General features: G+C 44.1%; 5 protein-coding genes and 2 pseudogenes across 14 annotated transcripts; 2 read left to right on the plus strand and 5 right to left on the minus strand.

The window, feature by feature from the left end:
• Positions 1-7,175: 7,175 nt before the first annotated feature.
• RHOB (ras homolog family member B) lies at positions 7,176-9,580 on the minus strand. Its single transcript, XM_086744746.1, has one exon. It carries the CDS (start codon positions 9,277-9,279, stop codon positions 8,689-8,691), a length of 591 nt encoding a protein of 196 aa, XP_086600872.1. The 5' UTR covers positions 9,280-9,580; the 3' UTR covers positions 7,176-8,688.
• Positions 9,581-30,999: 21,419 nt separating this feature from the next.
• LOC104487385 (b(0,+)-type amino acid transporter 1) lies at positions 31,000-41,632 on the minus strand. The gene is made up of 6 exons (XM_010130321.2): positions 40,889-41,632; positions 39,159-39,292; positions 36,182-36,311; positions 33,752-33,876; positions 33,218-33,305; positions 31,000-31,369 (listed from the first exon to the last, which is right to left on the minus strand). The coding sequence occupies exons 1-6, from the start codon at positions 41,630-41,632 to the stop codon at positions 31,136-31,138; spliced, it is 1,455 nt and encodes a 484-aa protein (XP_010128623.1). The 3' UTR covers positions 31,000-31,135.
• Positions 41,633-49,582: 7,950 nt separating this feature from the next.
• On the plus strand, positions 49,583-125,121 carry PUM2 (pumilio RNA binding family member 2). 10 transcript variants are annotated; one of them, XM_086745704.1, is made up of 22 exons: positions 55,897-55,952; positions 78,328-78,396; positions 80,497-80,560; positions 82,765-82,870; positions 83,177-83,364; positions 84,008-84,180; positions 87,046-87,316; positions 87,613-87,706; positions 89,299-89,424; positions 90,622-90,761; positions 92,508-92,646; positions 100,898-101,041; positions 102,074-102,355; positions 107,175-107,411; positions 113,893-114,160; positions 114,703-114,832; positions 116,743-116,877; positions 117,125-117,262; positions 118,926-119,051; positions 120,007-120,128; positions 121,360-121,552; positions 122,150-125,121. In XM_086745704.1, exons 5-22 carry the CDS (start codon positions 83,185-83,187, stop codon positions 122,279-122,281), a joined length of 3,030 nt encoding a protein of 1,009 aa, XP_086601830.1. In that variant the 5' UTR covers positions 55,897-55,952; positions 78,328-78,396; positions 80,497-80,560; positions 82,765-82,870; positions 83,177-83,184; the 3' UTR covers positions 122,282-125,121. The 10 variants fall into 10 exon arrangements, with proteins under 10 accessions (XP_086601825.1, XP_086601823.1, XP_086601827.1 ...); XM_086745699.1 differs by lacking the exons at positions 55,897-55,952; positions 80,497-80,560 and adding an exon at positions 49,583-49,667; XM_086745697.1 differs by lacking the exon at positions 80,497-80,560 and having other exon boundaries at positions 55,857-55,952.
• Positions 125,122-137,181: 12,060 nt separating this feature from the next.
• On the plus strand, positions 137,182-161,833 carry SDC1 (syndecan 1). The gene is made up of 5 exons (XM_086745809.1): positions 137,182-137,514; positions 157,051-157,132; positions 158,182-158,672; positions 158,895-159,024; positions 159,582-161,833. The coding sequence occupies exons 1-5, from the start codon at positions 137,458-137,460 to the stop codon at positions 159,746-159,748; spliced, it is 927 nt and encodes a 308-aa protein (XP_086601935.1). The 5' UTR covers positions 137,182-137,457; the 3' UTR covers positions 159,749-161,833.
• Positions 161,834-178,172: 16,339 nt separating this feature from the next.
• On the minus strand, positions 178,173-178,919 carry LOC147601183 (uncharacterized; annotated as a pseudogene).
• A 4,747-nt stretch (positions 178,920-183,666) lies between these two features.
• Positions 183,667-188,055, minus strand: LOC147601184 (uncharacterized; annotated as a pseudogene).
• A 1,583-nt stretch (positions 188,056-189,638) lies between these two features.
• Positions 189,639-191,456, minus strand: LOC147601185 (uncharacterized). Its single transcript, XM_086743504.1, has 4 exons — positions 191,294-191,456; positions 191,022-191,076; positions 190,682-190,771; positions 189,639-190,545 (listed from the first exon to the last, which is right to left on the minus strand). Exons 1-4 carry the CDS (start codon positions 191,454-191,456, stop codon positions 189,639-189,641), a joined length of 1,215 nt encoding a protein of 404 aa, XP_086599630.1.
• Between the last annotated feature and the right edge of the window lie 94,611 nt (positions 191,457-286,067).

Raw genomic sequence — 286,067 nt, forward strand, 5'->3', positions numbered from 1 at the left:
AATGCCTGCAGGCACCCGTTTCTCGTGATCCCATGGAAGAAATATGTCCAGCTTATTTGTTTGCCTAGTGTGTGACATGTAAAATTTCAGAAATTTATGTTTCAAGTATATGGTTATGCTGAGGGGAGTAAAAGGTGGCTGAAACCAGTGTCTCAGAATACGTAGTACCACTGCTATAGCCATGTCAGTCTAAGCACACAAGTGAAGCATGCTGTCATCCTCAGCTGCTTCCCTGGCACAGTGAAGAATTAGGAATATTCTTAGATGAAAAATCTGCAGAGGAGGAATTGTTTTTTATTAAACCCAGTGGTAGAGCTGGAAAAGGCAGAGAAGCCTTCAGGCACCGAAGCTCTTCCTCCAGTCTGAAAATCTTCCCAGCTAAATACAGGCTGAGAACAGTTGCTCTGAATTTCACAGGACAGTGTTAAATTGGTGAGCCCACCCAAGAGGAGAGGCCACCAATGTGTGGGAGCAGAGGTGGGCTGTTAGCAAGAAGCCCAGGCATTAGGCACACCTTTGCTAAATTCCTAGCTGTGAGGTAATTACTACAATTCGCTTCCCTTTTTACATTTTACTAGCGTATGTGCGTCTTTGTCATGCCACATCTCATTCTAGTTAATCCCTGGGAGTGTTTTGAGGGAAATGCAGGTATCGGCATCAATGCAAAGTGTCCTGTTACCATCAGGAGGGACCGGGCTCATTTCTGTCCCCAGCTGAAGGGCACTTGGTTTGGGAACATCTTGATAAAGAGCAAACATGGGAGCAACACGCATCTTCCTGCGCCTCGCATCTTCCTGCCCCTCACCTCACCGTGGGAAGACAGATTGGTACAAGGCTATTTTGACATACGTTCTCTCTTATTCAGTCTCCATGGTCCTTTAGATGCTGTCAGCTCTAGTGTCCCTCCCACCTGACTGTCAGAGAAAATGAACATAAATTATGAGTACTTCTAGAGTACCATGAAATTTTGAGTTTCTTTCAGACGCCTATGAGGGCATGTTTGGTATAAGCCCGAAACATACAGATTATTTTCTTCTCAGAGCTAAAAAAAAAAATTCTCCAACTGACATTAAATTACACTGGCACACCAGGCAGTGATGTTCCTCGATATATTCACGGCTGACGAGGCTGGAAATAGAAAGACCCCATTTACTCCTGTAAGGATCTTGAATGCAGAAGGCTGGATTTCCATCTTTTTTTTTTTAATCTTTAAACAGATAGTTTCTCTCCATCTAGCTACGCATATACATTATGAAAAGCATTAATCTAAAACTCACTCACTCAGGCAAGGAGAACATCGACTGCCACCAGGAAGGGTCAGGCTGCTGCCACCAAACCCCAGAGCCTGCAGAGCAGGGCTCAATTCTGCGGTCCTGCCTTGTTCTGCCGAGCTCAGAAGGAAGAGCCCCACCGAGCAAGGACTATAGGGTCAGACCTCATTGTATATAAAAAAAAAAACACTACACAAAAGCTTAGGAGCAGGAGAAAAGGCTCTTCCAGGGTTGTCCCCCCAGCACCTCCCTCCCCACCTCCGAGGCCCCCTTGGTGGCTCCCAGAGCTGCCACCACCCTGCCCTTCCTGGGAACCCGGAGGGAAGGGGACATTATCATGCAAATGAGCCCACCAGGAAATCCACTTTGTTTCCAAATTCCTCTCTTCAGCCCTGCCACATCAAGCTTTGAATGCAGAAGAGGCTGAATGGCCTAAAAGCAAGGGAATGAAGCATTTAAGTAAAATCCCACCCACCAGTCTTGGAAGCAAGATTTAGCACACACAAAAACCACACAGACAAGCAGGCTAGGGGAAAAATGTGTACATGCATTCAGTACGTGCTGTAGGCACCAATTAAATATTCTTCCTGCTATGCTGCTCCAGGTCAGTATCACATCAGTGCCTCTGGTTTAACCCCCACCCTTACAGCCCACCTTTCAGCGTGAGGTTGGTATTTCAATCAGGTAAGAAAAGCAGATATGCCTGTAGTTATTATTATACCAAATGGTGCTTGCTGCTGAATTATGGATGGAGAATACACTGCTGACACATGTAGGCACCTGTTACAGGTAACCGCCAAACCTCTTGCTTCATGGACCCTCTGAATAACTGGAGAGAGGTCTGTCCTTCTGCACAGGGCATGGCCACAAAACTTCATCTACGTGGCTGCTGCTTATAGAATCATAGAATCATAGACTCTTTAGGGTTGGAAAAGACCTCCAAGATCATCAAGTCCAACCATCAATCCAACACCACCATGTCCACTAAACCATGTCCCAAAGTGCCATGTCTACACATTTTTTTAACACCTCCAGGAATGGTGACTCCACCACCTCCTTTGGCAGCCCGTTCCAGTGCCTGAGCACTCTTTCAGTAAATATTTTTTTTCCCAATATTCAATCTAAACCTCCTCTGCCACAACTTGAGGCCATTTCCTCTCATCCTATCACTAATTACTTGGGAGATATCACGGGTTGTGGCTTACCACTGTCACTGGGAGCAAACTTCAAGAAAACTTCGTGCTCCCAGCATGAACTCAGAAAAATTCAAGGGAGCAGGGGAGAAGGGGGAAGAGCAACTCATTCCTTTCCTCTAGTGGCACTGAAAAAATGTTCATTCATTACATCAAGTGCAAATCAAACCCTTAAAGACAAAGAATCACAGAATGGTTTGGATGGGAAGGGACCTCCCTTTTAGTCACGTAAAACTGGAGAAGGTGAATGCTCCTGGTGGGAATAGCCCTGTGGTGGTGTGAGCTGACCTGGTAGAAGGTGAGCAGGTAGTGGTGTTGGCAAAGCCCATATCATCACACAGCTTCACTTGCAGTCCCTTTCAAAGGGTGAGGATGTCCCTTCTCGGGCAGTGGAGAGCAGTCCTCTGGAGCTGCCTATTTCTGCCTGCTGGCTGTAAAGGGACCTTGGACAATTAGCTTACATGAGATACATAACTTCAAGACTGCTGAAGTGAGATGAAATCCTTCACTCCCTTTGACTCCACATGTAAAGATGTCCACAAGGAGCTCCACAAGGTTTCAAAAAGACTCCTCCAGCAACGGATCTAAGCCCTTCTTCAAAAGCTTCCTTTAAGTAGATGCTTATCAGCTTCCTCCACCCCACCATCTCTGCTGGCTGCCTCTCTGTGAAGAAGGCTTTGAGTTGCTGACCTGGAACATCTGTGTCCTTTTTTTATCGTTTTCCTACGAGGATAGGCTGAGAGAGTTGAGGCTGCTGAGCCTGGAGAAAAGGAGGCTCCAGGGAGGCCTTATAGCGGCCTTCCAGTACGTAAAGGGGGCCTAGACAGGGATAAACTCTTCAGCAGGGCCTGTTGTGATAGGACAAGGGGTAACGGTTTTAAACTAGAAGGAGGTAGATTCAGAGTAGACACCAGGAAATTTTTTTTTATAATGAGGGTGGTGGAACACTGGCACAGGTTGCCCAGAGAGATGGTAGATGCCCCATCCCTGGAAACATTCAAGGCCAGGTTGGATGAGGCTCTGAGCAACCGGATCTGGTTGGAGATGTCCCTGCTTCTTGCAGGGGGGTTGGAATAGATGACCTTTTAAGGTCCCTTCCAAAGCAAACCATTTTATGCTTCTATCTTCACGCACAAACTGGGTTAGCCAGACCCACAAACATTTCTTTGGACCTGCAGGGGAAAATGGCTTGTCTTAGACAGAACTTTTAAGACAGCTCAGTGGATTACTAATGCAATTTCTATTTATGAATAGGTATTGTTACAGAACCAGCAAAACCAAAAGAACCGGATTCACTAGTGCTACAGTCCACTAAAATCTGAAGGATGAAACTGGGCATTTTTTCCTTTATGAAGTCGAGGAATAAAATCTATGAGTAAATTAGTGACACTGATTCTAGTAAAATACTTGTGGACTTCCTCAAAGTCCTGATTTTTTCCTAATTACAGTGAGCTTGTGTCCATTCTTTACTGAACTGCTAAAACAGACTTGCAGCCTGTCTGACACACTGTAAGGGAAACAGAGCTAAATTAAGTTACTGCTGTAAAACCAGCAAGCCATATATCATGCAGCTCCACTGTAGTATGTGGAGTTGCATGAGAGTTCAAAAAAAAAAAAAAGGCAAAACCAGGCAGTTTAATTTCCATGCATAATAAGTGCATTAAAAACCACTTTGCCAAAACAATCAAGATTGTTTTTTTTCCTCCCAACAAAGATGGTTTATCCTTTTTTTGGCACACCCTACTGAGAATTCTTTCTAAACAGAGGCCCCATTTGATCATGCAAGGACCACTAACAGCCGCTGTTGCTGTATCTCCAGAGTGGAGAAGGTGACACTGCCCTTCCCTGGGTGGTCTCATTTTCAGGCTGCCCAGACGAGACACCCTCATACTGTCAGAGGGTCCAACCTGGTCTCGGAGTGGGAGTCTTGAACAGAGAATGACGGAGATGAATGAGCCTTTCACTGAGGCTTTTCTACATTTCCAGGATTTGCTGTTAAGGTTGCACTGGATCATAGAATCATAGAGTGGTTTGGGTTGGAAGGGACCTTTAAAGGTCATCTAGTCTAACCCCTCTACGAGGAGCAGGGACATCTCCAAGCAGATCATCATGGGACAAACTCCTCCAGTAGAGCTCTGGCTCCCACTAGAAGAAACACCTTTTACAGAGGTTGAACTTGGCCCAAACAGAGTAAGGGAAGGTGCCACCCTTCCCCAGCTGAGGACATCTGAGCGGGCATGTGGACACAGCTGGGTGTCCCAGCAGCGTGCACAGGGACTGTGAGATGAGTTGGCTGCTGACCGTCCTTTGATGCTCTAAGTAACTTGTTCCTTGTCACCTCTTCTCCAGTAAAAAGGTTACAGAAGACAGACTGGGACCAGACGAACACAAGCTAGGGGACTCGATGAAGACAAGCAAGGGGAGGTCCGCAAGAAGCAAATCCTTTGTCTGAATGCATGGTGCGGGTTGTGGGGTGGCCTGCCCCGAGCTCGGGTGCCTGGCCGGCCCCGGCGGTGGGCAGACCCTCTGTGTTACACTTGGGAAGATGGAGCTATGGGGAGGAGTTGGTCAGTGTGACATCCTCACAGCGCAGCCGGAGTGGCCCTGGGGCATCAGCCTGGCCATCTCAAGGTAGCTGAGTCAAGGAGGGTGGGTTGAGCCACACCTCGTGTCCCCCTCCACCAAAGCAGTGACGCTAATGAGTAAGCGTAGCAATGTGGCACGGAGCAAAACGAGTTATGGCTCCGATCCCACCATCTGACCCCGACGGGTGGACTCTCACACAGTGATCTCACTCTGTCGGCTTACTCACAGCTCCACAAGTAGCAGAGAAAGGTCACACAGTTAAAACTGAAATGTGCTTTCTTGCAGCTTTTCCCCCTTGGGCCAGGTGCCTCACTTGGGCAAAGGTCCAACTGGAAATAATGAATGTAATTACCTTGTAAGCACCTTAGTGGAAAATATTGGTATAGTTAATTATACAGGGATGCAATGCTACCTCATTTCCCAGTGTTTAAAATACAAATATTAACACTCTCCTTTGGGATTTTGAGAAGATTAGTTATTGCTGCAGTCGAATAGAATTTATAAGTTTTGCCGCTATTGCATTCAGTTTAAGTTTCCAAGGTTGATTTTCACATCGCTGGCTGATTCTGTGCAGAACAGTACTACACCGCAGAGAACTGGGCTTTGAGTGCCTTTGCAAGAATGAGGTCTTTGCCTCTGGCCCTTTAAATTCTCAAACTTAAGATAAGAAATTCACCCTTAGAATTTAAATCCTTGGAGATGGATACCCAAAACCTGTGACTTAGGTACCTTTTAAGAAATCCTGGCTAAATTGTCTAAGTGAGAATGTCACTATCTTTCATTTAAGAATATCATAGGAAACAGAGTATTAAACTCACGGCATAGACTGAGTGTGTACCTTAGCATCTGAAGTCTTCAAAATGGAAACCCAGGTATTTCCACACTATTTCTGATTGACTTTCCAGTTGTCGAGCAAGGAGCCCACTATTCCTACCTTAGTCTGCCGAAAAAGCCCCATTGCTTTCAGCCGGCAGCTGGCAGAGCCCTCGGTGAATGAGCAAGAGCCACCAAATGTGTTTTCCTTGCCTTGGTATTTGTTAACATCTCTGAAGAATCCAGTGCACCATTCGTAGGCTAGAAAAACAAAAGGCTCAACTCCTTTCTCACACCCCTGCAAACAGAGTCGAGAGGATTTACAAAAATATAAAACTGACCTGAGATTTCCCTTATAGGTACCTAAGGGAGTTTTTCAGAGAGAAAAAAACAAAAAGAGTGAGGGGGGGAGAGAGACATCAGCAGCACTTTGGGCATAGACCTTATTGTTCAGCGAAAGCCATGCAACGTATTTTGCACCAGGCCACCTCCTCTGCCAGGAGCCGCTTGCAGCAGCACCCGCGGGGCCTTGTGCTCCTGCCCGCACCTGCCCACGCGCCCGGGCCACGGCAGGGATCGCGCCTCAGAAGAGAGAGGCGAGGGAGAAGGCAGGCCTGACACCCTGCTGGGGATCCCGAGACGGAGAGGCCTCAACTTTTTACACTGCTATGGGAATTAATGAGGCCAGCAACTAGGAAATCCTGCCAGGCAGCTTAAGAGACTTCCGCGGCGCGAGTGTAGCCTCCTGCTTCTGATTCAACAGCAAAGCGAGCCTGCTCACGTGTCCTGCTGCCACAAACAGGGGTATTCACTCCCAGCAAAGGGCAGAACACTAATAAAACTGTTTCTATCTAAATATTTAATTTGAAAAAAAAAAAAAAAAAGCCCCATTTCCTCTGCTGCGTCTCAGCTCTCTGCCTGGTTTGTTGCTACACAAGCCCAAACCTCGCCCCAGCCGCCCACGGGCAGCAAGGGCAGTGGGTGAAGGAGCACCAGGAGCCTGAGCCCGAGTTCACCACACACAAGGCCCAGAGGCTTCTTGGGCTCAACAGCAACAGATTAGTCACCACCCTGAATCTGGAGGACACTTCCACGCCATCTGTACAGAAAAATCAAGGAAGCAGCTCCCCCAAAGAAAAAATGTAACCATCATTCCTCTGAAAGCTGCCAGACAGGTATTGCAGCCAGGGGAGAAAATACAAATAGAAGCGTTTGCAGGCAGGGTGTAAACTCTGGTCCAGTTGAGCACTGTCCAGGTGTACCATCGCCAGCTGAGGACAGTCTCTATAAATCACAACACTGCTCTCATAAGTGTCAGCATAGAATCTTTTAATACTTTACATTAAAAACTGCAAACACAGTTCATAATTTTATGTAAACATCATATACATCTCAGTTTTTGCCATGTCAGTTTTATTAAAAACAAAAACAGAACAGTCTCAGTACCACTGTTGAGGGAAGAGGGAGAAAAGTAAACAAACACGAATCAATACATTTGTTCTCTGAACCAGAGAAACACAAGATTATTTTCACCTGGGTTGGCTACCCCGTGAAAATAAAGTTTTAAATAAACCTAGATTCTTTAAATTGCCCTTTAATATTAAAGTCCGATGTACTCTCTGCATAAGGAACAATGCTTTCGCCCATTTTTTCCAAGGCAAAAAGATACAGTGGTTTTATTTTGTCTTGTGTTGAAATCACAATTTAAAACAAGACCCAGATGAGGTTACTGAGTAACAACAGTTCCAATGCTACAGTGTTCTATGCGGATGACAAGTGCATTGAGTGTTCAATTTAAAAAACAAAAAGCCACCAAGTTGTGCAAAGTAACTTCTTTTGGAAGTAAAACTTTTAAATAAATCCAAATCAACATACTTGCAGAAGACAACATTAAAGGAAGGAGCAGGCACCAAGATCATAATATGGCAATATCATTCCCTTCCCCCTTGCTCATCCTGCCTCATCCGTCAGGAGGAGGATGTCCAGCAAGGAGGACAGAGAGTTCAGCTTTATTTTTTAGCCTGGTGGCTTCTGCAGCTGGAATCTGTTGAAGGCTCACATTACCAGCAGGCATCAGACACTCAGGGCAAGTTCCTTTGCACAATGTAAGTCCCAGCTGGGCACCCCCTCCCCACCTTACTTTAAATAAGCACCCCCTGCACTACCCCAGTTTGCACAAGACAGAAAAGGTAAGATATGTACAGGCTTCACTTGGGATGACCCTCCCCTCCCAGTCTCGGTCTTCAGGGCACTAACTTCCACAGCAGGTCAGGCTCAGGCCGAAACATCTGTGGGAGAGGTAAGGACGCTGCAGGCAGTCTGGGAGATGCAGCTCCCTTCCCCAGCCCACTGTGGGGGGAGGCACATGCAGGCAGGAGGCAGAAGTCCCTTCGAGCATCTCAGCTCCACTGCTCTCCTCTTGCAAAAGGGAGGAGGCTGTCAGGGAGCTGGGAGCAGCAGGTGGTGGGCAAAGGGGAAGAGCTGGGTGCAAGGTTTGCTCAGTCCAGTCTCAGCAGCTTTTTGTTGTCGAGAGTCTGCAATTAACTCAAAGGGGCTGGTGGTAGGAGAAGGCTTCTCCCCACTTTATTCCCAAGACTCAGGGCATGCAATCCCCCCCTCCCTCTGTCCCCACAGCTGAGCCAGCACAACCCTTTTCAGCCAAGGCTGAGGGAGCGTGCTCCTTCCCTTAGCCCCCACCCCAATTCATCGCCAGCCCCCAGCGGAGGGGGGACAGGCTGATGCCGTGTGCGTGCATAACCCAGCTCCTCTCCGCCTGCCAACAGGTGACCCAGGCGCTGTGCCCAGTGCTGTGCTCCAGCCGCACCCTATAGCACTTTGCAGCAGTTGATGCAGCCATTCTGGGTGCCATAGCGCTTCTGCAAGGCTGCCCGGGTGGCCGTCTCAAAAACCTCCCGGACACCCTCCTTGGTCTTGGCCGAGCACTCCAGGTAATCATAGGCCTGGATGCGAATGGCCATGGCGCGTCCATCCTCGGTGCGCACCGGCTCCTGCTTCATGCGGGCCAGCTCGTTGCGCACATGCTCATCGTTGCGCAGGTCTTTCTTGTTGGCCACCAGGATGATCGGCACATTGGGGCAGAAGTGCTTGACTTCAGGCACCCACTTCTCCGGGATGTTCTCCAGCGAGTCCGGGCTGTCCACAGAGAAGCACATGAGGATCACATCGGTGTCCGGGTAGGAGAGGGGGCGCAGGCGGTCATAGTCCTCCTGGCCAGCCGTGTCCCACAGGGCCAGCTCCACCTGCTTGCCATCCACCTCGATGTCAGCCACATAGTTCTCGAAGACAGTGGGCACGTAGACCTCAGGGAACTCGTCCTTGCTGAAGACGATGAGGAGGCAAGTCTTGCCGCAGGCACCGTCCCCCACCACCACCAGCTTCTTGCGGATGGCAGCCATGGCCAGGCTCGCCAAGCTGGCCTTGCCGTGCAGCAGGACGATGGCAGCGCCCTCCTCCCCGCGGCCACCGCCTCCCCCTTCCTCTCGCTTCTCACAGGGCACCGTGGCGAGCCAGGCCCGCGCAGGCAGGCGGGCGCGCCCTCCTCTCTGTCTCCACGCACCGGCTCCGCCGCCGCTCCGTCCCGCGCTTCAGGGGAAGTGCTACGGCCGCAGTGAACGCCGCCGGTCCCGCCTGGCTCGGCCCTTCGCAGTTGAAACGCTGCTGCTGACACCACTCTCCGGACCTGACCGCACCGCTCGGCCCCGCGCTGCCAGTGCCGCAAGCTCCCGGCCGGCGCCGCTATTTAAAGGCGCTCGCGACTTTCTTAATATAGCTGGCCAATGGGAAGGCAGAGAGTGAGGTCATCCCCGGCGGAGAGCTCTGCGATTGGTGGGGTGCTGCGGGCGGGAGGGAGGGCACGAGGAGCGGGCGGGGGGTGGGGAGCGGGATCGGCGCCTGGCCCGCGGCAGCGGCGGGGCTGGACCGGGCAGTGGCGGGGAGGGAGTGAGGGGGGCGGCTGGCGGTGACCGGGCCGGGCCGGGAGCATCGGGGCCGGTCGTCGTGGGGCGGCTGAAGCCGGGCCGTGGTGCGGCAGGGCAACTGGTTGTGAGGCGACCGGACGAGCAGGCCCGGCCGGGGGGCGGTGGGGCCGGGCCATGAGGCGAGCGAGGCCGAGCCGGGCCGTGAGGCGGGCTCCGCGGGAGGCTTACGGCGCTCGGGGGGCAGCGGTGCCGCAGTCCCGGAGGAGCCCGGGGCAGGTCTCCCGGGCCGCCGGCGAGGAGCTCCCCTCCACCTCCCGGGCCGGTCCCTGCCGTGGCCCCGTCTGCCCCGCCGCCATCCCCGCCGCTCGGGATGACCGGTCTTAAAGAGGCCGGACGAGCAACCGAGAGAAACGAGAGAGGGGAAATCGCGGCGTCCCAGCTGCAGTCTTTAAAGGCCAGGCAAAGTGGAACTGAGATCATTGCAGGCGGTTAAATAAAACAAAAGTCTTCGCTGGATATTACTGGAAAAACACAGGATTCAGCCACTTCCTTTCCTTAAAGGAAAAAAAATCCATCATGTTTGAGTCTCTCCCCTGCCAGCTTTTGGGAACAGAGGAACTACAAACCGGGAGAAGCAGCAGACTTGAACTGAAATGCCCTTTTGGTCTAAATTTACGGAGATACTGGAAGCCACAGTAATGAAAAAAATTAATGTGGAAAATAAGTGAGCGCAAAAGACTGAAGCTTCAGATGCCTTGGGGAATAGGGTGTAAGGGCCTTAACATAAACAGACGCGTTAGTAAAGCCGTGCCTTGTAGAGTTTGACACTGCAATCACTGGTAGCGATTCGCTGTGTCCCTCTTGCAGCTGTCGCTGTTTAACTGGGTGTTGGCTCAAGCGTTTTCACCGTGTCCTGTGGCTGCTGCCTCTCAGGGTTGGATCCAACGTGTCCTCTTGCTAGCCAGCACAGGCATTAGTGAACAGAACAAAAGTGAGGGATTTGAACAATGTGATTGTTATTAAATATTGTATTTATAAAATAACCACTTGGAGACCGAATGCACCACCGAGTGTATCAGATTGCCTGATGAGTTACGTGCAGCAGACTGTTACAGAAGTCTGTGTCAATAGGGCAAACGGTTCACTTACGGTTCGCTTAATCCTAGACATGGAAATATAATTCATCTTTGAGATTTTTGTAATTCCCTGTCAAAAGAGCATGTCCCTGGATGGTGACAGATGGATTTGTACCCTGATCTTGCATAGTCTGTAGACCATATTCTACATGGAGTGAACATGATAAATTCAAACTGATCGAAAAAATTCAGAAATAAAGTGTCGTCATAGGCATCGGTGTTCTCCAGTACCTGTGGTCTTTTAGCAGATTAAATTTCTGGTTTTCATTGTCCCTTTACATTTGTTGTCACTGCTCACAGTTTCAATTTCTTAATGGAACAAAAATAAGTTGCCTATGTGGAAGTCTTCCCCACTCCAGCATGTCCTTCTGTCGATGAAGAATTGGCAGCTTGTAGCTATTTTGTCTACAAATATAACCACAAGCGTGTAGAGCCGTTCTGATAGGCGGATAGAGTTAATTTGCTGTATAATGTAAGTCTTCCAAGTCGGCGTGCTGCTGTCAGAGCAGCAGAGTCAGACCGCTGGTGGATTTTTCACTGGAGTTCAGAGCCACCTTGCGGCAGCCCCGCCGGCGGGGATGCCGGGTTCCTTGCGGCCCCGAAGCTGGAAAGCTCCGCCTCTGGGATGGCAGCAGGAAAAGCTGCAGGTACTTTATAAATACTGAGAGGTGCTGCTCAAACAGGCTTCTGAATCCGTTTTTATTTGACTTTTGGGTGGCACGAGGAACCATGCCTGGATATTTGCTCTTTTCATGAGCAAACCACTTTGTTAAACAGAAAAAAAAGAATCATCCAAATGAGCAATTATGTTGATCATCTCATCTGTGCGGTGCCATGAAAGGTAGGGAAATATGCAGCTTATTCATTTCAAAGCGCACGGCTCTGTTGTTCACCCAGAGTGCTGCCAGCAATTATCCGTGTGCCTCCGTGTAGACAGCGCAAACTAAGTGGCCCACATCCGTACTCTTTCACTCTTTCAGACTCCAAAGCAGGGTGGTCTCATCCAAACTGTCTACTCGTCCCAACATCCAAACTATGCTAAGGAAATACTCTCCAAAGGTCCAGCTACCCCAAGTCAAACCCATAGCAGGGGCTCTTCTTGTAACAGCGCCAAGAGAGATCCAGCGCACAGTTACGGTCTGCGCAACAGCTGCTTAATTTTCTACTCTTGCATCTGTAGTCTTCCACACAACTATACTGAAGCCGAAGGGCCTGATGTTTCATCTCTCACCTTGCAAGAAAGACTGCAGCGAAGTCTATGTAATTCCTTGACCTAGGGTTTCAAATGCTTTACATTATTTTTCAGAGGCTTTATACCAGGAGACCCAGGCCTGTGACTCACTCAGGCTGAGATCACACTCATTTCACTGGCCTAGGGTACACTCCAGCAATGGACTCTAGAGGCAACATCTAAGTCACTGTGGTTATCACACATTTACACTTAAATGCCTGTCTCTAGATCATGGCCTGCGTTTCATCCTTAATGTAAATTTGGTACGTGCCACCTTTCTCCTGCAGTGGATTTAGCCTGTAAGTATCAGTGCACTGTGCGGTACCTGCCCGAAGCTGTCTAAGTGGAAGTGAAGAGACCTTTAATTTATGTTATCTTTTCAGTTATATATATTTACTTCTCTTCCCTGGAGCATTCTTTCTTCAGCCCCTACATGGAGCCAGTTTCACGACCAGTGGAAATCAGAGGTAGAGTTGTACACAGGAATCTTTTTCTTTTCCTGCTCGGATCGATGCATAAGGGAAAATGGGAACATGACCAGCACGGCAGCCCCGCGAGTGCAGCAGAAAGAGGCACGGCAGCAGTACTGTAAATGAGGACAGTGGATAATAATCCATGGAAGTGCTTAGGCTTCCTTCTTGGGGTGGTGACTGAGAGCAGAGGTGGAAAACCTGAAAAGACAATAATGAAAAGAGGCTCTGGCATGAGGTGGCTTTTTCCTCTCCTTAGGGAATTTTGTACAGGACCAATTCTGTACTCAAGCATGGTCATTGTCTGGAAGGCATCAGGGAGTGTAGCCAGCTCACTTATTTTAGGGCTGAATTTGAACTTTATGTTGCAATCTTTGTATTTTCTGATCAAATTTGCATGACACGCTAAACTATGGTTCTTTAAGCAAGCTGAAACTTCAATTCCAGTAATCCCTAAATGGGCACTCTCTCAGCAGGAGCATTAGTTCTGCTGCACCACATACATCTGTATGATTGATGAAGAAAGTATGAAGTCAGAGAAAGAAGACACCACTTCTTTGCTTTCATTGCTTGTGCTGGTGGTTTTGAGATTAAAACTCAACCTTTTGTTTTTTACTCAATTTAATCCAATTGGCATTTTTTGTTGCTGAGAAGACAATTCCAGTCAATTACTGGAGATTGTTTCCAGATTATATCCTCCCTCCCCGCCTCCCTGCCCCGCTCTTTTTGCTAAACAGATTTTCTAAAGGGCATGTCTGTAACTCAGATCATTTGTGTTCAAGCATAAATCTGTACCAAAAGCACGAAAGCTCAGTGGGGAAGATAATCTTTCTCCTTTTTGTCAATAAGTAGGCAAGTAAGTACATTGCCTGCTGCGGCATAACGTGCTGAGGGAGCCGTCTGTGCCGGTAATGGCATACTCAGTCCTGCCCGCTGACTTCTGTAACGCTAGCAACAAGCATCCTGCAGTCCTCAAGCAGGGAAAGCTTCCCAGTGAAGCAAGGAAAGAAAGAGCTAGCAAAGTAGGAGCAGTTTACAGGTTAGTGCAAAAAAAAAGCTCTGAGTAGGTGTGAGAGGACAGCAGAAATGGTCAGTATCTGTCCCTCTAAGATGCTAAGCGCTTCTAGCATGTAGAAGAACCAGAGCACTTGTTGCTTGTCACAGCAGGTCCGTTGCTTTCCAATGTCCCTGAAGAAAAACATTCTTTAACTCTCAGGTCCCTTTGTGATCAGTGCTCTGAGCAGAGAAGCCAGTGTGATCTACCTAGAAACTGGAATGCCAAGGGATTAAAAGAGAAGGTAGAAAAGACCTGTGTATTTTAAGACAGAGGGTCAGGCTAAATGCAGTGCACGTGAAAGCACAACATCCCAAACAAGAAACGCCGCCTTCATGATCCTAGAGAGCTGTATGGGACCCACTGGCATTGCTGTTGCACAGTGTAAGTGGGGCAAGTCAGACGCTGATGAGTTTAATTTCACCAAGTTCCTTTGGCAAGACTATCAGATTCATACTTGAATAGGACTTGGGAAATATGGTCTGGCATATTTCTAGACCACCATAGAAAACTAAAGTGGCCTCAGGTTTCCAACTGACTTCAGATTAAACAAAAGCAAGTTCCTTATCCTTAGGCTAAAATTTTTAGACCTAAACCCCCTCCTCTCGGTTGAAGAATTCTTCTGTAGCTGTATGAAACAAATGGGCTGACCACATAACTATATTAATCAGCAGTTACGTATCTGAACCACCAATAATGCCTTTGGAAACAGTTCTCTCTGCTGAGACACCAAATTAATCTACCTCCAGTTCCCTTTATTTTCAGTTTTTAATGGTTGCAGACACCTTGCAGTCTTTGTCCACCAGGAAATTGAGACAAGAGTGAGCAGCAATGACTTGTCCAACAAGATAGCAGGGAATTCAGTCATCATCTCTGGAGTCCAAGATAACATCCTTAACACCGGGTGGTTCTTTCTCTTTACATTCTCCAGTTAATAGACTTCATTTCACTACTTTGAGGGTGATCAAATGGTGGAAAAAGGCTGCCCAGAAAGGCTGTGAAGTCTCCATCCTTGGACATAATCAAAACCCAACTGGACACAGTCCTGAGCAGCCTCCTGTAGTTAATCCTGCTCTGAGCAGGGCAGGGTGGACTAAGTGATCCCTTCCCACCTCACCCATTCTTTGATTCTGCAATTCATTTTTCTATGATGCCTCAGCAGATCTGGAAAGAGATGTCTTGAGGGTCTGTCTGTCAGATCTACTGCTGTTTTACACTCTAGTACTGTCAGCCCCAAACACAAAGGTAGTTTGGCACACTCCATACTGAAATGCTCACCCAGGATGAGTCTTTTGCAATAGGAATGAGGAAATTTCTGAAGTAAACATGCTGTGATTTGTTAGTGAATTGTGTAACTTCCACTTTAGTGCCAGTAAAGTAGTCTTCTTTAAAAAACAGTGATGTCATCAGGTTCTCTTTGTAGATTGGTTGGCTATATTAAGAAACATCGACCTATTCCTTTAAATACTTTGGTCATCATGACAGTCCTCGAAGAGTGGTGTTGAGTTCTCTCTGCAGGGGAACCAGTGGCCTACGGAAGCTGATACAGCAACAATATTAGAAGAAACCAATCTAATACTGAACATCAAGAAAAAGAAGAAGGTTGATGCTGGAAATTACTATCCTGTAAGTCTAACAAACTTCTATCTCATATAAATTAACTGTGAATGTATGAAAACTGAGAACAGTTTCTTATCTCCCACATGACAACAGATCTATGAACAAAAGCAGCATGAACTTACAGAGGATAGCTATCGCCATTGGATAATCCAGTTCTTGATAGAATTCCTGCATTCAAAGGAGAGAAGTAAAAAGACTAGACTTCAATTTCTAAACTTCTTTGTCCTTATGGTCTGAATGTACCTTAAATCTTTCTGTCTTTCCTTAGCACTTGCAGGCAGAAGACATGAAGTACAGGGAATGCCAGCAACCACGCTCTCAGCTTTGCAGGTCATTAACAATCTGGAAAGAGACTGAGATATGCTGTCAACCTAAGCAGAGAGATGGACCAAAATGGAAAGGCTTTGGGTGCATCTCCATAGTCCTCCCTTCTCTGAAGCATTGATTGCTGGCAGCCCAAGGGACTGAGCTGTGGACTGACATTAAAGGCACAAGTCTGGAAGCAGGCAACTAATGTGACTGCAGGATTTGAAGGCACGTGCTGTAACACAGTAAATGGACGGAAAAATGTGTTGAGGTAAACTCCTTCTGATCCTGCAGTAAAGGCACAGGGCTAATTGAGCATAACTGTCACAAACAAGGAGGACATGGAAGTCCATCACTTTCTTTTGCTGACTTCCTTGGTGGTGGTTTCATCACTCTGGCAGCTCGGTTACAGTTTCTCAGCAGGAAACAAAACAAGAGTAAACACAAATTTCTAAACTGATTATGTCACCTGGAGCTGTACACTTAGCAAACTAGTTTTTCCAGGTGAGAGACCTAATAAAATACACACTTGAGATTTTTTTTCTTACCCATTCTTCCCACCAGTATTTGTCTATTGATGGTATCATGGGTAGAAATACCGGGGTTGGCCAAGTAGTCATTATTGGATGGGTTGCTGCTTTCCTTCTACATCACTTTTTGGTAGCAGTTTTGAAGTCCACAATCACACTGTGGCATGATAACAAGTGCTCCAGAGATGACACTTTACATTTCCAAAAGTACCTTTCTTCCAAGAAACCCTAAGCACTTTTCAATGGGAATTGCCTACTCACCACTTGGTGATAAGTAGGTGTTATTTCCATTTTCAAAACTGAGAAACTGCTGCTTAAAGTAACCGTGAACCATCTACTTCTTGGAGCTTTTTTTTTGTTGACTTGTTTTCCATACCCTTTCCCTTTTCCCTCCCAGACCATTCTTAACCTCAGTGTCTTCTCCTCTCTATCTATAATAATCCCCTCGATGCAACCTGATATTGTCCCCAAACTTTAAAAATGTTCTCCCTATGCAACTTGGAGGTTGAGTGTGTGCTGTGCTAAGTGCTCTCCTGATTCAGGTGAGTACACATCAGTGCGTTTCAAAGAGCTGTATTTATATAGATAGGTTTAAATTGTTATTTCCATTTTATATGTGTATGGTGGGTGGGAAGGATTAGACTGCGGATAAATTGAAGAGCACAGGTGTCTCAGGTGCCTCTGATGTGGGGTATTGAATTAGAGGCAGTTTTGCAAAGATGCTGAGCGCTGACTGCTTCCACCGCTTGGAAAGTTCAGATGACTGACAAATCGGAGCTTACACTGCCTCTTGCTTAGTAGAACAGTGGTCAGCATATTGACTGGTCTCTGTTTTCAATCTACATAAACAAGTATTTTCCTCCAGAAGGGTGCTTTGTTCAAGATAAGGGTAACTGGTTTCACTCCCAGTATTCACTATACGTATCTCTGAATTATGTATGTATTATACTGATGTTATACTGATCTTAGTTTCTATTTGTTAACATTAACCTTTTAGTTGTTTTTATGTGAAATAAAAAGTTGGCAATCTGTTTCCACTGTATACTCCTCTGCAACTGGAAAAGATAAATCTGTGGGAGGTTTTTCATCATCCTTTTGCTAAAGCTGTATAAATTCTCTTTTTGCCACTTTTGTCAAAAAATCCAAATGCTTTTCCTCTTTATCTATCTCAGAGCACTTTTGCAATTGCAGGTTACTATGTGGCTGTTCAAGAAATCTATTGGACAGTTTGTCCATATTTTAAGGCATCTGGCTTCCACGAGAAAACCACAGAGTGGATAGTTTTTGTAGTTTGTTTTTTTTTTTTATTTTAGAATTATAGAATCTTTAAGGGGGAAAAGACCTCCAAGATCATCAAGTCCAACCATCAACCTAACATCCGTATGTCCACTAAACCATATCCTGAAGTGCCATGTCTACACGTTCTTTGAACACTTCCAGGGATGGTGACTCCACCACTTCCCTGGGCAGCCTGTTCCAGTGCCTGACCACTCTTTCAGTAAAGAATTTTTTCCTAATATCCAATCTAAACCTCCCCTGGTGCAACTTGAGGCCATTTCCTCTCATCCTATCACAAGTTACTTGGGAGAAGAGACCAATATCAACCTCCTTGCAACCTCCTTTCAGGTAGTTGTAGAGAGCAACGAGGTCTCCCCTCAGCCTCCTCTTCTCCAGACTAAACAAAAAAAAACTTTTAGCATTGGTCTGTGGCTAATGCCTATGACATAAGTATCTGGGGTTGCTTCTCTATTCCACCTCAAGCTACGATCTGTATGACCGTAGAGAAGAGACTGTGCACATCTGCACGGCAAAGTACCTGGAAGGAATCAGACCCCACAAAGCAGCATGGAGCTCGATGGGGGCTAGTTCATCCTTCCCATTTAAGATTGTGTCTTCAGGAGCCTTTGCAGCCTGCAGCACGCATACACCCTCTGGCTGATGTTAGCCTTCCTACCCCCCAGCCTGCTGGGCTGGTGGTTGTGCTCATGAGGAGCTCAGATATTAGCTACAGGAGAGCTGAAGTCCCTGTGAGACTGACAGTGCGAAAGTGATACATGCCTGTATCTTAAACCTGGAACAAAGATCAATCGTGATGAATCCATGGAGAAGCAAACTCCAGCAGTCAATAGACTTGAGCTAGACTTGAGCCAGAAGTGCTATCCTCTAATGCAAGTCTTTCTTCCAGTGTTGGGCTGGAGGAGAGAGGAGAAGGAGAGGAAAAGGAGAGGGAGATGAAAGGAAAATCAAATATTAACCATTTTCTTTTTACTTTTGTGAATTTAAATATTAAATATGAGTTTTTATTACGGAAAATAAAAAGCGAAGGAAAGAAGTACTGTGGAAGAGAAGCTGGAAATTAACTGATCATTCAGCAGGGCCATTTCTAAGATGAAATACACTGTTTACTCACCACCACAACAGTTTAAGACAGATGTCCAATTGAAAGAGCAGAGGAATTTATACTATATTAGGTGAATATGATGATGTGTATTGCAATTAAATAAGAGCTTCTTTGCAATTTCAGTGAAGCAAACATGCAAATAAATGATATTGATATCTTTCAGTAGAAATAAAGAGAAATAAAAAAGAAAATCAGTACCTAACAATAATAAGGCAATATGTGAGAGCAATTTTCCATTTTTTTTATGTATTTCATGCAATAGTGTTGTAGTAGCCTGCATGCCTAAGAATGTTGTCAAGACAAGGTTTGTAGACAAGCTGGCTTTGTTGGGAAAAACACAGACAGCCTCCAGGACACTCATGTCTTCAAACACCTCCTCCAGATCTCATCTGACAAAGGACCTGGCTTCTCCCTATAAAGCTCTATGTGTTGTGATAAGCCATGAAAGCCACGACAATCTAGAATGTGCTTTGTACAGAGATTTAGGCACAATCTGTAAACTTCAGTGACATCTACAAAGTGACACACCAGTAGTGCTTTAGCAAAAAAGATACCCGCACAGCACACAGTACAGGGCTTTGGAGAGAAGTCTGAAACTGAAAAAAAAACCCCAGATGTTGTTTCCTTTTCATTGCCTGTTTCAGAACAGGCTTAGCAAGAACATTCTCCATTTTGTATTACTTTCCTGTGTAAATATGTCTTCTTCGTGGACAGTCTATCAGGCTACCTACTAATTCGTCTGTTTACTTGAAATTGTCATCAGGCAGGAAGACTGCTATATTTTATTAAAATAGATTCTCTTAGGCTTTTGTCACAGTTTTCTTCATAATATCTTGCCACTTAATCAAATTCATTGTCTGAAATGTACTGCATCTGTTTTAAATAATTCATCAGCTTAGAGTGTATCTCTGCAATCACTCAGAGAATGACAAACTGATACAAGAGCCTGTAATTTGTTATTACGGTTTGACGGAAATAAAGGGCTGGATCGTGGTATTCCTCCACAGCAGCTCAGAGTAGCGTATGAAAAGGCAGAAGGACTGCAACTTTACTTGCCAAAGCTAAATTTTAGGTGTCCCTAAGGCCTTGAAAGCCTCTTTGTTCAGCTTCATCTCTGCTAGCGGACTTGTCAGTCACTCAAAGTACCTCCACACCGTTGGCGTGTTCACATTTCAGTCTGCTCAGTTCCCGAACTGAGTAGCTTTATGCCAGCTACTGCCTGTCAGGGTGAGACAGCTTTTAGGGGGCATTTGTCTCAGCACACCTCTTGGGCTGTGCCTGTTTAGCAGACAGACTGGCAGAGGAACATCCGATTCATGAATCACACCAGTGACTGGTTTCTGAGCAGTTCCATGCCGTTGGGAGCCGCTTTGTCAGCTCAGGTGTGTCTGAACCCAGCAGTGTCGCGAGGTGGGTGTGCCTAGGTGCTGGGAGCAGGGGATTCAGCTGCCTGTCGTCATCCAACTTTGGTTGAGAGGGAGTTTGCAGGCTTGAAGGCATTAAAAAGAGCAATCTTCTCCCTTCCAATCGTTTTGCTCAGGTAGGAGGATCACCTTTGCAGAGGGTATCCTTGGCTCAAACTCAACTGCTAGCCCAAGCGAACAGGTCATTGTCACAGGCTGCCGGACCCAGTGGCCTGGTAGAGGTATGGCTGCGCATCTCCCTGCCCCAGGTCCAGCTGGCAGTGGGGCTGAGCACAGGAGCACAAACACACTTATTCAACATGTATGTGCATATATACATGGCAGCAACACAGAAACGCTCGACACACACAAACACAAACAGCACCAAGGGCCTCCTCCTGATCTGCTCTCTGGCTGATCAGGATGAAAGCCCATTAATAGAACATATATAGAACAGCCATAAAGACAGCATAGATCCCTCTAGCCACTGGCCTGAGACACTCAGTCTGCACAGTAGCTGGCCCATCTTCAGTTGTCTCTTGCACACACACATGCAAACAGGTCTCTAAGTTGACTTCCAGACCCCGTGATCTTCCCAGTAGCCAGCCAGGACCTCCTGGTCCCTCCAGTAGCCAATGCACAGACCTCTGGTGCCTCCAGCATCCAGCCCAGGCTTACAGTTACCTCGATACCTGGCTCCCAAAGCCTCTTATCCTCACCAGCTAGTCCAGCTTGACATTCACCAGTGATTCACCTAGACCCCCAAACACACACGTGCACACAGAGCAGACAGTCTCTCACCCAGGAAAAGCATCTGAAACAGAGTTCAATGAGAAGACAGGCCCTGCCGACCAGGAGCAGGGCATGGCCGGAGACAGCGACCAGCCAACTCTTTATATGGCACTGACCCCTTTAATCCCCTTATCACTCTGCTTTCCCACAGCTGATCCTTCCCAAACTACCTAGATCTCTCCCTTTCCCCACCCTTGGTTCTCCTCCTAAACACCCCATGGTAAGTCCTGTGCAATCCCAAGGTGCTCCTCCTCTGCATCCCATAATATGTTCCATACTCCCGAGGCAGTAACCTACCTGCCTCAGTCCATAAGAGCCTTTCCAGTTAACTTGGGGTGCTGGGTGTCCCCCCCAGACCCTGGGCTGAGGCTTCCCTGGGACAGCCCTGGGAGGGGCCGCGTCGGGGGCTCACATCCCCCCACAGGGTTATTTGGGTTCCTCCCCCAACCCTGCCTCCGAGCTCCTTCGTGTTTGTGGGGTGAGGCTTTAGTCATACCCCCCAGCCACCATGGGAAGACACTTTTGGGTTTGCCCGCTGCTGCCTGGCCCGCAGGCTCTGCCCATCATCATTGACTGCTGTTTGCAACCGCTTATCCCTGGAAGGAGATGAAATGTGGCTGCGTTTAAGGCCTTTGGCAGGGTAACTCTAAATAAATATTTATCAGCAGCCAAATGTAGAAGAGAGAACTAATAAAAATGCATCTTTTGGAAGGCTCCCTGTCCACCGGTTTTCTGCAGGAAGGTAAATTTAAATTAATGTTGCGCTAAAGTGCTGCTTTGCTATTAGAAACGATGAATGGGTCCAGGTACATTTCCAATGACCGACTGTAAACTCAGTATGTGCTGCATTAGTAGTAAATTGCCAACAGATGATGGTGCTTTGAAATCTGATGGAAGCAGCCCAGACTTTTGCTTTTCTTCATCCCAGTTTCATGGGAAAGGACACACTGGCTTCTTTCCCGACAACTGGAGCTCAGGGCCCACAGGACTCAGTCAGCTCCTGCTGCAGTTCTCAGAGCATCGCCATGGTCCCCTTCGCTGAGCTGATGCTTCAGCCTTGAGCAAGGGCCACGAAGGGAAAGGTGAGGGCTCAGGAATGAGCAGCATCCAATGTCTTGCAACCAAACTTGCTATTTTCCCCTGCTACTACCCAGACAGCTGGATTGCCATTGCAAAACCTGGCTTTATATTTAGAGGGATATGGAAAAGTTTTGCAGTGACATGTATTAATCTTTTCTGACACACTTCTGTGACAATAGCCATATGGATCAAGAGATGAGATAGATCGAAAACTCAGCACCATCTTTCTGTTACATGTTTGTACAGTGCCTGACACAAGGGGCTGAACCGCCCCAGAGGAGAGGGAGGAGCTCCCGGCCGTGGCAGGGTCGCACAGGGTCCCTTGCTGCTGCCTGGCCACAGCCCACATGCTTTAAGACAAGAGCAAACCATCATGTCTGCTCACCGGCTATCTTCCTAGATTCTCAATCTGTCGAGAAAAGAGGTTAATACAGCGCCAGCACCACAGTTGCTTCTCTACATGGTCATACCCCCAATCTCAAAGACCCCTGGGGAGGGGAAGAGCCCAGGGTTGATCCTTACTCATTAGGAACTCATCTACCCAGCGCAGGACCTAATCCTGGCACACTCAGTCTGCTGCCCTAACTCAGCTACAAATTAGTGTTAAACATAAATGTTATTTATCTCTAATTAATTATTAGGGCAGTATGTAACAGCACTCAAGAAAGATCATATTGGTATGTGTCTGGATGCAACAAAATCTGCTCTAAATCACGCTGAAAGCTGATTTCCCTCCTGCCGTACAGCAGACTACTTCAGGCTTGGTGCTGGTACAGAAGGAGAAAATTCGTTACCCTTCTGGAAAATCAATAGGCTCTTGGCAAACTGGGTTCGGTGCTGTTAATCATCTTGATGGCACCATCTGCCTATCTACCCAAGCACAGCAGGAGAACCACCCCGCCACCCGTCAGAAGGCCCTGCTGTGGGCAGCTGCGCAGGGACCCCGCTCAGCGGCTGCAAAGCCCTGGCACAGCCAGGCTTGCACCTCTTGCTGCAGCTGAAACGCTTCCAAGCCCAGCGGAAGATGCAGGACGATCAGGGGACTGGGAGCTCAGAGCTTGCCAAGGACTCTGGCCATGTCCCCACCAGGACTTCTGCTCCACGGACAGAGGCAGCACCTCCCAAAAAGTGGCTGAATGCTCAGAGGAAAAGCAGAGAAGTCAAAAATGCTGAATAAAATCCAGTTGCCTGAGGCACCACCGCTGGTGCATGCAGCTCCTCAAGGCCTCACTGGCGTGTGGAGGACATGAGAAGTCCTGCTGGCTGTGGACCATCACTTGCTGCCATGTGAGGCTCTGGTACGAGGCATCCCCAGCGAGGCAGGGTCTCCTCCCTCATAGCAGAGCTCAGCGCTTCTCCAGCAGACAAAAGCGAAAAGCTGCGGGAGGAACTTCCCTGCAGAGCCAGGATGGGCTGGAGAAGCTGGAGCCGAACTCCAGGGAGGGATGAAGCTGGTGACACGCTGTAGCATGAGCAAAGGAGCGCTGGCCTCGCTTACAGGGGTGATAGCTGCTGCAGCAGTCCTGGCTGCTGCCTCCGGAGATGTCCTGGCTGCTGCCAGCTGCTGGGATGGGGAAAGGACCCTCACGACAACACGCAGCCTCCCCGTCCCATCTGCCGGGTCTCTCTGCCTTCCACCAGCGCTGGCCGGCATCACGCAGGACCTGCAGAAAGGCAGGCTGACTCCAGCGAGCAGGAGGGAAACAGGCAGGAGCAAATGGCAGCGCCTGGCTTCGTCCTGCTCAGTATTAATCAGCGCTTTTCTGAATCACAGATGTGGCTTTGTCTGCGGGATATCAGCTATGAGATGCAGAAATTATTTCAGCTTGGGAGCCTTGGATGACTCAGGCTGCTATGAAAACACTCCAGGGCAGAAATGAGATGTAGGGCAAATTCACCCTAGGGGTATCTCTCCATGGACTTTAAATTTAATTTGAAGAACTGAGGCATATTTTATTTACTCTTTCTAAGCATCGTTTTAAATTGAAATATTCAAATAGACAATCAAGAGGGTCTTAATGGGTTGCATTTATTGAAAGAGAGTTTGATTTAAATTCCTCAGCCTCTGAGTCCCAGGCATATTTTTTCCCCCTTGAGTGAAATCTCTGCTGAATTTCTTTATTGCAATAATGTATGAAAAGCTGAATTCACCAAATAAACAGACAAGATGACACAGCGCTGATATTAGGTTGTGCGCAACCCACCCAGTGATCCTGCTGGGAGATGTCTGGAAGTCTCACTGGAAAAGCAGGATGCGGCAGTCACAAGTGCTTTTAGGAGTCTGTAAAGACAGAGCTCTTTCTCCTGCATCACTGGGCTCCCAAAGATGTGTCTAAGTTACAACAGCCCTAGGGTTCATTTAACTCTGCTGCCAAAAGTCTGCCTGGGAGGAAAAAAAAAGGACATTTTGGTAGCTGGAAAAATATTGAGGAAAAGGATTTGAAACGCTGAGCCACATGGACCGCTGCCTTAGCTCTCTCCGTGCAGCGATACTTCACTGCAATCAATAAATGTTTCATCATCATTTCTGGCACAGGGCAGGGAGGCTGTAAGGAGCCCAGGCTCAATTCTTGGCTCCACTCTCCACTCTCTGTGTGCTTTGAAGCATTATTTCAGGTCAATACAGCAGGAATTCAGTGCCCTGTGGCACAACAAGCAGGCTGTGTGCTGGGGACTCCCAAGGAAGAATCATAGCATCATAGAATGGTTTGGGTTGGAAGGGACCTTTAAAGGCCATCCAGTCCAACCCCTCTGCAAGGAGCAGGGACATCTCCAACCAGATCAGGTTGCTCAGAGCCTCATCCAGCCTGGCTTTGAATGTTTCCAGGGATGGGGCATCTACCACCTTTCTGGGCAACCTGTTCCAGTGTTCCACCACCCTCAGTGTAAAAACTTTCTTCCCTATAGGTAGTCTGAATCTACTCTCTTTTAGTTAACCCTTTGTCCTGTCACTACAGTCCCTGCTAAAGAGTTTCTCCCCACCTTTCCTGTAGGGTCCCTTTAGGTATTGGGAGACCGCTATAAGGTCTCCCTGGAGCCTCCTCTTTTCCAGGCTGAACAGCCCCAACTCTCTCAGCCTGTCCTCACAGGAGAGGTGCTCCAGCCCTCTGATCATCTTCATGGCCTTCTCTGGACCCTCTCCAACTGGTCCATGTCCTTCTTATGCTGGGGGCTCCAGAGCTGGATGGAGTACTCCAGGTGGGGTCTCACCAGAGCGGAGCAGAGGGGCAGAATCCCCTCCATCGACCTGCTGGCCATGCTGCTTCTGATGCAGCATGGATGTGTTTGGCTTTCTGAAGTGGGGTGAGAGGCTGGCGGGGGCAGCTCAGGGTGCCCAAGAGGATCAGCCCTCCACTCCCTGGGCATGGGGGACAAAAAGGCAGTGAGTTGCGGCGATGGAGGGGAGCAGGCAGTATTTTAGCCATACCTTCCTCTGGGAAGCTGATGCTGATGGCCGGGAGCTGGAGGGAAGCCAGGCAGCTGCACGTCAAAAAAGAAATCCCGACAGCAAAATCTGGGGAAAGATCAGGGAAAATTCCTTCCAAAAGAAAAGCCTTGTACTGGAGGACACATCTGGGTTTCATTTGGTCTCCGCCGTCACTGGCAATGCATCAGACTGTTCAAAAGCTGCCCCCACCCCACCCAGCCCATAAGAGACAGGGAGCTGGATCTGGCTGCATTTTCACAGACTGAAGTCTGGGATAGGACCAAGGCCTGAAACTCGCTTGGGGGAAGAAAGTCAGAGAGACCTGTGTGTCCCTCAGGGGGAGCTGCACTGGCCTCTGGGAGAAGCCGAGCAGTAAGGGAGGGGCATTTTGGCCACATCTGCTCCTAAAATGGCCCTGCTGCAATAGAGGGGTGGTTTTAAGGTTTTGTGATTAAAAAGCTGCAGGTTTTATATGAGGTTTGATTTCCTCACACTACTGATGTGTGTGATTGCCTGTTCCTCCCCTACACCCCCCAGCCAGGGATAATGCAGAGCATCACTGTGCCAGGGGAACCAGACTGGGCAGCAGAGAGGACACCAAAACCTTCAGGTCAGACTCCTGGAGGAAACACGGGAGGCGCAGCATTCCCGCTGCTCGGCGGAGAAGCACGAACTGAGCGTACGTAGGGTCAGTTGCAGCGCCAAGCGCAGGGCTCTGTGTGGCTCGGCAGGAGCACTCAAGGGACAGGGACATCCTCCCGCTGAGGAGTGGCAGAGCGGCTCAGGTCACCTAAGCACAGTCGCACTCTCAGCACCCATCCCTGGCAGCCCCCACCAAGCACCTGGGGAGCTCAGTAGCAAACAACAGGGCTACAGGACTTCACGCAGGGGCTCCAGCCTCAAGTACGTCCAGCTACTGCTCACCAAGCACATGAGAAGTCATGCTAAATACTGCAATGCTCAGTGGGAAAGAAAATCACCATGTTTTTTTCAACAAGCCTCAAGATAGAACCCAAGTTTAAGCTAAAGCGACCCACAAAAAATGCTGGGATAATGTCCTAGACATTATAATGTCCTAGGACATTATAATAATGTCCTAATGTCCTTTCCTGCCATGGAAAGGATGCTCAGTGTCCCAGGGGCAACATGGGTCCCAGGGCAGTGGTTTGAGAAAAGCAAGATAATGCATTGTAACCCTGGAGAATTCACTGCTCGGGGTAGTAACAAAGAAACAGCACCATTACCAGGTCAAAGTAACCTGCTAATATTGAAAGTGCTTTTAACAAATTAATTAGCTGTAGCTAATGCCTTTCATGGCTGGCTCACACATTTTCAGAGCAGACAGCCAAAGTTTTTGCCCTTTCTGCACTTTGTTTTCTATGTCTTCTAACAAAAGAAAGCAAGTATATTGTTTCTACATGTATTTGTTGCTTTGCAAGCTTTATGATACGGGTTACATATCTCCATTTCTGCCTGAAGCTGTACCGGTACAAGACATCTCTGTGGCTGCTGACATGTCATGAGCATGGATCCAGGAATTCCCTACAGGAGGGGCAGGGGAGGGAGATACATCCTTGCGGACAAGCCCAGCTGGTGGACTAATAACTCTGTTTTTCTGCTGCCCCAGGAGGAATGTGCTCCCCTGCTGCCCTACCTGAGGGAAGGCTGGAAAGGGAAAACTCAGTTTGTTTGCCAGTCTCACCTCTTCTGAGAAAATGCTCCTGGAGGAAATCGTCCCACAAAGCATTTCCATGGGTCAAGCTTTGCGTGCGTGATCCAAAGGCATTGAATTGCACAGTAATTGGGGCCCCAGGATGTAAACTGCCTCCACTGAAAGCGTGTTTCCTCTGCACGGTTCAGGCATTGTACGGTGCAGCTATGCTGAGATGGTCTCTGGCAAAAGTTTTGTTTCTGAGGGGGCTTCTACGTATGTACAGCACCTAGCAAAACACAGATCCTAATGCACAGCTACCACTGCTCTGTTATGGACCAGCCCATCGTAAATAAATGCTTTCTTCCACCGAAGCACCGAGCTATGGAAAATTTGCATCTAATGGACCCTTTGCCATTATCCCTTGTGTTTATCTGTTTGCACTCAGCTTGGACAGTGAAATGAAAAAGTCAGATTCACGTTGTGCTCTTACACAACCTGAGACCTGAGTTTTGCCCTGTGGGTTTCCAGCAAGCCCTGAGCTGGGCTGGGCAGGGTCCTGCACGCTCTGGGAGGCAGCTCCTGCTTCCCAAACAACTTTCATCTCAAGACAAGACAAAGAGATGGGTTTTTAAAGCGAGCTACAAAAGTACCTCTGGGAGTACCCAGCTCCAGCATGAAAGAATTTCATCTGGATTTCCAACATGGCAGGAGAACGGTTTTGTTTTGAATACAGTCATGAATAATTCATTTTTCACGAATTTGCCTGACTTCATAAGGACTCGTGCTGATTTAAGCCTGATAAGCTGTCTTCCTTTCTAACCACTACTGCTTTCAGCAAAAAAAGCACTGGCGCTTAGGAGAATCCCTTGTCCCAGGGCAGGAAGAGGTTGCTGCAGGGCAACAGCTGCAGCCCAAGAGAAGTCTCCCCGACACTGGTCCCTGCGTGGCTCTGGTGGGTGCTCGATCGTGGGCACCCGGGCCTTGGCTGTGGGGGCAGAGGGGTGCAGGGACCGGGAGTGCACTGCTGAGGAGGACACATTCAGCTTTGTGCACCAAGGTAAAACTCCTGACTGCTTGTTGCAGGTTGGCAGCTGGAGCATGGGATTCAGTTATACTCAGGGTTTTGAGGTGAAGTGTGGATTTTATGACTACCTTGAGGGCAATGCTGATAACCTCGTTTCCCTCAGAGCCCAGGAAGGAAGGGGCTAAGCACAGGTCACAGGGCTCTGGAGCTTTGGAGACAGACAGGACCACCATGATCTTACAGGACAGCCTGTACACACAACGGCAGCTGTAGAGCTCTGCCCGCCATCCCGTTTGTTACTGAGCTGTAGTAATGAAGGGTAAGGACACGCTGCCTCTTCCTGACACTTCTATCGCAAATATCTGATGAAGGAAAGGGAAAGATTCTGATTTGCATATGCTGGGCTCGAAATAAATAAGCAATCATTTTGAAAAATGAGTGCACGCACATATAAGCACCCAAGCATGTAGTTAAACCTTCCATCCAAGGAGAGATGAGCCTGATGCTGATTGTTTACGTTCATGCAGTAACATTTATAGGGAATTATTTTTCTACAATGAAAAACAGAAACAACCACATCAACTCACTTCATTTTTATGCCCATTTTATTGTAATTATCTTGCCATTCTCTGAGCTTTCAGCATCTTGTTTTGGCATTATAAAGACCTGTGCCTGCAAACCCTAGGCAACATCAATAAAAAGAACATCTTGTTACAATGATATCTATAGAAAATGAGATTGGTGCAAAATATGATACTTGCAGCTTTTCAGCTCCCCTGTATCCATACACAAACCAATAACATATAACAGCTACAGCATAACACCAAAGTGTTAACTCTGTGTTCACTGTTATTGTTCATATGCCACAGGTGCACAAAGAGAAAGGATGGGCTACGTTATAAGATACTTGACTGGACCTAGGGAGAAACAGTCACATTTTCCACACATTTCCCCTGTGACTTTGAGGAAGCCGCTTAATCCTTTCATCTTCCCATCAGCTACAGTACGCTACCCCCCTAATATCAAACAGTGGCAGTAACTCCTGTTCCACAAGAACTATGTGCAGACAATACCAACCCTGATGTACTTAAGTACGCAAGGATAGATGGCTAAGGCCACAGATATTGTGCATGTCTGACCTTTAAATAATCCTTTAAACTCACATTTTTTGGATATGGACTGGAGATCTTCAAAAGAGCATAGTCCTTCATGGTAGGCTCCACAAATTATGTGTAGGAAACAGAGATTGTTTCCAAAAAAAACTATGATCTGAGAAATAATATTATCCTCATTTTTAGATAAGTAGCTGAGATGCAGCTCCTTTAAGAGGTTTGCCTGACATCAGACGTATAGCCTTGGGCAGTGGTGGGAAGTTAACCTAGAGCTCCTGAGCTCATCAGTCCTTTAAGCACACACTCTCCATCAGGGTAGTGGAGGGAAGACAAGGTGGCATCCCAAAAATTTTGCATTGTCATAGGATTCAGGAGGGAAAACTGATCCTTCATTGACCTTTGTTGATAACGCCAGTAAAAAGCAGTGGGAGAAAATCCTTCTAAACACTGTTTAAACTGAGGATTTATAAAATGAGCAGCAACTGGCCGATCCCATTATCATACCTAACACTTGGAAGAAAAGACTGTTGTTGCATCTCTGCAGCTGCTGGAATCACCGCTCAGAGGGGCAGAGTGGGTGGCACTGCAGAATGTGTGACTGTAATCAGATACACAGCTCTGAGATGGGCTGGAAGGGGCCTGGAGGACCAAGCGGCCCCGTTCCAGGAATGCAGTGTTGGGTACAGATCTGCAGAAAAAATGCTGACAGAAATTGACCTGAGTAACATTCGGTACTTTGCAACACAACAAGACATTTTAGGGACTAATGCCTAGACCTGTTTAGCCTATGACAGGACAGGTCCCAACCAGGAACAATCTGGACAAATGAAAATAAAGCAGCACGTAATGTCTCTCCCCTGGAACAAGAGAAAAAGGGTTCAGCCTCAGGGTGGTAGGAAACAACAGCGACTGCAGTTTTTATGCTGTGCCTTTAAAATAATGGAAATTGGTGGAAATGGCTGGGGTGGAAAATGTAGAAGAACTGAGATCTCACCATCTTCCTGCACAGGGCTCCAAGGTTGCACTGCCCTCATGGTGAAGAAATTTTCCCAAAGTCCAGTCTGAACATCTCAAGCCACAACTTGTGGCTGTTGCCCTCAGTTGCCACTACCAAGAAGAGCCTGGCTCTGTTGTCTCACCACTCCCTCTTGAACAGCAGGGCCCAATACTGGACAGTATTTCAGATGTGTCCTCACAAGTGCTGAGTCCAAAGGGAGAGAGTATTTTATTGATCTCCTGGCCACACTTCCCCTGATGTAGCCCAGTATGTGGTTTCTTTAATTCACAATGAGAGTATCTTGCTGGCATATACGCTTTAGATTTGTTTTGTCACAGGGGAAATTGTTTGTCTTTGGGGGAATTACAGGAACAGTACTGGGTGACTTAAGTGATGTTGCCTGTGTCCTCACCACAAATGGATGGATCCCAGATGACAAGTACATTCTCAATTGAGTAAACTAACAAAGCTTTAAAGCACTTCTTGTCTCACGTCACAGGTTTTTCTATGGGAGATGTAAGATGATTTGGGTGGAAATGTGGTGGAACCATGCACTGAGACAGAGAAAGGACTGTTCTGATTGTGCGCCTGGGACTGGAAGGAGCAAGGGAAAATATCTGAATGGAAAAGGTTTTTTGTTGTGAATGTGGTGTGACATGGAGTGCCCATGCTTTATTTATTTGAGAAGCTCTCAGTGGGCAGAACTAGGTGGAAATAACTAAAGGCATTGCCAGGAATGGCTTAGGGTCACAGCCTGCTATAGGAATAACATTTCATTGTCAGTCTTTTGTTGCCTGTTGCCTTGAAATATAAGAGCTAAGATTTTGATGAACAGCTTTTCTTGGGATGGAAAATTCAAAAGCACATATTCCTTTGGAATCTCTTTGTAATCTGCCAAGACAGAGCTGAAAAAGATAAAAACATGTCCCCAAAATTTTAAGGAAATGTGAGGAGTCATATGTCTAGTCCCTCTCAGCTAGACATTTAATGACACTTCCATTCTACTCATTCTCCCTTACAGAAAAATATTTTCTGAGCCTTGAAAACCAAGGTGCCGGGATAAACCATGCGGGGCAGGCAGCCATGAGGATGTTCTCTCAGCTTTCATCCCTGGTGGTCGGAGCAACTTCCAGGAACAACTGGAGATGTAAAGTGACTCTCTGTAGAAAGCGAGGGTGGCACTTGAAGCGAACCAGTGGGAAATAAAGAATGACACCACTGAAAACAAACAAGATGATGTAGAGGATCTCCATTTGGGGTTGATCAATGATGGGAGCTAACACCAGGTACACAGACGCCAGCAGCACGATTATAGGGATGATAATTGGGACCTGCAAAAGCAAAACATCAGCTTAAAGATTCACGTAATCCTGGGCCACTGTAGGTCTGGACAACCCTGAAATTTGTGCAGAAGGCTTCTTAGATTAAACCCTACTACAGTCTGAGCTATTATCCAGAAAATTAATCCAGGCATCCTGTTTCCCAGCCCACCCTCACTCCAAGGCTGAACATCCCTGCAACAGCTACATTACTGCCACACGCCCTGACCCCTGGTCTTCCCTGCCCTCCTGGACCTGAGGATGCAAACTGCTGGTTTTAGTGCCAGGTCTGCTCTTGCTTTCCCTACTACCTTGTATCCAAAAACTGAGCTGTAGACAAAAACCACAGTAAAATGCACAAATCACACAACTGAACCTTAACACCCTTGGGCAAAAAGGTTTATTCATATGTAGACAAATGGGTGGACAGGCAACCTCAGAGGCTGTTTCTGGAAGTCTGGTCGTAAAGCATTTACATTTGAAGCCAACCTCCCTCAAAGGCTAGTGAATGCACAAGACAAAACAATTTCACAAGAAGATGAAAAACCGAATGTTCTAGCTGGGATTTTCCAATTTTTACTTTTGTGCCTTTTGTCTCACACAAGGGCACTGATATAGACCAAAGGAAATGTTCCTGGTTACCTGTGAGGGCATGGAGAAGACCTGCCATTGGCTTCATCTGCCTTAGTGGGATGCTCCAGTTCGCTCCCTCCCCACTGTGTGCTAACACTTTTGGCATAATGCTAATAAGAACTATTGTTTTCAAACCAAGGGATATCTCACCCTTAAATATAAACCTGCAACACGCATACAGATTCTGTAGGACATCAGCCATACATTGCCAGTTGACCTGGCACCTTAAGACATGAGCTGCTTCTTTTTAGGGAAAGAATTAGGCTGTTAAGTCAATGGCTGCAGCAGGCTGACATCCTCACGGGACTGGCCTGGAGGAGTCTGGAAGTTTTATACAGTGTACAAAACACTATTACAGAAACAGAAATTCTTTCCCTTAAAGACCATTCAGCCAACAAGTTGGGTGAACATCCTCATGCAGCATCCTAATTTCAGGACGGAGCCACAGAAGCCAGTGATTGGAGGACTTAATAGAGCACTGATCTTCTCTATGCTGTGCCCCATCGGACACCCCATATCACTTTGCACAGCCTGGCACTGCCAGCCTGTCATCTGTCTCCTGGAGGAACCCCACGGAAACCAGGATGTCCATTCAGCTTGTCTCAGGGAAAAGTCACTGTTCTACATTCGCGCTCTCATGACTCCCCTGTTCCTAGAATATTTTTCTGTAAAAATATTTTTCTCTGTCCCTGAGGACGCACTGCAGCTCAACTTGCTCATGGCTCTGGGGGAAGAACAGATAACTCCTGATTTCCTTCCACTTAGCTGTTTTGTGGGAAACAAACTCATCCCCTGGCCATCTCAAAGGACTTGGCTGAGTCTTCCGTCCTCTGCAAGGCTCTTACACCTCTTACACCCTCTGAGGAGTGCAACTGAGCTCTGAAAGCATGAATAAGCAAATGCGTTGTGGATCAGAATCATCCTTCATTTTCCTCTTAAGTGTCTAAGAAAAAAAAGAGGATATGGCAGATATATTTTCCACAGTGAGGGGGCAGTGCATTATTAACTTATCAAGACAGAGAATTCAACCTTGACTTATGCCTGTATATTCACACTATCTTGCTCCTCGTTGACTTTGCTGAGATAAATATGAAACTAAAAATGGACAGACAACCACACTAAATCTACAAGCAACCAACCCCAGCACTCTTTGTTTTCTCATAATGCTCTTTTAGTCATTTAGGCAATAAAGGAAAAGGATTTGAGGGTTTTATATTATTACTTCACCTTGTAAGATCTTGGCAATTCTGGTTTCTTGATTTTTAAATACAGGAGACCAGAAATAGTCATGCCATAGAAAAACCATGCTACAAAACTGGAAGAAAAAAAAAAAAAAAGAAAAAAAAAGACCGCATGAAAATTGGGGTGAGATCATCCAGGAATGTCAGTCCTGCCTTCCAGATCCCAGATGTTCATATCTCCAATTAAAAAGTAGAATATTGATATAAATTTAGTAGTTCTTTCATTCATTTCCTTTTCAGCACAAACAGTGAGAACTTTAGAATGATCTGAATATTACAGTTTCATTTCAATATGAGGATGAATGACATCCAGTTAAGTATATAGTCACAGAAGCATTCATGTGTTGCAAAGATGCTGGTTCCTAAGCTCGTTCTTTTCTTTCTTCCCCCTCTCCCTGTCACAATATTGATTAGAAAGCAATAGCCCTGGTTCAAAGAACTACCAAAAGAAAATACTTCTAAGATAATGTCATAAACCAGGACCACAGGGGATACAAACAGTAATGCTGCACATACGTACCTGAAAAAGTTCACAATACTGGTGAAGTTTCCCGATATTATCATTATTAAAGACATAGCAGATGTAAACATCAGAGCAGGGGAGGGCGTGAGGCGTCGCACATGAGCCATAGACAGAATGTCTGGCTGAAAGCCAAAGCAGAACAATATGTCATCATATCACGTACTGGAGATCCCTGCTCATCCCCCTCAGCTGCCTGCAGCCAGAGCCACTCTTAATCATCAAATAAGCATCATCATGTAAAAGCAGTTCAGCTCCGAGGAGTGTAAACATGGAAACCCCCCTCAAGCATATTTTCATTGTGTCTCACTGATTTCGTATCATATGTGCTCAGTTTAGGCAGACAAGATGAGGTTTTCAAAGTACCAGTGTGACAGACTAAGGCTGAGTCAAATCAGAGCTTTCCTAATCATCACTGGGACCTTCTGCATGGTCTGCTCTTCTGCCCTCTGTCACGTCTCTCTGGGACTTGTCTTCTCGTGGGCTGACTGGAAGATGAGAGAAGGACTACTCCTGAAACACTGATGCAACCAGCCACAAAGCAAACCAGGATTTGTTCCAGAACACGGAGAGGATTATTAGCCTCTTTATTGCTTGGTTCATTGGGAAAGCTTAATACGAAAGGCTTCTTTTTTTTTTCTTTTCTTTCCAACCAAAATAGCATGCAAGCCCTTCTGCTAGAGCTGAGTGTCTGAGAAGTAGCATAAGTGTTCAGCTCTTAGCCTGGTATGGTCAAATTTGGACCATCTGTGAACTGCTCAGCACAGAACTTGCCACAATACAGCAGACACTGTCATTAGTAAGAGAAGCCATGGAACCAGTAACCACTGAAACCAGTAACCACCAACCCAGTCATCTCCACCAACCTGGTGATTCATATACATAAAATATCCCTTCCGTGTGAAGGGAGTGGAGCTGGTGCAGAGTGGTGCCTTTCACAGCTGAGAGCAGAAATGACAGAGGGTGTGGGGAGGAAGGACCAAGGAAGCAGAAAGGTCCAGGAAGGTACACAACATGCCTGCCCGAGACAGAGGAGGACAAACGCAGCTCAGGTCAAGCACTGAGAGAGAGAAGAAGTGTGGGTGCTGTGGGGGGAGGGGGTGTGCCAGTGAGTGAGGGTGTCCGTGCCAGCAGCTGGAGTGGGGCAGTGGCCCTGGGGGTTTGTATGCCCAGGTACCAGCAACTGGTGAGACTGGGATAAAGGGGCAGCTACTGGGCGACTGAGTGTCTGCACCCAGCTGCTGGAGGGACCCACATTGCACATATGTTTGTTCATGTTTCCCACTAACAGACCCCTGATCGGCCAGAGAAGGGAACAAGATGAGGCCCTTGGTGCTGTTTGTGTGAGCACTCTGTGTCTGTATGAGTAGACCTGTGTGGCCTGCTGTCTGTGTATCACAGAATCATGGAACGATTTGGGTTGGAATAGACCTTAAAGATCACCCTGTTCCAACCCCCCTGACGTGGACAGGGACACTTTCTAGTACACCAGGTCACTCAGAGCCCCGTCCAACCTGGCCTTGAACACTTCCAGGGATGGGGCACCCAGAACTTCCCTGGGCAGCCTGTGCCAGTGCCTCACCACTCACACAGTAAAGAATTTATCCTTAGGTCTAATCTAAACCTACTCTTTTCCAGTTCAAAGCCATTACCCCTTGTCCTATCATCTCATGCCCTTGTCATATGTATGTATGTATGTGTGTGCATACATATATGTTGCACACCTGTGTTTGTGTGTGTGCCTACTGGGAATACACGCTGAACTTACCGGTTGGACCAGGGAGCATAGCGCTGCAGCAGCCTGACCACCGTTGGCCTACCAGGTTTGGCCCCACCTAACAAAACCAAGTAAAAACCCCAGCTAGGGTAGATGTAAGGCTTGGTGTCACCTTGTAATTGCTATGAAGCTTGACGAGCAGAGATATCCTACGCTGTATCTGAACTGGCCTAGCCCATGGGAAGGCTGGAATACCCCTGAGACCAGCTTGTGCAGTCAGTATTGTTTGGAAAGGTGGCTTGCCAGTGCTGGGCTACCTTCCCTGTGGGAGCAAGGGTGCCTTACGACACGCAAGCATGGCCAGGTTTCCTCTCCCTGGCAGGTACATTGGCTGGGTCACCCCAGAACCTGTGCCAGGTGGTCCAATACAGCAGGATTTCAGCTGTTCATTTCAAAGCTGTTCTTGAAATTCAGGCTGGATGTAATTATGGATCTTTTTGAAATTACATGGCTGAAGAAGGAAATCAGGAGACAACAATAGACATTATATTGATGTGGGAAGAGATGGGGATGAACGACTTTAAGAAGAAACAAACCACTGAAGAGCTATCATGCTGCCAGTTGAACACACACAGTGTTTTCCTCCTTGCTTTAGTGTAACAAGAAGGTAAAATTCCTCAAAGCAAGCCAGACCCCTTTTTTTCTGCCCTTACCATATGGCCTTCCCTTGCAGCAATGTAGCACATGCGGCCTCCGCTAAAGAATGTGCCGTTTGAGGAACCAAATGTAGACAGTGCCACTGACAGGGAGATGAGCCACGTCCAACTGCCCAGGACTTTGTCCCTGAGGTGGGAAAGAGTTCACAGCATCACATCCAGCTCACAGATGTATTGAATACTCATCGTAAAAGGAGACAGGTTTCTTCCCTCCATTACTCTCACTGATTTTTTTTCCAAAGCCTTTCTTATGATTTAAAGCCTTCTTCCAGTTCCCATAATATTTACTCATTAGTAACTTTGTCTTGTCCAGAAAAGGCAGCTTTTCTTCCTGCCTGGTGTATAAATGTCTACATCCATCTACATTGCAATGGTGTACAAAGCTGTCACAACAGGCAAAACCCATTTTTTGTGTACAGATGCTGTGGTGCAAATCCTGGAGATACTGCTATTGCAGCCAACGATATCATCTTGGAAATCACAGAAAAACTACTCCCACCAGACCTGAAGAAATATCCTGCATTATAACATCTTCTCCAATATGCATAAAAATGTAAGCTTTTAATCCCACACGTACATTATTTCTGCTACTCTGTGAATCAGGCTTAAGCCAAAGCAATCATTGGAATTTCAGAAGTTTGATTCTACAACATGTTCAGACATTTATGGTTTGCTTTCTCCATAACAGAAAAAGTAGCTGGGTTACAAAGAGAGTTTGAAGTAAATATTTGGAAGATGGGATAATCTTCTCACCTAAAAGTGAAGCTTCTCTTCTGGAATGAAGCCGCCTGAAGAATAGTAATTGAGTAATACATGCTGGTGTTTGGGGTAATTATCACATACATGTACACACACACACATACATGTACACACACATATATGTACACACACACATACATGAACAAACCCACTGTTCATCTAATTGGCAAAAATAAAAACTTCAAAAGTTTTTCAGAACACTTTATATTTCCATCTGAATTGTATGGCTTTAAGCCATATGTACTCTTTTTTAGTATTACCTATCCCAAACATTCAAAAATCAAGAGTTGGGCTTTCCAAAATCATGGCAGGAACTTATCTACTACAATAATTTCAAAAATGTAGTTTAGAAGCTTAATATCTGCATTATAGTCCTTCAGGCTTCAAATTATTAAGCAACACTCCCTTTTTGAAAATGATGGAATCTGGGCATCTCCTACGAACATGCGACTCCACAACCTCAAGATCTCAAGAGAAAACAACATATAGCACAGAATTAATAATAAAATCTTTAGCAACTATGTATTTTGCATTTATGAGATTGATATTTTGCTGTTTGGACCCAGAAAATTAACTACAGGGGCCAGTGCGAATAACTTCCTACAAGCAAATTGAGATCTGCAGCTGCTGTTACATCACCAGTATCAACAAAATAAGGAGAGCTTCATGAGCTCCTTTTGTGGCTTCACCTCTCACCACTGAACAATGCTTCTCTCTGGCAATTTTCTTCTTATATTGGGAACAAATGCCTTTAAATGTGTTATGTCCTCCTCTGGCTTCTTTCTAGTCCTCCCATTCTTTCTTAATGACCTGAATAGCTGCATCTCTTGCTCGTGAACCACAGCCATTACACCCTCCTCAACCTGTGGCTATCTACCTGTCCGGAAGGCTTCTGAGTGCCCGGCTTTCTGGTTGCTAGTTCAATGTTTCTTCCTGAATTGCACTCTTGGGGTGAAAAGGAGGAAGCTCACAAATAACTTGCTAATCAGGAATGATGGGAAAGGAAGGGCAGAGAAAGTTCATGACACTGCAGCTCAGTGAGGCTTTGTAACCTGTTAAAACAAAGCACTAGAACTTTAAAAGCTCCTGGTTTTTTTCAATGACATGAAAGGCTATTAAAGAACACATCTAGCAAGAGCTTAGTCAGATCTTCAAACTGGAGATCTTGTGATATGCACAGAGAAGCAAAGCCGCTGCTGACTTTTTAGGAAGATGATGAGCAGCAACATAATCTCTGGATATACTGTGTCATCATTTCTGCCAGACAACTCATTTGGGGCTATCATGGATTCTATGTCTTTGGAAATATTTAGACTAAGGCTGGATGTTCTGGTGGAAGATCATCTGGTAAGAAGTTGATGGTGCCTACATCTCTCATGATGGTCCCTTCTTTCTCTTCCTAAAGTCTTTGTCTTGCACAGAGGCTGTTTGATATCACCGAACACTTTAGGTTGATGGAAGGTACAAACAGTTTCTATGCAACTCTGGAAAAGCACAAGCCAACTTAAAAATACAATTACCAAAAGCTACCCAACCCATGTATAACACTTCTCCTTCTCAAAGGTGTTGTAGAGATCAGTGTCATTTTCCATCTCCCCACAGATGGAGAAACTGAACCAAAATATTCTTGTCTGGTCTAATTTCCAGGTGCTAAGCAAACAGGATTCACCTAGTTGGCTTCTGTCTCACTCCCAAACCACTGTCTTTGCACTAGTGGAGCAGGACACTGTCCTCTTCACTTTTCTGGAAATATCTAAAATCTGGGGCATCTCCCAGACCTGAGGCCTGGATATGCACCCTCACTGCATCCTCACTGTCTGTGGGGAGACGCTGCTGGTGTGCACTTCACGTCCTCTTCATGGCCACTCTCCAGGGGAAAAACATGAACTGGAGGGGAGCCACAGGTTCCCAGTGGGAATGAATAGGAAGGGGGAGTAAGAGATGTGCTGCAGAGCACCCCATCTTGGCAGCCTCGGTGCATATTGGAGACCATGGGCCAGATGGGGCTGGTCAGCCTTGGCCTTTGGTGGAGGAAGGCTATACACTGCCCTGAAGGTGACAGAGTGGGGACTGGCAGCATGCTTCCCTGTAACATGGCCTGACAGGTCTTCCTGGTCTGATCCCACTGGGAATAGCACCTAGACCTACTGGAACTCAGGAGACAACCCATATTTTACAGGACTGCATTGGCTCTGTTGCCAGAAGCAGAGCTCACCCCCAAGTGACGGCCACAGCTCCTGAAGATAGCAGCTCAGATGGAGTCATGGCTGCCAAGTAGCTCACGTTTACCAGCAAATACAGGCATGTAACCAAGGGAATGGCAATCATCACAGCTCTGGGAAGGGTCACCTGGAAAAGGAATGACAAGAGTGTTAGGTGCAACACATTTATGCCTGCACTGGGCTTTTTTTGTCTGTTTGGTCTTTGCCACCACCCACATCTCTCATTCAAACTCCTTCGCTCACTAAGCTTTTCCACAGAATAAGACCTAGATCCAGATTCACATGGCAGTTTTTACACCAGCCTCCCAAAGACATCAGGCAAGCAGTAAGGTTTTAAGTTTCAAAAGCTAGCTTTTAAAAAAAAAAAGAAAAAAAAAAAACCAAGCAAAAAACCCACACAATAACTCCTCCAGATCTTATTGAAAAATATTTTGGTTCATAGCTGCCCAAGATATCTGTTGCATACTTCTTGATTTCTTTAATATTGATTTATTTATTACTAGCGTGTTCTGTCTCCTGGTGTGCTGCATCTTCCTGTGAACATCCCACTGACATGGATGAAGCACCAGTGTGTGCTGCATCACATTTAGCTGCTCTGAGGGCTAAATCAAAGCTGGGCAGCACAAGGGAAATTTGCTCTAGGAAGGAGCAAATTTTCTTCCTAGTGGCTGGATGCTATCTTGGAACTTCATGGACCATTTTAAGGCTCAATAAAATCAGCAAACACTACCTTATGCAGCTGAAAGCACTGGAAAAAAAGCAAACAGTAGGGTGATCAAAGAGCAACTGTATATCTCTAAAAACCCGAAATACCATTTTTTTTGCATTCTCCGTTCCCACCACAGGACAAGATACAGTCATTCCTTATGTTGCTGCCTCCACCCCGCAAGGGTCTGAATATCAGTGCTCACGGTCCCATGGGAGAAGGTGCCACATGACCCTAGGATCTTTGCTGCCATTTAGATTAATATTTAACTCTGCATTTTCATTTAATCTGTAAAATTTTGTGTGCTGCACTGGTAGAAAGCACACTCTGTGCACTCTCCACTCACATAGCTCTTTCTGGAAAAGGGTTGCTCACTGCCACTGTGCTGATCTGTGAAAAGAGGTGATAAGGCACAGGGAGGGCTGATGTGAGAGGCAAGTGAACTACTTCAGGGTCTATAGCATGAACAGAATAATGCCTACAAAGTAGACATTTAAAGACATGGGTCATTCAAAGAGCTAGATTCTCTCTCCAGTGAGGCTTGGCTTGCTCTGAAGTTCCCCCTCCAAGCAATGAGGAGAGATAAGTGTTTTTTTTGAAGCACACATTATGGATCAAGTCTTTTAGGGAATATGTGGTGTCAAGAAACCTCTATGGGCTATAGCAAAGTGACTGCTTTTCTACAGTCTAGGTGTCTAGAGTGAGATCCTCTGAACAGTAAGACAAAACTTCATCCTCAAAGCATCCAAATGCTGCCTAATAGCTTTTTTTTCCCCAGTCAATAGGATATTTTAGTGCTTTCTAGTAGGCAGGCTGTTATTTTGCTTAGAGCCTCATTTTTATCCTTTCTGGACACATTCATAGGTGTCCAGCCCCAGAAGACAGAACAAACCAGGAGGAAAGTTCAGTAGTCTTTGCTCAATGCTCCAATCCCTTGATTACCCCTCTTAACACAATCATAGATAGAAACAAACATAGCAGCAGCAGGATTAAGTAAAACTCAGCTCGCTCACTCACCTCAGGCTTTTTCAGTTCCTCAGTTACATAGTTCAGGTTGTTCCATCCATCATAGGACCAGAGTCCCTGGTAAAACGCCACCCCGACCGCCCCGATACTTGCAGCGGTGTTTTGAAAAGCACTTTGAAAGCTCTGAGTTTGTCCCTTGGCAAGCAGCACCAACCCGCCCACCACGATCACTAGCAAAGCCAAGAGTTTGGCAGCTGTAAAAATGTTCATAATAGATGTCGCCAGCCTCACGTTGAGACAGTTGATGATAGTTACAAGCAGGATGCAGGCAGCAGCTGTACACTTGATGACAACCTGTGGAGATGAGCATCCTGGGTAGAACGGCGCAACAGCGTATTCAGCAAAGCTTAGACAGACAGCTGCCAGACCAGCTGGTCTCACCAGGATCACTGAAGTGTAAGCGAAAAGGAAAGCAGGAAAAGAACCAAAAATCCTCAAGATGTAAATATATTCTCCTCCAGACTCTTTAATTATGGTTCCAAGCTCAGCGTACGACAAGGCTCCAAACATGGCCAAGACACCACAGGCTGCCCAGATAAGCAGGCTGCTGGCAGGGCTCCCCATATGATGTAGCACCCACTCAGGGGACATAAAGATCCCCGAGCCTATCATGGTGCCTGCAATTAATGACACTCCGCTAATCAGGCCGACCTCTTGCTTCAGTCTTAATTTCTCCTTCCCTTCATTCAGATCTGCGCATGAATGAGACGAATCTGTTGTCTTCCTATTCCTCATTGTGGAAATGTTAGGAGATGTTGTTGTTAGGAGAAAATATGGAATAAGACTGAAGCATTTGAACAAGGACTCTCTCAGGCTTTTAGGGTTAAGTTAATAATTAAAAAAGTTATGCTGAACACTGTCAAGAAATACGAACTTACCTTGCACATTTTGCATTTTATCATTACCCATCTTATCTCGTTATCATCATCCATCTTATCTTGATAATTTATCACAGTTCAAGTCCTGCCAAGATTTATTATCTTTGATTCTCATCTCAAGCAATGGTAATGGATAACATTCTGCATCACCTCAGAATCACTCAGAACCTTACTGAACTGTGTCCCTGATTACTTCTCTTCTAAATTATGCTTCAAATGGCATGTGAAATAAGGATCAGGTAAGCAAAATCCCCAGGAAATCTGTACTTTATTCTGTGATTAAAAGTCAATGCTCAAGCACCTGCTTTAACGCTCAATCATGTTTTCATTCCCCACTATAAAATGATCAAACAAGCCTATCACCCAACAGCCTATGGCTTTGCTCAACAAGGAAAACTACCAATGTCTCAATCAAAGACAGAGAACGGTTCTGCTAAAAACAGTCCAGAGACTGTTTTTCTGCACAATAATAGGGGACGATTCTGGCTTTTTCAAATTTTAGAAAGCGCAGGAGAAAAGTAAAAAGGCTATAATTACACTTCTATGGGTCCTTTTTGCCAATATACAAGAGGTATGGACATTCTTACCAGACCATGATCTTCAGAGGACTTTGTCACCACTCATCATATACAAATTTCACTGCACACCCAAGAGAAATGTAGGGACGTATGCTTTCGGAAATGCTGGTGACCCCTACTTAGATACCTAACATGTAACATTTCAGACTTTGGGGAGGGTTCTGCTAGAAATCTGAATATTGTTACAGTGCATGAAGGTGTATTTTGTGATCTGTGATATGTATGAAGTATTGAGCAGAAGGGAATGACCATACGGATTCCTTTGAACTTAAACTAAACTTCACTGACTGCAACTGTAGAGTTACCGTGCTTGGTGGTCTCTTGCAGACGTCTGTTGTGATAAGAACCAGAAAACAGCCCTTCGAGGAAACAGCAGACCTTGAATTTTTAAAACCTCAACCATTTGAGCTAAAAAAAAGAGCATTAATATAAACAGAAAAGTATTTTTATTGTTTGTCTAAAAATTCCTTGTCTTCTAAATCATTTTGATTTCTCTTCGCTTGCCTATTTTTAAAAAAATCACCTTGCTTAACTTTGCAGTTTTCTGCAAGAAGAGTCCAAGATAACTCTTAGCAAAACTCATGGGCCCATAAGAAAAACAACATACACAAGTCACATAATTTCAGCAAATGAAAAAGTAAATGTCAAAAAAGAAAGCAAATGAAGTTGCACAAATTTCAGCATCAGGCTGAAGGCCTTTCATTTCATCAAAGACACAACAAAAGAACTCAAATCCCATTAAAGAGTAGGGTTTTTTACAGTATAAATCTTATTATTAGATGAAGGAAATAATGGGAAAAGTTTGGGGGGGGTTGTAGGGGATACTAGAAGCTGTTCCTAATACCAGCTCACTAGTATTCACCAGGATATGGATCCCAGCTGGATTTCTCCTAATTTCAAAGTCACTTATAAAAATTAACAGCTGATCAAGCCGTAGCTTTAACAAGAGTGAAAGGTTACTTTATCTGTATCAGGTGGGTTTTTTAAGTCTTGCTAGCAAAGATATTCTGAGAATAAACACACACACCTCGTACTGCAAGGATGCAAGTTAACGCATTTCAAGTTAATGGTTTGCAAAGTGCTTGAGAACTCGGAGGGAGGCATCTCAGTAATGCCGAGTATTTTGTTTTACTTCTACTAAGTGACAGCACTCTCCTTGTTAGCGGGTTTAGCTATTTGTAGTGTATTCTGTTTAAAATTGCTAATCACAGTGTTAGGCGATGCTGGAGTCCTTCAGAAGTCTAAAGGTCTGATTTTTTTCACTCCACTTCTGTGTGGATCCATACATGTATTATGTATACCAATCCTAATTGAAAATGTAGTCACAAAATATGGTTAAATCAATGCTACAGGAAAACTTAATGTGACTACAGGTAGTTAAGTATTCTAGTAAGGTTACTATATATTTCCATAACTGTTCTCCTGTTTTAATAGAGGAGCTTCTTTTCTAAAGTGGAAATGCAAGGTTCTTGGAGGGCCTGAGAGGATCTTTTCAAACCTTTACAGTTCTTGCTCCTAGAAATGAGGAAGTTTTAATCTAATGTTGTAGAAAGAATCAGAATTTCTTCAAATTTGATCATGTCAAAAAAATTTCTTCAAGACTACTCAGATAACCAGGATTAATGAAGTGGTACATCAATAGCCTCAGCCAGTTCCTAAAGGGAGGGCTATTTCCAGCCCCAGGATCATTGTTACTCAGTTCTAACTGCTTCCACCTAAAGTAATAATGAATCTAATTAATCATGATAAGAACTTGAGGCTATTCCTGTGGAAGCTAAGACAGTCTGATTGCTTTGGATTTTTTTTTTCCGCTGACTTGTTCTTTTTTTGACTGATATTAGCAATAAGGAGCAGCCATAAGGTATTTTAGTCAAATGTGTTCTTACAGTTATCATTTGTCAAAACTGGCTATGTAAGAGGGCATCTCCCTGTTCCCCTTCAAAAGATGGTATGAGCAAGAGTAAAAATGAAGTACCTTTCTCCTTATGTAGAGTAGCAAAACTTTGTTGCTCAAGCTGTCACGTAATAAATCCCCTACCTAAACAACTCTCACTTTTCATTTACCTTTGACACTGCAATGGGTGGTTGCCATCTACTGGTCTCAAAACACTAAGGCAGCTTTGTCCAGTGAAACATGCCTCACTCTACATTTGGCTTTGATATTTTGCACTTTTGACTAAAAAGAAACTTTATCATGAATATTAGTTCTTAAATATTAAGGTAACACAATAGAGAGTATACTGGAGTCGTGAATGAAAATTCTCCGCAATGTCTTTACGGCTATTTTTATCCCAGCAATAGCTACAAGGACTAGAGAAAGCCAATGTAAGGTAAAGGCCAATGTCAGTGGTAAAAACTAGACAAAACATGTGGGCAAATATTTTGCAATTTTTAATTTTAGGTCTCAGGAATGGTATTTGGAACACAGTTATGGTTTGGCTTCCTTGTCTCATGCTTGGGAAAGAGTTACAAATCTCAGAATGGGGATTAAAAATAACCCACAATCTGAGAATGGAGAGGCCAAAGCCATGGCCCGTAACTCTCTTCGGAGGTAGGCACCAATATTATACTTACTAAATTGTGCAGGGATCAAGATTTTTTTTTTAATTATAACAAACAAACAAACAAACAAACCCAACCAAAACCAGAAATCAAGTTGTATGAGATCAACTAAGGGTTAGAGAACTTGTCTAGGACATAAGATGTGGGTTCACTGGCCTTCTCTACTTGGGAACACACAAAACCACAAATCCAAGTTGAATGTCCTCACCTCCAAACTGCAAGCTTTGAGATGCAATTGCAGGCAGATCTGGGTACCTGCACTTGTGATCGAGGTAGAGACACCTGCTTGAAAAGAGGGAGGAAATAAAGGCTAGGAAAGTGGAGCTCTGAAATAGGTCTTGAGCCCAGAAGAAAAAATGGGGCAGGAGAACACACGTCCCAGGCACTCTGTGTGAAAACAAGAGAAGGAAGGAGGACTTATTTAGAGGTGCCTGCCTGGGGAAGGGGTGCCCTACAGTGTTTGGTTCTATGTCTCTACCTCCCTGGTGCATCCTGGCTCTCCTCACATCTGAGCCTCCATACAGCACAGCTTCAGGCCTCCATCCCGCTGGAGATGACCTGGACCCACCAGGTCCTTCCATGGTGCTTTCAGCCCCTATGCCCCCAAGGACGAGCAGTGCTCACTCATCCCAAGGGGGCCAGGGCCCCCGCCATGTCTTGCAGCAAAGAAGCTCTGGCTGGGACTGTAAAAATGGCAATGTGAGCTGCAGCTAGCAAAAAATCCAGCTTGGGCTACTGGGAGTAGGATGCAGGGGAAAAAAAAAAGGCATTTCTGAGGATGCATGACAGCCCTAGGCTTCACAACAAGAATAATTGCTAAAATGGAGCTTGTTTAAGTTTGGACAGTAGCTGCCTTTCCCTGTCATGTTACAAGAGCAGATCTGAGCCCAGGGGATTAAGAGGGAATCTGAAAAACACGAATTTACTGTAAGCTGAGTTAGTGCTTCCTGTCTGGGTCTGCAGACAGCCTGCAGCGGGGCCACGGAAAGGCGAGCCCAAGGCTCCCCGCTCCCGCTCAGCAACGGCTCCGCATATTCTGGTTCTGCAACTACTCAACTTCGAAAGATTTGCTTTTGTTTTACAGATACGCTGCATGAAAACATATTTGGTATCCCACACGTTGGCAAGCAGATACTGAATATTTTGTTTAGTTATCTTACTGTATTCAGGAGGAAGCTGCTAGTGTCGTGCTGTGTGATCTTTGGGCTGCTTGGCGGAGATGGGCACAGGGCAGTAACAGTCCCGCTCCTATATGTTGCATGGGTGTACTCTTAAAAAAAGAACCGTTACAGAAAATAGCAGTGGAATAACACAGAACAAGAACCACAGCTGAAAAGAAAGCCATTACAACTTTAACGAGTAGCGATCCCACTACTCCTTGCAAAGGTCAGGAGCTGTGACTTGACGTTTAGTTTCAAAACATTTTATTTTTATTAGAAAGATTTATAGCAATTTTTTAGTAGAAAGGTTTATGATAAAACTAGAAAAGATAATGCTGCTTCTGATACGGTTGGAGCAGCATTCTGAAGTTAAACAGGCAAATAAGGATTGCATTTTACCACTAGCCACTGCCAATGTTAGAAACCAATACAACAAGAGAAGAACCTCAGTGAAGAAGATCTCAGTCCTGAGAGCAACAGAAGACTATCTGTATGCTTATTGCTCAGACTGGTAGAGCAGTGACTTCATTAAAAAAAAAACAAAAAACCAGTACAAAACCCAAAATTACAAAAAATCGACAGTCTTAGACTGATGCTGGCTGCAGGATTCCACAGTTTGGCACTGCAGGCAGTTACTGTATCACGTGCCACTGCTACATTTTCTTTCACCCACTGGGGGAATATTATACAAATTTCTTGATTCCTGTTTACATCCATATTTCCTGATTTTATGGCTGTATATATACACAGTGTATATATATGTATACATATACAGCATTCCAAACCTGTCCTGTTTTCTTTTCCTTTCCTAGCAGCGCTTTAAATTAGCCTCAACAACTTCTTCACATTTGTTTGTATTTTTAAGAACTTCTTCTAAATTTTGGAATTATTTTTTTCATGTATTTATTAGGTTTAATTCAATATTAGATTATCTTGTCCTATATGAAGTCTATTTTGCAGAATCATCAAACGGATGCTGTCATTTTAAAAACCAGAATGCAAATAAATATTTTCATTAAAACTTTCTATAAAGCAAGTCAAAAAAAAGAATTAAAACATATTTTCAACTCTGAAATTCTGTTTAATCAGTGAAATGCATTCCTATATTTATGACCAGATATATACTAATACTTTCATTGACACTAAATTGTTCTATTATTTTTAAAATGAACTTTTACAACACATGCTTAGAGCTTAGCCTATAACTTCACATTCACTGTATTAGGTATAATTCTGTAATAAAATAACATCCTGTCTACAATTTTTGTCAAAAGCATCATAACAATACTGGCCCAAATACTCACAGTTTTTCCTAGGTGAAAAAGGGATACAGAAACCTTATTGTCTTAAAGATCTCACCAAAACTGATACCTACTCAGCAGGGCCTGTTGTGACAGGATGAGGGGTAATGGTTTTAAAATAGAGGGAGGTAGATTCAGGCTGGATATAAGAAAAAAATTTTTACAATGAGGGTGGTGGAACATCAGAACAGGTTGCCCAGAGAGGTGGTGGATGCCCCATCCCTGCAAACATTCAAGGCCAGGTTGGATGGGGCTCTGAGCAACCTGATCTGGTTGGAGATGTCTCTGCTTCTTGCAGAGGGGTTGGACTAGATGGGCTTCCAACCCTAACTATTCTATGATTCTGTGATTCTATTTTTTAATTAAACCTTGGACCAGAAGTGCCAGTTAAGGCCCACAGAAGGCAGCTCCCTTCCCCATCCCACCCCACGGCTGCCACAACAGCATCTTCCTCCCAACAACCCAAACAACTGGAGGGCTGTTTGCCCTTCTGCTTCTTTTCCTCTTCTTAATCGCTGGGGCAAAAGGGAGGGAGCACCCAGCTTTGGTAGCGTAGCAGAGCAGAGGACCTGTGTAGTGGACTAGGAAAGACACTCAGAGAACTGTAGCCAGGAAGAAAAATAGGGTAACGTAGCCTGTAGTGACTCCTGAAAGTTCTCTGGGCTGCCTCTGCCTGTTTGCTTTCTCTCTGTCACAGCGCAGGGTGGGGCTGGGTAGGCTTATCCCTGCACCCCACTGCCTGCTGTCAACACGTGTGGGACAGATCACCCTTCCACTGCTCTTCCTCCACGCTGGGGTGGGATGTGCTTCAGCATGCAGTCAGGGCCAGCGTGAGGTCAGGCTTTGCCCTTGCCTGCCCAAAACATTGTGTGGAGTATGTACGGGCTGTACGATGGGCTCTGGGCCACAGTTGGAGCACCGTGAAGTTGATCTCCTGGGAAAAGTTTGGTCAGGGACAAGAGGGCTCAGCCTGTCTCCATGCTAGTTACTGCCTAGCTTCTCAAAAAGCTAGGACAAGGGATTAATTTTAACACTGTGTTTAATTATAACCTCACTTTGACCCTGCTAAATATCAAGGAATAGAAGAAAACATTTGCCTGGAAAAGTCACATAGGTTATGACACTTTTTTGTTCTCTGGCTGGTGCTTTATGAAGTTGTAACAAACATGCACTTTGCAGCTAATGCTTCATCTTGTACAATTTTACTAACAGAAAAACTAATGATCTCAGGAAGATAGTGATGTGTTGAGAATGTAATTACTCCCATCTGTATGCTTTGGTTAGAGTTATAAATAGATATGAATAAAAGGAAGGATGAAATAGATTACACATCTTTTCTTGGCCTTCCAGGGGGAAGTATGTGTGGGAGATGTGGATCAGGTTTTAATTCAATTTGGTAAATTTGCATTTGAGATTGTAGGAAGAAAAGAACTGTGCTTAAAGGCTTGGAGGACTCCTGGTCCCACATCATAGCTTCCTAACTGCCCTTGTCAGTGATGCAGTCACTTGATAACTTCATGACATAATGATGTCCAAGAATCACTCTGAAGTAGTATTGTTTTCTCGAATATAAATTGGATGAATCTACAGATGTTGTCTTCTAATTCTTAGCCCTTAGCCAAAATGAGTGGAGAGGCCCTCACATTTACACACATAAACTTCCTGTTTTGCAGTCCACTAACAGGATGTTTTACGAGGGAAGAAGAAGTTTTCCAGCTGAACTGGATTTCCGTCTGAAGCCAGCTCAAGCCAGTAGGCAAAGCAAGCCGCAGGCTGCAGGGTGTGGTCTGGTGCCTACTTTTCCTGTGCCAGGGAAATGGGAATTGATTATTCCCGTTTGAACAGCTAATCTCTGCTTCCCATTTGCAAAGGTCTTTGCTCCCAGTGTTACAGGAACAGCAAAGGTACAGCTGAGTGGGTGGTGGGTTCCTCCCCAAGAAGCTCCTGCAGAAAAACAAAGTGCTGCTCGTCCTTCTCACCCTGCCTCTTCCATTTTCTGCTACAGACGCAGGCTCACCCTTGGGCCCCCACCCCAGCACCGGGGGTGCGGATGCAGGAACGGCTGTTGGGCCCTGATAGGAGATTAGCTGAAGGCAGGGGTCCTGTACTGCAAGGGAGGGAGAGCTGACTCGAAAACAGAACCTGCATGTTGGCAATATTCAACATACATTACTTCAGCTCGATGAATTTTTTGTTTTGTTCTGCGTTTGACTAACTGCCTAGGAAGAGGGATGCATTGGAATCAGAAGAGGCACGTTAGAAGTCTGCAAAACCTGCAGATATAATTAAAGGTAAGCCCACGTATGTATGAACACACTGTCACTATTTATGTAATACTTTATGCAATACACGCATAATATTGACACCTACTTTTCAGTATTACAGTGCTCAACCATTTTGTTTATTCTCAGGAAGCAAGCTAGGATTTCCCTTCCTGAATTTCTCTCTGGCATTGCATATTCACTGCGCTGTGCCTTGTTGCTCTGAAGGCATGTTTGGCACAGAGTAAAGTTTGGATTCTTCACATGGAAATGGAGGCCAGTGGGTATGTCTTCAAGCTACAACGGTGAGGCAGAACGGGGGTTTTAACCTGCTCTGAGCTGATATGGCTGTGCTGTGTTTTGGCATTCAAATGATGTGCCCAGTCATGTGGACATACCTTGTTGCTTGTGGTCGGCCCGGTCCCGTTGACACTGTGTAAGAACAGGAAATTCTGAGGGGCTTTAGGTATGGTTAAGACAGAAGAAAAAGATATGGTCTAGTGATTACACCACAAGAGCAGAGTTGATCACAGATGTCCAACGTTACCCTAAGCAAAGTCTACTTGGTGTTGGGCTGCATCTTCAGAGCCCTATCAGAAGAACCTGCAGTACGAGGACCAGTATTTGATATAGCAATAGGTAGAATGGTGTTGATTAACCTAAGATGAAAGAAATCATATAAACACAAAGTACTGTCGCAGATCTTTCTTCTACTTTATCCTCTACTATGGCTCCTCATTTTGGAAGATACAGAGAATTTCTAGTTCATGCAAGCTAAGTTGGTGAGACCTTATGAAAACAAAAAAAATTCTGGATATGCTTTTAGGATTCTTAGAATATTTTTCCTTGGGAGAGAAAAAAAAAGTCCCGCATTCTTCCCACTCTCCCTTGTTCTGAGATGGCTGACTATCTTCTAAGTGCCCCCCAAAAATTACTGCCTTTTACTCAGAGCTCTTGTGATAATTTCCATTGCCTGGTATCTTTCTTTGAACTTTTTTCCCTTTTTAGAAATTAGAGTGTTTACTCATTGCTGCTTAATATATGAAATGAGTGAGAATCAAGTCGATGCTCAACTTTGAAGTTTCATTCTTTGCACTGAGTATAATATGCAATCTTCAGTTCTAAGAGCCACAGTCTGCATTCAGCGGGAAGAGTTCCTGGAACTTAATTCTCCACTGGAAAGAAAAATTTACTTCTATTGAGACATGTAGGCTTTTTTTTTTTCTTAAGATAACCATTGATAGCCACCCTGTTGTGAACAAAGTGAATGTGAATCTACAAAACAGCTGGCGTTATCTTTGGCTTTGTCGCTCCAAAGCAATTCACACTCATGTACATGAAGTGATGCCATTAGTTCCTCTTGTTGGGTTACAAGGACTGTCTCTGGTGGCTGTGACTCTGAGGTGTGTTTATGAAGCTTATTTATACCTCAGCCAATTCCGAGGGGGTGAATGACTCAGGGACAAAAGTTGTCTTGCCGGTGACACGAGTCTTCAGCTGATACCTTCTCGGCCATTCTAGCACAGACTTATTTGGCAAAGCACTTCTATGAGATACGCTTCTTTCTTGGGCCAAGTTCATGAAGATACGGTGTTGCAGGGCTGCACACTCTGTTCACTGACATCTCTTCTCATGCATTTTCTTTAAAACTCTGCAGAACAACTTCTTTGGAAAAGCTGATCATGTCTACAGGAGCAATGACCATGTAACTGAATGGCAAGTCAGCATCCCTGCATTTTAAAACAGTAGTATAGTAATGAGTAAGTCCAAAAATGGGATTAGTGACAAAGTTTATAGTAATTCAGCTGTGAGTTTTCTGTTGGCCCTAAATGAAGTGTTCTCATTTGCACTAGCTCAGTATGTTATGTCAGTTGCTAGCTAGTCCAAAAAAACCCCAGAATAGATGGTCTTCCTTGAACAAACTTACACTTGCACAGACATGTAGTGGAAACAAATGGAAACGGTACCATCACTTTGAGCAACGGAGCAGACTGGGCTTTCAGCGCATGGACAGCCTAGCTGTTCTCAAATGGTTTTAGAATAATCATACTAAAGAACAGCCTTTTTGTACTAGTTATTGTGTTGTTAAAAGGAAATTCGAAGGATGCTAAGGTAACTCAGGAGAGTTCTTCCCACGTATGGAAAAAAAAGCTTAAAGATGTGTGATTTTAAACATTAAAAGTTGGGCAATGGATGCAGTTGCATACAGTGGGCCAAATGTTTCAGTATCTGAAGGGGGAAGGTTGAGTCAGGAGTAGGCTGTGAAGCTTGTAGGAATTAAGGTAACAGCACTGATAGAATGAGACGTATCAGGAGCTGAATTAAGGAACAGGTTACATGGGCAAAAAGCAATAGAACAAAAGAGCAAACCCTGAGTTATCGTGGTGAATGGTCAGGGCAGGGAGAGGCTGTGTTTGTGAAGCAATGGTGGGGCAAAAGGATGCGTGGATGGGAAAGTCTCTCTGTACAAAGAGACTGCAGCTTGTAAGAACATTTCTCTGAGGCCCCGGGGAGAGGCTAGCCAAAGGGGACACTTGGGCCACCGCGCCAGAGTTCTTATCTCAGTAAACGCTCCTATGTGTTATGGTCACTACTGGCCTAAAACATGAAATACCAACTCATTCCTCATGAAATACCAATGGATTTAGCAGAAAGTCTTGTGAATCTAGGATTTCAGACTCATTGATTTTTAACTAATTAACTGTATATCTGTTGACAAAGTGGAATCTAGAATTGTGCATTGGGTGACTAGATCTGCTACACAGAATGTGGGAAAATAGAGGGAGGTAGCTTCAGACTAGACATAAGGAAGACATTTTTTCCAGTGAGGGTTGTGGAACACTGAAACAAGTTGTCCAGAGAGGTGGTTGATGCCCCATCCCTGCAAACATTCAAGGCCAGGTTGGACGGGGCTCAGAGCAACCTGATCTGGTTGGAGATGCCCCTGCTTCTTGCAGGGGGGTTGGACTAGGTGACCTTTAAAGGTCCCTTCCAACCCAAACCATTCTATGATTCTGTGACTCTATGAAACTACTAACTTCAGAATGGGATCCGCTGATGTAAATGCACTAAACATATGCCCGCGTCAGCGTATCTTACAGAGATGTAGGTAACAAGGGACATGCTAAGGATATAAACCACCATTCCAGGGCCCTTCTCTGGAAGGTGGACTGATAGCTCTAAGTGCTTTCAAGCCATAGTGCTATGCTTCTGTGAAGGCAAGGTGTTAACTGCAACTGTTATTCCAGAGAATTGAGCAAGGCTCACCTATTTATGACCGCTCCTCATAAGCAGTAAGATGGTAGTTAGACTGGGGATTAGACTGGGGATAGTTAAACTTGGGAGTTGGACTAGAGGATCATTAAAGGTCCCTTTCAACCCAAACTGTTCTATGATTCTATGACTGCAAGGCCAGCGAGTCCATTAAGTAGAATATCTGAGACAAAGGTCTTGAATTCCTCTCTGCAGAACAACCCAGCTGCAGCAGAGGGCAGCCAAAGTAGTCTGCTGATTTTTGGGACTCAGTCTAAGGAAGCCAGACCTATAAATCTTGAGCAAAGGAATCAAATCTGAGTGCTCCTCAGTTCTAGGAGTAAAGAGGGTTGCATGCTTTGTTTTAAAAGAGTGCAACCTTCTGTAGTGACCTGCATCTTTTCTAGAGATGCTTTGAGAAGGTCTACCACATCTGGTTGATTCATTTTCATGGAGAAATAACTTGGTTTAAATTAACGCAGATTAATTTTTTGCTACCATTCTAGATCTAATAGCACTGTCTGTCAGAACTGCTGGGGGACGTGGATGTCATGGCACAGCAGGACAGTAGAGAGTTTTAGGTCCTAAAGTTTGTGGCTTTAGGAAATGTAGACATCTTCAGGATCAGACACGAGCTGAGAGGGGGTGGTTAGGACTGCAGCTTTCAGTTTCTGTGAGTGCTCTTCAGTTAAGTACCTTGTCCAAGGTCTCATAGCAAGACTGTAGAGGAAGGCAACAGCATCCAGGTTTTCTGTATCCTTGGCTACTTTTCTAAACTGTACACTGTGCATTTGTTTAGTATTTTTTGTTGAGGAAAAACAAAGCATAACTGTGTCAATGACATTTATCTGAAATGTTTGGCGTGTAAGCAGAGCCAAGTCAGCTGTTAACACTTCCTTAAAAATAGGAATAGCTAGGAAAAGCATTTTATAATGGAGTGATACCAAGTTAAACTATCTAAAGTATTAAGTACTTCCAAAGCTTCCACTCAGAACAAAGGTAAGGGAGAAAGACTTTTCTTGAATTATTTTAATGTGAACAAAAAACTTCAGTGTCATTATTAAATTGTGAGGTGTGTGGTAGTGGATATTTTTTTTTAATCTTTTTTAAGAAAAACACTTTAAAAAATAACCATGTAATTGTATTTCTTAGAGCAAATCTCAAACTGGCTGCACTTAAACATTTTTCTGTTTTGTGATCAGGTTGGGTTTTTCAGTACTGAGCAGCAGACCGATGTAGGAGTCGTTCAAGCTTATGCTTATCAAATGCATGTTGAGTTCTTCCTGAACACTTAATGCTTCATACAAATACTGATCAGAATTATACAGGACAAACAGGGTCCCCAAATGGGCCTGAGCTGGAGAGCTGGTGCACCATAGACCAGCTGCTCCAAGTGTTCGGGATGCCAAGAGCGTAACAGGATTTTCTTCAGTCCCAGACGGTCTGTAGGAAGGGAAGGGCGGACTTGGAGGCTGTGACTTAGAGGCCTTCTCTCAAGTAAGCAAAGGAATTGGCTCTTCAGCCCTGGAGCCTCCCTGGAGACAGCCCAAAGGTGGCAGTGGGACAGGACACTGGGGATCACAGGGATCAGCCACATGAGCAGCAGCAGATTGCAGGTGTCTGGGTAATTAGCTGACTAGTATAAAGCCAAAGAAATAATTTTCATTTCTTGGGAAAATGTTTCTATCAGGAGCTGGAAACTTTCACATTTTGAACCATGTCTATAAATACTGAAAATAGTGAGGTTTTTTTCCTTCGAGATATCTCTAAGAACACGGTTGGTTCACCAACATCTCATCCCCACAACTGCTTCCATCCGCAGCAGCATCAGTGCACACCGTATCCCTGCACCCCAACTCGCCAGCTCTCGCCCCGCCATACCCAGAACGGGTCAGGGGGTCTGGCAGATCCTGTCTCCTTTCTGCCTACACAAAAAACGGCCGTTTGCAGTGTTTTGACCAGCCACCGCAGGACTGATAACCTGCTTTTGGCTGAAGGTTTGATCCGTGGATGGCACCTGTGTGCCATTTCCTGAAATGCAGTACCCTAACCAGACTCCTTTAAGAAGCAGTAAAAAAGCAAAAGAGTGGATTTTCTTTTGAAATCCATATTTTAAAACGTCGGACAGGCAGAGCTCCTTCTTTTTCAGGGGCTGCTAAATAAGTAGACTTTATGCTTGTATTGAGTGAGGCTATTAAAAACCCGCCACTAGCAGCTTTTACTAGCATCCAGTACCCTATTTACCAACACCGACCGCCCAATGTATCACAGATCCTGCGTTTAACCCTCTCGAGGGAAGGAAATAATCGACTCTTTTCCCAAAATCATCACGCAGCAACTATCAGCACAGTAGTTAATTAGTAACTGCGGTGACGTGTTTCGGTGTATTGTCAAAACAAGGTAACCTCCCCGCGGGGGGAGCTGGGAGAGAGGCCCTCGGGAGCCACCGGTTACCCCTAAAAACGGGCCTCGCCTTCCCCTTTGTCTCCTACCGCCAGGCCTACGGGCGGGCACCGCCTCACGCCGCCACCCCTCCCGGAAGGCGAAAAATGAAAAAGAGGTGGAAAAAGCCCCCCACAAAAGCCGCGTTTTGTCCGGTTTGTGTGGCTGGCGGGAAGGCGACGGCCCCTTCCCTCCGTACCCGCCCGGCGCGGCCGCGCCGAGGGGCGGAGGGGAGGGAGGGCGCCCTCTGGCCTGCGGGCGGCGCATGCGCAGCGCGCGGCGGAAGGGGCCGGGGGCCACCGCCTCCTTCTCCTTCGCTGCCTCCCTCCCGGGCGGGGGCGCGCATGCGCTGTGGCGGCGGCAGGGACGAGCAGCGGCGGCGGCAGCGGGGGAGGTTTGCCGCGCTCTCGCCGTCCCTCTCCCTCCGTGCACGCCGGGCTCGCCCTCCCGCCATGTTGTTGTGAGCCCCTCGCGGCCGGAGGAGGGAGGGGAGGCAGGAAGGAGAGGCGCCGAGAGGAGGAGGCGGAGGCGGAGGCGGGGGGCGGCGGGGCGGCGGGCGGGCAGAGGTGTCCCAGGGCCCGCTCCGGCTCCATCGCAGCGAGCAGCGCCGCCAGCCAGCCCGTGAGTATCGCGGGGGGCCGGGGCCGCGCTGGCTAGGCCGCGGGCGGGCGGAGCGGGCGGGCGGGCCCCCCTTCCTCCAGCCCCCTTTTGTCTCCGGCCTCGGCTGCGCGCCGAGGGAGGGGAGGGGAGAGGAGAGGGAGGGGAGAAGGAGGGCGGGAGGGGGCCATGTTGTGGCAGGTCACCGGGCGGCGCGGGGCCTGCTCGGCGGCCGCCCGCGCCTCGCCGCCTTTGTGTCCTCCCGGCTCGCCGGGGAGCGGCGCCGAGGTGGGGAGGGGGGGAGCGCGGTGAGGGGAGGAGGCGGTGGCGATGCTGGGGGTGGGGGCGGGCGGGCATTGTGGTCTCGGCGAGCCGAGGGGAGCGGGGACTTGAGGAGCAGTTTCCATCCCAGCCAGGTTTGGGGGGCGAGGCTGAGACAGCGCCCTCGGAGAGGCAGTCGGGGCTTGGGGTTGGGATTGGTGCTGGGGCGCGTACACGCGTGAGGGTGACGGGAGTTTGGGGCAGGCCCGCGGGGCGGACGCGCAGCGCGGAGTGTTACAATGGCTTCGGTACGAGGTGCCGGGGGACACGGGGGCGTCGTTTCGGCAGCCCCACGGACAATTGCGTGCGTGCGGAATTCGGATAAAACGGTTTTGTTTAAATGTACCGAAAGCGTGAAAACTTGCATTATTCTTTTTTAGTGCTCTTGAGGATAATGCCTGCTTTCTGAGGGTGGAGCGAGAAGGCCAAAGGCTTTTGGTAGTTGATACCACACAATGAAGTGTTAGGTTTTAATTTTTCTTCAAGCGTGTCAGACAACAATAACAAAAAGTTGAGAAAAATGCCAGCTGCCCTGGGTGGATCGTGCTTACAACTAAGAGTTTGGTTTTTAATCTCCTTGGCAGTCATTGTGCAAAGATTTTTTTTTTTTTTCTGGCATTGTTCTCTTTCGTGTATTTCATAACCTCAGACTCTTAATTCCTTGAGAGAAAATTAATATACTCGGGACACTTTATATTGTTTTGGCTTACTGTTTGAAGCAAGATGGCTTAACCCCAAAACGTGTAGCGTGTTTTATGTGATGGATAAAGAGGTTATATCAGCTGATTGCGGGATACTTTTTTTCTGAGTAATGTAGCCATGGTATGAGGTATATAGGTCATTGGAGATAAGAATCGGTAAAACTTCTTATATCACATATTTATTTGTCACTAGTATACTACTTATTAACAAAATACTTTCAGTTTTTTCTTTTTAGTTTCTCTTTTACTGAAGTCTTTGTTGCATCTCAACTGAGAGATCAGGCCTTTTTAGTTACCACGAGTTGATGGTATAGCTCTTCAGGTATGTGGGATATGAGTACATTTGAAATAGAACTACTACCACGTTACCATTTTTACATATAAAACATAGTATTTTGTTATATTTAGTCACATCTAGGTTTCAAACCAAGTGTTAACAGCAGTTGTAGTTTTGCTGAGAAGCTGAGAGAAATATTGTCTGCCTTTCTCAGGTCTACAACTCGGTTTGTGTTAATGCAAATATAAATATGTTAGGTAGGTGGGAGAAGGAAACTAGAATAAAAAGGGAAATGATAATTTGGTGGTGGTGTAGTTTGGGTTATATGTGTAAGAAATTACACTAAATCACCTGACAGTTTTCTAAATTGTTCAGAGAGTTGAAAATTTGGAATTTGTCCCAGCAGAATGGTTAAAAGGCAAATGCATGTGAGAAACTGCTTGATAATGCAGATTCTGCAGTTTATTATGTGGATATTACGTGTAGGAAAGTCCATGTTATTTGAATAGCAATTTTTTCTGCATTAATAGGGAATGGTACTTTTTTTCCTGTAGTATCACTCTAGAGTACTTCATATTTTTCTTCTATGTTAGGGATATTGGCACAGTGCTAAAGCAGTTACAATCGTATCTGGTGTCATAATTGAGCTAATAGTGCAAGAAGCAGTTGGCTGAAAAAGTTAGGACTCCCGTGTCTTTTGATGAGAAAACACCTCTTCTGACAGTATGTATTAATCTTATGTAGGATTGTGGCGCACAATGAAAGCTTTATGTACATTGTTTTCCTCAAGATTTTTGCTCTTGAGTGTTCCTTTGCAGTTTCCTCACTGGGCCAGATATTGCAGGTGTTTGGGGCAAGTATGTTAACAGGACATCAGCTTGTTGAATAGCATGAACTAAGTCTGATTTGCAACAGCACTTTCTAGTTCACTTGTAGATGGTTTTTCCCCCTTGATGTAATGATATGTGAGTGTGCATTGAATAATCAACATCTGTAGAATTTTCTGAAAGCATTCTCCTTGGTAACGTCATCTTTTTTTCTTTGTATAGTGGTTTCTAAAACCCCCAAATGGTTAGACCAAGTTTTTATACACAGAGGGAACTAATCCAGTAGATGGTTTGAATTCCTGCTTGTATTTCTTCATGCTACTTTTTGTATGTGGAATTATATAAAAAAAATCACTCTCCATGGCAGTAAAAAGAAACCTAAATTCTCTTGAATGTTGAATTCTTTCTGTGGTGGGAATCTCCTGTGAAACAAGCATTAATACATAGTTTTCTTTTTTAAAAGCTTCTAATAGAAACCCTACAAAGGAAACAAAACTGTAGAGATGCTTTATAAATAATCTCATTGTGTGTATTATATGTATAGCTATATGAGAAAGCTACCGATCTTTTTCTTCTCTTCAGTAAATTTGGTTGAAAATGCTTACCTTGTCTAATGTGAATTCTCCCCACTCATAGTATAGCTGTTGTCTTGATTATTCCACACTGCAACCATTCCAGTGTTGTCACAAAGCCAGTGCCCAGGTTCTTGTCTCAGAAGTGGGACAAAAAGTCTTTCGTTTAAAAGCTTGTTTTCTCCTTCTGTAACAACAAATACCAGTTATGTAGCGCTTCAGGTAGTTAAGTTGGAGGCACTTCAGGGTCATATGGTGGAAAAGAGTTTTAAATGACATCAGAACACGTATTCAGTTCTACCTGCTTGGGTGTCATTTCAAACAAGTTGTATAAAATTTATTTTATAGTAATGACTCACATACTGAAACTTTATGGCAAGGTTTGGTTTGAATCCCACTCAGAATACCTGCTGTGGCTTTTAGAATAGTAGGCAAGAGCTTTTCAAGCTGGTATGTGAAATTTTTAGCTTACAAATAAAGACCAGATGTCACCTCTAGCAATATCTGTACGGATTATATTTCATTATTGGTTAACAGGTTTTTTTTCTGAACATGGCTGTTTAACACTATGTTTAGTTGTAGACACGTAGAAGAAATACATCTGAAGAGATTATGACAACCATCTTAGGAGTTGAGAAAGAAATGTAAAACTCTGAAATGTAGCAAAAATATCTCTGTAATAATCCACATTTGACTTTTGCTAGCTGTTCTATGTATGCATCTATTTCCACTAAACTTCAGAGCGGTGATGTGATCCTCTGTCCTCTGCTAGCTGTGCTAAATATCACATCTGCAGCCTTTCTAACAGGCAGATTTTTACAGCATATGTATGTGTGCATTGGACTAAGTAATCTGGTGTATGCTTTTTAATTCTGATTATTTTTTTTTTTTTAATATTTTGTACACTGAGATAGATTACCTGTTGCATCACCAGTGCTATTGAGATATTGACAAAACTCTCAGTTACAGGTTATAGGTCTGGCTGGTTTTCTTTATATTGTAAGGCACTCAGCCTGTAAATCCTAATAGAAATAAGTGTTGTGTCAGAGCTATGTTCATAACTTTGCTCTTACATTTTATCCGTGTTATTTTGAGGAAGAATATGGAGTGATGTATTGAACTAGTCGTATACGTTTTTTCTTTCTCTGCGTGGCTGGTCTGAAGTTTCATATAGAATTTGTTTGCAAATCTCTTCAAAGAGGAAGTTAATTTTTAAAAGTTGAGTAGGTGTGTTTAGCTCTATAAGCCTTTACATGTGCTTATTGATTAATTGCAAAGCTAGACTTGCTGGAGATGACTTTGTGTAGTTGAGCTAAAAATAACAAGTCTGTCTGTTTTGACTCATATTGTTCAAGTATCTTGCTGTTTGTCTCCGTTAGGAGGTATATTGCTTAAACTTTAGTTCTGTGTGTACGACGATGAGTTAGTCATGTGTCTGAAGAAGCTGCAGAACTGATGTTAGTAGGATATTTTGACAATAAACAAATATCTGCTGTATCAGTATTAATAAGACAAAGTAGCTTTAGATCTTTTGTTACTCACAAACCCAATATTGTTCAAGATTATTAAAAAAATCCTCCTACCATATATTTGTGTACCTGTATATTATGTATCTCCCTGAAGACTGGGCCTTCGGTAGTTGATAAGGCTACATTAAAAATGTAGAATTGTGTAGAGAGATTAGAGAACTGTGGTTTCTTTTGTCTCCATCTTCAGACCTAAGTGTCCTATTCTGATGTAATATCTTTCCATATATGTCATTTCTAATTCTTTGGACTTACTTTTCATGCTAAACAAGAGTGTTGAGATGTTTTTTGGCCTTGAAAATTAAATTATTTTTTAATTTGTTCCTAAAAAAGTACTTAGTTAATTTTGTAGGGGATATTTGGGGGTTTATATATGTAGTTCGCTTGCCTTAAAAGGTCCGTTTACATACTGAAAGATTGTTAATGCGTCAGTTATGGTAGATTAAGAATACGTGTGAAGAACAAGTGTATGTGTTCAGGGGCAGGTATTTTTTCATGCAGAGGATTTTATCAATATCAGAGAGATTTCTGCTGTTGTCATTTATATTTGTTTCAAACTGATACTTAGATACTTCAAAAATGAGTAGGCAAACTTAATTTTAATCTGAGCCTGAAATCTTTGTTTTGTTAAAACCCCAAAATGTACTGTCATGTGGCTTAGAGAAGTTTAATGTTAATTAATGCATTAGAATCTTACATAGCTTAACAGATTTGAAAGAAAAACAGGCTGGCGTGTACGAACTAGATGTAGTTCAGATAGAGACATTAGTTTTCTGTGCTACTTCATTACGTAGCCTACAAATGTATGAAATCAGATATAGCAGTATGACAGAATTAGTGGTTTTGCGCATCATGCTGAGTAATAATATAAAAGAAACTGCTGCCATTATGAAAATTGTACTTTGTTTTTAGCAGGCAAATATGAGGACATTTATAGTATATGGAACTGTTAACAAATTAGTGCATTGTCTTGTTAAAAAAAAAAACAACTGTGGCACTTTGTTTACCTTAGAGGCCTAGTTTGGTAATCTTACTTAAAATTTAAATCAATGAGCATCTTGATAATGAATATTGTTCTTACACAGCTTGGATTTTTTTTTTTTTTTTTAATCCTAAGAACTGTGTATTTAAAGATACATGAGGAAGCCTTTTTGTGTTAGCAAGACTTTTTTTCTTTTTAGATTTCTCTGTAGAATGAGCGTTCTGTGTGTTCTCCTAGGCATGAGTGAAGTGGCCTGGCAGGAGGCCAGAGAAATGATGCGTGTGAACATTGGTCAGGAAGCCAGTGGGGTTGGAGTAGAGGTTGCCCCAGCTGGAACAGTGGTTGGAGCAACATCAGGGCCTGACTCAAGTGGAAACACTCCTCACACCATCCCTGCAACTGCTGTGTTAAGTACTTCCAATGTCCAAGTGGACGTCCCCTCAGTGGATCTTCTCAGGACGATGCCACAGTTGAGCATTTCTTCCAGAGCAGGCTGGTGAGCAGTTGAGTGGCTGCTCCAGCAAACACTACTGACCCACATGAGATAGCATTCATATGGATTGTTTGGTTGGTAGTTTATTTGTTTTTCATTGAAACAGCTCCTGTGTTTTGTGTTGAATCCACATTTTTAAGAAAGATGCATATGATTTAAGCTATTCTTTTCAAAGCTTCTAATAACTCAAACTCTTAAATTTCCAGTTAATTTTGTTAAATGAAATTGCATAAAATAATTTTGAAGTGTTCAGTTTGAGACAGTCATCTAACTTATATAAGCATTTCATATTTCTGTGACTACCTATTTTTTATCAGAATACTGTCAATTCATTAGGTTTGAATTTATGGAAAATAATTGGTTTAATTTTAAAAGGAACTAGATTCTGGTAGGCTGTATGAGAAGTAGTGTGGATTTAGTGTGCAGTCTTACTTGTTACACTTGCATATAAGAAAATTCTGTTCAGGTAAAATGGAAGTAGTAGAACTAAATGCAGATCAAAACTTAACTTTCTCCTTTTGCAGATAGTAATGTAGAAGAAAAAAAAATCCAGTTATAGGCTTTTACTTATAAATGTTTAATTTATACAACTTCCTAATTCTTCTTTAAAAACTTTATTCTGAATTTCAGGTAGGAATGGCTCTTTTCCCTAGGAGTCTTGTAATGTGCCACACTTAAGTCCATGAGAAACTTTGGACCTTCCCAAGCCCAAGGACTTACGGAATGTGTTTGAAAAATGTAGTAAATATAGGAGCAAATGTGAATAAACAAAATTTGCTGACCTTAAAAGCAGGAGTAACTGTTGTGTTTGGTTTTTCTTCTTCATCTGTTTTTCCTCATTCTTTAATTTATTTTGGCATTTTTTTTCTGGTTTTACTCTTTTACTTTTTTCTACCTCTTACACTGATCTATATAGCAAAATAAAGAATTTTTCCTCTGACATCTTGCTTCATGCTGTATGACATTCTGTATTAACAGTTGTACAGAAACTGTAGAATACTTCTGTAAATACAAAATTCTACAATATTATGTTTGTCCACTTGGACACTCCTCCTGACTATGAAAATGTTGGGTTTTTCCTTGCCAGCATTCAATCTGTTATACAGGCAACAGTGCCGATTTTCACTGACATTTTCCAAGGCTGATATGTTGTGTAGATAAAATTATTCACTGATAAGTAAATGCTGAGTAACAGTTGTGTCTCTCTTCTGCCACCTGCTTTCTATGCCCAGTGGCAACCAGAGCCACGTCTTAATCAGTGGCTTTGTTTAATAATCAGATAGGTCAAGTGAAATATTTCTGCATTCCTCCAACAGGTAAATGTCATGAACCTCATATTTTCTGGTAACTTGAGTTGGAGGTGCAGGGGAACTACCCTTTTTTTTTTTTTTTTAAGTGCTTCAGTGATTTTGTGCATTATGAAGATGTAGTGAAGGGGAAGCTACTATTACTCTTACTTTGCTTTGCATTGTTACCCATGTGAAAATAAGTGTTTTCCAACTTACTGTAATCAGTACTGCCTGTACGTTCAGGCATCTTTCACTGCTCCCATTCTTCCTTAGCAATACGAACTAATCAAGTACAGATCAGGACACTTCGGCATTTCAGTTCTTGTGATTTGAGTGTTCTGTGTACCAGTGGTTTTGAGAATTTTGTTAAGATAGAAGTTACTATTAGTTTGGGTTTTTTTAAAGAAAATACAACTCTTGAGTTAGACATACTAAAGAAATGGGTTTTCTAAAATGTAAATTTATGTAAACTGTAGAAGGAGTTTAGTTGCAGTTGTGTTCTGTGACTATTGGGTAGGCAATCTCTGTGTAGATGGATATATAAAAGATGGAGTATTTTGATGCATTTAGAGAAAAGCTGGAAAGAAAATTAATAGAAATAAGTATAGCAGATAAATATCACAGAATGGTTGAGATTGGAAGGGTCCCCTGGAGGTCGTCTGGTCCAACCCCTCTGCTCAGGCAGGACCACCTAGAGCTGGTTGCCCAGATTATGATATAGGTGAGAAGTAGAAATGAAGATACTGAAATCCTTGATACATCATATGTTATCTAAGTATATCTTAAAACTGTGAGTTTGACATAAGTAGCACTGCCATAGTGCAGTCAAAGAATGTAAGAGAATGACAAAGTAATAAAAAAGCGTTCTAGATAAATATAGCAAGGCTTTAGCCCCATTGATCCAGCAGGAACTTAAAAGATTTAGAAGGTGAAATACAAAAGTGGAGAATTGTAAATTCATCAGGGATTTTTCAAGAAAAAAATAATCATAAAAAGAATTTTTCATATGTTGGGAATAAGAACAGTGTAAATTATCTTTTGAAATGCTACTGGTATTCTGGCAAGAAACAGGCATAAGCCTGAGGCCTTAATAGGTGGATTCAAGTAAATACAGAACGTGGAAAAACCTTGTACTTTCTTTTGTACCAGAAGATACCTGATACTTTTGTCTGACTCTGAGTGCTACACAGAAGTGAATTGAAAGAGGAGTAATTGTGAGCAATTTGGTTTTGAGAGGAACAGATCAACTTGACTGGAATCACTGCTGGATTTTGAAGAATCTTCAAATTAGTTGAGGTGCTAAAGAAGTAGAGTAACACATTTTAAGTCAGTCAGAATAAGAAGTTAATAAATATACTTGATAATTCCAAGAAACTAATTCCTAGGGAGATTAGGGAAATGTTATTTTGGTCTTCTGAAAGCTGTCTGGAATGTTTTCAAAAGAACTGAACATCCTACTAAGCATAAGCAAGACAACGTCTTCAGTAAAGATAATTATTTGTCTATTGGGGTATTTAATTTTTATTCCAGTTAAAAGACTGAAGAATTGCTTGTCAGTGTTCCTTATAAGGGATTACTGAGAAGTTAACTATGGGAATTATCAGTGAAGTGTCTATAGTTGGAAGGCAATTCATATTAATACACAGTAGCATTAGAGGCAATTGATGGCACAGGGAAAGATCAAGTGGATTATCCTGCAGTTCTGTGGTAGCACGGAGGCTTAATGTGTGCCGATTTGGCATTTATAAAGACTATGACAGAAGAATTTCAGGTGCCATACACATTTAAGAGAAAAGCAAGGTAGCTGAAACACACCACAATTGAATGGAATTCAACACTCATTTGAGATGGAAAATTTTTATGTATGCTTGACATGTTAGTGTCTAAATTGACTAGCCACCCTGACTTAAAACTCATTGGCTCACAGAATGTTTTGGAGTAAGAGGCCCACAAACGTGTGATATTGTTAACATTCACATTCTGTCTGTGTCCTAAGGTTGCTTCAGCTGTAGCAACAGAAGATTAAAGTGATGGAAGCACTTACATGGTAAAAACTTTGGTAAGTTGAACTACTTTGCTGGCAGAGGAGGAGGAGGCTCTATAGAATAATTGGCAAGATAAGGAAGGACAGAGGAGCACTCATTTATATGTGAGGTGATACCAAAAAAACCTTTTAAACACTCAACTGGAAGGTAGTACATGTGCAGCTCCTCAATACAAGATGTCAAAGCTTAAAGTACAGTTTGAGGTAGGAGACCACCATTGTAACACTTTGTGTTAAGACAGCAGTGAGCCTCTAGTCACTGACAGGATTAAGTATCAACATCTTAATCTAGAAGTAACCATTCATGGGTCTCATTCATCTTCCTTTAAAATATTTAATATTGAAAAGAATTATAAAGGATGATGAGCAAAGTATAAAAACTATCTCACTTGGGGTTTTGAATTTTTTTTCCTTCTCGACCTAAAAAGCACTTCAGACGCTTTCATAGTACAGCATTTGAGGAAGACCACTGTCCACTGTGGCATCATCCTTTTTGTTAACCATCCCCATGGGGCTGCAGATAGGGTAGTGATCTGTTTGTCATTAATTCACATCGTTTCTGTAATGAGGAATTGTCTAGGATACAAAGGCTTAGTGATCAGCAGTCAGGCTATTATATTTGGCTTTAGAAACATGGGGTTTTGAGAAAGCTCAGGATGTATTTTCTTGGATATCAAAGTATGTGTAAATGTTCATCCCATGTGCTGAAGCAAAGAGCTACAGCATTGTGATACTGCCCAAGCTATTTGTCCTGTCTTTTCCCTTGTCTGCCCTATCTGCTTCCCTCCCTCATGGCAAAGGTACCTAAGCACTTCAGCAGTTTGAGCTAAATTCATTGGGTTATGGATTTTAAGATGTCGTTTTCTGCTTCTGCTCTCTCTGTCTCCAGTGTAGGGAAAAGGGTAGGAACTATTGGTGAAAACCTAGATCTACCAGAGCCTTTGTCAGGTCCTGAAGAAGCAACAGTTGATAAATGAAAGAATGCTGGAGAAATGCTCTGATTGTAGCAGCCTTTTTGAAGTGTCTGTAGGATAGTGGTGCTATGTGCGAAAGAATATAAATTGTGTCTTTGCACAAAACTTCAGTGGAGCTGCAGTTGCTGTAACTCATTTGTGTTAGAATTTACAAACTTCTGGAGGAGTTTTGTGAATAGCTGCTGAAACAAAGAAAAACTTTTTTTAGGGGGACGGAGAGAACAAAGGAAAGAGTCTTACTGAGTTCAAGAGATTTTTAGTGCTTCTGTGGTATGGAGAAGAAGCTCCATATACCAGGTTTTGCAAGTATTCAGCATGACTTCCATGGGGATCTGTTAGAATTAATATAACCTTGAGAAAATGTGTGGATGTTAGTAAACTAATAAAATGTGCAAATGTTTAACATTGTTGCCTCCAGGATAAAGTGGACAATTTCTAGCAAAAATCTTGCTCTGATTTTAAGCAATAAGATTGCTTTGTTTGTTGTTCAAATAAGATATGCTAATATGTTTGTGCAATGGAAATTGGTAAATAGTTTTGCCATATGAGACCTCACAGTCATGTAGCCATCTCTTGGAACGATGAACATATCATTGTTCAGATTGGGACCAACATAATCTGTTTCCTGACCTTCCGGTGGGAATCGCGTTTCCTGAATCACTAGTTCTTCCTTTCATAGATTGTACTTTAAACTGCCTCTAGAAATCGTAAATGAGCTTGCAGTTCATATTTTTTGATTTCCTAACTTTGTTTGCAACTTCTACTTAAGTTTAAAAATAAAGTATAATTGTGAAATATAACTATTTAAAAGTGCTTTCAAAATAGCTTTCATAAACAGATACTTTAAGACTTTTCCAAGTGCTAAGCAACTATGCAGCACATAAATACTTCCCTTCTATTGCTGTCACAGTTAAAGCTCAGCTTGCATCTTAGCTGATTGACTACTTCTCCCTATAAAGTTAATGTCCATCTGAAGCTCTTCTGAAGATCATTTGTTTCTGTAATCAACAGGTTCTATAACAACTTTAAGTGTTATCTTTCTGTATTTAAGTTTGCAGTGGTTTTACTTTTTGCTGTTTTCTTCAATTAATTGCAGTGGCATTTAGCTCCACTTAACTAGAAACCAAGATTGAGTGTCAAACGTATGATTTAAGCAGCTTCTGAAACTTGTGAATTAGTAAAACTTTTCAAGCCTTACAAACTAGGAAAAGAAATCTTGGACTGGAAGGATTTTCCATTGTGGTTAAGGGAGAGCTAGGGGTGTGGGGGGGGGTGGTATTTGATTCCTGTTTTGGAAAATGTTGTATGCCCTGTTAAAATAACGCTGCTTAATAAGTTCTTGGTGAGATTTTTCCATCATACTAGTGCTGTATGATTTGGACCAAGCATCTTAAGTTTTTCTGGTGAATTTTAAAGTTCTGGCTTCTTGTGTGTTTAAAAAATCTAAATGTCTTGCAACCTGAATACTTGGGACATCACCTTATTACCTGCTTATGACTCCATCAGTTCTGGCAGTAGACATAGCTGGAAAGAGGTAACTTGTCTGTCTTTCCCATCTCTTTGATTTGACATAGCTAAAAAGGAATATTTTGGTGACATACTGCAAGGTGTTTTCATGTGAGTGAAAGAAAAGCACTGAGAACTTCTCTGTGATTTTTGAATCACTTCCCTAGCTAGAGAGAAGAAAATTACAGCCTTGAATTTTGCAGATACTTGATTTGTATTTTTAGTAGTTTCAAGTATGTAGTGCATGGAATAGACATCTTGATGTTAACTGTTGTCAGGAGAGCAATTGCAGTCACCTGGCTTGTGTAAACATTTATTCCATGTAACTTCTCTTCTTCAAAGACTCTCTCCCGTAGTTGCCCTTTGCAATCACATTTGCCATTTTGATGCATCTGCATAGTTTCTGACCTTTTCACCAACATTTCAAACTGCAGCTGATAGTTTCAGCTTGTGCTTTCTTCTGCTTTATTGTACTTTCTGACATATACTTGAGTTAGTCTCTTTACATTTTCACCTGCCTTGATGTCTCCAAATACCTGGCACTCATGCATTGTTGAGTGTCTTAATGTGAATGACCGCTTTAGTCTTACTTCACCAATTCAGTTTCTCGTTGTATCAATCTTTGTAATTTGTCTTATGTGTAGGCTGAGAGCTCTTTGAAGCAGAATCCGTCGTACTTTAGTGCTTATTCAGTAATTAGCATAGGGAGACTCTGGTCTGATACTGCAGCCAAGCAAATAGCATGTAGTCAATTGTGCATTATCTTTGATTTACATATAGATAAATTATCCTGTGTACTTCTGCAGCAGTAGCTCTGTGCAGATACGGTTTGGGGCTGTGAGTAGCATAACTCTGAGCAGTAGTACTGCTTCTGGAGGTAACATGGTCTGGAAGCAACTGATCCATATTCCTGCCCCTTCCAGCCTGACATAATGGGACCTAGAGACGGGAGCTGGCTGCTTACGGAGCCAGTTGAAGTTCTTTGTATTTTATTCCCATGTGCTCCAGGTTCTAGGTGGGATTATGAGTGAAACTTCATTCCAAATGTGATTATTATGTGATTGTGGTGTTTTGTCCCAAAGCTAAAACTTGTTTTCGACATTCTGGGAGAGTTTGGTGTAGGCATCAGGATAAGGTGGTGGGAACCAGTAAGCTTGGAGAAAAATGGCTGCATGCAGTCTTTCAGGCATTTTGCATTTGCAGTGTATTTCCTCATATTTTCTTATTCGCTTTCTTCTATTATTCAAAAATAAAAATATTTTAAATGTAGGTCAGTGTTATTTATTTTGTTTAATTTATCTGCGATTTTAGAATGCAGTTTGTTTTATTTTTCCATGTGAATAAAATTGAGGCTTTTGAAAATGTATGACATGCCTTTATTGCATGGAGGAGCTACATCTAGTTTTCTGAACTACCTTGGTTTGGTACAGTTTACATTAAAGTCAGGGTGATAGGGGCAGCACATAGTAGGGTAAATGGTTTGAGGGAATACTTTATTTTCTATGAGAACGAATAACCTGAAATTTAGACATCTAATCAGAACTTTTCCTTGTAAGATCACCTCCTTATATTTTGTTAGATGGTAATTCAAATGTAGGATTTTTTTTTTGTCGACTGCTTCTGCCTACCCTAAGTTCTGCTGTTTATGTACTGATAGCTGCTTTTACATATAAGTGCTCTTAAATTCTTGGCTTAAGTGAAAAGGTAAAAAAATTTGGCTTTAAATTAATTGTAACACATATGTATTAATGCCAATCTTTGAACTAATTTTTGTTACAAAGCTTTTGTTACTTCAGTTTGAATTGTAAATAGCTTACTCAATTGTCATCAGTATAAAGTCTTCAGTGTTATTTCAGGCTTTTTTTTACTTCCCTTGAAGGGCTGTACTGGCCAACATTTAATGAGATATTAATGTCCAAGGCTAAGCTGCCACTCTTACTGAATTAGAAATGAGGCTTATTGAATTAGAAGAGGTCTCTTTAGGTTTTTTACAATTGGCTGCTTTTTTTTCAGCTTTTAAGGCAATTGTAGAAATCTATGGTTAGTTTAAATACACATATTGTCCAAAGTGAACATCCTTAGAAAGCAGCTGAAAAAATTGGTAACAGCAGTTTCTTTAAGTGTCTATTCCCTTGCTCTAGACAGTTAAAGTAGACGACACACGTGCTTCCCTGTAGTAATTCTTTTAAAATACGTTAAAAGAAGCATACTTTAGTGTTCTCTGTCTTCCTTGAGGTTATGCAGGTTTAAAGGCTCAAAGAGTCAAGGTAGATCTTGAAGCAGATTAGCATATATTTGAAACTTTTGGTTTTTTCACTGCTGTTTTATGATGGGTTACAGAGAAGTTGTGTGCTTTATCAGCAACTTTCCTTCAAACAACTGGATATTTATAGTGGAGTCAGAAGTCTAAAAATTATGAATTTCTTCTTTGAACCCATGATTCAGTTCATTGCCTAAAGACTAGGTAGTTCCATTTCTTCATCTCTGGTTTTAGCACCCACTTTGAGAAGATCAGACTGTGTTGGTGTTCTGTGGTTTCCTCTTACCTGATGAAGGAGGAGGGAAGAAGAAAAAAAAAAAAAACACAAAACCAAACAAAACAACACAAAGCTTGTTCAAAGAGTACTGGACTATGAGGGAGAAGAAGTTGTGATGCTAGAAACTTCTGGGCAGGAGCGTTACTGGCAGAACTTCAGTTGCAGCTAGTGTTCTTGAAAACTATGTCCTTGAAAAATAAATGTTGTGGTAAAAGCATCTACCATATTCAGGAGTAAAGAAAATGAAAGTAAATACTCTGAAGGAGGAGATTGCTACATATCTGAGTTGCTAGGGGTGGGAGGAACTTTTCTGATATCAGTGCTACAATAACAAAATACTGTTTCCTGGAAATTGTATCCGAGTGACTTTTGTCATTTTCTCAGCCCCACTTTTAGTGGGAGCAGGCAGGGGGTGGATGTGTGTATATGTATATACAAAATCCTTTTTTTGATATAATTTACATTATTTATAAATCACTTATGGTCCGTAAGATTCCTTAAAATTACATTATTTTTAAGGTGGTATTAAAAAGACATAATTTTTGAGACAAATTTAAAGCTTATCTTTTACCTTTTTGGGTGGGAGACGATATGTTCTGTTTAGGATTCTCTGTTAGCAAATAGAAAAGTGAAAATAATTTAGATATCTAAAGAAAACATGTCAGAAGAAGTCTTGATTGTGATGTAGAAAGTTTAATTTATGGAAACTTGATTCTAGGCCTGTACATTCTAATTGTTCCAATTCTTTTCACATTTAAGAAAAGCTTGTTTTCTCTCTAATAGAGTGTTATATGTTTCATTAATCATTGCTATATATACTGAGATAAATTGTTGCTAGTTCCTGCTTCTGTGTAGATAAATTTTGAGTTTATACACAGCGTTCGTCTTCAGAAAATGCAAAGTTTTGAGCTTTTTTTAAAGCATGTTGCCTAGAGAGCACTCAAGTTTTTTGTTCAGGTTTTTTAACTTACTCAATAAAGTTTTCGAATAAGAGCTAATAATGAAGTAATAAAGGCTGATGTCTCAAAACAGCAATGCTGCAAATTAATGTCATGCTTCCTTATAAAAGTAGCTGTATATTGTTATTACTCACTGACGAAACCTTCCAGTGTAGAATGGAACAAAAATGATTAAAAATTGTCTCATGAATTCCCCTAAACTTCCATTACATCACCAGTAACACTTACTCCTCTGTTATAAGAAGGTGAAGTTTGCTAACTGACTAGCTTAACAAGAGTTTTTTAAAATTAGGAAAAAAAAAGATTTTTCATGTACATATATTAAGTAACCAGCACCAATTAAATGTTTCATTTCACAGCTTTGTTTTCAAACTTCTGAATATATTTAGTGTCTTCCCTTTTTGTTTGTGGTATATTTATGCAGTAACATGGGAGCGAGAGATGCAGAATAATATACGTATATCTAAGAGTGCAGGAGGGGGAAGGTTGAGTGTCGCCAAACTAGAAGTGATTACCCCTAAACTGTCTCACATTGAGGATTAAACCTGTATGTTTGCTTTTGTCAAAAGCAGTTCTTCAGTTTGATTTACAAGTAGTAAAGGAGCAGGTAGTCCCTTTTTTTTTTGGAAGAATTATCTTTTCTTGTAGCTCATTTAATAATAAGCTAAAAATGTATTGATAAATATTATTAAGATAAGTTGCTTAATTTAAACTTTCAAAAATTATTTCCTTTTTACTAAAACCCATTGAAAGTTTTTATAATATTTTTCTTCTATTTTGTAAAATTATATATAAACTTTTTAAGAACTGTCTCTTCTCTAGACTTTTATTTTACAAACTTCTGCAAGATTTGTCACACTGGCTTCCTGTTCTGTACATTTCTTAGAAACTCCTCTGAGTGGATCATTTCTTATATGAGTAAAAGACTTTGAGAAACCTGCTGAGTTATTTGGTATAAACGATACACCCTACTTCTGTTGGAATTTATCACTTTGGCTCTTCAAATGCAGCTAACAGTGTAACTGTTATAAATAGTTATAAAATCTGACTTTAGTATAGACATGTTATTACTGGTTTATGTGAGGCTGGTAGTTCTGCCAGTGTTTGACTGCAGGGATTAAAATCCTGAGCTTGAGGACACCTCAGTAATTTAGAAAAACCTGTGCTAACAGTTCTGCCACTGTTAGGGCAAAGCTTGAACTTGTGGAGTGGCAAGACAAGCATGAAAGCTTGTGTAAGGAAGAGAAGTTTCTTATGTGATGGAAGAGTTCATGTTTCGGAGGAACAAGTACCTGTTTAAGTCTTAGAGCACATTTAGAGCTGGGAGCAGAACCCAAGCCAATGAACCACCACTTAGTTCTGAAGCAAGTGGCAAGATGTGCTTCATTTCCTCTGCTTTTCTTCATGGGACATGATGTCCTCTTATGTTTGCTCTGTGTGGTCTATTGCAAGTAGATCTGTAACTTCCAAACTTGGCAGTGACTTGTGAGATGCTATCCAGCATAAATTTATATATATTTTTATGTATGCTGTGGGTAAAAACCTAGCACATTCCTTTATCCCATGTGTTTGCTTCCAGATTACTGATATTCCTATTGAAAAAAGAGCAAGCAAAAGATTTGGTCAGTATTGTCTATACGAGTATCAGCTCTTATGAGCCCCTTAGTGACAGTTTTTCAGCAGGCTGGACAGTACTTTTGCTGAGAGTGTATATGTGTGTGTATATACATGTATATATATATTTATTCCTCTTCTTTCCCCGCTGCCCCCCCCCACCCCCCCCATGCTACAGGAAACCCTACCTTGAAATCTCCTGGTTTCATTTTTTCTGTTGTTGGTGCCCTCAGCATTGGTAGGCTTGCTTCTCAAATTTACAATAAGAAGTTCACAAGGAAATAAAATGTAAGAACATTAAGATACAGAGTGATTGCTGAGCCAGAACAACTAAATTGACAAACTAAATTTGGATTTGTTAATACATTCAAATGCTTTAAGGATCATATACTGCAAGAGTATAGCTCAGATCTCAGAGTATGAGTTAAGTCTAAAATACAGGGATTGAACAATTACTCACTTGCCTGCAAACAGTTTGAGTTGGCTTTAGAACACTGTATTTTAATGCAATGAAAATTAAGTACTTATTGGAGGAAGATGTTACACTTTTGAGATTTCTAACGCACCCTTCCACAGTTACACTTATAATTGGTTGCTAAAAGTGTTTTGTCAGAAATGCCTAACATCTTGTTTGTTAGAACTGCTTAAGGAGCTTGGACTGCTCCTTTTTGGAGTATTTAGTTAAGTCTGCAGTTACAGTACATATACAGTACTCAAAAAATGTTATCTCTCTTCAAAACAAAACATACCTGTCAACTTTGTATTACTCAGGAGCAGCAACTTTCGTTAACCAGTTTGACAGTAAGTGAACCTTTGGTTCCTTGATGGCTCAGAGAGGTATGGGAGGATGCATCTAGCCAAAGGCAGCTTTAGTCAAACAAATACCTTGTTTTTGTAAAGTGTTACACACAAAAAAATATTTAGTATTTTGTAACTGACTTGTGTGCAAAACATAGTTCAGTTGTGACTCTAGTAGTTGCCTGTTCAGCTGCTGAGCAGCTTTTCTTATCTGGATGCGCAATCGCCTGACCTCTAAACCAAAATAAGGAAATTTTAGGTAATTTGATAAAATATTCTAGAGGAGAAATCTCTATGTGCAGCCCTGAACAGCAATATTTGATAATGGAGGTTTGGGGATTTGCAGTTTAGGCTTGTTGTATAGTTTTCCCATGTGGTCCTTTGTTATAAATCTCTGCTAGATCTGTGTGTAATGTTTAAATTTGTATTAAAATATTTTTATTGTTGGCTACCCATCTTCAGTATTAAATGACCTTTTTTATATGTAGTCAAGTGTCTGGCATGGCTTTACAAGACAGTGTTTCACATGTATTGTGTTTTTAAAATACAGCTATTTTAATGTTCTTAAATTAGTCTTAAACTTGTTAATAATTCTAAGTCTCTGCTGTAAGCATATATCATATATAAGAAGATAAATGCTACATAAGAGCCACTCCTGTAGAAAACTACTGAAAAGGGTATTTTACACTAAAGCTAAAGCATTCAGCAAAATAAAGAAAAAGGTTCAAGCGTTTGCAGTGCAAACAGAAACTTCCTTTTCTTTCCAGTCACCAGACTGTAATTGCCAGGTGTTTTCTGTTGAATTTATGGCTTGGTACTGTAACTTCAACTTCAAAATGTGGTGGTGTTCTTTTCTTTGTCAGAGTGGTTAGAGTATTCACCGGGAAGGGGATGGATAAGATTTGTAATTCCTTTGTGCAGAAAAAGTCTTTACTACTTTCTGGTTATCTGGCTTAACCACTTTTGACATACAAAATGAAGTCTTCATATCTCTTTTATATTTTTGTTGTTGTTTTATTATTATTTTTCTCCAGCTTGTTTTTCAAAGAAGGGGTTGATGTTTGCTTTTGCAAAATAGTGGTTAGAAGGTTGGTTTTGGTAGGATTCAGGGTTATCGGAGAGAGTACTTCTTCCTAGATCTGGACGCCGGGATTCCAGAAATGGAGATTATTTTAAGGAGTGTTTCTTGTGGTGATCCTAGATGACTCTCCAGTCAACAGTCTGCCTCCTGAATTCTGTCCTATGTCAGGACACAGTTTCATGTTACTGGTTTGTCATGTGGCTGCTGCTAAGCTTGTATTCCTACTCCACCTTGCTCCAGGCCAGTTTCTCCTTGTTGTGTTCCCTGTGTCAGATCTAGTGGTCTTGCCACGGTGGTGTTTTAGCTGGTTCAGCTGGCAGATCTGGTGAAATTCTTATGCATGGATAAAGAAGGAAAGAAAGCTTCTAAATCAGACCTTTTACTTGGTGGTTACCAAATTCGTTGCAAGGGGAGTGGTAAGCACTGTTGGGGGAAGGAGGGAAGGATTGTTGCTTTCATCAGTAGCTGGTTAGATGTGCTCAGCTCTATCATGAACTCAATTTATTGGTTGAACGTTGCAGCATTCAGTATTGAGGATTGTCTTGTGGGCATAGTGTGAGGTAGTAGTGAAATACAGAAAGAAATGAGAACTAATCATGCTAGGAGCTTTGACAGAGTAAGGGAAGATTTTTGCATAGGACTCTAGATTTAAAATAAATTATTTTGTGAATTGGGGGGGGGGGGGGAGTGTAAACTTCAGGAGGAAAGAGTCTACTAAAACCTGTAATTTTTTTTTTTACTCTGTTAAAATCTCATTCCTAATGCTGTGATGAAAAGTAGACTAATACATGCTGGTATATTGTATCCAAGTTTCTGTGGAAGGGGAAGAAGATAAGAATTTTCTATCAGTATGTAAAAGGGGAAAAGTTCATGGATATGCTTAAGTTGTTGTAACTGTTTAAAAGCAGTGTGTGAGGAATTGTTAGACTTCGGTGTGTAGTATCCATTTGTGCGTAATTTGAGGGCCCTTTGGAACAATCTGATGTGTATCAGACCTGTGGAACCATTGCCAGCCTCTGCTAGTTGGAAAGGCTTATTAGCATTCAACTTCTGAAAAACTAAGATTAGATCTAGTAACTAATTCCTAAAGCAGGTAGGTGGTAAATGGAGAGTCGTCCTCAGAGTGATTGTGGGGGAGAAGAACACAAGAAAAAAGATGTAATCAACCAAAACTAGGGAGAAAATTTTAAATGTTGAGCAATACGTTTTGTAGACCTATTTTTGATGTACGAATTATTCCAGGGAATGAATAAAAATAGATTAATTCTTTTTTTGAGTGTTCTGAATTTGAGGTTAGAAAAGAATGTATTAAAAATGTTTATTTCTGGAGCATATGAATTAGATGAATGTTGTCATTGAATTGGAGAAAATAAAACTTCCTGATAATACAGATGTATCATCTGTAACCAAAGTTTCTCCTTGAGGGAGAGGGCCTGCCTGTATCTGTAGTAGATCTAGCTTGATTGTCATTATTCTGGATGCTTTCTTCTGCTATTGTGGTGATAGGGCTAGCATTGAGGAAAGCAGATCTTCAGAAGATAATAGTGCTGGCTGTATTTTCTCCACTCTCTAAACTGATCTGTGAAATGTGTGTTCATGATACAAACCAGGATTTTGTGGGTTGCTGTTTTTGATAGAAACAGAAATGGAGACCCTCTCTGCTACAGTAAAAGGGCTGTATTATTTTTCTTGCTAATAGCAATAGATAACACTAGCTTAAATTTCATGTTTGTAAGAAAGAAGCCACTGAGCAAAATCAGTGTTCAGTGTACTAAAGTTCTCTTACAGTTTCAGAAAACTTCATTTTCTTAGATGACTCTGAACTACTCAGGGGAAGGAAAAAAAAAGTGTTAGCTGTGCTGTATTACCCTGATTCTTGAGTTACTTTTCTGAGAGACTTGGAAGGGTGTGTGGCCATGTTTTTGAACTTTGCTGAATTGTGAAAAATGAGCATTCAGTATTAGGTCTTGCAGCACAAAAAAAAAAAACAACCAACCAACCAAACAAAAGCACCACCGCCCAAAAATTAAAACAAAACAAAACAAAACCACCCAAACTCACAACTGAAAAACTTAAAGCATCTTTCAAGCTTGATTTTTTTTTTTTATCTAACAATGATTTGGGTAGTGTTTATGGTAAATATAGTTTGGCAAACATTAGCTACAAATTTTTTTTTTAGAGATATTGTTAGACCAAAACCACCTTTTGAGACAACGTATCTAATTAAGTATTTGATTGTAATTGAAACTGAAGTGCATGACTTCAGCATGGGGAATGGCTTATGGTAAGATAATCCACTCTTAACTGCCTATAGAAGAAATTCTGTTTTTAGAAATGGTAATACTCAAATTCCAGAAGTCTTCGGAATTTGAATTTCTGATTTTTATTTCTACATAATTCCACTTCTACAGTTTGTTTTTTTTTTTTTAATAGGCCTGCACAAAGATTTGATTATGCCTTGGAGCTAATAAAAAAAAATAGCATCTTTCACATGAATTATAAATCTATTTTTAATTCATCTGAAAAAATTGGGTTTTTTTAAGGTATGTGAAAATCTGCTTTACAATTTAAAATAAAATCAGCCAAATTGATTTAGATGTCAGCATCACTAGAAAAAAGGTCAAGATGCTGATTCTTCCCCTCCAGTTCACTGTGAAACTAAATTTGCTCTTCCGCACCTCACTGAAATTGTTGTGAATTGGTTTCAGAATCCATCTTAACTAAAATATTGTTCTTGCTAAGAGAATATTTTTTTGAGCTGTGAAATTTGTACAGAGACACTCAACCACAGAAGTTAATGGCTTATAGTGATTATGGGGCAATAACAATATTTTGAAAGTAGAGTTTTGAGAACAGAGCGTCTGTTGACGGGTGGTTAACGCTTTTCCAATGGTAAGAAAGAGAAGTTGTTTGCACCAGACTATTAAAAGCACAATATTGTTTCCTTGCTTAGTATTTGAGTATTTTTTGAAAAGTGATCTTAATGTGTTATCAGCTGTATGGAGTAACTTCATTTTGTTTTATTTGTTCATGGAAACAGATAGATTTACTAGGTGAAATTAACTCCTTGGGAGAAACTGGTATTAGGAGGGAAACTTTAATTTTACTTTCAACTTGAATGACTTTACCATTTTACCCTGCTGCATCTCCCTGTTGAGGAAGAAGGGAAGGGGAGAAACAACTCTGAATGTCCCTTTTTAAATTTGTTTTCCTAAGCTTGTCTTGGCTTCGAAAATTCCTTGTGGAAACCATTTTCTCGGGAAAGAATGCAGACACGGCATTGTGTCTGCATGCTGTGGAAAAGGAGGTGGCTTGTTGCAGCAGCAGCTCTTGCTTTAGTAATACACCTGTCATATTTGCGACAAACAAAATTCAGAGAAGGAAGAGTGCTATTTCCTGGAAGAAAGTGCGATAAATTGTCATAATGCAGACAGCTACTTGATTTTAAAAGCAACGCATTGCTAGTAGCTTTTGTGACCTGTCTTAGGAGCTTTTCTTTGTTTACTGCTAAGTGTACTCAGTAACATTGTGTGCAATAGCTTGTCTCCTTTCCAAAGGTTATTGTGTCCAAACGTTAATTCCACTTTTTTTTTTGCCTTTGTTGCAAATGCAATGTTGGTCATTGTTTCCATAGTGAGTGATATCCATCCGGATATATGAAAATTAAAGTTTTAAGTCACTTGGAATTTCTTCCATGTTGTTATATCAGCATGGTTCGTTAAATTTGTCACTAACTATATCTGCTCATGAAATCTAAACTCATATTCAGCCTAGGTTGTATAGCAAATTTTGTGTGTGCTTTAAATTATGAAAAATCTCGTGGAGTATTACAAACTCAACTTTTGAAAAATGTATTTGACTAATGCATTGCTTGCTTGTTTTTTTTTTTTCTCTACAGGTTCGATCTGTGGATGAGATGAATCATGAGTTTCAAGCTCTTGCCCTAGAATCTCGGGGAATGGGAGAGGTAATTATTGAGGGCTGAAAATCCGATCAGTGGTTTGGCAATGTTGATACAATTTAAGAAGTCTTAAATAATATGACGTGAAACAAAGAGCTTCTCTTAAGACCACATTGATTTTTTCAGGCAACTGAAGATTTCTAGTCTAAGGTGAAGATAAACTAAGTGCTTTGCAAGAGCACTGGAATGACTTTTGACTGTACCTACTGTGTTACTGTGTCAGTCTTGTTAGATGACTGATACTCTTGGGGAAGTGACAGGGTAATTTGTTTGAAAATTTATGCAGTTCTGTGAAAAGAGGTACGTTTTCAGGAGACTAGGATCTGAAAAAGATTTGGCTCCAGAAAAAGTGAAACTGGCATACCCTAGCAGAAATATGTGGTAATTTACTATTTCTTTACTCCTTAAAAGAAGATTTTTAACCACAGTGAAGAATATTATTGTATAATTTAGCTAGGGAAAAGAAGGACTTTTTTTGATTGGTTTGGTTGTTGTTAAGTCAGTGTTGCTTGGAGGCGGGGCAGATTTAAGATCACAGAGGATGTCTTGGCTCCTTCAAATCAGTTCCTTGAGCTGTTTGGGAAGTAATCAGTATGCATTAGTTAGCGTGTTACTTGCACTGACAGGACATGGTAATGAGAAATTCATGTTCAACTAAGATTTCAAATACTGATCCTTTTGTCTTGCTGGATATTTGCCTAATTCAGTTGATAATTGAACCAGTGACGATATTCAGCTTAACTTTCTTAAAACGATGATAGGACTGCAGATGTATAATACATTTGAGGTATCTTGAGGTAATACAGGTTCACGTAGCTAGGTAAACTTACTCAGACCTTCTTAATGTATTGCACAATAGTAAGGTTGTTCTGGAATAGATGCCATGGCTGTTTTAACCTTCTTTTGATTATAACTTTCCAAAATATTAAAGGAAATGTCCTCATGAATACCCTTGTAAGATGGAATTGGTAGTTGTATGTCCTTACGTGCTGCGCTCTGTCTGCTTTGAAAGGTGTGAAAAGGAGGTCATGCCAAGTGATCTGCTTCTAGCTATTGGGCAGTTGTTCTCTTCCTCATTTTCTGTCTGGATAGATTATTCTCTGACCTAAAATTAATTTATTGTTCATAATTCTAATCCTTCTTGGTCTTTTTATTCTGGACTGGGAATCAATACTTGACATTGGGATATTGTTAAGTCTTACTTTTCACAGCATTACTAAAATCAAGACTGTCTGTGAGTCCTCAAGCAAGTATATCTTCCATGTGTTAATGTAAAGGAATAAAGTATGAAATCTGTTTTCATTGTACCATATACATTTTGGAAATAATGTGTATTGGAAATCCCTCTGTTAAGCTGTCCATCTGAGCTGCATCCAGATGAAGCCTGGTATCAATCAGTATCGGGAACAGGACAGCATAACATGAGCCAGATGTACCATTTCCTTGATCTGTCTCTGTCTTGCAATTCTTTGTTGATTTATTCTGTAAAGAAACAGACTCAAGTTTTATTAGCAAGAGATCTGCTGTATTGTAGGCATCTTTCTCTAAATGCATCCTAAAATTTTAGCTGTTAGATTGGCTAAACACGGATGATACTTCTGGCTCCAGCTCCCAAAAGCTATTGTGACCCTTAAGGTCGTGATAATATTCTGAAGAAGTACTGACACATGGTGTTATTTCTCTTCTCTAGGCATCTGTTGTCTGCTGTTTCAGGGCCAGCGTAGTGGGCTTCCGGACCTTTAGTGTGACCTAATACAGGCATATGTAAAATTAATTACAAAACAGAATATAAAACTAAATCTTTTTTTCATAGTGTCTATTCTTGTAGAAACTTACAGGGTCAAAGAACACAAAAATTTCCTTTTAGGGGCAATGTATCCATTTCTCGTGTCAAAACTTAATTCAGAGAAATTGTAGAAGGCTCTGTAGGAATAATTTCTGATCTTAAAAATAAATTTAAAATAAATAAAGATAACTTAAAGATACTTAATTCAAGAGTCAGTAATTGAGACTGTACAGTTACTTATCAGAGAGCTGGTTAAGAGGCAGCTTTAGCGTAATTGGTTATTAATCTGTGCATAGAAATGGTCTTTGTTCATCTGACAGATCTAACAGGGATCAATGCTGATACTGAAAAAGTCATTTTTTAGCGTACTGTTGGAAGAGCTTCGTAAGAAATACGTCAATCTTTTCCATTATTTTGAATTAAGATTGGATGTGTCTTTGTAAAGTTCCTTTTTATTGGATTAAATGCAGGAAATACTGAGTAAAACGCATGTTATCAAAGGGTAAATCATGGTGATTTTACTTTTATTAATTTGTGATGACTTCTTGATTAAGTCTTTTTCAGTAGTACTAATCAAGTGAGTGTTTTGTCTGTCTGGTTTTTTGTTTTTGAGTTCCACAATGAAATGGTTGACAGCTGCTAGGGTTGCTCATTTATATGGCGATCCAATAGCTAAGACATCCCTTTAAAAAGCATTGTGTATGTTACATCCATCATGTGTCAGAAATAAGTAAATAATAAATCTAAATCTCTGGCCCTCAGGGAGATGCAAAATAGTAAACTGTAAAAAATTCAACTTATTTGAATATTTGAGGGATGACTTTGTTGTGTGGAAATTTTAACTAATTTTTTTTTCTTAGTCTGTTTGATCTTCGGTAGGATGCAGTTTAAATTTAATCTCTTGAGGTATAGACGATAAATTATGTTTTATGCTAAAGGTATTTTATATTTTGTATACCAGAGTACATGAAGGCTGCAAGCAGTTGAATATATCTGTTTGGAATTTGAGATTATATAGTTTAAAAAACCCCACAGAAATAACAAACCAAAGCAAACCTATCTGTGTCAGGGCAGGTCATAGCAGTATAACACGCTTGCAAGCATAATACTCTCCTGTAGTTTTGTTGAGCTTTGGCTGTTTATCATCCTCCGCCCTGAGTCCTACTATGTTAATTAATTTGTGTAAGGAACCCAGGGATTTCAGTAGGTTAGCTACTCAAAATACTTTGTTTCTGGTAAGAGCTCTGGGCAGAAAACAACAATCTCCAATCCTTAAGTTACACCAGAGGAGCTCGTCACCTCTGTTTCAGTGTTAATATTGTGACCCATTAATGGCAATCTTACCCTGTTCTTTAAACTATTTTCATGAGCTCTTTCAATGCTACATTAAGAAATACTTAGAAAAACACTCATGTTAGTAGTTTCATCAAGGCTCATACTAAACAACTGTGAGGTTCAGAAGGGTTTTTTAGTCACTTAAGTAACAGGAGAATAAAAACTCTAGAATGTGCTTGTTTATTGCAAACAAAACTTTATCAGATTACATTTTTTTTAAATTTACAAAATTTAAAAATTTAAATTATGTTCTATGAAATTTGATGGATTACAACCCTGTCTTCAGCATTGGGTTTTTTTGCAACTTGTTTTCGTTGTGGTTTCGGTTGATGGACCTTATAAAGCACATAATAGTCTGGGAATACAGATTTTTAATTACATATTCAAGATAAAATGTGATATGCAGAGTTTGGCAGTTGTACTGCTACTTATGGGGAAAAATAGAGGAATAAAGTACAAGTAGTAAAATAAAAGTAGTAAAATAAAATTAGAATGACATTTGAGATATTTTTGTTTGTGCAGTGCTTCTGTCAAGTTGCACTGTCTTCTATCCTCAAAGACAGTACAAGAAGTGATACTAATTTAACTTGAAACTTTCTGCTTTAGAAGTAGTAATGAAAAAAAAACCACACCGCTATCATGCTGCTAAATGAAATCATTGGTATGTGGAACTTCAAATTTTAATGTCACAGATTAGTAACCGGCAGATCCTTGTGGTCTAAAGGAGCAGACTTGCCACCATGTTTGTTAGTCACCTTCTAAAATTTGGAAAATGTTTCATTTCTAGGTGAACAGAACTTTAAAATAAACTACTGCTGTTTCTGGTTATCATTAAAGTATTAGTTAAAGGCCAAGTTTTTGAGCCAACATGGAAAGAAGGCAGTGTGAGTTAAGTTTGAGAGATCTGACTTGGTTAAATACAGATGAATTTGATTCGCCTTTTTCACAGCTGCTTCTGAGATGGTGTGTATCTGTCCCTCATAACTTCAGAATCTCAGTCTTGTTGGGGTCATTTGAGCTATTTCTTTATATAGCATCAGCTTCAGTAATAGGATATAATTTTTAAGTTTTTATAATTATTCCTTGGCAATACGTTCTTCTTTATGTAAAGCTGACTTTGGTATCTAAAATGAGTTAGAATCACAGAGTAGTTTAAGTTGGAACATTATTTGCATATCTTCATAGTAGTATTGCTGGTTTTTTTCCCATTTGCAAAAGTATTTTAAATCAAAGTGTTTTCTCTTTTGAAACAGCTTTTGCCTGCCAAAAAGTTTTGGGAACCTGATGATTCAGCAAAAGATGGACAAAAAGGGATATTCCTTGGTGATGAGTGGAGAGAGACTGCATGGGGAACTCCTCGTAAGTGATTGATGTATATGTATTGAAAAACCAGTCATGTTTACGAAATGTTATTTCAAAGTAAATTAATATTATAAATTTTAATTGTGTATTAAATTTGATTTTACTTTAATTGTAATTGTGAAAATGTATACTGCACTGGTGGTTGTGTGTCAGTAATACTTTTTGAAACTGAGATTTGGAATTTCTTATTTAATTTAATTTTGATCTTGTTTAATATCACCTCTGTAATGAAATGCAGAAACAGTACAAGTTGTATTAAAAAAAATACAATGGTTTTATTTGTTTATTTGTTTGTTTTATCAGACCATTCTATGTCCCAACCTATTATGGTACAGAGAAAGCCTGGACAGGGTTTTCATGGAAACAGTGAAGTAAATGCTGTATTGTCTCCACGATCAGAAAGTGGTGGCCTTGGAGTGAGCATGGTAGAATATGTGTTAAGTTCCTCTCCAGCTGATAAATTGGATTCCCGGTTTAGGAAAGGAGCTTTTGTAAGTAATGCAGTGTGTTAACCTTGCCTGGTTACCTATGACGGTCTTACTGTCTTATATGGTTATATTTTCTACTCTATTTTCCATTTTCCTTTTTTTAACTCTTCTCTTTAGAAGGAAGCCTGTAGTTGCTATCTGTCTGTCTTTGTTGGTTGGAGGGGGCAGAAAAGGGAAGTAGTTTTGGGAATCTTGACTAAATAGCTGTCTTTATTGAAGTACTTTCCTAACACCTTTAAGTAAAGATAGGAAAAAGATTGCAAATAGCTTAATTTAAAATGTGTGATGGGCTTCATTCCAGATCTTCCTGTTCTTTGTTTCCATATGGGTTTGGTTTGTACTAGATGTTTTAACTGTATAAAATAAACTTTATCTAATTCAAAGTGTTACTGCTTTAACAGCACCGCTATAGTTAAGGTTGAGTTAGCTCTTCCATTATAAATCTTGGCATTCTTTTTCACGTTTTGGCAGTTATCAATTGCATGTGGTTGAAACTTGATGACCAAGTTACCCACCAAATGCAATTTCATTGAAAACAAACTGTTTGTATTGTGTACGTGCACTGTAGTGTAGAATTAGGTCACCTTGTGGTGCTCCTATTGTGTTCTGTTCAATATTCAGAATCAAACAGATTCTTTTTCCTCAGGGCACTAGAGATGCTGAAACAGATGGACCTGAGAAAGGAGATCAGAAAGGCAAGGCTTCTCCATTTGAGGAGGACAAAAACAGAGATCTTAAACAAGGAGATGATGAGGATGTTACTAAAATAAATGGCAGAGGTTTGCCAAATGGAATGGATGCCGATTGCAAAGATTTTAAGTAAGCTTTTAACTGTTTCTCAAGAAGACAAGCATGTCTCCTAAGGGCATTATTACAGTTCTGGTTTGTGTGTCAGCTTTAAACATCACCCAGCTGCAGACTGATTCTTGCTACTTCATGTCCTCCCTTTCCCGCTGTGCCACATGTTTTCTTAGGATGTCATTAATGTGTGTGTCACTTCTCATGAGACAAATTAATCTTAATATAGTAATTATTCAAAGTAAATGGGTACCTTCAAAATGTAATGAATTAAAGAGGGATGAAAACTTTAACTCTCTTAATTTCAAACTAAATTCCTTTCTCTCCCTGCTTCTTTTTGATACTCTGACTTTTGTATCTGATTGTTGTTGTAGAGAGTAAGTCCTACAGAATTTTAATTTATCTTCTAATTTTGCTAGTGGATACCACAGTCTAACAATTATTTCCCCACTGAAGTCTTTATAGAAACTATTTATTTGACTTAGGAGAAATAATATATTTCCCTATTCACATAGTTAAATGTCACTTATTCACAGTATACAATGGTGATGTGGTTTGGTTGTTTTCTTAGGGGAAAAAAATTGGACCAAGCTCGAGCTTTTGAACTGTGAACTCCTATTTGACAGCATAGCCAGACTGTTTTTTGGTAGTACTAAACTGCATTTTAAATTGGGTATTTTTAAAGGACTGATTGTTTTTAAATGACTGTGATGCATTTGTAACCGTCATACCAAAGAATTAACAAGATCAGAAAACAAGAGTGCAGCTCGTGAATTTATATTAATGTGATGAACGTGACTAAATAGTTGTGGTTTTTTATTAGTTCATAATTGAACAAGTATATTAAAATGCATTTTTGAATCCCATATGTATTTTGTACTCTTTAAAAAAAAAATTATTTACCTGAGGCTAAGGAGGGATTCTTTAAGTCTATTTTTCAAGATATATTATTGAAAAGAATATAATATGAAGCATATTAGCTCAAATTAGCTCCTTTCGGATGCATTCTGCAATACACGTGATAAACAAAGTTACCCTCAGTATCATATGTAGAAAATACAGAATAAATTTCGTCCTGCTTTTCTTTACCAGTATCTATTTCAATTTTGAAATAGTTTGTATTATTTAAAGAGAGAAATTAGTAAAACAGTAGTAATTTAGAGAGCAAAATTACTAAAAAAGACATAACTGCAAAAAAGCATCCAAAGCCAGTAAACCTCTCAAAAAAAAAAAAAATCTAATTTAAATGAGCCATATAAAGTGGTGATATACAGCCCTCCAAACAGAGGTTTATAATTGAAGTAGTGACACAACTTTAACTATAGCAACAGAACAGCACCAATATAAGGAGCAACCTATATTAAGTAAACAAAGAAACTTGTCCTGTCCTCCTCCTTATATTTTTATTGTACTTACAGCTTTTTAAAACTAAAATATGTACTGAAATAAATGCCTTTTTTTCCTTTTGTTTTTCACTTTGTTGATACTGCATGTCACTTGGAAAGAATGAGGAATATTAAATGGCTTCAAACTCAAGCTTTGTACATTGAGCAAGACATGGTTGCTAGCTAGGATACTTAGATCGCAGCCAGTATGTTACAGACTGTTGTCATGAGGTTGGTTGTTATATTAAAAAGAAACCAACCATGTAACTGCTTTATCTTTCAAGTATTTTGTCCAAAGCAATAAATCATACAGTATTGTGGAATAAACTCACTAAAAGACTGCTTTCTGGCTATACAGCCTTTAGAGTTGGTATCAGCAAATACATAAGTACTAGCAGATTTTTTTGCATTAATGTTGTGCTTCAGTGAGGAACAGATACTTCTACTTTGGAGCCCTGAAGAGGGAGGAGAATAGGTAATGCTGAGGCTGTGTCTCTATCCTAGAATTAGCAGTATACCATACTGGTCTGGCAATGTACTGCTGGAATAAATATAGTTTAATCCTACAAGATGGTATTTTGTATTTGAGGCCAGTTTTCACAAATAAAGCAAACCTAACTGGGAATTTTATATTTCCTGAGAAACAATGTATAGTTATCGAGTTCTGCCAACACAGTAGTGCTGTTAAAGGATCATAGATTTCCTCACACAACTCCTTCCTAGTAGTTGACTTAGATTTTTTTTTTTGCCAGTAAAAATTGGTAGTCTAAACAATGTAGCCTGATGCAAAAGATGGAGTACCACTCCAAACTAAGGTACCCTGAATCTAACCAGATACAGGGTTGGGAATCTGTTTAGGATGTGAATCTGTTGGCATCTCACTTCAGGTATTTAGAGATATGTAAGTGTAGTCATCTGTATCTCAAATATTTGGAAACTGAACTTTCTGGTTAAATGCTAAATGAGGCAGTTATTAGTCCATTTTACTTAAGGTAAAAATATATTGTTTGCTTTTGAGATGTGAAAGATACTTGCTGTATTGTATGTTTGTCTTTTCCAGGTGAACTTTTATTGTCTTTGACATGAGGTGCACTTAGCCATTTCCTTTTTTTTTTTTTTATTTTAAATTCCTCTTCAATATGTTTTCTAATAATTCCTGTCACTCTCAAAAAGCAATAAAGAGCTGTCCCAAAAGGTCCCAGGTGACCACCATTCACTCCATTTCACTCAAAACAGGCTCAGAGATTAGTTTGGGTTTTTTTTCTCAGTGATTTGAAGAGCTGTATAGTCTTAAGTTCAGTTAAAAAAAAAAAAATTACACTTTATAATGAAATGTGTCCTTTATCTTGAACCATCAATGCATGCTGGTTAAAATTGGTTTATCGCTTCCTTTTGTAAAGTCTCTCAATTCAGAGATCCTTTTAAAATATAAATGCTGTACTCTGTCCATGGACAGCTTTATTTAAGACTAAAGAGTCTGTCTTTAATTTCTTCTTAACAGTCGTACCCCTGGAAGTCGACAAGCCTCCCCAACAGAAGTAGCTGAACGCTTGGGCCCCAATCCCAGCACCACAGAAGGACTGGGTCCACTTCCCAATCCTACAGCCCACAAGCCCCTGGTAGAAGAATTTTCAAATCCAGAAAATCAAAATCTAGATGCCATGGAACAAGTTGGTCTTGATTCTCTACAGTTTGACTATCCTGGCAATCAGGTACAAATGGACTCTTCAGGAGCTACTGTAGGACTGTTTGACTACAATTCTCAGCAGCAGGTTAGTACTGGACTTGAAAACGTGCCAGATTGGTCCTTTAAGTTGTGCATTATCCTCTTTGATAATCAGTCATTTAAGCATATAATGCCTTTATTTTTGTTTTGTCTGTGACTTAGTCAAAGAAATAAGTGTATATTTAATCTAGAAGAATATTGGTGCATAGTTTTCTAGTTTAGTAATTTACTAGGATAGAAGCTTGGTTTAAAATACTTTTTTTTTTTTGTAAGTAAATCCCAGTGTATTGTAGTCCTAACTTTAGAAAACTGAAATGCATTTTTTTTTCTCTCTCCCAATAGCTTTTCCAGAGGACTAACGCTCTGACTGTTCAACAGTTAACAGCAGCCCAGCAGCAGCAATACGCACTGGCTGCAGCTCAGCAGCCACATATAGGTGAGGTTTCGTAAAGTACAGCAGGCATCCCTGGCAAGAGTGGGTGTGTTGCTTTGGTATAATCCTTGCAAATATGCAGCTTAGTATTTTTGATAATACAGTTAAAAACCATTGTATAGTAGGACTTTGAATTCAAACTTTTGCATTAATTCGTTCTTCCTTGTTAATAGCACCTTTTAAACAGATAGCTCTTTATTCTTGCAGGTACCTTCCTATGTGATAGAATTATTGTTCAGGAAGCATTGTTTTCTGTCCCTTTAATTCAGTGAATTAATTACATGCATAAAGTTCTTAGTGTGCTGGTGATTCAACAAGGAGGCTCTATTTCAGTGGCAATAGTTTTATCTGCCACTATGGGGAAGCTATGTATTTGGGGTGAGGGAGACTGGAACGCACATGGAAGCATTTCCTTATTTAAGGAAGGGAGTTCCTCAAATTCTGACGCTGCCCTTCCCACTCTCCTACACTGTTGAAGTGTGTGCACCTGTCTCTTTCCTCTGCGAGGGCAAAAGCGTTCTCAGGATCAGAAGGGCAGACAGACATAGGAAGCAGCATCTCCAAAGGAACATGTCCATGTTCTCCTGTGATATGGTGGCAGTTAAGTTTTTCCCAGCAGGTTGTTTAGCTGGATTGAGATTTATTCAGACAGGGATCAGCAGCCTATAGCTGGGGTTTAAAAATGGCAGCTCTTTAGTGTTATGTGGCTGACTAATCCAGTCTTGGAGCTGGGAGCATGGCAGAGTGAGATGTTTGTGTGAGTCCACAAGTCCTGTCTTCTGCCTGGTTTTGACTTCTGAACTGCTGAGAAGCCCTGACTTTATTGTATGAAATGCTGACTGAGCAGTGAGCTCTATCTTGCGCCTTCGAAATACAGCCTCTTCTGATGTGCATATTAATAAAACTTAGCAAGAAGCCTCCTATTTTGAAAGGAGTAACATAGTTAGATGTACTGTGCTTACTAGAGAAAGTATGTGAACCTGACTGACAGGGGAAACTCTGGGTAGCGATGCTTTGTTAGATGACTGAGTTTCTTCAGTTGTCTCCTTCCATTACAATCCTTATATCAAATTTGGATTCTTGAAAATAAGATCAGCGTCTCATAACTGGCTGTTTAAAAGCCAGGTATCTGATTTAAACTATCTGGTTAGAGTTTTTTTTTTTCCTGTTGTCAGTGAAGAGAGAATGAATCACCTGCGAGAGAGAGATTTCTATCTGGCTGACTCACTTGAGACAGTAGATGATTTGTGTGATACAGATTTAGTTGTAAGACTAATGTAGTTTTTACACAGTTAAAGTTGGACAAGATAAATTCCACTTTGTTAATCCCTTCTATATAAGGGTAGGTAGATACATATGACATCATTTTCCCTTGGAGTCAGCACAACAAAGCTGTTAGGCCTTGGGATTAGTAAGAAAGGACTGGTGAGAAGAGATAGAAGTGTTGATTTCTGTAATGGTGTACCTGCTCTTAGAAACTTCCAAAGTACAAGCAGTTCTGATTTTAACAGATATACTTTGTGATTTGATTGGTTTTAATATGATGGTGCTTGCTAAGTATGTTAGCTATAATTAAACTCTGTTTATTACTGTAGCAGGCGTATTCTCAGCAGGCTTGGCTCCGGCTGCTTTTGTGCCAAACCCATACATTATCAGTGCTGCTCCTCCAGGTACTGACCCATACACTGCAGCTGGCTTAGCTGCAGCAGCTACCCTAGCAGGTAACTGAGCATTTTCGAGTGTTTGTCTTGGTAGTTTTACTGAATTAAATTAGAAAAAAAAAAAGCTGAAATCCATCCTGTTTATTCTCTGTAAATGTGTTTCTAGGAAGGAGAGACTTGTAGGAAATAAATATTGCAGTTGTGAAAATTTTCCCTAAAATTTAAAGGAATTCAGTTTCTGTTATTAATGGATTCCAAATATTTCTTTCCACTAGACTTTTATATAAAACAGTTAGATTTCTTCTATTCTAAAAATGTTTATCCTTAATAAGGTTTCATCTGACATTAGTTTATTATTTTTAAAAGATGAGACAGCTTGCCTTTCCTTGTATGTTTTTACTCAGTGTGTTAATTTTCTAATTCCAGCTTTTATCATTCATAGTGGGCATGAGAATAAAGATGGTCTCCATGTGATAAAAGGCCCAGACAACAGATAAACCTCAAGCCCAGGAAAATTTCTTAAAAAGTTAATAAATATTGCTGTGAAACAACACTACAGAGTACAAGTCCTAGCTAGTACTCAGACTTGAGTGTAATATTTTGAAAAAACCCTGTATCTCCAGTTAGTAGTTTCACAGGAAAGGCAATAGAAAGAACATACATGCATACATATATGTTAAAAAATACACACATAACACATTGTGTGTACAGTACAATGATACAGAGAGCTCATTCTTCTACGAGTTCTTTATCAATAGACTGGAAGAAGTGTGCCCACTCTGAATATGATGTAGTAGGCAGGGAGGCAGAGGCAATAGTTGTGTTTATAAGCAAAGAAAGCGTACAGAAAGGAGGAATAAGATGATCAGAGTCTTAGTGTATCACTATCAGGAGGATGAATTTGGTTCATTCTGTGATGTTCTGAAATGATCTTTTTTTCCAACCATTAAAACTGATTTTGGGTGTTCCTTGCTATACCAGCTTTGATTACTTTAAAAACTTTGTTTTCTTTGTGACCTGAGTCTTACAAGGGTATTTATTTTTTCATAGAGAAGGTGTGGTTTGATCCTTTTGGTTAATCATTTAACTCATTTGTGTTCAGGTATCATTTTGGCTAATATGTGCATTTATTTCTTTTTAATACTGATTTCCATTTTGACATTTAGAAGACAGATCAATGAGAGATGCTACAAACAATATAAACAATTATTTTTACCAGCTGCAATAGATAGAATAATCACGGTTTCTGATTTTCAGGTCCTGCTGTGGTTCCACCTCAGTATTATGGTGTTCCGTGGGGGGTGTATCCAGCCAATTTATTTCAGCAGCAAGCTGCAGCAGCAAATACCACAGCAAATCAGCAAGCAGCTTCACAGGCACAACAGGGACAGCAGCCGGTATGTTCCTCATAAAAAGGAGATGTGCTTTTAAAGCCTTACCTTAACATTTTCACTAAATAGGGATCAGCTTCTAGAAAATTTTATGTAATTCAGGATTTATTGTATCAAATATTAAAATAATAATAAAAATTCTCAGTTTATTTATATTACCAAGAATTGTTGTCTTTAAAAATTCATTTACTGCATACTAAATATTCAGCTTATTTTGCAGTCTCATTTTTTAAAATAAAATACATTTTAAATAGTCCCTTTAATCCACGTTATGGTGCTTTTATGTTTATGTCTCAATAATGCTGCATGTACAGTTATTCAAAAATCAATGTAAAGTTAAAAAGTAATCTAGAAAGCTAACAAGGGGTTGCAAAGAGATGTTTTAGTAATTTTAGGAGGATATTTTTTTTCTTTTAAGCTTAGGAAAAAAATTGTTCTGCATTTTTTATTAATTAGCTGGAAAATGGAATGTAACACATTTTTGTTTCTTTAAAAAATAGGGAAATAAAAGGTTTTATCGGTAATTTTGTTGCTTCCTGGGGAAGGAGGATTGCCCTGCATATTTTTCTGTGACAGAATAATTGTATTACAACATCACCGTGTGCCATATGTTATTTTTTGCCTTGTTAAATCAAGAGTAAGCAATTGTTAGAAAAACTTGTGGACGTTTCCATTTATTTAACTTTTAAAAAAAAAATGCTAATTTTCTATTGTTACTCTGGATGCGTCTTTAAAAGCATTATGTGATCTTTCAGTATAAATGAATGGCCTTTTTCGCAAAGGAAAAACACAGATATTATCATAATCTTACGCTTGAAATAATGTAGTTTTTTTTTACTAGTCATATTGTTAATTTCAATGCTGTTCTTATAAATTTAATATGAGAAGTAACTTTGAGTTACCATGAAGTTCCAGAGTGGCTTCATCACTGTTTTAATATTCAAGTGGCTCTTTGCTCCTGCTGATCGTTGTTATCCGTGAACTGCATTGATAACTGAATGTTTATCATCTCTACAGTGTTTTTTTAATTTCTCTGTAAAATTAATATCCAAGGTATGCAAATCACATGTAAGATATTTTGTGGGGATATATTGTAAATTGTATTTTGCTCTTACTTTGAACCTGAAAAAGATTATTTTAACCAAGAGGAATAGAGTAGTTGCAGGAATTTAGATTGCTTTTCAATCAGATTCCCAGAGATATACTGTCAGAACATAATAAAACAAGCTTGTGTTGCATGGTGATGAAGTGTTACATTAATTCTTAAAACTCAGTGGATGCATTTTTTACAGCACTGTTGGCAGTGTTATTTAGATGAGTTACTACAAGCTCTGAAGTATGCAGACTTATATCATTCAATTGCCTGAAAATAAAGTAAACAAATGCATTTATCAGGGAAGGACAGGTATTCATTTAATAAATAATGCGAAACAGAAGTGTATCACTCTTACAGATTTTCTTTCTTGCTTCATACTCATTGCCACTGATGGCGCATACATGAGTTCTGCTGTCCAGAGCAGGGCAGATATTTTATTGTCACATGTGTCAGCAAAATAGTTTATGCCTTTTGTTCTTTGTATGTATATATCCTTGAAACCAATGAGGTGGAGTATTCCCAAAACAGCTTTTAGAGCTAAGTAGGATGAAATATGCAAAAGCAATTGTTCTAAATGTTTTTTAGACCTTCTCTAGCATATAATGGGCTTGCTTTCTTACCTTTTAAGGAAAGGGTATCATGCTGGTCTTTTCCAGGTTCTGCGTGCTGGAGCAACTCAGCGCCCACTAACTCCCAATCAGGGTCAGCAAGGGCAGCAGGCAGAGTCACTTGCAGCAGCTGCAGCAGCAAATCCAGCTTTGGCTTTTGGTCAGGGTCTTGCTACAGGTATGCCAGGTATGTATGTTACCAGTGGATTAAGAGAGTCACTGAAAGTTAAAATAGTGGTGTTACTAGATACCAGATTAACTATCAAAATCCTACTCTGTTTATGATAAGTTGCTTAGAATTGAGTTTTGTGTAGTTTTATGTTGTTCAGCTGGATTAGAATACTGGCATGGGATTCTTAGAGCACAAGAAATTTGTCTAGCATTTTTTATTTGCAGCATTTTCTCTGTATTTGCTGTTACAAATTTGTGCACAAAGATGCACAAAACCAGAACAGTGTTGTAGATTTTTTGCAGGGTAATTTCAACTACGTTCCAGCTTTAAAAGAGCATGAGTTGTCTGAATGTTACTCTGATGCAACAGGAAGTATTAATTTGTGTTTCTGAAGTAGTTTTTTACTTGTGGCATATAATAATAAAATAAAATTCAGAATCCAAAACTAGGAAATTTAAAAGAAAATCACTACTTAATCTCTGAAGATCATGAGATGCTTGAAGTGGAAGCACTCCAAAGCTTGGAGCCTCAGATCCTTTCAGCGTGCATGGCTTCTGACTTACCCAGGGAATGGTTATTCTGAGTGTCAGTACACGTATCATAAATGCACCGTGTGTTAGCTTGAAATTCAGCACTTTTAAGTGTTTGATACAATTACCCAAGCAAGAACAATTTAAGTATACTTGGCCATTCTTCACTATGAAAGTTAAGATTTTACATAGTTAAGTTAGATAGTGTTGATGGTCATTGCAAATGCATTTGGCTTGTACAGGTTCTCTCCTCTCTCAGCACTACTGTGAAATGCCTCTAGAAGTCAGAATTAGTTTTGCTGGATGCCCCAAGACTCCATTATGCACCTTGCCTCACACAATCAGAGTTAACACTTCTAGCTGCAGAACAGGCTGGCTCTTGTGGTTTTCCTGTCCCTTTTGTTTTATAAGTGCCATTTGTATTTCTTTTCATGCAGTAGTATCTTCAGCTTTTTAGCATCTTTCCCTTTCACTGAAAATGAGGTATCAGCAAAGTGTGCTGTCACAGCACCTGTCAAGTGATATGTCTGTGTCTCACCAAAGCAGTGGAGAAGGCCTGTGAACAGTGAGAACAGCAAGGCATATCAGAGATGCTGTAAGCATATTTGCGAAAGCCTCAAAGGCTTAGTTATACATTTTTTGTGTGGTTTGGGGGAGTGTGTGTTTGTTTATAGTTACTTATTAGTTCTTGCTTTGGACGTGGAGAGCTCTAAGACTGTGGAGTGATCTGTGCCTTGCAAAAAGCCTGTGACATTTATCGTGAGGTAGATCAACATCTGAGACCTTGACTCAGGCTAAATTTGTAACTTCATTATAGGAAGATGTAAAAAGAGCATGATTTTCAGAAAGAAAAACATCTCTCTTAAATAGTTCAAGGGCAATTCTTAAAACCCACAAAAAGGCCCACTCTCCAAATGGATTAATTTCAGTCTTGTAGGAACTGTGTGCAGCTGGCTTTCACCTTACTTACCACACTTACAGGGAATGGGGCTCAAAACATTACCAACAGGACAATTATTTTATCAGTCATAATAAGCTGTTCTTGTAATGAGTCATAGGGAGTGCTGGTGATTCCTCTTTTTAGATGAAGGAGAAGCATATAGAACGATGAAACAAATACAAGCCATTTTAGATGGGAATCATGATACTATTTTAGATGTCTGTACTAGAGCTGGATACCTAAGGTTCCTTTTATAGCTAGTGAGGAGAAATAGGAATTTTTAGTCTTGATTCATATGACTGTTTTATTTGTCTGATTTAGTATAAAGTGAGTTTTGCTCCACAGGTGCCTTTTTCTATTTTGACTCACTATAAAATTGAGTCAAAATCACCAAGTTACATCTAGATACCAAAATGTGATTAAGTGAAACCCAGCTAGTAACCACTGAACAACACATATAATGTAATAAATGAGCAGTAAATATATGGACTTCTTGTTTCAATTAACTTTGTTTCACAAGAAAGTGTAACTCCAAATTGAGTTTCACGCTTTTGAATATTCTTTACAGAGAGAATATTTGTAGTTTGGCTTCACTGCGAGCTAATACATGAGAGTATATTATTCAGTTTGTCCATACTGCTGTCTTTAAATTGTTTCAGCTGCTTTTTCCTTGCCACAGCCTTCCTGTTGGATTAAATGAATGAGCTGTCCCAACTATGAATCTGTTCTATTTTTCAAGTTTGATACTTCAAGTATTTCTGTATTAATTGTTTAGGGAGGTATATTCATGTAGCACTTAAGGCACATATCTCATCCTAAGTGCAAAGACAAAGTGTCTGAAATCCAGGTTACTCTTCTTCATGTAATGTTTTTTAAGTCTGTTTTCAGAAAAAATCAGGTTATTTACGTCAAAAGTGAAATAGATTTTGCATTGGAGTTGTGCAATTATATTTAAAATTCTTCAAGTCCTAATTTAGCAAGTCTTTCAGTAACAAAGAATCTTAGAAACCAGTTTCTGATTGAATAATTGTGCAAGACAAAGTCAGAGAATACTCCCAATTTCATCGTAATATGATTCTACGAATAAAACCAGTCCTCACCGCAGGCAATGACTGAGCTTAGCTTAGTCATCTAGATTCAGGAATCTACGTGTGGCCTCAGTTGTGTGAGGAGCCATCATGCTCAGTGGATGTCTTCCAGTGCAGTTAGTGTACAGAGGCTGCAGAGCTGATCAGCTTACCCTAAAATAGATATCTTGCAGGTCAGCTGAATCCCTACAGAGGCTTCGTTGACTGTGTTGGCTAGGTCAGGTGCAACTTAGTTTTACTGAATTCGCGCTGGTTGAAACTGTTAGTACTGGCTGCAGTGGTGCATCTAGCATGCAGGTGGGCACTTAACTGAGTTGTCTGAAAAACATATATAAAACATTAAAAATCAACAAATTCTATCTACCAACATTGCATTTTTTATTACCTAGAGGAATTTGAAGTGTGCCAGTGCAGTGGGTCGTGCATTCTGTGCCTCCAGGTAGTATGAAATAGAAGTCAAATTTAATTGTGGCAGATGTAGAGGGAGTTACAGTATTGGCAAAGTTAAGATGGTTGTAGAAAGTATAAGTCATTTACTGGTAAGATAGTAAGTTCTGAATTTGATTTTTGAGGAGGACAAGTGCAGAGATAAGGCTATGCATATCTTTGTCAGAACAAACAAAAGGTTATAGTGGTTCAGGTTTTGATGAGCTTGGGAGACTGAGGTGAAGACTGCAGCATTTAAGGAAAGATGGAAGATTAAGAGATGAATGAATTTTCAAATGTGTATGCAGAGAAAAATAACTGAATCTTGGGAATGTTGAGAAGGCAGAAGCTGTAAATTTTTCTACAGAGGGAGAGAGGACTACAGTGAGTTGCAGGTTATGCTCCTGACTGGAGAGAGAGAGGTGTCAGGATGGTAGTGTTAAAAGGGGCAGATAATTGAGTTGGCAGTAAGAAGTGTCACATCTGTTAACTTAAATGGAGTAGAGAGAAGTGACAACTCTGACATACGTTTGGGTGTCATCAGCGAGGGAAGTGGCATAGAGGGAAGGGAGTAGGAGATCTGGGCAGAGCTTTGTGGTATTGCATACAAAGATGTGAGAAGAGAGTGTGAAGTATCCAGTGAAAGAGACTGAAGAAATTACTAGATGGATAAGAGCAACACTGAGAATGGGGTTCAGGAGCCAAGAGAACAGATTTTTTTTTTCCTCATTCTTTAAGAACATTTAAGGTTTGTGTGAAAAGAATCCAGAAATTTTCAGAGTCTGTGGTTTTGGAGACATTTAGAAATCATTTCAGCAAAGCATGGTACTGGTAAAGCAGATTGTTTGCTTTCATATTCCCCACTGATCTGGAGACAGTAAATGTAGATAGAGCAGTTGAATTCTAAAATTAAAAGTGTGATTAGGAAGCAAAGAGTATGTTTTAGTTTTTTTGGTTGCAGTGGAATACCACAGTAAGCTTAAATGTGAAGGCACTGAAATGAACTTTAATAATTGTTTATTTGGAGGGGAAGTTGCACAGCCACAGGGAGATGGCGATGTGATGAAGAGGTAATAAAAGCTAAAACAGAAGGAGAGGGGGAATTAGGAGAAGATCTGTCAAGTCGCCATCTTCTCTTTGATAAGAGAGAAGTCTGCAAAATAGTTTTTATCTTTGTGCTCACCTTTCTGGAGTGGGGTGCAAAGTTTATAGAAAACTGTGAAGAAAGGGAAAACAGAAGACTTAATTTTTGCTGAGAGCGCTGTTCTTCAATTATTTAATCTGCTCTGAGATGTTCTCTCTGAAATTGTATTTTTGATGTCAGAGCAAATAATTTTATACCCTTAAAGCTGCAGATGCACTCAGCAATTTCTCAAATGGTCCTACGTTGCTTTATTTTAGTAGATTTGAGTAGAAAGCTGAGAGGCCTGCTATTCCAGGTCAGAATGTGTTCATTTCAGAGACTAGGATAGTAGAAGCATGCATCAGTTCTCATGCACAGCTTGAACCTTCTTGTGGTGAATGGTATCTTGATGCTAATGACCTAGCTTACTAATTTTAAATCACTTGTTTGTGGGTGTTGTCACAGATAAGATATTGGCAAGGAAGTATCAAGAGAAATTAGGCACTTTGTAACATTAAGAGCAAATGCATGTTGCTTCCATTTTTAATTCGGCAGTGATACTAGTCAATTATTTTAGAAAGTCTAAAATTAACATATTAGACTGCATTAATGTTAATCCTGGTAAATTTAATTTATGCAATACTGTGTAATTTTTTTTTCCTCCCCCACCCACCCACCCCAAGTATTTTGCATTGAAAAATAGGCTTGTTTGTATTGTGGGCCTGAAGTCATACAGAAACACAGAATCGTTTAGGTTGGAAAAGACCTTTAAAATCGGAGAGTCCAATTGTTAACCCAGCCTTGCCAAGCCCACCACTAAACCGTGTCCCTAAGCGTCGTGTCTGTGTGTCTTTTAAACACCTCCAGGTTCGGTGACTCAGCCACTTCCCTAGGCAGCCTGTTCCAATGCTTGATAATCATTTCGGTGAAAAAATTTTTTCTAATATCCAATCCTAACCTTCCCTGGTGCAACTTGAGGCCTTTCCTCTTGTACTATCACCCACCTCACTACAACCTCCTTTCAGGTAGCTGTAGAGAGCAATGAGGTCTCTCCTCAGCCTCTTCTCCAGACTAAACAATCCCAGTTCCCTCAGCTGCTCCTCATAAGACTTGTGCTTCAGACCCTTCACCAGCTTTGTTGCTCTTCTTTGGATGTGCTCCCGCACCTCAATGTCTGTCTTGTAGGTAGGGACCCAAAACAAAATTGGGTATTCAAGGTGCAGCCTCACCAGTGCATGTTCAGAGGGACAATCACTTCCCTAGTCATACTGGCCACGCTATCTCCAATACAAGCCAGGATGCTGTTGGCCCTCTTGGCCACCAGGGCACACTGCTGGCTCATATTCAGGTGACTGTCAGCCAACACCACCGGATTCTTTTCTGCCAGGCAGCTTTCCAGCCACTCTTCCTCAAACCTGTAGCGTTTACGTGGGGTTGTTGTGACCAAAATGCAGGACCCAGCACTTGTTGAACCTCACACAATTGACCTCAGCCCATCAATCCAGCCTGTCCTTCTGTAGGGACTTCCTACTGTCAGGGAGATCAACACTCTCACCCGACTTGGTGTCATCTGCAAATGTACTTGGGGTGAACTCGATCCCTTTGTCCAGATCACTGATAAAGATACTAAACAGCAGTGGTCCCAATACTGAGCCCTGGGGAACACCACTTGTGACCGACCGTAAGCTGAGTTTAACTCCCATTTACCACAGCCAGTTTTTTACCCAGCAAAGAGTATGCCTGTCCAAGCCATGAGCAGACAGTTTCTCCAGGAAGGTGCTGTGGGAAACAATGTCAAAGGCTTTACTGAAGTCAAGGTAGACAACATCCACAGACCTTCCCTCATCCACTAAGCAGGTCGCCTGGTCATAAGATGAGATCGGGTTAGTCAAGGAGGAGCTGCCTTTCACATAAAATACTGTGTATTAGTTTCAGACGAGCACAAGGGTGTAAATACGTGATCAATCATTTCTTATACAGCTATAGCATTATCCGTGGGTTTGAACATCTGAAGAGTGTAGGTGGACAGCGTAAATACTGGTACTTGCCAATTCTGAGTTCTGAAAAAAGTGATTTTATGTGATACAGTAGTAACAAATGACAGGGCAAATATGATATTATCAATTGAAAATGCTATGACTAAAAGCAGAAATTATATAGGTGCTAGTGATTAAACATTGCTAATAGATGCTGGAACATATATGGTATTATATAGAGCTTTCATACTGTGTCACTAATCTTCTAATACTCTGTACTGAACTGTACTCTGTATTCTACAGAACTACAGTAAAACAGAGAGCAGTCACTCGCTTTTCCCTGCCTTGGGAATGTAGCAATCTTTCGCAGAGGTGAGGGTGGTAGAGCAGCACAGCACAATTTTGTAAGTGAACGAGGCAGCGGCAGCTATAGTGAAGGTTTCCTAACCAATTCAATTGTAAGAACCTGATTTGGTGGTTTTTAACTAGCCAGATTTTCAGACAAACCCTGTGGAGGACAACTGTCTTCCTGTGCTGTTGATTTGAAAGAGAAGGTAGGTGCACCTGGAATGCAAAACAAGTAGCGAGCAGTGATGATAAACAGGTTTGGAATGATAGTAATGGCAAGTTTTCATAACCAGTGTAGCGCATTCCTCCCAGAACTGTGAATTGAACCTAAAGATCCAGATTTTCATCACCCCTCTTCTGTTCAGTTACTATCTGAGTGTCTTTCATCTCTTCCAATTTTTTTTTTTTTAGTGTAAGAGTTTGGACCTGTGTCTCCAGCTTCCCTGCAGAGTACTTTTGCTGGTTTTGGCTGAGATAGAGTTAATTTTCTTCATAGTAGCTAAGTTGGGGCTATGTTTTGGATTTGTGCCAAAACCAGCACAGTACTGTCACTACCAGGCCAGTAGGCACATGGTGTTTCCAGCTCTGCTTTTGGAGCAAGGCATCTAGGGAGAAGAGATTACACAGATGTTCTAAAAATTGAGGAGCAGAAAATGTAACTTGGAAGCCTGGTGACTGAGTCACCTGGAATTAGAGGCCCAGATCTTTATCTTCAGGTCCATATGTATTTCAGAGAGAACTCTGCTAGACCTAGTTCTAAATGTTCATAGAAACTGACTTAAAATAGTATGCAAAATCTTGGTTCTTGCATGTACAAAAATAGATGTGTGATTTTTGCAATCTTGACTTTTTTCTTAATAGCATTAGTACATATTTGAACATTGGAGGAATATTGAAATTCTCTTGGGATTTGTTTTACTGCTTTGTAAGAGTAGTCAATCTAAAATTTAGATGGTGTTACATTTTCATTGTCAGCATCCTTTCTTAGATTATCATAGCTCTCTTCTTCCGTATTTTAGGGATTCTTGTTCCAGTTCTTCTACTGCATTATAAAGTGTCAGAGCTTTAAAATTAATTCTCTTGCTCTTGTCCTAAGCAAAGGGGTTTTGTCTTGCTCTTTTTTGGCTCTTTTGCTTTCCTTCATTCATACCTTGTATCCCGTTTTCCTTCCTACTGCTTGCTTTTCTCCTGTTTCAATTCCTCCTCCTTTTTCTCCCCCAGTTTCAACTGTCAGCTAAATGCAATTAGACATGAATTAGTCTTTCCTCCCCTGTGAAACTAACTGGTTCAAGATATTCCTGCATGTAGAGCAGTCCTTTTCCAATGTGTTTTTGTAGATGGACTTGCTAAGTGTGGCTAGGTAATGTATGGAATTGCCAAACTTGGGTTTAGTTCAACCCTTTAACTGTACACATTTCAATATCTTTCTTTTCCATGTACAAAGGAGTGGAAGAGAAATGTAGACTGTTTTGAATTGCTGAAAGCAGGTGATTTGGTAATAATCCCAGTATGGCTAGTGGTGGTGTTCCTGTACCTTTTCACTGTGGTGTTAGAAACTTACTTTGCTAACCTTGAAAGTAAAATTCAACTTTAGACTACTAAATTTAGCTATTATTCTAGTTTTAACAAATCATGTAGAACATTCCTAAATAAGACTTTAGTCATACTGTTTTACGTTCACTGTTTTTTCTTTGGCTGTCCAGATGACATTCTAAGGCAATACGGCAGAAATGCTGTTTTCCCCCTTGTAGTTTGTTGTCAGAATGTTTCAGGGAGAGAATAAATACTGACTATATCAGACTGTGGTAACAATTCTTGTATTCTGTGTTGTGTAGGCTATCAAGTACTAGCTCCCACTGCCTATTATGATCAGACTGGTGCCTTAGTAGTAGGCCCTGGAGCAAGAACTGGCCTCGGAGCACCAGTCAGGTTGGTGGCCTCAACTCCTGTTATAATCAGTTCTGCAGCAGCACAAGCAGGTAAGTATTTGATCCTGTGTGGGGTTTCTTCCACTTTTGTACTCAATCTTAATAGTAATGTTAGTTGATTAGTATTTGATATTGTTGATGTGTTTTGTATGCATCTGTGAAGGATATATATATCATACATGCTCTTTTATTCTGTTGTATTCCTTTCTCTGAGAGACACTGCTGTTTCTTAGAGATGTAGTTTTCCTTTAAGTCAAATTTGCAGTCTTCTCCCCATACATATACAGGCATGTTTCTGCAAATGTTGTTGCTTGTCAGATATGAGCATTTTCCCCTTTCCTCTCCCCATGCATATAGCATGCACTTCTCATCAGTCCCTTAAATGGTGTCCTCTAGGAAGCATCATTTCATTGCTTCGGCCTGGCAGAAGATGAAGGCTCTGGGGCCTTGCTATGCTTTTCCCCTGGAAGTTTTTTTTTCCTGAAAAGTGTGGCAAGGAAAAAACCTGTAGAATGGACAGCAGAAGAGGAGAATTAGTTGTATCAAAAGTCTCTAGTTTTCTTTTTCTCTTCTTATCAGTGATAAGGCCTAGTACTACTTTCCTGAAACATTGCATTTATTGCATGTGTTAAATTAAAATCCAAAATACTAACACAAAATTAATTAAATTCAGAAAATTAGATTTTAAGCTAATCTGTAAGCTTCTCTGTCTATGCAGAGCTCACTTCTGACATTAACAGCTGAAGATGTCTCTGAATGTCTCTTGACTGCAACTCTACTGTTGCAACTTTAGATATAAAAGTACAGTTCAGTAAACAGTAATGTCTTACATGTTTACACTGAAAATTCCCTCAGTTACATTAACGATTTACAGTCTTGATTAGCCTACAACATATGCTATCTTCATTTTTTCCTTGGGTAATTAAGGCTGTGTAATACTATAAAGTCTCTTTTAGTCCTTTAATATGTGAATTTCTGTTTGTTTAAGAGGGCTTTGAGAAAATATGATTTAGATCTGAATAGTCCATTTTCAGTCAGAAATGTTTGAGTGAGTAATTATGATTGAAAACGTGTGTTTTACAGCTGCAGCTGCTTCAGCTGGAGGAACAGCAAACAATCTCGCGGGAGCCACGAACGGTCTATTTCGGCCACTTGGTGCCCAGCCACAACAACAGCAACAGCAAACAAATAGTAGCCTACAGTCCAATTCATTTTATGGCAGTAACTCTTTGACCAATAACTCCCAGAGCAGTTCCCTTTTTTCACATGGTCCTGGCCAACCAGGAAGCACATCTCTTGGCTTTGGAAGTAGCAGCTCTTTAGGAGCAGCTATCGGCTCTGCACTTGGTGGATTTGGCTCATCAGGTAGGTTGTTAATATAGAGAGGAAATCCTGTGAGACTTTTCTGTTAAGTAAAAAAATGTAACTGTATCCAGACATATTATATACACATACATTTCTAAAAAGAATGCGAAAAAAAAGGTTATTCAAGTTTAAAACAAATTATAGGGGAAGAAAAAGGGGGTTTAAAATTCACTTGGGTTCTATACAAGATGTATTTTTGAAGAATATCCTGTAGTCATAGATATCTCCAAAATATTTTTTCATACTGAGCACTGTACTTTGCCCCAGAAATTTGTTAATGTTTTTGTAATTTTTTTTTTTTTACTTTCAAGGAAGTCTTCAGTCTGTGTTTAAAATAACAATTAACTGTATTTGAGAGATGCGTTCTTCTGTTATGATTTTCATGTCAGGAAAATTCATAATTTAAAAAAAAAATCAGTAGCATATGACTTTATAAATTTGATCTAATATTGAAGTGTTTGTTTCCATAATATTTTTAATAGGATTTATAAAACAGAAAAACTTAATAACCAAGAACAGTCCTTGTTAACTCCAGTAGATTTAATCTTAGATACAGTTAAGCCTAAATAGTTTTTAAGTTTGGGGCCTTAAATTACTTCAACAGATGCTCCTAAATATTATCAACCTGTTTGTATTTAACAAAAAAAAAATATATATATAAAGGTTGCCATCGTGCTTCTGCTCTGTAGCAGAAATTTCTTTACACATTTTTTAAACATGCAAGGTAGGTTTTCTTGTGTTTCACATTCAGTATTATTAAGATAAATGAAATATTTTTTCTAAGGAGTATTTCCTTTGACTGTCCCTAAGCTATAGCACTGAATTGCTTATTATTTTTAAATTAAATCGGGAGCATGTTTATAATCTTACATATCTTGCAGATGGGTAGAAATTGGGGAAAATTCATGTACTCTAACAATATTATTCTCAAAATTAAATGCCCCAAGGGAAATAATTTTTAAAAACTGTTGAAAGAAATGTAAAAAGTGAAGATTATTGTAAGATAGTTTAACGTATGGAAAAACAGAAGGAAAAACACACCCTTCAGTGTTAAAACATGATACCTGTTATTTGGTAACTAAGCAGAGGTGAATAGTAACATCAAATATACCGTATACCAACACAGAGATTTTTCTCAGTGTTATTTTTCATAAAATAGTCTTTAAAATTATTTGCTTTAAGAATACTAGTGCTAGGAAATCCAGAATAAGTTTTACACTAATCCTTTCTAATATCTGATTTTAAAGAGGGGTGTAGGAGACTCTAAACATACAATCTTTAATTAAAAAAAAAATAAAAATAAAAAAAAGGTAGAGGCTACTCAGTTGTATAGGGTTTCTGAGTTTTCCATACTACCACAGCAGGTTAATTGTATTTACAAAGTAATTGTGCTATCCAAGTGCTGCATTTTGTAATATAATTTATCCAGAGCTACTTGTAGGATTTCAGTGAATTCTTGGCAGCTGTGTTTCGCTCCAGGTACAGTTTCATTTCATTGGTAGATAGTGATCATATCTGCGTATTTAATACAGTGCACTTGCTTTAAGTCTCTAGATAGAATAGTTTTAAGTCATAAAAGTCTTATCCATAGACCTCCATAGAATACAAATTTTAGTTGTGTCTACTTAAGAAGAATCAGCATAGTTCTTTCTGGCACAGGAGATTAAGCCTTTTTCTTGTAACAAAGGTCAGTCTTAGAGCTTTGCCCAAAGCCTTCAGCAAAGACAGCATATGCTGAAATTTTGCAAGAGTATCCTAGGTGATTTAATTAGCACGGTAGTTTCCACAGGAAAGCAGGAAGCCTATGCTATTGCAGTTTGAGAAGTGCTGATGAAAGGTGCTATCTAAACCTGAGATATTTTTAGTAGTATTATTGGAATAAAAATAATTGAAAGTGCCCGTCTGCCAAGTATAAATTGCACTTGCCATAGTAGCCACTTAAAAATGCTTCCTGATGATTATATTTTTTTAAAGAGTTCCTGAGTATATATGAACTGAATTACATAGATGAGTACTTACACAAATGATGTGTTAATGCATGTTGAGGCAAATTAAAAACGAGTTTAATTTTTTATTTGTCAAAGTTTCAGCTTCTTTGTAACTCCCCTCAGTGTGTTGTAAAGGTTGAATTTCAGTTAAAATATAGCCATGAAGACTGACAGATGGCAGTACAGATCTTGCCCTTATGTTTTCAGTTATTGCAGGGAAAAAAAAAAGCTCTGCAAAAAAAAATACAAAGATGAGGATGTTCTAGCTGAATGACTGAACAATAAAGTAAAAAAAAAACAGGAAGAGGCAAGCATACCATATAAATGGCTGTATGTACTTTACAGTTTCTGCTCTTTTATTAAAAAGTTATTCATACTCCATTTTAAAGGTTTAGGTATAGGATAAGTTACTGCAGCTTAACAGGTAACTAAGAATAAGATCAACTATGGCAGCTTTCCAGATGCCTACTTCTGGCTTGTAACAAGTGTAAAATAGTTGCGTTAGCTTAGTGGTGAAGAGGGGTAAGCTAGTTCAAATTATGTTTTGGTTTTTGTGAGCTTTGCTTGTGTGTGTTTGAAAATGCAGCTCAGCTGGTTCACAGTAACTTGTTAAGCTGCAGTAATTTAGCTGAGTAAGAAACCCTGAAAGACAGCTAAAGTTTGCTTAGCTTTTTTCATAGTTGGAAAAATAAATCTGTCATGTAGCATTGTATTAAAATTCACATGGTTCACCAGCTGAGCCAGAATGTGTAGAGCTAGTGTCAAATCCTGAGATTTCTTTCAGCTGTTGCATTAGTTTGCCCTTTTCTGATTTCTTATTCTCGATCTCCTTGCCTAGTTAGTCCAGTATCTTTTCCTTCTGGCTTCTCCTCTAGTATGTCATCTTCCCAGTTTCCAGGCAACATGTATCTCCCACTTCCCTTCCCCCTCCCAAATATGTTTCTGTTTCCGCTTGTACTGTGCGATGTTCCCATCATCAGCTTACTATTCCAGTCTTTTTGCCCCACAGTCGCATATACCTTCTTCAGCCTAACTTTTCTTCAGATCTGCTTTCTTTTCATCCTCAGTCCTACTGGTTTTGAAAGTGCTTGCCAGTTCTCTTGCAGTCTCCTTGTTGGCTCCTTTGTCTGACCTCTCTCTCCTCTTGGCTCTCTGGTTCTGGTTTCTTTTTCCTTTTTTTTTTTTTTTTTTTTTCTTTTTTCCCTGGTCTATTTATTGTGTTTGGCTTTTGTCTCCTATGCTTTTGAAGTAGAAAACTTCTGCACACTGCCTGATGGGCCTTCTGAACACAAGGTGGGATCTTGGACAGCAGTTTCAGAGTCTGTTTTTGGCATGGCACACAGAAGCCTAGAAGTTCAGTTGCCATCAGCCATCTCAGATGTGCTGTGCATGGACCAGAGTTTTAATTTTTCAGCTATGAGTCTGTAGCAGATCTGTGCTGAGCTTGTATGAACTGTGATTTTGCTAGGATTTTTTGCTCAATCAAAGAGAAAATGAAAATAAAGGTCTCCTGTTGCTAGCACATTGTTCTGAGTACTGGAAAGCGTTAACTTTTCAGTAATAGGTAGCTGGATTACTTTGCAAAGGATAAAGCATCTTTCTTTGGCTGTTTTTCTGAAATGGCAGTGTTGTTTGGGCAGAACTTCACTGAAAAATTTGGTCGAAGCAGGGTACCTGCCATGAAAAGTATTAGCCAAGTTGCTAATGTTGGGAGAAAACAAATCTTAAAATGGGAAGTAGCAGGCGACCTTTATATTGAGCCATGCTGCCAGCTTTAGTAGGAAGGTTCATGACAAGGGTAAATGTTATGGAAGTAAAAATTCTGACCTTCTCCTTTTTAAGTTGAAGTAGAAATCAGGTTTCCAAATTCTGCTTAAGAAGCATCTTTGTTATCAAAATATCCATAATCTTGGTTTTTGTTAATGAGTATAGTAATGTTCCAGTGTTTGAAATAGACACTCTAGTTTAATATTTCACTAGTATGCAACAAATACTAGAATTTAACATTTCTAAAAACTTTTTGTTGTTTTCCTAATTTATCCTAGACTGTTCATCGCCCTGCTGAATGATGCTGTGCAGGATAACCACTCCTTCACTAATACACTGTTATCCAAAGCTTCTAGTCTAATTTGAATTTCAGAAATACTGGTAGCAGTAAAATTACATTTTTAGTTTCTCACCTTAATTTTCGTATCTCTGGTCTGCTTCTCATCTTCTTCTTAGCCTATTCCTTCTTTATAATGTCTTTTCAAAACACTTCTTTGAGAACCATAATTGTCATAGGGAATTTTAAGTAGTCATTTTTTCCCTGCAGGTGAGGGGTTCACAAACAAGAAGTTCAGAAACAGCTGAACAGCAACGTAGATTATTTTCTGAACCCTTAAACAACAGTGACCAACTGTCTCTAGTCTTTTGTCCTGAAATCAAGTATCTCAGTCTGACTAATAATTTATGGTGGGGAAAAAAAAAATCAAAGACTTTAGTGGAAATATTTCTAGACTCATTTTAAAGTGACAGTGTAATCTAATCTCTTAATTTCCATATTTGTCCCAAAGCCTGAAGCCAGGCGGTTAACAGAGTACTGCAATGTTACCGTGAGAAGTGTAGAATGAAATGTTGAAAGACATGGGCATTGGTGAAATTACTTATCAGTGGTATGTTTATACCCACTTAGATGTACTTAAAAGCATGTGTGGTTATCACAGTAATTGTCTTTGTCATAACGATTGCTGTAATTATTGTGATCGCATCTGTTATTGCCCAGCTGTAGTTTGGGATAGGTTTTATTCAGTTGACACTGTGTAATTAGGGTCTTTTTATTTCTTCTTCAGTTGGCAGTTCTGCAAGTAGTAGTGCCACAAGGAGAGATTCTCTATCTACTAGCTCTGACTTGTACAAAAGATCTAGTAGCAGCCTAGCACCCATAGGGCAGCCATTTTACAATAGTCTGGGATTTTCCTCCTCTCCAAGTCCAATAGGCATGCCTCTGCCAAGCCAAACGCCAGGACATTCACTTACGCCACCGCCATCACTTTCATCACATGGATCCTCATCCAGTTTGCATTTAGGTAAAAAAAAAAAAAAAAAAAACAAAAACAAAAAACCAAAAAAACACTTTTTGTTTGTATGTGTGTATGTATTTCTATGTGTAAAATATATGTTGCATAAAAGATGTCACATTACCTTTATTGTTAAACAGTTTTGTAATGAAGAGGGGCCATTCTTGAAAGGTGAAGAGCACGCTCAAATGCTCATTGATTTGACAGTGGAGGGCACTCTTTTTGCAGTATCGGGCCAACAACTGATCTTTTTCCCTTGCAGAAGCCCGATAGCCTAGTAAGACTTATTGGTCCTTTTTGTGTTATGTTTCTACAGTATGACAAGCAAAGGTGTATTATTTTCATTTCTGCTTCAATGTATTAACACCTTAAGGACATTTTAAGCTGATACTGTGTTTAACAGTGAAGTGACTTTCACTACTACTACCCCTTACCATAATGAAGTAGAAAAGTGAGCAAAGCTCTCAATGTAAAATGTATTGAAAGGTGATTTTTGAATCAGTGAGCCTACTACCTCATGGCCTAGGTGCTTTGCCAGAAAGACGATAGTTTATCACCAGACTGGTGGGGAAAAAAGAAAATGTGTTTGTTAAAGAAGTAGCAAAGGCTTTGTCAGTGGTGGCTCTCTGTTATTGGATGTATTTTTTTAAAGAATGAGTATAGTAATCTTTTAGAAAAAAAAAATTAGGTAGGTAGAGGACATGGGAGCTCAACCTTCTTTAAAAAAAAATTTAAAATAAAATAAAATTTAAAAAAAATCTAAAGTAACCCCACCACAACCTACAGTATGTTTGAAAGAGAATGCCTCTAACCTGGGGTTACTTGATAAAGTTTCCCTTTTTTTTTTTTTGCTGCAAATATTTGTGTTCATTCAATTTGGATGCTAAAATCATACAATGAAACTGGGTATAATTTCAAGATTGAGTTGCCTGTTGCACCAGTAACTATTCAGTGCAGAGGTTTCTGCATGTAATTGGCAACATAATCCCCTGTACTTCTGTTGGTGCAGATAAAACAGGAAAAAAATTAAAAGTGCCTACCAAAACACGCTTTCAGTGAGAAATGTGTATGTAATTTGTATAACAAAAGTAATTTAAATATATTACATTTAGAGTTCAGTATCCCCTTCACGGTTAAGTGCTGAATACCCAAAGTAAAACTGGGCAAGGGAATGTTTCAGCACGTTTTATTTTTTTTTACTTACCTTTTTTCCTTTTTCAGGTCTACAAAGTGCACCTTTGGGCTGAGACCAAGCATGGAAAGTTTCAGCCCAAATGGAGGCTTTTGAGAAAGTTCTGAACATCTGACAATGGGGTTATCATGGAAATCTTTTTCTTTCTTTCTTTTCAAAGTACTCTCACAGTAGTTTTCATATTACTGAAAACTACACTTAAACCAAATTTTGGAAGGCATTATCTAAAATTCAAAACATTGGAAGTTTTGTGTTGTTCCACATTTGATAAATGTTCAAAAACTTTTTTCAGTTCTGAGAAAATAAGCTGTGATCAGTATAGAGGATTACCTCTGTCAGCAGAAATTGTTAAATACTGATTTTAATCCGTTTCAGACTGTTTGGCAGTGTGAACTAAGCATAATAGTTTGTTAAAATCATGTACTAGATCAGTGTGTAAAGGCCAGAATGCACAGTTGTACTCTGAAAATTGACACAGCCTTGTTGAATTCCATGTGTCCTGCTTCTTCATCTTCCGAATGAAGCGGACCTTGATTATGGGTAAACTTTTTGCTACCTTACGAAATGAATTTGAAATTTGGAAATTGAGATCTTGCGGATTTTTGCTTTCAAAAAAAAGCAGTAATATATATATATATGTTTGTTTGGTTTTTTTAGCATTTCCTGCACACTACCCTATGTCATATCTTTGTGCAGTTACATCCAAGTGCAGCATCGCATAAAGTTGAAGACTGTTTTTGCAGTTAGTTGTCTGACCTGTTTAAATTTATTCTGGTGTGTTCATCAGTCACTCTTGGGAGCATTTGTTTTGTTCTCACATATGAAAAAAATAAAAATGAAAAGGAAAGCTTTCTCACCAAATGAGAAGTATACCTGAAATCAAACAGGGAGTATATTTTAAGAAGGGTATGATTATCACCTAGTCACTTTTCAGAGTAGAACAACACTGTAAGTTCATGTCTGCATGCAGTTTCCATTGGTATTCTGATAATGCCTGTCAAATGCAGCTCTTCCTCCACCTTAAAACTTGTCCTGCCTGCTTATATCAACAGATTCAGCTAAGTTTAACTTTTGTTTTAAAACGGGCATCAAACTCAGTTGCTCCTGTTTCAGCCACAAGAATACTAGAGCACAATACTGGGAAAGGGTGCATGGTTTTATAACCCCTTTGTCAGACACTGTTGCAATTTGTAGCTTAAAAGACCGATTTCCCTTTTACAAGAAATTTGTGATATTACTGTTTTTATCTTTTCTCACCAACTGTTATCCAACATCCAAAACCAGGACTGTGCTAATTGCTTTGTTTTAGTGTCAGTTTTGCTGTATTTGAAGGGATTTGTCAGTTAAACTGCTTCTTTATTGTAATCAGTTGGAGCAGTAAGGTCATGAATTTGAACTACCCTTTCACTCCCAGGGACAAAAAACTGCAAGAGGAAGTATTTTTCCTCTGTTACAAAATATTCTTTTTAGATTAGTAGTGCTTACTCTGTCTGTTGGTACACTGCAGCATTTTATGGGTTTGGTATAGAGTAGGACTTTTAAAGTCTGGACTTTTGGAGATAATTATTTTCTGTTGCAAGCCAAACTTGTTAGGAGCTTAAATTGATGTTTTATATTTAGAAGTGGTCATTCTGGGGAAGAGTAAAGACCCCTTGGCAAGATAGTATGGGGAACTTTGCATTGCCTCTGATGTGTACCTACTCTGTAGGGCTTTGGTGGACCAGGCATAATAAGCACTTACGTTGATTCATAAAATCTACGTACATACATATGCATACGTGTCTGCATATATGTGTAATTCTGTTTTCCATATGAAGATGAAATCTGTAGCTGAGGATGAGATGAAGCTACTTTTTTACAGATGAACAAAGCTGTAGAAACTTTGTAGAAATCAAGTTTAAAGTGTTTATATACTATGTATTTTACTAGAAAGTAATATTGCGACTGATTTAAACAATAGTTACTGTGCAGTAAATCTCTTTATGTCTTGGTTAGAAATAATTGAAGAAATACTTTGGCAATAAGTATTAACAGACTAATGCTATCAAAATAAATATGTCTAGACCTAGTTTTTAATATTTTTTCCTGTATTCCTTTACATTAAGTATGCTATCCATGTTAGGGAGTTAATAATCTCACATGCTTTGTGTCCTTGAAGCTTAGTAAAGCTCTGCTGTAGATAGTCTGTATCCCCTTTATACCTCTGTTTTACGAGATCAGAAGTAATAGCTAAGTGATTATCTGAAGAATGAACTGCAGGCTCTGTTCCCCAACGGTTTGTAATTGTGTGACTATACCGATGCCTGATAATAGTCTTTTAAAATTTCAGCGTTTGCTGAAATGTTCAGGCTAGGTGCTTTATTCAGTAGGATATGTTACCCTAAGACCTAGGGTGTTACCTTTCTGCTTTGGAATTGGAACTTGTAAAACAAGTGTCCTGAGTTCTTGAAGAACATGGGGATGCAGTAGGCTAACCAGGAGCATTTAGGTAACTAGAATTCAGATTTCAGTTTTTCATTTCTAAGCTGAGTTCACACTCAAAAGTTTCCAGGAAGGAGATCAAATGTCCTTAATGTCCACAGTAATGCTTTGGTGGTTTTGAACTGAGAATGTAATGATTACAACATTTTAGAAAATAGTCCATTGTATACAAGAGTAATATCTGCATATAAAAAGTGCCTGTGACAGTATGCTTTTGTTTTGGGGGTTTTACTGTTTTTCAGTTCTGCAACATTGCCACTAAGCTATAACACAGCTGCTGTAATAAAAGGTTACAGGAGAGGAAAAGCTAATTACCTATTAAATTACTGTTTTTTATAATAACGTCCAGCGTTTTACAAGGTTAAGCTTTATGTGCGCTTCTTAGGTATGACAGGTTCTTCCACCACAATGGATGTGTTTTCAGCCTTCCTGTATTATGATCCTGCATAACGTGATCGTCCTAGGTAGTTTCACAGGCTGGACAGGAGTCTCCCAGCTGCAGTATAGTTGTCTTACAAGTCTTGAAAAGGGATGATTCCCAAATTAGGCTGAAGAAAGGCTTGGTTATCCTGAGTGTAAAACGTATTTTGTACATGCAGTCCTACTACACATATATAGCATAGTTGTTAAAAGCTACCAAGTTTCTTAATTTGTGTTTTAATTGCTGGATAAATTGTCACATTTAGTTGATGCTTATGTGAAGGCTTGGTTTAAAAAAAAAAAAAAAGCTGAAAGAATTCCTTATTCACACCTGCAATTCCATTACAGTGCATGCTAATTAGAGCCATGCATTTTGTGAGCGTATAATCAAAATTACCCTATTACTTTCTGGCACAGAATTGAGAACGTGATCAGTGGAGCAACAGAGATGCTAAAACAGGAAAGTAGCCTCCAAGACTTCCTTTTAAACGGGCTTTGCTGCCCTCTCCTGGCATTTAGTGTTACTACCCAGCATTGCAGGAAAGCTAGGATTTCACACATACATTTAAACAATCTAGGTGAAATACCATGATTTCAGCTGCATAACTCTGTATTCTTTAGAAGGCTGTTTCTAGAAGAGAAATTACTGTAGAGCATCGCTCTGCATACTGCTTCACCTGCAGAATGTTAGGTTTCTTTTTGTTTGTTAGTATCATGTCGCTGTCGGCTCTTTTCTGAAAATAGTGATGGTCAATGGCAACTAAAAATGATAATTAAAAAAACTTGATTTTTCTGGCTGTAAAGAATTAAGAGGCTTTAAGAGAAAACCTAGTGGTTTTTAAAAGGTATTGTGGGACATAAAGTATTTACTGATTCCTTACTGATTCTTACCACTGAATTTTGAAAACTAATTGTAAAATATATACTAATTATTTCTATTTTCCAGCATAATCCTATTCAGTGCAATAAAGGTGATGCTTGGTATGTCTTGCAGAGCACTAATGTCTGAGATTTTGGTGTTGCAGTTTGACTTTTTGAAAAAAATACTTTACCATTAATACATTACCAGCCCACTGTAACACTGTTGTTGCCTGGCCTTATAAATACTTGGAACCAAAAGAAGGCTTGGCTGGGGCACTGTCAGCTGATTTTTTTTTTTTTAATTAATTTTGTAATAGAGCACCTTCAAACAGCACATACTGCAATTTGTTTTGAGTTTAAATGGAGATATTTTTTCTGTTTACTTTGAAAGGGCTGTCAGTTACTCTGTCACTTCTAGATAATTTGTAGGGAAACTGAAAATGCTTTCCTTTTCTAGTTCATACTTGATAATTTTAGGGGGGGGGTGTTTTGTTTTTTTTTTTTTTTTAAAGCAGTAGAGTTGAGGTTTCTAGGTGGGAATTGTCTTTGACTATTTCTGGTTATAATTTAGTAGCAGTATCCCTTTTAAAATCATGCTGTAGTTGGGAAAGGTGGTTTGTTTTTATGCTTATGATAATTGCTGCCTGTTGTAAAGTGGAGGGGATCTACTGGAGGAGTTCAGAGTGACGTTACCTGATGAGAGAGCGATATGTAAGGAGAAGTTCTCAGGACTGTGAGATGATAGCTGTAGGTGGAATCAGTAGCAAAAATGAGTAGGACCTAAATATAGTCGATTCAGTTTTTAGAAAGTAAGGAAAGACAAAGTGTAGTGAGAGTGATGAAGGTTTTTGCAGGAAGGAAAGGACTTGATGTTTCTAAATGGAACTTAAGTTTAATACATCTTTGATTGCTTTACAATTAAGCAGAGCATTCTTAGTTACCTAGTTTTAAATTTGACATAGTGCTTTACAAGAAGTACCAGATTGAAAGCCTGGGATGCTGAAGTCATCAAATATCCTGCAGAACCCGTACAGCATGACAAGAGACACTATGTGTGCCTCCCCAAAAATGCCCTTTCACACCGTAAGTTGGAAAGGTACCTCAGTAGGGACTGAAGGGTAGTTCAGATTTCATGGTCTGTTTTGAAACAATTGGCTAACTTTGAGACTACTAACAAAGATCTCAGTCAGTATGACTTGGGAAGTGGAAATCTGCCCACTAAGCTAAGGCCCACCCAGTTCTAAAGTTTCTGTAAGCCTGAGTGGGTGCTCACTTTACCTGCTTTGTTATATTCTTCTAATGACATTTCTTTTCCTGGTGCCCTTTGCATAAAATAAAAATGAGGAGGAGAGTGGTTTTCTTTACTGAAAGATAAAGCTATCTAACTCCTCCAACCATAATGAGGTAAATACAAACAACAAGACAACACTGTTGTTTTCTTTGGCTCCAAGGTGTATCTGTAGTTCTAGTACACCTAATATTTTGCTGTTGTTTATTTTCCTTATGGCTTTTACTGACAGAACTGCTTCCTTGTAGGAGGACTGACAAATGGTAGTGGTCGCTATATTTCTGCAGCACCTGGAGCCGAAGCAAAGTATCGCAGTGCGGCAAGTACCTCCAGTCTTTTTAGCTCCACCAGTCAGCTCTTCCCTCCTTCACGCCTTCGTTACAGTAGGTCTGATATTATGCCTTCTGGACGTAGTCGATTGCTGGAAGATTTCAGAAACAATCGTTTCCCTAATCTTCAACTAAGAGACCTTGTTGGACATATTGTTGAATTTTCCCAAGACCAGCATGGTTCTAGGTAATTATTATAGTAAAGTTATAACTTAGTAGTATTGTTAACATCAAACATCTGAATGAGCTGCTAGGCAGCTTAATACAAAGCGTGCCATTAATTGGAGCACATGCTCCTACACTGACCTTTTTCTTCTCTAGGAAATTTCATTATAAAAGTAGTATAAATTTAGCTGCTTGTAGAAGTTCTCAGTGTAGAAATAGCCTCGTAACTGGACTTATAAACTCTAGTATTTAGGTGTCAAAAAGGTGTTGATTTAAGAAAAGAAAATATCTGGCATCTGGAATGTAAAACCATTTTTTCAGCAGTACATCATCAGGTACTTAGTTATTGTTGTTCTTTTCATCTTTAATCCTTTTCAAATGAAAGTTTTAAAGTAATTTTACTGAAATGTATCCTTTTATATGCAAAGGTATTACTTTAGTTTTAATAAATTTTATAAATGTTGAATACTTGCTTTAGAATTTTGAGGTGTCTCATTGAAACGGTGTTTGAGAGGTTTTCCTGTTGTTCATGTAAAGCATAATTGTACCTTTTTTTGCACTTAGATTTATACAGCAAAAGCTGGAGCGAGCTACTCCAGCTGAGCGCCAGATGGTATTTAATGAGATCCTGCAAGCAGCGTATCAATTGATGACTGATGTATTTGGAAACTATGTAATACAGAAGTTCTTTGAGGTAAGCGTGACGCTAAGCGTGTGAACAGAAATGTGAATGAAACGCTGTAAAAATCTGATGAAATTTAAGTTTTTTTTCTTAACATCATAGCAGAATTCTACTGGACTTTTACCAACAGAACCCAAGTGTATAATACTGCACACATTTTCTGTTCTGTATCCCCTGCTTTTTTTTCATAACAGGGACAGCTTCTCTTTACACTGGTGGTGCATACATTGGTGAATGTACAGACTGCACACTCAGACTTTGCAAGCCTTTTAGTGTAGTCTGCAGAGATTTTCAGCAGATTAGGGGTAGCATAAAGATTTGAAGGATACTTTTTATTGGTTACTGCATCTTGGTAAAGAGTGGGTCTGGAAAATGCTCTTGCACCCAAGTAGATAGCTGTGTGAACTTCATCCGGTGTTGTATATGAAGAAACTTAAAATGTATTGAGGCAGAAGAATTTTCAGGAAGAGATATAAGATACATCCAGTATTACTAAAACCAGGATTTAAAACAGCTTTGGTTTTTGTTAAAAACTGTGAGGTTAAAAAAAAAAAGCATTAGCAAATAGCTACAAAATTTAACTTACAGAGAGAAGAAAAAGCAATACCTGTGTTCTGGAAAAAGTTATATGTAGGAAAGGTATCTAGCATAATGTACTTTAAATGAAGGCCCATACCAAAGTATCTGGGTGGGTAGAAGGTGAGGCTGGAAAATGTATGATAAGAAATAAGATGATTGCTGTAAACAATAATGTAGTTTTTTATGAGTAATCTACGAAACAATGTGCTCACTTTTTGTACTTGATACTCTTTTTTACAAACAAAATATCTTCTGAAAAGTGTGGCTGATGTATGGTATGTAAGATCTTGATCTTGCTGAAGGGTCATCGATGGCTGGTATTTTCCCCATAACGTTAGATTGGACAGATAGGGAGATAATCATTGGCAATTTAGTGTTTTAATTCTGTGGAAGATTTCTCAAGGAAAAAAGTGCACTATGCTTTAGGTGTAGTAAGGGACTTAGTTCATTATTTAAGTAGGAAGCTGAAGTTGCTTGAGCTTTCTTCAGAGTCTTAGGTGACTACAGGTGTGGGATTTGACAGTTCTCAGCAGTGCTGCATGAATGTTGCTGCTGCCACCCAGCCTTCTGTGTGGTCTCTTGTACTGTGCCAACTCAGGAGCTTGTGTGGGATCTGGGAACAGGGTTCTGTGTATTGTTATGAAGTTTGACTGGCTTCTACTCTGCTAAACATGGAGCAGCACAGAAGGTTTTAGAAGCACTGTTGAGGGAATAATATGAGCAGGAATTGGCTACTGCTGAAAAACATTGGTTGAATTATAGTCTAATACAGCCAGTGTACAAAATTATTTTGATTTTGCCCTGTAAAGCCCAAGTATTTCTAGTTTTTCCAAAGCACCCATGGTAAGAATGATTCTTTAAGCCACATGAAGTTACTTCAGAAGTTGAAATCTTCTCTGCCTCCTCCTGTTACAGCTTGTTTAGGGTATACAAGAGGTAAGATACACTGACCAGTACAAATTTGAGATATCAGAGAAAATCTGATTTGAATTAATACATTAGAGTAATCTAATTAATTTGCCTAGTATGATTTGTCTAAGTGGGTTATTGCGCTTAAGTATTCCTACAGACTGACAAGTATAAACTACTTTGATTTATTCTGTTGTCTTTCAAGGTCATGCGTTTGATAGCAGGTATGTGACTGGTATGTGGAATATTACTAAATGTTGCATTTAGAAAGTAAAAGCTTCTAGTAAATATACCCACCAAGAATACAAAGGAAAAAATCATTCAAGGTGTGCAGTAAATGTTTAATACATCACAAAAGTATTTACTCTGACATGTGAGTTCCAGCGTGCTGCAGTATATCTTAGTTCGTTAATGCCATATTTATTTTCTTTTAGTTTGGAAGCCTGGATCAAAAGTTAGCCCTAGCGACACGCATACGTGGTCATGTTCTGCCATTAGCCCTGCAGATGTACGGTTGTCGTGTTATTCAGAAAGCACTTGAGTCAATCTCACCTGACCAGCAGGTAATTGTAAGTTAGAGCAATACTTTTTTTAAATTTTATTTCTTTTTATTGCATCCATCTTTTTACTTGCTTGATCGTTCCCTTCATTATGAAATGCCTTAGGGACTAAAGTAGTTATTTAAATTAAAATACTGAGTTATACAAGTAAACCAGCAGTGAATGTGAAGATTGGACAGTTAAGATGAAATGGAATATTCCTTTGGAGGAAGGGGTGGAAATTCTTGTCTTTACAATTATAATCTTTTTTTTCTAGAATGAAATGGTGAAAGAGTTGGATGGTCATGTTCTGAAATGTGTGAAAGATCAAAATGGAAACCATGTTGTACAAAAATGTATTGAGTGTGTTCAGCCCCAGTCGCTCCAGTTCATCATTGACGCATTCAAAGGCCAGGTAGTGTCAACAGTTCATTTCCTTTTCTGTAAGGTTGCTTTGATTTGCAGACTTTTTCCCATCATTTGCATATACAAGATAGTGTTTGGCACTTTGCCCTCAGCTTGTTTTAAGTAGGATTAAAAAGGGATGCTAAAATGGAAAAGCTGTTGGAGACGGTTAACGTGCTGTAAGAAGATGACTCTATTGGAGCTGAGGCTCTAGAAAGACCTGTTTGGATGTGTCATAAATACCAGTAGAGGTTTTGGCTCAAGGCCGGGCTTTCTGATTGGGTTTTGTGATACGCTATTTCAAATTGCCGTTATAACTTTTAACATTACCAATTTTTATTTAATAATAAAGTATCTGCTATCTATATTTTATCTATTTATCTATAGTTTTCATTAAAATTTCTGTTTTCTTCTGTTGCTTGTGTTGGAAGTCTGTCTTCATGTGTTTCCCAGTTAGTGTCTGTCATTAAGGAAATACTTTAAAGAAATACACCAACGTGTTCCGTACATATGGGCTAGTGTTAAGTGAAGGGGGGTGGTATTTGTCTGTTTAAGGTTGGAGTTCTTGTTTTGTTTCCGAAAAAGTTATTAATATAAGATTGGTATTGTGCTGCAGGCTAGAGAATATGCTGGAGATAAATAAGATTTTAATACTCTGAGACTAAACATGTACTTTTATAGTCTGGAGAGGAATTGTAAAAACATCTTACTATTTGGCTGTGTTACTAAATTTCACTTTAATGGATGGCCAAATGTATTTCTTCACAAAATCTAAAATGTCCTCTCACATTTTACACAACAGCAATACCTGAATTATTCTTGTGCATAGTAGTAAATGGCATACCAAAGTTTCTAGGCTCAGGTCTTTTTACTTCAAAAAGTCTGTACGGGATAGATGAGCTGCAGTTTCTAAATTGTAAATAGAGCCACTTGGCTAAAACGTGACTCAGTTTATTTACTGGACATCCATCCTCAGCTCCAAGTAATTATATCTAAAAAATATTAGCTAATCTGAAGTGGCAAATGAAAAATACCGCACTTGAGTCAGGTAATGTAAGAATAGTATCTTTTTCACCTGCCTGCATCGTTTGGATCTGTGTCTAATCAGACAAGATTCTGTGTTTGGTTCTGACCAACACTGACTCTTAAATCTTCTGAATTAATCCCTGAAACACAAATGTGGCTTCTGGAGAAGCAAGCAAAAGGAATAAGCAAGATTTTGACTGGATGTTTTGAATACTTATTTACAGAGTTTGTATCTGTAACAAGGACCCTGATATATATGCTGGAATGCGGAACTAGTGAAAATCAGCCACAATAATTGAACTCCTTTTTATAAATGTCAAAATATTAACATTTGAAAATTTAGTACAAAGTTAAAAAGAAAGCTTGAAAGGTGAAGAGTGCTTAACTAAAGGTTATACTACCAGGCTGTCTTTTGCAGCTAAGTAAGCTAGAAACATTGTACTGGGTTCTTACCAGAGTCCTTGACACACAAAAAACCTGCATTTTCATCTTTTCCTGATTTCTACTGAGATGGAATACTGACATTAGCAGGCAAAACTTTTTTTTTTAATAGAAGTTGGCATGTTCAGTTCCATTTCGAACATGGTAATATTACTATATCTGTAAACTTCGGTTGGTTTAACTTCAGTTTGCAATCCTATTTTAAGGTATTTGTACTTTCAACTCATCCATATGGTTGTAGAGTAATTCAGCGTATTCTGGAACACTGCACTGCTGAGCAGACTTTGCCAATCTTAGAAGAGCTGCATCAACACACAGAACAGCTAGTGCAGGTCAGTGCATCTATTTTTTAATGCATTTTAGAGCTTTTTTTGTTGTCATAATTTATTCCTATTTCTTAGTTTAAGTAGTAGTTTAAATGCATTTGCCTCTTTCTAGTTTTGGAGACATTGATATTGTTTGTTTCTTCTTTCCTTCCATAGTTTTAATGAAAATGTATTTGGAAGTTGGGAGGCAAAGAAGATATAAAAAGCCTTTTTCTTACACTTTTGACTGTAGCTTTAAATATACATTGTAAATGCACAGAATTAGTATTTTTTTAATTGCAAATACTGCCTTTTTGTAGTTCATCTTTATTCACTCAGGTGTCCTTCAGATAACTTCTAATAATGTCTAAACACAAATACATCATCAAAAATACCGATGTTGCATGTTCTTACACAAAAAAAAAAGGCATCTGTACCAAAAGAAGGCAAAAGACCTTATGCAATCTTGACCTTGGATGAACAAAATGAGTGCTACAAATGGCTTTGAAATTGAATTACTTTAGAATACTGGAAGGAACTTTGATCTTCAGTAGGAATTTGCACACATAAAAAGGCAAGAATTGCCTTTTGCTACATATTCAGTGTCTAGTTTATTTCTCAGTGGTTTTCTGTATATACAAGTCTCTAGTCTAACTGCATTGGGGAACCAAAGTTCAGGGAGGTATTATGGCTGTTAAAGCATGATGATCTTAATTTTGAGGGTCTCTTTCTTTAAGAGGATAAAAGGTACTCTAGCAAAATGCTGTTTTTACAGACCTTTTACGTTTTGCTTGTAAATTTTGTGGTCCATTAAGTAACTCCTGATGCAATATTTCGTGCATCACTTTGTTTCTGTAATGTTTACATTATATTTTTCCTTATATATGTGCAAATAGTAATTTGAAAGTTTATACAAATATGCAAAAGCTGTATGGATTACTTGGTATGAACACAAAAGAAAATTAAGTCATCTTATTTTCAGGATCAATATGGAAATTACGTTATTCAGCATGTACTGGAGCACGGTCGTCCTGAAGACAAGAGTAAAATAGTTTCAGAAATACGAGGAAAAGTTCTAGCTCTGAGTCAGCACAAATTTGCCAGGTATTGCACAGCCTTTATATATTAAAGGTTCACTCACCTTTTAAAGTTGTAGTATTGGATTTCTGTATTTCTTGTGTTACAAAAAAAATATGATAGGTTTTTTCTGTTGTGTACTTGTCTCCTGAAATGTCATATTTTTATGGAGATGAATAATAATGGTATTTCGTACAGAATTTGGAGAAGGGAAAGGGCAAAGAAGATTCCACAGGTTTATGGAATGGTTTTTGTTCACCTTGCACAAGTGCAGGGAATGGGTTCCAAGTCTCTGTGTAAGGATCCCCAGAGCCAGGTGAAAAGCTCACCTAAACTTGCTTGATACGCTGATGATGCTAAGCTGGGACTTTGTCTATCAGTCCAGCCAAGCAACTTACAGGTATAAAAAGGCTAAACTTAAAAAGTGGTGGTTCAGTCTGACAAGGATTTTATGCATTAGGAAGTCTCAAACCCTATTGTTAGAGTCCTGAACTACTCTAAAATGAGAACCTAAAACTCATCCTTCAGTGCTTTTTGCTGAAATACAGATTATGTGCCTTTTGCTAAGGAAAACACAGTTCAGAATTCATCCTAGATGATTTAGCGAAACTAACCTTGTCATCAGTGTTAAGCAGAAATTCACTGTGACATTAATGGGGACATTTGTTTTAAAATTTGATTGTATGCAAACTAGAAAGTTTATCTGGATTTTATTTTTCATTGCCTAAATAGAATCGTTCATAATTCTCTTCTTGGAATTTACTTAATTTCTGAAATACAAACTTAGGACCAGAATCACTTTGCTGTCTTAAAAGCAGAGATGGCCTTCCCAGTTTATGAGCTATCTGGAAGGTCAGAGACTTCCTATACAAAAATATTGGGCAGTATCTCTGATACAGGTGTGCTCCTAGAAAGCAGGAAGCCTTGTGTCTGTGTCTTAAAAGGGCTCACAACCGAAATAGATACACTAGAATACATCTTCAACCTGAGGTCCAGTGTATCTACTGTAGGTCCAGTGGAGAATCTCTCCTACAGGATAATAAGTATCAGAAAATTACTTTTTTAGATGACTAGGACTGTATAATCCTTCAACTTTTTCAGTCATAACAGACTAAAGATTTGGAAGTCAGGACGTGATGCGTTCGCAGTGCGCTCTTTAGTGGTATTAAGACACTTCCACTGTTCAGATAAAGTTAAAATTGCTACTTAAAAGAATGTTACGTCTTAAGTCACAGAATGCATTTGTCTTATTTTTCAGCAATGTGGTAGAAAAATGTGTAACTCATGCTTCTCGTGCTGAAAGAGCTCTACTTATTGACGAGGTCTGTTGCCAGAATGATGGTCCTCACAGTGCCTTATACACCATGATGAAGGACCAGTATGCCAACTATGTTGTTCAGAAGATGATTGATATGGCTGAACCTGCTCAGCGGAAGATAATAATGCACAAGGTATATTTGTATATAATTGTATTCTGCTAGAACACCTTTCCCTCTAGATGTAAAACTCACTAGTTCTGTCATCTAGAACTTGATGTATAAACATTAAGCTCAGTGGACCTTGATAAAGCAGAATATATTCAGGTCTGAGCACTGAGCTATAAAAATGTGAATCTACAGAAAAGTTTCAAAGGTTGGACTTCATATCCTCTCTTTGTGCCAGCTTTTCTGTGAAAATACTTTTAATATAAAAATGTAGCATATGTCATATTTATTAAACAGAAGACATACAGGTTTCTTTTTTATTTGCTGTTTGCTGCTGTAAATCCATTCTGCAGTTCCCTCAAAAGAGATTTGCACACTTCCTAACATACAGGCATGTTTTCTACTTAAGAATATCCAGACACGGAAAAAAAAGCGCTATTGCCGTAATTGCCCTAGGCTGTTTAACTCAAAGCCCAGTATGTTCCTGCAGGAGTTCCGCTTCCCCCAGTCACCAACAGGGCACTCCCACGAAAGGCCTGTCTCCCTTTTCCTGTGCAGGTACATCAGTTGTTTGGCAAGTACAGTTTTTGAGGGGGGGAAAAAATAACGGGTTTCTTCTTACAGATTCGACCCCACATCACAACTCTGCGTAAATATACCTATGGCAAACACATTCTGGCCAAGCTGGAAAAGTATTACCTGAAGAACAGCGCTGATCTGGGGCCAATTGGTGGACCACCAAATGGGATGCTGTAAAAGACAAAAACAGAAGAAAAATTGAATTGTGAATGATCAAAACATACAACTTAACTATAAATGTTCTGATTTTTTTAAATCTATTTATTGACTTTGTTCATCCATTTGTAAAATTTTTATTCTTGTGTATATTTTTGGGGAGTGAATTATTAAAAAAAAAAAGAAAAAAATATCTCCAGCCCTGATCCGGAGACCTATCAGATTGGATGGCTGGCAAAGCACAGAATGCCTGTATATGATGTAATTGTATCAAAATAGTTGTCACATATTTTGTAAATTTTTACCTTGTAAAGTCACTGAAATAGTTTTTAAAGGGAAGAAGTACAGTATTCTTTTAATACACTGGCTTGCAATCTGGTAGGTCTACCCAGCACCATAGCACAACAGGTTTATAGAGTTGTATATAGAATTAATCCTTATTTTTCCCTTTTGTGTGAAGTCTTTTATACCAGATTAAAATTGATCAGTTGCATAAACATTATTTAACATGTTGAAAAGTTAAGTTGTATTTTGGTGGTTCACAACATACTATCCAAATAATAAACAGGGCACAGCAAATTAAATTAGGGAATAACAAAACAATGGAAAACCTGAAAGCCTAGCTTTCATCACTTGCTGTCTATACAGGTTTTTTGGTTGGTTTTTTTTTTTTTTTAAATGGTGCCCTAAGGTTTTCTCTAGCGATGTATTAAAAATAAAAATGCTGTATATACTTATATATTTAATTGTTGTACAAGGTAGAGGGATTAAAATGATGGTGGTACTTCCACTCAGTAAAGTACACTGTTGGAGAAGGAGTGAACCCTGTATTAACTTTACAGTCAGTTTTACAACGCAGGAAGAGTAGAGATTTGTATTTTTTTATTTTGCATATAGAATTGTAAGGATTTGAAAGTGTTGAGCGTTTATTTTGCTTTCTCACTGTAGATGCAAAAAATAGGTATTGATGAAGAGAGAAGGGGCCACTGAAAAGTAAACTTGATAGCTCAACATTTAAGCATGATTGATTAAATATTCAGATAGCTTTTTTGCTTCCTATAAATATATGCATTGTATACGTGTAGTTAATAGGTGTAAGTTTACAGTTTGAAAACAAATCTCTTGTTTTGATGTTTATTACAAGCCTTGCTAATTTAGTAGTGATGCTTACCTTGGTTGTACAGATGTACATTTGTAAACCTTCATGCTGTAAATGTAATTTGTTTTACCCCTTTTTGGGACAAAAATTTGCATTTTAGTGTATATTCATATCCCCATTCCCTTTTCTTCCCCTGGCATATAGTGTTGTATAATGTAAATTTATTTCAGCAAATCAAGAGTGATTTTTTTAAATTCTATCTTTATATGGTTTCAGAAATATGAACCAGCTTTCTTTTTATCTATTGTGAGAAACATTATGTTTTGTTTATAACATAACTGTTGATTCTGTTCATACGGACACTTTGAGAAATCAATCTGTTCAAAATCTAAGTCGGGATAATAAGCATAGTAAGAAATGGACTGAAATATTTGGTTATCACAGAAACCAATGCTTCTTCCATCTTAATAAATGTGGCATGATTTTTTTGTACAGAAGAGTACTGTATTTTTGAATAGCCTTCTCCCAGCGTAAAGCAAATATGTATGATACTGTCAATTTTTTTCTCTGGACATATGACATTGTAACAGTAACATAAAGATGATGTACATTTACAAGCGGCCTTATGTACATTTCCCAATGATCTTTTTAAGGCAGAATTGTGACCATATGTGTATAATTAAAATCCTTTTTAATCCTTTGCCTATGAAGTATTTTGGAAAAAGCTTACTTTGTATATTCAGTTTCTGAAAGATAAAGAAAGTGCTTTGTATGTTGTTGAAGTAAGTATTTTGTGTAAAACTTTCATTTGGATGGCTTAACCTTAAGTTTTGATCAGCAAGATAGTTTGAAAGCAATGTCTTGAGCATTGATCAGATAAAGGCTGTTAAGGTAGGGGTCTGATCATGAGGGAAGAAAATAGCACTGGTATAAACTTGTGTAAGGAATTTAGTCGTATTACTGTTTATATCAGGTTTACATAAATCCTATTAAAGCATACATCTGAGATGCTACTTCTAATGGTAGCGTTAACTCATTAATAGGCAAATGGGAAAGCTTGTTCTGGCCTACTTCCAATTTCTGAATCTCTCATTTAGTGCCTGCATTAAGTGATGTAGTAGGCCTAATTATTTCTAGTAAGCACAGTTCTAATTGCCAAGTAGTTTTTGCATGGCAGGTCGCAAAATTCCTCTCGAGAGGTACAAGCCCTGTCATTGGAGCCAGAGCTTTCCCGTAGTCACACAAAGGATGACTTCTGAGCCACTTCATTGGACACATAAATTCTTCTCAGTGACTACTTTTACGCTGTGTAGGAATGCTGTGTGTTATAATCCACAGAGCCGACATTCTCTTCAACATATTAGGAATTCAGGCTTTTGGGGATGTCCAGGAAGAAACCGATAATGTCCCGGTACTTTGTCCCTGTAGCACTCATGCCATGGTTGAATTTAAACAGTCCTATAACTGTCATCCTTAGTGCTTTCAGCATCTTGAACATAATCTTCCACTTGCTCTCCTAAAACCATTGTGCACAAATTCTGTCCAGGAACATGAAAATCACTGGTTTTGCTTTCAGCTATTTTAGGTTTTGGGTAGAACCACTAGACTTTTTGCTCAAGTGTCGCTTTTTGATATAGATTGTTTATGGACCAGTTTGATTAGGTTTGATTCCAGGTGGCTTATATTGAATAATGTAATGTTCACATGTATATACTTGTAAAAATCAAAATGAAAATGTGTGAATAACACTGTGTGAAATACATCTGGTCTTGTGTTTTTCCTGTAGGAAACCAGCCGTTCTTTATATTCTCAGTTATGTGACTTGTCTGCTCTCTGTGGAGCTCATCTTTGAAAAGGAACTCGCTCATTCCTGGTGATCAGATGGGAATCAGTCAGTTATTGGAGATCCCTGTATTAGATCAGTAAGTTTCCAGAGGGCAGTTCTGAACAGCTAATCCTTCATATTGTCTTACCAAAAAAATCTTTAGTGATGTATAGTTAAAGCTACAGCCTGACCACAGTTTCTTCCTGTCCCACTGGATCCAGAATGAGTTCTTGGGCATTTGAGAGGGCTGGGATTGTTACCTGTCTGTGGGTTCACTGGGTCCACACTCACTTCTGTTACTGCCCTGGATTTTTTCAAAAGATCATTTTTAGCTTAACGTGTGGAATGGTCTGTCTAACTGCAGGGGAGCGGGTCTGCTGTTTGGTGTTAGAGTAGCTCATCTAAGGGGCCCCTTATGGACAGGACAACCGTAATGCTATTGCCTCCATTGCTGACTGCTAAATCCACTGGTACTTTTTCATCAGAGAACGGGGAAGATTGAGGTTTCTGGGAGCATAATGAGATGTTTTGCAGTGCTGATGGAGACTGAGTAACAGATTTAGTCATTCTTCCCTCAGCACTAAGGAACAGGCATTTGAGGAGATGCTCATGACTTGCTGTGTGCATGGTAATTGGGTTGATCTGCCCATTGGTTTTGATCCATGAGAATGTTTTATGTCCAACATAGTAGAAACTGGGAAAATGAGTAAACAGTGAGGTGACATGTCGTTCAGGGTAAAGCTGAGAGAACAATTGTAAAAGCATTTTAAGATCTAGTGACCGGTCATTAAAATAGCAGATTGCATGTAAGTCATGCGTCTGGGGAGAAAACCCAGTGCTAACTCTACAGAAAGGCGATTTGCTACGGAATGGTACGGTCAGGCCAGCCGCAGTGCCCTAATGCCCAATCTTACAGAGAGTGGTAGCTTCTCGTCGTCTGTCCTGAGAGCGGCAGAGCCTTTTGTAGCTTTGTTCAGTGATGACTTAGGTTTGTGTTGCTTGAGGAAGGAAAGGGAAAAACAATCATGCTTTATCTGATTTCAGCTGTCCCAGCCATGGTCCCCGGCACACCGCAGAGTAGGAGTGTGTCGGTTTAACACACAGGTTCACATCTTGCAGAGCTACTGGTGGTGCTTGAAGCCATCCCAAGGTCTCATTAGTCTCTGGGCAGCACTGGTGTTTTGATGGCTGTGTGCTACAGGCAGGACTTTACTCTGCCTGAAGTATTGCCTGTGATTGGGAACAGTGTCAGAAAACTCAGAGGCACTATCTGTGCCCAGAGATGGGTGATTCAGGCACCTCTTGGCTTGCAGATGGGGAAACTGGGTTCCTGTCAGGGATAGCACGTCCCTCTCAGTGCTGTGCTTGGTTCCTCAAGGGCTGGTGTGCAGAATTGGGCTAGAGAGGTTGGTGAGAACTTAGCAGATGTAGAACCTGCTGCCCAGGAGGAGACAATTTGAGTGATGCTGCAGTGTCAGCACTCCTGTGTGGCAGAGCAGCCCACTCCCATCAGCAGAAGAGCTTAGAAAACAGCACTATTATCATGGAAGGACCAGTCATAGCTCACCTCCTCTTGTGCGGAAAGGATGGAAGGATGTTCAAGTGTGGATAGCACCCCAGAGCCGATGCAGTAAACGGGCTTTTTCCTTGCTAGCACAGTGCCCGTGTTAAGGAAAGGAGGCGACTGCTGTATCCAAGAGAGTGAACCAGAACCCAGCGTTTCGCATTCAGTGTCAGAACACGGAAGCTATCTGGAAGCTACTGCACTGCATCAAGGGCAGAGAGCTGCTAGGGAAGTCCAAGCTTATGGCTTTAACCAATCTGGTGGTGCTCCTCACGGAGGTGGTGCAGGAACGTTTCCTCCATCAGCCCTTTGGACTGAGCCTGCTCCTTTTTTGTGCTTGCTCTGTAGTCAGGGAACTTGCCCAGCAAATGAGATGCTTGAACTAGTTTCCTTTATCAGCCTTGGGGTTTTGAACCCACCTCCCTCACTTCACAGAGTATGGCCTAACCACAAGGAGCTGGGCGGGTTCACTTTCTACTCCTGAATTTGGGCTGGGCTTTCAGCACAGCTGGAACCATTCATTGCATCACAAGCAGCACAAGATGGAGGATGATTCCTAAAGCACGCAGGTGGGAGTGGTAAGTTCTGCTCTCCAGATCCTCGTCTCCACCTCAGTTCTCCCAGACTCACTTAATGCAAAGTGTATCTTGGGAGCAGCATTCCCCCATCACTAACAAACTGGAAACGCTCCAGAGGTTTTTCATATAGCAGCTGAGATGTAAGACGACCCATTCTTAAGGTCCTGTTTGTTTCATTAGTAAGAACCAACATAGGAATAATGTTCACCCTCTCACCATCATTAGTACTCTGGGCACGAGAGGCCTTCTGCCTCTTCCTCCTCTGCTTGCACAGTGGCTGCCCAGCCCTGAGATAGCCAGATCTGCAAACAAGAGTCAGGGGCACATTGCAGGTGATGCAGCTGGTGCGCTAGACCACAGGACAGGGAGAACCCCTTGCTAACCTGAGCTTGAGCAGCCCTAACAAGCTTTGTTTGAGCTTGAGACCTGCCCAGAGGGTTCAGATTTCCTGGCAGCTGCACAGCACCACAGCCCTTCCCCAGCTCGGCTGCCGGATCTGTTCCCAGCCAAGCCTAAGGGAGGCAGGGAGGGAGACAACCCTTTCCCAGCACAGCGGCGCTCGGCGGCGGAGGCCGCTCAGGAAAGGCGGGCTGTGTGGCTGCTGATCACAAGGCAGGTTCACATGCTACAGTTTCACAAATGCTCGCTTCAGTTGCTGGCTACGGATCACATCCACAGCAGCGCGGAGCTGCCGTGGTACTCGACCGCTGCAGAGGAGTGTCACCAGCGGGGACTGGTGAGGAGGTGCTCAGGCCTGCCGAGGTCCCTCTCCTTACCGGTCAAGTTTGCTGTGCCCTCTCAGGTTGCAAGACCACAGACTGCTCCCGTCCAAGGGCTTCTCACAGTGTTACGGAAGGAGAGCTGTTTCAGGTGTCACTTAAAGTAGGTCCCAGAATAAAGATCTCCAAAGATACACAGCTGCTTACCCAGGGCCAACAGAAACTGCAAGAAGGGGGAGCGTTACAGCAAGGGCAACACGCAGGGAGGTGGTAGCTGAGAGCACCAACCGGCCTGGCCTGCAAGGGAGATTATGACAGAAAGCACGTTCACAGCTACATCATCTTCCCCCTTGCGTGCAAATATAGGCATCCTGTTCCTCATCTGGCTCAGGAGAACCACAAGGTAGAGGTTCCCTGGTGGGAATGAAGACCTCCCTTTCCTCCCCTATACAATCCTTATGTCCATTTCTCTAAACACAGCATCAGAAACTATTTGCAATTCTCCCTCCTCCCCAGGATCAATCCAGGAGGAGAGGTTTCAGGAGACCACCTGCTCATGCATGCTGGGATCTTGGGGAAGGATTCAGCCCAGTTGCCTCTCCATTGGGCTCAAGTTTGGTGGGCCTGCCTCAATGCTGCTCCACACCTTTCTATATTAAACCGGCTTCCAGAGGCTGGTAAAACAATCAGAGCAATTCCTTGTTAAGCAAGGATTACAAAGGGCTGAAGATGGACAAACTCAGTGCAAGCTGTAGAGTCAATTCCAATCCCCTGCATGGAGGGATGGGATGAATGGAGCAGAGTCAGAGCTCCAGGCTGTACACTGATCTCATTCAACTGGGCCATGTGGCTCTTAAAAAGCCTTTTTGTTTGAAAGCTGACTATCTTAAGTACTCCAGAATTCACATGATGTCTCTTATTTCCTTGAAATGTCATGTGTCTCATGAGAACCAAGGGTTTGATTATTCATCCCAGTTTGGGAGTCATATCAGCTTGCATCCTGCTGGGAAAGGGGCTCTCATCCAGCCCCACTCCGTGTGCCACCCCACGGGCCCAGAGATCTGATCAGGGCATTAAAGGTCACCCACTCTACCCTTCTGTGAAGTGCTGCACGGCTCCTGCTGTGCACTTGGAGAAGGGATACTCCCACAAGGGTCATGCAGCCTGATGCAAGGCTACGGGGGAGACACCATCCCAGTTTAAAACCACATCCGTTCAGGTGTGGACACTTCCATGCAGACACATACTGGGAACAGATCCCATTGCCTCCTTAGGTATCTGGTGCCATCTGAGAGACCCTTGAGCATCAAAGACACCTGGACAGGGCAGGTGAGCATCCCCTAGGAGCTTGCCTCAGCCTAGCCTCTAGCTTCCACTCCAGATGGACATCTAAGATGGCACTGGATGCCTTCATATAGACAATGGGTCTCTTCACTTACAAGGTACCAGAAACTGATAAGCAACTTCTAATAAATCAGTGGTTAAAAGGGGGAGGGAGGGAACAGAAGGTAGGAATGGTCCCAAAGGGTTTGCTGGGGCTGGGAGTGAGGACAGCTTTGTATTGCAGAATAGGATGGGATGAGAGATGGAGAAACGAAGCATGCACACACTGACACACATGCTCAGAGCTACTGTGACCACCATGCAATAAACAACCATAATGACTTTTTAGATTACAAATACTGGGAGAAGGGTAGGGGGATGGGAGACGGAGCACCTTGGGAACCCAGTGGTATCTTTGAAAAATAGTAATAATAAAAAGACACAATTATGCAAAACCTTCATTCCAGGCCTCCCTGTGAAGTATAGCTAATTTCACCATCACCTAAAAAGAAATCAAACTTCAAAAAGTCTGTGTTCGCCCTGCCAGAGTCAGCATGGCTCAGAGCAGGGCAGGCAGCACACACATATGCCGCACAAAGCTTAAACCCAAGGTAAAACCCCAGCTTTCTCTTCCCCATAGACACATAGGTGAGCACCAAAGAAACCCACCTCACAGCCCAACTGGGGTTACAGCCCTTGCTCCCTTCCTTTCTTCCAGTTCCTCACCCATGTATGTCCCCTCCCGTGTCCCCTGGGTCTCCTCCCTGGGCGGTGCACCCTGCCTCCCTCTGGGGCAGATGTTCCCATGGTGGTGGTGGACACATGCTGATGGGCAGACAGCTCATGCATGGCTTGGTCCCCGCTCCAGCCTTGCACCAGCTCTATCCCTGTGGCACAGGAGCACAAACCTACCTGGGGCAGGGGTTACACCAGCCCCACTCCCCGGTGGGGTGACAACAGGAGCAGGGCAAAGGTATTCTCATAAGGAATGCGTGAGAAGGTCCACGATGAAGGATGAGACAGGATGGGTGGGGATTCACTGGGTGAATCAACGCCGTGACAGCAAGGGCTGAGAGACACTGGTACCGCCTGGAGGGATGCGGCAGTGGAGTGACTGCACACAGCCCCGGGACGGCCGGTATCTGCGGAAACTGGTAAGCAGCCTCGAAATGCTAAATGAAGGATGATAATTACAGCAAGGTGCATCCTTTTGGTTAATCAGGAAGAAAACCTGTATGTTACATCATACCAAATTCCTGGCATAGTCACCACTGGTAGGAAGAGGAAACGATAAAACCTGAACTTCGCCCAAAGCAGCGTTCCTCAGAGCCCCTCGGCTAGTCTGGGGTCCAGATCACATCAGCTTCATGAAAAGAAAAAGAAACCAAGGACAGGATCTTTCACAAAGTTGCACATATCTGTGCTAACCGGCGGTTACTGAAACTGTACCAAAGCCTCTGATGCAGCCTGACCCCGCTCTCATGACTGCTCTGCCGCAGCATCGGCTCCTTCCACCACCACCACCACCACTCTGTGCATTAAACCCGCTTTGGCAGAACTCCTGCAGCTCTGCGTGCTTGCTCAAAATCTTCGTGCAGCAGAAACACCTAACTCAAGTCACCTGGCTGTTTAGAAGTGACAATGTTGAAGCACACAGGTAACGTGTTTCATCTGGACTGAATACTTCTATATTTCGGTTAAAACTCTCTTGTTTTCTCCTTCACTTGGAACTTTTTAACCAGCAGTACAGCACTGGTTTATTCAAAAGCTGGTAGCTAACTTCAAGCGTATGTGGTATATTTGGTACGGTCAGGGAGAAACAGGCACCAAGTCCCACAAGCAGGACTTTATTACAGTTTTATGTGAGCTATTCGAGCATCCAGGAGCCTGTGTCAGGAACAAGGACAGCAAAGGAGTACACAGAGAAAATACAGGAGTCCTTTGAAAGGAGATTACACCTTGTTTGACCTGGCGTCCCCACCTCTCCCAGGTAAATAATGGGTCTCTGTGGCACTGCCAGAGCGAGCTGTAGGATTAAAACGACACGTATTTTTATTCTCAGGGCAGTCACTGCGGCACTAAAAAGCCGCTGAGCATCACAGCCCCTGTTTTGCAGGACGGCAGGCAGCTATGACAGGTCCAACTCCTCGTCCGTGGTCAGAGGGTTTGCAGCTCAGGCATCCAACCCGTGCGTCCCAGTCACAGCATTTCCCCAGTGAACGCACTGATGGAAACATCCCCTGGAAGAGCCTGGCTGCCAAAAAGTCAGCATTTACCAAGCAGGAGGAAATAGGGGGGCTCTGTCCTCCCTGTGCTTCTTCCCTTTTCTCCGCAGCTCCCAGCAGCAGCAGCCAACTGTCCGTATGTTCCTGGGAATCGTGACAGCCTTCTCTCGGCACTCATTTTCATGCCAAGGGAAATCCCATTCTGTGCCCAAATCATTTAGGGGCACAGAGGTTGGGGAATCACGAACTGCAAACCAAGACCAGTGCTGCAAGTGAGTTGTCCTTGGTTAACCAGGTGGTGGATGCCCCATCCCTGGAAACGTTCAAGGCCAGGCTGGATGAGGCTCTGAGCAACCTGATCTGGTTGGAGATGTCCCTGCTCCTTGCAGGGGGGGTTGGACTAGATGACTTTTGAAGGTCCCTTCCAACCCAAACCATTCTGTGTTTCTGTGATTCTAACCACATGGGTGAGTAAATCACAGAAATGCAGGAGTCTCTCCCTGGGCAAGGAAAAAACAACAACCACAAAAGGTGGTCATTCAGGCGAGTGCTTTGAGAAACACTTGCCTAGCCCACAAGCCCCAAGACTGGTGGGCCAAAACTGCTGAGCAGTGAAAGCACTGGGCAGCATTACAGCAAACAGCCTGTTAACAGAAACAAGTCAGTCTTCTTTTGTGGGCAACATCCACGCCAAACCCCACGGAGGCTACTGGGAAACCCCTCTGTAGATTTTGATGCACCAGCCCCCGGAATCCAGCTCTGAGGACGTCATGAGCGTGCAGGATCCTACAAGGCCCTCATGCAGCAGCCAAGAAAAGCAGCTGGTTTTATTCCAGCTGATTGTGAAAACTGTCACAAAAGTGACACGCCACTGCCAGCTGGGCTTTTGCCAAAGGAAGCTCTGCTGAATCAGGCCGAGAAATACTTGGTTAGTGGCACAGACACCTTTATATAGAGTTTCCAGCATGCACCCAGAAGTTCTCAGTAGCAGGGACGCAGGGAAAGGGGATGTAGGAGAAGAAAAAAAGCCACCAAATTCTTGGGAGAGGCAGCCAAGTTGATTCAATTGGCATCTATAAACACCAACACTGCAGCTACACTGACACTCGGACCATTAAACATTGCATTGTTTAAGCTGGGGGAAAAAAAAAACCCTCGGAGTTTTTGCAAGAAGGCTTATTCTGGTCCAAATAAGCAAGGTCATCCCTTCCATCAGAGCACTACGGAGGGGAGAAAGGAGCTGGGAGCAGACATCTCCTCAGGCTAACTTCACACTCCACGTGGCAGGGTGGGCCGGGGGAAGCCTCCTCCGGTCGCTCACTTCCTGGGAGCCAAAGCCAGGAGGCAGATGGAGTTGCTCAGAGACGTCTGACTCACTGCAAAGGTGGCCGGACAGAACAAGCAAAATCAGATATCGCTGTGCAAGCACACTGGGTGGGTTCGGGTGATCCTGCTGTAAATCACAGTCGGCATTTGAAAGGGTCAGAATCTGTTATTTCTACTTCAGTGCAAAAGGACATCCAAAACAAACGGCGCAGGATCGCCAAGGCATGGGAGGAGGCAGGAAGAGACTTAAGTGTGTTGGGTGCCACCACCCTGAACAAAGAGTGACAGTCTCGGGAATCGGCAGCCACAGCGTCTGGGCTCCCAGATGAGCCAGCACAACGACTGGATGCAAAATGTTGCAGACTGGCAGAGAAGCTCTGATAATGCAAGGCTGAAGGTCCAAGCTGCTTGCTCTGCAGACTTGTTCTTAACACTCCACATTGATTTAAGGAACGGGTGGATCGCTCTTTTGTCACTGCATGGAGTTCGAAAGAGGAGGATGTGGTGTGAGCTGTGGGTAACAGAGGCACCGGCCAGAGGGTGCTCAGAGCCCCGTCAACCTGGCCCTGAATGTTTCCAGGGATGGGGCATCAACCACCTCTCTGGGCTTTAAAGGGGAAGGACCAGAGAAATTCCAGGCTGGCAGGGAATGAAACTCTGCAAACCTTCTTGGTCCCCGCAGCCTCCAAACAGACCACCAGCCACACTGTTCTATCCTCTCGGAACAAACAATCCTTCCTCTTCCATCCCCAGCTTTTAGGCCATGGATCAAGGCCTCTCCTTGCCAGCTCACCATTTGGAGGCACCATCCATGGAAAAAACACAGATGCCAAAGGGAATGTCAGTGTCAATACTTCAAGACATTACCAGACACCATCACTTGTTTTGGGTCCATCTCCCACCTCACTCCAACCAGTTTCTGGGGCAGACTCAATCTGAACACATTTCACTACGAGTATTTAACATCCTGCAACTGCCCCATGTGTCTGAAGGCACCCTCCTTCCCCTCTGTCCTGTTCAGCAGTCGCCACACAGATTCAGGGCTTTCACTCAAAGCCTCACCTACGTGTTACAGCCAAGAAGTGAAATGCCCAAGGAGCTGTGGGTATAAGCTCCCTTTCGTTAACTGAGCTACCAAATAGGAGAAATAAAAAAAAAGAGCTTTCCCTCTGGCACAAAAGCAAAACCAGAAAATGGCTGTCATCAGCGAGGAAGTCAACTATCTGAAGCCACCAGAGATAGCACCCATTAGCAGTGAGCTGTCAGCTCCACGACCCCAGTAGACAGGCAATGGCCTGTACACTTAAAACAATCTCGGTATTTGCAGATACTCCAACCTCCCACTGTGTATTACGGAATACAGTCCCCTTCTCCATCACAAGGTTGTAACATCCTCAAACAAGTTTGTCAACAGGTGAGACACCGAGATGTGATCTGTGAACCTATCCAGCTTAGAATCATGGAATCATAGAATGGTTTGAGTTGGAAGGGACCTTCAAAGGTCATCTAGTCCAACCCCCCTGCAAGGAGCAGGGACATCTCCAACCAGATCAGGTTCCTCAGAGACCCATCCAACCTGGCCTTGAATGTTTCCAGGGATGGGGCATCCACCACCTCTCTGGGCAACCTGTTCCAGTGTTTCACTTGAACCTTTAACCTTGTGCTACCAAAACTTCTCTGCCAGTGTGCAACATTTTTTGGCCAGCTTGATGCCACAGGTACAATCCAGCCCTTGTTAAGGAACTCGGAACAGAATCAGCTTTTTCTAACCCCACCCCATCTGGTCACAGTCCGTTAATAAACCATCTAAGGACACATGGCACCAGACTTCAGGAGAAGAGGCAGCCATCTGCTCTGCAGGCTCCACCACCGCTGGTGGGCAAGTGCAAGGCAAGGACATCTGGTGACAGTGGCTGCAGCCTCACGCAGTACCGTGGGTAGGTCCGACACCAGGAAAGCCAGGCAGGCAGCTCCTGCATGATGCTCACATTTGTTAGGGCATAAGGAACAACAGCTTCTGCTGCAGAACGCAGTGAAGAATGGTGGCAGTTGCCCAAAATCCAACAGTTGCCACCCCTGCTCCCCCTTGCTGCTGGTGGTGGCGGAAGCAGCAGGCTGGATTCCTGCCCTGGCTGTGTTTCCCCTCTTCCCATGACAGGACACGGTTCAAACCGGCCCCTATCCCCAGGGAGACAGAGTTCAATTGGGCAACACTGCTGGAAGCCCTTGATCCAGTTCTGGGAAATCCCCGCAGCTCCGCTGTACTGGGCAAAGGCGACCAGCTCCTATCGTCCCTTGAGTTTAGGGCTGCCAAGAAACTCCATTCCATACAAGTCTCATCTGGCTTTTCAGCATGGAGCTCTTTTGACTGAAACCACAATGCTTCGCATGCTTCAGTGATCAAGCAGAGGGCACGGGAATGTCACTGAAAACACTTGGCCGCCAAACGCAGCATTGTTCTTCCCTTCCCCATTCACAGATCCCGACCAGAACATCCCAATCGAGCCCTAAATGTTTTCTAGCAAATCCAGCGAGATGTACCACAGCACTTACTCGATCTACGGTCTCCCCAAACACACACACACGCCCACATTTGCATGAAACCCCTACGTCGTGCAACCCCACCGGTGCCCGGCCACCGGTCCCAGCAGCAGCCCTTGTGGAAGTGTTTCCTCCCTCCTACCCAGACACAAGAGTCCATCGGATGCAGCCTTGGCCAAACCAGCCCCTGCTACATCGAAACCAGCCCAGAAGGCTGACCACACCCAGTGTGCGTTTCCCAATTCCCAGCGACGCCATTGCAGCTGGACATCACAACCTGCCCACCAAGCCCAGGGGACATTTTCAGCCTCATGCTCTACAGACAGCCCAGCATCAAGCATCTCTGTCTCAAGCCCCATCCCCAAAAACGTCATCTCCAGCATTCTGGTTGCATCAGGTTCAAGACACAGCTCAGAAAGGCCGCTCTCCCCTCATCCCTCAGGGGTAGCCTGCTCTCCCACCCAGAAGCTGCTGCTCCAGCACTGCCACCCACCAGGCACCCGCGTGCCCCCATGACTTTTATTTTGCACCCTTTCCCCACCCTGCCTCATGTACCGGCAGCCATCTTGGCTACGTGTCTCTGTAAGTGCCATCTTCTCCCCTTCGTAGGGAGAAGAACACGGTGGCCATAGCTCATCTGAGGGAAGGGCAACATGTTAGGAATCATTCCTAGGAAAGCTGCGCGAGTAATTTAAGGGACAGGGAAAGAAAGCAAGCTAATTAAAGACACGTGATAAAACCACAGCAGTTTTAGCTACACTGACGATCCAATTAGGTCTGTTAAGCCTTTGGGCCACAGCTGAGGGAAGGCATCCTGGGTCTGGGAGAGATGGGCCAACACCCACCGAAAGCTTCCTCAGCCACCAGAAAGCACTGGTTATGGTTGTTTTTTTTTTTTTTGGGTGTGGTTCCCATCGGCCGTGCAGCCCATGTGCACTCCCGCAGCAGTATTAATTCTTAAAAACCGCCTTTTTTTTGGTTGTTTGTTTCTAGGCAACACTTCAACATGTGCTGGCACAGGCACACACGAGGGGAAAAAAAAAAAATCACCAAAAAAAGGTTACCAACTGAATTGACTGAAAGCAAACAGGAATCCCAGCCCTGCCCCTAAGTAGGGTAACAAAATTCAGCCCCTGGTGTGTTTTTGGCAGGGTGGTTGGCAGCCTCGTTTTTCCTGTCCACGGTGAGATGTGCGAAGACCACCCCGCAGCAGCGCCGAGGAAGGGGTAATTTGCGGGAGGGCGCTTCTTTTAAAGCGGCGCTTTTGGCCGCCGACCCCCTCGCAGAGTTTTAGGGAGCCGGAAACCCTGTTCCAAAGGGCAGACAGGGTGCGGTAACCCCCCCTTCCCAAAGCCTTATTTTTTCGGGGGGAAAACCCCGCGCCGTCGGGGAGCGGGGCTGCGCGGGGAGCGGTGCCGGGGGAAGGGGAGAAGGCAGCTCCCCCCCCCGCCGTGATTTTCCCACAGTGGAAAGGGAAGGGAGGGCTTTTAACATTATTATTTTTAATAATTATTATTATTATTTTCAGCGAGAAGGAAGGAAGCTCGGCGGGACGAATGCCGCTGCGGCAGAGGAAATCTGGGAATGCAACGGGAGAGAAGGCGCGGCTGCCGCCGGCCGGGGCGGGGGGCGGGGGGGGCGGCGGCGCAGGTAGCGCGGGGGCAGGAAGCGGGGGCGGGGGGGCCGGGCCGGGGGGAGGCGGAGCCGGCCGGGGGGTGGCCGTGAGGTGAAGGTTGTTGGAGTGGGCTCATTAAAAGAGAGAGTGCAACTCTTCGCCGGTGCAGAGCGTTGTTGGGAGGCTGGTTCGGTGGCTTGGGAAGAGGAGGAAAAGAAGGAAGAAAAAAAACAAAAAAAAATCCCAAACAAATCAAACCAACAAAAAAGGAAGAAGGAAATAAATAGAAAAGGGAGAAAACTCGCAGCTACTTAAGAAAATACGAAGAGGAGCGGGGAGAAGCGGCAGGCTGCGCGCTCCCGGGGCCCGGCGAGGAGGGAGGATGATAAACGCGGTGGCCGTGTGGCTGGTGGCCCTCTGCTTCCAGGCTGCTGTCCCGGTGAGAGCCCGGCGGCGAGCGGGGGGATGGGGGTGCGCGGCGCACGTGGGGCGGCGAGGACCAGACCGGGACCGGTTGGGTTGGGCCGGGCCGGGCCGGGGGGGGGGGGGGGGCGCCGCGCTCCGTGAGCCGCCCCGCTCCCTCCTTCCCACCGGTTGCGGGAGGGCAGCGGTGCCCGGCGCTGCCCGGCCGGGAGGGCTTCGGTGGCTCCTTTGTGCTGGCGGCGGGCTGCAGCCCGGGCCGCCCCGCCAGCCCTTAATTCAAACCAGACCCGCAGCGGCGGCTCCCGGCCCGCCGGCGGCTCCGCCCCGGGGCGGGCGGCGCTGCCCGGTGACCCCCGCCGGGACCCCCCCCGTCCCCGATTCGGGTGAGGGGGGAGCGGTTAGCGGGGGCGAGCTCTCGCATGTGGTCTTTTGTGGATGGGTTGTGGCCGGAGGCCCGCGGTCACGGGTGACTCCTGAGACGGGGGCGCTCCCACCGTGCCCCCGGCACAGCCCGGCTCCCAGGGGGGCTCGGGGTCGGCCGCTCCCCCCTTTTGTGCCCGGGGAGGGTGCGCTGCTTATTTCTGCCCCGCCCAAACAGAAATCCTGGTCGTCGGCTCGGCGCACGAATCCCCCACGCCCGTGCGGGGCAGCAGCCCAGGGATTCCAGCTCCACTTCCCCTCCCCTGCGACTATCCCGGCCCTCCCCCGAGCTGCCAGGGCAGGGCTGGGGGTCACACCTCCCCCCGCCCCCCCCCCCCTTTCCTTTCGTGCGCTCCTCCTGCACAGCGCCCATAACTCGGTCTTAGCGAGGGCTGCTACTTTCCCCAAACTCCGCTGCGTCGGGAGCAGCTCCCCTGGGGACGCGCAGAGCCTTTCGGCCCGGGAGAGCTCTGCTTCCCCGCAGCAGCAGCCGGCAGATGTCATCCGTGGACAGAAAATGGCTCCCTCCCCCCCCCCGCTCCGCCGCTGCCCGCTGAGGCCCTTCCGCGGAAATCCGGCGCGGCAGCCCGGTAAAAGCGCTGCGGCTGGGTGCCCCCGGCCTGTGCCGGGGTCTGCGTCCTCCCCTCGCCCCTCGGTGGCGTTAGTGAGGGTGGGACAGGAGTCCCTGTAGCCCTCCTGGAGCGGTCTGTGGTGAGGGGATACACCCCGCTTCCCACCTGCATGCAAGGAGTCTTCTCCTTCGGGTGCCTTGGGAAGGAACAAGAAGCTTTGTGCGAGGGCAGGCTCCTCAAAGTGAAAAGTGGCGGGGTTTTTCTTTCTTTCTGAAAGAGAATAATTGGTTTTGAAACTTGTCTGGAGATGAACTACAGCAGCAGTTGGAGAAGGAGTGGCAGAACAAAGTGCATGGCAGGATCTAAGTTGCCTCTAACATCCAAAATGCCTTCTGTTTCGCTGTACAACTCTGTAGATCTGGACGCGCACCCTTCCAGCCCGCGTGGTAGTGAGCAGTTCTGGGGTGGCTAAAAATGATACGCAAGTGAGCGTAAGCAACCCTGTGTCATGGGGAGAGGGCTCTGCTCGTATCTTCTGAGTGAGCCTTCTGCTGAATAAAGTGGAAAAACTGCATTCAATTTGCAGCCCTTGTAGTGCACTTGGATAAAATTCCCCTGTGATAAATATTCCTGACTAGAAATGGTAAGGACGTGAAGTAAATGCTTGTCTGGAGTTTTCACATGCATAAGACGCGCGCAGGACTCGATGACACCTTGGGCTGAGGGGTTTCCTGTGTGAACGCGCGGAGGAGCAGGAGTCCTTGGGGCTCTCTATGGTGACTCAGCGCTGAGGCTGTTTCCCTTCTGGCGATCACGCGGCCTTTTCCCCGTGTCGAAATGGCATGACATGGACTAAGCTGCCTTTCCCATCTGTCTGGAATAATTACGCTTTTGCATCAAGTGGCAGAAAACCCCTTGTGTTGGGCACAGAAAGCAGAGCGACCTTACACAGTCCTTGGCGTATGCTGGATCACGGTCACAGGCACTGCATGGTTGTGGTGGGTTCTTGGTGGTCTGATTGTTGGAATGTGTGCTGCTGACCCATCACTCAACCCTCGGCTATTGCTGCATGATTTGACTCGTCCATGTGCGTTCTTGTAGAAGTATTAAGCAGGAACAAGAAAGCGGCCAAACGATAGCTATTTACTTTCTGAGTACTTTCACCCGCAAGGATGTTTGGGGAGGTTCCTTTTCTTATTCAAGGTGACACTATTGCCCAAAACACCTTGTATGAGAGTAATTTCCCTCTGTTGTTATGATGGGGACGTTGATTTAGTTGAAATAACAAGGCTGATGCATCTTAATGGATTAACCCAGTTATTTTCTGAAATGGAAACTCTTACGTGGTACGATCCTGCCATGAAGCCAACTGAGCCAAGGTGCACAGCCCACTGCAGGAGGGCGATGGACAATCCAGCCTGAATCACGAGGGGAAAGCAGGGTTTTGATTGTCTCCTCTGGTGTAGGTGCATGCCGGTGGTTAACACAAGCTTAGCAGAGCAGGCAGAACCTTTTTCCAAGGGTGATGTCATTCCTATCTGAATGTAAACTAATTAGAAGAAATTAGGTAGTCCAGCTTGCTTATTAAACATGTAGGCAGTGGATAAGGAAGAAACACTTTCTTCTGCAGTACGTGCAGAGCAGCGTCCTGTTACTTATCAAGCACTATAAACAGCGCTTCTCCATCTGAACACTCGCTCGCTGGTGGCCACCCCCCAGTTAAACGGTGACTCTGCTGTATCTGGTCAGCTCTGATCAGAGCAGAGACAAATAAGCTGGGGTTTGCATGGTGTGAGGGGGCTCTGGTGTGAGTTTGTAGTCTTTTCTTCCAGGTTTCTCTTGGTTTCAAGTGGCTAGAAGAGCTAACATTTTTCATGGCAGCGCTCTGAAACTTCTGGAAACCAAACAATCCTCTCTGACAACTCCAGACAAGTTACAGCAAGTGCAAGAAACCTGTAAGCCTTCTAAAATTAAGCTAGTGCACTAACCTGAAATGTAGGCTGCTGTTTTAGCAGCAAAATTGGTCCATTTTAAGCATGTGTTTTGCATTGCTGGTGCTTAGATGTCTCCAGGTGGCCTATAGTAGTGCTTCATCCTAACCTTGTTTGAAGTGGCTCTTGTGTCCAAGAACCATACTAATGTCTCTGAGAGGGACACGCCGTGCTTGTTTGTGTCATTTGGCATCTAGGGAGCTGGGATTTTTAGTAGGGCCTGCTACAGGGAGCAGGGAGCTTCTTGGGAGAGAGAAAATTGGACCCCTTTCCTGAGGAGGTGCTGTCAATGATAAAATTGCAGTGCGTCAGCATTGCAGCGTTAGTATTTTTGTCTTGGATGCCTCCTGCTCTTTACTAACTCAGAGCTATTAATACAGCACTCCAGGACAGCTGGAGATGGGTGCACTCGCTGAGGCACAGGGTACTTCAAATGGCACTAGTTCCTCGGGACAATGTTCAGCTGATGTTAAGGCACCTAAGTGTAGGTGTCCGTGTGTGCTGGGTGCCTGAGCTCTCATTATGGTCCTGGTGATGTAGTCGGTGGAGCCAGAGAGAGTGGTTATCAGACCAGCCCCTGCATGTCTACTTCAAGGTGAGTTGCTTTGACTAGATCTCATTTTGCCTATAAAGACACCTTTACTGTAGTGTCTTTATCTGAGGGCAGTTTAGCTCGAAGTGATAGTTTGGTTTTTTTTTATTTGTGAAATTTTCATGGTAGCTCTCTCCCTAAACAAGCAGACCGGACGGGTGCTGTTTCTGTGCCAAGAGACCTAGTAAAGCAGTGGGGGACATCAGCTTTCAGCTAGAACAGCAGCTCTCCTCTTCTAGTGCAGCTGGACTGGTGCCTCCAAACAATGCTGTAGTCTTGCTCTGCTAAAGGCTGTGGGAGAAATTAGGGAGTCTAGCTGGGTCCTGTATCAGCGTTCTGAAGTGAGGAATATGAGCAGAAACTAAGTGGATGTATTTTGGAGGGGGGCATGGTGAGCTGTTGAGGAGGCATCGGAGCATTTTAGTATTAAAAGGCACTGTTTGTTTGTTGATTAGAAGTGAGGAACCTTTGTTACTCCCTAGACTTTAATGCAGTTGGTGAACTTGCAAAGTGGAAATTGTTTTGACCAACAGCACAAGGACTTCTGGTCTTTCTTCTCAGCTCAGAAGAGAAGTGAACATTTAAGATACTCTCAAATGTAGAGGGAGCCCATGGTGTCTCCTTAGGAGTACTGAGTGTCAGTTTTGCTAACAAGTCTCTAAGGTGGAGTTTACTGGTGTACTTCATGTGAACTGCTCTGCTAGGCTACTGGTGTACCGCAGATTCATCTGCCCTGGCTAGAAACCTGGGATAGTGCAGTTTCTACTGTGGAGAGGCTAGTGGAAAAGCTACTGTACTGTGAAGCTTTACCTTGAGGTGAGATAACATTTGGACCTCCTACAAGCCAACTCTTGTGGAGCAACATCTGCTAATGTGGTGGTTTCCCAGCCTCTCAGGTTCTCAAGCACTGCTTGGCTGCAGTCGACATTCTGGGTCTTGTGGAACCGGCATGGGTCCAACGGAGTCTGTTAGCTTGGGCACCTTGCCATGCTTGACTGTAATGTTTGTATCTCCCTGCTGAGACCAGTCTCACCAGTGGGGCTTGCTTTGCTGGATGGGAACCAGTGCATTAGTGGGATTTGGATGGAGCTGGTAATAGAACTTCCCGTTGAGTCACTGGAGTTGCAGTTACAACTGAGTCATGGAGGTGGTGTAACTTGTGGCTTTCCCTGCTAGGCTTCTAGTTCGAAACTCCTTCAGGTATTGATCAGCTGAAGAGCTCTTGCTCCTTCACTTAAGCATCTTGCTGCTCTGCTCTCTAGCAGAACTGTCATCTCCATAACCCTTGTTTTTGCACTACGGTTCTCTTTAACATCCACTCATTTTACCTCTTGGTGTCCAGGGCTTTTCGAATAACTGAAAGGTCTTCAAGATGGCTATTGCAGAATGACTTCTGACTAAATCAAAGGCACTGATAAAAGATAGGGAACTGCCAGCTAACCAGCTTAAATACTCTTGGGTAACCTTCCTTTTGTGGAGGCTCTCTGTTCTTGTCAGACTCCACTCCGTAACCCTTCTTCAGTGCCTATGCAGTAATGACAGTGTCTTGTGTGCCAGTCATGGAAGGAAAGGCTGACAGTCTTGTTTTTTTTTTTTTGGCTGTAGGCAGCCCTGTCAACCAGACTTTGGCAAAGCACAGCTGGTTCATGCAAGAACTTCTCTGAGTGCCTTGGCTCCGTTGCCTGAGCCTACACAAGCCATAGCCAGAGAACGGGGGTTGCTCTTTGTCTGCCCGGGCCATGTGATGAGCAGCTTATTGCCTCTTACACGGAAGGAAACTTGAACTCCATTCCAGTTGTAAGGGGAGCACGTGGAATGCTTTCTGGGCAGTGCCGCAGACCATGACTGTCCTGCGGTGTACACAGGAAAGCTCTTCTAATTGGTTTCTAATGCTAGTTGTGGTACGCGTCCTCGTCAGAGCCAGTCAGCGGCTCCAGTCCAGCCCCTTGCATCTAGGGGTTACTGGATGTATATTGAAGCCAGAGGTGGGCAGGGGAGAGTGGAGCCAGTCTGCCATGTGGAGAGCAAGCAGTGATTAGTGTAATGATTTCCAGATGAGAGCTCTTGTGAAGCTCAGTGTTGTAGCCATGGTCTTGCTGTGGCTGTGTCAGTAGGGACCCTTGGTGTGTTCCCTGGGGATCAGAGCTGACAGCTACAGTGCTGGAGGAAGGGACTACCTGGCTCTTTCCTGTCCCAAAACAGGACCCTCTTGCTGCCTTATTCTATGCTTTGAGACCCATAGATTGGAGAAATATAGATACAGGTATGTATATAGAGAGATACCTCTCCCTGCCACGTGCTGTTTGTTGACCTGCTCACAGCAGGATTTAGAGGCCGTAGGCCGTGATCCTGAAGATTTGCTGCCTGTGCTCTGCACAACCAGAGTTGCTCAGAGCAGGCCGGTCTATCTACCAAAACACCACTCTGGGGTAAGAGCATCTCTGCAGAAGAGAGAATCTGTTTATCCCATTGACTAGCTCAAAGGTATCTTCTTTAGGGGTAGAGCCCAGGCTTTCTTTGATCAAGAAGTTGAGGGGAAAAAGTAGAAAAAGCCCAGTCTAGAGGAACCACAAAGCTTCCTTGAACTCACACCTAACACAAGCACTAATTTAAGTTATATTCTTCACTCCCTTGCTGTGCTTTGTGCTTATGAAACTGGGATGGAGAGTCTCGCACCAGCAGATTTGATGGCCAAATGAGATTTGTCCACCTCGCTGGCTCTAACAGGGTGTAAGTGGCACCTACGTGCAGTGGAAAAGCGGTAGCAAGGCTTGCATCGAAACTTGCCCAACAGCCTGCAGCGAGACAGCTTTGACTTAAAAATCTCGTTCTGTCCTAACGGAGGAATCATCTAGATCATGACTACTTTCCCATCGGTGAACAAAGCGCCTAACAAAGGAGGCTGGCTCTGGCATGTCTGGGCAGCGGCGAAGGAGTGCTCTGCTATCGTGCGCTTACATCTACTGACTCATGGCCTCGACGAGGAAAGCTGCTGGCTTAATCCTGCAGCAGCACTGGCTCCGCTCTGAAGCGTGTTTAACTCGCAGAAAGTTCCTCAGTCTGCATCTGTAGTCGCACTGAGCTGTGCCATGGTGGTGAGCTTCTTGCGACAGAAGCTGGAAGATGCGATTATGAATAATTAGAAGTTATTACTGTAGTAGCTGAAAAGTGCTGAATGCTCAGTATGCCCCCGTGCCGCCAGCATGCAACCAAAGGGGTTAAAAAGATCTATCAAACCTCCTTACGCTGCTTCTGGTAGGCAAAACAGGCTGGACATGAATGGGCAACTGAAACGGTAGAGCCCTAATGGTATAGTAAATCTTACTGTCTAGCCTGTCCAGCCCCACCACCCGATTGCCTTCTGGGGAACCTGCCCGTGCATTATTTGAAGGCATACCGGTTGGCAAGGCTCGAAACTGTGCCGGAGATCACTCTAATAATTTCATGGTATAGATTGTGTTTCAGTGCCTGGGGGACGTTCCCTGATGTTGTTTAATTTACTGTATGGGTTTAGCCGGTGGGTCTCTGGCAGCAGGCCCAGAATACTACAAAATTGTGAAAACTGCAATATCAAGAAGAAGAAAGTGAAAGTTCATAATAGGAGATCATGACTCTCTCACTGAAAACTGAACTTTTTTGGATGCTTCAGAAGGACGAGCAGTTGTATTCACCTCACAGGATTTCTCATGCTAAAAACCTGGAAGAGCAGAGCATTCAGTGTAGTAGTGATGGTGCTGGTCCGTGCCAGTGATTCAGCCGGTGTGTTTAGAATTGGCCCATAAGGTGGTCCTCCAGTGCTTTATGCTCTGCTTTCTTTGGAGATGTATTGTGCTGACTAGAGTTGGTAGTCAGTGAGTAGACCCAGAAGTGTACTCATATGAAATATCTTTAACTTGGTGATGTTTGAACAGTGTCTTAGAAGTTTGATCTATTGTTATATAGCATCTAGCTATCCTGATGGTACTCCTTGCTAGAAACTAGACTGAACTAAGGGACCTATTTTGCTAGGAGTAACTTGGTAGTAAAGGACTTCACCTTGCCTTGCAATTTTTAGTACTGTTTTACTGACTTAATGCCTGACAGTCCATCAGAGGTGGTGTTAGTGATGTCCCTTGTTTCTTCACAGTATAGATGTGTAAAATGCAGGGATGTCCAAATCACAACTGAAGTCTCACAGTTGCTCATACAAGGCGGGAGAGCATCTAGACTCCACAAATGTGGTAGCATCTCCCCCTAAACTCTAACCTCCTCAACTAATTTGGTGACTGCTCTGAAGCAAGGCCATGGGGAAGACAGGTAAAGAAGCTGTATACCCAAAAAAAGGAGGCATGAGGTCCCTGAAGCTGGTGTCTCTTACAGTGACACTTGGATAACAGCTTGGATCAAGGGGAAGCTCTCTGATTTATCCTGCCTTTGAACAGTCCCTTGTCCAGGGCTCTGCTGTACGGATGTGGTACTAAACAGCACAGCTGAGTGTCTCTAGGTCGGAGTCAATTAGTTTCATCCACTGGGTGCTTGGTTAAGAAACGCCTAACGTTCATTTCTGAAATGAGCAGAAGTAGAGGTGACTAAAGCGCAATTGCAGCAGCAGGTTTTTAAGACTGTTTCTGATGGGAGGATTTCATTTGATGCTTCAGCTTTGAAATGATACTTCAACACCCTCATGACTCAGCTTGGAAGTACACCAGCCAGCTTCCATAATCTTATTGAGATGTTGCATAACTTAACTGCAAACGGGGCAGTGGTAAGCAACTGCTGTCAGAACTTCAGCTTACACACAGGTTTTCCAGTGCTTTTGTGAACCTGAACGCAGAGGTGTCCTAGGAAGTGGCACTGAGCTTGGTCTCCCCACCATTTTATATGAGTGGGTCACTTGCTGTGTGCTCCAGTGGTCATGGGCATGCATGTTTCTCAAAGGGAGCTCATGCAGTGTGAACTGTGTTCTATGTTAGAGTAACTCAGTGAAATGTGGTCCAGCATCTGCCCAAAGACCATCTGGCCTACTGATGTTTATTCCAAGGAGATTAGTAGTACCCAAAACACTTACATGCCACTTTTCTTGGGCACCTCCACTCAGGAGCAGCCAAGATTGTGGAAGGAAAGGGTGATGCTGAAAGTGCCACTTTGAGAAGTCTCTTGGGATGGGGGAACAGGGTATCCCTGATCTGAGATGTGGCTCCTGCATCTGATGGAGATGTTTCAGTCCTTTTATGCATGGCTTAGTCATCCTGGTGTAACTGCATCTATTTGGAAGGGATGACTTCTGCATTATAAACAATCAAGGCTTAGTCAACACTGTAAGATTCTGTGGATAAACCAGACCTGATAGCATGCCTCATAATTTAGGGAGAGACTTGATTTCTTCACGTCCATGCTGGTTGATTTGAAACTGGAAATAGTGAGGCATAGAAGCAAACGCAGAAAGTTAGTGTAAGGCCTGCTAAGGTGCAGGAACTGCCCTGCATTGGATCAAAACCAAAATCTAAAGCTGCTTGCCTGGTCTACGTTGAGTCCAGCAACCGACTGTTGATGAGGACTTGCAAGTTAGAATCATGGAATGGTTTTGGTTGGAAGGGACCTTCAAAGGCCATCTAGTCTGAGCCCCCTGCAAGAAGCAGGGACATCTCTAACCAGATGCTCAGAGCCTTGTCCAACCTGGCCTTGAATGTTTGCAGGGATGGGGCATCTACCACCTCTCTGGGCAACCTGTTCCAGTGTTCCACCTCCCTCACTGGAAAAAAATTTTTCCTAATATCCAATCTAAATCTACCTCCCTCTATTTTAAAACCATTATCCCTTGTCCTCTCGCACAGGCCCTGCTGAAGAGTTTCTCCCTGTCTTTCCTGTAGGCCCCCTTTAAGTTCCTTCTTAACAGACCAGCGGCTAACTGGTGTGAGTCTGCTGTGCAAGAACACAGTTTCTTGGCACTGGTTAGAGCTTAGCTGTAGGGAGCACGGCCAGATCAGAAGGGAGCTGCTGAATGCCAACTGTTGGCTCATTTTGCTTCCCAAGTCCAACTTGCTTCTGCAGCTCCCTTGCAAATAGTCAAGGTCTTCTGTAGCAGACTGACAAGTAACAACACCAAGGGATCAGGCTGTGGGGTGTGACCGGTCCTGCCATCCGCTCTGCACATGCGAGATGGAGACTGGGACAGTGTCCAAGCCAGGTGGCTCTTTCTAGATGCTTCCAGATCCCTGAACAATCAGCTCTTCAGTGCAAGGTGTGCCTGAAAAGGGTTGGTGGTGGTGCTGTAACCGAGAAGCTGGGTATGAGATTTGTAATGAAATACAGTATTCAAAGGTAGCAGATGTTGGGATGTGTGTATGGAAAATTCAGATTGGTAGCAAAAAATAAAACCTCACATTTCATGAGCATTGGAGACTTCATCATGCCTCCTTCTGGAGAAAATGTGGGATTTACCAAAGCGATTGAGAAGGCCTTGTCTTGGATTGCTGAGTCTTGGGCTGACATGAAGGACTTGATGTGTGTCCTGTAGCGTAAACTATGAGTGGATCAGCTGCGAAGCTAAAGCAGAGTTTGATAGCAGCAGGCCTTACATCTGGCAGGTGTTTCTGCCACTGAAGTGTCAGCAAATATAAAGTAATTTTGGTTGTCTTGTGGATGGGCTGTTGCTATAGGATATATCCTCCTATAAAACCTCGAGTCTGGGGGGTTTCGCTGTAAGTGTATGTAACTGATCAGAATATCTTGTCAGCTTTTTCATTGTTGTAAGGCTAACTATTTGTAGTCTCATTAAGTTTACCAACGAACTTGCTTTAGCAGAGACATCTAGTACTCCAGGGCTGTGAGTTCATCTTTCTGCTGAGGTTTAGGTAACTTCCTAGCTGCTAGGAACCAGAAGTACTGCCACTAAACCCCCTTAGTTTGATGATACACTAGGGATCTTTATCTGAAACCTGTATTTTGCTGACCTAGCCTAGCACTGCAAGCAGTTTGCTCAAATTAGAAACATATATGTGTCACTAATAGAGTGAAAATGCTTCTGTGATCTTTCAAGAAGATCTTACAGCTTTGTCTCCTGGCTCTTTGATGTATCTTGCACTAAGTAATGTCTAGAGTTCGAGGAGGAGAAGAGGGAAACTCCCAGCATTGACATAAGAACCCAGGTCTCCTAGCCTCTTGCCTGGATACCAAAGGCTGTTGCATGTACTCTTGCCTGAGAATAATTCCTGGAGGTAGGAAGTATTCCTGGCTGCATGCTGGCTTCTCTTCCTCAGGTGAAGCAGAGCAGCTTCTTCGCCCCCAGAATACTGTGTAGCATGTTGATGGGGTCACTTCTGACTTCTGGGAACATGCCTGCTCAGGTCAGAGCACTTGTGCAGCTGTAGTGTTGCTTGGGGTAGTTTGCTAGTGACACAAAACCTGGCATGGAGCTCCTTTGAAGTAGATAGTAGTTCCACCAGCCAAGTTGTATGGCATTTGTCTCCAGGAAACAGGCTTCCATAGGACTGGAGGCACAAATGTGTTTTCCTGGTGCTGCTGAGAGGCACTGGTGATTCATAGGGTGCCACCACCCGGATTTGAAGACTTGAGATGCCACAGACCATGTCATGCTTTTCTAAGGACATATCTCTGATTCCCGAGCTGGTTCTTTCTGAGCTGAACAACTAAAGATGAAAAGAGCATGTTGTGCTCCTGTGGGATCAAAGTCCTTGACCTGCCCCTCTGGTGTCCTGACGTTGGTGTGCTGCAGGCTTGTGCTCTGCTGTGCAGGGATGGCCTCAGCAGGAGTGTGCAGGGTTGAGCTTCTTGGCATCCTGGCACATGGCCTACAGCTGCACACTGACCAGTTCAAGCTAAGAGGCCTACTGGAAGAATACGGTCTCAAATGGGACAAATGGAGATGCCTTTGCAGTTCTTCTCCCTCAGATCCAGTCTCGGACTGTGTTCATCAGTCTCGGGGCTGTAATGCTAACTGGTCTCCTTTACTGGGAGCTGGGTTGTTTCTTAGCTTTATGGGAAGAGGATACTGGCATCTCCAACCCATGCATGCTCTCAAGGAGCAATCAGGTGGTCTGAAGCCATTACTGCACTTCACAGGAAGTTCAATGGTTCTGTAGCGAGTTTTGCTCCAGTGACAGTCCTCAGCACTGATCCTGTGAGACAGTGTGAGCTGGTGGTAAGGGATGGTGCAAAGAAAGGAATTTGCACCTAGATGCAAGTGAGACTGTTTGTTCATGGCTACATAGGTCAACGCATGGATGGGGATAACTGGATAAGGATAGGGACTGGTTTTGCTGGGACTGCTGTTGAAGACATCAGGTCAACGTGTTTGTGTGTGTTGGAGGGCAACACTACAAAGTCCAGTCTCCACTTAAGTGCCCATAACTGCTGATGACTTGTCTGAGGTGAGTTACTCAACCTTACCTGCCTGAACCCCACAGCAGGGGCTGTGTGTACACTGCAGTCATCCTACACCTTGTGAACTAGCCATGTCGGAATACGTGGTAGCCAGGGGCATGTTTATCTGTGGTGCAGTGACTAGCGTGCATGGGTAGTGGGTTTTGGGCTGCTGGAGTCCTTTGCTGGATGGGTTTCTGTTTCATGAAGATTTTCCAGCCTGCAGCACGCTGCCCTCTTTTAACCTTGACTTTGTTGGGGTTCCTGGGACGGGCAGTCCACCACTGGCTTTGGCTGAAACTAAGCAATTCTCTGTCTGTGCTTTTCTAAACAAGCAGATGAACTGGCTGTTGCTGTAAGACTGAACCTTCTCTGCTGGTTCTGCTGCACTAGAAAGTAAGAAGTGCTGGTGACTTTAAGTCAGAGGGTTTTAAGACAAGTTAGGTTTGCCTGGTCTGAGCTTATGCAGCTCACTGCTGATCTCTCAAGCCAGCTGAAATGGATTGAAATTAATTTCCCAGGATGAACTGGAGCTGTTAGCTCTATGGCCTCACTGAGTTGTACCTACTTAGCACAACTTTGAGGTTACACATTGACTGTGGCTTTCCTGTGCTATCTGAAGAAACGAACACCTGAACTATCAAGTATGTTAAAGAGTGGCAGGGAAAGCTCTTTAAAGAAAAGCCATTATAGCATAAAACTGATCTGGCTGCTCCTTGTGAGATTAACTGCAGGGAGAAGAGCTTTCTTGTTAGACTGCATCTTCAAAACACAGGCTGCCTTAAATGTGGGAGACAAAAGGTACCCCACTTCTGGCCACATTGTGACTGCAGGGACCTGCCACTGATAGAGGGTTAAGTTGAGTGCTTGTGTGTGTCATGTCTGTGGATGTGTTGACCTGTCGGTGAGATGCAGTGGTTGGCCTGGGCTATAGTGCTTGGCTGGAAGGAGCAGGCTGGCATGAGTGAAAGCAGTGTGTAGTAACTTACTTGTTTGATAGATCCTACAGGTGAAAAAGCAGGAGCATAGGCTCTTAAGTTACTTCTCTGTATTCCTGAGGGACTGACCAGACTGCTGGCGGAGCTGGCTGAGAGAGGACTGGGAGGCAGCTCGGCTCTTCTCCTCCACAGCTGAACTGGTGCTCTGTATGCTTCTAGCAGCACACGCAAGTGATGTGTTTCGCTGATGCTGTGTGTGTTGCGTGGCCACAAAGCTTCCCCCTCTGTGGAGTCTGTAGGCCTGTTGGACTCCAGCTGCCCCTGGCCCTGCTAAGCCCTCTCTGCTGAAGGACATGCAATGTACTCCTGGTCCAGTATTGAACAGCAACTGCACCAGGCCTCCTGTAAAGTTCAAGTAGTTCAAGACAAAAACAGGACTACTATCTTTCTGAATAAGACATCTGTCTAGCCTGTGCTACTGTGTTTAGGTCAGGGAGGACTTAAAAGCCCTGTTATCAGACTTTGGAACAAACCTTATCCATCGTGAACAAACACTCTGCAGAAGTGAACAGAAAAGATGGGGAGAAACTCTTTTGCAATAGGACAAGGGGTAATGGTTTTAAAATAGAGGAAGGTAGATTAAGATTAGATATGAGGAAAAAAATTTTTACACTGAGGGTGGTGGAACACTGGCACAGGTTGCCCAGAGAGGTGGTGGATGCCCCATCCCTGGAAACATCCAAGGCCAGGTTGGACAGGGCTCTGAGGATCCTGATCTGGTTGGAGATGTCCCTGCTCACTGCAGGGGGTTGGACTAGAAGGCCTTTGAAGGTCCCTTCCAACCCAAACCGTAATAGGATTCTATGAACTCTCCCTGCAACCCCTATCCTTGCTCCTTTTTGTATAAAACTGTGCGGCCCTTGAGTCAGCTGCTGATTTGCATGTTGCCTGCAGTTGGGGCTGGTGATGTGCATTTCCGTAATGCGTGGCGGTGGCAGGGCATTGGCATTTTGCTGCCCCTCTGCCGTGGGGAAGGTGAATGTGTGTCAGCATCCCGGGAGCCCGGGCTGTGATTATGAATTGTTTAAGCAGCCCTGGCTGCCTTGCTCTGCCCTGTGCCAATACAAACACTTGTGCATTCATGCACTGAGCAGGATGGGGGAACTGGTCCTGCTGGAAAATTCTTTGCATGATGTTTTTTCTCTTTTTTTTTTTTTTTTTTTTTTTTAAACCCAGACCAGTTCCCTGATCTGGTTCGCTGTGAGACTGCACAAACAGCTATCCAGGGGATGGCCAGGAAGCATGAAGTGACACGCTCTCGTGGGAGGCGGTAGTTTAAAGGGCCCCCGCTGCTGATGGTGACAGACTGGTTCATTTTTGCTCTTGGGATGTTGATTGCTGGGTTTCAGCCCTACTTAATTAAAAAAGTTGCCCTGTCACAGTAAGGAGAAAATGTAATGCTGATTGGGCAATAGCGTGGTACTTATCAAGTGAGCCTCTGGAAGTACTGGGACTGTAGCTGCTGTGCGTATGGAACAGCTGGATGCTCTCCTTCCTTGGGCACTGCATCTTTTTTGAAGGATCAGCGTATGCTTCTACAGCTGTGGCCACAAAACTTGGCAGAAAAGGAGGATCAAAACTGTGTGGACCATGGGCAGAGTTTAGTCTGGTCTGTTGTGCCTGTAGAGGAACAGATCTTAAAAGCTTGGGATTTTCATGTAGGTGTTGAAAGGTCTTTCACTGCCTCGAGAGCCCAAGTGCCAAGAGGTGGCTACTGTGTGATGATCGAGTGGTTCATGCTTCAGACAAAAGCAACTTCTGTTGCAGCTAGGACCTCTCCCTCAAATATAGTCCCCTTCTCAATGACCAGCTAAAAATAGAAGATAAGGCCAGAAAGAACTCAATCAAGATTTTCCAGATTTCATTATACTAATAGTGATCTGGTAGAGAAGCAGCCAGATTAACTGGCATACTTGCCCCTTGCTGTGAAAGTGGTGCTTGCTGTGCTGAGCAAAAAAGCATCCTGTACATTCAGCTTGAGAGCTGCCAGATCACTTCCCTTTGGAGGGAGCACCCTGCGAACCGCTAACCAGCCTCACCCCAGTTGACGTAAACTGGTGGATGGAAGGGTGGGGATGCTGAAGCCCATTGGTACGTGGCAAAAGCTCATTGAGGGAGGGGGAAAACGATACCCTCTGAAATAGGGAGGGCAGATAGTTGTAATGCTGTGAATGGCCTTGATGGTAGTACTAGCTAGGGATAAAAGCACTGCTTAAATCTCGGCTGTCCAGTCCATGGGCTGTTTGTGGGATGGTTTGTAGCTGTCTTTCTGCTCTTTGGCCTGTGCTGTTAGTCTGTATATTTGGGGTTTCCAAAAAGATAGCTACTTTATTAACCTGGAGGGTCACCAGGCAGCGCTGGCGCTTGTCTTGCACAGTGGAGAAACAACTGGGAGAGCTATTAGCTGAGATGGTGCCACGCGGCAGCTGCCTCCTGATGTAGCAGACTTGAATGCACACCTCGCTTCTGACTTGCCACATAAAAGCATCAGTTGTGTTTCAGTTACTCCAGAATTTGTCTGACTGTTAAAATTGAAGGTGTACATAGTCAACCTAATGCTAGCAGTCTGTATGCCTGCAGAAGGAGGGGGCTAGCTGAGGATGCTGGTAGGTTGGGTTTTTTTTTTTTTTTCCCTTAACCATTTAAGCTGTCTGAAGACCATGGACATCTGACACTGGAGTTAATCATGTGTGGGCTATTAACTGTAGAATATCAAGGTTTAACAAAGCTACACTTTTCTCTTAGCAGGTGGTTTTGTCTTCCCACACGCTAATATCAGTATTTTGAGTTTAGAAGCTCTTCAGGCTGCTCTGCCTCAGATTTCTGTTAGAGGGACTAGCTCTGCTCCTCAATAGGGAAAGGTGAAAGACAAATCTTTCTGTTTATTCTAAAGCTGTTCAAATCCTTGTGAAAGTAATTTTCTAGATGCTCCGGTGTCATATTTAGTAGGCAAGCAAGAGAGCAAATGCTTGTCTTGTTCTTATATGTGTGTCTAAACAAGAGCAACCCATTGGTTTTGCTTCCCATAAAACTGGAATAATCTTCCAGGATGCTCAGGGAGGTATTTGAGGTGAGAGAGCTCATCACAGCTCATTCCTTTTCAGCTGAATAAGAAGGATTTATTAGGAGAAACAAATGTGCAAATTTAACAGCATTATTCAGATAATGGAGGATTTCAAGTGTGTTTGACACGGCTGTAATAGGCTGATCACTAACTAGGATTAGCAAGAGTGGGATACAAATCACCCTTAATCTGGTTCAGGGCTTGTACCAGCTTGTGGCAAAGCCAGTGCTTTCACTTACCTCAAAGAGCAATTTGAAATAACTGCCTCCTTTTACATATACCATAGCTCAGAATTAAAGAAATGTGGTTCCAGTTTGGGTGGGGTAAGATGAACAGAGAAACTACAAATCTCCCCTTCATCGTGAGAGAGTACTTCAGATCTGTGCTCCAACTCTGGCAGCTGACGGGATAAGGACAGAAAGATTCATGTGTTGAGACTGTGACCAAGATGAAGACTGCAGAATATTTAGAAATTATGTTTTTAAAAAAAAAGAAAAGACAAAGTCAGAGCACGTCAGACTTCTGGAGCCAATAATCTTGGTAATGAGTTCTGAAAGCCTGGCCCATTCTTGATTAAGTTGGAGATGCTGCTAGGCAGCTTTCTGGTTGTCCCAGCAGAACTGAATAACTATTGTTCGGCAACAATACAGTGCTCAGCAAGACTGAGGCGAACAGTCTCCTCAGGGTTTCCCCTCAGCAGCCTGCTTTGATACTGGGGGAAGGGGGTCTTCCACTGGTTGATGGGAACTGGTTAATGCATATCAGAATTGCTGTTAAAAACTTCACCCCTCATGTGCAACCAAATTCAGTGATGCCAAATCCAGAGTGTTAGGCAAGTTATTTCTAATAAGATGTCTGAGCTGCTAAAAAAAAAAACAAAACCCTAAAAATGTATGAGCTTGTGCCATTTTGGCACAAAAGCAACTTTAGGTGCAGTGTAGGAATTGAAAGTTTTTTGACCAGAATACACGAGATACCATCGGAGATCCTTCAAAGGATCTTCCACCTGAACTTAAATACATTCATCCAGCATCTCTGGTGTCAATTACAATGTGGATGGTCCACAAATAGTCTCAGTGGACTGAAAAATAAACTACATGATGATGGAAATAACTTCTAAAAGCACTTCCACATTAGCTGATTATATCTAACAGTCTGATAATAACTTTTTGAGCTAAAGTAACGCAGTGTTGTTGGTAGAGCAATCTTGCTTTAAACCGAAATTTATTTTCAGCTACTTCATATGATACTACAGCCTGGTGATTCAGTCTGTGTTCTGCACCCCTAATCCTCTTGACTAATCAAAACCTTCCTCACTGGTGTAACTCAGCTGAAATAAAAGGTCATGGAAAAGCCTTGGCCATGAGGTGGTTGTTGTCTGAACAGCACAGTCCGTCTTCCTGATGCAGACCCAAATTAGTTCAATCCCTTCCGGTGCTGTCGTGACTCAGTGTTTTACGTTAACCTTGCTGTGTCTGAAGTCCTTCAGCAGCCGATCGTTATAGAAGCATGGCCGTCTGTGGTGATGTCATGAAGTTATGTCACTTTGTGGATATTCTGACTGGTATCCATGTGTACATAATCCTATACTGTCCCTTGAGTATTTAGGGCAAAGAAAGTCCCTCTTGCATCCCAGGCCTCAAACTACCTGGTCAAAGGGAGATGCTGCATCTCCTGGAGGAGCAGGAGCTTTGGGACAACTAAGTAGAAGGCCACATTTAGTGTAACTTCACTAAGTTATCTTATAAAGCTGTGGAAAGCACGCTTTATTAATCCTGAATCTTGTTTTATATTATTCTCTTGACGTACAGTAGCCAACTTCAGGGGGCTGGAACTGGTCTGAGTTGGCCTTCACATTTGCAGGGTGGCTGCTGAGCAGCAGCTGGGCAACTCTACACTGGAACAGCATGGGCCTCCATTGGTTTAGACTGGTCTAAACCTCTGAGGAGGATCTAGCTGTCCCTGCTAAGATACAGAAATCAAACTAGGATTCAAACAAGTACATGACAAAGGCTATGGAGAAGCAGAACATGCAGCAGCCTGGGGAGAGGCTAGAAGCTCGGGTGTGAGGGCAAATGTTAGGGTGGGCTGGCTGAACACGCTGGATCACAAGAAAGGAAGCCTGGTATGACCAAACAAGCCTCATCAGTTAACACCAGAAGGGGAAGGGGTGCTGGCTCAGTAGTCAAGATCAGGAGCTGCCGTTTCATTTCCTGACGGTCTGTGATCCTTTCAGGAGTGTTGCTAAGGTCTGCAGACCATCACATCACATCTGTCCAGGTGTCCTTGGAAATCTTGTGTGAGCTACCCCTGAACATTCAGATTTGGGGAGACTTTAGTCTCGATCTTAGATAAAGGTGTATGGTGATGTGTCTTAAACTGTATTGGCAGTCCCTTTCTTCAATAAAAATCTGGAGAGATTGCTTTCTAACTGCTTCAAGGTAGGGTCTTCCCACTGGGAGGAGAGTGCACACATCCAGGAAGGACTTATTGGACCTACTTTCCATGGATAACTGCAAAAGCACAGTGCAAACGAGCAGGGACAAATCTAAAAAGCCAAATTACATTATGACATGCAGCTAAACAAAAGATTGGAGGGCAATTTCTTCTTAGAAATTACTGTAAAAATATCCTTGCAGAAGCTTGAGGAAAAGTGGTTTGTTTTGTTTTTCCAGTAAGGAAGGAAAGTGCTAAAAAGTTTAAAGTGTATATAGAAAGAGGTTTTCTCTCTTTTTTTCTTTTTTTTTTTTAAATCTAACTACAACAATCACCTAGAAGGGGTAAGATCTTGGACCTGATAAGGTTGGTGGCAGCTTCAATACTTCTTTGTGATCAGAGAGGTCAAATCTAATGGGCTAGTTAACCACCTTGGAAACTAGTTGCTCTATGGAAATGTGAGGAATGGATAAAGGATTAAGGATGGAAGAGAGAACTGGATAAACCTGATATCTTAGAAGAATGAAAAGGAGATAGGGCAGATAAATACAGCCATGTAGGTAATAAAGTGACAATGAGAGAGCACAAATGCTTTGTTTGAGAGATCCTACTAGTGCTGGCTAACTTCTTCCTAGGATAAAAATGAGTGTTCTAGTCATTTTTATGTGTCAATGTGTTAATGCAGGCTAGAGAAGTACAGTGGGCCTGGATGCCAAGCTGGCAAGAATGAGTGTTGTTCTTACGTAATAAAATGAGATTTCACATTCCCAGTAAAATCACGATCAGCTTGCATGATGCAATGCGATGTCTCCTAAACTTGTAGATGGGGCAGTGCTGGAAAGGGATGGTGAGGGCATCTTGAGGGAAAAATTCTGGAAAATGGGCAATGTAGTTGGATGGGGAAAGATGAAATTCAGAAGTGACTTACAGGGCTTTGGTTTGAAATCTGAGGAGGGAGAATGACTGGTTAGGTAATGGTAGCCCCACAGAAATAAACCTGGGGCTAGTCATGAGCTGAGAGTCAAACTCATTGTGCCCTGTGTACAGGGGCACAATGACTTCCCTACTCCTGCTGGCCACGCTGTTCACTAACACACCTTTTCCTCCTCTCTTTAAAGCAAACTACAAATTTGAACCTTCCTCCTGAAGATCTTGATTCATCTGGTGATGACGACGATGCGTTCTCAGGTTCAGGTGCAGGTGAGTTATTAGCACTTGTACTGTTAGTGCTTGATCCTTCCAGATTGTGGCAATCGAGATCCTGATGAGCATCCAATCTAAAAGGTGGGGGAAGGAGGAATCGCACACACCCCTGCCCCAGAATCTGAGAGTTGGGAACAGAGAAAGAGCCTAATCTATTCATCTTGTGTTGCTTCAGATGCTAACAATTAGCAGAAAATGAGTGGTAGGAGACTTGAGAAGGAGCAGAAGCAGGTATACTCCATGTCACTGCTAATATGAGATATTACATTAAGAATTTTATGAAACTGGAGTGTTTCTTTACTTGTGGGGAAGAGAGACCCTAATAAAAGAGCCTTTGTCCTCTCTTGAAGTTGGTAGGAGATAGCATTTGAGGGTGTGCAAACCCAAACCTGTCAACATACATCAAGTGCAAATTTTATCTGTCATCAGATGTGCAAGTTCCCATGGGCCATGATTTTTTTAGAAGTGGAATAATGGGGGTTTAGGGTGGGGGGGAAAGTCTATCAGAATGATTACTTAACTGCATGAGAGAGACCTTTTGTGTTCAGTGCTAAAGTTGAGGAGATGCTACTGAGGGAAGAGCAAGCTATTGAAAGCTAAAGCATGGTATCCTTCTGCTTCCTTCCAGCTACATGCTTGTATTTTAGATTAAATTCTGCAGGAGTAAGACCCTGAAATCAGTGCCAAGTGTGCCAGTGACTAAAGGCATTGAGTATACGGGTGACTGCTGGATCCCATAAAGTATATTTATGGGAAAAGAAGTCCGATAACCATCCTGAGTAACCAGTGTACTGAAAGCAGATGTCTGCCTTGTTGACCAATCTGTGAACAAACTGGCACTTGTGACTTTGGAAGAAGCAGATGATGAACACAGTATTGCTGGATAGCACATTGATCTGTCCTTTCCTTGTTCCACTGAAAAGGATAAGGAATTAGAAACTGAACTGCTGTTATGACAAAAATTGGCTATGCAGGTTAGGCATCCTCCTTAGATACTATTAATAAATCTCTAAACTGGCCAAGGTAATAATTTTTTTGTTTTGCAGGTCCCCTCACAGACCAGTCTCGCACCTGGAGGATCCCAGGAGAACCAACTAATTCCTCATTACTGGCAATACCAATGGATTTCAACGAACAGTTATTTCCTGGGATTGAGAGCCGAACTGAAAAGGAAGTAATATCTCCTTCTGCAACTAGTAATGTAGTGACAGAGGAGCCAGTTGTAGCTCTGAAAGATGAAGTATCCATCCTGGGCTTCCCTGACGGGAAACCAACAAATGATGCAGTTTCAACAACAGTGAGAAGCCCCACTACTCACTTTCCTTCAGTGGTTCATGTAACTCCTTCAGAAGCCCCAGGCACAGTCCATGAGCTTGAACCTAAAATCCCAATCTCTGATGTGCTAGACAAAGACGTGCCTGAGCCCCACTCTACCATCCATCACGAGGAAGGCATCACTGCTGCCCCCACGACAACAGCTCCAAAGGATGTTGTTCCTACACATGAGGAGGTTTCTGAAGATGGCTCTGGAGACCCGGTGAGGATTAATAGCTTTGACACCCTTTCCAGTGAAATAGCTTTAGTAGTATGTTGTAAGTTGCTTTTGCAGTAAAGGGTGGTAATTTTTCAAAAACAATGTTTGATTTAATAGGTTGTATTGGTGGACGGTTTTAGATGAGAAAAAAAACAAAGCTGTGGAAAGTCTCCTGTAACAGACATGATGAGAAACATAAATAACCTGCCTTTTATGTCCTAACAGGGAGACTTCATCTTGACTAAAGATGAGGACTTTGTCCCCACCCAGAACTCAGAAGTGCCGGCTGACTCTGGGAGGAACGCCAAAGCAGCAGGAGCCTCGGGAATTATGGACAGAAAAGAAGTTCTTGGAGGTACCTGATATTCTGGATTTCTAGTTGGTGAAAGCAGACTCTCATAGGAGTCTTCCAGACAGCAGAAGCTGCAGTTCTGCAAATACATCTCTGAGCGTGAAAGCCAACCTTTTACAGTAGACCTCTGAAATGAGGGTGGTGATTCATGATTCTGTGTTGTCAAAACCCTAACAGGGGCAAATATCAATCTGCTAATAGCAAGGCAGCCACCGCTAGTTATCTGGGATTTTATGTTTAAACTTATTCCTTTGTTCCTCTCAAAAATTACAGTAAAACTGCTCTAATGCTGCCTGGGTCAAATTACTAGTTGAACAGCGTAGCCTTGCGTGCTTTTGCAGCATGGTCCGGTGGGAGGTCTGCTTCTCTAGGTTCACCTCACGTAGGTGAGCAGGCTCTTGCTAACGGCAGAGTGACTGGTTTGGGAGGAGGCAAAAGGACAAATTAATTTCTGGAAGTCATGAAGTCTGTACAGTAAGGAACAATCTGGAACTTGCAATCATACTAGCATTATCTGGTGTGGCATCTAGAGTAATTTGTGGCTTTTTTCCCCCTTCTAGGTGTTATTGCTGGAGGACTCGTGGGCTTGGTGTTTGCAGTGTTCCTAGTTGCATTTATGTTGTACAGAATGAAGAAAAAAGACGAAGGCAGCTATTCACTGGATGAACCAAAACAGTCTAACGGAGGATACCAAAAACCACACAAACAAGAAGAATTCTATGCATAAACACTGATCTTCAGGACACTTCTTATTCCATCTTTCTTGGACTCTTCTCTCCCTGCACGAGGACCTGCTAGTGTGCTTTGCATTAAACTTAAGCCATATGATGATTGGGTTATTTGCCCTGACCACTTTGCCATTGGAAATTCTATGACTACAAACTACATCTGGATTCACTGAACATTCCCTGCTTTCTTGCACAACTTTTTCGTATTTTTTTTTTAACAGAAGTGGGACTGCAAGTTCCAAAACTCACTTTGGTTTCTCTAAAGACTGCTGGGGCAGGCGGTGGGGAGAAGATAAGGGAGCACTGTATGTATAAATCTCTTGATATTTAGGGAAAGGGCTAGCAAGAATAAAAAAATTATCAGTGCTCGAATTCTGTATAGCAGGGATCCTTCCTATTTAACTCATAGATGTGTTTTAAGCGTAACAAATGACTGCGCTGGGCAGACGTTTGGTACACTGCAATCCTCTAGCTCTTTCTAACTGCCGTATTTGGAGCACTTAATGCCTACGAAACATCAAGCTGAACATGATTTCTAGTGAAAGGAGGTGTGAGGGGGAGGATAAGCAAATGACTGTCACATGGTTTAAAAGAACTTATATTTTGGAAGCATTATCCCATACTCAGAACCAGCTCCTAAGCAGTTGGTGCATACACTTAATACAAAACATGCTCAAAGACCCCAAAACTCAGTGGAGAGTTCTCTTTGCCAGGAGCATTGGACTGTCCTGCTACCCTCTTGCTCTTTCTAGACTTAGGTAAGAAACAGATTTTTCTACGCAGTCTCATCTCAGACATTCCCTCTTCTTAGGTGCCAAATCTAGGCTGGGCTGTCGTTCTGCACATACTCTCATCCTGCACTACTGCGTAGCTGCCAGGTGACTGATGGCGCGTCGTAGCACCTACCTCTGCGCAGAGTTCACAGTGGTTGTCTCGGAACAGGGTCTGCCATCTCTGCCACGGAATACCCTGGCACACGGGTGGAAGGTAGAAAGCAGCATATCATGACTTTGCAGCTAGGGAGTAGAGAAGCATAGCATTTGAAACAAGCCTAATGAAGGCTAAGAGTAGATGGCCTTAAATATATTCAACAGTTGGAGTGCTTGACTCTCACAGCTCTGGAATGGCTCTTCAGCAGCTGTTCCTGCACTTTGGAGAGAAGCAACTCTAGGGATGTCAGACTAGTAAGGGCCAAAAAGCACCTCTTGAGGAAAGTCCAGATACCTGAAGCTGTTGGTGGTCAATGTGCTGTCAGATGTGAGGCGCTGAGGGTCTGCTGCTCTCCAGAGTATCTCGAACTGAGTGAGAAGAAAAGTGTGGTGTTCTGCACAAGCCTTACTTCTGCTCAGCCTTTGATTAGCTTCTTGCAAGTTCAGTTCCTTATCACTCAGTACAGAAAGTGTGGGGTGGGTGGAGGAGTGTTTACAACTGGTGTAAATATTTGTACTGTTGAGCCAGAGGGAATGAATGGAGAATACTGGAGTATCGCAACAGTTGGTGCAAATGTGGCACATTAACAGTAAAGCTTAAAAACCTGTGTAACTTAAATGAAGTATAAAACACTCCTGAGCTGCCACGCAGCTAACATTGGTGCCTTCTCTGCAAACCCAAGGAAATAAACACTTATTAATTCCAAACTCTTCGTTATGCACATGAAAAACTTGTGCACATGTGTAGCTGGCTGTTTTTAAGTACAACTGCAAAGTCCATGACACCTTTTTTTTTTTTTTATCTGAATGAATTTTTATAGGTTAATGCAATGACCAGACGGTGTTAATTTCAGCTGTAATTCTTTGCTTTGTATAGGAATGTAGAAATGTTGTCTGATAGGTTTATCTCTGAAAAGGTTCTTGTAAAGCACAGGAAGATAAAGTGGTAAGCTTCAGTTGTACCTCACAACCTTGAGGGGGAAAGGAAAAAAACTGTATATTTTGGTAGTCTAAGCTGACAGTTTGTGAAACAAACATGATGTTCTGTGTTATTTAAGTGGTACAAATGAAATACGAGTTTAACAGAAGATGCAACATTTGGTTATCTGTATGCCGTGTAAAGGTATACTGCAATAAATGTCATTTTGGCAAGAATCTGTCTGATCTGTGAACACTGCCCTGTATAGTACTTTACAAAGCAGATGTGGTTTTTAAGACCGCCCAGATCTTTAAAGAAGTTGTATTCCAAGTGTGAAATGTGAATGCTGGTGCTCAGTATATGGAGGTTCAGCTCAGAATTGAAGGCTGTGAGCGTGGGCCGTTTCCCTCTTACGCTGCCCTGGATGTCGGGTTGCAGTGAGCCGCTCTGCAGCGGTGTGGGATACGAACGGGCTGTAGCGGAGACTTGAATGAAATCTTTGTTAGAGCCCTGCAATATTTCATGCTGGTTCTGATTTTGGGAGTTCTCCTTGCTTACGTGGTATGTCAACATCCCCCAAAAGGTGAAAGAAGTCGTAAATGTTCCACAGGGCTCCCCTGTGCTGTATCTGTGTCCTGCCTCCAGGAGTCTGAGAGCAGGGAGGGCTGCAGGAGGGGCAGATCCAACACTTTCTATTAAGACGTACTTCCCAAGACACGTGGAGATTGTAGCTCCAAGGAGGGAGAACAGAGCAGGCCTGTCCTAAGTATTCTGCTGTACAGCATCAATTACTCTAGGGTGCCACCGCTTGTGTGGGAGGAGATGGAGCAAAACAGCAGTAGAGGAAAATGTCCTTCACAAAATATGGAAGTCAAAAGCTGCTGCCTGTTTGGGTGGGTCTTACTGCAGCTTATAAAATTATTTTATTTTTACAAGGCTTTGAGCTGTAAGAAACTTAGGTTTTTTTTGTTCTGTGAACTAGCTGCTGTAGTTTTAGTTTGTGATCTCCTCTTGCTTAGCCTGGAACCGTGTGGGCTGTGTGTTTCCCATCAGAAGATGCCTGGAGGAATCTTGGTAATCGGAAGGTTTTGAGATCAGCCAAAAGGATCGAGCTTAGAAGACTTTGCTTCCATAGCTAAACAAAGATGGAAAGTGCTTTCTCACTGCATGCCAGCTTTCCCAGTCCCTTAAACTGGGGAAAAGACTTGTGTAAGATGAGAGTTGACTGTTTTGTGTAGCAGTGTATTACCTGCTATGAATTCTCTTCCTTGGGGCTTTCCAAGACCTTTTTTTCCACTTTTCCAGTCAGTGATAATGTGAGAAGTTAAGGTGGGGGGCGGGGGGGGGAACGAATTGCTGAGTGGGAAATTCCTATGTGAAACACAGTATCTGGTCCTCAGTGTGGACTTGAGAGGAACTTTGTGGTACTACGAAAGAAAAATCTATAGAAGGGATAGTCTGCCTCTGTATTCTGGCACAGGGTAGCCTGGGTTTTCCTGAGACATGTTTCTGTTCACCGTGCTTCCTGACTTTCTTCTTCATCCATGCTGGAGCAATTATCGCGTTTGCTCTTTTTCACAAGTGAGATGCAAAGAATGTGGCTGGCAGAAAATCTGACCCCTTCTTTGTTGTGGAAAAATGAGCTGGAGGGTGTAAATGTGCTGAATGTCAAGGCAGGCATGCTATGAGAGGAGGAAGACTTTTCACAATTCTCACTTTGTCAGGTTGCATTAGACCCTATAAAGGAAGCTAAAGCAAATCTAAAAGGCTGTATAATCTTGTGATTGAAACAGAGAACAGGAAAAAAAAGAGAGTCACTCTACAGGGGTACTGAAAAGAAAAGCGGTTTCAGACATTTCATAAATGCCTTATCTGCTTCTTCATCAGGACCAGTGTGTCTATTGAAAAAAATAAATAGTGGAATAAAGGTGCAGGGTGAAATTTGCTCCATTTGAGGCAGCGGCAAAACTCAAACCTCCCTTTAAATATGCAGGAGATGAGATAGAGGCTCAAAATCGAATAGTTACTTGTCGTTCTGGGATGATATTTAGCTCCTGAAACTGGAGGTCTGACAGACAGCATTTTTAATAAGCTTGACAAATTACAGGACAGCAATTTTACTGCAGAAAATGAAATGCAGTGTCTGCGTTAAGGAAAGAGGGGAGAAAAGGTATGGCCTCAGCAGTATGCAGGATCTTACAACAGGATCTGATGGATAGAAAAATTAAGATAGGATGGCGATACGTGGGATAATATATAAAATAGACTCACCAAATGTAGATTGTGCCAGACCAATCAGATCTCTTGCTTTTTGATAGCAGTTTTTTTAGTCAAAGGCCATCTAATCTAATTGAACTTCAGCAAAGCAATTTATCAATGCCACACAGAAAATGAATAATCAAAAGGAGGAAGCTAGGGATTAATGGAAGACAGGGAGTCAGTAGGAAGAAAAGACCTCATTTTGTGGATATATTTCTAAATATTTTCTGAAATAGAAGGGAATATACAGAATTACATTTGCTGTTGAGAATTCAAGCGGCCTCAACAGTGTGGAAAATCAAGAGCAGAATATTTTAATGTTCTGACAAGTAACAATTAGGATCAACTTCAATAGGACAAGGTCAGGTGTTGCAGGGAGTAACAACAGGAATTTCTGCTCTGACCTGGCAGTAAGAGAGGGGAAGAATGGACTAGGTGAATTAGATAATTTTAGAATAATTACCTGTGTGATGCAGCTGTAATAAAGGAAAAAATAAATAAATCCAGGATGTGGTAGCCAAGGCATTTCCAGCAAATGGAATTTTCAGCATTGTGAGTATCATTATATGAAGAACTAGCGAGCTTACCACTTACCATCACCTACATGCTCTAGGATTAATTCATGCTGGGAAGGAAAAACATTAAAATGATGTGGGAGTACAGAGTCTCTTCCCACAGTAAACTAATGGTGTTTGGTTTGTTCAACTCAGGAAGACACAGACTGACAGGTCCTACAGTTGCTGTCTGCATGCTTGTTGTGGTACAGGACAATACCAAAGATGGAGATGAGCAATTTAGGATAAAGAATAATATGGGAACAAGAAGAAAAAAAAGAAGAAACTGGCAAGTATAAACATTGAAATCATTAAAAACCTTCAGAATCTTTCCATTAATGGTGGGGGCAAAAAATCAAAATGGATTGAATAAAAAGTTTGATCTTCAGGAAGATTATGGTATGAAATGTTCCTGGGCCAGTAGGATGTCTTTCAGCCAATAGTCTATGCAAAGGATACAGTGAAGAGTTCAACACCCTGTTTTTTCTCCTAACAAGCTCTAGATCAAGACTGGAGTTTTTCAGACCACTTCACTATAAGCTGAGAAAAAAGTTCTTTGTCCAGTACAGACAAGTTCAGCTGAGCCACATTTCCGGGTGGAGGTTTCTGGAAAGCCACCTCTTTTAAGAGACTAGACTAATTAGTCAGGTCAGTGTCACTTCTGTTAGGAGAAAATGTGAAATAAGTCTTCCTCAACCTGTTTCCTCAAACGGTCTGTTATTAACCTTTCCAAATTACACCTCTGCAAACACTGCCACCAGAAAAAATAGCCTAATTCAAACTTTTAACTGTCACATTTCTACACTTACCATTGCTTATAGCATAGTGCAGTTAAGCCAGACTGGGATTCTAACAAGATGTAGCTTTTGGATAGATAGTGGATCTCAGCACAAAGCTGTTCCAGTTTAACTAAAGCCATGTGACTTTGTTCTATAGAAAGGTCCTCAGCATGAACCCCTACTTGGCTGAGCCAGCCATCAAAGCATTCCTGACCCCTGAGAACCTGTGTGAGGAGAGCTGTATGCTTAAGATGCGCCACCAGTCCAGGGGTTCCCAAACTGGGGTACATACACCACCATGGTATGCAATCTATTTCCAAATAGCATGCAGAAAAAAAGCCTCAAAACTCAGACCTCCAAAATCCATCATCAAAACCTGTCCCACCTGCCTCATATCTGGAAGTGATAGGCAGGAGCCAGCTAGATCCCTCCTGTGCAGAGCTAGGAGCTGCTGCAGATGATGAAGGTGCGGGGTGGAGCACACTCAGGAAGGGACTGGGACAGCATGGAAGAAACTTCTGCTGATGCCTCCAGTGCATTTCTCCCTCTAAACAAAGCCTGGGAATGTGGGTCTTAGGTGACTGGTTAGCTGTTTTCCTAGGGTTGTAAAGCAGGTTCTGTTTCTTTCTGAAAGGAGAGGTTTGAGTGCCAGCAGAACCTCAGCAGCAGCTGAGAAATGCAGCTCCTGAACAAGGTATCTTGCTTTTCTGCAGGGCGGTGGCTCCTGACTCCCATCAGATTTGGAATCAGGAGGTGCTGAGAGCAAGGGGCTGCTTCTCTGGGAGATGCTCCCGGCTGCTGTGGGTCCCAAGCAGGAGCACATGCTGTTCACAAACCTGCTGATGCCCTGCATAGGCGCTGTGTTGGATGCCATTCCCCGCTGCACGAGACCAGCTGAAGTGTGACCTGAAGGGATCATTTTTTTGTTGTTGTTGGTATTCTAACAGATACACCTAGATTTCCTCATGCAAGGCCTTAGCTGAGGAAAGCTGGAAAATGTTAAAACTTAAGATATTCTCTGTGCAGTATAAAATCAAACCAACCGGAATTAAGGCTGAAATAATTCTAAAAGGCCGTAAAAGCACATCATTGTCTTTTCAAAAAAACCTCACGGATTCAAAGCTGTCAAAATAAAATGGAAAGTGCATAAAAAGGGAAAAGTTCGCATGAATGACAATCGAATGAGCGGTTGGCCCATCTAATTACTTATCCATCCATACCTGGAGGATATCTGAAAAACTACCTTTGCTGGCAATCAGAAGCAATCTCAGTCATCCATTCTCTATGGTACACGCTGTACATGCAGCTACATACAGCACACGGCCCCGCCGATGGGGCAATCTCAGTACATCCAGGCCTGAAGCTGACTTCATGAATAACTTAAAACAGCAGTCGAGTGTTCAATCTTCGTGACCCGGAGCAATGGGTCAAGAAGATCTTGGAGTTTTATCGCTCTCACAGTTGTACAGGGGAAAATATGGTTGGTTTGGAGCTATATTACCTGCCTTTTATGCAGACTGAAAATGTGGGTGTATTGTTATTGCTATTAATATACTACTGGAGGAAAAGACAGTTTGCATATGCTCTTGAAAAATGTTGGTAAGTCCACTCTTCCTGCTCAAATACTGCTGTTAATGTTTGATAGCAGCCGCCTGAGAACAGAAGCCTTTGAACTGTTTATTGATCTTGGGAGGTGGCTTGCCTTTTTTGTTGCATATGTAAACTGGAGCCTAGCTGCAAGTTTCTTAGGCATGGCATAAATTATAAAAGCCCTGTTCAAAAGTGTTGTTTTAAGTATTCTTTTCGGATATTACCATTTCTACTTTCAAACAAAACCCCTACTGCTGAAGTGCAGCTCTATGTGCTTGCACAGCTCTAAGGAGTGGTTGTGTGGTTCCTCCACGGTGAGGATTAGTCACACATTAACCACAACTGTAAAAACATGTCTATGGGAAAATCACATCCAAACACCCAGGGCCTTTGAGTCTGCTGCTTGTTACCGAGGAGGTGGGTTCCTGTTCCATTGTTCTTCGGTGTTGTGCAACATACATCTGGCCTGTTTACTTTGCTATCATGATGCATCATAGCTTTTCCTCCGGCAGTCTTCTCCCCCCTCCACTTCCATGGACCATGGTCTACCGAGGTCTTAGAGGCAGAGCTGAGTCAGCCAACGTTTCTAAACCAGCAGGTCTTGGCAGAGGGGGGCACTCGCACTGTTTCAGTGTTTAGCCACGCTATTTCATTGCTACCTGAGGCAAACCAGGTGGTGCCAAATTATGACTTAGGGCTGTGTAATTATAACAACTTTAGGCCCGTGAGGAGCAAGGACACTCTTGCTCATTGCCGAGATGCCAGCTAAAGGTTGTAGCAAGTTCTCTTGCTTTTTGCTCAATAGAAAACCATCATCAATTCCTGTTGTCCTTCTCTCTACATGTCCTTACACCTCATTCTGCATAGGCCTTCAGCAAAGTATGGATCCTGCACTCAGTTTCCAAGTCCTCATCATCAACCCACCATGGATTCTGTTATCCCCTCGCTGCTGTTGAAAGAATGACAAGTCTTCTTAATGTGAGTATTTTCTTGTCGGTGGGAAGGCAGTGCAAATAAGAGATACACAAATAGGAATACTTTCTCCAGAGCTGCTTTGGGCAAGGGAAGAAAAGCAGCACTCATGAAGAACATGTAATTACCATGTCCTCTGCCCCGCCCTTGTCTTCTCAAGAGAAAATTCTCTCTTTATACGTTAGTCTGGGTTCTGAATTTACTGATTTGCTCCAGGCCTGTGTCACATGGCCCATCACAAGTCAGCAACCAACAAAGTCTCTTTCATCTAAATAAGCGAGGCTCCTTTAAACTCAAGCTGCTTGTTGAATACATCAAGGAGGACTCAGCACTAGGAACAAGGCAATGCAGCTTTCTGGTATTGCTGGAAGTGATGTCCCTGCATCTGAGGACTGAAGGTGGGAATCCTCAGCCAGCGTCTGTGGTTCCAGTCTGCTTTCTGAAGCATTGTCCTTGCCCTGGCTCCTGCCTGGAAAAGGGAATTTAGGCTGGGGTAGGAACCTACATATTACCATAATGTGAGAAGCAGAACTGCTCTAAGAAAGTGCCTGTTTTCTGTGCATTGAGCTAATTTCCCTTCTCACCAAGCACCTCTGCCTCTAATGCCTGCTCCAGCTTGTTTTCATGTTACCCCAGTGGCACGTGTTTCAGATCGTCCTTCCTCTTCCCTACATGCAGTGAATAATAAAAGGTTGCCTCAGGCTCCTCATGTTTTCTTTAACAGGGCAACATGAACTCCAACTTTGCTTTGAGCAAGGAGCCATTGCTATTAACATTCAAGGCCAAGTTGGATGGGGCTCTGAGCAACTTGATCTGTTGGGGATGTCCCTGCTTCTTGCAGGGGGGGTTGGATTAGATGGCCTTTAAAGGTTCCTTCCAACCCTAACTATTCTGTGATTCTATGATTTAGAAAACCCCTTAGAGAAAAAGGATATCTGAAATTATCGCATGCAGTGAGTTCCTGCACTGATCCTCAGTTTTATAAATGGGAAAATAAAGCCTACACAACACAATTCCTCTGGCCAGTTAGGACACTTTGCATGTTATTTTACAATTACCTCTTGAGAAGTTTGGTTGTGTTCTCATCAATCCTCCAGCACGTTTCCATTGCATTAATTTATGTGAAATGAGGTATGACCAATGAGAAACACCACAGTAAAATCCTCACCGGGCACTGCTACCTCTTCCCCTCCAAAGGCCAGCTGCACTGCCCTCTGTGCTGCTGTGGTTAATGCCCAGACCTTGCCGCTTCTCCAGGCACGGAAGGACTGTATCACAGCTAGGAGCCAGAAAGTATACTGAAGTTTCAGGAATGAGCGTTTAAACTTTTTCCCCCATCCCCCATTAACATTAATGGGATTCTTGGAGCCAGATATTCCCTTGTTTATTCCAGAAAGCAAACATATTTTCAGAAGTCCTTGTACTATATGTAAACGGGGTCATAGGCCCAGTTCAAGCAGAAAGTGCCACAGTCCCACTCCAGGGCAGGACTAACCCTGACCCTGCCCAGAGACACTGCTCCAGGACATCTTTAGCTTGGGGCAGTGTTTTCTGGTTCTCTTTAGTCAGGGATGTGCTACGGTGGCAGCTTCTGCAAGAAGCTGCAAGAAGTTTCCCCTTTGTCCAGTGGATTCTGCCGGGCCCAGGGCGGACCCGCTGCTGGCCAAGGCCAAGCTGATTGGTAGCAGAATGTTCCAAGATAACGCCTCTGTGATAATGTATTTAAGAAGGGGAAAACAGAAAAAAAAAAAAGAGAGAGGAGATGATGTGAAGACACTGGAGCAGGGCAGAGAAGGGGAGGCACGAGCCTTGTGGGCCTTGTGGCCCTCACCCTCTGGCCTCCTGCAAGGCGGGAGTGGTCTGGGCCCAACTTGGCCCAGCCCGGCTGCAAGAAGTGGAGAGGAGATGAGATGTGAATGAGATGTGAAGAGAACCTGAGAGGCCTCTGCCAGCCTGTTGTGAAGAATTTCTTGTGAGAGGAACAGCAGTACACGCCAAGGTGAATGAAGAAGGAGGAGGAGGAGTAATGCGACTCCTGGCCAAGATTCCCCTGCAGCCTGTGGTGATGATCATGGTGGAGCAGGTTGTCCCCCTGCAGCCCATGGAGGTCCACAGAGGAGCAGAGATCCACCTGCAGCCCGTGGAGGACCCCACGTCAGGGCAGGTGGAGGCCTGAAGGAGGCTGTGACCTGTGGAGGGCCCGCATTGGGGCAGCCGTTCTGGAGGGATTGCACCCCGTGGAAGAGATGATCCACGCCGGAGCAGTTTCATGAAGGACTGCAGCCCGTGAGTGGGACCCCACGAAGGAGCAGAGGAGGAACATGAGGAGATCGTCCCCTGATGACGAAGCAGCAGCATAAAGTGACATGTGATGAACTGACCATAACACCCATTTCCTCTTCCCCCCTGTGCTGCATGGGGTGGGGAGGAGATACAAAGTTAAGTCCGGGCAGAGGGAGGGGTGGGGGAAGGATATCTTGTTCTCTGTCTCATTATTCTGCTTTCGTTTTAGTAACAAATGAATAGTTTTCCGCAAGTCGAGTCTGTTTTGCACATAATGGTAACTCCCTGTCCTTACCTCGAACCTCGACCTTTTTTTTTTGTCTTATATTATCTCTCCCTATTCTCTTGGAGGTTGGGGGGAGTGAGAGGCTACGTAGTCTGGTCCCGACTGGGGCTAAACTACAACAGCCAGGGGCAGGCACTGGGCCAGTCCCAGTTTAGGCCCAAGTTGGAGGGGAGGTATCCAACTAGGTGCTATTTGGGTGGACAGTGCTCAACTGCCAGCATGGACTCCATGACGGGGTGGGATAGCTCAGTCCACCCTCCTGGCACTGGGATTGCTATGCACCCTCATTCCAGGCATGAGGGAAGCCCAGGTCACACTAGAAATTATTTTGTGCTATTCTCCTCAGTGTTCCCATGCAGCATGGGTCATCCACAGCCACAGTCCCTTAGGAATGTGGAATGCCAGCATGGTCCTGTCCACTGTGACTGCCAACACAGGTACCTGCTTTTTCTATGAAGGCAAGTCTGCAAAAGTCTTGCAGAAGACTTGTTCAGGTATTGGGAAACAAAGATGACAAACATTTAAATGCTGAGGGAAACTGCCCACCACCCCAGGCCCAGCCTCCACGTTCTGTAGATACTTCTCAGGCCTGCTTTCTCCTGGCCACCCCAGTAGGTGGTGTGGTGGACTGCTGGCCACCCTGCCCTACAGTGCCAGATGCTGCTCCTCGCTCCTGCTGCTGACAGCCCAGACTCAGGCCAGTTCTCTTGGGAATGGACAGCCTCTGCTCATCAGCTCAGAGTCCTCAGGAACTCCTCCGTTTGGCTGAGGTCCAATAGGCCCTGCATCCGTTGCAGAGCCTTCTGGAACTGGCTGGAACAACCTCTGAACAGCACAGGGCAGCCCCGCCCTCCCCTCACACAGGCCTCCCCTGCAGCACCCCCTGCCAAAACCTTGTTGTTCATGCTGGGTGCAGGCCACCCCTTGCCCCTGCTGAACAGGGATCAGAGACCTGCCGCTGGAGCGCTCGTTCGTGACAGCTTCTGCCCTCAGCGCCATCACCACCTCCACAGACACATGCTGTAAGTGTGACCCGTCTCCTGTGGGGAACAAGGGTGGCTCCAGGGAGAAGGCCTCCATGCTCCCAGCAAACCTTACCAGCCATCCCTGCAAAGCCCCTGTCACTCCTGAAGTTCAACTAAAGGTTTCTCCTTGGTAGACACAAGGACCATTTGTGTAAGCCACCTCCAAACCCTTCATAGTGCAGAGTAAAAACAACTCAAGTCACAGAGAGACTGCTGAGACCCCATGTCGGGACCTGCATTTTTAATTCTCCTTTAGAATAGCTATATGAGCCCAGGAAACCAACAGACTTCAGTCGTTATTTAACAGGAAGCGCTTCCCGCTTTGCAGCAATGCCAGCTCCTGCTCTGCCTGGCCGGAAGGGGATGGACCAGGCACATCCCCTTGAATCCCAGGGCCCTGCTGCTTCTCATCAATGCCCAGTGGGGTCTCCTTGCTGTGGACATTCTGCTGACGGCTGTTCTCCTATGTTTCCTTTTCTTGCACCCACGCTGCTGGCCCCGAGTAGACTGGAGCCTGCATCCCCAGCAGAACTGCATGCACAGGCTCTGTGGACTCTTCTTGCGGTGCAGGGACTGTCTTGCTGACTGAGGAGAATGAACGAGCATGTTCCAGTGCTGCAAGCAGAAGGGATACAGCAGCCCACACGACCTCTGCAGAAGAAAATCCTGAGAGGCTTTTAATTTTGTAGAGAGGTATTCAGAGCTGTGCTCACACTCCCTGCTCATTTGCAGCCCACAGCGCCTCTGTATCTTCATTTTAGTAATGTGACGCTCTAGTTCATTTCTCACAGCCTCATCCACGAAGGGCAGGTCCCGCACAATGGGAATGACCATACACCATTTTCGGCTTGCAGAGGTGTTGTAGGAGCTGAGGCTGGGCCATCCTGTGGAACTTCATTTTAAACATCAAGTGATGAGTTGAGGGAAATGCAGTGGGACCTGCAGGAGCTCTTCCCTCCCACTCCCTTCTGCCGGCCCTCACTGCTCTCTTTCTCCTGCTTGGGGGTTGCGCTCGCCTCGTCCTCCTCAGCCTTTTTCCTGCCTCACCATGTACTTGTCTCTGCTTTACGTTACTCGAGCCTCTTCCCTTGGGGCTCCTCAGCTCTCCTTTCCTTGCTGCTGCCCAGTTGGGCCTTGTCTGTGTCTGGGAGCTTTTGCTGGGTGCGAGAGCAAGCTAACAGCAAACGAGGATGAGGGCGAGCACACAGCAGCTGCTGCCTGGCAGAGGTGGTTTCACTGGCCCAGGGCTCCTGTGTCCGGCTGCGCCCATGGGGGCACGGGCCTGGTGGGAGCACACTGTGGCAGAAGGCACCCGGGTGAAAACAGAAGGATCCATACGGTGGATCCACACCTGTGGACCTGTCGTGACTGCTGGGCAGCAGCAGCCCTCTTTTGGCCCTGCTGCCCCTTGCCCCGTCCTCGACTGGTTGCTTTTCTCCCACTCTCTACTCTTCCTGCGTGCAGAGCTGTAGCATCTGATGGAGCCCAAGTTTGGGAGTCTTCTCTGCCAGGTATGCTGTGGCATGGGGCTTTCCTGCCCTTGGGCAGAGTCTCCCGGAGCCTGCTCTGACCTGGCAGTTCCTTTGTCTTTCTGTGGCCTCCTCTGTGGCTGTGGCTCTGCAAAGCACTGGGGAGCTCCGCTGCAGGGTCTGTCATTTGGCACCCTGCGATGCGTGGGGGTTGCTGCAACGATCAAGCCAGCAACTGCTTCTCCAGGTCCTCAGGAACTTGGCTGGCCCTGTAGAAAGCCGTGACTGCTGTCATCAGCTCTTCCAGAGGGGAGATCTGAGGGTCCATCCCTATGGTGTTTGGAGGCTGCAGTGGAGTTCCCTCAGGGACCCTCTTCTCCAGCGGCAGCTGTGGTGGCCCCATGTACTTGTGGGAGGTGCTGGGCCTCTCAGATACCTGGTCTGATTGCCCCTGGGGAGCTCCCTTGCTCAGCTGTGGTACCAGCAGTGCCCAGCCAAAAGAGGAAGGACTGTGCACATTTCCTTGAGTCTCAGGCTTCTCTGTGGGAGCAGCTCCGGGATGCTCCAGGCCGGGCTGCACACTAGAGGCATCCCTCATATCTGCTCCATCCACAAGAGTGGAGAGAGACTCCAGAGTGAAGAGGAGCCAAAGTCACTTCTTGTGATGGACGTCCAGGACTCATCACTCAAATGGGAGAGAGACACCTCTGCAGAGGAGCTGGCTTCGCTCGCCATGGTGGAAGTGTGGGGTTCTTCTCTAGAAGGAGACAGGGAAACCCTTGAAGAGGACCTGTCTTCACTGTCTGTGATGGCAGTCCAGGAGCTGACACTGTCCTCAGGTGTCTCGCAGTTGAGCCTGTGTGAGAAGGAGGGGAAGCGTGAACCCAGCGCTCTTGAGTGTCCCGGGGCTCTCTCTCCTACCCTGAGGAGATGGCAGGCTGCGTCACTGCCATGGGGTGTCACCCCGTGTGTGCCCGAGGCTTTCTCCCTGCCTGCCGAGCATAGGGATGCCCCTCTACCTCAGGAAAAAGGGAAGACACTGTCAGCTCTGCATCATGGAGGTTAATCCCTCTGCAAGGGCATCCCCCTCACGTGGGCATTTCCCCGTGCCCTCGCCAAGCGGTACTCCTCAGCCATGCCCCCGTCCCTGTCCCCCTCCCGTCCTCAGTGGCCTCTCGTGTTCACGTGTCTCTTTAGGTTCTTGATCATCAGCTTGCACTGACAGGCTATTTTGTCCGTAGCATCGAACTGCCGGAGTATGGGGCAGCTGCAGGCGGGCAGAGGGCAGCTCTAGTGGGATCTCCCTTGGCGGGGGATAGCAGAGGGGGCGTCGCACTCTCTGGGGTATGGCTCCACTTTCCGGGTCCTCGAGTGCTGTGAAAAGTCCTGGAGGACAAAGGCTGCAGGCAGAGGAGACAGAGGGAGCGAAGGCGGCGTCATCAGACAGGATGCTGGAAGGTGGAGCGGTAGGGCAGCACACAGTGCCTCTGCAGAGGGAAATCCTGAGAGGCTTTTAATTTTGTAGAGAGGTATTCAAAGCTGTGCTCACACTCCCTGTTCATTTGCAGCCCATAGCGCCTCTGTATCTTCATTTTAGTAATGTGACGCTCCAGTTAATTTTCCACAGGATCATCCAGGAATGGCAGGTCCCGCACAATGGGAAGCACAATCACATCATGCTTTTCGGCTTGCTGAGGTGTTGTAGGAGCTGAGGCTGGGCCATCCTGTGGAGTCTCATCCACGTTGGCTGGCAGGCCCAGTTCCTCCTCCAGTTAGGATTCTGGGATGAGGCCGTCCAAAGTCTCCTGGCCTTTGTCGTGGTGGAGAGGCACCTCCATTTCCCTGAAGTGGACCTCAGGCACCTGTGGAGGTGGAGTGGGAGCATCAAGCTGCGTCTCAGGATCTTCCTAGTGCTGCTGCATGCTGCCAGTGTCAAAGCAACTGGCTACCTCTTCTGCGCAGTGTGAGTGAGTTGCTGGGCCAGGCTTCTCCTCTGGTCCAGCCCTGGGATGGACATGGCCAGGCTGGATGCTGGAGGCATCACCCGTGCCTGCTCCAGAGCAGATGGCTTTGTCAGTCATGTTGTAACTGTGGGGTTCTTCTCTTGAAGGGGACAGAGAAACCCTTGAAGAGGGTCTGTCTTCACTGGCTGTGATGGAACTCAAGCTGTCGTTGCCCTCAGGCATGTCGCAGTTGAGCCTGTGTGAGGAGGGGGGAAAGCCTGAGCCCAGCACTCCTGAGCGTCCTGGGGCTCTCCCTCCTGCCCTGAAGGAGACAGCGGGCTGTGTCACTGCTGTGGGGTCCCACCCATTGTGTGTCTCAGGCCCTCTCCCTGCCTGCTGGGCACAACGATCCCTCTCTGCCCCAGGAAAAGCGGGAGCCACTGTCAGCTCTGGACTATGGACATCATTGCCTCCAGAAGGGCATCATCCCTCACATTGTACACCTGGGGATTTCTCCATGCCCTCCCCAAGCACAAGTCCCAAGCTGTGTCCCCTTTCCCTGTACCCATCCCCGTACTCAGTGCTCTCAAGTGTCCATGTATCTTGTTACGTCCTCAGTGGTCCTTTGGAACTCCTGTACAGTTCTGTCAATGACATCCATGTCCGGGTTTGTGGGGCATTTGCAGAGGGGCAGAGGGCAGCGTTAGTGGGACATCCCTTGGTGTGGGGGATACTTGAGGGGGCCCCAGTGCTCCAGGGGGCACAGATCCACCTACTGGGTCTTGAAGGGCTCTAAAGGCTCCAGGAGCACAAAGCCTGCAGGCAGAGGAGACAGAGTGAGCAAATGGGGCATCCATGGATGGGACAGTGGGCACATGGGGCCAGGCAACCCCCTGCTGCTCGGGGACCCCACTGCCCTGCTCCTCAGCCCTTCTGCCTGCCCAGGCCTGTTCTCTCGGGGGCGGCGCGGCCTCCTCTCATTGGCCCGGAGCCGCCTCCGACTGCCCTGATTGGCTGAGCTCTGTGTCCGTTGCAGAACGTTCTGGAACAGGCTGGAACCAGCTGTGATGGGCACAGGGCAGCCTCCCCTCCCCTCCCACAGGCCTCCCCTGCAGGCCTCCCCTGCCAAAACCTTGCCATTGCTGCCCGAGACAGGGCACCCCTCACCCCTGCGGAACGGAGAGTGCAACCGCTCAACGGCCATTTGCTTAAAGGGCAGTTATGGTGTGGGGGGCTGGCCCTGGCCAGCTGCCTGCGCACCCCCCTTCTGCTCCCCTCCAGCGCAGAGAATCGGAGGAAGAAGAAGAGAAAGAGAAAACTTGGGGGTCAAAATAAAGGCAGGGCAACGGCTCACTGACTGCTCCTGGGGGTACAGGACACTCAGCTTGGAGAACTGAACTTCATTTTAAACATCCAAGTGATGAGTTTAGGGAAATGCAGTGGGACCTGCAGGAGCTCTTCCCTCCCACTCCCTTCTGCCGGCCCTCACTGCTGTCTTTCTCCTGCTTGGGGGTTGCGCTCGCCTCGTCCTCCTCAGCCTTTTTCCTGCCTCACCATGTACTTGTCTCTGCTTTACGTTACTCGAGCCTCTTCCCTTGGGGCTCCTCAGCTCTCCTTTCCTTGCTGCTGCCCAGTTGGGCCTTGTCTGTGTCTGGGAGCTTTTGCTGGGTGCGAGAGCAAGCTAACAGCAAACGAGGATGAGGGCGAGCACACAGCAGCTGCTGCCTGGCAGAGGTGGTTTCACTGGCCCAGGGCTCCTGTGTCCGGCTGCGCCCATGGGGGCACGGGCCTGGTGGGAGCACACTGTGGCAGAAGGCACCCGGGTGAAAACAGAAGGATCCATACGGTGGATCCACACCTGTGGACCTGTCGTGACTGCTGGGCAGCAGCAGCCCTCTTTTGGCCCTGCTGCCCCTTGCCCCGTCCTCGACTGGTTGCTTTTCTCCCACTCTCTACTCTTCCTGCGTGCAGAGCTGTAGCATCTGATGGAGCCCAAGTTTGGGAGCCTTCTCTGCCAGGTATGCTGTGACACGGGGCTTTCCTGCCCTTGGGCAGAGTCTCCCGGAGCCTGCTCTGACCTGGCAGTTCCTTTGTCTTTCTGTGGCCTCCTCTGTGGCTGTGGCTCTGCAAAGCACTGGGGAGCTCCACTGCAGGGTCTGTCATTTGGCACCCTGCGATGCGTGGGGGTTGCTGCAACGATCAAGCCAGCAACTGCTTCTCCAGGTCCTCAGGAACTTGGCTGGCCCTGTAGAAAGCCGTGACTGCTGTCATCAGCTCTTCCAGAGGGGAGATCTGAGGGTCCATCCCTATGGTGTTTGGAGGCTGCAGTGGAGTTCCCTCAGGGACCCTCTTCTCCAGCGGCAGCTGTGGTGGCCCCATGTACTTGTGGAAGGTGCTGGGCCTCTCAGACACCTGGTCTGATTGCCCCTGGGGAGCTCCCTTGCTCAGCTGTGGTACCAGCAGTGCCCAGCCAAAAGAGGAAGGACTGTGCACATTTCCTTGAGTCTCAGGCTTCTCTGTGGGAGCAGCTCCGGGATGCTCCAGGCCGGGCTGCACACTAGAGGCATCCCTCATATCTGCTCCATCCACAAGAGTGGAGAGAGACTCCAGAGTGAAGAGGAGCCAAAGTCACTTCTTGTGATGGACGTCCAGGACTCATCACTCAAATGGGAGAGAGACACCTCTGCAGAGGAGCTGGCTTCGCTCGCCATGGTGGAAGTGTGGGGTTCTTCTCTAGAAGGAGACAGGGAAACCCTTGAAGAGGACCTGTCTTCACTGTCTGTGATGGCAGTCCAGGAGCTGACACTGTCCTCAGGTGTCTCGCAGTTGAGCCTGTGTGAGAAGGAGGGGAAGCGTGAACCCAGTGCTCTTGAGTGTCCCGGGGCTCTCTCTCCTACCCTGAGGAGATGGCAGGCTGCGTCACTGCCATGGGGTGTCACCCCGTGTGTGCCCGAGGCTTTCTCCCTGCCTGCCGAGCATAGGGATGCCCCTCTACCTCAGGAAAAAGGGAAGACACTGTCAGCTCTGCATCATGGAGGTTAATCCCTCTGCAAGGGCATCCCCCTCACGTGGGCATTTCCCCGTGCCCTCGCCAAGCGGTACTCCTCAGCCATGCCCCCGTCCCTGTCCCCCTCCCGTCCTCAGTGGCCTCTCGTGTTCACGTGTCTCTTTAGGTTCTTGATCATCAGCTTGCACTGACAGGCTATTTTGTCCGTAGCATCGAACTGCCGGAGTATGGGGCAGCTGCAGGCGGGCAGAGGGCAGCTCTAGTGGGATCTCCCTTGGCGGGGGATAGCAGAGGGGGCGTCGCACTCTCTGGGGTATGGCTCCACTTTCCGGGTCCTCGAGTGCTGTGAAAAGTCCTGGAGGACAAAGGCTGCAGGCAGAGGAGACAGAGGGAGCAAAGGCGGCGTCATCAGACAGGATGCTGGAAGGTGGAGCGGTAGGGCAGCACACAGTGCCTCTGCAGAGGGAAATCCTGAGAGGCTTTTAATTTTGTAGAGAGGTATTCAAAGCTGTGCTCACACTCCCTGTTCATTTGCAGCCCATAGCGCCTCTGTATCTTCATTTTAGTAATGTGACGCTCCAGTTAATTTTCCACAGGATCATCCAGGAATGGCAGGTCCCGCACAATGGGAAGCACAATCACATCATGCTTTTCGGCTTGCTGAGGTGTTGTAGGAGCTGAGGCTGGGCCATCCTGTGGAGTCTCATCCACGTTGGCTGGCAGGCCCAGTTCCTCCTCCAGTTAGGATTCTGGGATGAGGCCGTCCAAAGTCTCCTGGCCTTTGTCGTGGTGGAGAGGCACCTCCATTTCCCTGAAGTGGACCTCAGGCACCTGTGGAGGTGGAGTGGGAGCATCAAGCTGCGTCTCAGGATCTTCCTGGTGCTGCTGCATGCTGCCAGTGTCAAAGCAACTGGCTACCTCTTCTGCGCAGCGTGAGTGAGTAGCTGGGCCAGGCTGCTCCTCTGGTCCAGCCCTGGGATGGACATGGCCAGGCTGGATGCTGGAGGCATCACCCGTGCCTGCTCCAGAGCAGATGGCTTTGTCAGTCATGTTGTAACTGTGGGGTTCTTCTCTTGAAGGGGACAGAGAAACCCTTGAAGAGGGTCTGTCTTCACTGGCTGTGATGGAACTCAAGCTGTCATTGCCCTCAGGCATGTCGCAGTTGAGCCTGTGTGAGGAGGGGGGAAAGCCTGAGCCCAGCACTCCTGAGCGTCCTCGGGCTCTCCGTCCTGCCCTGAAGGAGACAGCGGGCTGTGTCACTGCTGTGGGGTCCCACCCATTGTGTGTCTCAGGCCCTCTCCCTGCCTGCTGGGCACAGCGATCCCTCTCTGCCCCAGGAAAAGCGGGAGCCACTGTCAGCTCTGGACTATGGACATCATTGCCTCCAGAAGGGCATCATCCCTCACATTGTACACCTGGGGATTTCTCCATGATCTCCCCAAGCACTAGTCCCAAGCTGTGTCCCCTTTCCCTGTCCCCATCCCCGTGCTCAGTGCTCTCAAGTGTCCATGTATCTTGTTACGTCCTCAGTGGTCCTTTGGCAGTCCTGTAAAATTCTATCAATGACATCCATCTCCAGGAATACGGGGCAGCGTTAGTGGGACATCCCTTGGTGCAGGAAATACTTGAGGGGGCCCCAGTGCTCCAGGGGGCACAGATCCACCTACTGGATCTTGAAGGGCTGTAAAGGCTCCAGGAGCACAAAGCCTGCAGGCAGAGGAGACAGTGTGAGCAAATGGTGCATCCCTGGATGGGACAGTGGGCACATGGGGCCAGGGGTGGTCTTTGTAGGGCACCTCCCCCTGCCCAGAGCCTGCTCACCTCTGTTACTCAGGCTGTGAAGCCACCTCCCCTGCCAGGCAGGGCCCCTCCAGCCCGGCCCTGGAGCTGCCCCTGGGCCCCTGCTGACCCCCACCCTGCTGGGCAGCGCTCGCCGCTGCTCCAGCACTGACTCCTACCTGGGGCTTGGTCGGGGTCACCACGAGGCGGTAGACAAACACCACCAGCACCAACGCCTGGGAAGCGCAAAAGGCGATGATGGCGGCTAGGCTGAGGAAGCAGCTCATATCCCAGGACATGACAGACGTGCCTTTAAGATGACAGCCAGAGACAGAGAGAACTTGAGGAGGACAACCAGACCCAGCTGGCACTCAGCTTGCTCTTCCTTCCCAGATCACGTGCTTTGCCTCACCCAACAGCTCGCAGTCAAAGTGCCCCTCGCCGTCGCTCAGCTCCAGGTACAAACAAGAGACAAAGGTTTATTGGGCATCTCCTGCTCCTGGAAGGGCCTGGAGGGATCTGCTGCTCACCAGGTGTGCCCACCACAGAGTCCTGCTGCCCCTGGACACCTGCAAGGGGAAAAGCACAGTCACCTTCTGAGCGTCGGGCTGCTGTCTGCAATCTCAATCAGCAACGTGTGGAGAGACTTCCCAAGGGCAAGAGGAGCCACTGTTCCCAGGGCTGCTCCCAGCCTGGCTTTGCCCCATGCTGTCCCCTGGCCTCGCTGGCACCATGTCCTCATGGCACCCGTCTCTCCGACTGAGCAAGCGTCACCCCGAGTTCCCACCGGGTGTTTCCCCATTACCCCCCAAGCTGCTTGCAGGCTTTCCCCATCCCCAAGGGGCCCGGGTGAGCCCCACGGTGACCTGCGACCAGCCCCACTCACCCAAAGAGCGTGGTTTCCTCAGCCTGGCACCTGGTGGACACTGAGGCTTTGTCCTCTTCCCTTGCGGCTCCTCATCTCACCTCTCCTTTCTTATTCTTCTCATCTTCTCTCTTTGCTGCTGCCAAATGGGGCCTTGCCTGTGCCGAAGAGCTTGGTGGCAGGCACTCTAACTACAAACAAGGATGAGGCCGAGCAGACAGCAACTGCTGCCTGTCAGAGGTGGTTTCTCTGCCCCAGGACTCCTGTGTGTGGCTGCGCCCATGGGGGCACGGGCCTAGGGGGAGCACACTTGGGCAGATCGGAGGGACCAAAACCTCTCAAACCAGCTCAGAAGCTCTGCCCTAAGCCTCTGCCTTCCCCTTGGGAAAGCAGGGAATCTAAACTGTCTTTTCTGTCTTGAGAGCTCAAGCTGTCTTGGAAAGCTGCCTCCTGTTTCCCTTCTCCTTGGCAGACACAAGAACCATCTGTGTAAGGCACCTCCAGACCCTTCACAGTGCAGAGAATGAACAACTCAACTCAGAGAGACTGCTGGGACCCCAAGACTGGACCTGCACTTTTTATTCTCCTTTTGAATAGCTGTATGAGCTCAGGACGGTGTCTGTCCAGGGTCAGTCGCTGGGACGGCCCCCTCCAGCGCTCCCGGCCCACCCTGCTGCCTGGCTGGGCTGTGCGACGAGCCCCGGCTGCCAGGCCCGGCCCTGCCACTCTGCCAGCCCCCGCTGCTCGGGGACCCCACTGCCCCGCTCCTCAGCCCTTCCGCCTGCCCAGGCCTGTTCTCTCAGGGGCGGCGCGGCCTCCTCTCATTGGCCCGGAGCCGCCTCCGACTGCCCTGATTGGCTGAGCTCTGTGTCCGTTGCAGAACTTTCTGGAACAGGCTGGAACCAGCTGTGATGAGCACAGGGCAGCCTCCCCTCCCCTCCCACAGGCCTCCCCTGCAGGCCTGCACTGCCAAAACCTTGCCATTGCTGCCCGAGACAGGGCACCCCTCGCCCCTGCGGAACGGGGAGTGCGACCGCTCCATGGCCCTTTGCTTAAAGGGCAGTTATGGTGTGGGGGGCTGGCCCTGGCCAGCTGCCTGCGCACCCCCCTTCTGCTCCCCTCCAGCGCAGAGAATCGGAGGAAGAAGAGGAGAAAGAGAAAACTTGGGGGTCAAAATAAAGGCAGGGCAACGGCTCACTGACTGCTCCTGGGGGTACAGGACACTCAGCTTGGAGAACTGAACTTCATTTTAAACATCAAGTGATGAGTTGAGGGAAATGCAGTGGGACCTGCAGGAGCTCTTCCCTCCCACTCCCTTCTGCCGGCCCTCACTGCTGTCTTTCTCCTGCTTGGGGGTTGCGCTCGCCTCGTCCTCCTCAGCCTTTTTCCTGCCTCACCATGTACTTGTCTCTGCTTTACGTTACTCGAGCCTCTTCCCTTGGGGCTCCTCAGCTCTCCTTTCCTTGCTGCTGCCCAGTTGGGCCTTGTCTGTGTCTGGGAGCTTTTGCTGGGTGCGAGAGCAAGCTAACAGCAAACGAGGATGAGGGCGAGCACACAGCAGCTGCTGCCTGGCAGAGGTGGTTTCACTGGCCCAGGGCTCCTGTGTCCGGCTGCGCCCATGGGGGCACGGGCCTGGTGGGAGCACACTGTGGCAGAAGGCACCCGGGTGAAAACAGAAGGATCCATACGGTGGATCCACACCTGTGGACCTGTCGTGACTGCTGGGCAGCAGCAGCCCTCTTTTGGCCCTGCTGCCCCTTGCCCCGTCCTCGACTGGTTGCTTTTCTCCCACTCTCTACTCTTCCTGTGTGCAGAGCTGTAGCATCTGATGGAGCCCAAGTTTGGGAGCCTTCTCTGCCAGGTATGCTGTGACACGGGGCTTTCCTGCCCTTGGGCAGAGTCTCCCGGAGCCTGCTCTGACCTGGCAGTTCCTTTGTCTTTCTGTGGCCTCCTCTGTGGCTGTGGCTCTGCAAAGCACTGGGGAGCTCCACTGCAGGGTCTGTCATTTGGCACCCTGCGATGCGTGGGGGTTGCTGCAACGATCAAGCCAGCAACTGCTTCTCCAGGTCCTCAGGAACTTGGCTGGCCCTGTAGAAAGCCGTGACTGCTGTCATCAGCTCTTCCAGAGGGGAGATCTGAGGGTCCATCCCTATGGTGTTTGGAGGCTGCAGTGGAGTTCCCTCAGGGACCCTCTTCTCCAGCAGCAGCTGTGGTGGCCCCATGTACTTGTGGGAGGTGCTGGGCCTCTCAGACACCTGGTCTGATTGCCCCTGGGGAGCTCCCTTGCTCAGCTGTGGTACCAGCAGTGCCCAGCCAAAAGAGGAAGGACTGTGCACATTTCCTTGAGTCTCAGGCTTCTCTGTGGGAGCAGCTCCGGGATGCTCCAGGCCAGGCTGCACGCTAGAGGCATCCCTCATATCTGCTCCATCCACAAGAGTGGAGAGAGACTCCAGAGTGAAGAGGAGCCAAAGTCACTTCTTGTGATGGACGTCCAGGACTCATCACTCAAATGGGAGAGAGACACCTCTGCAGAGGAGCTGGCTTTGCTCGCCATGGTGGAAGTGTGGGGTTCTTCTCTCAAAGGAGACAGGGAAACCCTTGAAGAGGACCTGTCTTCACTGTCTGTGATGGCAGTCCAGGAGCTGACACTGTCCTCAGGTGTCTCGCAGTTGAGCCTGTGTGAGAAGGAGGGGAAGCGTGAACCCAGCGCTCTTGAGTGTCCCGGGGCTCTCTCTCCTACCCTGAGGAGATGGCAGGCTGCGTCACTGCCATGGGGTGTCACCCCGTGTGTGCCTGAGGCTTTCTCCCTGCCTGCCGAGCATAGGGATGCCCCTCTACCTCAGGAAAAAGGGAAGACACTGTCAGCTCTGCATCATGGAGGTTAATCCCTCTGCAAGGGCATCCCCCTCACGTGGGCATTTCCCCGTGCCCTCGCCAAGCGGTACTCCTCAGCCATGCCCCCGTCCCTGTCCCCCTCCCGTCCTCAGTGGCCTCTCGTGTTCACGTGTCTCTTTAGGTTCTTGATCATCAGCTTGCACTGACAGGCTATTTTGTCCGTAGCATCGAACTGCAGGAGTATGGGGCAGCTGCAGGCGGGCAGAGGGCAGCTCTAGTGGGATCTCCCTTGGCGGGGGATAGCAGAGGGGGCGTCGCACTCTCTGGGGTATGGCTCCACTTTCCGGGTCCTCGAGTGCTGTGAAAAGTCCTGGAGGACAAAGGCTGCAGGCAGAGGAGACAGAGGGAGCGAAGGCGGCGTCATCAGACAGGATGCTGGAAGGTGGAGCGGTAGGGCAGCACACAGTGCCTCTGCAGAGGGAAATCCTGAGAGGCTTTTAATTTTGTAGAGAGGTATTCAAAGCTGTGCTCACACTCCCTGTTCATTTGCAGCCCATAGCGCCTCTGTATCTTCATTTTAGTAATGTGACGCTCCAGTTAATTTTCCACAGGATCATCCAGGAATGGCAGGTCCCGCACAATGGGAAGCACAATCACATCATGCTTTTCGGCTTGCTGAGGTGTTGTAGGAGCTGAGGCTGGGCCATCCTGTGGAGTCTCATCCACTTTGGCTGGCAGGCCCAGTTCCTCCTCCAGTTAGGATTCTGGGATGAGGCCGTCCAAAGTCTCCTGGCCTTTGTCGTGGTGGAGAGGCACCTCCATTTCCCTGAAGTGGACCTCAGGCACCTGTGGAGGTGTAGTGGGAGCATCAAGCTGCATCTCAGGATCTTCCTGGTGCTGCTGCATGCTGCCTGTGTCAAGGCAACTGGCTACCTCTTCCACGCAGCGTGGGTGAGTTGCTGGGCCAGGCTGCTCCTCTGGTCCAGCCCTGGGATGGACGTGGCCAGGCTGGATGCTGGAGGCATCACCCGTGCCTGCTCCAGAGCAGATGGCTTTGTCAGTCATGATGGAATTGTGGGATTCTTCTCTTGAAGGGAACAGAGAAACCCTTGAAGAGGAGCTGTCTTCACTGGCTGTGATGGAACTCAAGCTGTTGCTGTCCTCAGGCATCTCGTAGTTGAGCCTGTGTGAGGAGGGGAGAAAGCCTGAGCCCAGCACTCCTGAGCGTCCTGGGGCTCTCCCTGCTGCACTGAAGGAGACAGCGGGCTGTGTCACTGCTGTGGGGTCCCACCCATTGTGTGTCTGAGGCCCTCTCCCTGCCTGCTGGGCACAGCGATCCCTCTCTGCCCCAGGAAAAGCGGGAGCCACTGTCAGCTCTGGACTACAGACATCATTGCCTCCAGAAGGGCATCATCCCTCACGTTGTACACCTGGGGATTTCTCCATGCCCTTCCAAAGCACTAGTCCCAAGATGTGTCCCCGGTCCCTGTCCCCTTCCCCATGCTCAGTGTTCTCAAGTGTCCATGTATCTTGTTACATCCTCAATGGTCCTTTGGAAGTCCTGTGCAATTGTGTCAATGACATGCATCTCCAGGAATATGGGGCAGCCACAGAGGGCAGCGTTAGTGGGACATCCCTTGGTGCGGGGGATACTTGAGGGGGCCCCAGTGCTCCACGGGGCACAGATCCACCTACTGGGTCTTGAAGGGCTGTAAAGGCTCCAGGAGCACAAAGCCTGCAGGCAGAGGAGACAGAATGAGCAAATGGGGCATCCCTGGATAGGACAGTGGGCACATGGGGCCAGGGGTGGTCTTTGCAGAGCACCTGCGCTTGGCCGGAGCCTGCTCAACTCTGTTACTCAGGCTGTGAAGCCACCTCCCCTGCCAGGCAGGGCTCCTCCAGCCCGGCCCTGGGGCTGCTCCTGGGCCCCTGCTGACCCCCACCCTGCTGGGCAGCGCTCGCCGCTGCTCCAGCACTGACTCCTACCTGGGGCTTGGTCGGGGTCACCATGAGGCGGTAGACAAACACCACCAGCACCAACGCCTGGGAAGCGCAAAAGGCGATGATGGCGGCTAGACTGAGGAAGCAGCTCATATCCCAGGACATGACAGACGTGCCTTTAAGATGACAGCCAGAGACAGAGAGAACTTGAGGAGGACAACCAGACCCAGCTGGCACTCAGCTTGCTCTTCCTTCCCAGATCACGCGCTTTGCCTCACCCAACAGCTCGCAGTCAAAGTGCCCCTCGCCGTCGCTCAGCTCCAGGTACAAACAAGAGACAAAGGTTTATTGGGCATCTCCTGCTCCTGGAAGGGCCTGGAGGGATCTGCTGCTCACCAGGTGTGCTCACCACAGAGTCCTGCTGCCCCTGGACACCTGCAAGGAGAAAAGCACAGTCACCTTCTGAGCGTCGGGCTGCTGTCTGCAATCTCAACCAGCAACGTGTGGAGAGACTTCCCAAGGGCAAGAGGAGCCACTGTTCCCAGGGCTGCTCCCAGCCTGGCTTTGCCCTATGCTGTCCCGTGGCCTCGCTGGCACCATGTCCTCATGGCACCCGTCTCTCCCACTGAGCAAGCCTCACCCCGAGTTCCCACCAGGTGTTTCCCCATTACCCCCCAAGCTGCTTGCAGGCTTTCCCCATCCCCAAGGGGCCCGGGTGAGCCCCACGGTGACCTGCGACCAGCCCCACTCACCCAAAGAGTGTGGTGTCCTCAGCCTGGCACCTGGTGGACACTGAGGCTCTGCTTCCAGCTCCCTTTGTCCTCTTCCCTTGCGGCTCCTCATCTCACCTCTCCTTTCTTATTCTTCTCATCTTCTCTCTTTGCTGCTGCCAAATGGGGCCTTGCCTGTGCCGAAGAGCTTGGTGGCAGGCACTCTAACTACAAACAAGGATGAGGCCGAGCAGACAGCAGCTGCTGCCTGTCAGAGGTGGTTTCTCTGCCCCAGGACTCCTGTGTGTGGCTGCGCCCATGGGGGCACGGGCCTAGGGGGAGCACACTTGGGCAGATCGGAGGGACCAAAACCTCTCAAACCAGCTCAGAAGCTCTGCCCTAAGCCTCTGCCTTCCCCTTGGGAAAGCAGGGAATCTAAACTGTCTTTTCTGTCTTGAGAGCTCAAGCTGTCTTGGAAAGCTGCCTCCTGTTTCCCTTCTCCTTGGCAGACACAAGAACCATCTGTGTAAGGCACCTCCAGACCCTTCACAGTGCAGAGAATGAACAACTCAACTCAGAGAGACTGCTGGGACCCCAAGACTGGACCTGCACTTTTTATTCTCCTTTTGAATAGCTGTATGAGCTCAGGACGGTGTCTGTCCAGGGTCAGTCGCTGGGACGGCCCCCTCCAGCGCTCCCGGCCCACCCTGCTGCCTGGCTGGGCTGTGCGACGAGCCCCGGCTGCCAGGCCCGGCCCTGCCGCTCTGCCAGCCCCCGCTGCTCGGGGACCCCACTGCCCTGCGCCTCAGCCCTTCCGCCTGCCCAGGCCTGTTCTCTCGGGGGCGGCGCGGCCTCCTCTCATTGGCCCGGAGCCGCCTCCGACTGCCCTGATTGGCTGAGCTCTGTGTCCGTTGCAGAACGTTCTGGAACAGGCTGGAACCAGCTGTGATGGGCACAGGGCAGCCTCCCCTCCCCTCCCACAGGCCTCCCCTGCAGGCCTGCACTGCCAAAACCTTGCCATTGCTGCCCGAGACAGGGCACCCCTCGCCCCTGCGGAACGGGGAGTGCGACTGCTCCATGGCCCTTTGCTTAAAGGGCAGTTACGGTGTGGGGGGCTGGCCCTGGCCACTTCTGCTCCCCTCCAGCGCAGAGAATCAGAAGAAGAAGAAGAGAGAAAACTTTGGGGACAAAATAAAGGCAGGGCAACGGCTCACTGACTGCTCCTGGGGGTACAGGACACTCAGCTTGGAGAACTGAACTTCATTTTAAACATCAAGTGATGAGTTGAGGGAAATGCAGTGGGACCTGCAGGAGCTCTTCCCTCCCACTCCCTTCTGCTGGCCCTCACTGCTCTCTTTCTCCTGCTTGGGGTTTGCGCTCGCCTCGTCCTCCTCAGCCTTTTTCCTGCCTCACCATGTACTTGTCTCTGCTTTACATTACTCGAGCCTCTTCCCTTGGGGCTCCTCAGCTCTCCTTTCCTTGCTGCTGCCCAGTTGGGCCTTGTCTGTGTCTGGGAGCTTTTGCTGGGTGCGAGAGCAAGCTAACAGCAAACGAGGATGAGGGCGAGCAGACAGCAGCTGCTGCCTGGCAGAGGTGGTTTCTCTGCCCCAGGACTCCTGTGTCCGGCTGCGCCCATGGGGACACAGGCCTGGTGGGAGCACACTGTGGCAGAAGGCACCCTTCCCAAACTAGAGGGAGCAGTATCGTGGCTCTGTGCGCACGGTCCCCCTTTGCTTGCTGGGCAGCAGCAGCCCTCTTCTGGCCCTTCTGCCTCTCAGCCCTGTCCTCGCGTGGACGCCTGGCTCCCACTCTCCCTTCCCTTCCTGCACGCAGGGCTGCAGCATTCGACGGAGCCCGTTTGGCTGAGCAGCCACAGCCCTTGCGTCCGTTGCAGAGCCTTCTGGAACTGGCTGGAACAGGCTGTGACTGGCACAGGGCAGCCCCAGCACCCTCTGCAGCACCCCCTGCTAAAACCTTGTTGTTCATGCTGGGTGCAGGCCATCCCTTGCCCCTGCTGAACAGGGATCAGAGACCTGCCGCTGGAGCGCTCGTTCGTGACAGCTTCTGCCCTCAGCGCCATCACCACCTCCACAGACACATGCTGTAAGCGCGACCCATTCCCTGTGGGGAACAGGGGTGGCTGCAGGAGGAAGGCCTCCATGCTCCCAGCAAACTTTACCAGCCGTCCCTGCAAAGCCCCTGTCATTCTTGAAGTTCCAATAAAGGCTCTCAATATGTCCATTTTTAAACATGCATCCTTCTCACGGAACTGAGGAAGACATGATGTGGACAGTGGTCCTGGCAGATCTGAGGGGCCAAAACCTCTTCCACCGGCTCAGAAGCTCTGCCCTAAGCCTTGGGTTTCCCCTTGAGAAAACAGGGAATCTAAACTTTCTTCTCTGCCTTGATAGCTCAAGCAGTCTTGGAAAGTTGCCTCCTGTTTCCCTTCTCCTTGGCAGACGCCAGGAGACAAGGAGGTGTGTAATGCACCTTCAAACACTTCATAGTGCAGAGTAAGAACAACTCAAGTCACAGAGAGACTGCTGGGACCCCATGTCGGGACCTGCATTTTTAATTCTCCTTTAGAATAGCTATATGAGCCCAGGAAACCAACAGACTTCAGTCGTTATTTAACAGGAAGCGCTTGCCACTTTGCAGCAATGCCAGCTCCTGCTCTGCCTGGCCGGAAGGGGATGGACCAGGCACATCCCCTTGAATCCCAGGGCCCTGCTGCTTCTCATCGATGCCCAGTGGGGTTGGTCTCCTTGCTGTGGCCATGCTGCTGACAGCTGTTCCCCCGTGCTTGTTTTTCTTCCACCCACGCTGCTGGCCCAGAGTGGACTGGAGCCTGCATCCCCAGCAGAAGTGCACCCACAAGCTCTGCGGACACTCCTTGGGGTGCAGGGACTGTCCTGCCATCTACGTGGAACCAACGAGCCTGTTCCAGTGCTGGAAGCAGAAGGGGTAGGGCAGCCCACAGTGCCTCTGGAGAGAGAAAGCCTGAGAGGCTTTTTATCTCTAACTGAGGTATTCAATGCTCACGCTCCATTCTCAATTACAGCCCATAGCGCCTCTGTTTATTCATTTTAAGAATGTGATGTTCTAGTTCATTTTTCACAGCCTTATCCAGGAATGGCAAGTCCTGCACAGTGAGAACTAAAATGACATCACGATTTTCAGCTCAGTGAGGTGTTGTAGGACCTGAGGCTGGGACATCCACACTGGCTGGCAGGCCCAGTTCCTGTTCCAGTTTGGATTCCAGGATGAGGCCCTCCAAAGTCTCCGCGCCTTTGTCATGGTGGAGAGAAACCTCAATTTCCCTGAGCTGGACACCAGACACCTATGGACTTGCAGTGGGACCATCCAGCTGCATCTCAAGATCTTCCTGCTGCTGCTGCATGCTACTGTCCTCAAGGCAACTGGCTACCTCTGGCTGTGATGGCAGTCCAGGAGCTGTCACTGTCCTTGGGTGTCTCGCACTTCAGCCTGTGTGAGAAGGACGGGAAGCCTCAACCCAGCACTTTTGAGTGTCCTGGGGCTCTCTATCCAACCCTGCGGAGATGGCAGGCTGCGTCACTGCCGTGGGGTGTCACCCAGCGTGTGCATGAAGCTGTGCCCGCGTCCTCGAGTGCTGTGAAAAGTCTGGGAGGACAAAGGCTGCAGGCAGAGGAGACAGAGGGAGCGAAGGTGGCAGTGGCAGACAGGATGCTGGAAGGTGGAGCGGTAGGGCAGCACACAGTGCCTCTACAGAGGGAAATCCTGAGAGGCTTTTAATTTTGTAGAGAGGTATTCAAAGCTGTGCTCACACTCCCTGTTCATTTGCAGCCCATAGCGCCTCTGTATCTTCATTTTAGTAATGTGACGCTCTAGTTCATTTCTCACAGCCTCATCCAGGAAGGGCGGGTCCCGCACAATGGGAATGACCATAACATCATTTTTGGCTTGCTGAGGTGTTGCAGGAGCTGAGGCTGGGCCATCCTGTGGAGTCTCATCCACTTTGGCTGGCAGGCCCAGTTCCTCCTCCAGTTGGGATTCTGGGATGAGGCCGTCCAAAGTCTCCTGGCCTTTGTCGTGGTGGAGAGGCACCTCCATTTCCCTGAAGTGGACCTCAGGCACCTGTGGAGGTGGAGTGGGAGCATCAAGCTGCGTCTTAGGATCTTCCTGGTGCTGCTGCATGCTGCCGGTGTCAAAGCAACTGGCTACCTCTTCCATGCAGCATGGGTAAGTTGCTGAGCCAGGCTTCTCCTCTGGTCCAGCCCTGGGATGGCCATGGCCAGGCTGGATGCTGGAGGCATCACCCGTGTCTGCTCCAGAGCAGCTGGTGTTGTCAGTCATGTCGGAACTGTGGGATTCTTCTCTTGAAGGGAACAGAGAAACCCTTGAAGAGGAGCTGTCTTCACTGGCTGTGATGGAACTCAAGCTGTTGCTGTCCTCAGGCATCTCGTAGTTGAGCCTGTGTGAGGAGGGGGGAAAGCCTGAGCCCAGCACTCCTGAGCGTCCTGGGGCTCTCCCTGCTGCCCTGAAGGAGACAGCGGGCTGTGTCACTGCTGTGGGGTCCCACCCATTGTGTGTCTGAGGCCCTCTCCCTGCCTGCTGGGCACAGCGATCCCTCTCTGCCCGAGGAAAAGGGGGAGACACTGTCACCTCTGGACTATGGACATCATTGCCTCCAGAAGGGCATCATCCCTCACATTGTACACCTGGGGATTTCTCCATGCCCTCCCCAAGCACTAGTCCCAAGCTGTGTCCCCCTTCCCTGTACCCATCCCCGTACTCTGTGGTCTCACGTGTCCATGTATCTTGTTATGTCCTCAATGGTCCTTTGGAAGTCCTGTACAGTTCTGTCAATGACATCCATCTCCGGGTTTGTGGGGCATCTGCAGAGGGGCAGAGGGCAGTGTTAGTGGGACATCCCTTGGTGTGGGGGATACTTGAGGGGGCCCCAGTGCTCCAGGGGGCACAGATCCACCTACTGGGTCTTGAAGGGCTGTAAAGGCTCCAGGAGCAGAAAGCCTGCAGGCAGAGGAGACAGAGTGAGCAAATGGGGCATCCCTGGATGGGACAGTGGCCACATGGGACCAGGGAGGGTCTTGGCAGGGCACCTGCCCTTGCCCAGGTGCTGCTCACCTCTGGCATTCCCCTTCTTGCCTCTGCGCCATTGTTGCTTCCTTGGCCTCCTTTCCTGCACAGGCAAGGAAAACAATGAGGGAGAAGGGAATGTCCCCAGCAGCCTCAGCAGCACCAGCAAAACTCCTGAGCCTACCAGGGCCACACCTGTGCCTGCCCCAAGCTTCCTGCCCCTGGCTGGCCAGGGTCCGGCTGTGAGGTGACCTCCCCTGCCAGGCAGGGTCCCTCCAGCCTGGCCCTGGGGCTGCTCCTGGGCCCCTGCTGACCCCCACCCTGCTGGGCAGGCCTCACCTGTGCACCAGCACTGACTCCTACCTGGGGCTTGGTCATGGTCACCACGAGGCGGTAGACAAACACCATCAGCACCAACGCCTGGAAGGCGCAGAAGGTGATGATGGTGGCTAGGCTGAGGAAGCTGCTCATATCCCAGGACATAATAGGCGTGCCTTTAAGATGACAGCCAGAGACAGGGAGAACTTGAGGAGAAGCAGCGGGACACAGCTGGCACTCAGCTTGCTCTTCCTTCCCAGATCACGAGCCTCTCCTTCTCCCAACAGCTTGCCGTCAAAGTGATGCTCAGCATCACTCAGCTCCAGATACAAACTCCACCCATGTTTGTGATGCAGGCAGGACATGGGACTGTCACCCTTTCACCATCTGTCACCAGGGCTCAGCCATGGCAACGTTTGTGATGCAAGAACCATGGTGGCAAGTGACCCTCCCCAAGCTGAGCTGAACCAAGGGAGGTGACAGTCAGTGGAACACTGGGCAACTGCCAACACAGCAGCAGCAAGCCCAGCACAGCTGGTTTTTTTCAGTGTTGCCCGATGACAGGATTAGAGGTAATGGGCACAAATTGAAACATGGGAGATTCCCTCTGAACATCAGGAAACATTTTTTTCACTGTGAGGTTGACTGAGCACTGGAAATCTTTGGCCAGGAAGGTTGTGGAGTCTCTATCCTTGGAGATACTCAAAATCTATCTGGTCAACTGACTCTAGATGGCCCTGATTGAGCAGAGGTCTTGGACCAGATTACATCCAGAGAATTGTTTCAGTCTCAACTGTTCTGTGATACAGCTTCCAGATAGGGTTGAACATCATTTATAAGACGCACCTCAAGCCTGACTGCTTTGTCATTTGCCTCTTCTAATAGTTTCCTTATTATTAATCTCATGAAGCTTTTCAGTAATTTAGGAACTTAGACTCCCTGAATGAAGCATTGATCCCGCCATCACCTGATCTGAATTCTGCTTTAGCATTGTCTGTCTTCCCATCTGTGCAGGCTCTTTGGTTAGCTGGATGCTCAGAGATAGTGCAATTATTGAGGAACCCGTAGATGTCTTATTGATATATTTGTGCAGCTGTACTCAGATTTTGCATGGCCTCCAAACAGGCCTGACAGTATACAAAAAAAAAAAAGGAACAGAATGGGCTCTACTCTGCATTTGCGTTATTGATTCAATAAGACTTAATGGCTTTAAATAACAAAAAAATATATCCCTAGCTCTGAATATGTGTTGGACGTATGTCTGTTAAGCAAGAGTGCCATCTTTGCATAATCATTCTTCAGAGTTGTACCATATTCGATAAAATTCTGTGAAGCAACTTGTAAGTCTTCATCTGATAGCAAGACAGATAAGACAGGTATAAAAATATAAGTTAAAAGCTACTTAAGTAAAAATATATTTTCTGTCCTCAAATCTACTATTCTCCTTTTGCACATCCATTTGTTTGTAGGGGCCTCCTACTACTTCCATCTCTTGTCCTGTTCACAGATCCATTTTACTGCATTTTATTTGAGGATGAATATTCAACCCATAGAAAAAAACACTTGAACTGTTAAAAGATTGATTGTGTTGTGCAAACATCTGTGAATCTTGGAAACAAGGTATTGTTTTGAATAGCCAGCTAGTTGGTCAAGTCCTTGACAGTGGATTGCTTGAAGGACAAGTCTTGAAGATTTATGGGAAAAAAAATGAGGTTTAGAGGAAGTTGAGTGGTATCTGCTGGATTTTGAAAGATCTTTCCTTTAAATTTGGCCAAGCCTTACAACTGTTTTAACTGCTTACTAGGTTGTTGTGGTTTTGTTTAGTGGGGGGGGGGGGCTAAGATGGCAGCTTCTGTAGGAAACTGCTAGAAGTTGCTCCCCTTTGTTCAGTGGACTCGGCTGGGCCTAGGGCGGACCTGCTGCTGGCCAAGGCCGAGCCAATTTATAGCAGAATGTCCCGTGATAACGCCTCTGCGATAACGTATTTAAGAAGGGGAAAACAGAAAAAAAGGAAGAGAGAAGATATGAAGAAGCTGAGCGGGGGCTGAGGCGCAGAGGGGGAGGCACAGGCCTCATGGGCCTTGCAGGCCTCACCCTCTGGCCTCTTGCCAGGCAGCCAACTGGGCCCGAATCAGCCCAGCCCGGCTGCAAGAAGTGGAGAGGAGATGGAGATGGATGATGTGAAGAGATTCTGAGAGGCATCTGCCAGCCTGTTGTGAAGAACATGTCTTGTGAGAGGAACGGCTGCAGACGCCAAGGTCAGTTCAGAAGGAGGGGGAGAAGTAATGCGGCTCCTGGCCAAGATTCCCCTGCAGCCTGTGGTGACGACCATGGTGGAGCAGGTTGTCCCCCTGCAGTCCATGGAGGTCCACGGAGGAGCAGAGATCCAGGAGAAGGACCCCACTTCGGGGGAGGTGGATGCCCGAAGGCAGCTGTGGCCCATGGAGGGCCCGCTGGGACAGCTGTTCTGGAGAGACTGCACTCCGTGGAAGAGATGACCCATGTTAGAGCAGTTTCAGGAAGGACTATGGCGTATGGGTGGGACCCCGTGAAGGAGCAGGGGAGGAATGTGAGGAGTCCTTCCCCCAACCATGAAGCAGCGGCATAAAACAATGCATGATGAACTGACCGCAACCCCCATTCCCTCTTCCCCCCTGTGCCGCTTGCGGGGGGGAAGGTGATAGAGATAATGTTAAGCTTGGGAAGAGGGAGGGGTGGATGGAGGTTATCTTGTTCTCTGTCTCATTATCCTGCTCTTTTTAGTAATAAATGAATAGTTTTCCCCAAGTCGAGGCTGTTTTGCCCGTGACAGTAACTTTAAGGATTTTCTCCCTGTCCTTGTCTCAAACCTCGAGCCGTTTTTTCCTTATACTATCTTTCCCTATTCTCTTGGAGGGTGGGGGGAGTGAGAGAGAGACTGCATAGTCTGGTCCCAATCAGGGCTGAACTACGACATAGGTTCAGTGACAGTGCACCAGAGTTGGTATTTCATTGGTAAATACAGACTGACTATGAAGTTCTTTGTGGTTTAGATGTGTTTAAATGCATTCCTCATTCACAATAGAAAACTCCCTTTATAACTGTGACAGTAATGGCTTGATAGATCAAAGCTGACCAGACTAAAAGAACCAAATGAGGTATTTTCAGTCTTTCTGGCTTCACTGGTCCAAAGGGTTTCATTCAATATACATAATTTGTCTAAGCAAAGTAATCCTGTAGGATTGGTTAGAAATGCCAGTCAATACCAAGATTAAATGATAAGTATGACCTAGTTCCTATAGGAAACAATTGGACATTTTGTCACCTGGGCAACTTCAGTTAGGCAAAGCAACACAGCCAAAGATATTTAATAATTCTCCATTATCTGCAGGATATAGCAGGTGGTATAGAAGGGACTCCTAGCTCCTATTTTATTGTAAATGAGAGAAGATCTGCAAACTCAGCCTTAGTAATGACAGCTGTTGCACAAAAGCTCTCCTGTTTGAACAGCCAGGTAAATGACCTCTGCAACTTGGAGAGCTTGCACTGTGCCCACAGACAAGCCACCACAACTTGCATAGTGATATTAACACCTCAAGGACATCCTCTACACATATCACCCTCTTCTTAAATTACTACACAAAGTAATTGACAGGACAAAAGTTTCATGGAACTTACTCAGCCTGAACCAAATGCCATTTTCTTTTCTTGAGAAATAAGCAAATAACACTTGTGATGGGTCATAACCGAGAGAAAGGAATGCAAAACCTCAGACCAGTCATGCTCTGCTTGCAGTATCTTTTCCTTTGGCTTATTTGGTTGAAATCTTGTGCTGTTTCATGCATCCAGTGTGCATCACCTGTGGTGTGACATCTGACCCCATGGAGATGTAGCAAATGCTCACTGTTCTCAGGAAACATCACACACCATTGTGCTGTGCAACAAATCTGCCAGCACTTGCTGACTTTGTTGCTGGGAACTGAAGTATTTTTACAATAACCTTTGCAAAACAAAGTGTATCTGATTAGAAATAAAGAGAGAAAAAAAATAATTGAAGTTCAGAATGGAATTCCTCCACTGGAGTAAGCTAAGCAGGGGCACCAAGCAGGATAGCACATGAAGGTGTGAGCAGCTGGTGGTGATCAATCAGAAAAAGGGAGGAAAGAATCTGCTGAGGGGGCAGGAGACCAGCCTCATGCCAGCAGCCGCCACTCTTGGTAGCATTTCCCGTCTGTCTGTCCTGTGGTTGCTGTGTAGTGTGTGGCTTTTGAAGTCAGAGGTCAGACTGAAGGAGCCTGTTCCATACAGGTTCTCATGTTCCTGTTATTCTTGCATGGTTCTGCTTATGCAAGGGAGAAAGGCCAAAAAGTTGTCCAGATTCCTTCAGGAGCAAGAATCATGGTGAAATACACCACCAGCACCGAATATCTTAATTGCTGGAACCTGTGCTTTTTTATCCTTCCTTGGGAACAGACCTCTGGAGGCAAAACCTGGCTAATGGAGCCATGCATGTGTCTTCCTTCCTTCCTGATGGAAACCCAGTCCAGGGGAAAGAACCAGCTGGACTCTGAGCATGTGCAAAATAAGGTGTATTTTTTATTATTGACACGCCCAAATTTCAGCTGCACGACAACTGTAACCATTTCAGGACTCTAGTATGGTTTAGCAGCTCTTCTATGTACTCCTGGCTGCTAATAACAGATGAACACCATGTGTGCTTGTTATGTGCAGGAGCACTTTGGGAGGTCCTCCTACACTGACTAAGAAGTACGGCACAATGGATTTGATTAACCTGATTAAGAAATATTCCCTTCCTAGGCAATATAACCTGACTGTCGTCGTAACCTAGTGTTGATAAGCTGAGTCAAGTACAATACCTACTACACAAAACCCTGCCTTCTAGGACCCTGCCTAGCTAGGACAGCTAGGAGCCAGTAGTAGGTAGCAGCTGCGCGTGGTCGCAGGTAAGTCCTGCACTGTATTTCACAGAGGAAGCCAAGAGGTGTCATGGTCTCCAACACCAGTGAGCCAGCTGAGCAGCTGTGTTTATGGCAGTCATGGCAGCACACAGAGCTCCTGAAGCCTCCAACTATTTTCTGACCACCTGCATGGTAGGGAAAGCAGGAGCTTGGCAGAGGAGGTGACTCCTGGGTAACCCACGTGGGGGACTGAGGGCAGCTTATTGCTCAGCTCCTCTGGCAGATGCGGTAGGTGCCATTTTAGTTGATATAGAAGTTTACTTCTGGGATTAAAATTGTGATATCCTGCAGTTCAAGATAGAGTGACCAGGCTAGAGATGCTCCTGGTTTTCATTGGCACAGGGAGGGCCTTTTATGAGACACTCAGAAATCAATGGCATAGGCTGCGAATTAAATGAATTGAAATCTGGCTCTTCATTCTTTTGGCCAATTAAATAAATAAACTACTTTAAAACTTTCTGCCACTAGTGTATAATCCATTTGCTATGTGGGATACCAGCCATATTATAACTACATAAATTCAATAAGGCTTTTTTAAAAATGAGAATTATGCAAGTAATGCCAGATAATACATCTCCAAGCTTTCATCCCCAGCAATTCCTGAGTCCTAAAAATGGTTACAGCTACGAACTAATAGAGATAGACTCAACATTTCAAGTATCTGTTGCTTGCCTCAGGGGTAATGCAGCTTGTTAATTGCTTGCCAGGCTACAGGTGAATAAATCTTGCAGAAAAGGTTTTAAGCAGAGTAGCATTTCATTCTTGCTTTGCTAAGTGCTTCCTGAGAGCCAGGCAAAAAGTCTTGCAGTGCTCAGTCACTATAGGAACCCGCCCATGGGCTTTGGCTGTGCTGAGTTTCCTGGAAAAACCTGGCCAATGTCACCTGCCCACACCCCCATTCACACCATGGCTGAAGCTATTCAAGACATGAAGGTGTTTAGTGAAGAATAAATAGAAAAATAATGGTCTCTGTGGGCTTTATTTCTTACTGACAATTCATCAAGCTAATCTAGTCCTATTCAAGAAACCCTTCTGGTCCTTGCCCATTGGAGGATGCTGCTTAGCTTTCTTGTGCTCAAGGATGCTGACAAGATCACTGATGAAAATTAAAATAGTTTATGATTGTGTAGGGTGAAAGCATCAGTGGCTGTTGGGTGTTAAACTTCAAGATTACTTGTATTTGATCAGGTTTTCCTAGGCCTTGTACTCTGAGTGTGCTCTGTCCCCAGGCCATCTGCCTATGCATTTCTTCTGGTCTTTCTCACCTTTGCAGATGCAGTTCTTAAGTTTTTCAGGCCAAGTCTGCACAGCTTGACACCCTGCTTGACCGTAGCCATGAAGTATGTAAGTTGAAAATTAATCAGATAAATCATGATGTAAATTAAAGAAAATTTTCAACTTTTTCTATCTGTGCTGCTTAGGAACATATACTACAAGGATCTAGAAGGTGGCAGGATTTAGAGAACTAAAATTGGACAAAGTAAATCTCTCTAAGTACATCTATATTGGTAAATAAAATGAGACTGGAGTGTGGGTTCAGCCATGAGCACACAATTGGAGGCATGTTCAGTTGTTAACATGCACCTCATTATTGTTGGCTTCTGCCAACCAGCACTGTCCTAACAGCACCCCGACACCATCTGGGGAACACCACAGACCAATGACTGTTCCCAGTGGTTAGTTTTTACTCAGCCACAGTGCATAGGGACAGAAAGAGAGTTCAGCCATATGGATGTGAGCTGCGCTCTGCCACTTTGCCTCGAGGCTGGCAAATGGTCCCTGGCCTATTTTATTTATTAATAAAGACTGAAGAGATAAGTCAAAACAGGATGCAATCTGTTAAGTTATTTTGAAATGGAAGTAATTTGTAAACGTGAAATTGAGCATTTTAAAAAATATTAAGTGTAAATTATTTTCATCCTATAGACATGATGAAGGAACTGGGGTGGACACACTTGTGCACATGTTTTGGCAGAGGATAAGCACAGCAAGGATAAAAGTTAAGCATGCAAAGCTCCAGAGTCACCCTTTCATTCTGTGGCTAGATTCGTAAGAGCTGTGTACCTGGTGGAGCAGGTCGCCGTGCACTGAAGTGGCCTGTCCCCTGCTGTGATGATGAGGTAGCAGCTGGATGGTGGCACAGCTCCACACTGGGGTCCCCGCTGCCCTTTCTTCCTGTGGAAACCAAGATATTTCCAGGACACATCCACCCGGGCCCGGGGAGCATTGCCGACTTCACCAGCCTACCTGAAGCCAGCATGATCGAGTGAATTTTTAAAGCAAAGATAGATTTTCCTTTTTAAAAAAGGTTGTTCCCTGAGGGACTTTTTTTTGGTCATATTTTAATACAATAGCCAGGCTGCAAAACACATACCGAGCCTGTTTATCAGCCCTTGTATCTTCTGTAATAAATGCAAGCCTCATCTTTCCAGAAGAGTATTTTCTTTCACAAAACTCAGTTAAACATCTTTCAATTAAGCATCTTTCAAGAAACTGAGCTTTTTTTTTTTCTCTCAGTATGAGCACCTACAAAAAAAATGTGCCATCAGTCTGCCTTGTGCCAGCAGATAGATAGGTGTTTAGCGGGTGGGAAGACACAGAACATCTGAAAAGGAGTGACAAAAAGTCTGAGGGATGAAACGTTCACCCAGGCAATTTTACTGAGGCAGTGAAGAGGGAAGAAAATAATTTGCTCTTTTTTCATGCACTTCCATCCCTCCACAATTCCCTCTCTACGGCACCTGCTTGAACTGGGCCCTGGTGAGGAACGGTGTCTTGGGAACACTGCTTCCCTTTTTTCTCCTGCTGAGGCCTTAGGATGGAGGATGGAGTGGTGCCCCTGGGCAGGAGGGAGGAAGGTGGTTCCCCAAGGGGGTTTCCGTGGTCCATGCAGCCAGGAACGGGAAGACCTGGGGCAGGCAATGGGCCCTATGGGTTGCTGCATGTGAAGTAGTAGGGCCTGGGACACAGGGGCATCAATACACAGTTTTTGTGAGAGTCCAGACTGGGTTTCCAAACAAACGCACAGAGGGGAGGGAGACTCAAGATCTGAGATCACCTTGGACATCACGTCTTTCCTGGAATCACGGAACTTTGTCTAATCCTGGTGGGGTTCGGGCCCCTGGGATGCTTGCGCTGCAGCCAGACCAGTTTTCACAAAGATAGCCCAAAGGGCTTCCAGAGTGGATGTCAATAACCATCCAGCCTTGGTGGATTTTTGTTCCCAGGAAGCTGCAAAACCTGCCTGAGAAGATGGGTGAGTACCTGAGCCCCAGGCAGCCCAAGTGCTTCCTTAAAAGGCTTTTGGAGGTGATCCATGAGCGGTTAACACATGGGATTTTGCAAAGTGCTTGTCTCCATCCTTAAGTCTGCTCCTTCTGCAGTCACTGGTGAGTTTTCACTGAGGATATGGCAGTACCTGAGAGTGAATCACACAAAAACCCTGTACCTAAAACTTCACAGCCTATGAGCTGTTGTCTTGAGAGCGCTGTGCCGTTGCTACCAGACCAGATGCTTCTGCATCTCCCTGGAGGGCTCCTTGCCTCAGCGCTGGAAGGCAGAGCTGAGGGCAAGTCCTACTCCTCCTCCTTCCGTCTAACCTGCATGACGTGGGGTGAACACCTCTCAGAAATGACATCTGATGTCAAAACAGCAAGAAACCACCTATTATTTGTTATGTATTTATTGCTAACCTACTCTTTGTCTGGGATAGTGGGATAATGAGCTGCTAATGGACTTGGCCAGTGATTTTCAGTTAGCACAGGTATATACAGTGATTTTATTTAAGACTTCAGCAAGTAAAGGTATACAATTAACAGTATTCTGGCATTATTTTATATGCTATGTAACCGAATATAAGGAATAGTATATTTTATGTTATGTGTCAAGGCAGGATTGAGGTGGGACTTCCAAGCTTACCATCTCATTTTCAGATCAAGAAATCTCTACCCCACTGCTGCATTGTTTCTAGCTGTGTATATAGACTGACAGCAGAAATAATTTTGACCATTAAGAAACAGCATCTCTTTCTGAAAGGCAGCCAAGTCCCAAAATGAAAGAGCAAACATTGCCAGAGTATAATCAGGCTCCCAGCAGTTTAGGAAAGGAAGTAATAAATACCTCATTTACCTGGAACTGCAGAAGGAACAGAGCATGCTGCATACAAGGACCCGTCTGGGCACTAGGAAGGAACCTTGAGCAAGTTCTCCTGGTGCAAAAAGAGGCATAGGTGCTGCTATGACCACAGCACTTGGGTGTAATTTGCATGTTTAATTCCTAAAATTTTCCCTTTGGCAAAACGGTGCATTTTCGTGGTTTATGACTTCATTAGTGATGAAGACAAACTGTTAGCCAGCCAAATTCCCCCTCTACAGATATCCCTGACCGTTCCATAAAGCCGGGATTACTTGGTTAAGTTTTGCGGAAATCAAGCAGATGTTTTTCCTACGAATTATTCACCAAGAAGAGCTGTGCTGAGTCAAGGTGTGGAAGGAGCCACGTGATACATGAGCCTACCTAGTAAAAAGGCTGGGACCTCTCACAAGAGCACAGGTGACACCACATCTCAGACCATACTGGAGATCAGGCTCCGAATCCAGACCAAATCTACTATTTAATAGCTTTGATTGTCTTAGGAAATCTCACACCCCAGGAGTATGTATCTGAACTACAGATTTTAAAATATTTTAAAAACACTTTACTGCCTACCTAATGGGATAGGAGCTCAACAATAGGAGTTTGCCACTCCCAAACCCACATTCCAACTTCATAATATATAAATGTGCCTCAGTTTAATTCTCAGTTTAATGTGTTACACTTCTTTGTTGCTTGAACTTTAATAAAATATTTATTGCTTATAATAATACAGAGTCTTTAAAATAATTGAGCACTACATGACTGTTTTATTTCTAACTTTAAATAATGGTGAAACGTTTTTAATAAGGTATATATTACATTCCCCTATACTATGCTCACCTTTAAAGTGTGTTTTAATGTATTAGTATACACATTTTGTGATGGAAGTTGTATCATGGCCAATTATTAAAGATGCTGCAGATCTGTAGTTGCCACTAATTGGTAGAATCACTCGTGTTCAATGTCTCCTAGGACCTGGTCTTCAGCGGTCAGGCAATCCATTAGTGAAATGATCATCAAATATTGGCCTGCTCTTATTCCTTTTAACTTCAATGGAAATAAAACTGACATCAATATAGGCATGTGTCAATGCATTTCATTGATAAAAAGCATTATGTTCAAAATTCCCTCCTTATTTGTGGCTAGGAGCTCAGTTTTTTTATCGTTTACATAGCTGAAAAGCAGTGTAGTGTCAGAGTGACTCATGAATGGAAGTTAGATACATTACAGTGGGTGATACTGCAACCTGAAAAGTTTGGGTAAATATAACCCTCAGAAGGGAAATTTACTGTATTTTCTCCATGAAAGATCAGCTGAACTTTGTGCTTATCAGTCAGGAACGTAACAAGTTCTGGCTAGCTCCTGTGATTTAGAAACTTTTCACCCTGCAATTTTGAGGCTTTATTTTCAAGCTCCCGGGGAGAATTTCATTTAAAGATTGACTTAATCTGGATTCTATTATAATTTCTTCAGACAGAACAAAAGCTGAACTTTTTTTTCTATGTGGAATGTTTTTATTTTTTTTTCATGAAGAAATCACATGATGAAAGCGTAACTCCAAAGTGTTACTTCTCAGAGCTGCACAGCGCTTCACATCTGTCCTGACTTGCATAACCTACTCTGTGCATTGAACAACCATCTTTAACGAGGGAGCTGTTAAAATGTGCCGTGTTCCCATAGTGAGATGTGTAGTCAAGAAAAGGAAAGATTTTTAATTGTCATTAAGAGAATTCCGGCTTCCTCTGACTTATTATTGTCTTTCTTTATCTTTTAAATGTCGTATAACAAACCCCTCTGGCTGCTTTTAGGAAAACAGATCACATACTCATCCTCCTCTCTTTGTTTCCATGTGTCTCTATGACTGCCTGCTTACAAACATCCTCTGCAGGGAGGAACAAAAGAAACAAGTAGATTCCTGCACCACGGTCACTTTTAGTTTGCGCTTTGTCCCAACCAGAATATATCCACACACATTTATTTTCCCGCGTGTGCTGCGGTATTATGTGTGTTTATTGGGGTAGTGGTACCTCATCCACTGAAACACCCTTCCCAGGGGAAGGTTTTCACTTTTCAGAGGAAAAGGACACTTGGATTATCTGTGTGCATCTGTGAAAGCTGTTGCATTTATTCTCCCTTTCTGTTGCAGTCAGCCTTGTGTAATATCTCTTGAATCCTCTGTGCATGGAGGAGTGAAAAACCTTAACTTGGCAGCATGGAAAAGGCTGGGAAACTGGAGCTATTTACAACTTGCCAGACATTATACACAAGAAAATGTAAAAAGTAAAAAAGCCTCAACCCCTAATGGGTAAATAATTACACTTGTTCCTCCTGTACAGTTAACTGCAAATAATAAAATTGGCTATAAATGAGTAGTCAGGGAAGGTGAAATGCTACTGTTTGTCCTTCCTCTTTCATTACATAGTGAGCTTTACATGAATACAAGTGTAGTAGCCACAATTCATATTCCAAAAGCCTTTTTTCCCCTTTTTGTGGGAAATAAACCAATTATAGGTATTCAAGGGTCTTTGTGGTATAACAGAGTACACTGTCTGTCGTGGCATGAATGTTGTCTTCTCTGGTGCATCAGATGTAAGTTTTGCAATGAGATTTTCAGGGAAATTATTTTTTTATGGAAAAAAAAATAATTTGGAAGCAAGCTCTGGAGATATCTAGCCTGACCCCTGCTCAGGGCAGGGCTAGCTTCAGAGTTAGATGAGATTGCTCAGAGTGTTTGGCAGACAAGTCTTGAAGAATCTCTAAGGATGGGGACTCCACAACGCCTTCCAATTATCCAGGTTCTAAGTTCTGGAGAAGAAAAATAAATCCTGAGATGATCCCAGAGAAATATTTGTAAAATATGTAATTAACTCTCATGTGTACTAAGTGTAGATTTGTAGTTTAGTGTGTTTTTTTTTACTTTAAATTATTGCTATTGTGCCTTTACAGAAATGTATTGTATTGTGCTCTGTTAATGCTGCATAAAGGTAAACACATGAAAAACATGAAGAGGTGTGATGAGTGGTTGAGATAAGCTGGGAGATCAGGAGGCACCTGAGAACTTCACCTCCACCCAGCAGATGGGAGATGTTTTGCAGCGGAGAAGTCTATTTCTTCTTCCTTTCCTCTCTGCGGAGCAAGATTAGATTTAGATCTTATCTGAATGCAGACTGTATTGCTTAAAGACAGGCACAATCCCTGGGCTGTGAACACTGTTATAAAAAGCTTATTTCTTTGTACATTAAAAATCAGCAGAAAAGGGACTAAACTCTGCTGCTATACAGCATTTTAATACTGAGGATAATACAGGTATATTGATGAAAAATAGTACCTATGTAAGTGGCATTATGACAGTGTTATGAAAAGAAATGGTGGATGAGAATACAGGTATATAATTATTCATTGTGGCAAAACAAGTAGAGATCTAAACTTAATTATTTCATGGACAACAGAACAGTTTCAGCCAGAAGGGTTCAGGGAGGGCCGTTCTGACCATATAGGCTGATGGCGCAGTTACCTGAAGAGGATAGAGGTTCAGCTGAACAAAGACATTTTGCTATGAAAAAAAAGTTTCCCTGTTGCTTGAAGAGGGACAATTCCCTCGTCACTGCAGAAGAGGCAGGCACAGCTCTGTTTGGAGTGCTTGGGAAAAGCGGTAATCAGCTGCCACCTCAGCATCCCCATGAAGAATGCACCTCAATCCATATATGCATACATATATAACTATATATTTACATATATATGTGTATGCCTGTATATGCTCTCTAAATAGACTTCACAGCCTCCCTTTCACAGGACTCTGTTGGGTTACTTTGGAAATAATCTTGATATCTCCCATGATAACAAAAATTTCCATTTGTTCCCAGATCCCAGTCCACTGCAAACACTTCTCTCAATCTCTGAGTACTCAAAACCCTTTCAGTACTTCAGGTACATACCAGCCACTGTAAGTTATCCTTAAATATCACATGCAAATGTTTACATTTGTGGAAAATTAAGTTTCTGCTTCTTCTTTCTTCCTGTCTTAGTCTCACAGCCCCCAAATTCTTGTGCAGTTATTCACACCGCTCATTAACATCAACAGTTTTATTGTGAGCCCATGGCTAGAGAACCCATGATAAATATTACGCTGATCCCTATCTGCTTTCTGTGCTTCAATGTGGGCAAGAAGTGTCAGGCTCACCCCACCTGCCCAAGCTGGGCAGGACATCTGTGGTTTGGTGTGGTTATTCATAGCGTGGGGTGAAGCTTCAGTGGGCAGCTTTTTTAATAATGTAATCCAAAAGTGAAAGGGTAATGTTTACCAGGCCTGTTTCAAAATGGCTGATTAATCAAATAAATGGGTGTTTATTGAGGCTGTTGCTAGGTACCGACTGTTATTGAGATAATTGTATGACTCAGCTAAGCCAGACAAAGAGCTCTACTGTTGCTCTAAAGTACCGACTGGCAGAGTTTGGATCATGACACCAGGGTAAGGAGAGAAACTTTGCTCTTTCCCCTCAGCTTTTTCACTAGGCTAATCACTTAATTCATTTATCATCACATCATCCGCTTTTACAGCCAGCTTCAAATGCCTTCCTCCCAAGACACAAGCACTGACCCTTCTGCAGAACCCTTTCATCCACAGCACTGTGCTGATGGGTTTTCGTTACTGACACCAAGGTTTGGGGACAGGCCTTTCTTTTGTGTAATTTCTGTATTATTATATTCATGCCTTAAGCATCTGCAGAAACCGTAAGGTCCTAGCCGTTCAAATCACTTGTTTAGTAAATAATTGGAGTGAGTTTTGTGGGGAGAGGTAATCTTTTATAAGACCAAGTGATAAACATGGGAACAGGTGACAAGCTTTCAAGCACACAAACTCTTCTTCAGGTCAAACTTGTTGCTTGAAAGCCTCTCTTCTTTTCCAGCTAGTTGTGTGGGTTTTTCCAGTAAAAGCTATTGCATCTCCCTAACATTCTCGCTCCACTCTCACGGCTGCAAAGGCGAGGTTACTAATAAACAACAAACAGTGCTTGATTAGGCAGGCTATTAATGGAGATTTTGTGATAGAAATTACATCACACAGCTCATGCCTCATATTTTTCTTCTAAAAAATGGGAAGCATTTTAAAAAGACAGTGACTAATGAGTATAATTATAGAAAACTCACTTCTCAGAGGAAAGCATGAAGTAGATGAAGTCTGATGTACAGAAAGAGATTTCTATCTGCAGATTCGGGGGAACATGAAGAACATATATGTGCCCTCCAATTAAACTCCCTCTCGCTTATATATTCATTTTCTTATTTTAATGTAATAGGTGCTTTTTTTTTTCATTCCAAAGTAGTGGGTCTATGTTCTGCTGATGGTGGTTTGCACAGCTGAGTGATTTGAAATCATAGGGGTATGTTTACTTCAAATGTTTCTAGTCCATCAGTTTCAAGTTGTCCCAGTCCAAATTTGGAGTAATCCTAACAGCAGGAGTGTTACAATCAGATTTACACTGATCTGACTGAGAGTAGAGCTTAACCATAGTGGCTAGTCATATTCTGTAGCAGGTTTTGGGTTTTTGTTTTGATCTTCAACAAAATAAGTGATACGTGGTAATGAAGCAGTCTTTCACTTGCTGAAGATTGTATTTTAATTAGAAAGTCTGGTGTATGTCAGGGCTTTTCAGCAACAAACACCTTCACTACTTGGAAATGCTAAACATTTCTTCAAAATACTCCACCAACACTTTATTTACTGTAGCATCCAGTCATAACTGATAAAATAAAGTCTATCTGTTTAACAGATTCTGGAGGTTTATAGGTCAAGGTCTGAGCTAGGCTCTGAACCAGGAAGCAGGCTTTGTTTGAACTGCCTAACCCTTGCAGTTGATTTGTCGAATTAATGTTTTACCTGTAACTAGAAGTGTTTTCACTGAAGGAAGAGAGCGATCCTGCTGCTGATTTAACACCTGTTACACTCCCAAATGTGTTACTGAAAAAAAAATCTAATGTCTAAGGTGTCTTTTTGCTTTTACTTGTCATGAGCATAAATCACGTTAAGCATGTATTGGAGTCTGGAGCCAGCCTCCCAGATCTGATGGATCCCTTATTAATGGGATATCCAGAGTGTGAAAACTGGGAGAAATATCACCAGAACATCCCACTGTACAGAGGCAGGTTTAGGACCAGCTTGTGAGTGTTAAAGGAAAGTAAATGAAGGCTGGAGCAGAAATCCCCTCCCAAATTCTGCATGTGGCCCAAGGCGGGATAAATGACAGCATGACCCCAACCCTCTCTGTCAACCCCCTCCAACTTCTAGGGTATAATCTCTAATTGTTGTACTGGTACAATCAAGAGCCAGTATTTTTTCCCACATCATCCCTTTGTGAGGTTGGGGTGGTACCACTCCGCCCCTTGGGAAAGGGAAGGATTGTTTCTGCTGAGATCGTTGACGGCAGTGAGGTATGAAGTATGATGGGAAAGACAGAAGTGGGTCAAGATCCAAGGCTCAACATTTATCTGATTTTCTCCAGAGGGCAGAAGGACTTTTCAAGTCATTGGCTGTCTCAAGTGATTCAAGAGTCTTTTACAAGCATATGTAAGGTGGTCGGGAGGTGGTAATGATGTTAGTTTGAAAAGATACTTTTAATACTAGAAAAAGTTAAGAGGGAGTAGCTCTTCATCAGGATGCCCCTTAACATGTCTCAGAATGGGGCCAGTTCGGCTCCCTGTGGGAGGGGGGCAGGAGTCTTTTCAGGTTCCCGTATTCTACATTCCTGCTGTGGGGAGTAGCAGCCATAAAGAACTTTCTCCCCTGCAGCTTTACTTAGGACGGAAAACTGTCAGCCTTTTTGATATCAAATTATTTTACAGGCCAGATGCTAAATATGTGTAACTCTCCTCCTCTATTGTCTGCTAACAACCTTTTTTGACAATGCAATTTACTAGCAAGGTCACTAGCAACAACTTCCCCTCACAACACTTCACGTCAGGTAGAAAATTGGATTTTAAACTAAATTATTCTGGTTTTTTTTTAAACCTCTGATTTTTATTAGATTGCATTTTCACTGAAAACAGTGGGAAACATATTTAGTGGAGAAGGTCTAAATACTGAAAATACTAAGGCTTTCAGCCCCTTGAGGTTGGGAAAAAAATTGCATACTTCAGTTTATAGGTGATTCTTGTTCTAAATTCCCAAGATAAGCTTTTTTTTCCCCTGCTTTTTTTTTTTCCTGCTTTTTTTTTTTCTTGCTGTTTGCAAGCAAACAGAATGAAAAAAACCTTTTTTAACAAAAAGTTTCAGTTGTCCCAGCTAAACAGTTGCATTTGCCTCCTATACAGCCCAGACAGACCTTGCTTACAGACTGGAAATCCTCAAGGGATTAATTCTACCAGAAGACACCGATTCCTTTCATTCCTTTTCCATTACCAGTTCCTTGGACAGTGCTAAACAGAGCGTTGGTCCTCCTGATCTACCATTTTCTCAAGGGCGAAGCAGCCTGTTTGGAAGGGGTAGAAACACTACCGCCTTCAAAAAAAAAAACTGGTGAGATTGTTTTGAATTCAGGCTGTCTTGTAGCAGCCGTATTCCACCGCACCTACTCATCAACAATATGAACTGTCTTGATGAAGGACAAATTGTTTATTTTTGTTTTAACCCTGTAATCTATTAATCTATTTGCACAGTTTCAAAAAGTGGGTGGGAAGGAGGGGTTATGTGAAGGGAAAGCTGTATTAAAACTTCGCTGTTGCTGAATGACTTGTTTATTGAATGTATTTACCAGAAGTAACAGGAATCATAGGAAAACAGAAAACAAAGTATCTGGCATTCGGTGCCATCTGATCTGATCCATAACCTGAGGTTGGAAAGGTGATTTCCTAGTTTTCTATCAAAGTCGTGTATACATTCGTATTGTTTGGATTATGTTTGGACCATTAAGCATCCCATCCGGGAGCACAGACCGGCTCTCCGCTGACCTCAGCCTGTTAAGACACCTCTGTGCTGCAGGGAGCACCTACGCATGCTGTACATTGACCAGAGGCAGGATTGCGCCTGGGAACAGCCTCGGGAGGGTCAAGGGTTGTGTGTTCAGTGTCTGCTTGGGGACGCTCCTGCAGCACCGAACCAGACTTGCGAGCGGAGACCTCCTGACCCTGCGTGAAGAGCCTGTCTAGATATTCCCCCAGACAGAGCAAATAAGTCACACACGTGGTCTCGATGGCGTTATCTGCAACAGTACCTGTGCATGTAATCCTCACTCGCTGCAGTGCTAACATATTTTGCAATATGCATGTCCTTCACCGGGGCAGTAACTTCGATACAGCTCTAAGCTGCTTGGCCTGGCCAAATCCTCATTACACCTCTTCGCAGTTGCATCCGTTCGTCTTTTTTCACCCTCACGGACGATTAACAGTCTGAGCTGCTGCGCACAGCGTACAGCACAGTGAACTGCGCGGTAAAGTTTACAATATGTCCTCATTTCAACTTTAAAATCTTAACCTCTTAAATAAAACCAGCTGCATAGAGCAATTAGCGAGCACGGAAAAAAAAAAAAACCTGAACAATTCAATTCAGGAAGCCTCTGAAGAGTGTCTGTGCTCGTACCCCTGGGGACTACAGCCATTGCAAGTTCAGTAAATAGATGACCTCTTTTTCTCCACATCCAGGCACAAAATAAATTTTATTTCATATAGGAAGATTTCAAAATAAGTTTTAGAGACTCGTGTATGTACACACAGAAGCACACATGTGTACACGCGTCCTAATTAAGCTGCCACAGCTGTAGCTGTAGGAAGCCACATTTAGAAAATGGAGAGTCAGTTTTGCTCAAGAGTTATACTTTGACAAAGCGTTAAACAGCAAATACGTTGCGTGCTGCAGCAGTGTAATGCCAAGGCGCTGTTCCTGTAGCAGAATTAGTGTCACTTTTATTTATAATGGCAGTGCTTGCAGCTTGCATTAAAGAGACTGGGGGCTTTTTAGGTAAATTGCAGAAGTAATGAAAAGAGAGTCCTCCCTGGGAATTTCACTAAATTTCTTTTTCCCATCCAGAGGTGAGCACCATCCCCTGATGCCTCTAGTTAGCGATGAAGGAGCATGCTGACATGTCCTTAGCACCTTTCAACTGACCACAGGAGTTTTCTAGATCCAGCTAGGGCTTGACATCGCTGCCGGGAACACTGCTGCTTCTGCACCTCCTTTGTGGTCAGTGTGGAGGTGTCACCCCCATCCCCAACACCGCAGCCCTGCCAAACACCCTGAGGTCAAGGCTGTCTCCTGGTTTTCCACAACATCTCACTGTGTGTCCCATGATAGAGGACTTTGGGGGTGGATAAGGGGAAGACTGGTGGTCTTGCTTCACCCCCACTTCACCTCCTCACTTAAATTAAAAACAAGAATGGTGATCTTAAGCAAACACAAAATTGGGTGAGTGTATACAATGCTTCTCCAAGTACTGTCCCAGCCTCCAGCTCCTCCAGAATCAGGGATTTTCTGAGCCTGTTCAGCAAAGCTGTATTTCAAGCCTCTCCGTGAAGCCCTGCAACCTCTCTGAATCCACAGTACCTTTTGGCAAGAGGTACCACACATCTGCTACTCACTGAGTCAAAAAATTGCCTCTTTTTACCTGTTTTGAACCTGCCTCCTGTGTATTAAGAGAACTGTAAGAGAAGATCAGGTTCATGACCACCTGAGGAACCTGAATATATGTAAGTCTATGGGACCTGATGAGATGCATCCCAGAGACCTGAGGGAATTGGCTGACGTAGTTGCCAAGCCACTCTCTATCACATTTGAAAAGTCATGGCAGTCAGGTGAAGTCTCTGCTGACTGGAAAAAGGGAAACATTGCATTCATTTTTAGAAAGGGTAAAAAGGAGGATCCTGCGAACTACCAACCTGTCAGCCTCACCTCTGTGCCTGGGAAGATCATGGGACCAATCCTCCTAGAAGCTATGTTGAGGCACATGGAAGACAGGGAGGTGGTTCGAGACAGCCAGCATGGCTTCACCAGGAGCAGATCCTGCCTGAACAACCTGGTGGCCTTCTATGATGGAGTGACTACATCAGTGGACTACATCAATGTCCAGATGGAGATCAGTGACAAGTGGTGTTCCTCAAGGATCCGTACTGGGACCAGTAACATCTTCATCAATGACATAGACAGTGGGATCGAGTGCACTCTCAGCACATTTGCAGATGACACCAAGCTATGTGGTGTGGTCGACATGCTGGAGGGAAGGGATGCCATCCAAAGGGACTCAGACAGCCTCGAGAAGTGGGCCCATGTGAGCTTCATGTGCCGCACATCAGCACATCAATCTAACTCAAAATGATGAAATCCTCGAAACAGGCCAGGCTCAACTGCTTAGCTGTTCCTTACACAAATATGCAGACACTTGGGAAACTAAATGACATGTCCATCTTGGTGGCTATTGGCACTTACTGATGTGCATGCAATGAGCCTGAAAGTTGAAAACAAGCTGAAATTTGTTGGGGAATGTCCAGCCCACTGCCTGGCCCCAGCAGGGTCACCAGGGCTTTACCTCTGCCGCAGCAGAAGTCACCACAGAAGGCTCTCAGCTGCTGCTGCCACAGCTCTGAATCCTCTGAGGTCTCCAAAGCTGCCATTTACTCTCCTAAACTAGCTCCACCATCTCAGTTTACTCTGGGTGGCTTATGGTGAACCTGCATCACCTCACCCCCCACCCCCTGCCAGCCTAGCGATCTTGGCTCTGGGCACAACCACAGGTCAGTCTGCAATGTCCCTGCTCTGCGGGGAGGGATGAGCCACGTTTTGGCAGAGGCCCCGTTGCAGCAGACCCTCCCAAGCAGAGCCCTTCCCTCTCTACCTCTTCCCATGTTTTATTTCTCCCCTGTGCTCCTTTGCCCCGTAGCTGCAGGCTACAATTACTAATAGTGACTAATAAAGAGCACCAGATGAACCTGGAGAGGTCAACCTAAAAGCAACGGTTTAAGAGCAGCCAAAACCCGCTTGTCCAAAAGCAGTCTGAAAGCAATTATTCTCCAGCTAACATTACCCCCCAGCATAAATAACTCCTCCTGACCTCTCCAGGCCTTTGATTTGCTCCATTTGAGAGGCTCTGCTGTTGCCATCCACCCGGCAGGTCTCACCTTTCTCTGAGCAGCCATCCTGGCTGGCACTGCATCCCCGTCCTGTCACTGGAGGGGGTGACCCAAGCGGTGTCTGCTCTTCCCTGAGCTCCTGGCAGCTTCATGTGATGGCATCTAGTGGGCTCCTCACAGTCCTCTGCAGTCTCCCACCCTCTTTGGATTATTTTTTGCCTTTTCCATGGGGCTCATAAATGTAGAAACCATGGCTTGAAGCTTTAAAAACTCCCTTTTGGTATCCACAAAAAAGAGCTTTCCTGATTTTTTCCAAGAACACTGCAGAAGTGGAAGGTAGTTGAACAAGGTGCATTTAAGCCAAAAAGAAACCCCAACCCTTTCCATGGGACTTTATGGGTGTTAAGCCTTTACATGATTTAAAAAATGTAGCTGAACCAATTTGTATGGAAGTCCACAGTGGGTGTTAAATGCAAAGTCACTACCCCTGGTCCGCAGGAGGCCCCGTGCCATGGGCGAGAGGGGCTGGGAGATGACTGCGGGCCAGGCTGGCTGCGCGCTTGCCCTGGTCCCATTGCCTGGCTGGAGCGGATGGGGATGGTGACAACAAGGGGACACTGCACTGGGTGGATGTCTGATCCGATCTGGTGGCATGCAGCTGTCCTTACGCTCTTGTAGTGTGCCAGCAAGACTGGGCGTGGGGGGCAAAAATTCAGGTGATTTTAACATGATAATGAATACGATTGTAAGGAGAATTACAGAATGTGGTGACGACAATACAGCGTCCTGGATTTGCTTGCCTTTTAGACTCCTTCCAGCCCTTTTCTTCTCACTTCAGCTGGAGCCCTTACCTTTTTCCAAGTGTCAGATTTGAAGGCGTGATCCGTGTTATATCAAATAAAAGTCCAAATCTCTTGTTTTTCCAGGAGCGGGGCCAAAAGTGAAACTCCTGTATTTTCTTTCGATTCAACTCCAGTCTCTCACTGAGATTAGAGATACTTGAAATTTGGCCCACGCTTGTCCACGCAGTTTACAAATCTCAGGAGACTTGAGGCAAGTGAAAAGGCAATGTCTGATTTTTGACGAAAGCCTATGCAAGGGAAAAACCTTCTGGTTTTAGTTTAAGTTCACGCAGCTATTCCTACTCTGGGTGAATCATAATGAATCCTTTATCTAGACTGTGCTAAGGATTTCATCACAGAGCTCTCTGCAGAGATTGTGACATAAGAAGAGGAAAAGAAAGAGGTTGTAAAATATGGGAAATGCAAAAGAGACTTTACCATACACTTATGTGCTGTAACAATGGACTGCCATTGTCCAGGTCCCCAATAAATATTCAGTGCAGTATTTGTCTGTGTTTTATAAAAATAAGAAGGTAGAGAATTAATGAGAACACAATAGCTGGGCGTTGCAAAGCATTTGTGCTGATTAGGTGAGCATCTTCTACCCAAACACAAGGATGAAATGTCACCTAAGGGAAGCAGCAACGAAAATTTTCTAAATGATTGCCTAAATATAGGGGTTTGGTCTACAGTAAGAACCTAAGTCTGTGGTTTCATCTTCAGAAAATATGTTAATAAGCAGTGCTGTTGTCCAGCATTTTTTAAAATGAAACCAGTATTTAAATACCTCACTGTGGAATTATAAGAGCCTATTTAAGGTCTTACTATGGATGCCTCACCTAGTAAACATTTGAGGAATTTGCTATAAATTTTTTTTTCACATTTTTCTCCGTTGAGTGTAAGTCAAGAAGTCCTGTGAATTTTTAAAAGCAGATGTGTGTTACTCCCTGCTGTGTAGTATATAGGAACTTCAGCTACTTTATAGAAATAATCAGAAACTATAGAGACTTGCATATGAGTTGTTGTCATTTTTTCCTAAAACATGTTAGTTAGGTGTTAATGTTCTGATCTTGCAAATATTTATGCCAATTAATAACTTGAGTCAAAGGGGAAACATTGCTTACATGTGTGACATTAGTTACCATCGCAAAAATGTGCAGGACTGGGGTTTCATCTTGTAAACGTTCACTTGCTGAAATTAAAATCGTACGAGGTCACGATCCTATTAACAGTTTACATTTTGGCAATATCATTTGGGATATTTTATCTTATGGGACGCCATCAGTAATTTAATGGCTTATTATTGAAGCAGCTCTATTGCAACCAGATGGCAGGACTGTTTGTACCTTCTGCATCAAGGAACACAGGATAACCCATCTGACTCAGTTTCCCTCGTATTTCACTGCAGTTGCCCGGAACTGATTTGGGATCTCAACAACAGAAGTCTGTTCAGCAGAAAACACAAAATCCAGTGTTTTTCTGAAATATGTTGGTTTTGATCAAACTCACTTTAACAGTTGCTTTTAATAGTTAAAAAAAAAGAAAATCTGTTTAAATTTAGAGAGGCCCATTGCAGACTAGCAGAGCAGACAAGCATTTGCCAGCTTTCAAGAGCCCTGTTTCCATGGCTCGGGCAGAGTAGAGTCTTAAACCTTATTCTCACATGTACAGGAAGAACAGCCTGACTGTTCAGTTTACCTTACTCCTCACTTCCCACACTTTCTGGCTAGTCCCAGGGATAACGTGTACTCCTGACACATTAGTACACCTTGGGAATTAAAGCAAAAGCATCCAGTGCCACGTGCTCTTTAGAGGGGCAGCAGGACCGCAGATACTGATATATCCATGTGCCCTTAACAGTAACATATCTAAAGAACAAAATTGTGCAAAATGTAAGCAACCAATAAACATGTTTTCATGCTTCGTGAAATGGTGACCTTTTTTTTTTTAAAGGGAATTTATTCAGCTGCCTACCAGGTTATTACAGCCACAGAGTTGCATCATTCCGAAGTACACTACAAGAGAACACCAATATGAAGGCAGAACAATGTGAAAATTATTATGTGGGAGGTAACTCTTGCCATATTAAGCAATCTTTCCCACTCCTTCAGGGCAATCTGAGTATGCTCTCAGCAATCTTGCTTCATTACCTGGCATGACAAAGATTACAAGGCTTTTACAAAACAGCCTGAGATGGGAGACCCTTTTTAAACTATTTAGGGACTATTCCAGTCCCTGCTGAAAATTTGGTTTAGGTAAAGAAAACATAAAGCCAGATCAGCAGGAAATTCCTGACAAGGTCTTAGAAACAAACAAGTGCTGCACAGAGCATCCTAACTTCAAACACCTTAATGCAATAATTTGTTTTTAATCATCCATGAGATGGAAAATATGAGGAAAATGTAATATAAATATCCAAGAATAACAGCAGTTAGTTGTTTGGATTTAAAATCAGAGGAAGTTTCTATGCTGTTGAAGGTTTCCATACCCGTGGGCCTGGGGGAACTCAGGGTGCGGTAGGTTTCCAGCTGCCGAGAACAGGAATACGCTGCACTTGTCCTCCTGATGTCCTCCTGCAGCTCCGTGTACCAGGACCGCACTGCAAGGAGCTGCGTTAACAGGGCAGGGTGGCTTCATGCGCCGTAGCAGGCGCTCCTCGGGGCGACCGAGCCTGGTTTGCATCATTCATCTTGTTGAGATCCCTACCCGCTGCCAGAGTTTTCGCTCCAGCTACGCCTTGCGGCAGACTCACCCGTACCCTTGTAGGTGTCAGCAGGCGCTGGCACGGTGCTACCCCGGGCTGCGAGCACTGGTACCCCGCTGGGCACCCAGAGAGGTCATACATCTAGAGACAAAGCAGTGAGAGGTCCACCTTGGAAAAATATCTCTTATTTCCATGGTGATAACAATAAAATGTCTCTTTCTGGTCACTTCGGGTGAGCAGTTTCTCCCCCTTTGCAGGGACTTTCAAGCCTGGTTTGGGAGAGAAAAAAATAAGTTTTTATTGTGGAGAAGTGGAACACAGAAAATCTCCTACGCACCTGTCTGCTTCTTTTGGTGCCTAAATACCTTTGAAAGTCCTGCCTTGAGTGCCAAAGCTATGATGGATCACATAGTATTTCCTTTTTATTATTGCGCTGCATCCTTTGGGCCTCACATTAACATAATTAGGGCCATATGGCACCAGGATCTCTGTTGGTTCAAACTGATGCAGCTCCTTTGAAGTCAAAGAGCCTGTGCCAGTTTATACCTGCTGAAGGCTTGGTTTATGGTCTAGGAAATAAGAGGGAGAAGGGGGGGAAAAAATGGGACCCGGCCACTTTTTGTAGTTAATTAAGAATTACATAGATATATTTGTGCCCTGCTTCTGCTGTCCAGCAGGAGCTGTGCCTAAAGTCCCTGCATGGTTGTAATGTCCTTTGCACGATGACCTCTCATTGTCAGCTGCTGTGCCTCTCCTTGTGCCTCATAGTGTTTCGGTGGCTGTAGGTAAAACTGCTTGCAGTGAGTCAGAGCCAGCTAGACACCTCTGGGTAGCAGTCAAAAGCATCCCATTCCCATGCACTGGGTCATAAGGACACAAAGAATTCCCTGAGCAACTGTAATCTCTGTGCAAAGAAATTAAACTCTCTCTCTTTTTTTCCCCCTTGAATTCATTGTGAAAGTACTTGATAGTTATAACTAAGTAAAATCTTATAAAAATATCTGCTGGGCAACACTAAAAAAATATTGTCCTGGTTTCGGCAGGGATAGAGTTAATTTTCCTCTCAGTAGCTGGTCTGTTCTGGATTTTGGATGTGAAGAATGTTGATAAACACCCTGATGATACGAATTGTTGTGAATGAGGCCAAGGACACCGTCCAGCTTTCCAAGTCTCGCTAATGTGCAGATGCAGGAAGCTGGGAGAAAGACACAGAGAATAATTGACCCAGACTGGCCAAAGAGAGTATTCCATGCCATAAACGTCATGCGCAGTATGTAAGTGGGAGTTGCCCATGGGAGGGGGCATCAATTTTCCATTTTCTTCCATCTCTCCCTCTCACTTGCTGGCATCGTTCCCTCTACCTTGCTGGCTCACTTCCGCTCCTTTGCTTGCTGCTCAGTTTTGTTTCTGTGATTGCTTTTTTGGGACATTGGGTAGTGAGAAATTGTGCATTGTTCATTTTGTATATATAAGTGCCCTTATATTCTGTTATTATTGTAGTCTTCCTTTACTATTTTAGTAAAGTGTCTTAATCTCAACCTGTGAGTTTTCCTTTCTTCCCAATTCTCTCCCCCATACCACTGGGGAGAGGGAGGGTGAGCGAGAAACTGTGTGGTGACTCGGGCTAAATCACAACAGATATCAAAATTTAATCTGCTTAGAAAGTAAGTAATGTAAGTTGAAAGCATAAGGCCCTGGAATGAGAGCCAGGGAGTAAGGAAATATTGCAACTGGATGAACTTCCAGCCTCTAGGACCAAAACTTCTCCTGTATCCTTATTCAAGACATTCAGATTAAAAAAAAACTTAATTGTTGGAAATGTTGTAATGAACAAATACAACTGCAGTCACTGAAAGGTCTGAGCTGCCAGTACCTGGAAAACAGCAATAATCGACACCCTGGAAAGTAGGGTCATGTCTTTTGGGCAACTTAAACGTGGGTTTGTGCACCCACATTCTACCCAGTTCCTGTAGCAATCCTAAAATGATATTTCGATCCCAAACACTTCCCAACTTTGAAGTAGTTCATATTCACCTCTAACCAAGGCTTATGGCATTTCCAGATAAATAGCAAGCAGTGAATGCCCCAGGAAGGACTGCTAGCCTGCTGCTCCCCTTGCAACAGCAAAGCTGTCGGTGACAGTAGCAGGAAAACATCTCATCACGATGGGATTGCTGGATGCGGCTGATACCAGCTTCCATGTGCATGCTGCAGCCCCTGCCTGGGGGAGATCTGAATTCAGCCGCTCTGTCTGGAGCAGAAGACAAAAGCAGGAGGCTTCTCTTGCATGGGTCAGACACCCACATCCTGCGTCCAGCCACAGGCTGAGCCGCTGGGCTGGCTGGCCCCCATCAGCTTCCCCAACTCACGCCCAGCGCTCAGACCCATCCTGTGATGCAGCAGTCCAGATAACCACTGCACACATGAAATGCATCCTTGGGAGTCCCATAACAGCCCAAGTTACCAATGGCCCTAATAAAGAGTTTCTTGTTGCAACACATGCTCGTCCTCTATCCTTGGGTGATAACAGCTACACCAGAGTGGCTCCTGCAGCATTGTTACCTCACTATGTTCTCAAGCACTATAGAATCACAGAGTCATAGAATGGTTAGAGTTGGAAGGGACCTTCAAAGGTCATCTAGTCCAACCCCCCTGCAAGGAGCAGGGACATCCCCAACTAGATCAGGTTGCTCAGAGCCTCATCCAGCCTGGCCTTGAATGTTTCCAGGGATGGGGCTTCCACCACCTCTCTGGGCAACCTGCTCCAGTGTTCTACAACTCACATTGTAAAAATTTTTTTCCTAATTTCCAATCTAAATCTACCTCCCTCTATTTTAAAACCATTACCCCTTGTCCTATCAGAACAGGCCTTACTGAACAGCCTCTCCCCATCTTTCTTGTAGGCCCCCTTGAGGTACTGGAAGACTGCTATCAGGTCTCCCCGGAGCCTCCTCTTCTCCAGGCTGAACAGCCCCAACTCTCTCAGCCTGTCTTCATAGGAAAGGTGCTCCAGCCCTTTTATCATCTTTGTGGCCCTCCTCTGGACCTTCTCCAACTGGTCCATGTCCTTCTTGTGTTGGGGGCTCCAGAACTGGACACAGTTGACTTGACACTATGACTTGTTTGAGAGTATTTATTTTCCAGGCAATCAGATATAAAGGCAACTCCCGAGAAAAGGGTGAATATCAGCTCTTCCCATGTGCCAGCACAGAGAGAGCACCAGCTCGAAAAGGGATGGAGGTGCCAGCCGGCCAGCCCCAGGCACCACAGAGGTGGCAGGCAGACCCCTTGCCAGCCAGGCACGGACATGCCAGATGCTGCTGGAGCCAGGGACACTGTACAGAGGCTTGTGTTCACTCTAGGTATAATTCATTTTCTAGACCACATCTGTTTTTGATCTTCTGCTACTATGCACAGTTAAATATTTCACAGCCCTTTTATCAGCCAGCTCTCAGCTGGGACTGGAAGCTGGTTACTCCGAGGAATTTCCTGCTTCTAAATTAGACTATCACAGAGCAGAAAGGGCTCATCTCTGACTGAAGCTTCAGCACATGAGAACTCCTTCCGTATCTCACTATAAGGCAAATCCATTTTATATGGCCGTTGCCCCTTTTTAGCAATGATGTAAATCAGCAGTCTTTTGTAGGAAGATGGTCTGGCAGCAAACACACCATAAGCTTTGATCAGAGTAAAGAAAATTGATCTAGACAATGAAACCAAAATTTGGTCTATTACCTGTGTGAGAAAGTTACTTCCCAAAAAGAAATTTTAAAAATCTCCATTGTCTCATATCTCATTGATGCAAATCAGTCTAATCAGAATAGAGAAAAATACCATTGAGATGAACAGATTGCAAAAGGGACTTGGCTAGCTGGGAGGACTTCTAGTTAGGGCGGAGTGTAGGTCATCCAGGACAGTTGTCTGGACAGGTCATCCAGGGGCTCATTTAGTCCCTCATTCCTGGGAAGATAGGAAGCTCTGGCTCAGGCAGGTTGGTGGGGAGAGGGATGGTACCTTCCTCCATCGTCTACCTCCTTTTGATGATGCAGAAAAAGCGGAGAATCATGCCCCAGGGAGTCTGGTGCACCTTGCTGATATAAATAGCAAGACACAGAGGAATTATTGGACTGTAGTGACTGTTTTACCAGAAAAATCAGCAACTGATTCCTTGTCTTACTCATATGCAGTAATGTGGGTGAGGAGGTTGAATTCTTAGCACTTTTGACTATCAATCAGAGATTGGAAAATCCTAGCTTCTATTCAACGTTTTGGTGTTGATGCTACTGTTTTAATGTGGTTACATATCTCAAAGCAATGCAAAGCATTTTCATTAAACTTGTTTTGCAGGTTATATATCGCTTTACACTTCTCAAGTGCCCTCCATCGAATCATGTTTGTATTTTTTGCAACTATTCACTACCTCCCGTGCCACTCCAGCATGGTCAGGCAGCAGTGTCACAATCAAATTGCAGAGTAGTTTGGCAGAGCAGAGAGTAAACCACTTACAGGTGCTGGAAGAGATCAAGAAGATTGTTTAGGGGCTCAAAACTGCATGATTTGGACCTCTTTATCCCCATCCCAAACCAGCATGGTGTTGGGACAGTGGAAGATCAGTGGAGAATCATAGAATGGTTTGGGTTGGAAGGGACCTTTAAAGACCATCCAGTCCAACCCTCCTGCAAGAAGCAGGGACATCTCCAACAGATCAGGTTGCTCAGAGCCCTGTCCAACCTGGCCTTGAATATCTCCAGGGATGGGGCATCCACCACCTTTTGGGCGACCTGTTCCAGTGCTTCACTACCCTCAGTGTAAAAAAATTTTTCCTTATATGTAGTCTAAATCTACCTCCTTCTAGTTTAAAGCCATTACCCTTTCTCCTATCACTACAGGCCCTGCTAAAGAGTTTCTCCCCATCTTTCCTGTAGGCCCCCTTTAGGTACTGGAAGGCCGCTATAAGGTCTCCCTGGAGCCTCCTCTTCTCCAGGCTGAACAGCACCAACTCTCTCAGCTTGTCCCCATAGGAGAGGTGCTCCAGCCCTCTGATCTTCTTTGTGCCCTCCTCTGCACTTGCTCCAACAGAGCCATGTCCTTCCTATGTTGGTGGCTCCAGAACTGGACACAGTACTCCAGGTGGGATCTCACCAGAGCAGAGTAAAGGGGCAGAATCACCTCCCTCGACCTGCTGGCCACACTTCTTTGGATGCAGCCCAGAATGTGGTTGGCCTTCAGGGCTGCAAGCACACAAAGCATTTTGTGCAAGGCACTCCCAGGACATGGCTGACTAGCTGAACAGGGATAACGCTGCTTAAAATGTAGGCGTTGGAGAAACTGGGTGTGAGAGTTGTTTTGCTTGACAGCAACAGGCCAAAAGACTGGGGCTCAACCTTCCCCACTCCTCCGAGGAGGAGTTTCAAACTCACAGCAACCCAGTGCTGTCAGACAGGAGATGTTCTGCTGGGAGGAGGAAGAAATGAGTTAGCAGCAGCTGGACGCTGTAGGACACACAGCTGCAGGCAAGGAGACCTGAGTTTGCCTTCTCAGTCTAGCTTTATATTTTGCCTAATGTTGGGATGATGTAGAATGCTCCTGGCAAGGAGCAAGACATGAGTTTCCATCTGCTCACAGTGAGGACAAGGTCAGACCCAGACTGGCTTTCCCCTTGCTGAGAGCGCTGCTGGCTCCTCCCCAAGCTGTGGTGTTTCTGCACTCACTCAGGCATCAAGGAAGCCGCTAATGTTGTGCTGTGGTTTCTCTGGACTGTCTCCTGACCTTTGTGCCTTGTGTTAGGGCTGCAGAAAAACAACCAGGCCCTTAAGTAGACTGTGGTTTGAGAGGAGGCTAACTGAGCAGGATGAGGGAAACCACAGCACATGGCATGAGAAATTGTTGAAGATAATAAGCAATGGTGTAAGCAGCTGACAAGAGGTAGAAACAGCACTGTGAGGGATGGCTGCATCTCACAGGTGGTTGAGGGGCAGTTGTGCAAGAAATGTCTGGACTCCACAGATATCTGAAGAGGAGCACTGCGGACCTGTTGGGAGCACAGTCTGCAAGGCCAAGAGTGCATAGGTAACCATATCCGTAATCCCATATAAAGCTTTTCCTGGATGTCAAGAGAACAGGTTTATGGAAAGGTGGAACAACCTGCAACATATCACCATGTTGGTGCCTATGGCAGGCTGGCAGCATTGGCAACCACTCAGCAGTTCATAACACCCAGGTCCTGCCCAAGCCCGTCACAGACACCAACGCCGGCAGCCTGGACCTTGCCCTGTGCTATTTGATCTTGCTCCCACTCCCCTTTTCTGTCTTACACCAGTTAGAAGTAAGTACCTGTGTGGTTTTGCAATGCATCAGGGTCCCAGCAGTGACCAGATTTCCTGGTATAAACTGCCCCTACCTCTTTCTTGCATGCTGAGCTTGTCATCGTTGACTCTTGTGTCATAATTTGGGCACCCTACTCCAGCAGCAGGCAGAGGTGCATGAGGCTGGAGCACAGCCACATTTGCCTCCTCAGGGAAGCAGGATGGGAGGGGGAAATTGTCAAACTCTTTTGAACCTCATATCACTGCTGTAAAACTGACTTGGCAGGAGTAGCATAAGGCTTAATTAATTGCTGTTTGTGAAGAGCATAAAGATAATTTGAAGTGCAAGTTGATCGATTAACCCGAAGAATTAGTCTAATTAAATGCTTGAAATTGCTATTAGATATCTGATGTTATTACAGCAGAGGCTTTATATCAAGATTTTAATGCAAGCATAGTTAAGTTTTGGTTGTTTGTTTTGAAAAATATTACCACAAAGTTAATTATGGGCAGGTTAATTATCACCATTAATTTAAGAAGAGTCATATGTTAAAATAATGTTCATTTCTCTATGTCTTCCATGCAGACATGATTAACAATGGTCTTTGTTTTTAAGAAATGAATGCCTGAGCTGAAAACACATGAAAAGATCCATCTTTTTTTCAAAATCATATTTCAAAGGACTACATTAAGCAAACTTCACTCCACAGCAGAGTGCTACGGACAGAGATGTTAACTCGCCATCCAGACAGATTCAGTGTTTTCTGGGGTGAGGGTTCATGATGCAGAGCCAAACTAACAACAATGGCTCATGAGAAGTGTACTCCTCTTCCCCTTTCCCGTCCCCTCCCACTGTTTCCCTTTAACCAGTAACAGTGCTCTGACCTCATTGTGACACAGCTAACCCATGGGAACAATAACCCCACGAAATAAGGAATAACTTTGTGGGGACTGGATCCCTGAATCAGCTTACTGTGGGGTAAGGTCAGTGCCCGTGCAGGGGAGAGATGGGGAGAAACTGTGCAGCCAAGGATGGAGGAGAGAGCAAAGCAGGAGCATTGCTTTAAACACCAGCTACTTCTTAAACTGGTTTATTTGCAACATGAAGCCGTGCTGTCAGAGATGAGGAGGAGTCAACAGCCACCATGGCACGCTATAGTCAAGCAAAATAATTAATGGTAACAGAAACTGGTTGTGATCAGAAATACAGCTGATCTCCATGACCTGCTGCAATATTGATTTGCCATGGACAGGAGCCAGGCACAACACCAAAACCTCCTTCATGTTTCTCTGTTCATGTGGTTCTGTAAGGAAGTGGGTCAACAGTCTGCGTTTGACAGTGTAGCTCAGCCAAAGCCAAGCAGGCGTGCACCTACACCACACAAGAACAGAAAACATTTGTGCCAGCTCCAACCAAAGGCTCAGCTAGCCTACAATCATGTTTCCAATAGGGACCAAAACAAGACATCTAGGGAAAAATATAAGGAAAATGCAAGCATACAGTGACACTTGCCCCATGTACTCTGTAAGCATACACATGCCCGTAGGGTAGGAACTCGGGCACCATGTAAAGAAGTATTTAATTCTGTGTGGTTTGAATTTACATCTCTTGTCTTTGTTTTGGTCTTATATTGACAGTAACAGCAGACAATTCTTCTCAGTTGACCCTCTTTCTTCATGATTTTATAGTCATGTATCTTAAAGCCCTCAGCTGCCTCCCTTGGCAGATGAATTGAGGCACACACAGGTCTTCCTCATGCAGTGATCATCCTCTGCCTCCACTCCTCCCTGTTGGCCTTCTTGGGTATTCCCTGTGTGGGGGAACCTGAATCCTTGCCAAATGGGATAAAGGACAATTTCCTGCAAGGTGTAAGGTAATAAGCATGACACAGAAAGAGGAAAGCTAATACTATAAAAATACTGGACACTAAACTCCCAGAGTGGATGCAAGTGAGAAGATCAGGGTTCCTACATGTGTTCCTTTTCTGTATCAAGGTCTGTCAGTGAGCTATCCTTCATTGTTCAATGGAAAACTCCTGTTAGCTTTTTCCTGGTATAAGACTATTTAAGGAAAATTTTACTGTTGCTTTTATTAGTTGAATACTTTGAAGACTTTCTATACAGTCAAGATTAGTCACTACTGATGCATCCCATGTACAATGCTCTTAGAGCTGCACACCATGCCCACTGTATGACCTCTAAGCGAACAGTTTAAAAAAAATGTCTAAGTGACCTACAAGCTGAGTCCTTTTTAAGAGGTACTCACATGCTTAAGGTCAGATGTTTTAGGCACCTAAAGGTGCAGGTGTGGTCTTACCTGAATTTGAATTTAAAGGGCACATGTACATCACATACCTAAGCACTGCGGAAAACTGCACTACAGCTGAAACACCCATAAAAGTGAGATTAGACCCCTAAGATACTGTGGAGATTTTTGACATCACAGTCTATGATTTATTTTATAAGTATTTGTATTTTTACTTTTCTTGCCATCTCCTTAGAGTCTCCATCCCGTAACAAGAAGCAAGAATACATGTAATAGGGCGTTTAAGAGAGAGAAGTGGGACACACTGAGTAAAGCATTGCCAGCAAAAAAAATTGAAATATCAGTACTGTTATGCAAAACTTTGATAACTTTGGTCATCCTAAGGTCAGGAAAGAAGAATTCAAACTGGAACAAGTTCAGAGAAGAATAGCTTGAATGGCTGGAAAAACAAGGAGTCTATTAGACATGGAGAAACCAAAACACCTTGGCTCTTTAACCGATCACATCAAAGACTGTATTGTATAATATGGCTCTTATACAACACAGGAGTACATGCAAGGGATGGAAAAGATGCTTAAGAAAAAGTAAAATGTTGGTGTAGCAAAGTATTTATAAGCTAGCCACGAATAAGGTTAGGCTGGAAATTGGAGGAAGTTTCTTCCAGAGCAATGAGGTTCTCTGAGCCTTTCCCAGAGAAACAAACAATCCAGTCACTTTAAGGCTTAAACAGTTTGTGAAAAGGATTATATCATAAGGCCACAAGATTATATCACAGCAAGTCTCTGCCAGTCCTATTTGCCAACATGCTTATATCCAGATAGAGCTGAGCCAGACAAAAACATTCCACATGAATGGGGAACTTGGCGCGGGGACCAGACTTTGTAACTTCCTCGTAAAACTGCAATCAGAAACCTCCTTTTGGGAGCTCCACAGAAGAAAGTGAAAACATTCAATAAATACTTCTGTATTGGCAGGAAAGAGAAAAGTGGGTTTCTATGGCTTCCCAGTCCATTAACAGCACAATGGTGAACATGTTTGAGAATCAGCCGGTCCAGGTAACTTGAACTCAAGAGCCATAAAGGAGTTAGGGGAGGGAAACTTGGCACACAGATGATAAATGTTGGAAAAGCTGGAAAGTTCAAGAGGGCTGGAAATGGCCCCATGTGAAGGCAGTCACACATGGAAATCAAGATTATTTGTGCAACTACAGGCCAGCTACCCTGTCACTCTCAGAGAAGGTAATGGGAATGCTTCCATTAGCAAGATGCAGTTAGCAAAGAAGGAAACAATGAGAACATAATTAATGGCAGACACATGGTTCACTGTCTTTTTCAGACTAGTTTGATTTCATTATTGGGGGCACTGCAGAGTTGAGTGGTGATGATGGTAAATAGAGGGTTTTACAGCTTGGTACTCCTGCGGCACTGCAATTAAAAAGAACAGCATACAATGTCAATAAAGGACACATGAATTGAATCGTAAAGACACTAATTGATAGGTCTCAAAAAGTCCCTGTCAAGGGGGAATCATCTAATGACAAACTGCAGGGATCCATGTATGCTCAATGCTATTCCACATTTTCTGCACTCTTCTGGAAGCAAAGATACGAAACAGTGCTGAGATAATTTACTGTAGATGACACAAAGTTTGACAGAACGATAAATAATGATGAAGATAAGGCTGTCATGTAGAATCATTTGGAGGGAGAGCTAAATTGAGCTGATTCAAACAACTTGTGGTTTAAATCATAGAGGTGGAAAATTACATATTTCATAGCAAGGAGAGCTGACCACCTGCAGAACGGGGCTGCCTCTGAAAAGCGGTAATGCTGGAAGGATTTAGGGGTCCTGTCTGGCAAGCAACACGAGCTCCAAAGGTGACAGAAAAGGATAAAGCAGTTTTTGTCTGTACAAACAAGGAAGTTGTTCAGTAGGAGCAGAGAAGACATTTTGCCTCTCCAATTGCCTAAAGCTAATCCTGGAAAAATCATGGCAGTTCTGGTGTCCTTTATAAAGGATGCTGGCAAACTGGAGAAGTCAAGAAATGTGTCATGGGAATTAGTTGAGCACTGGAGAAAAAAACACTTCCAGTGAGAAATACGAGCTCAATCTCCTCAAATTATCAAAAACAAGAGTGAAAGAAGTCTGATTACAGAACATGTATTTGTTTTGCAAAATGCAATGTGGGGGGAAAAAAACAAAACTAATAAAAGCCATGGCTGCACACTGTATCCAGGTGAATTTTTAAGAAATAAAAGGCACATTTCTAACAGCATATGTGCTGCAGCCTTGGAAATAACGACCCATGGTGTATGCACCCAATGGGCCCTACACACCTCTGAAGCCACACGTGAGCCGCAGGGCTCTGAGGAGGGGTGCGTGGGTGATGGCGTGGGGTGTGCATGGCCCGTGGTATACACGATGCCTCTGAGCATGCACCCTTCGTGCACTTGTGAAACGTGGCTTATTTCTAGCTCCAAATCATTCTGGGATGGAAAGAAACAATTTGTGAGTTAGGTCAAATAGCAGGACAATGCTTAATGGTAATAACTGAGTCTAACAGCACAGCACACTCCAAATGTTGATGAATTCAAGCTCTTTAAAGTACAGGCCATTATCCTCATTAGAGCCACAGCTTGGGTCTGATTTAAATCCGGCGTTTTCTGTTCCCTGAGTGCTCAGGGCTGTGGCATCCCTCCCAGCCACCACAGAAACCATTTGGCCCCATCCCGGCCCAGCCCTGTTGTGGGAGGCTTGTGTCAGATCTGCCTCTTTTGTGAGGGGTCTCTATCCCCTCTCAGCCCCAAAGAAGCCAGACTGGGAGCATTTAAATAGAAACTGTAACTTCAGAGGAGGTAGCAGGGGGAGCCAGTACAGGAGATGATGCTCTGGCAGCTCTGGGAGGGTTGGCACCAACCACGGCGTGACGGGACACTGGAGGAGATTTGGCTCCCCAGCACAGGGAAGGGGATGGCAGTGCACAGCGCAGCTGTGAAACCAGAAACCTGTGATGGAGCTTGAGCAAAAGCTCCCAACCAGCACATCCTGCCCAGCCTTTGTTTAGTTTAGCTGTGAGATGCCATTAAGGTCTTTTAGGAAACTAGAAGCCTCAAAAAGCCCAATGTAAGCACAGATAATGTGGGAATTTAATAGATCCCAGTGAAGAAATTTTTCCAGAGATCATTTGGGCTCTGGACGTGAAAACAGGGCAATGGTTGAGCCTGCAACTGAGCAGCAGAGAGCCCCAGCTCTGAAGCTGCAGGAGCGGTGGGCGGACAGCCTGAGAAATCACAGCCACGTGCTGCCTGGGAGAGGGTGCAGGAGAGAAAACCTGGGAAGAGCTCACACAGTTTGGGAATTGTGATTAAAAGAAAGCCAGCTGTGCATGAACAGTAACTTATCGCTCCTGCATTCAGGGAAGTAGGACTTTTTACTTCCTTGCAGCAAACCAGCTGGTGTAAAAATATTTGAACCTATCTTCAGTTTTCTCCCTGTAACTGAAATGTTTTACAAGATCCTGAATTTCGATGAGCTGCTTGGGTAAAAGGGTCGATGCATGTTTAAGAGTTTTAACTCTGTGTGTGTGTGTGTGTGAATGTGAGTTTAGGCACCTCAAATTATGTTTCAGCTTCCACCTCAGCTTATGTTTCAACTTTCTCTGTGATGTCAGCGGCCTGGCTGGAAGAGCATGTTTCTAATGAGAGAAATGCAAAGTATACCCAGAGAGAATTTAGGAGATACACTAGAAAAAGACAACTTCAAAATATTGTTAGAAATGAGCTCATTAAATGTGTTTGTTTTGATCTCTGCATCCCACGCAGTACAAAGGGTCCGCTGGCTGCATATCAAGGGGGATGGAAAGATCAATTCATATCAAGGACATCAGCAGAAGTACACAAGGATATAGGTGTCTTGTTTCACTTCTGTTTTTTTTTTTTTATCTTCTGCTTATGACTACATTTCATTTTAAACTTTGAACCCAAGAGCAAAGGTGCACTGAGCGACATATGTTGGAAGACAAAAACACGAGCAGACAGCAGGGCCTTGGATGTCACAGGATGTAAATACGGGCCACAGAATATAAACACGGGAGAATGGCAGGGTCGTGGGCAGTAAACATGGGCTGTGCAAGGAGATCCTGCATAAACATGATATGTCTAGTAGGACACACTGTGAACACAGGAATTTTGCAGAAAGACTGAAGGAGTTAGATCCTTCTCCCTGGAGAACAGGAGGCTTGAGGGGATCTCATTACAATATTCCTGTACATACAGGGTGGCTACAAAGAGGATGGAGAGCCCTTATTCACAAGGAGCCAGATGGAAAAGAAAAGGGTCAGAGTGTACAAGTTGCACCAGGGGGGTTTCATCATGATATAAGAAAGAATTTTTATACAGTAAGAACAACCAATCACTGGAACAACCTCCCCAGGGATATGGTAGTGCCCCATTGCTGGAAGTTTTCAAGATGCTATTGGACAGGGTGCTAGACAGTCATAGAACCATAGAATGGATTGGGTTGGAAGGGACCTTAAAGATCACCTAGTTCCAACCCCCCTGCCCTGGACAGGGACACCTTCCACTAGACCAGATTGCTCAAAGCCCCATCCAGCCTGGTCTTGGACACTTCCAGGGATGGAGCATCTAGTCTCACCTAGGTTCTCTTTCCTACAAAATGTTGGACCAGATCATATTATGAGTTCCCTTCCAACCTGAGGTCTTCTATGATTCTATGAACTACACAAGTTGCAAGACAAACCCTGGAGTGTGGCAGGGCCATGAGTACCCACACAGAGAGGATGGAGGAAGGAGGATGCTCATATGTGTGGGAAAAGAGCAGGTCCTCAGATCCAGTAAGGGTAAAGAAGTTGTGAAAAGCACATATTCCTTCTTAAGGATGTGTGTTACTGACCGTAACAAGCAGCATGAGATAGACTGTTTTTTTTCACAGGGAGAAATACATTTTGGAAACAGTCATTATGGACATAAAGGAGATCATCTTCTGGAGGAAACCATTGTGTGGAGAAAACTGAACACTATTAACTCAGTAACTGATGCTTTACTGGTAAAACTGGAATGAACATCATGTGCTTCTGCCCCAATCTCATTGTTTCCACTGGATCTCACTGAGCTGAGCATGGGAATCTCACTTCTGTTACCAGGCCCATGAAGATGGTCCACACTGTGAAGATGATCCCTCATACTGTGCCTTTGCTGCAGTCACCACATTTACAGCAATGCTGTTCTTGTACCAGAGTTGTAGGGGTCACATGGGAAAAAACAAACATGTCCCTCTGACAGGGGGAAGGGAATTAGGTTAAACAGCGGTTAAAGAAAGAGGGTGGGTAATTAGGGTTATAACTAGACCACCCCAGTTAGGTGGCATGAATTCCCTCCCATCCTCTACTGTCTCATCGCACATGACACAAACCCATGAGCTTGGCATATGTGGCTCGCCTGCACTCCATCCATGGAAAATGCGGAGTAAGAGGCTACGTGGGCCGACCTGTGTTAAATCAGGTCAGAGCTGCTAATGGGGCACAAAAACCATCATGGTCATTTCACTGCTCCACCCACAAAGAACTACAGTATATATTTCTATTTATGTAGCAGGAAAAAAGCTATTATATGAAATTCCAGCTGCAGATGTCCTTGTTTGAAATGACATTGGTGTCATAACCGAGGTCATTGACATGTAGCTGAATCAAGGAAGATGACCAAGAATTTAAGAAATCTGGGCATGTATTATTTATGGAAAGAGAGGCTCAGCAAGGAGCTGTGTGGCAATTTCTGGGGGCGGAAAGACTCATGGTGTCTGGGTAAAGAACAGTTTGTGTAATCTGTCTAGGAAGGGAGAAGTAATCTGATTCAAGGAGAAAAGTATACAGGTAACTAAAACAACCACAGAAAGCTGCTGCACGAAGGCTCCCAGAAGGGTACAGAAGGGACGTGAGGACACTACTTGACAAACGTGAAAGCTCTGCAAAGCACTGAGCACACAGATGAGAGTGAGGTTTCTTTTAAAGACTGTGCTCACCAGAGCAGAGGGCAATGCCCAGTAAAAATGTGAGACACTGTCAAAAATACAGTCAAATGGTATAAAAATGCAGATATTATGCAGTACACAGAAGTAATCTGTGATTGTAGCCTATCCAGTCCTTAGATGGCAATTGCTAAAATGCCGGGGCAGCTGTTTTGGTAGGAAAAACGTACATGGGCTCCTGACTGGTTTACAATGAGCTTTCCTCCTGACCAATGTCAGTCTTCCTGTCAGTGCTTTGGGCATGATAGCAAATCTGGCATTAGTATTTTTCTAAAGTCTGAACTGTTAGAATAATGTGGTTTCTTAAAACTCTTCAGGGCTTTTTTTTCCAAGTTTCTAAGGACCTATGCTGTCGGGTCAGCTCGCTCATGTGCTTAGGTAGTTGCTCCTTAGTGGGTTTTAGCAGCAGCAATCTAAAGAGTTTAAAGTGTGGGACTGCAGCGAGATAGCTCATTTTGACCAAAACTTTTCAGGGAGGAAGCAGAGGTAAGTGCAGACGTCGGCCAGGGCATCCAAGTCAGCCCCATCCTTGGCAGCAGGGAGAGATGCAAGGGTCAGCTCTGAGACAGCAGTGGAGCTCTGAAACACAAGGACTGGGAAAGGTTTGGAGAGCAAAATACCTTCTGTGTGTCTTGGGGAGTAATCCCTGAGAGGGGAAAGTTGACTGTTTTCTTCTGCACCTTCCTGTTGTTAGGGTGGGAACACCATTTTGCAGAGCCTTGTTTTCTCTCTCGCTTTTTCAATGTCACCTCATCTCCTCCAGGTCCTCCATTTTTCCTTCAGCCTGTTACTGCCTCACCCCTCGACAGGCATGCGGTGCCAATATAAATCCAAACTAAATTTGGCAGAGTTAAGCTCAGCCTGCCCTTCACAATGCTTCCCTACAAACAGACATATCAATTTTATAGGAAAATTTATCAGAAGCTTAAAATACAAACTTCTTGAAGGAAACCTGGTTCAGAACAAGTTTGGATTTGCACTTATTTTATGGCTGAAATGTCTTTAAGGGGCGGGAGGAAGTCAGCAAAAGAAAGAGGTAATGGAAATAGTGTTTCCCTGCCCAGGACAGGGCTGCTGACCTGAGCCCTGGCTGGTGTTCACACAGATGCACTGGTATCATGAGAGCTACCTACTGGGGAGGATCAGGCCCCACAGTCATGTTTTATTGAGACATTAGTGTAGCACAAATAAAGCAGAGCTGAAGATGTGGCTGCAAGAGAGAAGGAAATGAGCCAAGTATGATATCTCCATACGCGTGCAGGCCATAGGAATGTGTTTGCTGGCCTTATGGTAATCCAGACTTTGAACTCCCATTCATTCCCATTTCTCTCTCCCACGACATAAAATAATTCCTCATGACTGTCTATAACCCCCAAACTCCTTGGAGCTTGTTCTGTGCAATGTTACACCACTGGGGCTCCTAAAACTCTTGTGTAATGGAGTGAGATCACAGACTAGTTCAGTCCATGTGGCTTGCGCTATCTTGCCCGCCTGATGGTTAGCTGAAGTTAAAACACTGAAGAACAATTTGTGTAGGATTACAGCTGTAATTCTTCATAGTGGTAGGAAATCCAGGCGTACAAGTGATCTTCCATAAGCAAGAAATCCACTGATGTGGAGAAGTTTTTCACTGATGTTTATGAGTTCATTGACTCTGCTGTGGCTGCAGTTTGGGAAATCCAGCCTTTATTTGTCTTATGTGCTGCACAAACACATATGGATGTGTTCATCGTGTAGGCTGGTACAGGAGCAAGAACAACAGCAGTGTCATGTTTTCAGATGTGATGTCTGGCCTCTGAATGTTGAATAGAAACTTGGACAGTATTCATGGATATAATGTCTCAGCAGATGCATCATAATGTTCAGATTAAAGGGTCTCTGACAATCAGGAACTGCCATCCCACGGTGGGGTTTTCCTTTGAAGTGAGTCGTTGGCCTTTTTCAAAATCTTGTGTTAAAAGTCTATCAACATGTGAGGCATAGAGAACAAGGACTCTAACTTCCTAAGTTTTGCCCTCATGAAAGCGTTGGGAACAGTCAGGGGGCTTTCACAGCCCTTTTATTTACACAGAGTCTCTGGGAAATGCAATATGAAAATGAGCCCAGCGTGTTTGGCTGCAGCGTATCCTGACCAGGAGGTATGAACAACCAGGACGGGACTCAGAGCCTTGGCGATTTATTTAGGTTTCTAAGCACCATGGAAATCACACTGCACCATAGCGTAAAAAGTGAGCATGCTTGCTCAAAAATAAGGTTATCTAGGAGCTTCAAACAGTGGTCAGATGGCTATATTTTATTCAATAAAATCAAAAGAACTAGAAGAAAATTTTGCATATGGGCATGTGAATAGGCTGACGCGGGACGGGCAAGAGAGAAGACACAACGCAAGCACTAAAAATTATTTTGATCTTCTGAAGAGTGTGAAATCTGTCCTGGATGAAGAAGTAGGAGAACCAGGCTCCCAGCAGCAGCCTGGCAGTGCTTGGGACATTTTGCTCTTCTCCAGGGCCAGGGTGCTGGTTCACCCATCCTGCTGCCCCTTCCCTGATGTCTGTACCTGATCTTCACGGTTGACTATATACAGTCAATGAAGCCTGAAAATATGCTTTAGGAGAGATTAATACGACCGTGCTTTATCACCAGGTCATTTTCTTTTGGCCTGTGTGGCTCTAAGCTAGATGGAATAGATGCCTTTAAAATAAGCTGCTCGGTCAGAAAGGATGAGCTGCGGTTGCAAAATGCCATGCACTGTGTTGGATGGGCTGAGTGGAGAAGCTTGCAAATGCCCAAGAGCTTAAATATTTACACTTGAAAGTAAAACTAGGACATGCAACCACTCTGCAGCCTGGCGCTGGCATTTGCAGCTTGCCCCCAGATGATTCTCTGGGCTGTTTTTCTGTGCCAATGCCATCTCAGTCTGATTAGAGACCAACCCCAAGCCAGACAGCAGATGGGACTGTGCCTGTGGGTCTAACCCGAGGGCCACAAAATGAAGATTTGATGAGAAACTAGTTTCCTGTTTGCTTGTTTAAATACAGCTATAAAATTAAGATAAAACATATCTGCAGTCCCCTGGAGGTGTGTTGTGAGGATGTAGCACTTAATGTTTGTAAAGTGATTTGGAAGTGAAAAATGCTGCAATAATGTAAAGCCCTGTTCTCTTATAAGAAAGCTGATTGCTTCTTTCATAAGGTAACAAAGTCCAGAAAAGCAGAGTGGAGATCAGCATGTCTCCAGATCTCTGGCAGCAGTCCTATCCCTAGCTCATGCCAGTGGCAGCAGCCCCGATACAACATGATGCTGCAATCTTCTGGAAAGAGAGAAGAAGCAAGCCCTCTAGCAGTCAGTGACTTCAGGATGCCTGCAGAGTCACTGTTGTTATGTATACAGAGGATTGCTGCTGCATCCCCCAGTTCAGGCCTGGATCCAGCTGCCATCACAGCGACTGGCACGGCCTTTATCAGCATGTCTGCAGCGTTTCTGACTCAAGGCCTGTGAGTGAGTGCTTCTTCAAAAGAGATGATAATTGGCACCCAGTGCATTTTGAAAACTGGCAAAACCGTGTGATGGCAGAACAAGCACTGCTCTTGCTTTTTCAGAAGCTTTTGTCCTATAAGGATCAATGTACATATACATTTGTGAGCCTCTGGGACACCAGACATGAAAATCTTGGAGGCGCAAGACTATACACAGTGCCTGTTAGCAGTTTTCTTGAAGAAGGCTAAATCCTTACTTTTATTGAAGGACCTCTGCAGGGGGACTGCCATGGGGATTGGTAACAAGCACAGTGTGAACAGTTTATAGATCCCCCTTGGAGATCCGTACCGAGAAATCCTGCTATGCAATGAGGTGCAAAATATTTTCCCATTTCCTCATGTCCAATATCCAGTTGCCCACCATATTATTTGAAATGTATTTCTTGACTGAAGGGTTATTGCAGGGATCTACTGCAACTGCAGCAAGCGCCTGCTCACTGCTTGTTTGGCTTCAGAAGGGCCTTTCGTGTGCATCCCACCCTGTCTGCTCTCACCTTCTGCCACAGCTCACTAACCTTTCAGCTGTGCTGATGCAGAAGAGGATGTTTTTATTTCCAGCGGGGATGCTTTCGGTGATGCTGTGGATGAGCACAGCCTTGCAGCCCAGCTGCCACCCTGGAGGATATTGCAAAGATGAACAAGTAGGTGATGGAGCAGGAACTTCTACTCCTGGCTTGCTGCTGAAGGAAACATTCCAGGTAATGACTGTCGCATTTTTTTTTCCTCCTCTAGACTGGGTGTAAAAACAGGCATGTGTTGATGAGGAGGAGGGATGCTGCGTTAAGGGGGTTTTAGTCACCTGTGTGCTCACTGTCCCCCTTTGAGCAGGGCAGTCTAAAGCACTCCACAGCCTGGTGTGAAGACCACAGTCCAACCCACAGGAGTGGAGTTATTGTGGACAGCGATGGCTCAGCCATGAGGAACGGGAACAGGAAACAAGAAGCCTCCGTGCCAGTCCCAGCTCTGCTACCCTGTGGGACCAGCAAGGACTCAGGAAAAACAAGGATGGGACAAATAGAATGTAACAGTCAGCCCCTTCCCAAAGCCCTTCCCATAAATGCTTCATTACACATCCATATATAAAGCTGGGATAGCAATATTGACCCAGCTCCTAGGGTGTTGCTTTCTACAAGGAATTGGCCCTGATTCCTGATTTAAACTTGCATTTCAACGCCTGCCATCTCCCTTTCCTCCCCATCCTATCAGTAACAGGCAAAATGCCTTTTTTTTTAGGAAAGCTATGCAATTCCTGCCTGAAATTCTCTGGAGTGCTGTTTCTTTTTGGTTCCTCCAAGCTATTTTTTTACAGTTTCTTAAGCCACAGATGAGAAGAAAGAAAAAAAAAAACACAACAAAAATCCAATTAAGGAAAAGCCTTGGGAAAGAGAAAGTGCTTGTTGTTTAAACATGAGCTTTAAAAGGAGCCAGGAAAGGTGGGTTAAATGCAGAGCCTAAATATCCAGCGGCCATAGTTGTTATCTGAGCCTCTGCACCATTAGCCATGCAGCAGTACTGGTTTGGGTTTTCCCCTCCGTTCTCCAGGTTCAGCGTGTGAACAGGTCTCCACAAGCTCCGCGCTTATTGGTTTTATATCACAAAAAATAAAACCCTATTAAGAAAAGAAAATGTATGATGAGGCAAAGTAGTGATCTCAGACCTCTGGAAAAAATCTTGGCTCCGAATTTTTCTACATGGGAACAAATTCATCAGGTGCCAAGAAAAAAAAAATACCCCAAACCAACAGCTTTGTTTTGATTTCTACCCATTCCAGCTGATCACTGGTCTCCAGGCTGAGCTTGTCATTTGAAGGAGAGCTTCTCATTCCGTGAGCCACAAGCAGTGAGTGCAGGGGGAAAGCACAGCCTGGGCGTTTCAGCTGTCAATGAAATGATGCTTCCTTGCCTGAATGTCACAAAATCCACAGGACCAAAAGATACCATAATTGATACATATTGCTGCTGGATTTCCTTGTACTCCGTTAGACACAGATGACCTGAGACCTACTCACCCAATTTGCCCACAGAAAGGGAAATGAGATGAAGAATTAGAAGCAGCAGCAAGAGGATGGATGCAGAAGCAGAAGGCACTTGCCATTCATTCCTCACTTGTTTTTTGTTGCAGGCTCTTTGACCTGTAAGCTTAAAATCACTCTGGAAGGTTTCAGCCTTGTTCAGTTTGCTGGCCTTGGTGGAGGGAACGATTCTGCTTTAGCAATTTAAGCTGACTGGTAAAGGGCTTGTTCTCCTAGATACTTGCACAGATGTCGAAGGCCACAGGTTGAGCACTGCTGACCTGCTAGGTAAAATGTAGCCATGGTTTTATGGGAAGGAGATGAGTTTTACTCAGGTAAGTGACTGAACCTGCAAATAGAAAAGATCAGGAAAAATACACCAGCTAAATTCTGCCAGTGACCCCAAAGGAGAGCACAGCTATACCAAGGGCAGTATTGGGCCCTGCGTATATATTTGCTTAATTAGAGATTTTTTTCCTCCTTCCCAAGCAGTCAGCAGAGCTTTGTTTTATGACTGCACCTCTCTCTGGTCTATCCAGCCCCAACATGATGGAAGCGCCTCTTCCCTGCTGCTCAAGGGCACAGGGTATGGAGGAATCCCTGTCTTTGGCAGGGAAAATGGGGAAGTTGATGCGTGTATGTGTATATATGTGTGTGTATGTATATACATATACCACCTCTACTGGAAGCTATGAGGCACCGACAGCTCTCAGTTCCAGCTGCAGTAGCCCAGGTATATGCAGGGATCTGTTCGTATATATTATGCAAGTAAGCATGCGTGTAGCTGTATACAAAACATGCGCATATGGCTGTATATTCCAGGTGATGTATTTGCATATGAAGTCATTTATCTGGAGATGCAGGCAAGGAGCAGCCTCTGGAGCAGCTTTCTGCTGGAAAGACTCTGGTCAAGAGTGATCTCCCTTTGGTCATTTAACAAATGGTGGGATCATATTGAGATCTCTGAGGCTTTGAACATCTAGCTTTCTCCTTTCTCCAACCTATTTGCCTTCCTTTCTCATATTATGCAAGAGGTGAGATACTCTGATAAAAACACTTCTTGTGGGAGAACATGACTCAGTTTTCAAAAGTGGGTACCCCATGAAACATAGCCAGCATCCCTTCACAAGTCTTCATATAACCAAAATAATATCAGAAGTGGAGGCAGGAGAGAAGCAGGATCAGAAAGGTGAAGTGGAGGAGGAAGTAATAAACTTCCTTTTGTATTATCTGCACCAACTCCTACGGCCTCTGAATCACAACTGTGTGCACAAGTATCTCACAGTAATCTGTGGGAAATTACCACAATTGTAATCATTGTCCTTTTCACTCAAGAATTTGCAGGGTTAATATATTAGTGACACAATATATTTGTACACATCCAAATTATACCTCTATAATGTGGTGTATAGTTCTTCTAGTCTAATTTAACTGTCAAACATCTCTTGAGTGTGGCTGGGGAGAAAATCTAATGCAACAAACCAGCCCTTTATCGACCAAGGGAGACAAAAACTCATTGCCTCAGACCCAAGACTGAATATACCTAATTCAACCACAAATTGCTGGGCTGAGCAGGGTTCACAGCACAGCCAGGAAGACTAATTCATTCCCTTGCAGGAATTACCATGTTAAATTCCCTGACCTGGGTTACACAGGAGGTCAGATTAGATTATGGCTGTCCCAAATTCTGGTCTCGGAAACCAGTTTTCGGTGCCCATCTGGCTGCAGTCCTAGGTAAACATCAAGAAAAAAAATGCAAGTGCGTGGTTAGGATATCTTATTTCTGTGTGCTGTGGTGGAAGGACTGTCACTGCTGTCAGTAAGAAGGCAGCAGACCTTCCTGAAAATGGGAGACAAGAAAAACTTCAGCGGATGTCAGGGGGACTTTTTAGGGTCAGCATTGGTCAAGATGGGGCCCTCCCAGTATGGCCTGTGTATGCATGCAGGCAGTTCCCGCTGCTCAAGCAGGGTTCCCAAATGCCATGGACTTGGTTAAATACAGAGAAACTCCCCCATGGCACGGAGAGTCCCAGAGATGCAAACCACTTCCAATGGGCAACGCTGCCCGTTTGCTCCATTCTCGGGCTCTCTTCTGGGCCATTTGGTCCCTGCTGGAGAAGGGGCTGCCACCTGGCCCGATGCAGCCATTAAATAACCTCTTCTGCTGTGCCCGGGGGCTGGCCGTACAGTCCCCAGGGAGGGACTGAACAAGCCCCACTGCCTGTCTTTTCTCCCAGCAGCAGCCAGCCCTCAGCAAGCAGACCAGGAATGGCATCTTCCCATGCTGTGGATACCTGCAGCCATGCTAGCCCCACGCATCTGAAGACCACAATATGGCAAGAAGCAGCAGCTCCCTCCAATCAACCTAAGAAGCAGAACTTTATTTCTCAAAGAGCTGCGTGAACATCTCCTGCTGAGTAGCTCCTCACCTTCCACTGCTAGCAGAGCCTGTTTCCATGGTGTGCTGGTGCTCACTCTTATCCCTAAAGCTCCAGGATCCCTTTTTAGCACCTCCCGTGTGAAATGCTTAGGCAGATGGTTCCAGCAGGTCTTGAGCTCCCTTCTGAGGTGCCATGAAATTGCACGGTGATTGACTCCCCCCAGAGCAAATTGCCTGATTACCAAACACTCGCCTCCATCCGCTTGTCCTTTCCTCACCCATGGAAGGATGGCAAATTAACAGAAGGGCTGTGACTAATGGCCGCATGAGCAAGCGAGGAAGCCATCGGCTGTCTAAATCAGCTGAATCAGAAGGAGGAAAAAAAAAAAAGCTATCTGAACAAGCACTAATCGCTTACAAGCCACAGCATGAACAGCAGGCATATTAGTGACTCACAGGTGAAATGTGTGACAGTGACTTTGGTGAGGAGCGGGAAGAGCTTCACGCTTGGGCGGCGGGAGGGGAGGGCGTGTGGCCCAGCCAGGAGCGCAGCCAGCCGAGTGTTTCCCACGCACATTCCTCTACTCCATGCACTATGAAATTTGGTCAGAAGATAAAACATGGAAGCAGAAATAAATTCCTAGGAGGAAAGTGAAACAGAAAAGCCAAACAGCATGGTAATTTCTTGCTTGCAAGGAGCGGTATTTCCATGTGCGGGCTTGTTCCACCTGCAATTTTACATGTGTACAGTGATTGCTGATATGTGCCTCTGGTAAGAAGCTTGGTCTGCCTCAGGAAAATCCCTTCCTTGTTAATTTATTATTTGATATATATGTAAAGCAGCATACAATACAGCCTCAGTCCACAGAGACTCGTGCCTTCAGGGCTGCAGGTACAGGGAGGAGCACACAAGGCATGAACCAGAGAGAGAGAAAGAAGTTAGCAGCTGAGTGCCTTGCTTTCAGAGCAGTCACTGGTGTTATTTCTGACGTGATTTGCAGCACCATGGTAGCACCTACAGGCTCAGCTCTGCATGGTGCTGGACCTACACACAGCAGGTACCTGCCGGCGGGCATCCGTCGGCCCTGCAGCCCTGCTGCTGGGCAGACGCACAAAAATCCAGCCTAGGGATTTTCAGAGAAGGGTAATGGGAGCCAGACCCTTTGGCGGCGCTGAATTGAGTAAGTCCCTCTGTGAATACCCTCATCTGGACCCTTTGCAGCAGAAGAGCACTTCTGAAGGAGCGTTGTCCATCAAAGGGCCTGTACGTTCCAGACCTCACCTCAAGAAGGCATCTGTGCATGATGGATAAATAGCGAAAAATAAACCGCTGTGTAATGAGGAAACTATTATTTGCAAGCAGTGACCACGCAGGCTGCCATACACTCTGTGCCATTCAATCACCGGGATGAGGCCTGCTCTCCCGATGGTATTTTGGACAGCTGCACTGACCTGCAGGTACCCACCGGGACACCGACCCTGCGCCCAGCCCTGGGGTGCTTCATGCCCTGTAAAAATGGAGCAAAGAGCTTGCGGATGAAGCAAAGAGCCAAACTGAAATTACAAAATAGATGGGAGGTGCAAACAAACTGTGAAATAATACCGTAGCATTGCAAACGGTGGCCCAGAGCTCCCTGAGCCGAATCAGCCAGTGGGTGTTGTCGTAGCCGAAAAAGCATTGGAGGTAGCGACTTGGAAGCAATCCCTCTCAACCAGCTCGTGCAGGGGAGGCACGGCCCCTGGCCCTTCTGCCAGTGCCGGCACACGTGATGAGCATTACAGTCAGCGAGCTGTGATTGCAACACAATGACTTGCAGTGTATTAAAATTAAGCAAGCAGTTAAATCATTTGCCGAATCAGGTCCTAACATGAGGCAAGATGCAAAGCCAGTCTAGTAGAGGAAACGAAGGGGGCGGAAGAGAAAGGGAGCAGCGCTCCGGATGTGCTGTAAAATAAACCAACAGCACGCCCGACTTGATGGTTACCAACCTTGGTGTTTTTTCAGACATACCAGATAGAGGAGGTAAATTCCAGAAGCCCAGGGATATCAAGAGCCCACCACAAGCCCACAAGATGACAAATCTGCTGTCTGGTTCTCACGCATCTGCAACTGCTTTTCCACTTCAGCGCGTGGTGTGCAGCAGTGCCCCGCGGTTGCAGGGCCCCATGGGTTTTTTGCATTGTGTCGGCATGACCCAACCTGGAAGCCTGGGTGTGCGGTGCTGTTTTGCTTGCAGAGACTGCCAAGACAAGCACATGGTGCCTGCAGCCCCCTGCTCTCCTTCTTGCTGCCTGCCTGTGAAATTTTCCAGTGGTTCAGCACATCTTCTATTGTTTATCTCTCTGACCTTTATACGAAAAACAACCTCTGTCTTTGGCAGTGAAGAGGACACTTGCAGAGAGCTGACAGGTACCTCACCAGCTCCAGGAGCAACTTTGGGTGCTACCAGAGCGCTGAACAGCCTTGTGCGTGCCTTGCACACGTGGGTGACTGGCTGCAGGGGGAGTTTTAGTGGATGTGTGAGTTTTAGTCCCATGCAGATGCCCCAGAGGGGTTGTAGGAGATGTGCGATGACCCTTCACAGGCCCGTTTGTTATATGTTAATGAGTTACCATGGCACTGGGTTCCAGGTCTCTGTTCAATTCACACCAGTTGCTCTCAGGCAGCATAATTTGTGGACCTCCGCCATTAGTAACAGCACCTCGAGCAGCTGGCCGTTTCTCTACCACAAATACATACTTGTTTTTATAGCAAAGAAATCAAGTATACTTCTGTCCCCGTATGAAGATTAAAAGTACGCTCATTCTCCTTTTCTCAGTCTTCCCTCTCACCTCTCCACCATCATTATATATGGCAACAAGAACCTCTCATACTGTAGCTCCAGTCCTCTGAAATGTCTTTTGCCTCCCAAATATGTGCTCTTTTTTTTTTACCTGAAAAATTCTAATTTGTTTTTTAATTGAGAGTTAGAGTAAGGTGGGACAGATGGGCAGGAGCATGCTGTGAAGGTACAAGGCTCTTCCTTACCATAATTTCTATGGGGCAGTTACAGTCCTGGCCTGGCCCCAAACTTAACTGTACAAACAAGATGGGGGGAGAGAGCCTGGCCCACACCTGCTGCCACCCTGCCATGTCTGGCAGATGTTGGAGAAGCTTGGGAGGAGGAGAGACACCTTATCGCTCAGCACCCTCTCCATGATGAAACGGGATTGCAAGATCCTATGTCAAACGAAGCTGTTGCTAACGCAAGCTGTATCTGGGGCTGCTGTAATGAAAATGGCACTGAGCACTGAGCTTCTGGTGCCACTGAAGCACTCTGCCCTCCCCAAACTTCCTGGGAAGTGTTTTGAACTTTGTTTTTAAAAGTGCAATTAATCACGGAGCAGAGCTTGAAATCAGTCCAAGTGCAATAAAAGCACCCGAGCAGAGGCCTGCTCAGCCCAGCGAGCATTGTTTGCCACGGCCTGACTTCAGGCATCAGGAAACTTCCAGATGTGTTAACTTTGCAGCTCCTGGCTCCTGCAGGAATCTTAACTGCTGCCATCTGTACCAGGGAAAGGCTTTGGAAAAGCAACTCCTCTCCCTTTACTCACGTTCCTCCGAGCACCAAGAGTTATTACCCCATGGCTTCTGCAATTTCTGCTGGCTTCACCCTCCTCAACTAAAGGCTGTGCCCTGCAAAGGTGGAGTTTCTTTCTGCTTCCATCCTTCGGCAGGGAGCATCTTGGCAGCACCCCTCGGTCGGGCGGAGGACAGGCCCCCTCCATCTGCTCCTGTTCTGCATGTGGTTTGCAATGCGCTACGGGAAGGCATTTTCTCACGCTATTAAGTTTTCTTTAGATGCAGAGGGGGGATCAGGAATGCCTCAGACGGCGTAAAAATTCCCTTCTCGGTTTGGTTATTAGGATCTAGCAGCAGCAGCAGGCAAAATTACAGCCTCTGTGAAATCCAAGTCTGCTGCTGTGCCACAGGCGTGGGGTGCACCCTGTCCCCTTCCAGGTACACTGGGACAGCCCCAGAGACTCTTCAGTTACTGCCAGGCCTCTAACCACAGGGGTAATCTGGACCTGTGCTGGGCCCAGAGCCTGGGGGTCAGGCAGATTTGGGGCTGAAATACTCCAAAATGACACTTCCAACTTAGTCCTTGCCCTGAGGAAGTCCTCTTTCCCTCAACCTGCCTTTGTTTTTTCAAGAGGAGGTTGACTATTGCTGTGTTTGCCACCTTTTTCTTTCCCAAAGCCTCATGGGCAAGCTCTCTAGGTGGTCTTAATGAAGCTAGTCACAATTAACACTTACAAAGCACTCTGTACATCAGAAGCTCCTCACACATGTAAATTAATTAGCCTTTTCAATACCCAGAGCATGGAGGTGAGTAGGAGCATCAAACTCCATTTTGCAGATGGGGAGACTGGCACAGGGAGAGGTTCATTGCTTTGCCCGGGGCCACACAAGGGGTTAGCAGTGCGGCTGGGATCAGAAACCTCTGGCTCTTTGACAGTCCTCTAGCCACCAAACCTCACAGCAGAGGCAAACTGGAAGGACTGGGTACAAACCAAAAGTAAGCAGTGCCCAGAACTATAAATAATTTTGCCTGACATGGCTTTTGTGATGCCTGTGCAAAATACAGAAAAGACTAGTGTCTTCCTGGGGTCTATGACTATATTTCCCTCAGAAGCCCTGCAGATCATTCAGCCCACCAGCACCCAGGCAACTCCTGGAATTAAAAAAACAGTGAACTGGTTTGTGACAGCAGAGACCTTGTCCATGGTAAGGAGTTGGGGTGCTATCACAACAAAACCAATAATGAGGTGCAATTGCCCAAGAGCAAACCTATAGGCAAGACCTTGACATAGCAGCACAGTGAGTGGAAAAGCAGGAGGAAAAGAGGAGAGAGGAAAGGAGAAGCCTGACAAGTGGGGTTTTGGTAATCCAGACTTCTCTGGTGGAAGCTAAAAAGAGGGACTGGTTACCTGGCTGGTAGCAAAACGGCTGGGTACACTTGCACCCAAATACAAAGTTGAACCTATGCATTCAAGACATAACTTTGCCTGCCTTGTGCTTCTGGCTGGGAATAAACCAAATGGCATGAGGCTATACAATTTGAAGAGATGATCACACTTTGCGTATTTTGCCTTAACACCCTGCAGCTCTAAAATGCTTCCCCTTGTTTGAGTTCAACTTCTTGCCCTGCTTCTTGGAGGAGGGGGAATGTGACTCAGCCACACTCCACCTGAGGAGCTCCAGTTATCCTGCCTGCATCTCAGACCTGCTGTCCTCAGGCTGTACATGCCCCAGGCAATGCCCTCTGAAAGGAGGGATGTTTTCATAAACACCATGCTGAAGCAGAGGCAGGATGAAGAGACATGAAGGTTACTCATCCTGGCTTAAACCCCTGTTGTGGTTTAGCCCTACTCAGCAGATAAAATACCACACAGTTGCTCACTCACTCCCTCCTTCCTCATCACCCCCTCACAATGGGATGGGGAGGAGAATTGGCAAAGAAAAGAAGGCAAAACTCAAGGGTTGAGAGAAAAAACATTTAAGAGAACAATAGAGGAAAATAAAACAGAGATGGAAAACAAACAAAAACAATAACAGAAAATACTTAAGCACATAATGTACAGTACAACAGCTCACAATTGATCCCAACACCAGACTCCCTCTCAAGTAGCAAGAAGTTGCCCCTCAGCACAGTCCCCACTTTATATTCTGAGAGTGATGTCACAGGGTATGGAATAGCCCTTTGGCTAATTTGGGTAAAATATCCCAGCTGTTGGCTAATTAGTAACCTATCCCAACTGTGTCCCCCAGCCACAGGTGCCACCAGCTCCAGTTCCTCTCCCAGCTCTATAATTAACTCTATCCTAGCTAGAACTAGGACAATCCCACAGGATGTCTCAAATGACTGAACTGCAAGCTGAAATACAGGCTTAAGCTGTAAGTTTGGGGATTTTGGCGGTAGGTGACTGGCCACAGATAAAGCCAACATAGGATAACCCCAGATGACAGCAGAAGAACTACCAGATGGAGTTATCTGTTCCTAAGGGGTTTTGGCATCATGGCAGCTGATGACTAGGCTTTATTATTACAATAACAGAGCAGAAAAATTATGGTCATAGGGGGAATGATACCTATTTTTTGCTGATCTACAGGGGTGTTTTTTTTTTTCAGCTGTTTATAAAATTTTGAAATCAAGAAGTTTCTATCTTCTCCATTTTTCTGCCAGTACAGCTTCTGTTTCTGAGAACAGTCCCCAAATGGGGAGCATTGGAAATGAGATGTGAAATTAAAATTCAGATTTCACATCAGAATTAGAATTGTGAAGGGCAATTAGCTCATCCTCTCCACTTTCTATACAGGACAAATTCAGCACCTCCATTTTTCAGTGCTTTCAGTGCTATTTGCTTAATCTGATGGAACAGACCTTTTGCTTGGAGATTAAAATATTGTAGTGTAATTTATCAAGAAGCAGATAAAATATGTTTAAGGAACATAGATATGTCTAAACATGTTAAATAAAGCAACAATTTAAGTATCCAATCTATACAGAAGGTTGCTGCAAGAGATTTTTCTGAGCAGCCATTCTATTGCATGTTAACAGTGGATGTAATAAAGGAAAAGAGAAGCAATCTAGAAGACAACACCTGTGACAGTTGTGACATAGTGGAAATAATTCAGCATCACTCACTAAGGCTGAGCAAAGGGAAAGGAAACAGAGAAGTTAGAAAGAAGATGGAAACGTTCAAGGCCAGGCCGGATGAGGCTCTGAGCAACCTGATCTAGTCAGGGATGTCCCTGCTCCTTGCAGGGGGGTTGGACTAGATGACCTTTGAAGGTCCCTTCCAACTCTAACCATTCTATGATTCTATGATACAGCAGAAGAAGAGAAAGAGCTGTTGTTGCTTCAGAATCAGATAGAGTTTCTGTTGTCTTTGCCATTTCTCAGCTCATTACCCCTAGAACAGGCTCCAGCTGTACTACATTGACTTAGCAGTGCCAGCCATTGTTATTTCACCACAATCTTCTCATCAGGTCTTTCACTAAAAATGAAATCAAGATCATTTAGTTCAACTAACTTCATGTGATAGCTCTGTAAACTGCCAGTGATCTGCTGATTGGATTTGGAAGCCGTCACCCTCAAACACCTTCCTAGCTAGAAGGTTCTCCTTGCTTGTTTGCTCTTTTCCTTGCATTCTTGTTTTGTTTTCACCCATACGTCCAGCAGTATCACTGATACCAGCTCCTCCACAGTCGCATGGACTGCTGTCCCAAGAGGTCTCAGTAATATCTGTGTAGAGTAGGCAGGATCATTATGTTCTGAATGCTTTCTAGTGCTGGTTTTCTTTACAATGCTCTTCATTTCAGGGAATGTTTGTGGTTCCTCATGCCTGATGGTGCTACAGATGTTGCACTACAGCCCTGATGGCAGCTGGAGCATACAACGTGAGAACTGAAACTCTGCTTAAAGCTTCTGCAGTAAACCAGGAACATAATATTCATTTGTCTCCCATCCCATTCCACACACATGTGGACCACTATGGCCAGATGGCAGCCTTTACAATGTTTATTTCTCCAGCTCTTCCATGTACTATAGAGGAGATTTTCTTTAGGATCCACATAGAATGGTGTTTGCTAGACTAAACTTGCTCAGCTGATCTGATTCACCCTGATCAGATGTGTAAGGGTATGTTTCAATCTTCTGTTCACAAGGAAAAAATAAATAAAAGAGGAAAGTACATCTGAGCTTCTTGCTGCCCTCTGTAAGAGCAGCACAGCCTGTGCTCTGCACTGTGGTTTGTTTTGGTAGGCCAGGAGGAGCAGATCTGCAGATCTGGCTGTGGGTGTCATTTCCAGACACATTTGTTGTTAAAATGATCAACATCTCATCCATTCCTGTAGAGAAGTCAGATTACCAGTATCTTTTTAGAAGCGTGAGTGAAATAAAAATGTGACCCAAACATCACAACGCCTTGTATGAATTTGGCCCTATGGCCAAGCTTCAGGGCCTGTCTCTCCCTGCATGAAGTCAAACCAAATGGCAGGCATAAAAAATCTGGACCTCATTCTCTCTAGGTACTAGGCTACACCCCAAAACCTGGGTCCAAGCTTAGAAAAACTTGCTATCTCTATTCCAGAGGTGGGTTCCTGTGAATTACTGAGTGTCTCAGACAGCTTAACACAGTGCTAGAGCCCCACATCCCTGAGGTACCTGAGCAAAGGGTCTTTCCTCTGCTCAGCTGCACCACGGTGTGAGATAACAGGCACTGTGCTATTGCCTAAGCTTATTTTCATTAAGGTCTGTCATCTGTGTGTATTTGTTTGCCCAGACCAGCAGGGTACTTGGGCTACACCTAAATCAATCAGGCTGCATCAAGGACTCATGGCACCCTTCCCTGGTAAGTGTGAGGGGATGCTGGTGGAGTAGGGAAGAGGAGGAGAAGGCGTCTCTTTGCTTAGAGATCTTGAGAGACCCTAAGGTATATAGGATGACAAGTGCTGAGGGTCCAGATAGGAGTAAACAAGCAAGCTTAACTCTGTAACCTAGAGCTCTACTATGTGAACACAAATAAATAATAACAGCAATCATAATAAAACTTGTGAGCAGGACAAGAGTGTTGATTCATGCAAACATCCACAGGATGCATGTACACACGCACTTAAGCATGCAGGTACCAAAGTTGCGTGGATAAATATCTAGATAGTTGTCACATGCGTTTTACTTACATAGCACTTTCCTTTCAAGGATCAATGAACATCACTGAACTGCTAAAGCAAATAAATATTGAACATGCAGCTCAGATGTGGGAATCCTGACCCTGCACTGAGCAGGGATGTTGGACCAGATGGTCTCCAGAGGTTCCTTCCAGCCCCAGTGATTCTGTGATTTTGTGAAACAGGCTAAAACAGCATGGGAAATCTGAGGTAGGATCAGATCCCTTGACTTCATTTAAGCTTCATGTATTTCGTCTAGCCTCTCACATCTTGCAGGGGTTGCTTTAAGGGCAGGCTGGAAACCATAGAGCTCATCAATGCATATTGCAGCTCTTTACAGTTAAGTCTGCAATTGCTAGCATATCTCTTACTGCAGTGATGGTTTGCTACCTTAGATATGCAACAGTCCTCCCATTACTATGCAGAAAGTATTTCACCTTCCTATCTCACAGAAGATCAAGCCACCAATTTGTTCCTGTTTGCATTTTCTGGAAGAGCTAAAGCAAAGTATGTATCTGAATCATGCTGCTCTAAATATCAGAAATAAAATATTGCTTATATGGAAAGGTCTACGTCCTGCATTGATTTATGGACCAGAGTTTCTCAGAAGTCAGAAATCCATGCAGCATCCATGATCACTGAATTCTGAATGTGATCTTCTGTCAATTTGTGATACATAGACAGAAAGAAAGGCTAAACCTGTATGAGTAAACAAACAGTTACAGGAAATATTTCTTCATGAAGCAATTGGAATGGTCTCTGGTGTGGCTTTGGCCAAGTCCATAACTCAGAAGTCAGTATGGGCCAAGGACCATTGCCAGCAGGCTGTTTGGTTGTGACACTGTGTTTTAGTGGCTAGCAGAGGCTAATAGTGTGGATGTGGGCTACCCTGTGCTGTTGACCTTGTCACAGAAAAAGGTCCTAGGCATTTACTAGCTTAATATGTCTAATTAAATATAAATGGTCTAATTTATTTGCATAGAGGTAGAATAAGCCATGGCCCATATCAGCATATATGGTAGATGAGTCCTCTGAGGGGTGAAGCAACAGGTTGGCTGGATGATATTTTAGGTGATATCAAAATGTAAATCCTCTGCTGAGCTTGTGACTCAGTTTATAAAGGTAAAAATCTACAGCCATTGGGATGAGTCTTAATGATATTTCTTGCTTTTAGTTTCTTTGCTTATATTTCGTCCCATGCTCCGCAGGGTTACTTGAGATGATGGATGCTGGTAAACCATCAGCGAGTTGGCCCCATCTCCTCCATCTTCATCATGCACCACAGGTGATGGTATCTGTGCTGGAAGAGCTTGTGATTTTTGCAGTGAGCATGCACCATTGCCACTAGAAACCAGTACCCTACAAAATCAATAGTGCCTGGAGCAAACACAGGAGTAGATCCTCTGATTATTGATGAGAGATAATGGCTGGCTTAAGCATCAATGCTGCTCCGGAGCCCTCCAGCTTACTTAGCTGAGGACTCCAGAACCACTAACACTTGTAGTATATGCACATACACCCGCAGAGCTTGTAATACATGGATGCACTCTTTGTTTTTCTTTTCCTTTCTCATTTGTGCTTTTTCTTTTCCTAAATCCTCTGCTGCTCCACTTGGTCTCTGCTTTTCCTCTTTCACCAAAAACCTGGCTTCTCAAGAACTTCCACAAGTATATCTGATGTTGGCTCTTGCTCACCAACTACCACCGCCATAAACTACTCTATCAAATAAGTGTGATTATATTGTATCTGAAGAGCAAAATTTGATCTTCAGCGTTTTTAAGCAAGTGAATTCATCAGGGTTTTTGAGAGGCTTTTTAAAATTGTCCATCCCATACTTCCTTCTTCTCCTCCTTTCCAGAAAATTAACACCATTTTCATCCAATTTTCCTAAAATTTTGAATACCAAGGCAATATAGATTGCTGTAGTTTTATAATAACCCAGGAATTCCCTGTCATCACCTTTCTTGTCCATCCTGAAGACAAATCCAAGCCAAAACTTCCAAAGACCACCATCCTGTACCAGCCTAATACAAGCTCAGAAACAGCCTGAGCATCTTGCACAGAATGGGTTTGGCCTACCTACTCCTCAGTTGTCTTCACAGAGCTTCCTTGGATCTCTTCTTGGTCTTGGTTATGGAAAATGCCTTGAGAAAGATTTTGTGGATCTAGTAAGAAGAAAGAATCATAGGAAATGTACATTTAAGTACAGTGCGTCAAAGTGATTTTAGCTCCCTTTGCTCCACACTGAACTTTTAGGATAGACTAGTTAAAAATCCCTGAGTCCTGTATGTGATCACTTTATTGCTCACAAGCTACTTACTGAGTAAGAGTTAGTGGAATTCCTAGTTTCCAGGTTAAGCACAGCAATATAATTAAAAAACAACCAAAATACTTTTTCCAAGTCATTTTCCATTAAGATCAGTTGAACTGAAAATAACCAAACCAAAATAAAGAGATGAAATAAAGGTGGAGAAAAGTGAGTGGAAAAATTAACCATTGAGGGAAAAAAAAAATCCCACTATAAAATAGTTGTCAGGTTTCCTCCTCTGCTACATCAGCTTTGAGCCAGTGTAGCCTTGTAATTGTAAAGGGGGAAGCACTGCAGCCAGGCATCTTTGCAGCAGAGCATTTCTACCTGGAAATGGCCAGCTACAGCAGCTACCTGTTCCTTTCCCTTATCTTAGTAATGGGTAAGATCTGGGATGAGAGTCACACAGCCGAAACCTCTCTTGGAAATAAAATGACGCTGAGCACAGCATTCAACAGACCACTTCTTAGAACTTGGATGGAAGACTATTTTTATGCTGATCTCATCTATTTCCTTCTGAGGAAAAACTTCATTTTTTTTCAAAGTCTTAGAAAAATTATACTCAACAAGGCAAAGCTTCCTTCTTTTTCTGGGTGTTTCCAAAGATCTCAGGCCTTGATTTGCTTCTAGTTGAATCCATGGGAAAAAAATAGCACATTGACTCAACAGGAGTGGAGTTAGGCTGGGGTATGGAAAATTTCTTCACGTAGCTTTTAGGGAATAACGCATCTAGTTAATAATAATCACTTTTCTCTTTTGGTACAATGATATTAGGAGAAATCATTGCTACTCACTACATTGACCCCTATAACAGAGGTATGTTCAGTGCTAGGTCAAGTGGCACTGGATGAGCAGCAATTTTTCCTTTGTACTCCAAATGGCAGCCCACAAATCCCCTGCACACAGGGACAGACATTCATGTGCACGTAGCCCAGAATGACTTGAGCCCATCAACCTCCAAGCAGCATTAGTCCATGCTGTTGCATGAGATTACTCATGTTCTCCTTTCTCTCGTCTGTGCTATCCTTTTTCAGGGCTTTCTCACTGTAACTTATTTTCCTTTCTACATTGTATATCTTGTTCAGATAAGATATTCAGATTTGGATATCTTAGCCAGTTTTTATGGTATTTAGCTCCATAGGACCTTCTGGTGACGCAAATCAAGTTGCTTGCCTTAGTGGTTTGGTTTATCCCTGTCATAAACCTTAAGCCTAGCACGATGGGTGTGTGTGGAGGGTAGTGGGACAAGCCAGCTGGGAACACAGAGTGGGAGAGGGATGCTGCTGCTGGCAATATTTCATCCACCGTTCATGGGGAAAAAGTCGCTGAGAAAGAGCCATAAAGTGGATGAATTGGCCAGGCAAGCTATACAGATGCCAAAGGTCATACATTAAGTATCTCCAGTCTGAAGAGACAACACAAATCATCCTGAAAGCTCCCTGCGTATGCAGAGGCAGCTCGGAGAGACGAGGTGCGGCACTTCTTGTCTGATGGGTCTGCCCCAGTAGGCTGGGTGGGATCTACATACTGAGTGAGATTTGCTTTCCAGGGCAAGCTGCATTTCCAGGCAAGAGACCAGCATGGACAAAGGTTTTAGGAGGGGAGTAGCAGAAGGGTGCAACGTATGTGGGACACTAGATTCAGTGGCAGAAAAAAATGGAGGTGTAAGAGGGAGCCAGTACAGGGAAATGGGAACTCAGATGAAAGAAAAGATAGAGGAAAATGTAGAGAGTCCTGGAGAGGAGAAGGGAAAGGCTGAGTTTGGCGGAGAAGGAGAGCAATGAGGTGCTCCAGAGAAAAAGGCAATAAACTCTGTGTGGTTGGTAAGGGAAATATAATTCTGTCATAGTTTTAGTCTCTTTTCCCTCCAAACACAGATGTCTTTACAACTACGTGCAAGTTTGTATACATCTATGTCCATACATGTGTATGTAAATAAAACACTCTTTTTATGAAACTAATTTAATGGGGAGTTCTGTATATCCTAAATTTTATTTTTCTTCTGACACAGGAAAATTCCCGTAGGCTACCAACATCAGCTGCTTTCTGTTACGCTGCCATCTGTTATGTAAAATAACTAGAATTCCTTTTTTCTCTTTCCCCAGTGGCTTTCCTGTTTTTCAGCTTTTGTCAGTTCTGGTTAATTTTGTCTTTTTAGCTTTCTTTTATGATGTAGAATAGCCTTTTTCTTGCTATATAAATAAAATATTGCAAAATAGGATAAAAGGATTTATCTCTACATATAAAATGCATCAAATCTGCCTAGGTTAGCCATTTGAGAAATACCCTTTGCTTTGCTTTCTAGTTGCTGATTTAAATCACAATATATTCCAGAGTGTATGTGGCATTTATGATGGGAGTTGTAGCAAGTCCACTCCGGTGATATAGTGGTATACTTCAGATCTGAATGTAGATTCAGATTTTAAAACATCTTTGAAATACAGATGTGATTGAATTAAGAGTTTTGATTTAGAATTTTCATTCATTTAAGATCCAATACCCAAATTATTGTACCAGGAACTAAATATCCGTAACATTTATATTGCCAGTACTTAGCAGGGTACACTATAGATGGCTTTGAAATCTTTGGAGACTTATTAGGTTGACATGGACTTTGAATATCTGTGAAATACACTGTAAAACAGACTGCACAGTTGTATTGTTATCTTATTGTAATTATTTTCTTAAAATGAGGACTTTTTTTTTGGTGACCCTCAGATAATTTTTTAGGGTAAAGCCTCTGCACATTTTCCTGTGTAGCTATACATTCACCAGTTTCTTTAAACTGAAGAAATATTCACTACATCTGTAAGAAATTCAATTTATACCTGACCAAAAGGGTTTCACAGAAAAATTACTTTTCTGCAGATTTTCAGATTACTTCAATAAAACCAGGACTCAGTAGTCTATATTGCCCCCAGAAGACAAACGCTGTGATGTGGTGTCTGTCCCTCTAGCTCACCTTTCCCCCTGGAGTCTGCGCAGCTCCCTCTGTTCCCTCAGCTGGTGAAAATAATCTTGGAGTCTACAAACTCTCTACATCGCAAATGTCACTTTAAGGAGATGGGAGGCTTTGCCATTTTTTAGTCTCAATTTTGAGTTAGATTTTCAGGAGAAGGAAAAATATGATGGCACAGGACCAACCACAGAGGATTGCTGATCCTCTGTGGTTTTAAAAGAAGAGGCAAGGAGAGAAAAGTTGTTCACTGCCTGGAGCAAAATAGTTCTTCAGATGTGAACTTCTGTGGGGGAATTGGGAGGGAAGGGGCTGTGGTGGCCTCTTGGAACTGATCGGGGGAAAGCAGAGAGGGAACAACAGGAACTGCTGTCATCGGGGACCATTGTATCTGCTGGAGGCCAGCAGATGTACTGGTGGAAATAGTACAGCATCCATAAAGTTTATTGTTTCCTAAACTATCTCAACCTCTTTTTTTTTTTTCAGTCTTTGAGATGAAAAGCCATAAAACCTGTGCAAAGCCTTCCCGTCTCTGTGTAAGTGCTAACTTGCCATGTGCTGCTGTACACGTATACTGTGGCTCCAGAAAGTCACCACCTTCCCTGGATAACTCTCAGTGTATTTACATGACCAAGATGTCCTGCCTGGGAGCTGTGAGTGTCCTAAGAGCCAGCAGCAATGGCTTTTTGGGCCTGTACCAAGAGACAGAGATGACGGATCTCGTGCCACTTAAATTCAGATACATGAAATTCATCACTTATCTCAGATGCTTTTCTGGGCATCCTTTATTAGAGGGAAAACAGGAACCTGCAATAAACTTTTCTTCTAATCTGAATTTGACATTTCCCTTTCAATGGGAAAGGTACTCCTTCAGAGTTCTCCTTTGACACCACAGATGGCAGAGGGAGCCTAAAATCAACTTTTTGCACATTGAAATTTAGATGAAGCTGATTCCACTTGGACTCTGTGCCTGATGTGTCCCAGGAGGGGTCCTAGTGAGACACAGCAAAGCTGGAAGCCAACAAGCAGTGAGCTGAGACTCCGCACAGAGGGCTGGAAGGTGTCCAAACGTGGGGATGTTGACCAGATCAGTGGCACGACCACAGACCCAACCAAACTTACTTAAATTCACTGTCATATGCCAGTCATGGACTGAATCAAGCGCTGCTCCGCAGTGATGTTCACTGTCAATCAGTAAGGCCCCCTGGAGCAAATAAGCAGTGTGTTTTAGATGTTCCTCTGCAAGAGTATTCAGCATAGAGTTGTGCTCGCTGTGCAGGGATTTACCCGGGCTTCAGTCTTGTAGCAACACGACAGTAGACTGAAGAGACTTCTCTCTCTTGGAAGAAATCATGCTTTCTTGGATCATTTGAGGAATGTGGCAATAAATCATGGCTTTGAACATTACACTTTTAAGGCTACTAAATATGGGTGGAAATTATGACTATATAGTTTTTACCCTATGCAAGCCCTCTGAGAATGGGCTACACAATTGTGTATTTACTGAATGATTTTACAAGAACTCTCCAGTCAGGAACCTGCAGGAAAACTGTAACTGCTAACCCAAGCCAGAGAGCAGCGGACTTTGCTCCATGAGATGTGCCTTTTGGTGATTTAAAGGGAGTTTAGAGAGATTTGTATATTAGGAAATTTGAGCTGGGAGAGGAAGAGAAACCTTTCTGTTACATGACAGATGCGTTGAGCACTATGATGAGTTGCTGAAACTCTTCAGTCATGACAGCTTGTTCAGTATCACTAACAGAAACAAGGTTTTATCAGTGCTAAAAACCTATAGCTCATCCTGTCTGTCACTTTTGAATGATATATACTTGGATTGCTTCCTCCTCCACTGACTTGCAGCCACCTCAGGGATGGGATAAGTGCAGCTGTTCAAACAGCGTGCAGCAATCCTAAACCATGCAAGGGAGTGGAGAGATTTATCTTCACTTTCCATCTGCAAGGAATTCTAGGAAGACAGTTGAAATTACTTTGCATCCCCAAAATACTGTGTCTTTTCTAACAAAAATATGCAAAGGTATCTTTAGTGTCCAAGCATAGCTGACTTCTTTGTTTTATGACCACCAAAGCAAAGGCCCACTATTGCAAGTCTCATGGAAGGGGCAACATTTTCTTTTCAGCTCAGTTTTGATAAATTAAGAACAAGCCAGTGTTTTGACTGAGAAAGCATCATTTAATGAGAGTACTGGAAAAAAAAAACATGCTCTGAATTTTAATTTTTTCTTAATCTCTCTAAAAATGCAGAGAAGGTGAAAGAGTTTATGTGACTGTCCGGGCAAAATTCTTTTTGTTTACAGTCATTTTTTACTCTCCTGTCAACACATTATTGATCACCTCCTCTGCAACCAATATTTTTCTCCCAAAAGAAGGTGGAATAGCCATTCCCATGTGATTATTTTCAGGAAAATATTCCCAGCCTGAAGATACCTCAGGAGTATTTATCTAACCATGAAAATAAGCTGTTCTTCTAGTTGTGTTAAAGAGTCAGAACTACGTTGAGAAGCGCACTATAAAGAAGAACTAGACCATTATACAGATAACACATCTAGCATTGTTCTGGAAACTTTTTCAATCAATTTAGTTGAAACTCAGACTCTGGTCTGGGCTGGAAGAGCTTCATTGATTTGCTTAGGGTGCAGGACCAGCTCCAGAGCCCTCAAAGCACAAAGAAGATCACAAGCAAATCGACGCTTTGCTGTATCTGCATGACCCAGACGTGTTGCACTAGTGATACCTGTCGTACATATTGAACAAGTAAAGGGTATGATCCTACAGCTGATTTGGATCTCTCATTCGGGCTCTCCAACACTGAAACAAAGCAGCTGAAGGGGAAAAGCTATCTGAGGCTTTGTGCCTGTTCAATTTTGGGCAATGAAGCCTCCCTCTCTGGTTGACAGATTCAATTCTTATTGCTCCTGGTGTAGATTTAAGCAGCTGCAATGTCAAGGATTTACAAAATTTCAAGCAGTGGAGTATAGCCCAGGAGTCCAGCAAGGACAGTTTAAATGGTATAATTAGCCATTTACTGAGATGTTTCTTTCTGCAAATTATATTACCTGTTTTTCACACATACCTGTTTTTCACAGCCTTTGTTAGTGGAGGCATAAGGTGCTATTGAATATTGAAAAATTCAATCTACGTTTAAAATGCTGGATTAGTAAAGCCAGCAATTCAAGCATTTATTAGAAATGCAATTTTCAGACCTTTGCACACAACCAGGAGTTGTTTATTACTAGCCAGGTCCATTGGACCTCACATGTTCTTCAGGGATGGCCTACAGAAGACCAGCCTGGAAGTGAAGAAGAGCAGGCTTGTCCAGGCTGACCAGCACATCACTGTGTTTGTGACTTCGATTCCTCCCTTAGCCTTCATCCCTCTTGTCCTTCTCTGGACTGCAAGCTCTCCAGAGGAGGGAGTCACCCTCAGTCACTTACACAAGTAGTCCTAATGTAGACTGAGGTCTGTGGGCAGTACTCTAACACATACATATATAACAGGTTCAGAGGAATAATAAGACATTTGGAAGCAGAATTTCCTGTCTTTCCTCTTTGAGCTCCCTGTAGTGAGCACTGCTTACCAATCTACCAGGAGCCAACAGATCTTGATGTCCTTTTTTCCCCTCTCACCTTGGCCTTGCTATAGTTCTAAAATTTCATGATTTATTGTTGTTGCTGTGGTGAACCTTAGTTTCTGAGAGACAAAAATCTAGGTACTCTCTCTCTGAAAGTGTGACTCACAGCAGAAAGAAACCTCACAGGAGGTCTACTCTTCCAGATTAATTCCTCCAAATTCTTCTAATTCTTGAGATCAGGAAATGATATAACACAAACAAAACATGATTTAAAGGGGAAACATACACTGAACAAATATCTTTCCTGTTAAGATGCTCACGATGAAAACTGCAAACAGCTGTCAAGGGCAGCCCTTCACCCAGGGCTGTGCTTTCTTTCCTGGTCTGAGTACTCTTCTCCTGAAAAATAGTTCACCTAAAGCCTTGCAAAAGATGCTGCATCTGAACTAGGTAGGAAATAGCTGCCACAAAAATGTGCCATGTGCATTTTGAAACTATTGCTGCTAGATATTTCTACAAAGAGCTGCAGATACGATGGAGGTTAATATAAAGGAAACCACCCTGTGGATCAGAAGCATTTTCACTTCTTTCATTGGGGGTACAAGAAATAAATGATTTTGGCTTCTAGCTCAATATTTACCAGTACCTGACACACATATATATATATAAGTGGATGCTTAGGCTAGCACATTGTCTTCATTTTTTTCTTCAGTTCTGCTTTCAGGCAAACCTTTGAGAAGCACCCTAAGTACCGCAAGCCCAAAGGCTGAGCAGCTGTGGCTGCACGCTGCTGGTGGGTGTCCAGGCACTGCCCCAGCCCTGGCCAGGATGCCAGCATCGCCCACAGCCCCTCTGGAACAGCCACCTGCTATTTATCACTTGCCACTAACCCACCCCAGTTTCCCACCTCTGCGCAGCGTGTGCAGAATGTATAAGTCAAAAATAACTCATGCTTAGTTATTGTGGCAGCTGAAAGATGCTAGAAAGGAAATCTAAGTTGTTTCAATTCTTTCTGTGCGATTTGTTCAGCTTCAGAAAGGAGAGAAACATGCAGTGGCAAGTCCAGCTGTGAATGATTTAGGGAGGGTGAATCCATGGGTGTAACTATGTCATCCAGTGTACCCAAGTTCACAAAACAGGCCTATGAGCCTGAGAAAAAAAGGCACAGAAACAGAGAAACAGAGAGAAAGAGAGAAGAAAAGAGAGAGGGGGGAGAGGAGAGAGAAGAGAGGAAGAAAGAAGGAAAGACAGACAGACAAAGAAAGACAGACAAAGATCAAAGAAAAATAAGAAAGAAGGAAAGATGGAAGGAAGGAAGGAAAGATAAAAAAGCAGGAAAAAAGATAAAAGAGAAAAGAAGATAAAAGAGAAAAGATAAAGGAAAGAAAGAGAAAAGAAAAAAAAAGAAAAAGAAAAAAGAAAAAGATCAGAGGAAGGGAGGGAAATTTATACATCTGATTTATAAATTATAACTTTCTGCCTAATTTTTATCACCAAGTCAAAATATGAGATTTAACCTAAAAAATGTATTTAGGAAGTGAAACATTGCAAATACCATAATGATGGAAATATAATCACAGGCAGCAGTAAACTGAAATGGTTCAAGGGCAGGCAGACCAGCTCTACAGACTAGCACCAAACAACACTCCATCTCCAAATACGGAAAGACAACATCAAGCCAAATGAATATCTGAACAACTTTTGCTCTCAAACTGTTGAAATCCATATCTGACCTCTGCTGGCCAGGTTTTTCTAGTCTCTTTACACGATTCATTCACAGAACACCACACATCCAGGCATGGCTGAGGCTGGTAGGTGGTATTTTGCATGTGGTTATTTCGGTTCCTCTCTTAGTGGATGAATGACACCAAGTTTTTAAGCAATTGAAGAATCCAATGACAATTTCTAGCTGTTTTCCAAACCCTGAGCAGACACCAGTACTTTGGGAGATAATATTTGGTGGAGTGAGGTATATGAGCGGTTTCCCAACAGATATCCAGGCAGTGGGGCCTCGTTTCACTCACCTGCCTGGGAACTCCCTGGGCCAGGTTTCCCACGGGCTAGTACACCTTACTGCCACCCAGCCACCGGGACAGCTACGACTGGGTTGACAGAAAAAAACTCCACCTTTTGCTTATAGAAGACTTTGTGGCCAGGCTATTTTTAACACAGATTTTCATGTACACGTTCTTGCTGTGTTTATATAAAACAAAGTGGACTTGACTTGCTTGTTTTAAACTTTTAGGAAGCACAGAGAGAACGTGCCTGCGTGGGAACATGCTGGACTGGCCATCAAAGAGGGATGAGTTCTCCACTTGGACTGCAAAACTGCATCCAAAATGCATGTGACAGGGAGTTGATTAGTTTAATACATGATTGAGAGGCATTCACATACTGGGTGTGCTACAGGGACCTGGGACAGCACAAATAAACCATGGTGAGATGCATATTGCAGAGGTACGAGTCTCCACAAACATCCCGACCTTGTGCTCAGCCCTCACCGGGAGCCATCACCTCATGGGGCCTGGGGAAGCATCCCTCCTCCCGAGCTCCGCGGGGCGCATTCTGCCTCTTCGGGAATAATAACCATATAATTTCATGTGAACACCTGACAATGACAGCTGCATCAACACTAATACAGGTAGTCTCTAAAAGTGGTTTCAGACACAAATTGTAGCATTCCTCAGAATTACCAAATCCTGTTTTAATGGTAGAGTTTGTGAGCTCTTGTGCTGTAATGTAAAGTGTGTTGGGCACAGGAATCAATCGCTTCACATGAACTTAAATGCACTTTCTTCTTTCAAGCATCAATATGTATTACAGTTGTGTTTGCACTGTAATCCTTGGCTAGCCACAAAACCCATAGACTTTTAGATGCTTGTCCCCCATTAATGAGCCCACAGGACCGATTTCTTGGTGTTATGACATCAATGCAACCTCATATTCACATGGAAAAAAAATCACCAGCACAAAATATCAGCACAATTCAAATCCTGAAATGCTTTCCTGAGCAAAAACTCTCATCAAAATTAGTAGGACTGAAGATGTAATGATCACTCTCATAAAAGTTTCGGGGCCGTTCTTTCAATCTACATATCTAAAAAATACCTGTTAAAATGTGTCAGGTCAGTTTGCTTTGTGTCTTTTCTTGCCAGCATGAAAAATGCCTTGATGATTGCACAATCACAGTCCTTCAAAGAATAGCTCTGATTTGACTTAAAAAGCTTCATGGTGCTGGCTTCATTCACCTTTGGGACGAATGAGTTACTTTCTGTCTATCAAGCTGAATTCCATGCAGCAGTTCTCAGATTTTAATGAGCAGAAAATCTTTGTCAGAAAGGCAGGTTAGACTTGATTTATTTTTTTTTTTTTAAGATGAGACAATACTGTCAGTAGCAGTGGGTAGGAGTCGACGTATGTTCACTGGTTACAGCAGTTACAAGATCTTGTATATGAAAAAAGGATTAGAGCAGCATGGACTTCACCTTCTGTAGACCTCAAAAATTTAGTTACAGGTTCATATCGGTGAACAAATGCTGTGAGCTTATCCCACTCCTATTGACATTAAGGGAAATTTTGTCATTCACTTTCTAAGGAACAATTCTCATTTATTTTCCTTATTCTATACTCAAGAATCTTACCTAAGCAGCTCAGGAGTTTAACTTTGCAACTCTCCCAGGACATTATAGCACAGACAGTACAAAAGACTTGATTTTAAAGATGTGTCTTAGTAGAGGCAACAGGGAATGGAGCCCATTGTGTAGACAGCAGGTAGCCATGGAAATCAAGGACTGCAGATTGAATTTAAGGGCGGCAACATGAGCTCCTAGTGTAAAGCAAAAGGGGATAATGTGATTCATGGATGTATGAACAAGGAAGTAGTGAGTAGGAGTGGGGAGCTGATCTTATCTCTCTCCGCTGCTCTGGTAAGACTAATATTGGCATAGTGCAAAAAGTTCTGGTGCCCATATTTTAAATGGGGAAAAGTTGGAGACAGGTCAGAGAGAGGATGAGAGAAAATGTCTCTCTCTAGTGAAAGCCCAGAAGGGATCTCTCTGCTTACCTTATCAAAAAGATGGAGACATGACTTGATTAAAGTGTACAAGTACCACCACAACAAGGTAATACCACATGCAAAAGATCTCCTTCATCTAGTGGAGAAAGCATAGCAGGAATCAACGGCTAGAAGCTGAAGCCAAACAAATTCATACAAAGAAACCTAGGCATGCATTATTAATAGTAAGAGCAATTAATCCTGGGAACTACTTACCAAAAGTAGGGTTGGATTCTCTGTCTCTTGATGTTTTCACATCAAGATTGGATGTGTTCCTAGTAGAGATGCCCTAGGCAAACCCCTATAAAAGGGAAGCAAGGTCCATGATACACTGTCAGAGCAGTTGACTGGATGATCCTGTTGTTACTACTCACTGGCTCTATCTCTGCTAGCAAATCAAAGTGTCAGGATTCAGGCTCAGACTCCAGAACGTGATCATCTACTCTATTAAATGGTTATTAGGATAGTCCCTCGTGTGCTGTTGGCCTGCATCAACTAGCCCTCTCCCAGACACCCTTAGCACAGTTTGGGAACGAGCATAGTCCAGAGCTACAGGAAATTTGGACATGGGCACCCTCTTTTGGAGTGGGAACAAATATAATGGTGGAGCATGTTGACCATGTTGACCAGAGCACTCTTTGGTTGGCAAAATCTAGTTTTGCCTGTATTACTTGCAAAGGCTTGAGTTGGTCACAGCTGTACTAGGTTCAACGCCCAGCAAGAGAAACGCCTGTGAATCAGATATTCCAGAGCCGCCTCTGAGTAGGTGGAGTGATGTTGACACACTCACAGCTTTGATGAGCCCTAAAATGGAAAAAGAAAGAATGTTTTGACATATTTTGAATATTCAGAAAGGGTAATTGTTTCCTGCAGTAACTGACATTCCATAGGAGTACTGTATTGCTGATGTTCATGTCCATACTAGATAGAGACACTGAAGCAATGCTTCCCACACAACCCTCACAATTAGGCAACACGGAGCTTGATAACTGGGATCTTTTAAATGTCAACATAGCTTCCTATTCCAGTACTCACTCGGTGCTCTTTAGCAGCATTGAGTTAATGTGTTTTGTTGCTGACGGTGATGATGTACAGGGACCAAACTGCTACCGCTGGATGTCTGCTGTAATCGGGAAACAAGAAGTGCAAGCTCATTACAAGATTTGGTATCTCATGTCAGGGATCCCAGAAGGATGCTCTTCACTGTTTCCAAGTGCTAGAGGCATTTCTTGCCTCCTGAATGTTAAATAGACACTAACTCTCAGGCTTGTAGAATAAAAAATCCCATATACTCTGACTAAAGCTTTAGCAGGCTCTAAAAAAGTTCTACAGTGAAATTGCATCTGCAATGCATTTTTTTTTTGCACTGTTGAACCTGGTAGCACAGTAAATACTGCATGGGATGTAGAGACAGTTGGGCAGTAGTTGCTGGGACCTCTGTGTGCATCAGATGTCCCTAATGCATAGTTTGGTCTGTTGGGAGACATGAGACAAAAGACTGGCATTAAAGCAAGAATCTACGTAAAGACTTCCAGACCTTATCTCTGTTCACAAATCAAACAACGCAGAACCTGCAGGAGAAAATGAAATAATATTGTCCTTTCTTCTAGTTGAAGAAATAAAGACAGAAAGGCTAGATGCTGTTGGTTCACAAGGCATCCAAAGAGAACTGAAGGGCAGGTCTCCATTGCAGGTTGCTGAGCAGAGACACCACGTAGCTTTATGAGCACTGCATACCTCCAAAACAGATGTTTTCCTCCACACCGAGTACCATGCTGCCAGGACTAACTCAGCAGACAGTATCTGAATGAGGGAGTTCATCACTAGTTCACGTCTCCTCAAAACACCCAAACCAGCCTTGTGCTCTATGTGTATCATCGCAAGACTCTACTGCCCAAGAAAACTGAGCAATTCTGAATGTCTCTGAGACTTGCTGAAAGAGTACTACAGCTGCAGCAAGGGAACGCAAAAAGATGCTTTTCAGTTTTCCTCTGCAAGCCTAAAGATCCTGTGCTGACAATAAGGTCATCTATCTCCGATCAAGGTTTGTTATTTTTGTGAAACTTGGATCACTCAACACCTGGAGGCAATTTCCTAAGCATCTGCATTTTTACAATGTGAAGCCAAGGTGGGATGAAAGGGCAAAACCCAATCAGCTCTCAGAAAACCTGGCACCCCTGGGCTTTGAAAGTTTGCCTTAGCTAAGTAAAGTTGTCATTTGCAGGGTATTTGTGAAAAGCTTCTGGTTTAAGTGAAGCAACACTGTGGTTGTGATTTTCCCTTCATTATACAGAACAGCCATATTTTAGAAAATTTCAGTCACATTTCATCCTGGCCTTAAAAAATTATGTTGTTGTAAAAAGTGAATACAACACTGAAAAGCAGCACTCTGAGCAGAGGATACAATCACACTAATAAAGCATAGAGAGGCCCATGGGCTTGCCATCACTCATCCCTGCCCTGGGCCAGTTTGCACTCTCACAGACACAGCTGACACAGTTCATAGAATCATAGAATGGTTTGGGTTGGAAGGGACCTTCAAAGGCCATCTAGTTCAACCCCCCGGCAAGGAGCGGGGACATCTCCAACCAGATCAGGTGGCTCAGAGCCTCATCCAACCTGGCCTTGAATGTTTCCAAGGTTGGACTGGAGCTGGAATTTCAGGAGCTGGACTGTTGCCAACAGGCATTTTGGATCTGGCCACTCAGTTTTGGGGAAGAAGGTTGCTTACCTATATGGACATGAGGCATGCTGTGACTCTAGAGCACGGGGCAGAAAGCAGTCATTGAACTTTTTTTTATTTGCAATGGTGCCATCTTAGAACATGAGAGAACAAGAGCAAATGAGGCTCTCAGCAGCACTTCAGACATCAGGACTTAGCAGGAGGCAGTGAGTTACTGTAAAAAAGTCAAGATTCAATTTAGGACACTAAGTTGAGATGTCTACATCTAGGTGTCAACACGTGAGGCAAAGGAGCAGTTCAATTTTTATCACCTGAGACCTTCTTGGTGCCCTCCCTGGCACTGGACAACAGTGCGAAAGTCTTGGGGCCTTTTCTGTGCTGTGCCATTTCTCAGAACACCACATAAAAGTCTTGTGCACCCCAGGACACATGTCTGGGCAACCGAATTGAGCCCATAGCCTTGGGGACTGGTGACCTGAATTACTCGCTTGACCTCACTGGCTGTACTGACAAGCTCTCCACTGACCATGATGATCTCATATGTGAAATGCATATTACATGTGGTTTGCGTGTAGAGACTAAAGTTCAGGAGTCTTAATATAGAGCAGAAACCTACCCCAACTTTCTAAAGGATTAATCTTTACATTAATAATAAATGTCATTAATTTAAAAAGACTAATAAAATCATATATTGATCTTAATTAAGATGATTGTAAAGGAAAGAACAGAATACTATTCTTATTTGTTCTATTCAAAGCATAGAGAAGTACAGATATCAAGGGCTACCGGTGTTGTTTTCCATATTTTGTATTACTCTTCATTCTGCCATTCTAGGTACTGAAACCTTGTCTACGTGAGATGGTATTGCATTTTTAGAGAAGATCATGGATGGATCACATCTGTGGATGCAGCACTGGTCTCTAATGTTTTTTAGTATTTTTACAGAGCATAGAAAGCAAAGGGAATAATAAATTCCCAGGTTATATCTAGCATGTTACAGCCCTCTCTACAACTGAGACAGTGAGTCTTCTCAGATGGATGCACTGCAGTGTGAGAACTTCCAACAGAAGAAACGAAGAGGCAGTAGCAAGAAGAGAGAGGCTTGACAAATAGGTGAGTAAGAGGCTTTACTGGGTGTATTCAGACATGCCAAACTGAGCTCAAATACCTGAGCTGGCATCTGTCAAAACGTGTCCATGTCCACTATATGCTCAGTCTCATGATGGACATGTTGTCAGGCAGAGGAGCCTGACTCAGAAATCTCTTCTCCACTCTGCTGTTGACATTCTACCAAATTGCAGAATCATAGAATATCTCAAGTTGGAAGGGATCCATAGATGGGTCATAGAATCATAGAATATCTTGAATTGGTGAGGGACCTTAGAAGCATCCCTCACTTCATTGTCATCATCCCATTTTTTTGGTCTTGTCTGCTTATTTTTGTAATACTTTCAGCATGTGCTGCTAAGCTGTGTCCAATTTTGAACTATGCCTCCTTGAAAACTGGAGCAACCCTGACTCAACTTCCCATTCAGAAACTTGGGAGACTAAATGTCTTTGCACCCAAAATTAAGCAGCATTTTCCTAGTCACAGCAGCAAGCTTTAACAAAATGTTTTAAATGAACAGAACTTTATTGAAGGGAAGGAAACAGAAGGAAGCATTAGCCTGGGAACCCCAAATTAATGGTCAGCAAGACCTAGCCTTGCTCCTCAGTGTAGTTATTAAGGAATTAGCCTGGATCCAGCTTTCTGCTCGCAGCCATGGTGGTGCCAAAGGGACAGCGGCTGCCCTCCTCCCTGGTCGCATTCCCCTTGAAGCATGCCTGTGCTCAGGATGGTTCAGTGGAGTGATTGGTCAGGCCATTTCCAGGGCTGTGAGCATCCCATGGACAATGATCCCAGCCTCACTGTTGGTCAAGGATGTCCCCATGGAGCCCTCAGGCTAGGCAGATACTCCCAGTTGCCTCAGACTGGTGCCCAGTAGCCTCTATGCCACGGGTTTTGCCATGGCTGCTGTGGCTCATGCAGTACCACCTCTTGCTTACAGCCAGGGATCTACTCCCATCTGTAGTCATCATTCTTTCAGGCCACCTCCTCACCTTCTCAGGGCCATCCACCCAGAGGGCCCTTGGGAAGATCTTCTCCAGGCTCACCAATGGGGCCAGTGGACTCCACACCTTTTAAGATGCCCAACCATCATGTTTACAAGCCTTCTGGGTGCAGCAGTTGTCTCCTACTACATGTTTTCAGTGTACCAAGGCAAAAAAAAAGAAGTAAAACTTCTAGCTATTACTAATATAAGTAACAATGATGACCTCAATAATACAATACGACATGCTCCATGAGAGGATTATAACTCTGCCAAATGGCCAAAAGTGATGGGAGTGCAAACAGGGAGGTGGGCTTTAAAAAATAGTGTAGACAGTGAACTGGTGAAGCACTGGCCTCTTTGCAATGGAGAATGTGGTTGATAACCATCACCCCTCTGATGCCCGAGAAGAGGGATGAGTGCTCAGGTACAAGGGGAGGCATGATGCAGAAGAAAGGTGCAGAAAGGAAACACAGGGAACAACAAGGGGGAAAGCAACAAGGGAGCACATGATGTGAGATGGGACAGGCGAACAGGATGAGGCAGAGAAACACTCAGTCTGAGACATGGTGCAGCCATTTCCTACTGTTGTGGTTTAACTACAGTCAGCAATTGAGTCCCACACAGCTGCTCAATTACCCTCCCCAGGGGATGGGGGTGACAATCAGGAAGAAAAGAAAACTCACGGGTTGAGATAAAAACAGCTTACTAGGCTAGCAACAGAAAAGATAACTATATATATATATATAAAATAATAATAATAATAATAGGAAAAACAATAGGAAGAAGCATAATAATAAAAAACCCAACAGAAAGAATGATGCACTATTTCTCATGACCCCATGACCTGATGACCGATACAGCCCATCCCAAGCAGCAATCACAGAACAAAAAAATCCTGTAAATGATCCCAGAATGATTCCAAACAGCGAGAGAAAAGAGAGCCAGCTCACCCTCACTTAAGTACTGAGCATGACGTTTATGGCATGGAATACTCTCTTTGGTCAGTTTGGGTCAACTGTTCTGGCTGTATCCCTCCCAGCTTCCTGCACCTGCACATCAGCGAAACCTGGGAAGCTGGACAGTGTCCTTGGTCTCTTTAGCAACAACTTGTAACTTCAGTGTGTTTATCAACATTCTTCACATCCGAAATCCAAAACACCTCAGCTACTGAGAGGAAAATTAGCTCCATCTCTGCTGAAACCAGGACATGTACCCATGATGTTCCATCTTCCCTGAGGATACCTCTCTTCCTTCTCCCTCTTTAAGTCTTCACTACCAGCACACTCTGTGTCCATGGGGCTGCAGACCAGGACACCTCCTGCCTGGACAGCCACAAAGGCACCAGTGCTAGTGACATCCCAAAGAGCCTGTAAATCCTTGTTTCTAGCTGATACCTCTCCTCCTGCTCCCTCAGTATGTTTTGGCACTGATATTAGCCTTTAAGGTCCTTACATCAGGAACAAATTGTATTTGGTTCAGATTTGCCAAGTGCTGTTATAATCCATGTTTGTATTTCTCCAAAGCCTTTTTACCAGGTCCCAGGAGATATTGTCCCTCTTATTACGTGTTACAGAAACTCCCTCTGAGCCTTCTGCTCTCCCCCTCCACACAGAGCAGCATGCATAGGGTTAACTGAGCTCCTCACAGTGTTCAAATTTTTGAAAAATGGGCCACGGGCATTGTAGCTTTCAGCAGGCTTCCTCCTGTGCGGAGGCACGGAGACGGAGCATGCTGTGGGTGGCAGACATGAGTGACATGGTAGAAAGTTCGGGCTGGTCTGACTCGGCTGAAGCTGCAGCTGAGTTACAGACTGCCTCGCTCCCAAGGATGTGATTCATGGAGATACAGTAATCAAGGGAAACATGAAATATTTGATGTTCCCCCACCCTCTCGCAGCAAAAAATGCATTGGCTTTCATGTCCTGCAGGCAGCTCACTCACGTACGTCTTATGTTCCTCAGAGCAAGAAAACAATCTGCAGTGTTTCACCGTAGGAAACACCTGAGCAGTGCCAAGGACAATGCGGAACGAAAAGGAGAAGAACAAATGTTCCCCAGCACCCACTGCTGGAAGAGTCCGTCCTCGGGCCTGGGACACGCTGGCAGCCTGAAGGGCATCAGGCTGGAGCAACGTATTCCCTTTAGCTGACAGTGAGGAGCTGTGGGATGAAACCGAGACTTTCCCTGTGGAAGAACTCTGGTTCATATTAAAAAAAAAAAAAAAATTAAAAAAATCAATCTGCTGCCGCGTGTATAGCTTGGCTCTGTTATGACTTGTGGGTGATTTTTGAGCAGCTTTCCTCATGGCTGGGGAGACATCAGTGATTTTGTGCTTAGGTACAGATTAAAGGATGTCTTGTCTTTGTTTTCCCATTGTCTGTCCTCTCTGTGCCACGTACAGCTGATCTTTACTCATCCTTACTTTACAGGGAAGAGCAAAGCACCCAAGAATTCAAGTGCATTGCATCAAATATAATGTTTTTAAAAAAAAAAAAATCACAAAAACCCCACTCTGCGTATGTGGTGAAAGGGCCTGCCTCTCTCCCTCAGGTGAAGATGTGATTTGGGGATTTTACAATATCAAATCGGGGTCTTGTTTCAATGGAGCATCTTCATCAAATAAATCCGATTTAAATCTGCTTCTCTGTCACTACAAGAACCACTTTGGGCAAATCCTACCTCTCTTCCTCCTGTAAACGACTGTGATGAGCTCACTCCTGTGTGCTGGATCAGCATTGCTTAAAGTTAGTAACAAACAACTTAGTGAAATAAAATTAGCATTTTAGCCATTTCTTTCTCAGATTCTCATTTCTTGATTTCTCTTTTTTATCTATGTAGGAGGAAAGCAAGTAAGATCTTCATTCTTTCTGGCTGTGAGGCAATTAATTCCTCTTTTTAATTGTGAGGGTGTTTTGCCATAAATGGTTTGACTGCTACCCAGGTTGTCTTCTGCATCTCCCACTGCTTCTCAAAACCTTTAAGAAATACAACGTGTTATTACTGCATGGGCTCCCTAACTCCCACATTGTGCTACCTCTGGAAAACACTCCCATGGGGATATTTATTATGTCAAGTGCTTTTTAAAAAAATTATAGGGGCTTTAAGCAATCCTGCTCCCTGGCAGTCCTGATTGCGTTGCTGTGAGGACAGACAGACAGCTGGCGTGTTGTCCCTGCCGAGGCTGCTCCTCTGCCCCCTTCCCATGGAGTCCAGGTGGCTTGAATCCCGGCCTGACCCAGCAAGACTGATTTCTGGGGAGCAATTTCTTCATTTACCACCTCTGTGACACCTTCTTCCCTTGGTGAAATGTGAAAGGAAAAGAAATCATCTCACAAGTACCGTGGCAGCTAGAGAGGGTTAAACATTTCCTCCAGAAACCTTCTATTTCTGAAGGTTTTGGTTAATAAGAAACAAAACTAATTGCTAGAACATGTGTATCCACTTTGGAGGGGGCAAAAAGGGAGAGATTTTTTGCTTAACACAGGACACATTTATTCCACAAAGGCAGCTAACAAGTCAGTGTCAGGGACCTTTGCTTAAACCGGAGTTCAAATGTCCTCTCTACAAATGGCTGGACACGAGGACAGGGACTCGACCTTTAGTCTACCATCTAGATCTGAGTATAAAAAAATATTTCCTGTTTACTCAGAGGCTGAATGAACAGTTAGAGGGGAAATTTTGGCTTGGGTTGAAATAAGAAACAGAAATTTGGGATTTCTGAACAAAAGAAATGCTTTTGTTATCATCTAAGATATTTTTGATCTAAATCAAAAAGTTTTAAGACTCTTGGGGGAGATAGAACTTAACCCTGCAAAGACTTTCTTTTGTACATTTAGAATAATTTTAAAATTCAAGATACCTTTTTGCAATGAAGAGTGAAAAGTTATGTTTGGCAAATGCGAGGAAGAAATACCAAAGCGATATTTTCAAAAAATATGCCTCCATTTTGAGGGTCAATATTTTTGGGCAAACTTAACCTAGATCTATAAACAGATTCAGTCTTTCTAAAGGTGAGGGATTTTTTTTCAGGAAAAAAAAAAAAGTACTGTGTGTAAAATTCAATGTAAAAGCTTCCACATTCTCTCTCTACACCTGGAATAAGGACGTTGACCATTTGGCTACATTGGAGTAGGTGAGGGGCTTCTCCCTCACTCGTATTCTTTGTTCATCTCTAAAAATGATGGTTTCCTCCTGTGGTGAAACAAGAAATCAGTTTTCTGGCCAGAGTTCTTGCTGGGCTGAGCTCTGTCTCCCAGGAGGGTGAACTCCGTTGCAAATCTACTTTCCCATTAAATGCCTGACCAACACACAGGAGCAGTTTATGAACGGGAACACATGCCCTGCCCAGACCTCTGGCATCTCACCAGGCTGCTGACAGAGAAAGAAGTGGCAGAGGAATTACCTAGACAGTGGCACAGTCTCTTGTGGACTACATCCAGAGAAAGGCAAGACAAAATTATCCTCCAGCTTTGAGGCTCTTACTGTCCAAGCAAGAGAAAAAACCACTAACAAATGACTTTTGGTGAACTAAGTATCAGGGCACGTACCTGGAAGGTAAACGTGTGTTTAATTTCTTGAGCTGGATATCAGTTACACCATTGTGAGTAATACCGGCTGAATTATGACTATTTCGCCACTCCTGCAGACTCAGAGGATGGCAAGGCGAAATCATTGCCCTTATCTGTTCTGCCTGTTTGCTCTTGTGAAAAGCGAGGGAGAGATTTTCGAGTGGGACAGGTTTTTGAGGGCTCGTTGTCAACACTGGTAACTGTTTTCAGTATACTTCACACCCAAAGGCAGGTCAGCGAGCATTATTTTCACTTCCCCTGGAAATGTACTGAGAAACGAGGAAGATGAGATTTTACGTAAGGCAGTGATGTGGTACAGCACTCCACAGGCAATTTGCTGGACCTTGTGATTTAGACTAGCATGAAGAAGGAAAGTTATTTTATTAAAAGCTCACTCCTGCCTCTACAGTATCATCAAAACAAGGAGTTTTACACAATCTCAGCATCAGGTATAGAATCATAGAATCATAGAATTGTTAGAGTTAGAAGGGACCATCTAGTCCTACCCTCCTGCAAGAAGCAGGAACATCTCCAACCAGATCAGGTTGCTCAGAGCCCCGTCCAACCTGGCCTTGAATGTCTCCAAGGACGGGGCATCAACCACCTCTCTGGTTTTCAAAGGCAGTGTGATGCACTGACGCACATGGGAACTCCAATTTCACAGCCAATGCATGTGCCATAAATTCACAAAAACATCAGGCTTTCCCTATATTTATATGGCCAGGATGTTGCCATGCATACAATTGTATTTTTAAATTTTACACAGTTCCCTTCTGTGGGCAGAAACCTTATTGCCCCCAAAATAAATACTATGAAACCAAAATAAATGGCAAGGGAATACTGGCTTCGATATAAACTGCCTAAATTCTGGCTCTTTAACTGGCACCTTGCTTGTATAATAACCACTGAGTCAGGGTATGACCCTGCCTGCTCGGTTGTTACGTCCCAGGGTGTCGTGGGGAAAGCAGAGCTCATCTCCCCAGCTGCTAATTCTCGAAAGTGGGTACTGAAGTGTAACATGTGAAAGGGCAGGACTAAGCTTTACATCATTTTTAATTCAACGGCTCATTCATTCAAACAAGATTTACAAAGACATTATGCAATTTCACTGCACACAGTCATCAGGAGTGTGTAATGAATATCTAATTCACGGACTGCGAGATTTTACTGGGTGTAGATCATCTTACGACCATGGGCAGAAAGCAAACAGGTACTGTGCACCAAATGAGCTTATAACAAAATGGGTTGAAGCCTCTGACTCAGTTGTTGTCTTATATAAAAGAGAAATGCTAGGGGATTGTGAAACCTTGTGCATTATGCAAGGAGGGAGTTTAGTGACTTTTATTGAATTTATAGATTTCTTTTTGCACTGCTAGTAGCTTTTAATTACTCATTATAGTTAGAGTGCTTGAAAATCAGAAATAAGAACTGCAGGTGAATTTGTCCTTGATTCTGCTTTTAGAGTAATGGAAAATGAAACCTATCTGTACAGGTTATTTTACAGTGATATTTTAATTCAAGCATAATATAATGAAAGAGAAAAACAAACAAACAAAAATCTTAGTCATTTGTTTCTTCCTTGAAAACTTGTCAGAGATTAAATCAACATTTCTCAGCAATCACTTAACAGCATTTTTACTTCCACTAGAAAAGTTCTCCCACTTTGAAAAACTTTGAAAAACAAATGTATTTACTTATATTACCAAAGTGTATTTCAGAAAGTTAGAACACACACATCTGTTTCCCAGTTTGCAGTTTACTGGGAATACTGACGTAGTTTCTTGGAAATAAAAGGTGGGGAAAAGATAAAATTATAATATTTATTGCTAAATGTATAAAAATCTAATAATAAAAACTTGACATAGATTAATTGGAAAAAAAAAAGTGGTTTTTTCACTTTTAAAAATTCTAAATGTATCATCAAGAGGGAAAAACAGAAACTTAAGTATGCCTAATTATCTTCCAAAGTGGTTCAGCGCTAATGGAGTGAAAGACACAATGATTTGAATTTTTTTTTCCACAGACATCCACAACCATTAATTTTATAGAAAATACCAGAAGAAAAACAAGGGGAAATGCGTTTGATAATGATTCATACTTCCATTTGTAAACATGGCATAAGCACTTGACACATAGAAATGGAAGTCAGATCTGTGAAGATATGGAAAGAAACATAATGTACTTTAGCCCAGAAAATTGCTGATTATTTCAAGTAATGCTGACCCCAGTCTCCCTTGTCCCTTCATGTAGTCACCTTACCCATGGCAATGACAGTCACCAGACTTAACTGAATTCTCAGTTACATTTGTGTTACTACTATTGGGTTTAATTTACTCATTTGGTTTATTAGGTAGTTAACTAGTTGTGTGAAAATAAGAGAGAAATTCAGGTGTCTGTGATCATCGATACCACTATTGCTCAATACTTGGGATTGTGTCTCCATTTATTGTATTGACTGGTAGGGACTACAGAGCCTAAATTGTGCTAACAGGGGAAAAAAAGTATTACATTGGTGTTCCTGTATTTTTACGGTTATCGATTTCTACTTAGTCTGCACTCTGCACATCCTCAGGGTTGCAGCAATTCTTTGAATTCTCAGTTCAAATACTGAGAGATCATCTCAGTTTAGTAATTTAATTTCTCCGCTTCTCATGTAACACAGTGATGGCATCACATGCACAAAGAAAGCATGTCAATTTGATTTGAGTATTTTGACATCTCCTCTAACATCTTTACAGCATGAGCACAACCATAATAAATCACTACTATTATTTATTATTTGCACGCAAAAGCCTTGGCCAAGCTCAGTAGATGACTGTAGCAACTTCTTTCTGTATAAAAGTGATGATTAGGTGTCTGCCTCAAAGATGCAAGATGACCATAACAAATAACTAAACAAATAATTAGTATAACTCCAAGGTTTACTCTCAAAGGCAGGTTCTCCTGGCAGCCAGGAGGAGGTGGCAGGACGCGCAGGAGGGCGTTTTGGGGCTGGATGGCCCAGTTGCTCTGGCCAACACCTGGGCCTGGACCTGCAGTCTGCGAGCATGGAGTTTGCTAGTGCAAACACGCTGGACAAGGCTGGGCTTTCAGCTCCAGTTACCTACCCCCAGCAGTTTACAAACTAAGCCTCAAATTATGTGAAGCTCACTTATCCCACCACCACATGTTTACGCCATCTTGCTGCTCTGGAGCAAAGTTTTCAGCCAAGCGATGAAGAATTTGATGCTAAACATTGAAGCGAAAAAAATAAAGGGTAAGAGCCAGAGGGGAAGGGCTGTAAATCCCAGCAGTCTGCGGTGCCTCTTGCTTGCCTGCCCCAGTTTTGGGTTACACCGCCTGCGTGACTCAGCCAGGGAGAGTGAGCGCCGGGAGGGGTTGGAAAGAAATGTGTTTGGAGGAGGAAACTGAAGGAAGAAAAGTGTTTTCTGTAGGGGAACAGAAGAGTATGTAGGACTGCATGGTAGAAATCCAACATAAGCCTCGTGCAAGTCTAACTGCCGTGATCTCCCATGACTGTCATCTCATTCCTTAAGTAACTGAGGCTTCAGCTCAGCAAAGCATTTAAGCTCAGGCTTCCTTTTATGCTGTCAGTAAGTGCTTTGCTGAACAGGGGCTTAAAGTATCAAGCTTGCTGCATGGGAATTATCCCACCTAATTTTAAAACATTTGCAGTGCAGGTATCTACACCAGAGCTCTTCTCATCATTGATGGGGAGAAGTTTCTGGGGTGCTGTTCATTTGGCATACTCTACCTTAGAATGAGAAATACCATTCAGTAAAAGTGTTTGCAAACAGAGCTTAAAATAGCTAGATCAGATGTAAACATCTACAATCCAGGTACCTACATTCATATACCTGAACCACAACAACCTCTGATGATAGATAAGTAGAAAAAAATATACCAATTGGAAGGTATCAGGCAAATGCAAAAAATTTTTACAGAGAAATGAAACTGAAAATTATTTTCTCTGTAAGAGAGTTACAATTTTAATTGTTTCTAAGACTAATAGCAGAATAAAAGAATAGATCATTGTGATTCCCTTGATTAAGGCACTGTTTCTTTTATACTTCCATTGTCTGAAATTGCTCCTCTGCCTCCATCGATTACTGAGGGCTCCTGCTCACCAGCCTAACTTTTAGAAAGCTGCACCTAGGTAAGATTAATCTCCTCTGGTGTCAGACAGATATTTTTGGAGGAGGAATCACAAACATTGAAGAGATTTCTGGAGAGTTATTTGACTCAGAACTCCTGTTGCTCTGAACGTTGAAGACCATTGCTCTCCCTGCACAGGCAACTGGGATGTAAACTTCTGGGAATTACTGCAAATACAGGAATGCCTGCAATCCCTGTGGGAAATAGCTGCAAAACCTTTAATCCTTGTTATCTCTGAGAGCACATATTTTCGTTTGCTTGCCTAGCAGTGGGAGAGAATGACCGATTAGTATGTTGGGCAGTAAAGCATCGTGCTGTTTCTCTGTTTACCCGCTGCAGACTGCCTCTGGGAAGATGCTGGTTCCTGGGCAAACACTAGCCCACAGAAGAGGAGCAGCAGACCTCAGCAACTGCAAAAATAGCAGCAGCACCTCTAGGCTTTGAAAGTACAATGCAGGGGCAAATACACTTTTGTTAAACTTAAGGAGTTGGAGCTTAATGTGGTCAGCAGGAGTCAAGGACACCCATTCAAGCACTGAACTGAGGGGGTAAGTGAGGACTAAATTGGCTTGACATTTCCTTCTATGAACAGGGGAGAGAGACAGGCAGCTCCAGAAAACAATCGTCTTCCAAGGAAAAGATTTAAAATTTATGGGTTGAATCGCTCTCTGAATAAAGTAGTCTCTTTCTAACTGCAAGAGTCACCATATACTTAACTGAGGAGGATAGTCCAGTCTTTACATGTTATTAATACAAATTGTGTGCTTCTTAGCAGTGGAAAAGTCTTTTTTCTCTGCACTTCTACGAAGTCTACCAAAATAAGGACCATACTGAGACTGCTGCTTCCATGAGCTAGCACAAAGCATCTGATAGCAGAGCTCTGGGCTCTGTGAAACCCAGAGAGGGAAAATTCATGTGGAGGACCACAACACATCTTTCTCTTTTGATGTTTAAATCTTCCCAATTCTAATACACATTAAAACTTCTACCGCAAGCAATAGCCAGGGAGTTACGTAGGGACAGGATCCTGGTAAAGGATTTATTTGACTTGGGGACAGATTCTGTCTGGGTGTTTTGTGGGACTCGAAGAAGAGGAAATGATTCACTCGCAAAGTGGGGAACAGATGCCTTGACTCACAGTTTCCTGATCTAACCACTAAACAATTCCTCCAGCAATTCCTTAGCACATCAAAAGGATGGATTAGTTTCTCAATTCCTTAAACATCATGAAATGTTTGTCCTGGATTGTATGCCTAGGTTTACCTTACAGCCCATTGAGGGAAGATCTCTAGGTTTTATTCTGCAAGGTTGTAGAAAAAGTGCCAATATAAGACTATTTGCCCAACAATCTTGTTGATGCTAATGGAAACAAAATACCAGGTCTGCTGCACTGCTTTTCTTATATGTACAGGGCTGGGGACCTTGGGGTTGACATACTCAAGTCTCACTTTGTTCATAAAATTCCAAACATAATAGAACTCATTTTTAATGTGTAATTCTGTAAGATTATGGACAATGGCTAAGAAACACAAAAGGATTAAGTCTACATGAAAGCAAATTTAAGACATTACTGTTCAATTAAATCGTTCTGCAGTTTTACTTTCCTTCCAGGAAACAGAATTTCTTTGTATCACGGATAATGAAAAGAGTGCTTTATGAGGCATGGATGCCAAAAAACTTATAAGCTCTCAGCTGTACTTGACAGCCTTGGAGTCTAAACTCCACTGCTACCAGATTGTCTCATATGCGCAGTTTATTTTATAAACTATTTCCCCTGAAGAGAAAACACAGTATTTTCAAAACCAGTTCGCTCATGTTGACAAATCAGTGACTCACTCGCAGGATCCCCTTGCAGGAGCTTTCAGATGTGCAGCCCAGGCGATGTTTCCCCGTGGCTGCCTGGCAGGCTGATTTTCGTTTTCGGACTGTGCCATCTGCTGTTGGAATTGCAAATTTCTCTGGGTTTGCACAGTCTGACACCGCCAGCTCCAACCGTCTGGCTGTGCATGTCTGCAATTTGTTCCCATGTGAGGGACAGATGATGTATGGTGTCTCTGTCTCCATGTCATCCCAGGATCGTTTATTCCACTGTTTTGAAGGGCTCTGCGTTGGCACAGACATGTAAGGGCCTCCCTTTGTCCCTGTTGCTCAGAAGTAATTTTATTAAAGGTGGTATAACACACATAGGATGCAGGGCCACATTCTGCAATACTAAATTTTAACAGAAAACTGAACCTCCTTTCTGCTCCTCAGTTCCACCAGCAGAGAAGGTGGACAGATGACTGAGGAATTTCAGCTTCCCAGCATATTTGCTAGCTCTGGGTACCACTGCAGTTGCTGCTGAATGAGGCTTGGCTCCAAGCAGATTCAGCGGGAAGGGAAGAGGCATGTTGGAGGCTGATCCCACCAAATGATGAGCAAAGGGAACCACAGCTTCTCAAGGGCAATGGTGAGCATCCCCCCGCAATGTGGGGACGCTGCATCTCAAAAATTAGTTTAAAACCATGATACTTCTTAGGATGTCCCATGGTTTAGACTGTCAGTGCCTCTGCCTGATCCTCATGATGGAGCTACCGCCATCCCCGAGACTCAAGAAATTCACTTGCTTACTGTCGTAGTTCAGCCCCGATCAGGACCAGACTATGCAGTCTCCCTCTCACTCCCCCCACCCTCCGAGAGAACAGGGAGAGAAAATATAAGGAAAAACGGCTCGAGGTTTGAGACAAGGACAGGGACAAATCCTTAAAGTTACCATCACGGGCAAAACAGACTCAACTTGGGGAAAACTATTCATTTATTACTACAAATAGCAGGATAACGAGACAGAGAACAAGATAACCTCCATCCACCCTTCCCTCTTCCCAAGCTTAACATTATCTCTACTACCTTCCCCCCGCCGAGTGGCATAGGGGGCGAAGAGGGAATGGGGGTTGCAGTCAGTTCATCATACGTTGTTTTACGCCGCTGCTTCATGGTCGGGGGAAGAACTCCTCACATTCCTCCCCTGCTCCATCGTGGGGTCCCTCCCACGGGCCACAGTCCTTCGTGGAACTGCTCTGGCGTGGGTCATCTCTTCCACGGGTGCAGTCCCTCCAGAACAGCTGTCCCAGCGGGCCCTCCATGGGCCACAGCTGCCTTCAGGCATCCACCTCCCCCGGTAAGGGGTCCTTCACGGACTCCAAGTGGATCTCTGCTCCTCCGTGGACCTCCATGCGCTGCAGGGGGACAGCCTGCTCCACCATGGTTGTCACCACAGGCTGCAGGGGAATCTTGGCCAGGAGCCGCATTACTCCTCCCCCTCCTTCTGAACTGACCTTGGCGTCTGCAGCCGTTCCTCACAACAGGCTGGCAGACGCCTCTCAGGATCCTTTTTACATCTTGATCACTTCCTTCTCATCTCCTCTCCACTTCTTGCAGCCAGGCTGGACCGAGTTGGGCCCAGTCGGCTGCCTGGCGAGAGGCCAGAGGGTGAGGCCTGCAAGGCCCATGAGGCCTGCGCCTCCCCCTCTGCGCCTCTGCCCCCGCTCAGCTTCTTCACATCTTCTCTTCTCTCTTTTTTTCTGTTTTCCCCTTCTTAAATACATTATCGCAGAGGCGATATCATGGAACATTCTGCTACCAATCGGCTCGGCCTAGGCCCGGCTGAGTCCACTGAACAAAGGGGAGCGACTTCTAGCAGTTTCCTACAGAAGCTGCCACCTTAGGCCCCCCCTCACTAACAAAACCATGACACTTACACAAGTGTTTTCCCGAGGTCAGGCAAATATGGCCCACTGGATTGCATTAGCTCTGCCTGCTTTTGTCTGGAAGCTGTCTTGTATCAGTCAGTAACACAGTTATTCCAGCTGCATTTCTAATCACACAGGTGGACTCTCTTAGGTCTCACACAGCGGTCCCACACTCAGGGTTTCAAAATTTTCATCTGACTTAGGGCTGTTATTTGGGTTCTGCTGGACAACAGGTCTGGGTTTGCAGGCAATGCTCTGCTTTCAAGGCCTGATCTTGCAAAGTTATTTCCAGAATCTTGCAATGGTATCTTACCAGCCTATGATAGATACCCTGACTATTCATCTGTGCATTCACACAGGACCATGTATTGAATGCATCACATGCCTGGTCCCTAAGGCACATGTGGTACTGCTGGCGGGTTCACATAGCACAGAGAACCTCTTTGGGCAGTCCAGTGCAGACCTCCTCGTAACAAACAAGCCATTTCTTGATCTGGAAACAGCACAGGCACATCACCATAGCACTGCAAATAACCCAATCAGTCCTGTTGGGAGGCAGAGTGAATTAGAATACATATTGTGCAGAGCTGGTACAGTTGTACAGTAAGGAGCACCAGCGCAGTATCTCAGGGGCAGCATTTCACCCTCCCACATAGATCCCACATTTGTGCATTTGGAGCATGCTGTGATAGCTTTAACACGGCAACAAATCATGTGGCTGAAACATGAACCAAATGTCCTCCACTGGGAACCAGCATTTTTATTAAGGCTTGGACACAGCCAACACACAGCAGGATTGGACCATCAGGGCATGCTGAATTCCCTGTAAGAAAAAGTGCTAATGAAGTTCAAAATGCCATCGGTTTCTTGAAAATTAGTTCTTGGAATAAACATTCTACTCAGATGAGTTTTACCTTAGTTGGGGCTTAGATTGGTACCATCTCCACCACGTCCAAATGCGCTCTTCTAAGTGCTGACTTGGCAGTGATGGTTTGGTCAGCAGTGTGATAAATGAGTCTGAAAATTAGCTGCTGAGAATTGAAATAAAGTACTGGTTTCTGTTCTTGGAGCTTGTTGAAGTCTCTCATCATTCGTAGACTGGCATCTCAGAGGGGCTGCTTGTGCATGAGAACAAGAGGATCGAGAACAAGGAATGAACTCTGACCACTGCCTTATATTATACTTTAGTTCCCATTGTTTATATCCTACTGGGATCAGAGACCTATTAAAAACTAGACTGAACAATACAGATATTTATTACTGAAACGGCATTATACCCTTAACCACAAGTATCTCTTATCTGACAACATGAAAGCAATACCACTTTGGGAAAACTGAAAACGACTGTGCATTTGTGTAGTCAGATTCCTCACAAGGGTAACCCACATCCTCTGCAGGAGCATTTTTGAGCTCAAAGGTCCATCAGGGAGGACTGGTGAGGGAAATAATCCCAAAAGCATTTTCAGTTTAAAAATTTCAACAAGGGGCATCTTCCCGGCAGTTACTGCAGAACAGGCACTCTGTGCTCCATACCTGTCTATGGCAGCTCAGGCAATCAGGTGGTTGGTATACAGATGAGCTGTAATAAGTCATATTTCAAGACAAAGTCATATTTCAAGAGACACAACTGACCTGGAAGTTTGTAATGCCACTCCTGGTTCCTGTTATAATTACATCTGACTGCCACACATCACTAGCATGTGTATCTACTGACACTATTAGGAAAGGAAATGTCTTATGTTTTAGACACAGAATTATGTTAGCAGTTAATCAAGAGGATTTTGTTACTGAGAGTTGTAAGACCTGGCATCTTTGGCATCTCGACTGTATAATAAGGGGAAGGTATACGCCTAGGCAGCAAATCAAGAAAGGCCAGCACATCACGCAAGAATCTGTTTGAACAAGCAGGTTAGAAATACTAAGGGACATATGCCTCACATCCCATCCTGCTTCAGGATTTAGGCAGGTTTTAAGGCATGTTTTTCTCTCTACAGCACGAAGAACTTCCAGATCAGTAAGCATCACTGATACTCACAGTTGGCATGACATCAGTACTCCTCCAAGTACCTGGCCCCAAGGCTTTGTGCGTCCATCCTAACATCAACAACTCCTGCACTGAAACGTCACCCCGCTGGCCACGCTAGCGCATGGCTCACAGGAACCTGCCCCGATGCTACTCGAAAATTTGTAAGTTACAACTGAGGCTCACAGTGAGAGCAAATTGCAGTGTTGCCTGGAAAACTTGTCTTTTGTAGCCCAAGGGCTGGTGGAGCTTGGGGAACACTGGTCTGAGGAGACAAGCAGATGAAGGATGTGAAAGCGAAGCCATTGACTCCTGAGATGAAATGTCTTGGCCAGAGTTACCTGGCAGAGCCAGGGTCGTGAACGTGGCCCCTGACTGGCACATAAACCAGAAGGTTATGTTTTCTAGTTGAGAAGTAAAATGGAAAATATCAAGAACACAAAAAAAAATCCCTTTCACAGACTGAAAATGTGTCTAATACTGCTGTCCCTCCTCCGCTTCATTTAATCATCTTAGAACTTGCTCATAACAGCAAATGATTCATTTTCAGACAGAAACATGATGAAGTGTCAGCAGAGACCCCTGACATAACAATGGCCAGCATTTCCTTCCAGGACTTGAGCTTTTCCCACAGGACACACCGTTCACTTCAACCCCTTTTTCTATGGGAGCTGTGGCTGCCTACCATTTCTTCCTCCTGAGATACCTTGCTACCCACATTCCCGAGCTAGGCCTAAAAATAGGACTGGTTCTGATCCATACTGGATAAACAGATTTTATTTTCTTGTTTTGCCTGTGTTGAATTGCATGTTTTGCATGTTATCTAAAGACCACAGTAAGCTGTGGGCAGCACAGTTATTGAGAGCTGAGAAAAGAGCCATCTCATCTCTGGAGATGCCTTATACAGTGAATTTAAACTCAATACCCTAAATTTCGGAAAACATTATGTGAAAGAAACTGGGGGTGTAGGGAACAGCTAAAGGACTTGAGCTTGGCTTAAACATGCACTCCTACTGAGGCTTGGAAAATTACAAGATACTCCCTTCTGAAAAACACCTGCTGAACACAGTCCTGAAACGCTGCATTATTTGGGAATAAATGTGGAGGAATGAGTAAACTCAGGCATGGGAGTCTCCAAAAGTGCTGCTGCAACAAAATGTTGTTGTATGGTGTGGCTGGCAGGGTGGTGGAAAAACAGGGTGGTGGGATGACTTTGACTGCCAAATTATGTCATGTTTTAAAAGAGACAACCCCAGAAATTAAATGTTGCTGGTCTAAGTTACAATGTAGTTGCCATGGCAATTATAAAATAGGAAACCATTGCCGTCATTGCTTGCATTGTCACATGCCTTATGGTGAAATTGTGGCTCCCTGGGTTATGGAAGGAGATAAAAGATGTTGGGCTCATCCCAAGAGGCTGCGGGTTTTTGTGCAGAGTGAGCAGAGGAGCAGCAACCCCAACAAATCCTGCAGGTTGCTCTGTCTCTGGATCCTCAGGACACAACTCAGGGACACAAACCTGGCATCCAGACAAAACAGCAGTTTGAAAAACCTCAGAGCTTAGTCATTAACAGAGATTTCTCCTGCAGAGCCACATCCAGAAGCTTCTTTGTGATGACTCCAGGCCTTCAACCTGGCTGCTCACAGGACAGAGCCTTCAATAAAACAAACCTTGGTGCTAACACTCGCATCCCAGGCAACTACCAGCTCAGCCCTTTGCTGTGACATCTCCTTTGAAGGAACCAGTGTCATGTGTTTTGTCATATGCAAAGGCCGGCAAGCTCCCTGGGCATACAGGGCTCACTCACAGGACACTTAGGAACTGGGACCTCATTTCTGTGCATCCAGGAGACCACAGCAGTCAACAATGTCTGAATTTTGTGGGTTTGTCTCAACAGCAATGCCCAAAACGGATGATCTCCTTCAGGTATAAGGAGACTGGAGATTAAAGGAAGAGAAGACAAAGTAATAAATCATCTACAAGCAGGTTATATCTGTGGGGCAGCAGCCCTGTAAGTCTCAGGTCTGACTCCTCCTGCTGAGATGATTCGCCCCAGCTCTCCTGGCCGTCCCTCTGGAGCATGAGCTCCGGTGATGGGCCAGCTCTGGGTACTTTTCTGTGATCTTTTACAGGTCATCTCACAATTTCTCTGCGTCCAATGTGAGAACACAGAACACAAACCAGGTCTGAGCAACCAACTGCATGTATACCATGGGCAGAACAAACAGGCATGTACCTACAGAGCACCATGTAAACACAGCGTCCCTAAGCTACTTTTATTCTCAGGAGGTGTGCCAGGAATCTGAGAAATCAAATGCATCTATAGTAACACTTCATTACAGAAATTGATACTGTGAAGAGTGCAGAACCAATACGAAGGGACAGACCATCTGAAAGTGACACTAACGCATCAGGGTTTTGTCTGCTAATGTGGTCATACTGACCAGGGCTACCAGCCTACGCAACAACGATAAATCTCTTCAGCATCCTCAAAAAGACCTGTCTGTAAGCTCCAGATTCCCTGTTAATCACAAAAAGATCAAACAACTTCTTCTTCCCAACGTTGTGATGAGAGTAGTCTGAGCTGACAAGATAGTCTAAGTGCTGTAGAAACATTCTTTCTCCTTTGCAGCAATCTGATCTGGTTGGAGATGTCCCTGCTTCTTGCAGGGGGGTTGGACTAGATGACTTTTAAAAGTCCCTTCCAACCCAAACCATCCTATGATTCCACGAGTCAAGTACAGGGCAGTCACCCGCTGCCAACCAACAAGTTCTGCTAGTTTGTACATGTCATTTACTCTAGTAAACCATTAAATATTTTTTAATTGAAATTAGTAAACTAGCTAGGAAGCAGGAAAAACAAGAGCAGGCAGCTCCACTGGAGCCCTTCATGTGATTGTGCAGAAAAGAGAGCTAAAATGATCCCACAATGCATATGCTAAGAGCAAGTGAAAAGCTTCAAGCCGCTGAATATTACCTCTCCATATGACGACACGGAAAAAGGATGTCAAGGAGATGTGCAAAATAAGAGCCTCCAAAACCAGCATAAGACCTGGTGGAAATGCCTTTTGGTGAGAACTATAAGAGATTTAATATCTTGTATTTATCAGAAGTGAGTTTAAGTGGTAACATACTTGTGACGCTGAAGCACTTTCTTAGGAAGAGTACAGCAGCTACAAGAAGAGTATCTCTGTCGAAGAAAGTCACAGAAATCAGTGGTGGGAAACTGAAACTAGATAAAATTAAGTTAGCAACAAGATGTAGGTTTTTTCATGTGGAGGATGACTAAACATGAGAAGAAACCACGAAGGATGTGGTGGATGCGGTACATTTTTCAGACCTTCATGTCTCAACATCAAAGTGGGAGATCCTCTTCAGATACAGAGGTTCTGTGAGTGCATCTAAGGAAAACTTTGTGGCCTTTGATACTTAGATCGCATAAAAATATGATATTGTCGGAACACTGTAGCATAAGCACACTTTTATCAGTGGATATGTGTTCACATATTTTTGTCACTAAAGCCTCCCTGAGGGTAATGATCGCTTCCCTCTAGAGTGCCAGCCACATCTCTCTGAACGCTGTTTTAGATAGCAATAAACTGTGTGTCATCACTAATTTATTTTGTGTTTGCTGTGTCGTGTGTCAGTTTGGAATAAAGCGAGGACAGACACTTATCTTGATTTTAGGAGACTTCCTTGTAGTTATCATTATCTTAAGAAAATACACGCGTGCTGCTAATCTCTGACAAAGGGACCTAGGAAGTTTTTAAAGCAAGAGCTTGAACTGCCTGTCAAAAGAAATAGAAAATTACCAGCTGGTTTCCCAGACAGCTGGATCAGAGAAACTGGCTGAACAGCACCAAGAACAAATATGCATGTAGAGAACATAATAACAGTCCTGTCTTCTGGTGCTAGAAAAATCAATTTTTTTAATTCTATAAAATATTTATAACAGTATGTTGTACGTTGCATTCAGCTTTTTTTTTTTTTTATAGAGGGGAAGGGAATAAATTCTCCTCCAGATTCCCAGCTCGCCACTGCTGATGGGAGGCACAGAAAACCTACCAGTGCTGCTTTCATCCCGGGCAAGAGCTGGTGCTAAGGGTGCAAGAGTGACCTGGGGCACTTAACAGCTTCTTTCTGAATTGTTTGACAGGGATGCAAAGCTCTTCGCCTTCAGGAAAGCCAACTACACATAGTTTATGTCTATTTCTGCTTTGCTCTCAAGGACTTTGATTTTATCTTTAAACCAGCCATGTTTATAGTTCTCAAGATGATCGTGTTCTGCTAAACAAGGTCCTTTGTCCCACACTGTTGCTGACAAATCTGCTAGTGAAACAAGCTTACTATTCAGTCACTGCAGTTTTGCCTCCAACGTTTTCGCTGGACCCTTTGAACTGACATTGCTGCCTGCTATGACTTTGTCTACCCTGCATCTCATTGCTACAGCCTATTCAAAGCAGCTGCAGCCGCGCTTACCGCTGGCTTCCTCCTTCCTTTTGAAGCAGCTTTCTTTGACTGGTCTTAATTAACACATAAGCTGGGAAAGTGCCTTCTTTCTTCCTTTCAAGATGTTTTTGTTTCTTTGTTTTAATTTCACGTCTTTGCCTGAATAGATGTTTCCAGTATGTTCTTTATGAAAATGAAAGGGAAATTGAAGCTTGCACAACTTTTTATTGGTGAAAGAAACCCAGGCCTTGGTTCTTCTTTGACTGCATTACCACTGCGTGCTTATTTAAAGCCATTTCTTCTCCCTGTTCAGAAGAGCCAAGTTACATGATTAAAGTCCTCTTCCAAGTCAAGGACTTTGACAGCAAACAAAGATGGATCACTTACCAACTGAGTGAATCATGTACAGGAAACCAAGGCAAGTGTTAAACATATTTACTAGGGGAATCAGTTAGGAATGGCATGCTGAAGATCTGTAATTAATTAACACCAGTTCCTTGTACTGAAATAAGAGATTAAAAAGCTATTAGATAATCTGTAAAAATCTATAAAGCTGCATTCCTCAAAGCAGCCACTGGTGCCGAAAGAAAATGCCAGACTGCTAGGCCAGATACCAACTTATCAAGGAATTAATAATCTTATTTAATGGCAAATACCTGGCCACGTGGGCAGCCATACAAAGAGCTGAATAGTCTGAACAGACGAGCACTCCTCTCTCGTTACTGGTTACTGACATGCTTTTGCCAGGCGTGCAGCTAGCACATGCCTCAAGTTTCCTCACCGATAAAACAAGCTCCATAGTTCATCAGCTTCACGCTCGTCCATGGAAAGTCACCAGCGCACCAGGGCTTCAGACAGGAGAAAAAATGGGAAGAGTTTGCAAATTACAGAAATATGTTACAAATACATCTCCTGCACGTCTGCAGATGATCATCAGGATTTGGTGCAAACGTCCCTTCGAGCCTGGAAATAAGCCGTGGGTTGCAAGATCATCTCAGCCTGTAAATTAGCTTCATTACAGCAGAGCAGGAGGGTCGCAGCCGGGAGCAGGGCCCCGCGGCAGGAGACGCTGCCCGGGGGACACGTCCTCGCTCTGTGTTTCATTACCCACGAATGCCTGAAATGGAGCCCTGCGCTTTGATCTTGGCCACATCTGAACATCCTCCTGCCTGCACCAGAAACAACTCCTGACCGAGGGCTCAGAAACCGGCTACTGAAGCGGTACACTCTTGCAAAGCCCCATTGTTTTCCATCTAGTTACCCCAAATTCCCATAGTTTCAGAGAGGGGAGGATGAAGCCTTGTAATTTTACGAGAAGGATCTGTTCTGAACAACCTGGTCAGCACCCATTGCTCCTAGCAGGGAAGGGACAGCTTGTTCTCTCCCCTTACTCCAGGCTTTCCCAGCAGCAGTTAGAAACAAAACTCACTGCCTTGTTTCAGCTACAGTTTTCTGTCAGGGAAGCTGATTAACGAGTATTAAATACTGACGAGGGGTCTTCGCACTGCCTATCAAAAGGTGTTTTTGCTGAGGCAGTTTAAAAGCTCTCTCTCCACCTCTCTGACTTGCGTGAAATCACTAATTTTCCTATCGCATCTGCTGCTGTTGATTGAACAGGAGCAAGGCTACAGATACTCAGCATCAGGGTAGGGTACTGCTCTTAGCTTCCTTGGGTGTATCCTTAAGCCTACTGCTAACATATTAGGTCAAGATCTTGTAATTTATGTGAAATGCTATTAAAACAATTATTTTGTTCCCTAATATTTTCAGAAATTTTTTCCCTAATTCAATAGAAAATTGAAATAAAAGTTTATGCTCCGTTTTTAGCATGAAAATTAGTCAAAAAATATATTTTTTAATTCCAATTGTGATCTGGCTTTGGCAAAACCAAACTGTTTTAATGAAATATTTGAACATTAATAAGACTGGATTTTTCCCCCAAAAAACCTCCCAAAGCCTACCTTCATTATTTCAGCACCTTGAATTACTAACTCTGCACGCAGAAGCAGACAGGTCTGAACATGGCCCATCAGGCATTAGCGACTGCACCGTTTGTCAGTGTACGCAATAATTGCATTTTGATCTGCAATGAATAGATGGTCCCAGCTCCTGAATCTTGGACTTTCTTTCTGAGTCTGAATAGAGAACAACTCCCTATCAGATGTTGGCAATTAGTTTATGTCACATATAAATAAGCTTGCAATAAAACTTCAGGCTTTCCATATAACATGGCATCACAACAATTTGTGGTCTTTTCATAGGCCAATACTGTAAGTGACACTACAAAAAGGTCTAATATGGTGATGCTTATCTTTGAAAATAAATGCCATTACAGACCAGCCACAGTAATTGCCTTTATTTTGTGGAGGAAAAAAAAAAGAAACAGAAAGGAATGGTGCAAAGCAGTAATCTCACAGTCAATTAAGCAATGCTGAGTCCTGAAATGTCTTTCAGCTTATGTTTCCCTGGCAAAAAGAAAAGCAAACTAATTCAGATGAGCTGGAAGTATTGATATTTATTTATGAACCAAGGTATAGATTGTATGCTTTTTAATAGCTCAGACCTGGAGAGACGTATCTTCATTTTATGAACACAAATATCAAGGCAGGGAAAAAATAAAAGACAAGTATCAAATTAAAATTTCATTAAACTGATCACATAACTGACAGCTTTTAACTTCAGGGAAGCCCCCCCATCTCTGACATTTGCATGTGACTACTCAGTTACCAGCTTAGGGCTCCAGAGAGGTACAAGATAGGCACAGAATCGTAAGAAATCAGTATCAGGGCTAGGAACAAAAACACATTTCTGAGGTTTCAGACCACAAGATTAGTCAGTGCTGGACTTCAGAAGATAGGCAGGACGAGACATGCAGACAGAAGACAGATAACTTGTGGGATCCACATTTAAACGTAAGCTTCCCATCCCAACAATAGCGTTCGAAGTGCCACCATACCCCCACAGCCCTCTCCTGTGTATTAAGCATTTCTCCCTCCCTCCCAAAACCTTCTTCGCCCCATAAGGCCATTCAGCCCATCATTTTATCAAAAACCCTCCTGTATTTTGCTTGGAAATTTCTAGAGTGCTGGGACACCTCATTCTGCTTTCCAAACCTAGACTTGTTCAGGATGAATTGGAATTAGGCCCAGGACATGGGAATCATAAATCTTTCATCCCTGAAGAGCTGGTACTCTGTAGGAAGGATGGATCATGAGCCTTCCCCATTGCT

Source organism: Chlamydotis macqueenii, chromosome 3 (genome assembly GCF_036417535.1).
Source record: "Chlamydotis macqueenii isolate bChlMac1 chromosome 3, bChlMac1.mat, whole genome shotgun sequence".
NCBI lineage: Eukaryota > Metazoa > Chordata > Aves > Otidiformes > Otididae > Chlamydotis > Chlamydotis macqueenii.

Bases quoted from the DNA above. Each gene is read 5' to 3' on its own strand.
- RHOB (XM_086744746.1), bottom strand. From the start codon at position 9,279: ATGGCTGCCATCCGCAAGAAGCTGGTGGTGGTGGGGGACGGTGCCTGC.
- LOC104487385 (XM_010130321.2), bottom strand. From the start codon at position 41,632: ATGAGGAATAGGAAGACAACAGATTCGTCTCATTCATGCGCAGATCTG. The intron at 39,293-40,888 runs GTGAGTGAGCGA...TTCCTTTTCCAG, and splicing joins AGGAACTGAAAAAGCCTGAG to GTGACCCTTCCCAGAGCTGT. The intron at 31,370-33,217 runs GTGAAGTAATAA...TTGCTTTTGCAG, and splicing joins AATTGCCAAGATCTTACAAG to GTCCCAATTATCATCCCTAT.
- SDC1 (XM_086745809.1), top strand. From the start codon at position 137,458: ATGATAAACGCGGTGGCCGTGTGGCTGGTGGCCCTCTGCTTCCAGGCT. The intron at 157,133-158,181 runs GTGAGTTATTAG...TTTGTTTTGCAG, and splicing joins GTTCTCAGGTTCAGGTGCAG to GTCCCCTCACAGACCAGTCT. The intron at 158,673-158,894 runs GTGAGGATTAAT...ATGTCCTAACAG, and splicing joins AAGATGGCTCTGGAGACCCG to GGAGACTTCATCTTGACTAA.
- PUM2 (XM_086745699.1), top strand. From the start codon at position 78,346: ATGAATCATGAGTTTCAAGCTCTTGCCCTAGAATCTCGGGGAATGGGA. The intron at 114,833-116,742 runs GTAAGCGTGACG...ATTTTCTTTTAG, and splicing joins TAATACAGAAGTTCTTTGAG to TTTGGAAGCCTGGATCAAAA. The intron at 119,052-120,006 runs GTCAGTGCATCT...TCTTATTTTCAG, and splicing joins ACACAGAACAGCTAGTGCAG to GATCAATATGGAAATTACGT.
- LOC147601185 (XM_086743504.1), bottom strand. From the start codon at position 191,456: ATGTCCTGGGATATGAGCAGCTTCCTCAGCCTAGCCACCATCATCACC. The intron at 191,077-191,293 runs GTGGGGGTCAGC...TTGCCTGTGCAG, and splicing joins GGTGAGGCCTGCCCAGCAGG to GAAAGGAGGCCAAGGAAGCA. The intron at 190,546-190,681 runs GTGAGACCACAG...TGATGTCCATAG, and splicing joins ATAACAAGATACATGGACAC to TCCAGAGGTGACAGTGTCTC.